This window comes from Acipenser ruthenus, chromosome 10, assembly GCF_902713425.1.
Source record: "Acipenser ruthenus chromosome 10, fAciRut3.2 maternal haplotype, whole genome shotgun sequence".
Classification (NCBI taxonomy): Eukaryota; Metazoa; Chordata; class Actinopteri; order Acipenseriformes; family Acipenseridae; genus Acipenser; species Acipenser ruthenus.
In genome coordinates this window covers 22,449,249-22,691,776 of record NC_081198.1, presented here as the reverse complement: position 1 = coordinate 22,691,776, position 242,528 = coordinate 22,449,249, and the positions used below count along the sequence as shown (strand labels likewise).

Below are 242,528 nucleotides of genomic sequence, written 5' to 3'. Positions count from 1 at the left end.
GATGGTTCTTTTTTTCCAGTCACTTTTAAAACAGCACAGGTTTTTTTCATGTTGATTTTAATCTGTGTCTGTTTTAACCATGTACAAAGCACAATTGTCTTGGTGTTTTTAAATGTATTTTAAATGCTTTTAAAACAAAATGTATGTCTGTATGCATGAATGTCATCTTTAAAAGAAATGTAAAATGAATGAAAAAACGAATGGGTGTAAATGGAAAAAAAATGTAAAATCTCAATAAAAGAGTATTAATATCTGATACGTCCCCTATCAGGGGACCATATATTAAATTGATTTTTGGAATCGGGAGATGGAACAGGGGCTTGCTCCGTCCACTCCACGCATCGGCCCGGTATTGCAGTACCTCCGGGAACGGTGCACACCTTTCTCTAACGTTGGTCAAAGTCAGATCTGGATCTCTCCTGTGAGCATTTTGTCTAACCCTGCTGGAGGGAGAGTGCCAGTGTTGATGCAAGTTTTCCCGCCGTTTTACTTCTTTTTTTTTCTTTCTCTCTTTCTTTCTTTCTCTCTTTCTTTCTCTTTCTTTCTTGCTTTCTTTCTTTCTTTTATTCACATGTGGTGATGATGTAGACAGCAGCAGTTTGTTTCCTGGGAGCATGCAGCTAACCAGACAAGTGTGGTGGAACATGTCCCTATGCCAGGACCTTCTTAGCAAGCCAGCCAGCCAGCGAGGCACAGTTGTAGTTACCCAAGGCACCTTGCACAGCATAGCAGCTTGGCATGACTATTTGTAAGACGCACTCCGCCAGTTTATGTTTTGTTTTTGGTGTTATGTGTGTGTTTTTGCTTTGTTTTGTTTTCTCCTGCTTAAATTGCACATTTCCCCTCTGGAAGCAGCAGCCCGTTTTTTGGGGGTCTGCTTGTGCTTGGAATTTTGCACCCACCTTTGAATCCCCCTGTGCCGTCCGGGCTGGGGGGCCCCGGGCAAGGGCCAAGTCGCCATCGCTTCTCGGCCTCTTGTCTAAAGCTCGGATATTGGTGGCTTGACCACTGTATTTGAGGGTCGACTGGACGAGAAGGGCGGTGTACCGAAGGAGGGGGTGAAGATGGCTGCAACCAACGAGGTGAAGAGGACAGCAAGATTTGAGTGGAACGGTCCGATTGAAGAAGAGATGCCGGAGAGAGAAAACTTCATTGAAATGGTTATTTTTCGTTTACTGAAGATCAAGCCTGAAGATATCCTTGGCATCCAAAGAAACGGAAAAGAAAAATTCTTCGATGTGGCGATGAAGGGTGAGCTTTCTTTTAAAATGCTTTTGGATAAATGTAAAGAAGAGAAGGAGAACAATCCCTTGTCAAATTATAAAGTGGAGTCAAGAGCGAAAAGAAATCACAGGTTGCTGACAATTAATATGTTTGATATGAATATGTCAAGTGTACAAGTGGAACTTTTCCTCAGTAGATATGTTAAAATTATATCACCAGCAACATATCGAAGAGATAGATTTGGAATTTGGAATGGGCAGAGGCAGTATCATGTGCTTCTGAAAGAGGACGAAGAAGGATTCCAAGGGCTTTTTCACCCACCAGCCTATTTCAAAATAGAAGGAGTAAAAGGATATATTCTATACTCTGGACAACCCTGGTTTTGCAGAAGATGTCAAGAATTTGGACATCGAGAGAGTCCCTGTACGAGAATGAAATGCTTAAATTGCAGTGAAATGGGACATTTTGCGTTCAATTGTCCCAAACCTAAGACATGCAATAAATGTGGAGAAATTGTCCAAATGAAAAGAAGACCTATGCTAGAGCGGCACAAGAGTGTGAAGATGAGGATGTAGTTACCACAGTAATAAAAGAGTTAAGAGCGTTAGTACCTCCTGCTGTTCAAGAGGATAAAGCGGAAGGGATGGGAACACCAAGTGATTCTGCACTTCTTCAGGGGTGTAATGTGGCCAGTGGAGAAGTGGAGGAGGCCGGGAGAATGGAGAAAGAAGACAGCGATGGAACACAAGACGGAACAATAATTCCAGACACTATTGTGCCAGGAACATCAGCGTCATGGGGAGAGAAAATGGAGGCGGAAGATGAGAAGGAGGGAAGATGGAGTATTGCAAAAGGTGTTGGGAAAAGAAAATTAGATGAAGAAGGTGAAACGAACTCGATTGAAAGCACTAACAACTATAATGTGTTGTACCAACCAGACTCACCTGCTATCTCCGATGTGTCTTTGGACGTGGAGTGCAGGGATCTGCCGGAGTTTTCTTCATCTGCCGAGGAAGAGAGGTCAGGGATGGAAGACACATCAGGAGAATATCTAGGAAAGAAAGATGTGGAAGGTTTCAAAGGGACAACAGGGTTCGTGAAAAACCCAAACAATGAACAGAAAGAGAAAAAGAAGAAAAAATAATATTTGTTTAACCTTTTTAATGAAGGATTACAAATTTGTTTCTTTAAATGTAAGAGGAATAAGAGAGTCGGACAAAAGGAAGACTTTGTTTTATTCTCTTTCAAAAATTGATTTTGAGGTGGCTTTTCTCCAAGAGTGCCATCTGAAAGACATTGAGGACTGCAAACGCTTTGAATCTCAATGGGATGGGGGAAAATCCATATGGAGCATTGGGAACGTTCACGCAGATGGGGTAGGATTATTATTTAAAGATGGAGATTACATTATTGAAAGTAAAATGAGTATAGTTCCGGGGAGATTGCTTTGTGTTGATGCATTATGGAATGACATAAGATTTCGTTTTCTTAATATATATGCACCAACAATAAAAAGTAATAGATTAGAGTTGTTTAAAAAAATGTTTGATTTGTTAGTCACTAATAGAATAATCATTTTGGGAGGGGATTTTAATATTAACATGGATGATTTGTTAGACAATAATATTATAATTAAAGATTTTTCTGCGGTTTAATTAAAGAAGGTGGTGGGTGATTACACGTTGGTGGATAGTTTTAGGGAGTTTAACAAGAAAGATAAGGGCCACACGTGGAGAAACACAAGAGGGGTGAGCAAAAGATTAGATTATTTTTTTGTAAGTAAGGGATTAGATATTGGTAAATTTGAAATTTTACCGGTATGGCTTACTGATCACGACATGATTATTGTATCAGTGAAGCTAACAGGACCTGATATTGGGAAAGGGTTCTGGAAAATGAATACTTTGTATTTAGAAAATCCTGAATTTAAAAGCGAATGGGTTTTGAAGTATAATCTTTTGAAAGAAATGAGATGTGGGTTTGTTAATTTAAGGGAATGGTGGGAGTATGTAAAGAAAGAAATTACTTATTTTTGCAAAGAATTTGGGAAAAAAGAAAGGAAAAAAGAGACATGAAATGAATAAATTACAAAATAGATTAGGAAAAATGCATACAAAATTGAATGAAGGGGTTCCAGTAAAAATGGGAGAATATGAGAGGGTGAAAAAAGATATTAAATATATTATGAATAAAAAGGTTAAAAATATGATTTTTTTGGCAAATGTGGAAAAGAAAGAGAAAGACGAGAAAATGTCTAAATATTTTTTTCAATGTATAAAAGAAAAAAGGAGTAAATCTCTAATAACAGAGCTGGTTACTGAAAATGGACCTGTGAGTGGGAAGGAGGATTTATTAGATTATGTTCAGAAATTTTATTTGGAGTTATTCAAGAAGAGGGATATTGATAAGGGAGTGGGAGAGGTATTTCTAAATAATATAAATAAGAAATTAAGTGATGTGGAGAAAAATAATTTAGAGAAGGAAATAACAGGAGAAGAGGTGCAAACAGCACTAAAGTCTTTAAATAATGGGAAGTCACCTGGGTGTGACGGTATTCCCAAAGAGTTTTATGACTGTTTTTGGGATGTGATGGGGGGAGATATGGTTGCGGTGTTTGAGGAGATTTTAGCAGAAGGAGTCATGACAAACTCAATGAAAACAGGGATAATAAGTTTATTATTTAAAAAGGGAGAAAAGAATTTATTAAAAAATTGGAGACCAGTTACTTTGATTTGTGTAGATAATAAAATTTTGAGTAAGGTAATTACTAATAGGTTAAAGAAGGTAATGCCAATAATTATTAATGAGGATCAAACATGTGGGGTAACAGAGAGACACAGTGGGATGAATTTATATTTAATTAGGGATGTGATGAGTTGGGTGGAGGATAGGCGTTTACCTTTGTGTATATTTAGAATAGATCAGGAAAAGGCTTTTGATAGGGTGAGTCACGATTTTTTGTTTCAGATTATGGGGAGGATGAATTTTGGTAGCATTTTTTTGAGTTGGGTGAAAATATTATATAACGAGGTGTTTAGTAGGGTGAAGGTTAATGGGCATTTGAGTAGAAAAGTGAAGCAGGAGGGTGGAGTGAGACAGGGGTGCCCATTGTCACCCTTGTTATATGTCATATTTATGGAGCCTTTTGCAGAGTGTTTAAGAAATGACAAATTCATAGATGGAGTACAGATTCCAGGAAGTAGAGGAGAGAGACTCAAAATCACACAATATGCTGATGATACGACTTTGTTTTTAACATCTGACGGAGATATTGAGAGAAGCATTCAGTTAATTGATTTATATAGTAAAGCTAGTGGGTCTAAGGTCAACTTGAGTAAATCTGCCATGATGTACTGTGGTAGCTGGAGTATGAGGAGGGATTGTAAAGGAGGGGTAAGTGTATGTGAGGATGGGTTAAAGATTTTGGGAGTTTTCTTTTATAAAAAGGATGGGGCAAAGAATAACTGGGAGGAGAAAATTGAAAAAGGGATAGCCAGAATGAATAGATGGAGATGTAGGAGGCTAACTCTAACAGGTAAAATAATGATTATTAAGGCTGATATTTTGCCTGCTTTGGTTTATTTAGTCAAGGTGTTTCCAATACCTGTGAGAAGTAAATTAAAATTAACAAGAGCTGTGTTTTCTTTCATTTGGGGTGGGAAATATGAACGAGTAAAGAGGGAGGTGATGTATGGGAGAATAGAGGAAGGTGGCAGGGAAGTAGTCTGTTTGCCTTTAAAATTGGATTGCCTTTTTGTTCATGATATGTGTAAGAATGTTTTAAATTCAATAAATCATAAAAGTTATTTTTTTTCAAGGTTATGGCTAGGATTTAATTTAAGGAAAATGATTAATTGGCACAATAATCAACCGAATGCAGAAAAGAAGCCGAAGGAGTATGATTATGTAATATCTTTTTTGAAAATTCATGCAAAGATAATAAATAAAGAAATATTATTAAATCATAGGAAAATGTACTGGGTAATTAGAGATGGGTGTGGGGTTAAGGTGGATGTGCATTTGAGAAATGTGAAATGGGGAATAATACAACCTAAATCTTTTGATAATGATTTAAAAGATTTAACTTGGTTAAGTGCTATGAACAGGTTACCTGTAAAAGATGTTCTGTTTCGACATGGGTGTGCAGTAAATAATAAATGTAAAAGAGAAGGGTGTAATAAAGAAGAGACAATAATGCATGTTTTCTGGGAATGTAAGTTTGCAAAGGAATTCTGGGGAAAAGCATTAAAAATAATAAAGATATTTACGGGTGACCTGATCATAGACGGGAATAGCATTGTGTTAGGAGAAAAAGTGGATGTAATTGATAAGGAAAGGTTTCTGCCTGCATGGAGTTTGATTTGTATGGGGAAAAAGATGTTATGGGATAAAAGAAACATAAATGTAAATAAAGAGAAAGACAAAACTACAGGATTGGAAACATATTTTGCTTATATAGGGGACATAAAAAATATAATTAAGATAGAAACAAAAATGTATGGGAATGTATATTGTAAAACAAAATGGGAAAGTTTATTGAAAATGCTTGAAGGTTAATTTTCTTAAAAGAATTTGTGGATTGTTTGTGTATATGATTTGTGTTTTGAGATTTGTAAATATTTTTGTGATTGATTGTATAATAAAAACTGTATTTAAAAAAAAAAAAAAAAAAAAAAAAAATCTGTTCTTATCAGTTTAATATCTGATACGTCCCCTATCAGGGGACCATATATTAAATTGATTTTTGGAATCGGGAGATGGAACAGGGGCTTGCTCCGTCCACTCCACGCATCGGCCCGGTATTGCAGTACCTCCGGGAACGGTGCACACCTTTCTCTAACGTTGGTCAAAGTCAGATCTGGATCTCTCCTGTGAGCATTTTGTCTACCCCTGCTGGAGGGAGAGTGCCAGTGTTGATGCAAGTTTTCCCGCCGTTTTACTTCTTTTTTTTCTTTCTCTCTTTCTTTCTTTCTCTCTTTCTTTCTTTCTCTCTTTCTTTCTCTTTCTTTCTTGCTTTCTTTCTTTCTTTTATTCACATGTGGTGATGATGTAGACAGCAGCAGTTTGTTTCCTGGGAGCATGCAGCTAACCAGACAAGTGTGGTGGAACATGTCCCTATGCCAGGACCTTCTTAGCAAGCCAGCCAGCCAGCGAGGCACATTTGTAGTTACCCAAGGCACCTTGCACAGCATAGCAGCTTGGCATGACTATTTGTAAGACGCACTCCGCCAGTTTATGTTTTGTTTTTGGTGTTATGTGTGTGTTTTTGCTTTGTTTTGTTTTCTCCTGCTTAAATTGCACATTTCCCCTCTGGAAGCAGCAGCCCGTTTTTGGGGGGTCTGCTTGTGCTTGGAATTTTGCACCCACCTTTGAATCCCCCTGTGCCGTCCGGGCTGGGGGGCCCCGGGCAAGGGCCAAGTCGCCATCGCTTCTCGGCCTTTTGGCTAAGATCAAGTGTAGTATCTGTTCTTATCAGTTTAATATCTGATACGTCCCCTATCAGGGGACCATATATTAAATTGATTTTTGGAATCGGGAGATGGAACAGGGGCTTGCTCCGTCCACTCCACGCATCGGCCCGGTATTGCAGTACCTCCGGGAACGGTGCACACCTTTCTCTAACGTTGGTCAAAGTCAGATCTGGATCTCTCCTGTGAGCATTTTGTCTACCCCTGCTGGAGGGAGAGTGCCAGTGTTGATGCAAGTTTTCCCGCTGTTTTACTTCTTTTTTTTTTTTCTCTCTTTCTTTCGTTCTCTCTTTCTTTCTCTTTCTTTCTTTCTTTCTTTCTTTCTTTCTTTTATTCACATGTGGTGATGATGTAGACAGCAGCAGTTTGTTTCCTGGGAGCATGCAGCTAACCAGACAAGTGTGGTGGAACATGTCCCTATGCCAGGACCTTCTTAGCAAGCCAGCCAGCCAGCGAGGCACATTTGTAGTTACCCAAGGCACCTTGCACAGCATAGCAGCTTGGCATGACTATTTGTAAGACGCACTCCGCCAGTTTATGTTTTGTTTTTGGTGTTATGTGTGTGTTTTTGCTTTGTTTTGTTTTCTCCTGCTTAAATTGCACATTTCCCCTCTGGAAGCAGCAGCCCGTTTTTTGGGGTCTGCTTGTGCTTGGAATTTTGCACCCACCTTTGAATCCCCCTGTGCCGTCCGGGCTGGTTGGCCCAGGGCAAGGGCCAAGTCGCCATCGCTTCTCGGCCTGTTGGCTAAGATCAAGTGTAGTATCTGTTCTTATCAGTTTATCAGTTTAATATCTAATATCTTAATATCACTCTGGCTTCTCTTCAGTTCGAATAAATCTTTCTAAGACTAAGGCTTAGAGGGTAGTGGCATTGCCCGCTCCCTCCGAGGGTCTGTGAGAAGTTTGTTCGGGTGAGGAGGAACAGAATTTTTTTTTATTTTTGACTGGCTTTCTTCAGCTCGGCAACTTTTTGGAAGACTAATGCTCAGTCTGGTTTTGGCTTGCCCAATCCAGGCCGAGGGTCTTTCAAGATTTTGTTGACTGTTGAGAGCAGTTTTTCTTTTTCAGGCGGTTCCAGTTTTTTTCTTTTTCAGGCGGTTCCGGCTTTTCCAGACGTTCCTGGAGTTAGAGAGAAGGGGGACCTACCATCCAGACGACCTTTGAGGACCCTTTGATGACCTAGACGACCTCATCCCCAGCCCTTGATTGTAATCGAGATCCAGACCGAGAGAGCAGCAGGCGCCCAGAAGAGGGCGCCATCTGGGAGGAGCAGAGGGCGGCCCCGGACCCCGAGGAGGCGTCACAGCCACGATTCTTCATACATGGTCTCGGTGCCATGCAGCGCCCCCTACTCTGTAACAATACAAAACCAGCTAATGTCCACACAAAGTCCCCAGTCTTGCCCTCGCAGGCAGAGACGGAGGCGAGTGGGACAGCTACACTGCCGCCTAGTGGGCAGGTAGCAGCCAGCCAGGGCATCCCCAGCCAGCCTTCCCAGTCGTTGGCACAAACCCTAGCACACCTCGCAGAAGAGGTGTTCACTAATGCACCGAGGGAGAGGTCGGGGTCAACACCTTCCCTGACCAGCAGTACCTCGGTAGCAATGACCCTCTTCAAGCGAAGGGCCTCCCTTCAAAGCATCCTTGACCCCCTCCCTTGTATGGGCAAAACCAGGGGCCCCCTAGAGGTCCTCCTAGATACAGCACTGGAAGACATGGGAATACCCCTGGACGCGGTAAGCCAGAAGTCTGCTAACAGCTCCAATTCAACAGACGGTAACAGCCAAAGAATGCTGTCTGTCATAACCCCCCCAGGACAAAGCTGACCCACACGTTCCGAGGGGCCCTGAGCAAGTTCCACCAGACTTACCTTGTGGGGAGTTGAATAGCCCAAACAACTCCACGTACTGTGCATACAAAGACGGTGCCTTCTTGGACGAGGCAGCAGTGAGTACCTTCTCAGGGGTGATGGGAGTTGCAAATAAGCCCAAGCCCCCTCGAAGCAAGCGTAGAGCTAAGAGTAGGAAGAGTGTCCCGACCTCCCAATCATAGTCGCTATGGGGTGGACGCAGCGACTCCTTTTCTTGTTAGCTACCCTGATGGCCCTGATATGTGTGTCTGTTAATGTCAGGAGCATCAGGGAGACACAAAAAAGATTTGATGTACTAAACTATCTAGCTAACTTGAAAGCAGATCTCATCTTTCTGCAGGAGTGTGGTATTTCGTCGAGCCCTGATTATAGGGACCTGAAGGAGAGTTGGACCTTGGGGGACTCCTTCTGGTCGGGCTCCAACATAGCCAGAGCCGACGGAGTAGGTATCCTGTTTAAAAACCCATTTATTACCTCCCGCAGCAGCAGGGAGGTAGAACCTGGTAGAATTCTGAGCGTGGATGTGACATACAACAACACTCCCCTCAGACTGGTCAATGTCTACGCACCCACTAACCAAAACGAAAGAGTTCAATTTTTTCAACAGCTGCGTCCACTCCTGCTGGGGAACGTACCCGTCATCGTGTCAGGTGACTTCAATTGTGCTCTGAGGGACGTAGACCGGAGCAGGCCACGCAACGACCGCTCTAGTAGAGTTTTGTCCTCCGTAATATCTGATTTCTCCCTGTGTGATGCAGGTAAGGACCTGGTGCCTCCCTTTACCTGGGTGAGCTCATCTGGGACCTCCTTCTCCCGTATAGATCTCGTCCTGCATACCAGCTCCCTTACGAAGACGGCAGTAGACACCCAGGCCGTCTTCTTCTCTGACCATAGGCTCCTGCAGGTAACATTGCAAGTCCCTCAGACCTCCCAGATGGGGTCAGGGGTCTGGAAATTAAACACCTCCTTACTCGATGACCCCTACATAGCTGCAGCCTATAAGAGCAGGCTTGTTGAGTGGACCACTTTGCGTGACCTATTCAACTCCCCTATAGAGTGGTGGGAGATGGTCAAAATCAGAACTAAGGGTTATTTCAAAGCAGCAGGCAAGAGGAAAGCAAAAGAAAGGAGGGCCAAATATAAACACCTGAATGCTGCCCTCCAGCGTCTGAGCCTGCTTCAGCTTCGGGGGTTCCCTGTAAGCGACGAGATAGCCCAGACCAAGCTAGATCTCTCAGTGCTTTGTAGGGAGGAACAACGAAAGGTCATGCACAATGCAAAAGTGCAAAAAATGGAGGAAGACGAAAAGTGTACTCGCTTCTTCTTCCAGAAAACGAGGGAGAAGCGGCACTTGATGTCCTCCATGCTCGACAGCAGGGGGAGGATAGTAGAGGATAGTGAGGGAGTGAAAAAAGTGGTAGAGAACTTCTATAGGGACCTGTATAACATCAAAGCTACAGATGACACCCTGATAGAGTGGTTCCTGAGCCAGTTGGAGCCTGACGCAGTGCTGGACGACGAGGAGGAGGAGGAGAAGGACCCAGAACTCACGCTGGAGGAGCTCACCCAGGCGGTTAAGACCATGAACACCGGTAAGACGCCAGGTCCAGATGGCATCCCGGGTGAGTATTACCATCTTTTTTGGGACACGCTAAAAGTCCATTTAGCGGAGGTCTACAGAGCGGTCTACAGGGAGAAGCGGTTGGGCCCTTCTATGCGGGAGAGTGTAATTACTCTCCTTCATAAGAAAGGGGAAGTTAAAGATCTACGGAATTGGCGCCCAATCAGCCTCCTTTGCGTGGATTACAAGATACTAGCCAAAGCTCTGATGCTCCGGCTACAAGTACACCTCCCTTTGGTCATTGGCCCCGACCAGGCTTGTGGCGTCCCAGGGAGGTCCATCACCGATATTTTAATGTTAACAAGGGACATTCTGGCTTATTCTAGAGAACGTAACCATCCCCTCTGCCTGTTCAACCTTGACCAGGAGAAGGCGTTCGATAGGGTAAGCCATGAATATATGTACAAAGTGATGGACCAGATGAAATTCGCTCCTGGACTTAGGGGGTGGGTTAAAACCATCTATACAAATATTAGTACCCGAGTCTTGGTGAACAGACACCTGACTGGTAAAATATCTATCCAGTCAGGGGTCAGACAGGGTTGCCCACTATCCCCACTGCTATATGTCGTGTGCATTGAACCCCTCCTGCAGGCAATTCGTAGGGATACCAATATAACTGGTTTCCAGCTGCCTGGATCCAACGGGGTCCAGGTCAAAACAACAGCATATATGGACGATGTGTCACTCATTTGCACCAACACATCGTCGGTACCTCGGATTAGTAATATCCTTGAGAAGTACTGCACGGCGACCGGGGCAGTGATTAATAAGTCCAAGAGCGAAGTCTACGTGTCTAAAAATTGGCAGGTAGATAGGGAACTGTCGGACATGTACCCTGTCAAAAAAGACAAAATCAAGATTCTGGGCCTCATTTTCGAGAACAATAGCTCGGGGGCCCAGAGCTGGACGGCGGCCATTAACCAGGTCCGTAAAAAGATTGGCGGATGGAGCACAAGATCCTTAACAATGACGGGTAGAGTATTAATAACCAAGTCTATACTGTTCCCCATCCTCTCTTATGTAGGAAAAATCTTTCCCCCAGACAGGACCACCAAAAAAGTGGTGGACCGCATTATCCACCGCTTTATCTGGGGCAGCAAGATGGAGAGGGTAAAGCGAGCCACCCTGAGTAAAGCCGACAAGAAGGGAGGTAAGGGGGTCCCGGACGTTGTGCAGCTCACCCGAGTGCAGGGGCTCACGCAAACTATCAAGAACATCCAGGCCCTGGACAGGAAGGTATGTTACATGAATCGTTTCTATTTTGCCACCTGTCTCAGGGCCTTGGGCCTCTGCACTATTGATAACACCGTGCCGTACTCCTGGGACCCCCCATTGTATTATAGAACCTTAAGGGACACTATATATAAATTGGGCTTAGATAAAGCAAAATTAGCCTCCTGGGAATACAAGGCTGTAACTAAATATCTTGCCGGTTCCCAGGAAATTGAAAAAGTAGCTACTTTCTCCCTCACCCAAAGCCAAAAAATCTGGGAGAATGTGTCTCACAGCTGCCTCAGTAATGTCCAGAAGGATATAGCATGGAACACCGTCCACAGTGCACTCCCCACTCGAGCGTTCATGTTCAGGAGGGGACTAGCCCAAGTAGAAACATGCCCCTATGCAAAGTGCTGCAAGAGAGAAACACCAGCCCATATCTTCTGGGAGTGTGATGTGGCTGGCAGTGTCTGGCTCTCTGTCTCTGTCTTCCTAAACAGGTTTGCTGACACGGCCAAGATGACCGCTGAGACTGTGCTCTATGGGCCTGCGGGAGGAATCACTACCAGCACAGCTAAGTGCGTTTGGCGTGTCATCAATGTTGTCAAGCAGATCCTGTGGGAAGGCCGTAACGTCTGTGTCTATCACAAGCAGGAGCTAGACACTATCACCACGACCAGAAGGGCACAAACTCTTATCAAGGACTTTGTAATTCTGGACATCCGGACCCTCGGGAAGGACAAGGCCTGCGCGGAGTGGAGGATCGCCGGACTTCAGGACGTGAAGATGGAATAAAGGAAAAAACTGGAACCGCTAGCTCCTAGGAGCGAGACTACGGGGCACTGCTAAGCCTTTTATTTATTTTGTCATGCCAGCATTCCGCCCTTTTTAGCTGGCATGACCGTTTTTGAACGGTGCCCTGGTTTTATGTAGTCTTTTTGTTTCAGTTTTATGGACTTTTATTTGATTTACTTTGAATGTTTTATTTGATTTTGTTTTGTTTTGTTTTATGTATCTAAAAGATTTTTAAAGTCAACTATTAAAAGTTACATTTTAAGTGTTTTAAAATTTTAGAATTTTAACTCACTGTTTTATACACTGTCCCTTTTCCCCTGTCCCTGTTTTAGATCTATAGTTTTATGTTCACTTTTGAACTTTTTTAGAGAGCACTCCCCGGCCCTCACAAGCACTGGTTTTTTATAGATGGTTCTTTTTTTCCAGTCACTTTTAAAGCAGCACAGGTTTTTTTCATGTTGATTTTAATCTGTGTCTGTTTTAACCATGTATAAAGCACAATTGTCTTGGTGTTTTTAAATGTATTTTAAATGCTTTTAAAACAAAATGTATATCTGTATGCATGAATGTCATCTTTAAAAGAAATGTAAAATGAATGAAAAAAAAAACGAATGGGTGTAAATGTAAAAAATGTAAAATCTCAATAAAAGAGTATTAATATCTGATACGTCCCCTATCAGGGGACCATATATTAAATTGATTTTTGGAATCTGGAGATGGAACAGGGGCTTGCTCCTTCCACTCCATGCATCGGCCCGGTATTGCAGTACCTCCGGGAACGGTGCACACCTTTCTCTAACGTTGGTCAAAGTCAGATCTGGATCTCTCCTGTGAGCATTTTGTCTACCCCTGCTGGAAGGAGAGTGCCAGTGTTGAAGCAAGTTTTCCCGCCGTTTTACTTCTTTTATTTTTCTTTCTCTCTTTCTTTCTTTCTCTCTTTCTTTCTTTCTCTCTTTCTTTCTCTCTTTCTTTCTCTCTTTCTCTCTTTCTTTCTCTCTTTCTTTCTTGCTGTCTTTCTTTCTTTTATTCACATGTGGTGATGATGTAGACAGCAGCAGTTTGTTTCCTGGGAGCATGCAGCTAACCAGACAAGTGTGGTGGAACATGTCCCTATGCCAGGACCTTCTTAGCAAGCCAGCCAGCCAGCGAGGCACAGTTGTAGTTACCCAAGGCACCTTGCACAGCATAGCAGCTTGGCATGACTATTTGTAAGACGCACTCCGCCAGTTTATGTTTTGTTTTTGGTGTTATGTGTGTGTTTTTGCTTTGTTTTGTTTTCTCCTGCTTAAATTGCACATTTCCCCTCTGGAAGCAGCAGCCCGTTTTTTGGGGATCTGCTTGTGCTTGGAATTTTGCACCCACCTTTGAATCCCCCTGTGCCGTCCGGGCTGGGGGGCCCCGGGCAAGGGCCAAGTCGCCATCGCTTCTCGGCCTTTTGGCTAAGATCAAGTGTAGTATCTGTTCTTATCAGTTTAATATCTGATACGTCCCCTATCAGGGGACCATATATTAAATTGATTTTTGGAATCGGGAGATGGAACAGGGGCTTGCTCCGTCCACTCCACGCATCGGCCCGGTATTGCAGTACCTCCGGGAACGGTGCACACCTTTCTCTAACGTTGGTCAAAGTCAGATCTGGATCTCTCCTGTGAGCATTTTGTCTACCCCTGCTGGAGGGAGAGTGCCAGTGTTGATGCAAGTTTTCTCGCCGTTTTACTTCTTTTTTTTCTTTCTCTCTTTCTATCTTTCTCTCTTTCTTTCTCTCTTTCTCTCTTTCTTTCTTTCTTGCTGTCTTTCTTTCTTTTATTCACATGTGGTGATGATGTAGACAGCAGCAGTTTGTTTCCTGGGAGCATGCAGCTAACCAGACAAGTGTGGTGGAACATGTCCCTATGCCAGGACCTTCTTAGCAAGCCAGCCAGCCAGCGAGGCACAGTTGTAGTTACCCAAGGCACCTTGCACAGCATAGCAGCTTGGCATGACTATTTGTAAGACGCACTCCGCCAGTTTATGTTTTGTTTTTGGTGTTATGTGTGTGTTTTTGCTTTGTTTTGTTTTCTCCTGCTTAAATTGCACATTTCCCCTCTGGAAGCAGCAGCCCGTTTTTTGGGGGTCTGCTTGTGCTTGGAATTTTGCACCCACCTTTGAATCCCCCTGTGCCGTCCGGGCTGGGGGGCCCCGGGCAAGGGCCAAGTCGCCATCGCTTCTCGGCCTTTTGGCTAAGATCAAGTGTAGTATCTGTTCTTATCAGTTTAATATCTGATACGTCCCCTATCAGGGGACCATATATTAAATTGATTTTTGGAATCGGGAGATGGAACAGGGGCTTGCTCCGTCCACTCCACGCATCGGCCCGGTATTGCAGTACCTCCGGGAACGGTGCACACCTTTCTCTAACGTTGGTCAAAGTCAGATCTGGATCTCTCCTGTGAGCATTTTGTCTACCCCTGCTGGAAGGAGAGTGCCAGTGTTGAAGCAAGTTTTCCCGCCGTTTTACTTCTTTTATTTTTCTTTCTCTCTTTCTTTCTTTCTCTCTTTCTTTCTTTCTCTCTCTTTCTTTCTCTTTCTTTCTTGCTTTCTTTCTTTCTTTTATTCACATGTGGTGATGATGTAGACATCAGCAGTTTGTTTCCTGGGAGCATGCAGCTAACCAGACAAGTGTGGTGGAACATGTCCCTATGCCAGGTCCTTCTTAGCCAGCCATATACTCCGGCTTCTCTTCAGTTCGAATAAATCTTTCTAAGACTAAGGCTTAGAGGGTAGTGGCATTGCCCGCTCCCTCCGAGGGTCTGTGAGAGGTTTGTTCGGGTGAGGAGGAACAAAATTTTTTTTATTTTTGACTGGCTTTCTTCAGCTCGGCAACTTTTTGGAAGACTAATGCTCAGTCTGGTTTTGGCTTGCCCAATCCAGGCCGAGGGTCTTTCAAGATTTTGTTGACTGTTGAGAGCAGTTTTTTCTTTTTCAGGCGGTTCCAGTTTTTTCTTTTTCAGGCGGTTCCGGCTTTTCCAGACGTTCCTGGAGTTAGAGAGAAGGAGGACCTACCATCCAGACGACCTTTGAGGACCCTTTGATGACCTAGATGACCTCATCCCCAGCCCTTGATTGTAATCGAGATCCAGACCGAGAGAGCAGCAGGCGCCCAGCAGAGGGCGCCATCTGGGAGGAGCAGAGGGCGGCCCCGGACCCCGAGGAGGCGTCACAGCCACGATTCTTCCTACGTGGTCTCGGTGCCAAGCAGCGCCCCCTACTCCGCCAGGGAAGGACACCGTTCACCTGGGGAGGGGGTCCCTCTTGCGAGGCGACCATCTCCTCAGGGACTAAAGTAATAGTTCCTTCAACTGCCCAGATTTGCTGCTTACGTTGTTTCTTTTCCGTAGAGAGAGACAACCCGGACGTCCAGAGGCTTCTCCCACCCCAATCGGAGGAGCCAGCTGAAGGATGGCGTTCCGGCCAACCCAGGAGACTAGGAGGCACAATGCGGTGCGCTTCACAAGGACCCAGCAAGAGGAAACGGAACCAGGACTGACGAGACTGGAGTTCAGCCGGACCATTCTTCAGAGGGGTATGGGTTTTTCCCCTTCTGACTTGAATTGTTTGGTGAAATTGCCAGGGCTTAAGGAAGTGTTTGAGGTCAGTTTTAGGAACCCCCAAAAGTTACAAGAAATGTGGTCCTTTTGGGGGGAGAATAAATATCTCGCTCCATACAAAGAATTTTGTGTGGATGCACTGACAGACAGAGAAATGAAAGTTGTTACTGTCCAATTTTTCAATGAGGCTGTTAGCGACTATGATATTACAACATGGCTTAACCGCTATGGGAGGGTGTCATCAGAAGGGAGGAAAATTACTGACGAAGATGGGGTTTGGACAGGAGCCAGAAAGTGGCTGGTACGCCTCAATGTCGATCCATCGGGCATTGGAGGCGTCCGCCACATTCCAAACTCCATAGTGTTAGGGCCCAACAGAGGGCTGGTATTCTATAATGGGATGCCAAAACTCTGCAGGAAATGTGGGGAATTAGGACACCTGGCGGCCGCATGTACTGTAGTCAAGTGCAGGAACTGCGGCGCCCCCCACGAGACCAGCCACTGCAGAGAAGAGAGGCAGTGCAATTTGTGTGGAAAGAAGGGGCACCTGTTTAAGGACTGCCCCTCTTCCTATGCCAACATGGCCAGAGCCAGCAAGGCAAATACGAACAAGCCTAGGCCTGAGCAGGAAGAGGGAGCAAGTAACAAAGATCAGTCCACATCAAAACCCAGACTCCAGCACCACCATCATCACCAGCACCCCCCTCACTCCCCCGCCCCCGAGACATGTCCCGTTTTACGAGGACCCCTTCCCCCAGCCCAGAGAGAGAGTACAACAGCTACTCCACTAGCTCCTCCAGTAGCTCCTCTGATACAGAACACGAGGCAGGGAGGGAGCCCGGACCCAGCAGCGGCCCCCCCCTGAGTAGGGCCCTCTCAGCGCCAGCACTCCCCCTCGGCTCTCGTTATGACGCCATAAGGATTGAGTCCGTGGGGGAGGAAAGCGAAAGCGACAGTGAAAGTGAGAGTGAGAAGGAGGGGAAGGGAGTGAAGAACCAGCAGAGGGTGGGGAAAAGAAAGGGTAGAGACGAGGGGGGGAAAAGAAAGAAGATCAAGATCAAAGACAGCAAGTTGCAGGTGGCCCCCATAGATCCAAAACCAGATAATGTCCACACAAAGTCCCCAGTCTTGCCCTCGCAGGCAGAGACGGAGGCGAGTGGGACGGCTACACTGCCGCCTAGTGGGCAGGTAGCAGCCAGCCAGGGCATCCCCAGCCAGCCTTCCCAGTCGTTGGCACAAACCCTAGCACACCTCGCAGAAGAGGTGTTCACTAATGCACCGAGGGAGAGGTCGGGGTCAACACCTTCCCTGACCAGCAGTACCTCGGTAGCAATGACCCTCTTCAAGCGAAGGGCCTCCCTTCAAAGCATCCTTGACCCCCTCCCTTGTATGGGCAAAACCAGGGGCCCCCTAGAGGTCCTCCTAGATACAGCACTGGAGGACATGGGAATACCCCTGGACGCGGTAAGCCAGAAGTCTGCTAACAGCTCCAATTCAGCAGACGGTAACAGCCAAAGAATGCTGTCTGTCATAACCCCCCCCAGGACAAAGCTGACCCACACGTTCCGAGGGGCCCTGAGCAAGTTCCACCAGACTTACCTTGTGGGGAGTTGAATAGCCCAAACAACTCCACGTACTGTGCATATAAAGACGGTGCCTTCTTGGACGAGGCAGCAGTGAGTACCTTCTCAGGGGTGATGGGAGTTGCAAATAAGCCCAAGCCCCCTCGAAGCAAGCGTAGAGCTAAGAGTAGGAAGAGTGTCCCGACCTCCCAATCATAGTCGCTATGGGGTGGACGCAGCGACTCCTTTTCTTGTTAGCTACCCTGATGGCCCTGATATGTGTGTCTGTTAATGTCAGGAGCATCAGGGAGACACAAAAAAGATTTGATGTACTAAACTATCTAGCTAACTTGAAAGCAGATCTCATCTTTCTGCAGGAGTGTGGTATTTCGTCGAGCCCTGATTATAGGGACCTGAAGGAGAGTTGGACCCTGGGGGACTCCTTCTGGTCGGGCTCCAACATAGCCAGAGCCGACGGAGTAGGTATCCTGTTTAAAAACCCATTTATTACCTCCCGCAGCAGCAGGGAGGTAGAACCTGGTAGAATTCTGAGCGTGGATGTGACATACAACAACACTCCCCTCAGACTGGTCAATGTCTACGCACCCACTAACCAAAACGAAAGAGTTCAATTTTTTCCACAGCTGCGTCCACTCCTGCTGGGGAACGTACCCGTCATCGTGTCAGGTGACTTCAATTGTGCTCTGAGGGACGTAGACCGGAGCAGGCCACGCAACGACCGCTCTAGTAGAGTTGTGTCCTCCGTAATATCTGATTTCTCCCTGTGTGATGCAGGTAAGGACCTGGTGCCTCCCTTTACCTGGGTGAGCTCATCTGGGACCTCCTTCTCCCGTATAGATCTCGTCCTGCATACCAGCTCCCTTACGAAGACGGCAGTAGACACCCAGGCCGTCTTCTTCTCTGACCATAGGCTCCTGCAGGTAACATTGCAGGTCCCTCAGACCTCCCAGATGGGGTCAGGGGTCTGGAAATTAAACACCTCCTTACTCGATGACCCCTCCATAGCTGCAGCCTATAAGAGCAGGCTTGTTGAGTGGACCACTTTGCGTGACCTATTCAACTCCCCTATAGAGTGGTGGGAGATGGTCAAAATGAGAACTAAGGGTTATTTCATAGCAGCAGGCAAGAGGAAAGCAAAAGAAAGGAGGGCCAAATATAAATACCTGAATGCTGCCCTCCAGCGTCTGAGCCTGCTTCAGCTTCGGGGGTTCCCTGTAAGCGACGAGATAGCCCAGACCAAGCTAGATCTTTCAGTGCTTTGTAGGGAGGAACAACGAAAGGTCATGCACAATGCAAAGGTGCAAAAAATGGAGGAAGACGAAAAGTGTACTCGCTTCTTCTTCCAGAAAACGAGGAAGAAGCGGCACTTGATGTCCTCCATGCTCGACAGCAGGGGGAGGATAGTAGAGGATAGTGAGGGAGTGAAAAAAGTGGTAGAGAACTTCTATAGGGACCTGTATAACATCAAAGCTACAGATGACACCCTGATAGAGTGGTTCCTGAGCCAGTTGGAGCCTGACTCAGTGCGGGACGAGGAGGAGGAGGAGAAGGACCCAGAACTCACACTGGAGGAGCTCACCCAGGCTGTTAAGACCATGAACACCGGTAAGACGCCAGGTCCAGATGGCATCCCGGGTGAGTATTACCATCTTTTTTGGGACACGCTAAAAGTCCATTTAGCGGAGGTCTACAGAGCGGTCTACAGGGAGAAGCGGTTGGGCCCTTCTATGCGGGAGAGTGTAATTACTCTCCTTCATAAGAAAGGGGAAGTTAAAGATCTACGGAATTGGCGCCCAATCAGCCTCCTTTGCGTGGATTACAAGATACTAGCCAAAGCTCTGATGCTCCGGCTACAAGTACACCTCCCTTTGGTCATTGGCCCCGACCAGGCTTGTGGCGTCCCAGGGAGGTCCATCACGGATATTTTAATGTTAACAAGGGACATTCTGGCTTATTCTAGAGAACGGAACCATCCCCTCTGCCTGTTCAACCTTGACCAGGAGAAGGCGTTCGATAGGGTAAGCCATGAATATATGTACAAAGTGATGGACCAGATGAAATTCGCTCCTGGACTTAGGGGGTGGGTTAAAACCATCTATACAAATATTAGTACCCGAGTCTTGGTGAACAGGCACCTGACTGGTAAAATATCTATCCAGTCAGGGGTCAGACAGGGTTGCCCACTATCCCCACTGCTATATGTCGTGTGCATTGAACCCCTCCTGCAGGCAATTCGTAGGGATACCAATATAACTGGTTTCCAGCTGCCTGGATCCAACGGGGTCCAGGTCAAAACAACAGCATATATGGACGATGTGTCACTCATTTGCACCAACACATCGTCGGTACCTCGGATTAGTAATATCCTTGAGAAGTACTGCACGGCGACCGGGGCAGTGATTAATAAGTCCAAGAGCGAAGTCTACGTGTCTAAAAATTGGCAGGTAGATAGGGAACTGTCGGACATGTACCCTGTCAAAAAGGACAAAATCAAGATTCTGGGCCTCATTTTCGAGAACAATAGCTCGGGGGCCCAGAGCTGGACGGCGGCCATTAACCAGGTCCGTAAAAAGATTGGCGGATGGAGCACAAGATCCTTAACAATGACGGGTAGAGTATTAATAACCAAGTCTATACTGTTCCCCATCCTCTCTTATGTAGGAAAAATCTTTCCCCCAGACAGGACCACCAAAAAAGTGGTGGACTGCATTATCCACCGCTTTTTCTGGGGCAGCAAGATGGAGAGGGTAAAGCGAGCCACCCTGAGTAAAGCCGACAAGAAGGGAGGTAAGGGGGTCCCGGACGTTGTGCAGCTCACCCGAGTGCAGGGGCTCACGCAAACTATCAAGAACATCCAGGCCCTGGACAGGAAGGTATGTTACATGAATCGTTTCTATTTTGCCACCTGTCTCAGGGCCTTGGGCCTCTGCACTATTGATAACACCGTGCCGTACTCCTGGGACCCCCCATTGTATTATAGAACCTTAAGGGACACAATATATAAATTGGGCTTAGATAAAGCAAAACTGGCCTCCTGGGAATACAAGGCTGTAACTAAATATCTTGCCGGTTCCCAGGAAATTGAAAAAGTAGCTACTTTCTCCCTCACCCAAAGCCAAAAAATCTGGGAGAATGTGACTCACAGCTGCCTCAGTAATGTCCAGAAGGATATAGCATGGAACACCGTCCACAGTGCACTCCCCACTCGAGCGTTCATGTTCAGGAGGGGACTAGCCCAAGTAGAAACATGCCCCTATGCAAAGTGCCGCAAGAGAGAAACACCAGCCCATATCTTCTGGGAGTGTGATGTGGCTGGCAGTGTCTGGGTCTCTGTCTCTGTCTTCCTAAACAGGTTTGCTGACACGGCCAAGATGTCCGCTGAGACTGTGCTCTATGGGCCTGCGGGAGGAATCACTACCAGCACAGCTAAGTGCATTTGGCGTGTCATCAATGTTGTCAAGCAGATCCTGTGGGAAGGCCGTAACGTCTGTGTCTATCACAAGCAGGAGCTAGACACTATCACCACGACCAGAAGGGCACAAACTCTTATCAAGGACTTTGTAATTCTGGACATCCGGACCCTCGGGAAGGACAAGGCCTGCGCGGAGTGGAGGATCGCCGGACTTCAGGACGTGAAGATGGAATGAGGGGAAAAACTGGAACCGCTAGCTCCTAGGAGCGGGACTACGGGGCACCGTTAAGCCTTTATTTATTTTGTCATGCCAGCATTCCGCCCTTTTTAGCTGGCATGACCGTTTTTTGAACGGTGCCCTGGTTTTATGTAGTCTCTTTGTTTCAGTTTTATGGATTTTAATTTGATTTATTTTGAATGTTTTATTTGATTTTGTTTTGTTTTGTTTTATGTATCTAAAAGATTTTTAACGTCAACTATTAAAAGTTACATTTTAAGTGTTTTAAAATTTTAGAATTTTAACGCACTGTTTTACACACTGTCCCTTTTCCCCTGTCCCTGTTTTAGTAATATAGTTTTATGTTCACTTTTGATCCTTTTTAGAGAGCACTCCCCGGCCCTCACAAGCACTGTTTTTTTATAGATGGTTCTTTTTTTCCAGTTACTTTTAAAGCAGCACAGGTTTTTTTCATGTTGATTTTAATCTGTGTCTGTTTTAACCATGTACAAAGCACAATTGTCTTGGTGTTTTTAAATGTATTTTAAATGCTTTTAAAACAAAATGTATGTCTGTATGCATGAATGTCATCTTTAAAAGAAATGTAAAATGAATGAAAAAACGAATGGGTGTAAATGGAAAAAAAAATGTAAAATCTCAATAAAAGAGTATTTAATATCTGATACGTCCCCTATCAGGGGACCATATATTAAATTGATTTTTGGAATCGGGAGATGGAACAGGGGCTTGCTCCGTCCACTCCACGCATCGGCCCGGTATTGCAGTACCTCCGGGAACGGTGCACACCTTTCTCTAACGTTGGTCAAAGTCAGATCTGGATCTCTCCTGTGAGCATTTTGTCTACCCCTGCTGGAGGGAGAGTGCCAGTGTTGATGCAAGTTTTCCCGCCGTTTTACTTCTTTTTTTTTTCTTTCTCTCTTTCTTTCTTTCTCTCTTTCTTTCTCTTTCTTTCTTGCTTTCTTGCTTTCTTTTATTCACATGTGGTGATGATGTAGACAGCAGCAGTTTGTTTCCTGGGAGCATGCAGCTAACCAGACAAGTGTGGTGGAACATGTCCCTATGCCAGGACCTTCTTAGCAAGCCAGCCAGCCAGCGAGGCACAGTTGTAGTTACCCAAGGCACCTTGCACAGCATAGCAGCTTGGCATGACTGTTTGTAAGACGCACTCCGCCAGTTTATGTTTTGTTTTTGGTGTTATGTGTGTGTTTTTGCTTTGTTTTCTCCTGCTTAAATTGCACATTTCCCCTCTGGAAGCAGCAGCCCGTTTTTTGGGGGTCTGCTTGTGCTTGGAATTTTGCACCCACCTTTGAATCCCCCTGTGCCGTCCGGGCTGGGGGGCCCCGGGCAAGGGCCAAGTCGCCATTGCTTCTCGGCCTCTTGGCTCAGATCGTTTTCATGTGGCATGACCGCAGAGAGTGATACGAGAGAGTGATACGAGGAGGAGAGGATGGACAAGACATCTGCTATTCGGTCGGCTTCGAGGGCTGGACTACGGAACACAGTTTGTTTGAGATGGAGAGGAGATATGGGAGTGGATTTCCCAGGAAGAATTGAATTTGTGGAGAAGATTTTGATGGCGAGCCTTGGATTCGAAGCTATGGATTTCTTTTGTATCCAGATGAATTCAGCGGCAAGGTTCGTAGATGTTACTTTTCACTCTGAAGATCTTTTTATGACATTTTGGGATAGATACAAAGTGTACTCAATGAAAGCTCCTGTGAAGGATTATGCTGCTGAATCATTATGGAATCGCAATTTCAGAGTTATAACAGTCCACATGTTTAATCCTTATGCATCTGACTGGGATATTTAATCTTTTCTGGGGAAATACTGTGATGTACTAGTGAGTGCAGTTTATCAGAGAGATTTATTGGGAATCTGGAATGGCAAGAGACAATTCAAAGTGCTATTAAGGCAAGACGCCAAGGGTTTCGATGGGTATAGGCACCCTCCGGCAAACTTTTCTATTGGGCCCAACAGAGGCTACTTGTTTTATTCTGGCCAACCGCTATACTGCCGAAAATGCATGTCCTTTGGTCACACAGAAATGCATTGCAATCAAATTCATTGTAGGAACTGCGAGGAGTTGGGACATGAAACAAAGGACTGTCCGTTTGTTAAAAAATGTAATATTTGTGGATCTGATGAGCATCTCTTTAGACAATGCCCACAGAAGAAAAGGTCCTTTGCAGAGGTGATTAGAGAGGACCAAGAAAAGGAACCAGAAAATGAGCAGCAAGATGGGGGAGAGCTAAGGGGTGGTCCCGCTGATGTAAGCGAAGCACAGGAGGAAAATGTGGCTGTGGATAAGGTGATTTCAAGTGGCAGTGGGGTTCAGTCAGAGTTAAGCAGAGTGCCTGGCCAAGAGGAAGCTCGGCAAACTGTTCAAGAGGCTGAGCGGGAGGAGATTGAGGCGAGTAGGGAAATGCTAGAGGAAAAGATGGAGCTGAACCAAGAAACAAGCAAGGAAGGAGGGCTGGATGGATGTGGACAAGAAAAGTGGGAAAAGGAAAAAAGATTCTGGGAATGAGAGGAAGGCAGCTGAACAAAAGCTAGCAAAAGGGAAGAAAGCAAAGGAAGGGGAGGGGATAGAGCATGGAAACAGGTTTGATGGCTTACATAATCTGCCAGATTCAGATACAGAACTGAGGAGTAAATCAACAGAGAGTGGGACTGAGTTAGGTTCTGAACTGAGAAGCTTTTTGTTGTCACCAGCGAGCCCATGTCGGTCGGATTTAGGATTACAAAGCAGTGATTTTAATGTTGAGGAATTTCTGGACAATGCTCAACTCCAACAATTTAATGAGACTACATTGGCTGTACCTATTTTACCTGCAATACAAGAGGAAGGAGTAGGACCTACAAGCCAAGCTTAAATAAAGGGTTTATTTTTAATAATATAAATTATAAATGGCTTCAATTAATTTAATTTCAGTTAATGTTAGGGGCTTGAGGAATAATCAGAAAAGAGCATCTGTGTTAAATTCTTTCAAGTATATTAAGTTTTCAGTTTGTTTTTTGCAAGAAGTACATTTAAAAGATGAAGGGGACATAAAGGGGTTTTCAAGGGAATGGGATCAGGGGGAATCGAGATGGAGTGTGGGGGGTGTGCACTCATCAGGGGTGGGGATTTTGTTTAAGGATAGAGGGTTAGAAGTGAAGGATTCTTTTTCTATGGTGCCAGGGAGGGTACTAGTAGCAGATGTGGATGGGAGGGGACAAAAGTTAAGATTAATTAATGTATATGCTCCTCCAACAAGGAAAGAGCGAAAAGAATTATTTTGGGGTTTGGGGGATGTATTAATGACAAATAGGCATGTAATAGTGGGGGGAGACTTTAATGTCTGTTTAGATGCAGTTCAATCAGAAGATTTTAGTTGCAAGGATTTACGGTTGATTTTGTCTAATTTTAATTTAATAGATTCTTTTAAAAAGTTAAATAAAGGAAAGCCAGGATTTACCTGGAGAAATTCTAGGGGTGCAAAGAGTAGAATTGATTATTTCTTTGTGACCAATGATTTGACTTTAGAACATTTTTCTGTTTTGCCTGTTTGGTTTTCAGATCATGATATGATTTCTTTAGGGGTAATATTAGACGGGCCAGTATTTGGTGTCGGGTATTGGAAATTGAATTGCAAAATTTTAGAAGAGAAAAAGTTTAGGGAACAATTTATTTTATATTTTAATGAGTGGGTGGAATTGAAACCTTATTACAAATCCTGGATTGATTGGTGGGAGGATGTGAAGCAAAAAGTTAAGGTGTTTGCGCAGGGATATTGTAAATCAAAAGCATTTGAGGAAAGGAAAGATATATTGGGTTTACAAAAGAGGTTGGAGGAGATGCGGGTGAAGGATAATAATGGTGGGAATATGGATTGGGAGCAGTATAGTTTGTGTAAGGAGAGGTTAAAGGCGATTTATAGTAACAGAGCTGCTAAATTCATGTTTAGAAGCCAACTAGTCTTTTATGAGACTAATGAAAAATGTTGTCATCAGTTTTTCAAGCCTATGAGGGAGAAACAAAAGAAAAGAATGATTGAGGGATTAAGAGATAAAGATGGAAGGGAGGTATCGGATAATGAGTCTATGGTAGATAGTGCAAGTTATTTTTATGAGGAGTTGTTTTCAGAAAGGAAAATAGATGATAAAGCAGGAGATACATTTTTAAATAATTTGGGATCTAGAGTGCCAGAAGAGAGTAAAATTGAATTGGAGAAGGTTATTGAGTTGAGCGAGTTAACAGCAGCTGTAAATGAGATGAAAAACAATAAAGTGCCGGGGTCAGATGGACTGCCAAGGGAGTTTTATTGGGCTTTCTGGGACATTATTGGTCCAGTGTTTAAAGAGGTAATAAAGGAAGTGTTTGACAGAGGAGAATTGTTAAAATCAATGAAGGAAGGGATTATTTCTTTATTATATAAAAAGGGGGACATTAAGGATTTGAAAAACTGGAGGCCTGTGACCTTATTAAATGTGGATTATAAAATTTTAGCAAAGACAGTAACTAATAGGTTAAGGGGGGTGATGGGTTTCATTGTACATAAAGACCAGACATGTGGGGTAGTGGGAAGATCAGCGCAATGGAATTTGCAATTGACTAGAGATGTAATTTGGTGGGTACAGGACAGGAATATTCCATTAATTTTAGTGAGCCTTGATCAAGAAAAGGCATTTGATAGGGTCAACCACCAGTTTTTATTTAGAATTTTGGAGAGGTTAGGTTTTGGGTGTCATTTAATCAAATGGTTAGGAATAATGTATAAAGATGTAGTGAGTAGAGTCAATGTGAATGGGCACTTGGGGAAGCTAATTAAACAAAGGTCGGGGGTGAGACAGGGGTGTCCGCTATCCCCCTTACTTTATGTATTGTTCATGGAACCTTACGCTGCAGCACTGAGGGCAGATAAGGGGGTGAAGGGGTTAATTATTCCAGGGAGTGGGGGTGTGGAATTAAAAATTGCACAGTATGCAGATGACACAAGTTTATATTTAGAGTCTGATAATGATATAAGGAGAGCATTTCAGTTAATGGACTTGTTTTCTTTAGCATCGGGTTCAAAGTTAAACTTGAGTAAAACAAATGTCATGTTCTTGGGAGCTTGGGAAAACAGGAAGGAAACACCTTTGGGGTTGAACATAGTTTCAGATGGGATTAAAATATTAGGGGTTAATTTCTATCAAAGGGGTAGTGATTTAAAGAATTGGGCAGACAAAATTGTTAAAATGAATAAAAAGTTAAATATGTGGAAAGCAAGGAAACTGACCTATATGGGGAAGGTGTTGGTTCTAAAAACAGACGTGTTACCTTCTCTGTTGTACCTGGCGTATGTATATCCGTTGCCTCCAAGATATCGGAGAAGTGTTATTCGTATGATTTTTGAGTTTATGTGGGGAGGGAAATATGAGTACATCAAGAGAGGGGAGATGTATAAGGCTGTGGAGAAAGGAGGGAGGGATGTTCCTCACATTCCAGTGAAATTAGATTGTTTATTTGTGGCAAATTTATGTAAAGCTTTGCAGGGTGAATTTAAACATAATTTTCAGTTTTTTGTTAGATTATGGTTTTCATTTACAATGAGACATTTTGTTAAAATAAATAACATGGGACCAAGAGCGGAGCAATTACCAGGACATTATCAACATGCGGTGAAGTGGCTGAAGCAGAATCCAGTCTGTAAAGAGGTAGAGATCTGCACAGAGCATAAAGAACTGTATAAAGAATCGGTGAAAGTATTTTATAATAATGAATACAGTTCAGTGGCCCCTGAGACTTGGGGAAATATTCAGCCAAAGGGGCTAGATAATAACCTAAAAGATTTAAATTGGATGATGCTTCATAAAAGGATGGCTGTAAGGGAGGTGTTATTCAGACATAAACTGACCAGAAATGCTTTTTGTCCTAGGGGAACATGTTTTGTGGAAGAAACACAGGAACATGTGTTTTGGGAATGTCCATTTGCAGCAACAGTATGGAATAAAACTAGAGTGATCATAGACAAGGTGGTACCAGGAACAAAGCTGTCATACGATGTAATATTGAAAGGGTTTGTAAAGAGTGCCACAAAAACAAAACAACAATGGCTGTTATGGTTAATTCTCAGTTTAATTAAGTTTGAATTATGGGAATGTAGAAATAAACTGATTAAAAATAACAGAGATAAAAGGGGAGGTAATAATTGAAAGAGTGTGTAGTGACATAAGGGGTAGAGTTAAAAGGGATGTGTTGAAATGGGGGTATAATTCAGCAAGAGAAAGGTGGAAGGGTTTGTTTATATTGTAATTATTGATGTATGTGACTATATATTTGGAAAATTGTTTGTATAATAAATTTGTGGAATTTTTCTAATAAAAAAAAAAAAAAAAAATCTGTTCTTATCAGTTTAATATCTGATACGTCCCCTATCAGGGGACCATATATTAAATTGATTTTTGGAATCGGGAGATGGAACAGGGGCTTGCTCCGTCCACTCCACGCATCGGCCGTATTGCAGTACCTCCGGGAACGGTGCACACCTTTCTCTAACGTTGGTCAAAGTCAGATCTGGATCTCTCCTGTGAGCATTTTGTCTACCCCTGCTGGAGGGAGAGTGCCAGTGTTGATGCAAGTTTTCCCGCCGTTTTACTTCTTTTTTTTTCTTTCTCTCTTTCTTTCTTTCTCTCTTTCTTTCTCTTTCTTTCTTGCTTTCTTTCTTTCTTTTATTCACATGTGGTGATGATGTAGAAAGCAGCAGTTTGTTTCCTGGGAGCATGCAGCTAACCAGACAAGTGTGGTGGAACATGTCCCTATGCCAGGACCTTCTTAGCAAGCCAGCCAGCCAGCGAGGCACAGTTGTAGTTACCCAAGGCACCTTGCACAGCATAGCAGCTTGGCATGACTATTTGTAAGATGCACTCCGCCAGTTTATGTTTTGTTTTTGGTGTTATGTGTGTGTTTTTGCTTTGTTTTGTTTTCTCCTGCTTAAATTGCACATTTCCCCTCTGGAAGCAGCAGCCCGTTTTTTGGGGATCTGCTTGTGCTTGGAATTTTGCACCCACCTTTGAATCCCCCTGTGCCGTCCGGGCTGGGGGGCCCGGGGCAAGGGCCAAGTCGCCATCGCTTCTCGGCCTTTTGGCTAAGATCAAGTGTAGTATCTGTTCTTATCAGTTTAATATCTGATACCCGTCATCGTGTCAGGTGACTTCAATTGTGCTCTGAGGGACGTAGACCGGAGCAGGCCACGCAACGACCGCTCTAGTAGAGTTTTGTCCTCCGTAATATTTGATTTCTCCCTGTGTGATGCAGGTAAGGACCTGGTGCCTCCCTTTACCTGGGTGAGCTCATCTGGGACCTCCTTCTCCCGTATAGATCTCGTCCTGCATACCAGCTCCCTTACGAAGACGGCAGTAGACACCCAGGCCGTCTTCTTCTCTGACCATAGGCTCCTGCAGGTAACATTGCAGGTCCCTCAGACCTCCCAGATGGGGTCAGGGGTCTGGAAATTAAACACCTCCTTACTCGATGACCCCTCCATAGCTGCAGCCTATAAGAGCAGGCTTGTTGAGTGGACCACTTTGCGTGACCTATTCAACTCCCCTATAGAGTGGTGGGAGATGGTCAAAATCAGAACTAAGGGTTATTTCATAGCAGCAGGCAAGAGGAAAGCAAAAGAAAGGAGGGCCAAATATAAACACCTGAATGCTGCCCTCCAGCGTCTGAGCCTGCTTCAGCTTCGGGGGTTCCCTGTAAGCGACGAGATAGCCCAGACCAAGCTAGATCTTTCAGTGCTTTGTAGGGAGGAACAACGAAAGGTCATGCACAATGCAAAAGTGCAAAAAATGGAGGAAGACGAAAAGTGTACTCGCTTCTTCTTCCAGAAAACGAGGGAGAAGCGGCACTTGATGTCCTCCATGCTCAACAGTAGGGGGAGGATAGTAGAGGATAGTGAGGGAGTGAAAAAAGTGGTAGAGAACTTCTATAGGGACCTGTATAACATCAAAGCTACAGATGACACCCTGATAGAGTGGTTCCTGAGCCAGTTGGAGCCTGACTCAGTGCGGGACGAGGAGGAGGAGGAGAAGGACCCAGAACTCACGCTGGAGGAGCTCACCCAGGCGGTTAAGACCATGAACACCGGTAAGACGCCAGGTCCAGATGGCATCCCGGGTGAGTATTACCATCTTTTTTGGGACACGCTAAAAGTCCACTTAGCGGAGGTCTACAGAGCGGTCTACAGGGAGAAGCGGTTGGGCCCTTCTATGCGGGAGAGTGTAATTACTCTCCTTCATAAGAAAGGGGAAGTTAAAGATCTACGGAATTGGCGCCCAATCAGCCTCCTTTGCGTGGATTACAAGATACTAGCCAAAGCTCTGATGCTCCGGCTACAAGTACACCTCCCTTTGGTCATTGGCCCCGACCAGGCTTGTGGCGTCCCAGGGAGGTCCATCACGGATATTTTAATGTTAACAAGGGACATTCTGGCTTATTCTAGAGAACGGAACCATCCCCTCTGCCTGTTCAACCTTGACCAGGAGAAGGCGTTCGATAGGGTAAGCCATGAATATATGTACAAAGTGATGGACCAGATGAAATTCGCTCCTGGACTTAGGGGGTGGGTTAAAACCATATATACAAACATTAGTACCCGAGTCTTGGTGAACAGGCACCTGACTGGTAAAATATCTATCCAGTCAGGGGTCAGACAGGGTTGCCCACTATCCCCACTGCTATATGTCGTGTGCATTGAACCCCTCCTGCAGGCAATTCATAGGGATACCAATATAACTGGTTTCCAGCTGCCTGGATCCAACGGGGTCCAGGTCAAAACAACAGCATATATGGACGATGTGTCACTCATTTGCACCAACACATCGTCGGTACCTCGGATTAGTAATATCCTTGAGAAGTACTGCACGGCGACCGGGGCAGTGATTAATAAGTCCAAGAGCGAAGTCTACGTGTCTAAAAATTGGCAGGTAGATAGGGAACTGTCGGACATGTACCCTGTCAAAAAGGACAAAATCAAGATTCTGGGCCTCATTTTCGAGAACAATAGCTCGGGGGCCCAGAGCTGGATGGCGGCCATTAACCAGGTCCGTAAAAAGATTGGCGGATGGAGCACAAGATCCTTAACAATGACGGGTAGAGTATTAATAACTAAGTCTATACTGTTCCCCATCCTCTCTTATGTAGGAAAAATCTTTCCCCCAGACAGGACCACCAAAAAAGTGGTGGACCGCATTATCCACCGCTTTATCTGGGGCAGCAAGATGGAGAGGGTAAAGCGAGCCACCCTGAGTAAAGCCGACAAGAAGGGAGGTAAGGGGGTCCCGGACGTTGTGCAGCTCACCCGAGTGCAGGGGCTCACGCAAACTATCAAGAACATCCAGGCCCTGGACAGGAAGGTATGTTACATGAATCGTTTCTATTTTGCCACCTGTCTCAGGGCCTTGGGCCTCTGCACTATTGATAACACTGTGCCGTACTCCTGGGACCCCCCATTGTATTATAGAACCTTAAGGGACACTATATATAAATTGGGCTTAGATAAAGCAAAATTGGCCTCCTGGGAATACAAGGCTGTAACTAAATATCTTGCCGGTTCCCAGGAAATTGAAAAAGTAGCTACTTTCTCCCTCACCCAAAGCCAAAAAATCTGGGAGAATGTGTCTCACAGCTGCCTCAGTAATGTCCAGAAGGATATAGCATGGAACACCGTCCACAGTGCACTCCCCACTCGAGCGTTCATGTTCAGGAGGGGACTAGCCCAAGTAGAAACATGCCCCTATGCAAAGTGCCGCAAGAGAGAAACACCAGCCCATATCTTCTGGGAGTGTGATGTGGCTGGCAGTGTCTGGCTCTCTGTCTCTGTCTTCCTAAACAGGTTTGCTGACACGGCCAAGATGACCGCTGAGACTGTGCTCTATGGGCCTGCGGGAGGAATCACTACCAGCACAGCTAAGTGTGTTTGGCGTGTCATCAATGTTGTCAAGCAGATCCTGTGGGAAGGCCGTAACGTCTGTGTCTATCACAAGCAGGAGCTAGACACTATCACCACGACCAGGGCACAAACTCTTATCAAGGACTTTGTAATTCTGGACATCTGGACCCTCGGGAAGGACAAGGCCTGCGTGGAGTGGAGGATCGCCGGACTTCAGGACGTGAAGATGGAATAAAGGAAAAAACTGGAACCGCTAGCTCCTAGGAGCGGGACTACGGGGCACCGCTAAGCCTTTTATTTATGTTGTCATGCCAGCATTCCGCCCTTTTTAGCTGGCATGACCGTTTTTGAACGGTGCCCTGGTTTTTATGTAGTCTTTTTGTTTCAGTTTTATGGACTTTTATTTGATTTACTTTGAATGTTTTATTTGATTTTTTTTTGTTTTGTTTTATGTATCTAAAAGATTTTTAATGTTAACTATTAAAAGTTACATTTTAAGTGTTTTAAAATTTTAGAATTTTAACCCACTGTTTTACACACTGTCCCTTTTCCCCTGTCCCTGTTTTAGTAATATAGTTTTATGTTCACTTTTGATCCTTTTTAGAGAGCACTCCCCGGCCCTCACAAGCACTGTTTTTTTATAGATGGTTCTTTTTTTCCAGTCACTTTTAAAACAGCACAGGTTTTTTTCATGTTGATTTTAATCTGTGTCTGTTTTAACCATGTACAAAGCACAATTGTCTTGGTGTTTTTAAATGTATTTTAAATGCTTTTAAAACAAAATGTATGTCTGTATGCATGAATGTCATCTTTAAAAGAAATGTAAAATGAATGAAAAAACGAATGGGTGTAAATGGAAAAAAAAATGTAAAATCTCAATAAAAGAGTATTTAATATCTGATACGTCCCCTATCAGGGGACCATATATTAAATTGATTTTTGGAATCGGGAGATGGAACAGGGGCTTGCTCCGTCCACTCCACGCATCGGCCCGGTATTGCAGTACCTCCGGGAACGGTGCACACCTTTCTCTAACGTTGGTCAAAGTCAGATCTGGATCTCTCCTGTGAGCATTTTGTCTACCCCTGCTGGAGGGAGAGTGCCAGTGTTGATGCAAGTTTTCCCGCCGTTTTACTTCTTTTTTTTTTCTTTCTCTCTTTCTTTCTTTCTTGCTGTCTTTCTTTCTCTCTTTCTTTCTTGCTGTCTTTCTTTCTTTTATTCACATGTGGTGATGATGTAGACAGCAGCAGTTTGTTTCCTGGGAGCATGCAGCTAACCAGACAAGTGTGGTGGAACATGTCCCTATGCCAGGACCTTCTTAGCAAGCCAGCCAGCCAGCGAGGCACAGTTGTAGTTACCCAAGGCACCTTGCACAGCATAGCAGCTTGGCATGACTATTTGTAAGACGCACTCCGCCAGTTTATGTTTTGTTTTTGGTGTTATGTGTGTGTTTTTGCTTTGTTTTGTTTTCTCCTGCTTAAATTGCACATTTCCCCTCTGGAAGCAGCAGCCCGTTTTTTGGGGGTCTGCTTGTGCTTGGAATTTTGCACCCACCTTTGAATCCCCCTGTGCCGTCCGGGCTGGGGGGCCCCGGGCAAGGGCCAAGTCGCCATCGCTTCTCGGCCTTTTGGCTAAGATCAAGTGTAGTATCTGTTCTTATCAGTTTAATATCTGATATGTCCCCTATCAGGGGACCATATATTAAATTGATTTTTGGAATCGGGAGATGGAACAGGGGTTTGCTAGTCCACTCCACGCATCGGCCCGGTATTGCAGTACCTCCGGGAACGGTGCACACCTTTCTCTAACGTTGGTCAAAGTCAGATCTCGATCTCTCCTGTGAGCATTTTGTCTACCCCTGCTGGAGGGAGAGTGCCAGTGTTGATGCAAGTTTTCCCGCCGTTTTACTTCTTTTTTTTTTCTTTCTCTCTTTCTTTCTTTCTCTCTTTCTTTCTCTTTCTTTCTTGCTTTCTTTCTTTCTTTTATTCACATGTGGTGATGATGTAGACAGCAGCAGTTTGTTTCCTGGGAGCATGCAGCTAACCAGACAAGTGTGGTGGAACATGTCCCTATGCCAGGACCTTCTTAGCAAGCCAGCCAGCCAGCGAGGCACAGTTGTAGTTACCCAAGGCACCTTGCACAGCATAGCAGCTTGGCATGACTATTTGTAAGACGCACTCCGCCAGTTTATGTTTTGTTTTTGGTGTTATGTGTGTGTTTTTGCTTTGTTTTGTTTTCTCCTGCTTAAATTGCACATTTCCCCTCTGGAAGCAGCAGCCCATTTTTTGGGGGTCTGCTTGTGCTTGGAATTTTGCACCCACCTTTTGAATCCCCCTGTGCCGTGCGGGCTGGGGGGCCCCGGGCAAGGGCCAAGTCGCCATTGCTTCTCGGCCTTTTGGCTAAGATCAAGTGTAGTATCTGTTCTTATCAGTTTAATATCTGATACGTCCCCTATCAGGGGACCATATATTAAATTGATTTTTGGAATCGGGAGATGGAACAGGGGCTTGCTCCGTCCACTCCACGCATCGGCCCGGTATTGCAGTACCTCCGGGAACGGTGCACACCTTTCTCTAACGTTGGTCAAAGTCAGATCTGGATCTCTCCTGTGAGCATTTTGTCTACCCCTGCTGGAGGGAGAGTGCCAGTGTTGATGCAAGTTTTCCCGCCGTTTTACTTCTTTTTTTTTCTTTCTCTCTTTCTTTCTTTCTCTCTTTCTCTCTTTCTTTCTCTCTTTCTTTCTCTCTTTCTTTCTCTCTTTCTTTCTTGCTGTCTTTCTTTCTTTTATTCACATGTGGTGATGATGTAGACAGCAGCAGTTTGTTTCCTGGGAGCATGCAGCTAACCAGACAAGTGTGGTGGAACATGTCCCTATGCCAGGTCCTTAGCCAGCCAGCCAGCCAGCCAGCCAGCGAGGCACAGTTGTAGTTACACAAGGCACCTTGCACAGCATAGCAGCTTGGCATGACTATTTGTAAGACGCACTCCGCCAGTTTATGTTTTGTTTTTGGTGTTATGTGTGTGTTTTTGCTTTGTTTTGTTTTCTCCTGCTTAAATTGCACATTTCCCCTCTGGAAGCAGCAGCCCGTTTTTTGGGGGTCTGCTTGTGCTTGAAATTTTGCACCCACCTTTGAATCCCCCTGTGCCGTTCGGGCTGGGGGGCCCCGGGCAAGGGCCAAGTCGCCATCGCTTCTCGGCCTTTTGGCTAAGATCAAGTGTGTGGCTTGACCGCAGCTCGATTTGGAAGCGATAGGTAAGGTAAGGTAAGGTACGGTACGGTACGGTACGGTACGGGTACGGTAACGGTAACGGTAACGGTAACGGTAAACGGTGGCAATATTGGTTGCTGGTAGCTGAGGTGGTGGACGAAGGAGGGAAGACCAGGAGCCAGTTTTGCTTAGCAGGTAAGGGGGACCCTTTGAGGGCACCTTATCTGCTTTCTAGTTAAGTATTTTCTTTTGCCTTTTTGGGTGTTTTTTACAATATTTCTATTGCTTCTTAATTTTTTGGAATGGTGGGTCCAAGGGTTGGGGGACGCCGTTTAAATTGTGTTAGGTTCTCTATAAATGAGTCGACAGGGGGAGGAGAAGTTGTTTTTGAATAGGCTTGAGTTTTCCAGAGGGGTTGTACAGAAGGTGTTGGGGTTTAGGCCTATTGATTTAAACTGTATTATTACGACAGGGAAAGGAGGCCAATGGGATGTAAGTTTTATGTCTGAAGCGGGTATGATGGAGTGTGTGAGCAGGTTTCATAACCTAAGGGGACATGATCTGATTAAGAAGTTGAGTTTGGAGAAACTGACAAATAATGCACGAAGGGTTGTGATTGTGAGAATGGGCTCAGAGATGGTGAAGGGACAGGACGTGTGCACTTGGTTGAGGAGGTATTGCCATGTGAAGGGATGATGATGGGGTGTGGACTGGGGCATGGAGGGTGGTGTGTGAGCTGTGGAGAGGCTTAGGGACATATGATGGGTTTCTGCACATACCTTCTGACATTGCACTTGGTGCTGACAGGGGGTATGTGCATTACTTCGGCCAGCCTAAGGTGTGTCGGAAGTGTGGAGGTGTGGGGCACTTAGCGGTGGTGTGTAAGAGAGTGGTGTGTAATGTGTGTAAAGAGGAGGGGCACATGGCTAGGGAATGTGAAGTTCAGAGGAAGTGTAATCTGTGTGGGAGTGAGACACACTTTTTCATGAATTGTCCTAGATCCTTTGCCAATAGGGCTAAGAGGTATGAGGAGGGAGAAGAGAGTGAGGAGGAGAAGGAGGAGGAGGAGGGTGAGGGGAGGCAGAAAGGGGGAAGTGAGCAGCAGGAGAAGGGGGGTGAGAGGGAGGAGAATAGAGGAGAGGTGAGGGAGGAGGGGAGGGAGGGGGAGGCACAGGGGGAGGGGGGAAGTGATCAGCAGGGATCTGTTCTGGAGGAAGATTTGATGGTGTCCCCATCAGAGGAGGAGAGTGAGGACCCAGGGGAGGGGTCCAGTGGAAGGAGCAGGGAGGAGGTGTATAGGGGGAGTGGGGTGGTAAGCTCTGTGGAGGATGATGGAGGGGGCGGTATTCCGTGTGCAAAGCGGGAGCGGGATGAGGCTAGTGTTGAGGGAACAGGACGGGAGGAGGAGGAGGATGGTAACTCAGAGGATATGGATCAAGAGTGGACTCCAGGGAAAAGGAAGTTACATAGTGAGGAGGGGGATGGGTTTGTGAGGGTGGAGGGGAGGAAGAAGGGGAAGAAGAAAAAGAAGCAGGGAAGTGGGGGAATAGGACAGGAGTTTTTTTCATCCCCCAGTTCAATCGTTTCCTCTAGGGGTGACTATAGAGGAGATGGTGGTGCGGAGAAGAATGGGGGAGAGCCGTTCCTGGATCTGGAGGGGGTCGTAGTGTTTTCCTCGGGTGAGGTAAGTATGAGGGAGGAATTTGTGGTAACTGGCCAGGAGGGGGAGGGGGAGGAGCCCCTTTTAAAAATATCCTGATGCAGGATTCTGTATGTGTATGGCTGTTAGCTTGTTTTGCAATGGCTCTGAGTGTGGTTACTATAAATGTTAGGAGTATTAAAAGTCGTGATAGGTGTACGTTGGTGTTGTCATATTTGAGTGGGATACAGTGTGATAGTTTGTGTTTGCAAGAGTGTGGTATCCCTGGGTTGGAGGACTATAGTACTTATGAGGGGAGGTGGGGTTATGGGCCATCTGTGTGGTCCGGATCAAATGAAAATAAATCAGATGGGGTAGCAATTTTGATTAAAAATAAGGGGGTTATGATTAAAGATCATAGAGTGATTGAAAAAGGTAGGGTGCTGGAGGTGGAGGGGGAATATTTTGGGAAAAGTTTTAGCTTAATTAATGTGTATGCTCCGCCAGAGGTGGAGGGGAGGGCTAGTTTATTTGAAGATTTAAGGGTTAAATTAGTGAGGAGCAGGCCGGTTATTGTAGCAGGGGATTTTAATTGTGGGTTAACAATGGAGGATAGGTGAGAGATAAAGAAGGGGTTCAAGCTGGATAAATCTTGTAAAATGCTAAAAGAAATAGTGGAGGACTTTCGACTAGTGGACTGTTTTAAAGTGAACAATGTGGGGGAAAGAGGTTTCACTTGGGTGAAAGGGGATGGAACCCAGGCGTCCAGGATTGATTTTGTGTTTGTCTCACAGAGGGTGGAGTGCGAGGAGTGTGTGCTGGTGCCAATGTTTTTCTCTGACCACTGTGCGCTGAAAGCTGCTTTTGACCTTACAGGTTGTGTGGATGTAGGGAGGGGTGTGTGGAAGTTAAATTGCGAGTTGTTGGAGGATGATTGGGTGTGTGAGGTATTTAGAGAGCGGTATGGCCAGTGGTTGTCCTTAAAGGACCTTTGTGGGTCCCAGGCAGAGTGGTGGGATCTGGTGAAGGAGAAAACGAAACATTTCTTTATTTGGGCGGGGAGGAGGAAGGCAGAGAGGGAGAGAAGGCAGGAGAAGGTTTTGTTCAAGGAGCTGGAGAGTTTAACTAAATTGTACAATGCAGGGCTGGACTTTAGTGAAGAGATCAGGGAAGTGAAAAAGAGACTGAAGGGGGTGGTAGAGAGGAGGGTGAAGGGGCTCTTATTTAAAAGCAGAGAGAAGCATTTAGAGGAAAATGAAAAGTGTAGTCGGTATTTTTTTAAAAAGGTGCTGGATGGGAGGAAATTTATAGACTCTATGAAAGGGAGGGATGGGGCTTTAGTTAAGACTACAGAGGGGCTGTTGAGGGTGGTGGAGGAGTTTTATGGGGGCCTTTATGTAAGGAAAGAAATTGAAATGGGGGCTATGGAGGAGGTGTTAGGACATTTGGAGCGGGAGGTGGGGGATGGAGGGCAGTTGGACAAAGAGTTTACGAGGGAAGAGTTAGATGAGGTGGTCAGGGGGGTGAGGCTGGGCAAGACACCGGGGGGGGGATGGGCTCCCTGTGGAGTTCTATTTAAAGTTTTGGGAGTTAGTGGCACCAGATCTGTTGGCCTTGTTTCGGGAGTGTGGGGAGGAGGGAGGGGAGTTTCCACCTTCATTTAGAGAGGGCATTATTACATTGATTTTTAAAAAGGGGGATAAGGCTGAGCTGAAAAATTGGCGGCCAATTACATTGTTGAACCAGGATTTTAAATTGTTCAGTAAATTGTTGGCTCAACGTATGAGGGATGTGCTGGGGGATGTTATCCACCCGGATCAAACTTGTGCCGTTCCAGGTAGGAAGATCACGGACAGCCTGGTATTGATGAGAGATGTCATCTGTTATGCGAGAGACAGGGGAATTCGATTATGTGTACTAAATTTAGATCTTGAAAAGGCGTATGATCGGGTCTCGCATCAGTTCATGTTTGGTGTTCTGCGAAAAATGGGGTTTGCAAAGAGGTTTTTAGACTGGGTGGGCCTGTTATATAAGGGTGTGTATAGCAGGGTATTGGTAAATGGGTGTCTGTCAAATCCAGTTAGTGTGGGATGTGGCGTCCGTCAATGCTGTCCGTTATCTCCGCTCCTGTTTATCTGTTGTATGGAGCCGCTGGCACAAGCTTTGAGAAGGGACCCAGTGTATAAAGGGTTAACTATTCCTGGGAGTGGGGGGCAGGAGGTTAAATGTGTCTTGTATATGGATGATGTCAATGTCCTCTGTCGGGATGAGTTGTCCATTCAGAGGACTTTGGAGAAAGCTGATGTTTTTTGTCGTGCGTCTGGGTCTAAACTGAACCAGGAGAAATCAGAGGCAATGTTCTATGGGAAATGGGACGGGAGGGGTAGTATAAAATTAAAAGTTAAGGAAGACTGCATTAAGATTCTGGGGGTGAAATTTGATGCTAATGGATCAGGGGGTAAGAACTGGGAGGAGGTGGGAAGTAGGGTCAATAAAAAGCTAGGGTTTTGGAGGCTGAGGAGGCTTACGATGGAGGGGAGGGTGATGGTGGTAAAGGGGGTAATATTGCCACTGTTGTTGTATGTGGCGGTCGTGTTCCCACCATCTAGGAATGTGGTAACGCTGCTAAACAGAGCTGTGTTTCGTTTTTTTTGGCAGGGGAAATGGGAGAGAGTGAGGAGGAGTGTGGTGGGGAAGGATAAATTAAAGGGGGGAAAGGGTTGCCAGATGTCCAGACGTTTTTAATGTCAAAGTTTTGTGCATTGCATTTTGCGATGTGTCTGAATGGTGTGTCAAAAGGGGCCTGCTTTGTGAGATTCTATATTAGTTCCTATTTGAGGAAGTTAAAGTTGATGTCCGTGCCTTTGTCTGTGCCAACAGCCTTTGATCTGCCCTATCATTATGCGTTATTTAAAAGATTTGTGATGTCCAAGGGGCTGGAAGGATGTAAGGCTGAAATTGTGGCTAATGGTAAATCTCTGTTTAACTTTCTGCAGGGTAATGGGGATATGTGTCCGGTTCATGGCCTTGTATTAGACGAGACGCCAGAAGTGTGGCAGAACGCGAGCCATCCTGCCCTGATGAACGAGCATCGAGATCTGTCTTGGTTGGTAGCCCACGATGTATTGCCAGTTCGAGCGGTGATGCATGCATGTAATCTGGGGAGGTCACCCAGATGCCCGAGAGAGAAGTGTGGAGAGGAAGAAACGGTCGGTCACGTTCTCTGGGGATGTCTGGAGGCGAGGAAGGTGTGGAGTGAGGCAGGCTCCGTCCTGGATTTGTTCCGGGGACAGCTGCCCATACATAGGCAGCGTGTGCTGTATGGGAGCCCGAAGAAAGACCAAGAGAAACTGAGCAAAGTGCAGTGGGGCATGCTGTGGGTCCTAATACGCTGTCTGTGTGATGCAATTTGGAAGGCAAGGAACTGTTTGGTGGTGAAGGGCGTGAGCCTGCCTGCCCAGGCTGTTCTTGAAATGGGACTAAGTCAGATGGAGAACTATGTCCTAAAGGACGCTTTGCGACTTGGCCGACAAGAGGCGAAGAGAAGATGGAGGCTTGAGGAATGGAGACGTGGAGATCTGTGGGCTACTGGCGTGGGATGAGATCTTGCTGCTTGTTTATTAGAAGTAGGATAGGCATATTGTTAGGGGCACATGTTATCCTGTAGAAAGGTTTCAAAAATGGAATTGTATGCGTGATTATGTTTTGTATTTGTTGCATATATGGGAGAGATGTAATGTGATATGTAATGTGTTTTTTTATAAGTGGATTGTAATGTGTTGGTTCTGTTCATGAGTTTGTTGTATATAAGTGGTTATAGTTATTTTTGTATTGTAATGTGTGATGTTTAAGTGTGTTTTGTGAGTTATGTTTGTATGTGTATTTTTTTCCATTAATAAAAAAAAAAAAATCTGTTCTTATCAGTTTAATATCTGATACGTCCCCTATCAGGGGACCATATATTAAATTGATTTTTGGAATCGGGAGATGGAACAGGGGCTTGCTCCGTCCACTCCACGCATCGGCCCGGTATTGCAGTACCTCCGGGAACGGTGCACACCTTTCTCTAACGTTGGTCAAAGTCAGATCTGGATCTCTCCTGTGAGCATTTTGTCTACCCCTGCTGGAGGGAGAGTGCCAGTGTTGATGCAAGTTTTCCCGCCGTTTTAATTCTTTTTTTCTTTCTCTCTTTCTTTCTTTCTCTCTTTCTCTCTTTCTTTCTCTCTTTCTTTCTCTCTTTCTTTCTTGCTGTCTTTCTTTCTTTTATTCACATGAGGTGATAATGTAGACAGCAGCAGTTTGTTTCCTGGGAGCATGCAGCTAACCAGACAAGTGTGGTGGAACATGTCCCTATGCCAGGTCCTTAGCCAGCCAGCCAGCCAGCCAGCCAGCGAGGCACAGTTGTAGTTACCCAAGGCACCTTGCACAGCATAGCAGCTTGGCATGACTATTTGTAAGACGCACTCCGCCAGTTTGTTTTGTTTTTGGTGTTATGTGTGTGTTTTTGCTTTGTTTTGTTTTCTCCTGCTTAAATTGCACATTTCCCCTCTGGAAGCAGCAGCCCGATTTTTTGGGGTCTGCTTGTGCTTGAAATTTTGCACCCACCTGGGGGGCCCCGGGCAAGGGCCAAGTCGCCATCGCTTCTTGGCCTCTTGGCTTAGATCAAGTGTGTGTGGCATGACCGCAGCATTTGTTCACTAGGAGAAAGAGAAGGCGGTGTGCAGGATGGCCTACAACAATCCATTTAAGTCAGCTGGTCGGGCTGGGCTTAGGAATACTGCGAGATTTTTGTGGAAGGGAAGAGCGGAGGAGGAGATGCGGGATAGAGAACAATTTATTCGAGAAGTATTGCTGGGAGTTTTGAATTTTGAGCCGGAAGAAATCTTTTGTTTACAAAGGAATGGAACATCTAAATTTTTGGACGTCACTTTGCATAGCGCACAAGCCTTTCAGTATCTTCTTGATACTTGTAATGCTAAAGAGGATCAAGAGCCTTTATCATTTTTTTCCGTGGAGTCCTTGGCTAAAACAAATTTCCGGATTATAACAGTACATATGTACAATCCGTACGTGTCGGATTTAGCCATAAGTGCTTTCCTGTCCAGGTATGTGGATGTGATTTCCGGGGCAAAATTACTTAGAGACGGCTTTAAAATTTGGAACGGGAAGAGACAGTTTCAGGTGCTGCTTCGGCAAGAGGAGGGAGGGTATGATGGGTTCCGTCATCCCCCCGCAAATTTCTTTATTGGAGCAGATAGGGGTTATCTGTTTTATTCACGGCAGCCCCTGTTCTGCAGAAAATGTTCCAGTTTTGGCCATATAGAGGTCGGGTGTACACAAGAGAGATGCAGGAACTGTGGAGAACTGGGACATGTTTCAAAAGACTATCAGAAAAATAAGAGCTGTAATGTCTGTGGAGAAGAAGGGCATTTGTTTAAAAATTGTCCTAAACAGAAGCAGACATATGCTGATGTTGCATGGGGCCGTGAGACAGATGGCTTGGAAGTGGTGGATGACATGCCTCCAATTGAAAAAGTGTTGAAGGAGATGAGGCATATTGCTGTGCCTGACGGAGGGGCAGCAGAAGGTGATAAGGTAAAAGGTGGTGAAGAAGAAATGGAAGGGGTGTCGTGGGGAGATACCCCTGATGGCGTGACTGATACGACGGAGCAGATTTTGGTTCAGGGAAAAGGAAAAGGAAGGGGAAAGGGGAGGAAGAGGAACAAAGAAGTGGAAAATGAGACAGCGTCTGCTGGTTTAGAGGGGACTCCAAAGAAGATAGTGGGCGTGCAGCGCATGGAGGTACCAAAGGACTTAGAGGCTGTTTCTTCCCAGCAGTTAAGTTTAGTGGAGTCAGGGACTGCAGAGGAGGTATTTGGATCGGTTTCTTCATCATCTTCCATGATACCGGACACTGGTTTGGAGGAAGAGGTGCTGCAGTCGGCAGTCTTATGTCTTTCACCAGTGAGTCCAGGTCCTTATGACTCAGGCATGGGGTTACCAGAGGAGCAAAATGAGAGTTATGTGGATACAGAAGGTATGGGCCCTTTCTAGGGCTAGACTTTTTGGGACTAATGGTTTGAGGGTTTTTTTGTGGTTTTCTCACTTGTGAATGATGGTTTATTTTTTTTTGTTTTTCATTTCTTTTTTAGTGCATTATGTCTTTATCTCTTATTTCTATGAATGTAAGAGGTTTGAGGGGTTATAATAAGCGAGTTTCTGTGTTTCTTTATTTAAATTCTTTGTCATTTTCTTTTTGTTTTTTGCAAGAGGTTCATTTAAGGGATGCTTCTGATATTGCTTTGTATACAAAAGACTGGGGGGGGAGGGGAGCCAAGGTGGAGTGTGGGGGGGGTGCATTCATCTGGGGTAGGGGTGTTATTAAAGGACAAGGAGATGGAGGTAGTGCAATGCATTTCAGTACTACCAGGGCGCATTCTGTGTGTGGATGTGAACTGGAGAGGTCAAAAGCTGAGACTGATTAATGTATATGCACCTACTGATTTGGTTTCTAGAAAGGACTGTTTTGTTGCCATAAAGGATCTCCTTGTGACAAATAGACACATAGTTTTGGGAGGGGATTTTAATGTATCATTAGATAAGGGGAATGTGCACGATTATACAGTGGGGGTGTTAAAAGGTATTATAGTACTTTTTAGTTTGGTGGATAGTTTTAAAAAATGTAATCCAGGGTTGGAAGGGATCACATGGAGAAATTCAAGGGGGGCAAAAAGTAGATTAGATTATTTTTTTGTTTCAAATGTGTTGTCTGTTAGTTTTTGCAATACATCTCCATTATGGTTTTTAGATCACGATAGTTTAAAATGTAGTATTAGTTTCACAACACCGGTGTTTGGTGGCGGGTTTTGGAAATTTAATTGTGAGGTATTAGAAGATAAAGCGTTTAGGGAGCTTTTTGTATTTCATTTTAAGGGTTGGGTTGAAATGTTGTGTTATTGTGATTCTGTTCTAGTTTGGTGGGAGGGGGTAAAGGGAAAAATTAAGATACTTACTCAACAATTCTGCAGGAATAGAAGGAGGAAGGAGCAGAGAGCGGTTTTGGGGTTACAGAAGGATTTGGAGGGGGTGTATATAAGGGGAAACACAGGGGGTAATTTTGATTTTGACAAGGCAAGGGAACTTAAGGATAAGATGAGGGTGGTGTGGGAAAAAAGGGCGAGTATTTTTTTGTTTAGGTGTAAGGGGGATTTTTTAGAAAAACATGAGACATGCAGTTCATATTTTTTTAAACAGGTGAAGGGTGAACAAAAAAAGAGGGTGATCAGGGGTTTAAAGGGGAAAGATGGGGTCACGGTGGTGGATACAGAGGGCATGCTAGACTGTGCTAGTAATTTTTATAAAGAACTGTTTTCAGAAAAAGAGGTTAATGAGGATGTTGCTGCCTCTTTTTTGGATAAAGTGCATGTCAGGGTGTCTGATGAGGTGAGAGAGAGTTTGGAGAGACCGGTCACTGTTGCTTAGTTGGAAAGTGCGCTTAATAAAATGGCAGATAGGAAAGCGCCAGGGGGAGACGGTCTCCCTAAAGAATTTTATGTCACTTTTTGGGAGGTAATTGGGCCAGTATTATTAATGGTGGTGGGGGAAGTTTTTCGCACAGGGAGGTTGTCAAAATCTATGAGGAATGGTGTGATTTCTTTATTGTTTAAAAAAGGGGATGAGATGGACCTGAGGAACTGGAGACCAGTCACTTTGTTAACGGTGGATTATAAAATAATCACAAAGGTTATGACTGAGAGGTTAAAACAAACAATGCCGTTAATTGTAAGTCAGGATCAGACATGTGGGGTGGTGGGTAGATCGGTTCATTGGAATCTGATGTTAACAAGGGATGCAATTAGTTGGGCTGAGGATAGGAGGGTACCTCTAATGTTGGTGAGCCTGGATCAGGAGAAGGCGTTTGATCGGGTGCACCAGGGTTTTTTGTTTAGAGTTTTGGCACATTTTGGGTTTGGGGAAAAGTTTCTGAGGTGGTTAAAAATTTTGTACACTGAGGTGGGTAGTAGGGTGAATATCAATGGGCATCTGGGGGAATTTATTTCACAAGTTTCAGGGGTGAGGCAGGGGTGTCCACTGTCTCCTCTGTTGTATGTTTTGTATATGGAACCTTTTGCGGAGGCGGTGAGAGTGGATGATGGGATTGAGGGGTTGTTGTTACCAGGGAGTGGGGGTGTCTCTGTTAAGATCTCGCAGTATGCGGATGACACAACTCTTTTTTTGACATCAGACAGAAGTTTGGAAAGAGTTCTTCAGGTTCTTGCACAGTTTGCCTTAGCATCAGGATCAAAATTGAACATGGATAAATCATCGGTCATGTTTCTTGGGGCCTGGAGGGATAGGTCTGATGTACCAGGGGGTTTACAGTTATGCACTGAGGGGTTAAAGTTATTAGGGATTTCTTTCTATCACAAGGGGAGTGGGGTTAAGAATTGGGCGGATAAATTGGTAAGGTTAAGGGTGAAAATAGGATTATGGAAGTGTAGGAAGTTAACTTTTTTGGGGAAAGTGTTGGTGCTAAAAAGTGATGTTCTTCCATTTTTATTGTATTTATCTTACATTTTTCCTTTACCATATAAATTCAGAAAGATTTTGGTTAAAATGGTTTTTGATTTTGTTTGGGGGGAAATATGAATACATCAAGAGGGATATCATGTATAGGAGGGTGGAGGATGGGGGGAGGGATGTTCCTAACATCCCTCTTAAATTGGACTGTATGTTTTTTTTCATCTTTATGTATTGCTTTGAATCCAGTGGTTTTTCATAAATGTCAGTATTTTGTTTCATTATGGTTTTCTTTTACTATGAGAAATATTGTTGTCTGGTCGAATAATAGACCAAAGGCAGAGGTATTGCCAGAGCACTATCAGTGTGCAGTTGTTTTTTTAAAGAAACATCCAATTTGTAAAACGGAGAAATTATGTACACAGCACAAACTTCTGTATAATAATCTCATTGAGGGGGAGGGTTTGGAGTTGGTTGGGGGGGTCACAAAAGAGGTGTGGGGAAGGGTGCAGCCGAAAGGTTTAGATAATAGGTTAAAGGATTTAAATTGGTTAGTGGTGCACGGGAGGTTACCTGTAAGGGAAATTTTACATAGACACAAATTAACAAAGAATAAGTTCTGTCCTAGAATCAAGTGTAGGGTGGAAGAGACTTTGAGTCATGTGTTCTGGGACTGTTTTTTTGTTAAAAGGGTTTGGGCACGAATAGAGGAGGTGTTTGATTTGATTTTGTTAGATTTTGCTTTGTCATATAGTATTGTGGTGGAGGGATTGGATTATAAAGGGATAAAGAAGGAGATAGGGTTTTTATTGTGGTTAGTTATTAGTTTAGTGAAACAGAGTATCTGGGATGCAAGAAATGTTTTAGTTAAATCAAATACGAAATGGAAAGTACTGGGGGTGGTGAATAAGGTATGTCGGGATTTGAGGGGTAGGGTAAAAAGGGATGTGTTAAGGTGGGGGTTTAATGCTGCAAAAGAAAAATGGAAGGGTTTGGTGTATTTGTAGTAAGATTTTAAATAAGAGAAGGGGTTAGGTGTGACATGGGTTATGTATGGGATGGATTTTAGAGTTTATTTTGCGGGGTGAATACTCTGTATATTGTCATGTATTTTCTTTTGTGAATTTGTTTGATTGGATGTTCTGTATATTTGTTTGTGTGAAATAAATAATATTAAAAAAAAAAAAAAAAAAAAAAAATCTGTTCTTATCAGTTTAATATCTGATACGTCCCCTATCAGGGGACCATATATTAAATTGATTTTTGGAATCGGGAGATGGAACAGGGGCTTGCTCCGTCCACTCCACGCATCGGCCCGGTATTGCAGTACCTCCGGGAACGGTGCACACCTTTCTCTAACGTTGGTCAAAGTCAGATCTGGATCTCTCCTGTGAGCATTTTGTCTACCCCTGCTGGAGGGAGAGTGCCAGTGTTGATGCAAGTTTTCCCGCCGTTTTACTTCTTTCTTTCTCTTTCTTTCTTTCTCTCTTTCTTTCTCTTTCTTTCTTGCTTTCTTTCTTTCTTTTATTCACATGTGGTGATGATGTAGACAGCAGCAGTTTGTTTCCTGGGAGCATGCAGCTAACCAGACAAGTGTGGTGGAACATGTCCCTATGCCAGGACCTTCTTAGCAAGCCAGCCAGCCAGCGAGGCACAGTTGTAGTTACCCAAGGCACCTTGCACAGCATAGCAGCTTGGCATGACTATTTGTAAGACGCACTCCGCCAGTTTATGTTTTGTTTTTGGTGTTATGTGTGTGTTTTTGCTTTGTTTTGTTTTCTCCTGCTTAAATTGCACATTTCCCCTCTGGAAGCAGCAGCCCGTTTTTTGGGGGTCTGCTTGTGCTTGGAATTTTGCACCCACCTTTGAATCCCCCTGTGCCGTCCGGGCTGGGGGGCCCCGGGCAAGGGCCAAGTCGCCATCGCTTCTCGGCCTTTTGGCTAAGATCAAGTGTAGTATCTGTTCTTATCAGTTTAATATCTGACACTCTGGCTTCTCTTCAGTTCGAATAAATCTTTCTAAGACTAAGGCTTAGAGGGTAGTGGCATTGCCCGCTCCCTCCGAGGGTCTGTGAGAGGTTTGTTCGGGTGAGGAGGAACAGAATTTTTTTATTTTTGACTTTCTTTCTTCAGCTCGGCAACTTTTTGGAAGACTAATGATCAGTCTGGTTTTGGCTTGCCCAATCCAGGCCGAGGGTCTTTCAAGATTTTGTTGACTGTTGAGAGCAGTTTTTCTTTTTCAGGCGGTTCCAGTTTTTTTCTTTTTCAGGCGGTTTCGGCTTTTCCAGACGTTCCTGGAGTTAGAGAGAAGGAGGACCTACCATCCAGACGACCTTTGAGGACCCTTTGATGACCTAGACGACCTCATCCCCAGCCCTTGATTGTAATCGAGATCCAGACCGAGAGAGCAGCAGGCGCCCAGCAGAGGGCGCCATCTGGGAGGAGCAGAGGGCGGCCCCGGACCCCGAGGAGGCGTCACAGCCACGATTCTTCCTACGTGGTCTCGGTGCCAAGCAGCGCCCCCTACTCCGCCAGGGAAGGACACCGTTCACCTGGGGAGGGGGTCTCTCTTGCGAGGCGACCATCTCCTCAGGGACTAAAGTAATAGTTCCTTCAACTGCCCAGATTTGCTGCTTACGTTGTCTCTTTTCCGTAGAGAGAGACAACCCGGACGTCCAGAGGCTTCTCCCTCCCCAATCGGAGGAGCCAGCTGAAGGATGGCGTTCCGGCCAACCCAGGAGACCAGGAGGCACAATGCGGTGCGCTTCACAAGAAACAAGCAAGATGAAACGGAACCAGGACTGACGAGACTGGAGTTCAGCCGGACCATTCTTCAGAGGGGTATGGGTTTTTCCCCTTCTGACTTGAATTGTTTGGTGAAATTGCCAGGGCTTAAGGAAGTGTTTGAGGTCAGTTTTAGGAACCCCCAAAAGTTACAAGAAATGTGGTCCTTTTGGGGGGAGAATAAATATCTCGCTCCATACAAAGAATTTTGTGTGGATGCACTGACAGACAGAGAAATGAAAGTTGTTACTGTCCAATTTTTCAATGAGGCTGTTAGCGACTATGATATTACAACATGGCTTAACCGCTATGGGAGGGTGTCATCAGAAGGGAGGAAAATTACAGACGAAGATGGGGTTTGGACAGGAGCCAGAAAGTGGCTGGTACGCCTTAATGTTGATCCATCGGGCATTGGAGGCGTCCGCCACATTCCAAACTCCATAGTGTTAGGGCCCAACAGAGGGCTGGTATTCTATAATGGGATGCCAAAACTCTGCAGGAAATGTGGGGAATTAGGACACCTGGCGGCCGCATGTACTGTAGTCAAGTGCAGGAACTGCGGCGCCCCCCACGAGACCAGCCACTGCAGAGAAGAGAGGCAGTGCAATTTGTGTGGAAAGAAGGGGCACCTGTTTAAGGACTGCCCCTCTTCCTATGCCAACATGGCCAGAGCCAGCAAGGCAAATACGAACAAGCCTAGGCCTGAGCAGGAAGAGGGAGCAAATAACAAAGATCAGTCCACATCACCACCAACAGTATCCAAAACCCAGACTCCAGCACCACCATCATCACCAGCACCCCCCTCACCCCCCCGCCCCCGAGACATGTCCCGTTTTACGAGGACCCCTTCCCCCAGCCCAGAGAGAGAGTACAACAGCTACTCCACTAGCTCCTCCAATAGCTCCTCTGATACAGAACACAAGGCAGGGAGGGAGCCCGGACCCAGCAGCGGCCCCCCCCTGAGTAGGGCCCTCTCAGCGCCAGCACTCCCCCTCGGCTCTCGTTATGACGCCATAAGGATTGAGTCCGTGGGGGAGGAAAGCGAAAGCGACAGTGAAAGTGAGAGTGAGAAGGAGGGGAAGGGAGGGAAGAACCAGCAGAGGGTGGGGAAAAGAAAAGGTAGAGACGAGGGGGGGAAAAGAAAGAAGATCAAGATTAAAGACAGCAAGTTGCAGGTGGCCCCTATAGATCCCAAACCAGCTAATGTCCACACAAAGTCCCCAGTCTTGCCCTCGCAGGCAGAGACGGAGGCGAGTGGGACGGCTATACTGCCGCCTAGTGGGCAGGTAGCAGCCAGCCAGGGCATCCCCAGCCAGCCTTCCCAGTCGTTGGCACAAACCCTAGCACACCTCGCAGAAGAGGTGTTCACTAATGCACCGAGGGAGAGGTCGGGGTCAACACCTTCCCTGACCAGCAGTACCTCGGTAGCAATGACCCTCTTCAAGCGAAGGGCCTCCCTTCAAATTATTATTATTATTTATTTCTTAGCAGACGCCCTTATCCAGGGCGACTTACAATCGCAAGCAAATACAAATACATTCAAGTGTTACAATATAAGTCATACAATAAGAACAAGAAATACAATAATTCTCAAGTGTGACAAACCACAATTCAATAATACAGCAGATAATAGTGAAAGTTACATCAGGATATGATTAAATAGTGATAGTTACATCAGGATATGATTAAGTACAAAATACTACAGATTAAACACTTGGCAGATTACAATATTCTGAGGTACAGGATTAAATGCAGTAAAATAGGGGGCAGATAAGAGCAAAATAAAGCATATTTAAATGAAGGGTGATAGTGTCCCAGGATACAACAGAGGAGTTCTACAGGTGCTGTTTGAAGAGGTGAGTCTTAAGGAGGCGCCGGAATGTGGTCAGGGACTGGGCAGTCCTGACATCTGTAGGAAGGTCGTTCCACCACTGCGGAGCAAGGGTGGAGAAGGAGCGGGCTCGGCAGGCAGGGGAGCGTAGCGGAGGTAGAGGCAGTCTTCTAGTGCAGGCGGAGCGGAGAGGTCGAGTGGGGGTGTAGGGAGAGATGAGGGTCTGGAGGTAGCTGGGTGCAGTCTGATCAAGGCATCTGTAGGCTAGTACAAGAGTCTTGAACTGGATGCGAGCGGTGATCGGGAGCCAGTGGAGCGAGCGGAGTAGTGGAGTAGCGTGGGCGAAGCGAGGTAGAGAGAACACCAGACGAGCAGCAGAGTTCTGGATGAGCTGGATCGGACGGGTGGCGGACGCAGGGAGGCCAGCCAGGAGGGAGTTGCAGTAGTCTAGGCGGGAGAGTACCAGGGCCTGGACCAGGAGCTGGGTAGCATAGTTGGTGAGGAAGGGTCGGATTCTTCGGATGTTGCTCAGGAAGAATCTGCAAGTGCGTGCCAGAGTGGAGATGTGCTGGGAATAAGAGAGGCAGGGGTCCAGGGTGACTCCAAGGTTCTTAGCTGAGGAAGAGGGAGAGAGTGTGGTAGATTCCAGAGGAACAGAGATAGAGAGATCAGAGGAGGGGGAGGAGGAGGGAAAGAAAAGGAGGTCAGATTTAGAGAGGTTGAGTTTGAGGTGATGCGAGTGCATCCAGGAGGAAATAGCAGACAGACAGGTAGAGATACGGGAGGAGATGGTGGAGTCAGAGGTGGGGAAGGAGAGGAAAATCTGAGCATCATCAGCATAGAAATGGTATGAGAAACCATAGGATGCGATGAGGGGGCCCAGGGAGCGGGTGTAGAGAGAGAACAGGAGAGGACCCAAGACTGACCCTTGGGGGACTCCAGTTAAGAGAGGGTGAGGTGTGGAGGTTGCTCCACGCCAGGTTACCTGGTAAGTGCGGTTGGAGAGGTAGGAGGAGAACCAGGCCAGAGCAGTGCCAGAGATCCCCAGGTCAGCAAGAGATGATAGTAGAATAGAGTGATCAACAGTGTCAAAGGCAGCAGAGAGGTCGAGGAGAATTAGGACAGAGGAGAGAGAGGCAGCTCGGGCACATTTAAGTGAGTTGGTGACAGACAGAAGGGCGGTTTCAGTGGAGTGAGCAGAGCGGAAGCCAGATTGGAGAAGGTCAAGCAGAGAGTGGTTGGACAGGAAAGCAGAGAGCTGGCGGTGTACAGTCCGCTCGAGGGTTTTGGAGAGGAAGGGTAGGAGGGAGACAGGACGGTAGCTCTGGAGGGAGGTGGGGTCGAGGGTAGGTTTTTTGAGGAGGGGAGTGATAGAGGCTTTTTTGAAGGCAGAGGGGAAGATGCCAGAAAGTAGAGAGGTGTTGAGGAGGGAGGAGATGAAGGGGAGTAGAGCAGGAGCAGCAGCTTGAAAGAGGTGAGTGGGGAGGGGGTCCAAGGCACACGTGGTGGGTTTGTGACCCTGGAGCAGGGAGGAGAGGTCAGAGTCTGAGAGGGGCAAGAAGGTGGAGAGGGAGGGCGAGTTAGTAGGGGATGTAGTGGGTGTAGGGGTTGGAGCAAGAGGGGGTGCGGGGGAGGGAGAGGTGTTAAAGAGTTTACGGATATCTGAGATTTTAGAAGAGAAGAAGGAGGCAAAGTCATCAGGGGAGATAGAGGAGGGAGGAGGAGGGGGGAGGGTTTAGGAGGGAGGAGAAGGTAGAGAATAGTTTACGTGGGTTGTTAGTGGAGGCTTGGATTACAGATTGGAAATAAGCACATTTAGCAGAGGAGAGAGTAGAGGAGAAGGAGGAGAGAAGAGTGCGGTAAAGTTCTAGAGCAGCAGGGAGTTTGGTTCTCTTCCATTTCTTTTCAGCAGATCGCAGTGTGATTCTTGCCGAGCGGAGCACAGAGGAGAGCCAGGGATGGGGAGGGGAGGGGCGAGCAGGTCGGGAGGTGAGGGGACAGAGGGAGTCGAGGGAGGAGGTGAGTGAGGAGAAGAGGGTGGAGGTAGCAGAGTCTATGGAGAGTTGTGAAAAGGAGTCGATAGGAGGGAGGTGAGAGAGAGCAGTGGAGGCAAGGACAGAGGGGGAGAGAGAGCGGAGGTTACGGCGAGAGGTGACAGTGGGGGTAGGAGGAGCAGGGAGAGGGGGGAGAGACAGAGAAAAAGAGATGAAATAGTGATCAGAGAGGTCCAGGGGGGTGACAGAGAGGTTGGAGGGGCAGCAGGCCCTGGAGAAGGTGAGGTCCAGTTGACGGCCAGCTTTGTGGGTAGGAGGGGACGGAGAGAGACAGAAGTCGAAGGAGTGAAGGAGAGGGAGGAATCCAGCAGAGTGGCTGGGGTTGGAGAGATGGATGTTGAAGTCACCCAACAGGACAGTCGGGGTAGACAGAGAGGGGAGGGAGGAGAGTAGATAGTCGAGTTCATCCAGAAAGTGAGTGAGAGGCCCAGGGGGGCGGTACAGAACAATGAGCAGGAGTTGACAGGGAGAGGTTAGTTGGACTGCATGAAATTCAAAGGTAGTGACAGAGAGGGAGGTGAGATCGGAGGGGACAGAAAAGAGTAAGGAGGGAGAGAGGAGAAGACCCGTCCCACCTCCCCGTCCGGTGAGACGCGGGGTATGGGACAGGACGTAGAGAGAGGACAGGGCAGCAGGAGTAACAGTGTTATCAGGGGACAGCCAGGTTTCAGTGAGAGCAAGGAAATCGAGCGAGAGGTGGGAGGCAAAGGCAGAGATGAAATCAGCTTTGTTAGCAGAAGAGTGACAGTTCCAGAGTGCACCAGAGAGTGTGCGGGAGGGGGGGAGAGGCAGAGAAATGAGGTTCGAGGGGTTGGAGGAGCAACAGCGGAGGGAGGGCAGAGGACGAGGACGGGAGGACAGAACAGGGATGTGAGAGACAGTCATAGCAGGACAAGCAAGACAAAAGACACAGTAGGAGCAGTGGGGTGGAGGATACAGACCTGACTAGTAGATGGCTTCTTCCAGAGCGCTGTTAGGTTCGGATCTAGTCGAACAGCGTCTCAGCGCAGGCCTCCCCTCGCTGGACTCCCACAGCTAGACTCCCGGCTCTTTTGTTGAGGCTCTTCGGTTGGCTGGCGCTTCGTGCTGGCGCTAAAAAAAGCTGCTTGAATAAATGTTGTTACCCCTGCTTGGCAAAAGAACCAACTAAACTGTGTGGAAACCAATCAAATAGCAAAATCAACTGCTAATCAATTTAGCCACTCACCTGGTACTAATCACACACAAACTCAGCCAATTCAAACACCACCTTACAATGTCACCAAATGTAGTAGTTACAATTACAAAAAGCAGGAACTTATCTATCTGCCTCTCTCCCTGGTTCCCTGTAGACTGAACTAATTACCAGATGCCCACTCTTAAATAACTCCCTTCACTTAGCAAGGGAACTAGCTGCTAACTGCTCTGGAGACAATAGCATCCTTGACCCCCTCCCTTGTATGGGCAAAACCAGGGGCCCCCTAGAGGTCCTCCTAGATACAGCACTGGAGGACATGGGAATACCCCTGGACGCGGTAAGCCAGAAGTCTGCTAACAGCTCCAATTCAACAGACGGTAACAGCCAAAGAATGCTGTCTGTCATAACCCCCCCCAGGACAAAGCTGACCCACACGTTCCGAGGGGCCCTGAGCAAGTTCCACCAGACTTACCTTGTGGGGAGTTGAATAGCCCAAACAACTCCACGTACTGTGCATACAAAGACGGTGCCTTCTTGGACGAGGCAGCAGTGAGTACCTTCTCAGGGGTGATGGGAGTTGCAAATAAGCCCAAGCCCCCTCGAAGCAAGCGTAGAGCTAAGAGTAGGAAGAGTGTCCCGACCTCCCAATCATAGTCGCTATGGGGTGGACGCAGCGACTCCTTTTCTTGTTAGCTACCCTGATGGCCCTGATATGTGTGTCTGTGAATGTCAGGAGCATCAGGGAGACACAAAAAAGATTTGATGTACTAAACTATCTAGCTAACTTGAAAGCAGATCTCATCTTTCTGCAGGAGTGTGGTATTTCGTCGAGCCCTGATTATAGGGACCTGAAGGAGAGTTGGACCCTGGGGGACTCCTTCTGGTCGGGCTCCAACATAGCCAGAGCCGACGGAGTAGGTATCCTGTTTAAAAACCCATTTATTACCTCCCGCAGCAGCAGGGAGGTAGAACCTGGTAGAATTCTGAGCGTGGATGTGACATACAACAACACTCCCCTCAGACTGGTCAATGTCTACGCACCCACTAACCAAAACGAAAGAGTTCAATTTTTTCCACAGCTGCGTCCACTCCTGCTGGGGAACGTACCCGTCATCATGTCAGGTGACTTCAATTGTGCTCTGAGGGACGTAGACCGGAGCAGGCCACGCAACGACCGCTCTAGTAGAGTTTTGTCCTCCGTAATATCTGATTTCTCCCTGTGTGATGCAGGTAAGGACCTGGTGCCTCCCTTTACCTGGGTGAGCTCATCTGGGACCTCCTTCTCCCGTATAGATCTCGTCCTGCATACCAGCTCCCTTACGAAGACGGCAGTAGACACCCAGGCCGTCTTCTTCTCTGACCATAGACTCCTGCAGGTAACATTACAGGTCCCTCAGACCTCCCAGATGGGGTCAGGGGTTTGGAAATTAAACACCTCCTTACTCGATGACCCCTCCATAGCTGCAGCCTATAAGAGCAGGCTTGTTGAGTGGACCACTTTGCGTGACCTATTCAACTCCCCTATAGAGTGGTGGGAGATGGTCAAAATGAGAACTAAGGGTTATTTCATAGCAGCAGGCAAGAGGAAAGCAAAAGAAAGGAGGGCCAAATATAAACACCTGAATGCTGCCCTCCAGCGTCTGAGCCTGCTTCAGCTTCGGGGGTTCCCTGTAAGCGACGAGATAGCCCAGACCAAGCTAGATCTTTCAGTGCTTTGTAGGGAGGAACAACGAAAGGTCATGCACAATGCAAAAGTGCAAAAAATGGAGGAAGACGAAAAGTGTACTCGCTTCTTCTTCCAGAAAATGAGGGAGAAGCAGCACTTGATGTCCTCCATGCTCGACAGCAGGGGGAGGATAGTAGAGGATAGTGAGGGAGTGAAAAAAGTGGTAGAGAACTTCTATAGGGACCTGTATAACATCAAAGCTACAGATGACACCCTGATAGAGTGGTTCCTGAGCCAGTTGGAGCCTGACTCAGTGCGGGACGACGAGGAGGAGGAGAAGGACCCAGAACTCACGCTGGAGGAGCTCACCCAGGCGGTTAAGACCATGAACACCGGTAAGACGCCAGGTCCAGATGGCATCCCGGGTGAGTATTACCATCTTTTTTGGGACACGCTAAAAGTCCATTTAGCGGAGGTCTACAGAGCGGTCTACAGGGAGAAGCGGTTGGGCCCTTCTATGCGGGAGAGTGTAATTACTCTCCTTCATAAGAAAGGGGAAGTTAAAGATCTACGGAATTGGCGCCCAATCAGCCTCCTTTGCGTGGATTACAAGATACTAGCCAAAGCTCTGATGCTCCGGCTACAAGTACACCTCCCTTTGGTCATTGGCCCCGACCAGGCTTGTGGCGTCCCAGGGAGGTCCATCACGGATATTTTAATGTTAACAAGGGACATTCTGGCTTATTCTAGAGAACGGAACCATCCCCTCGGCCTGTTCAACCTTGACCAGGAGAAGGCGTTCGATAGGGTAAGCCATGAATATATGTACAAAGTGATGGACCAGATGAAATTCGCTCCTGGACTTAGGGAGTGGGTTAAAACCATATATACAAACATTAGTACCCGAGTCTTGGTGAACAGGCACCTGACTGGTAAAATATCTATCCAGTCAGGGGTCAGACAGGGTTGCCCACTATCCCCACTGCTATATGTCGTGTGCATTGAACCCCTCCTGCAGGCAATTCGTAGGGATACCAATATAACTGGTTTCCAGCTGCCTGGATCCAACGGGGTCCAGGTCAAAACAACAGCATATATGGACGATGTGTCACTCATTTGCACCAACACATCGTCGGTACCTCGGATTAGTAATATCCTTGAGAAGTACTGCACGGCGACCGGGGCAGTGATTAATAAGTCCAAGAGCGAAGTCTACGTGTCTAAAAATTGGCAGGTAGATAGGGAACTGTCGGACATGTACCCTGTCAAAAAGGACAAAATCAAGATTCTGGGCCTCATTTTCGAGAACAATAGCTCGGGGGCCCAGAGCTGGACGGCGGCCATTAACCAGGTCCGTAAAAAGATTGGCGGATGGAGCACAAGATCCTTAACAATGACGGGTAGAGTATTAATAACCAAGTCTATACTGTTCCCCATCCTCTCTTATGTAGGAAAAATCTTTCCCCCAGACAGGACCACCAAAAAAGTGGTGGACCGCATTATCCACCGCTTTATCTGGGGCAGCAAGATGGAGAGGGTAAAGCGAGCCACCCTGAGTAAAGCCGACAAGAAGGGAGGTAAGGGGGTCCCGGACGTTGTGCAGCTCACCCGAGTGCAGGGGCTCACGCAAACTATCCAGAACATCCAGGCCCTGGACAGGAAGGTATGTTACATGAATCGTTTCTATTTTGCCACCTGTCTCAGGGCCTTGGGCCTCTGCACTATTGATAACACCGTGCCGTACTCCTGGGACCCCCCATTGTATTATAGAACCTTAAGGGACACTATATATAAATTGGGCTTAGATAAAGCAAAATTGGCCTCCGGGGAATACAAGGCTGTAACTAAATATCTTGCCGGTTCCCAGGAAATTGAAAAAGTAGCTACTTTCTCCCTCACCCAAAGCCAAAAAATCTGGGAGAATGTGTCTCACAGCTGCCTCAGTAATGTCCAGAAGGATATAGCATGGAACACCGTCCACAGTGCACTCCCCACTCGAGCGTTCATGTTCAGGAGGGGACTAGCCCAAGTAGAAACATGCCCCTATGCAAAGTGCCGCAAGAGAGAAACACCAGCCCATATCTTCTGGGAGTGTGATGTGGCTGGCAGTGTCTGGTTCTCTGTCTCTGTCTTCCTAAACAGGTTTGCTGACACGGCCAAGATGACCGCTGAGGCTGTGCTCTATGGGCCTGCGGGAGGAATCACTACCAGCACAGCTAAGTGCGTTTGGCGTGTCATCAATGTTGTCAAGCAGATCCTGTGGGAAGGCCGTAACGTCTGTGTCTATCACAAGCAGGAGCTAGACACTATCACCACGACCAGAAGGGCACAAACTCTTATCAAGGACTTTGTAATTCTGGACATCCGGACCCTCGGGAAGGACAAGGCCTGCGCGGAGTGGAGGATCGCCGGACTTCAGGACGTGAAGATGGAATAAAGGAAAAAACTGGAACCGCTAGCTCCTAGGAGCGGGACTAAGGGGCACCGCTAAGCCTTTTATTTATTTTGTCATGCCAGCATTCCGCCCTTTTTAGCTGGCATGACCGTTTTTTTGAACGGTGCCCTGGTTTTATGTAGTCTTTTTGTTTCAGTTTTATGGACTTTTATTTGATTTACGTTGAATGTTTTATTTGATTTTGTTTTGTTTTGTTTTATGTATCTTTAAGATTTTTAATGTAAACTATTAAAAGTTACATTTTAAGTGTTTTAAAATTTTAGAATTTTAACTCACTGTTTTATACACTGTCCCTTTTCCCCTGTCCCTGTTTTAGATCTATAGTTTTATGTTCACTTTTGAACTTTTTTAGAGAGCACTCCCCGGCCCTCACAAGCACTGGTTTTTTATAGATGGTTCTTTTTTTCCAGTCACTTTTAAAGCAGCACAGGTTTTTTTCATGTTGATTTTAATCTGTGTCTGTTTTAACCATGTACAAAGCACAATTGTCTTGGTGTTTTTAAATGTATTTTAAATGCTTTTAAAACAAAATGTATGTCTGTATGCATGAATGTCATCTTTAAAAGAAATGTAAAATGAATGAAAAAAACGAATGGGTGTAAATGTAAAAAATGTAAAATCTCAATAAAAGAGTATTAATATCTGATACGTCCCCTATCAGGGGACCATATATTAAATTGATTTTTGGAATCGGGAGATGGAACAGGGGCTTGCTCCGTCCACTCCACGCATCGGCCCGGTATTGCAGTACCTCCGGGAACGGTGCACACCTTTCTCTAACGTTGGTCAAAGTCAGATCTGGATCTCTCCTGTGAGCATTTTGTCTACCCCTGCTGGAGGGAGAGTGCCAGTGTTGATGCAAGTTTTCCCGCCGTTTTACTTCTTTTTTCTTTCTTTCTCTCTTTCTTTCTTTCTCTCTTTCTTTCTCTTTCTTTCTTGCTTTCTTTCTTTCTTTTATTCACATGTGGTGATGATGTAGACAGCAGCAGTTTGTTTCAAGGGAGCATGCAGCTAACCAGACAAGTGTGGTGGAACATGTCTCTATGCCAGGAACTTCTTAGCAAGCCAGCCAGCCAGCGAGGCACAGTTGTAGTTACCCAAGGCACCTTGCACAGCATAGCAGCTTGGCATGACTATTTGTAAGACGCACTCCGCCAGTTTATGTTTTGTTTTTGGTGTTATGTGTGTGTTTTTGCTTTGTTTTGTTTTCTCCTGCTTAAATTGCACATTTCAACTCTGGAAGCAGCAGCCCGTTTTTTGGGGGTCTGCTTGTGCTTGGAATTTTGCACCCACCTTTGAATCCCCCTGTGCCGTCCGGGCTGGGGGGCCCCGGACAAGGGCCAAGTCGCCATCGCTTCTCGGCCTTTTGGCTAAGATCAAGTGTAGTATCTGTTCTTATCAGTTTAATATCTGATACGTCCCCTATCAGGGGACCATATATTAAATTGATTTTTGGAATCGGGAGATGGAACAGGGGCTTGCTCCGTCCACTCCACGCATCGGCCCGGTATTGCAGTACCTCCGGGAACGGTGCACACCTTTCTCTAACGTTGGTCAAAGTCAGATCTGGATCTCTCCTGTGAGCATTTTGTCTACCCCTGCTGGAGGGAGAGTGCCAGTGTTGATGCAAGTTTTCCCGCCGTTTTACTTCTTTTTTTTTTCTTTCTCTCTTTCTTTCTTTCTCTCTTTCTTTCTCTTTCTTTCTTGCTTTCTTTCTTTCTTTTATTCACATGTGGTGATGATGTAGACAGCAGCAGTTTGTTTCCTGGGAGCATGCAGCTAACCAGACAAGTGTGGTGGAACATGTCCCTATGCCAGGACCTTCTTAGCAAGCCAGCCAGCCAGCGAGGCACAGTTGTAGTTACCCAAGGCACCTTGCACAGCATAGCAGCTTGGCATGACTATTTGTAAGACGCACTCCGCCAGTTTATGTTTTGTTTTTGGTGTTATGTGTGTGTTTTTGCTTTGTTTTGTTTTCTCCTGCTTAAATTGCACATTTCCCCTCTGGAAGCAGCAGCCCGTTTTTTGGGGGTCTGCTTGTGCTTGGAATTTTGCACCCACCTTTGAATCCCCCTGTGCCGTCCGGGCTGGGGGGCCCCGGGCAAGGGCCAAGTCGCCATCGCTTCTCGGCCTTTTGGCTAAGATCAAGTGTAGTATCTGTTCTTATCAGTTTAATATCTGATATGTCAGGAGCATCAGGGAGACACAAAAAAGATTTGATGTACTAAACTATCTAGCTAACTTGAAAGCAGATCTCATCTTTCTGCAGGAGTGTGGTATTTCGTCGAGCCCTGATTATAGGGACCTGAAGGAGAGTTGGACCCTGGGGGACTCCTTCTGGTTGGGCTCCAACATAGCCAGAGCCGACGGAGTAGGTATCCTGTTTAAAAACCCATTTATTACCTCCCGCAGCAGCAGGGAGGTAGAACCTGGTAGAATTCTGAGCGTGGATGTGACATACAACAACACTCCCCTCAGACTGGTCAATGTCTACGCACCCACTAACCAAAACGAAAGAGTTCAATTTTTTCCACAGCTGCGTCCACTCCTGCTGGGGAACGTACCCGTCATCGTGTCAGGTGACTTCAATTGTGCTCTGAGGGACGTAGACCGGAGCAGGCCACGCAACGACCGCTCTAGTAGAGTTTTGTCCTCCGTAATATCTGATTTCTCCCTGTGTGATGCAGGTAAGGACCTGGTGCCTCCCTTTACCTGGGTGAGCTCATCTGGGACCTCCTTCTCCCGTATAGATCTCGTCCTGCATACCAGCTCCCTTACGAAGACGGAAGTAGACACCCAGGCCGTCTTCTTCTCTGACCATAGGCTCCTGCAGGTAACATTGCAGGTCCCTCAGACCTCCCAGATGGGGTCAGGGGTTTGGAAATTAAACACCTCCTTACTCGATGACCCCTCCATAGCTGCAGCCTATAAGAGCAGGCTTGTTGAGTGGACCACTTTGCGTGACCTATTCAACTCCCCTATAGAGTGGTGGGAGATGGTCAAAATCAGAACTAAGGGTTATTTCATAGCAGCAGGCAAGAGGAAAGCAAAAGAAAGGAGGGCCAAATATAAACACCTGAATGCTGCCCTCCAGCGTCTGAGCCTGCTTCAGCTTCGGGGGTTCCCTGTAAGCGACGAGATAGCCCAGACCAAGCTAGATCTTTCAGTGCTTTGTAGGGAGGAACAACGAAAGGTCATGCACAATGCAAAAGTGCAAAAAAAGGAGGAAGACGAAAAGTGTACTCGCTTCTTCTTCCAGAAAACGAGGGAGAAGCGGCACTTGATGTCCTCCATGCTCGACAGCAGGGGGAGGATAGTAGAGGATAGTGAGGGAGTGAAGAAAGTGGTAGAGAACTTCTATAGGGACCTGTATAACATCAAAGCTACAGATGACACCCTGATAGAGTGGTTCCTGAGCCAGTTGGAGCCTGACTCAGTGCGGGACGACGAGGAGGAGGAGAAGGACCCAGAACTCACGCTGGAGGAGCTCACCCAGGCGGTTAAGACCATGAACACCGGTAAGACGCCAGGTCCAGATGGCATCCCGGGTGAGTATTATCATCTTTTTTGGGACACACTAAAAGTCCATTTAGCGGAGGTCTACAGAGCGGTCTACAGGGAGAAGCGGTTGGGCCCTTCTATGCGGGAGAGTGTAATTACTCTCCTTCATAAGAAAGGGGAAGTTAAAGATCTACGGAATTGGCGCCCAATCAGCCTCCTTTGCGTGGATTACAAGATACTAGCCAAAGCTCTGATGCTCCGGCTACAAGTACACCTCCCTTTGGTCATTGGCCCCGACCAGGCTTGTGGCGTCCCAGGGAGGTCCATCACGGATATTTTAATGTTAACAAGGGACATTCTGGCTTATTCTAGAGAACGGAACCATCCCCTCGGCCTGTTCAACCTTGACCAGGAGAAGGCGTTCGATAGGGTAAGCCATGAATATATGTACAAAGTGATGGACCAGATGAAATTCGCTCCTGGACTTAGGGAGTGGGTTAAAACCATCTATACAAACATTAGTACCCGAGTCTTGGTGAACAGGCACCTGACTGGTAAAATATCTATCCAGTCAGGGGTCAGACAGGGTTGCCCACTATCCCCACTGCTATATGTCGTGTGCATTGAACCCCTCCTGCAGGCAATTCGTAGGGATACCAATATAACTGGTTTCCAGCTGCCTGGATCCAACGGGGTCCAGGTCAAAACAACAGCATATATGGACGATGTGTCACTCATTTGCACCAACACATCGTCGGTACCTCGGATTAGTAATATCCTTGAGAAGTACTGCACGGCGACCGGGGCAGTGATTAATAAGTCCAAGAGCGAAGTCTACGTGTCTAAAAATTGGCAGGTAGATAGGGAACTGTCGGACATGTACCCTGTCAAAAAGGACAAAATCAAGATTCTGGGCCTCATTTTCGAGAACAATAGCTCGGGGGCCCAGAGCTGGACGGCGGCCATTAACCAGGTCCGTAAAAAGATTGGCGGATGGAGCACAAGATCCTTAACAATGACGGGCAGAGTATTAATAACCAAGTCTATACTGTTCCCCATCCTCTCTTATGTAGGAAAAATCTTTCCCCCAGACAGGACCACCAAAAAAGTGGTGGACCGCATTATCCACCGCTTTATCTGGGGCAGCAAGATGGAGAGGGTAAAGCGAGCCACCCTGAGTAAAGCCGACAAGAAGGGAGGTAAGGGGGTCCCGGACGTTGTGCAGCTCACCCGAGTGCAGGGGCTCACGCAAACTATCAAGAACATCCAGGCCCTGGACAGGAAGGTATGTTACATGAATCGTTTCTATTTTGCCACCTGTCTCAGGGCCTTGGGCCTCTGCACTATTGATAACACCGTGCCGTACTCCTGGGACCCCCCATTGTATTATAGAACCTTAAGGGACACTATATATAAATTGGGCTTAGATAAAGCAAAATTGTCCTCCTGGGAATACAAGGCTGTAACTAAATATCTTGCCGGTTCCCAGGAAATTGAAAAAGTAGCTACTTTCTCCCTCACCCAAAGCCAAAAAATCTGGGAGAATGTGTCTCACAGCTGCCTCAGTAATGTCCAGAAGGATATAGCATGGAACACCGTCCACAGTGCACTCCCCACTCGAGCGTTCATGTTCAGGAGGGGACTAGCCCAAGTAGAAACATGCCCCTATGCAAAGTGCCGCAAGAGAGAAACACCAGCCCATATCTTCTGGGAGTGTGATGTGGCTGGCAGTGTCTGGCTCTCTGTCTCTGTCTTCCTAAACAGGTTTGCTGACACGGCCAAGATGACCGCTGAGACTGTGCTCTATGGGCCTGCGGGAGGAATCACTACCAGCACAGCTAAGTGCGTTTGGCGTGTCATCAATGTTGTCAAGCAGATCCTGTGGGAAGGCCGTAACGTCTGTGTCTATCACAAGCAGGAGCTAGACACTATCACCATGACCAGAAGGGCACAAACTCTTATCAAGGACTTTGTAATTCTGGACATCCGGACCCTCGGGAAGGACAAGGCCTGCGCGGAGTGGAGGATCGCCGGACTTCAGGACGTGAAGATGGAATAAAGGAAAAAACTGGAACCGCTAGCTCCTAGGAGCGGGACTACGGGGCACCGCTAAGCCTTTTATTTATTTTGTCATGCCAGCATTCCGCCCTTTTTAGCTTGCATGACCGTTTTTCAAAGGTGCCCTGGTTTTATGTAGTCTTTTTGTTTCAGTTTTATGGACCTTTGATTTAATTTGAATGTTTTATTTGATTTTGTTTTGTTTTGTTTTATGTATCTTTAAGATTTTTAATGTAAACTATTAAAAGTTACATTTTAAGTGTTTTAAAATTTTAGAATTTTAACTCACTGTTTATACACTGTCCCTTTTCCCCTGTCCCTGTTTTAGATCTAGGTTTATGTTCACTTTTTTAGAGAGCACTCCCCGGCCCTCACAAGCACTGGTTTTTTATAGATGGTTCTTTTTTTCCAGTCACTTTTAAAACAGCACAGGTTTTTTTCATGTTGATTTTAATCTGTGTCTGTTTTAACCATGTACAAAGCACAATTGTCTTGGTGTTTTTAAATGTGTTTTAAATGCTTTTAAAACAAAAAGTATGTCTGTATGCATGAATGTCATCTTTAAAAGAAATGTAAAATGAATGAAAAAACGAATGGGTGTAAATGTAAAAAATGTAAAATCTCAATAAAAGAGTATTAATATCTGATACGTCCCCTATCAGGGGACCATATATTAAATTGATTTTTGGAATCGGGAGATGGAACAGGGGCTTGCTCCGTCCACTCCACGCATCGGCCCGGTATTGCAGTACCTCCGGGAACGGTGCACACCTTTCTCTAACGTTGGTCAAAGTCAGATCTGGATCTCTCCTGTGAGCATTTTGTCTACCCCTGCTGGAGGGAGAGTGCTAGTGTTGATGCAAGTTTTCCCGCCGTTTTACTTCTTTTTTTTTTTCTTTCTCTCTTTCTTTCTTTCTCTCTTTCTTTCTCTTTCTTTCTTGCTTTCTTTCTTTCTTTTATTCACATGTGGTGATGATGTAGACAGCAGCAGTTTGTTTCCTGGGAGCATGCAGATAACCAGACAAGTGTGGTGGAACATGTCCCTATGCCAGGACCTTCTTAGCAAGCCAGCCAGCCAGCGAGGCACAGTTGTAGTTACCCAAGGCACCTTGCACAGCATAGCAGCTTGGCATGACTATTTGTAAGATGCACTCCGCCAGTTTATGTTTTGTTTTTGGTGTTATGTGTGTGTTTTTGCTTTGTTTTGTTTTCTCCTGCTTAAATTGCACATTTCCCCTCTGGAAGCAGCAGCCCGTTTTTTGGGGGTCTGCTTGTGCTTGGAATTTTGCACCCACCTTTGAATCCCCCTGTGCCGTCCAGGCTGGGGGGCCCCGGGCAAGGGCCAAGTCGCCATCGCTTCTCGGCCTTTTGGCTAAGATCAAGTGTAGTATCTGTTCTTATCAGTTTAATATCTGATATGTCAGGAGCATCAGGGAGACACAAAAAAGATTTGATGTACTAAACTATCTAGCTAACTTGAAAGCAGATCTCATCTTTCTGCAGGAGTGTGGTATTTCGTCGAGCCCTGATTATAGTTACCTGTAGGAGAGTTGGACCCTGGGGGACTCCTTCTGGTCGGGCTCCAACATAGCCAGAGCCGACGGAGTAGGTATCCTGTTTAAAAACCCATTTATTACCTCCCGCAGCAGCAGGGAGGTAGAACCTGGTAGAATTCTGAGCGTGGATGTGACATACAACAACACTCCCCTCAGACTGGTCAATGTCTACGCACCCACTAACCAAAATGAAAGAGTTCAATTTTTTCCACAGCTGCGTCCACTCCTGCTGGGGAACGTACCCGTCATCGTGTCAGGTGACTTCAATTGTGCTCTGAGGGACGTAGACCGGAGCAGGCCACGCAACGAACGCTCTAGTAGAGTTTTGTCCTCCGTAATATCTGATTTCTCCCTGTGTGATGCAGGTAAGGACCTGGTGCCTCCCTTTACCTGGGTGAGCTCATCTGGGACCTCCTTCTCCCGTATAGATCTCGTCCTGCATACCAGCTCCCTTACGAAGACGGCAGTAGACACCCAGGCAGTCTTCTTCTCTGACCATAGGCTCCTGCAGGTAACATTGCAGGTCCCTCAGACCTCCCAGATGGGGTCAGGGGTCTGGAAATTAAACACCTCCTTACTCGATGACCCCTCCATAGCTGCAGCCTATAAGAGCAGGCTTGTTGAGTGGACCACTTTGCGTGACCTATTCAACTCCCCTATAGAGTGGTGGGAGATGGTCAAAATCAGAACTAAGGGTTATTTCATAGCAGCAGGCAAGAGGAAAGCAAAAGAAAGGAGGGCCAAATATAAACACCTGAATGCTGCCCTCCAGCGTCTGAGCCTGCTTCAGCTTCGGGGGTTCCCTGTAAGTGACGAGATAGCCCAGACCAAGCTAGATCTTTCAGTGCTTTGTAGGGAGAAACAACGAAAGGTCATGCACAATGCAAAAGTGCAAAAAATGGAGGAAGACGAAAAGTGTACTCGCTTCTTCTTCCAGAAAACGAGGGAGAAGCGGCACTTGATGTCCTCCATGCTCGACAGCAGGGGGAGGATAGTAGAGGATAGTGAGGGAGTGAAAAAAGTGGTAGAGAACTTCTATAGGGACCTGTATAACATCAAAGCTACAGATGACACCCTGATAGAGTGGTTCCTGAGCCAGTTGGAGCCTGACTCAGTGCGGGACGAGGAGGAGGAGGAGAAGGACCCAGAACTCACGCTGGAGGAGCTCACCCAGGCGGTTAAGACCATGAACACCGGTAAGACGCCAGGTCCAGATGGCATCCCGGGTGAGTATTACCATCTTTTTTGGGACACGCTAAAAGTCCATTTAGCGGAGGTCTACAGAGCGGTCTACAGGGAGAAGCGGTTGGGCCCTTCTATGCGGGAGAGTGTAATTACTCTCCTTCATAAGAAAGGGGAAGTTAAAGATCTACGGAATTGGCGCCCAATCAGCCTCCTTTGCGTGGATTACAAGATACTAGCCAAAGCTCTGATGCTCCGGCTACAAGTACACCTCCCTTTGGTCATTGGCCCCGACCAGGCTTGTGGTGTCCCAGGGAGGTCCATCACGGATATTTTAATGTTAACAAGGGACATTCTGGCTTATTCTAGAGAACGGAACCATCCCCTCTGCCTGTTCAACCTTGACCAGGAGAAGGCGTTCGATAGGGTAAGCCATGAATATATGTACAAAGTGATGGACCAGATGAAATTCGCTCCTGGACTTAGGGAGTGGGTTAAAACCATATATACAAACATTAGTACCCGAGTCTTGGTGAACAGGCACCTGACTGGTAAAATATCTATCCAGTCAGGGGTCAGACAGGGTTGCCCACTATCCCCACTGCTATATGTCGTGTGCATCGAACCCCTCCTGCAGGCAATTCGTAGGGATACCAATATAACTGGTTTCCAGCTGCCTGGATCCAACGGGGTCCAGGTCAAAACAACAGCATATATGGACGATGTGTCACTCATTTGCACCAACACATCGTCGGTACCTCGGATTAGTAATATCCTTGAGAAGTACTGCACGGCGACCGGGGCAGTGATTAATAAGTCCAAGAGCGAAGTCTACGTGTCTAAAAATTGGCAGGTAGATAGGGAACTGTCGGACATGTACCCTGTCAAAAAGGACAAAATCAAGATTCTGGGCCTCATTTTCGAGAACAATGGCTCGGGGGCCCAGAGCTGGACGGCGGCCATTAACCAGGTCCGTAAAAAGATTGGTGGATGGAGCACAAGATCCTTAACAATGACGGGTAGAGTATTAATAACCAAGTCTATACTGTTCCCCATCCTCTCTTATGTAGGAAAAATCTTTCCCCCAGACAGGACCACCAAAAAAGTGGTGGACCGCATTATCCACCGCTTTATCTGGGGCAGCAAGTTGGAGAGGGTAAAGCGAGCCACCCTGAGTAAAGCCGACAAGAAGGGAGGTAAGGGGGTCCCGGACGTTGTGCAGCTCACCCGAGTGCAGGGGCTCACGCAAACCATCAAGAACATCCAGGCCCTGGACAGGAAGGTATGTTACATGAATCGTTTCTATTTTGCCACCTGTCTCAGGGCCTTGGGCCTCTGCACTATTGATAACACCGTGCCGTACTCCTGGGACCCCCCATTGTATTATAGAACCTTAAGGGACACTATATATAAATTGGGCTTAGATAAAGCAAAATTGTCCTCCTGGGAATACAAGGCTGTAACTAAATATCTTGCCGGTTCCCAGGAAATTGAAAAAGTAGCTACTTTCTCCCTCACCCAAAGCCAAAAAATCTGGGAGAATGTGTCTCACAGCTGCCTCAGTAATGTCCAGAAGGATATAGCATGGAACACCGTCCACAGTGCACTCCCCACTCGAGCGTTCATGTTCAGGAGGGGACTAGCCCAAGTAGAAACATGCCCCTATGCAAAGTGCCGCAAGAGAGAAACACCAGCCCATATCTTCTGGGAGTGTGATGTGGCTGGCAGTGTCTGGCTCTCTGTCTCTGTCTTCCTAAACAGGTTTGCTGACACGGCCAAGATGACCGCTGAGACTGTGCTCTATGGGCCTGCGGGAGGAATCACTACCAGCACAGCTAAGTGCGTTTGGCGTGTCATCAATGTTGTCAAGCAGATCCTGTGGGAAGGCCGTAACGTCTGTGTCTATCACAAGCAGGAGCTAGACACTATCACCACGACCAGAAGGGCACAAACTCTTATCAAGGACTTTGTAATTCTGGACATCCGGACCCTCGGGAAGGACAAGGCCTGCGCGGAGTGGAGGATCGCCGGACTTCAGGACGAGAAGATGGAATAAAGGAAAAAACTGGAACCGCTAGCTCCTAGGAGCGGGACTACGGGGCACCGCTAAGCCTTTTATTTATTTTGTCATGCCAGCATTCCGCCCTTTTTAGCTGGCATGACCGTTTTTGAACGGTGCCCTGGTTTTATGTAGTCTTTTTGTTTCAGTTTTATGGACTTTTATTTGATTTACTTTGAATGTTTTATTTGATTTTGTTTTGTTTTGTTTTATGTATCTAAAAGATTTTTAATGTTAACTATTAAAAGTTACATTTTAAGTGTTTTAAAATTTTAGAATTTTAACGCACTGTTTTACACACTGTCCCTTTTCCCCTGTCCCTGTTTTAGTAATATAGTTTTATGTTCACTTTTGAACCTTTTTAGAGAGCACTCCCCGGCCCTCACAAGCAATGGTTTTTTATAGATGGTTCTTTTTTTCCAGTCACTTTTAAAGCAGCACAGGTTTTTTTCATGTTGATTTTAATCTGTGTCTGTTTTAACCATGTACTAAGCACAATTGTCTTGGTGTTTTTAAATGTGTTTTAAATGTTTTTTAAAACAAAATGTATGTCTGTATGCATGAATGTCATCTTTAAAAGAAATGTAAAATGAATGAAAAAACGAATGGGTGTAAATGTAAAAAAAGGTAAAATCTCAATTAAAGAGTATTAATATCTGATACGTCCCCTATCAGGGGACCATATATTAAATTGATTTTTGGAATCGGGAGATGGAACAGGGGCTTACTCCGTCCACTTAGCGGAGGTCTACAGAGCGGTCTACAGGGAGAAGCGGTTGGGCCCTTCTATGCGGGAGAGTGTAATCACTCTCCTTCATAAGAAAGGGGAAGTTAAAGATCTACGGAATTGGCGCCCAATCAGCCTCCTTTGCGTGGATTACAAGATACTAGCCAAAGCTCTGATGCTCCGGCTACAAGTACACCTCCCTTTGGTCATTGGCCCTGACCAGGCTTGTGGCGTCCCAGGGAGGTCCATCACGGATATTTTAATGTTAACAAGGGACATTCTGGCTTATTCTAGAGAACGGAACCATCCCCTCTGCCTGTTCAACCTTGACCAGGAGAAGGCGTTCGATAGGGTAAGCCATGAATATATGTACAAAGTGATGGACCAGATGAAATTCGCTCCTGGACTTAGGGAGTGGGTTAAAACCATATATACAAACATTAGTACCCGAGTCTTGGTGAACAGGCACCTGACTGGTAAAATATCTATCCAGTCAGGGGTCAGACAGGGTTGCCCACTATCCCCACTGCTATATGTCGTGTGCATTGAACCCCTCCTGCAGGCAATTCGTAGGGATACCAATATAACTGGTTTCCAGCTGCCTGGATCCAACGGGGTCCAGGTCAAAACAACAGCATATATGGACGATGTGTCACTCATTTGCACCAACACATCGTCGGTACCTCGGATTAGTAATATCCTTGAGAAGTACTGCACGGCGACCGGGGCAGTGATTAATAAGTCCAAGAGCGAAGTCTACGTGTCTAAAAATTGGCAGGTAGATAGGGAACTGTCGGACATGTACCCTGTCAAAAAGGACAAAATCAAGATTCTGGGCCTCATTTTCGAGAACAATAGCTCGGGGGCCCAGAGCTGGACGGCGGCCATTAACCAGGTCCGTAAAAAGATTGGCGGATGGAGCACAAGATCCTTAACAATGACGGGTAGAGTATTAATAACCAAGTCTATACTGTTCCCCATCCTCTCTTATGTAGGAAAAATCTTTCCCCCAGACAGGACCACCAAAAAAGTGGTGGACCGCATTATCCACCGCTTTATCTGGGGCAGCAAGATGGAGAGGGTAAAGCGAGCCACTCTGAGTAAAGCCGACAAGAAGGGAGGTAAGGGGGTCCCGGACGTTGTGCAGCTCACCCGAGTGCAGGGGCTCACGCAAACTATCAAGAACATCCAGGCCCTGGACAGGAAGGTATGTTACATGAATCGTTTCTATTTTGCCACCTGTCTCAGGGCCTTGGGCCTCTGCACTATTGATAACACCGTGCCGTACTCCTGGGACCCCCCATTGTATTATAGAACCTTAAGGGACACTATATATAAATTGGGCTTAGATAAAGCAAAATTGGCCTCCTGGGAATACAAGGCTGTAACTAAATATCTTGCCGGTTCCCAGGAAATTGAAAAAGTAGCTACTTTCTCCCTCACCCAAAGCCAAAAAATCTGGGAGAATGTGTCTCACAGCTGCCTCAGTAATGTCCAGAAGGATATAGCATGGAACACCGTCCACAGTGCACTCCCCACTCGAGCGTTCATGTTCAGGAGGGGACTAGCCCAAGTAGAAACATGCCCCTATGCAAAGTGCCGCAAGAGAGAAACACCAGCCCATATCTTCTGGGAGTGTGATGTGGCTGGCAGTGTCTGGCTCTCTGTCTCTGTCTTCCTAAACAGGTTTGCTGACACGGCCAAGATGACCGCTGAGACTGTGCTCTATGGGCCTGCGGGAGGAATCACTACCAGCACAGCTAAGTGCGTTTGGCGTGTCATCAATGTTGTCAAGCAGATCCTGTGGGAAGGCCGTAACGTCTGTGTCTATCACAAGCAGGAGCTAGACACTATCACCACGACCAGAAGGGCACAAACTCTTATCAAGGATTTTGTAATTCTGGACATCCGGACCCTCGGGAAGGACAAGGCCTGCGCGGAGTGGAGGATCGCCGGACTTCAGGACGTGAAGATGGAATAAAGGAAAAAACTGGAACCGCTAGCTCCTAGGAGCGGGACTACGGGGCACCGCTAAGCCTTTTATTTATTTTGTCATGCCAGCATTCCGCCCTTTTTAGCTGGCATGACCGTTTTTCAACGGTGCCCTGGTTTTATGTAGTCTTTTATTTCAGTTTTATGGACTTTTATTTGATTTACGTTGAATGTTTTATTTGATTTTGTTTTGTTTTGTTTTATGTATCTTTAAGATTTTTAATGTAAACTATTAAAAGTTACATTTTAAGTGTTTTAAAATTTTAGAATTTTAACTCACTGTTTTATACACTGTCCCTTTTCCCCTGTCCCTGTTTTAGATCTAGTTTTATGTTCACTTTTGAACCTTTTAGAGAGCACTCCCCGGCCCTCACAAGCACTGGTTTTTTATAGATGGTTCTTTTTTTCCAGTCACTTTTAAAACAGCACAGGTTTTTTTCATGTTGATTTTAATCTGTGTCTGTTTTAACCATGTACAAAGCACAATTGTCTTGGTGTTTTTAAATGTATTTTAAATGCTTTTAAAACAAAATGTATGTCTGTATGCATGAATGTCATCTTTAAAAGAAATGTAAAATGAATGAAAAAACGAATGGGTGTAAATGTAAAAAAATGTAAAATCTCAATAAAAGAGTATCTGTTCTTATCAGTTTAATATCTGATACGTCCCCTATCAGGGGACCATATATTAAATTGATTGTTGGAATCGGGAGATGGAACAGGGGCTTGCTCCGTCCACTCCACGCATCGGCCCGGTATTGCAGTACCTCCGGGAACGGTGCACACCTTTCTCTAACGTTGGTCAAAGTCAGATCTGGATCTCTCCTGTGAGCATTTTGTCTACCCCTGCTGGAGGGAGAGTGCCAGTGTTGATGCAAGTTTTCCCGCCGTTTTACTTCTTTTTTCTTTCTTTCTCTCTTTCTTTCTTTCTCTCTTTCTTTCTCTTTCTTTCTTGCTTTCTTTCTTTTTTTCTCTCTTTCTTTCTTGCTGTCTTTCTTTCTTTTATTCACATGTGGTGATGATGTAGATAGCAGCAGTTTGTTTCCTGGGAGCATGCAGCTAACCAGACAGGTGTGGTGGAACATGTCCCTATGCCAGGTCCTTCTTAGCCAGCCAGCCAGCCAGCCAGCGAGGCACAGTTGTAGTTACCCAAGGCACCTTGCACAGCATAGCAGCTTGGCATGACTATTTGTAAGACGCACTCCGCCAGTTTATGTTTTGTTTTTTGTGTTATGTGTGTGTTTTTGCTTTGTTTTGTTTTCTCCTGCTTAAATTGCACATTTCCCCTCTGGAAGCAGCAGCCCGTTTTTTGGGGGTCTGCTTGTGCTTGAAATTTTGCACCCACCTTTGAATCCACCTGTGCCGTCCGGGCTGGGGTGCCCCGGGCAAGGGCCAAGTCGCCATCGCTTCTCGGCCTTTTGGCTAAGATCAAGTGTAGTATCTGTTCTTATCAGTTTAATATCTGATACGTCCCCTATCAGGGGACCATATATTAAATTGATTTTTGGAATCGGGAGATGGAACAGGGGCTTGCTCCGTCCACTCCACGCATCGGCCCGGTATTGCAGTACCTCCGGGAACGGTGCACACCTTTCTCTAACGTTGGTCAAAGTCAGATCTGGATCTCTCCTGTGAGCATTTTGTCTACCCCTGCTGGAGGGAGAGTGCCAGTGTTGATGCAAGTTTTCCTGCCTTTTTACTTCTTTTTTTTCTTTCTTTCTCTCTTTCTTTCTTTCTCTCTTTCTTTCTCTCTTTCTCTCTTTCTTTCTCTCTTTCTTTCTTGCTTTCTTTCTTTCTTTTATTCACATGTGGTGATGATGTAGACAGCAGCAGTTTGTTTCCTGGGAGCATGCAGCTAACCAGACAAGTGTGGTGGAACATGTCCCTATGCCAGGACCTTCTTAGTAAGCCAGCCAGCCAGCCAGGCACAGTTGTAGTTACCCAAGGCACCTTGCACAGCATAGCAGCTTGGTATGACTATTTGTAAGACGCACTCCGCCAGTTTATGTTTTGTTTTTGGTGTTATGTGTGTGTTTTTGCTTTGTTTTGTTTTCTCCTGCTTAAATTGCACATTTCCCCTCTGGAAGCAGCAGCCCGTTTTTTGGGGGTCTGCTTGTGCTTGAAATTTTGCACCCACCTTTGAATCCCCCTGTGCCGTCCGGGCTGGGGGGCCCCGGGCAAGGGCCAAGTCGCCATCGCTTCTCGGCCTTTTGGCTAAGATCAAGTGTAGTATCTGTTCTTATCAGTTTAATATCTGATACGTCCGCTATCAGGGGACCATATATTAAATTGATTTTTGGAATCGGGAGATGGAACAGGGGCTTGCTCCGTCCACTTAGCGGAGGTCTACAGAGCGGTCTACAGGGAGAAGCGGTTGGGCCCTTCTATGCGGGAGAGTGTAATTACTCTCCTTCATAAGAAAGGGGAAGTTAAAGATCTACGGAATTGGCGCCCAATCAGCCTCCTTTGCGTGGATTACAAGATACTAGCCAAAGCTCTGATGCTCCGGCTACAAGTACACCTCCCTTTGGTCATTGGCCCCGACCAGGCTTGTGGCGTCCCAGGGAGGTCCATCACGGATATTTTAATGTTAACAAGGGACATTCTGGCTTATTCTAGAGAACGGAACCATCCCCTCTGCCTGTTCAACCTTGACCAGGAGAAGGCGTTCGATAGGGTAAGCCATGAATATATGTACAAAGTGATGGACCAGATGAAATTCGCTCCTGGACTTAGGGAGTGGGTTAAAACCATATATACAAACATTAGTACCCGAGTCTTGGTGAACAGGCACCTGACTGGTAAAATATCTATCCAGTCAGGGGTCAGACAGGGTTGCCCACTATCCCCACTGCTATATGTCGTGTGCATTGAACCCCTCCTGCAGGCAATTCGTAGGGATACCAATATAACTGGTTTCCAGCTGCCTGGATCCAACGGGGTCCAGGTCAAAACAACAGCATATATGGACGATGTGTCACTCATTTGCACCAACACATCGTCGGTACCTCGGATTAGTAATATCCTTGAGAAGTACTGCACGGCGACCGGGGCAGTGATTAATAAGTCCAAGAGCGAAGTCTACGTGTCTAAAAATTGGCAGGTAGATAGGGAACTGTCGGACATGTACCCTGTCAAAAAGGACAAAATCAAGATTCTGGGCCTCATTTTCGAGAACAATAGCTCGGGGGCCCAGAGCTGGACGGCGGCCATTAACCAGGTCCGTAAAAAGATTGGCGGATGGAGCACAAGATCCTTAACAATGACGGGTAGAGTATTAATAACCAAGTCTATACTGTTCCCCATCCTCTCTTATGTAGGAAAAATCTTTCCCCCAGACAGGACCACCAAAAAAGTGGTGGACCGCATTATCCACCGCTTTATCTGGGGCAGCAAGATGGAGAGGGTAAAGCGAGCCACCCTGAGTAAAGCCGACAAGAAGGGAGGTAAGGGGGTCCCGGACGTTGTGCAGCTCACCCGAGTGCAGGGGCTCACGCAAACTATCAAGAACATCCAGGCCCTGGACAGGAAGGTATGTTACATGAATCGTTTCTATTTTGCCACCTGTCTCAGGGCCTTGGGCCTCTGCACTATTGATAACACCGTGCCGTACTCCTGGGACCCCCCATTGTATTATAGAACCTTAAGGGACACTATATATAAATTGGGCTTAGATAAAGCAAAATTGGCCTCCTGGGAATACAAGGCTGTAACTAAATATCTTGCCGGTTCCCAGGAAATTGAAAAAGTAGCTACTTTCTCCCTCACCCAAAGCCAAAAAATCTGGGAGAATGTGTCTCACAGCTGCCTCAGTAATGTCCAGAAGGATATAGCATGGAACACCGTCCACAGTGCACTCCCCACTCGAGCGTTCATGTTCAGGAGGGGACTAGCCCAAGTAGAAACATGCCCCTATGCAAAGTGCCGCAAGAGAGAAACACCAGCCCATATCTTCTGGGAGTGTGATGTGGCTGGCAGTGTCTGGCTCTCTGTCTCTGTCTTCCTAAACAGGTTTGCTGACACGGCCAAGATGACCGCTGAGACTGTGCTCTATGGGCCTGCGGGAGGAATCACTACCAGCACAGCTAAGTGCGTTTGGCGTGTCATCAATGTTGTCAAGCAGATCCTGTGGGAAGGCCGTAACGTCTGTGTCTATCACAAGCAGGAGCTAGACACTATCACCACGACCAGAAGGGCACAAACTCTTATCAAGGACTTTGTAATTCTGGACATCCGGACCCTCGGGAAGGACAAGGCCTGTGCGGAGTGGAGGATCGCCGGACTTCAGGACGTGAAGATGGAATAAAGGAAAAAACTGGAACCGCTAGCTCCTAGGAGCGGGACTACGGGGCACCGCTAAGCCTTTTATTTATTTTGTCATGCCAGCATTCCGCCCTTTTTAGCTGGCATGACCGTTTTTGAACGGTGCCCTGGTTTTATGTAGTCTTTTTGTTTCAGTTTTATGGACTTTTATTTGATTTATGTTGAATGTTTTATTTGATTTTGTTTTGTTTTATGTATCTTTAAGATTTTTAATGTAAACTATTAAAAGTTACATTTTAAGTGTTTTAAAATTTTAGAATTTTAACTCACTGTTTATACACTGTCCCTTTTCCCCTGTCCCTGTTTTAGATCTAGGTTTATGTTCACTTTTTTAGAGAGCACTCCCCGGCCCTCACAAGCACTGGTTTTTTATAGATGGTTCTTTTTTTCCAGTCACTTTTAAAACAGCACAGGTTTTTTTCATGTTGATTTTAATCTGTGTCTGTTTTAACCATGTACAAAGCACAATTGTCTTGGTGTTTTTAAATGTATTTTAAATGCTTTTAAAACAAAATGTATGTCTGTATGCATGAATGTCATCTTTAAAAGAAATGTAAAATGAATGAAAAAACGAATGGGTGTAAATGTAAAAAAAGGTAAAATCTCAATTAAAGAGTATTAATATCTGATACGTCCCCTATCAGGGGACCATATATTAAATTGATTTTTGGAATCGGGAGATGGAACAGGGGCTTGCTCCGTCCACTCCACGCATCGGCCCGGTATTGCAGTACCTCCGGGAACGGTGCACACCTTTCTCTAACGTTGGTCAAAGTCAGATCTGGATCTCTCCTGTGAGCATTTTGTCTACCCCTGCTGGAGGGAGAGTGCCAGTGTTGATGCAAGTTTTCCCGCCGTTTTACTTCTTTTTTTTTTCTTTCTCTCTTTCTTTCTTTCTCTCTTTCTTTCTCTTTTTCTCTCTTTCTTTCTCTCTTTCTTTCTTGCTTTCTTTCTTTCTTTTATTCACATGTGGTGATGATGTAGACAGCAGCAGTTTGTTTCCTGGGAGCATGCAGCTAACCAGACAAGTGTGGTGGAACATGTCCCTATGCCAGGACCTCTTAGCAAGCCAGCCAGCCAGCGAGGCACAGTTGTAGTTACCCAAGGCACCTTGCACAGCATAGCAGCTTGGCATGACTATTTGTAAGACGCACTCTGCCAGTTTATGTTTTGTTTTTGGTGTTATGTGTGTGTTTTTGCTTTGTTTTGTTTTCTCCTGCTTAAATTGCACATTTCCCCTCTGGAAGCAGCAGCCCGTTTTTTGGGGGTCTGCTTGTGCTTGGAATTTTGCACCCACCTTTGAATCCCCCTGTGCCGTCCGGGCTGGGGGGCCCCGGGCAAGGGCCAAGTCGCCATCGCTTCTCGGCCTTTTGGCTAAGATCAAGTGTAGTATCTGTTCTTATCAGTTTAATATCTGATACGTCCCCTATCAGGGGACCATATATTAAATTGATTTTTGGAATCGGGAGATGGAACAGGGGCTTGCTCCGTCCACTCCACGCATCGGCCCGGTATTGCAGTACCTCCTGGAACGGTGCACACCTTTCTCTAACGTTGGTCAAAGTCAGATCTGGATCTCTCCTGTGAGCATATTGTCTACCCCTGCTGGAGGGAGAGTGCCAGTGTGATGCAAGTTTTCCCGCCGTTTTACTTCTTTTTTTTTTCTTTCTCTCTTTCTTTCTCTCTTTCTTTCTTGCTGTCTTTCTTTCTTTTATTCACATGTGGTGATGATGTAGACAGCAGCAGTTTGTTTCCTGGGAGCATGCAGCTAACCAGACAAGTGTGGTGGAACATGTCCCTATGCCAGGACCTTCTTAGCAAGCCAGCCAGCCAGCGAGGCACAGTTGTAGTTACCCAAGGCACCTTGCACAGCATAGCAGCTTGGCATGACTATTTGTAAGACGCACTCCGCCAGTTTATGTTTTGTTTTTGGTGTTATGTGTGTGTTTTTGCTTTGTTTTGTTTTCTCCTGCTTAAATTGCACATTTCCCCTCTGGAAGCAGCAGCCCGTTTTTTTGGGGTCTGCTTGTGCTTGAAATTTTGCACCCACCTTTGAATCCCCCTGTGCCGTCCGGGCTGGGGGGCCCCGGGCAAGGGCCAAGTCGCCATCGCTTCTCGGCCTTTTGGCTAAGATCAAGTGTAGTATCTGTTCTTATCAGTTTAATATCTGATACGTCCCCTATCAGGGGACCATATATTAAATTGATTTTTGGAATCGGGAGATGGAACAGGGGCTTGCTCCGTCCACTCCACGCATCGGCCCGGTATTGCAGTACCTCCGGGAACGGTGCACACCTTTCTCTAACGTTGGTCAAAGTCAGATCTGGATCTCTCCTGTGAGCATATTGTCTACCCCTGCTGGAGGGAGAGTGCCAGTGTGATGCAAGTTTTCCCGCCGTTTTACTTCTTTTTTTTTTTTCTTTCTCTCTTTCTTTCTTTCTCTCTTTCTTTCTCTCTTTCTTTCTCTCTTTCTTTCTCTCTTTCTCTCTTTCTTTCTCTCTTTCTTTCTTGCTGTCTTTCTTTCTTTTATTCACATGTGGTGATGATGTAGACAGCAGCAGGTTCTTTCCTGGGAGCATGCAGCTAACCAGACAAGTGTGGTGGAACATGTCCCTATGCCAGGACCTTCTTAGCAAGCCAGCCAGCCAGCGAGGCACAGTTGTATTTACCCAAGGCACCTTGCACAGCATAGCAGCTTGGCATGACTATTTGTAAGACGCACTCCGCCAGTTTATGTTTTGTTTTTGGTGTTATGTGTGTGTTTTTGCTTTGTTTTCTCCTGCTTAAATTGCACATTTCCCCTCTGGAAGCAGCAGCCCGTTTTTTGGGGGTCTGCTTGTGCTTGGAATTTTGCACCCACCTTTGAATCCCCCTGTGCTGTCCGGGCTGGGGGGCCCCGGGCAAGGGCCAAGTCGCCATCGCTTCTCGGCCTTTTGGCTAAGATCAAGTGTAGTATCTGTTCTTATCAGTTTAATATCTGATACGTCCCCTATCAGGGGACCATATATTAAATTGATTTTTGGAATCGGGAGATGGAACAGGGGCTTGCTCCGTCCACTCCACGCATCGGCCCGGTATTGCAGTACCTCCGGGAACGGTGCACACCTTTCTCTAACGTTGGTCAAAGTCAGATCTGGATCTCTCCTGTGAGCATTTTGTCTACCCCTGCTGGAGGGAGAGTGCCAGTGTTGATGCAAGTTTTCCCGCCGTTTTACTTCTTTTTTTTTTTCTTTCTCTCTTTCTCTCTTTCTTTCTCTCTTTCTCTCTTTCTTTCTCGCTGTCTTTCTTTCTTTTATTCACATGTGGTGATGATGTAGACAGCAGCAGGTTGTTTCCTGGGAGCATGCAGCTAACCAGACAAGTGTGGTGGAACATGTCCCTATGCCAGGACCTTCTTAGCAAGCCTGCCAGCCAGCGAGGCACAGTTGTAGTTACCCAAGGCACCTTGCACAGCATAGCAGCTTGGCATGACTATTTGTAAGACGCACTCCGCCAGTTTATGTTTTGTTTTTGGTGTTATGTGTGTGTTTTTGCTTTGTTTTGTTTTCTCCTGCTTAAATTGCACATTTCCCCTCTGGAAGCAGCAGCCCGTTTTTTGGGGGTCTGCTTGTGCTTGGAATTTTGCACCCACCTTTGAATCCCCCTGTGCCGTCCGGGCTGGGGGGCCCCGGGCAAGGGCCAAGTCGCCATCGCTTCTCGGCCTCTTGGCTAAGATCAAGTGTGTGTGGCTTGTCCGCAGCAGTTGATTGGAGAAGAGATAGGTAAGGTAAGGTAAGGTACGGTACGGTACGGTATGGTAAGGTAAGGTAAGGTAAACGGTGGCAATATTGTTTGCTGGTAGCTGAGGTCCTATTGAGGAGAGAGTTGTTGGGGCCGTTTCGGTAAGTATTTCGCTGTTTTTTCAGGTAAGGGGGACCCTTTGAGGGCACCTTATCTGGGCCTTTTGTTCTATTATATCTGTGTTTCTTGTTTGGTTGTAAAGTGTAGATCAAGATGGCTTTCCGGAAGTTTTCGGAGCGTCGCTTTAATTGTTTGAGGATTGGCATTAAAGCCGAGTATATGGTTGGGGTGGAGAAAATTGAACTAAACCGGCTTGAGTTTTCACGGCAAATTCTGCAGAAGGAATTGGGATTTAAGCCTGAAGAGTTGAACTGTTTGATTTCTGTGGGGAAGGGGAATGAATGGGATGTTAGTTTTTGTAAGAGAGAGTCTATGGAGAGGTGCCAGGGGCTGTTTGAACAGTCTCTTCAAAGTGAGGTGATGAAGAAGTTTCAGCTGACAGTTCTGACAGACACATCAAAAAGGGTGGTGATAGTTAGAATGGGTTCAGAGATGGTGGAGGGTAAGGATGTATGTACATGGCTAGCAAGGTACTGTAATTCAGTGGAGGAAGCAGTAAAGGTAACTGATAGTGATAATGTATGGACAGGAGCCTGGAGGGTGCGTGTAAGTTTGAAGAGGGATAGGAGTGGGTATGAGGGATATGGGATTATACCATCGGAGATCTCCTTGGGGAATAACCGAGGCTATGTGCATTATTTTGGGCAGCCTAAATTGTGTAGGAGGTGTGGGGCGATGGGTCACTTAGCAGCTGGGTGCACAAAAATCATTTGCACTGTTTGTAAGAAGGAGGGGCACGTGGCGAGTGAGTGTGAGATGAAAAGGACTTGTAATTTGTGTGGGAGTGGAGAGCATTTTTTTAGTAATTGTCCCCACTCTTTTGCAAATAGGACTAGGGGGAGGGAGGAGAGTGAGAGGGAGGAGAGAGAAAGAGAGGATAGGGAGGGACAGAGGGAGAGAGGGAAGGAGGAGAAAGCGAGGGAGGGAGAGGAAGAGGGGAAGGGTAGGGAGAAGGGTGAAGGGGTGGGGCAGGAGGAGGGTAGTGAGCATGGGGGAGGGGAGGAGTGGATGGAGAGTTGTGAGCAGGGAGAGGGAGAGAGTAAGCATGGGGGGGAAGGGGGGATGAGAAGTAAGCTAGCCGGGGACCTTGCAGTATCAGAGTCAGAAGGGGAGTATGAGGATAGTGACACAGGGAGTGTGGTGGAGGTGCAGATCAATAGGGGGGAGTGGGGGGGAGGGAGTCAGGGGGGGGAGCGGCACAAGATACCGGGGGCTCAGGGAAGAATGGGGCAGGGGAGGGCGAGGAGGTATTAGAAGAAGGGGAGGAGGGTGAGAGTGGGATGGATCAGGAGAAGGGTCCAAGTAAAAGGAAATCGGATGGGGATGGGGGTGTGAGGACGGAGGGGGTGGTGGAAAGGAGGAAAAAAAAAAACGAGGGGTCAGGAGAGCGGAGGTGGTCTGCTCGTCGCCGAGCTCTGTTGGGTCCTTGAGAGAAGAGTATGGGGGAGAGGGGAGAGCGGGGGAGGGTGGTAGTGATTCCTTTTTAGACAATATGGGGGTGAAGGTTTTTGCGGGTGAAGTGGGTGAGGAGTCTTCAAATTCAGAATGGTAAGGTCACTAATAATTTGGTTGAGTGTTGTGATGGCGTTGTCCATAGCAACTATTAATGTGAGGAGTGTGAGGAGTAAGGATAGGTGCAAAATGATTTTAGATTCTTTGGGTAGTGTAAAGGCAGATGTGCTGCTGTTACAGGAGTGTGGTCTCCCCTTTAGAGAAGCTTATAAGGAATTTGAGAGTATGTGGGTGTATGGTGCATCGGTGTGGTCAGGGGCAAATGGTTGTAAGAATGCAGGTGTGGCTGTGTTATTCAAAAATAAAAATATAGAGATTAAAAGTAAAACTGTGGTTGAGTGTGGGAGAGCTGTGGTAGTGGATGTGGAGTGGATGGGGAAGGAGGTGAGGGTTATAATTGTGTACGCCTCGCCAGATAAGCATGAAAGGGTTGAGTGCTTTGAGAAACTGAGGGTGTTTGTGAAAACATCAAAGATTGTGATTTGGGGAGGGGACTTCAATTGTGTGTTAAGCGTGAGTGATAGGAAGGGTGAGGGTGTGAAGCTGGATAAAACCTCTAAGATGTTGGGGAGTATTGTGCAGGATGCTCAATTAGTAGATGGGTTTAGGAGGTTGTATCCAGGGCTATCGGGATACACGTGGTCGGATACAACGGGTGTGAGGGCTTCTAGGATTGACTTTATTTTTTCTTCAAAGGAAGTGGAGTGGGTGGCATGTGTGTGTGTGCCTGTGTTTTATTCTGACCATGTGATGGTGTGTGCGGAGGTGAAACTGGAAGGGGTGTGTGTGGTGGGGAGAGGGGTGTGGAAGTTAAATGTGAGTGTGTTAAAGAATAAGGATGTTATGAGTGAGTTTGAGAGGAGGTACAAGGGGTGGCAGTCATTGAAAGAAATGTTTGATTCAGTGGGTGAGTGGTGGGAGTGTATAAAAAATAAAATTAAAAAGTTTTTTGTGGAAGTGGGGGTGTGGATGGCAAAAATGGAGAGAAAGAAGGTGAGCCGGTTGCAAAGGAAGTTGAATAGGATGTATGAATTGGGGAGTATGGGGTGTAATGTGGCGAGTGATGTGTGTGAGATTAAGAACAAATTAAAAGTGCTGCATGTAAAGAGAACCGAGAGTGTGATTGTGGAGAGTAAGGTGCGGCATTTGGAGGAGAACGAGAAGTGCTCTAGGTACTTCTTTAAGAAAGTGATGAGTGGCAGTAAGGTGTTGTATGGGTTGAGAGATGAGAGTGGGGTGGTGAGGAAGGAGACGGAGGGCATGATAGATGTGGCTGAGAGGTTTTACACCAAGTTGTATGAAAGGAAGGTGATTGATGAGAGCATGGTGAGTGATATGTTGGAGGGGTTGGAGAGGAGGGTGTGTCAGGGTGAGGTATTGAACGGGGTGATCTCCCTGGAGGAGGCTGCTGCTGCTATGGAGTCTTTCAGGGACGGGAAGACGCCGGGCGGGGATGGTCTGCCCAGAGAATTCTACAAGACCTGTTGGAACTTGGTTGGGCCGGACTTAACCAGGGTGTTCAATGAGACTTTGCTGAAGGAGGAGATGCCGGCATCCTTTAGACAGGGGATTATAGTGCTGGTCTTTAAGAAGAACTGTAAAGAGGAACTGGCAAACTGGAGACCTCTAACCCTTTTAAATGTGGATTACAAATGTTTTTCTAAGATTTTAACTTGCAGAATGAGGACGGTGATAGAAGAGGTGATCCATCCGGATCAGACCTGTGGCGTTCCAGGGCGGAAGATTACGGATAGCCTTATCTTACTGAGAGATGCTGTCTTTTTTGCACAGGACCGTAAGGTGCCGGTATGCCTTTTGAATTTGGACTTGGAAAAGGCATACGACAGGATCTCTCATGAGTTTATGCTCCAGGTTTTGAGAAAAATGGGGTTTACAGATCAAATTGTTAAGTGGGTAAGTCTCCTCTATAGTAATATAGGGAGTAGAGTGAGTATCAATGGGAAGCTATCCGGTCAAATTGATATCAAGAGTGGAGTAAGACAAGGCTGCCCGCTGTCCCCCCTGCTTTTTATCTGTTGTATGGAACCTTTGGCTCAGGCCCTCCGTAAAGACAAGGTGATCAGGGGGCTGGCTATCCCGGGGGGTGGAGGAGCTGAGGCAAAGTGCGTCTTGTATATGGATGATGTGAATGTGTTGTGTGTGAGTGAGAGAGCAATTAAACGAGTGTTGTGGCAGTGTGAGTGTTTTTGTGTGGCCTCCGGGTCCAAGTTGAATAAGGAGAAGTCGGAGTGCATGTTGTTTGGGGGATGGGAGGGGGTACCGGATGTTGGGGTATGCGTGAAAACTGATTTTATAAAAGTTTTAGGTATAAGGATGGACGCCACAGGATCTGGTCTGAGCAATTGGGTGGAGGTCTCAAAGAAAGTGGGCCAGAAAATGGGGCTGTGGACACAGAGGAGCCTGACACTGGAGGGGAAGGTGCTCATTGTCAAGGCGGTCATTCTCCCCTTGCTTCTGTATGTGGGAGTGGTCTTCCCACCCCCCAGGGCTGTTATCACAGTTTTAAAAAGGCAGATGTTTCGGTTTTTTTGGGGTGCCAAGTGGGAGCGTTTGAAGAGAGAGGTGGTGTGTAAAGGGGTATTAAAGGGTGGTAAAGGGCTTCCGGAATTGGAAACGTTTTTATATGTTCACGCAGTTTGCAGGCATGTTGAATTGGTGTTAAGAGGGGAGTGTCAAGGGGCTTTGTTTGTGAGGTTTTTTATGGGGGCGTTTTTAAGGTTTCTAGGAATTTTAAAGATCCCCCTTACTGTCCCGATTGTTTTTGATCCTCCCTTTGGGTATGCAGTGTTTAAAGAGTTCTTAAAGGGGAAACTGACGGGGAAGGTTGACAAAGACCTGCTTTTAAAACCAAGAAAACTGCTTTCTTTTGTGCAGGAGAGTGTGACCACATGTCCTATAAAGAGGGTTGCAGTAGGTGATCCAGAGAAGGTGTGGTGGAATGCTGCCCATCCTGCTTTGATGAACCAGCATAAAGACCTGGCCTGGCTTATCATGCATGAGGTGTTGCCGGTGAGAGCGGTGATGCATGGCAGAGGGATGTGCAAGACCCCTAGCTGTCCTTTTCAGGGCTGTGGGGCGGAGGAATCGGTGTGCCATCTGTTGTGGGAGTGCGAGTCTGCCAGGCGCTTGTGGAGAAAGGCGTCCCCCCTGTTGGCTGTGTGGATGGAAGGCAACCTGTTGGAGGAACAGCTGGTTTTGTATGGCCCAAAGAAGAAGGAGGAAGGCTCATGGCAGCTCTGGTGTGTGGTGAACTGTTTTAAGGAGGCCCTGTGGAAGGCAAGGAATATCCTGGTCTTGAAATCTGAGACCTTGAGCTGCCGTGTGACCTATGAGATCGGCCAAAGGGCCATACGGGACTATGTATTGCGTGATGTCAACAGGAGGGGGCGTGAAGAAGCAGAGAGGATCTGGCGGTGGGAGAAGTGGCCGGGCAGTGCTGGTGCTAGGTTGGAGTGTCTGGGCTTGTCAAGGCAGGATGAGGACTTTATTTAAGGACATGCACTCTTTTGTACAAACGTGTTTTAGAGGTGCCTGTTAACTATTGTTATTGTGAATTGTATGTGTTAGTTTTGTAATTGTGTATTGTGTTGATTGTAAAAATAAATAAAAAAAAAAAAAATCTGTTCTTATCAGTTTAATATCTGATACGTCCCCTATCAGGGGACCATATATTAAATTGATTTTTGGAATCGGGAGATGGAACAGGGGCTTGCTCCGTCCACTCCACGCATCGGCCCGGTATTGCAGTACCTCCGGGAACGGTGCACACCTTTCTCTAACGTTGGTCAAAGTCAGATCTGGATCTCTCCTGTGAGCATTTTGTCTACCCCTGCTGGAGGGAGAGTGCCAGTGTTGATGCAAGTTTTCCCGCCGTTTTACTTCTTTTTTTTTCTCTTTCTTTCTTTCTCTCTTTCTTTCTTTCTCTCTTTCTTTCTTTCTCTCTTTCTTTCTCTCTTTCTTTCTTGCTGTCTTTCTTTCTTTTATTCACATGTGGTGATGATGTAGACAGCAGCAGGTTGTTTCCTGGGAGCATGCAGCTAACCAGACAAGTGTGGTGGAACATGTCCCTATGCCAGGACCTTCTTAGCAAGCCAGCCAGCCAGCGAGGCACAGTTGTAGTTACCCAAGGCACCTTGCACAGCATAGCAGCTTGGCATGACTATTTGTAAGACGCACTCCGCCAGTTTATGTTTTGTTTTTGGTGTTATGTGTGTGTTTTTGCTTTGTTTTGTTTTCTCCTGCTTAAATTGCACATTTCCCCTCTGGAAGCAGCAGCCCGTTTTTTGGGGGTCTGCTTGTGCTTGGAATTTTGCACCCACCTTTGAATCCCCCTGTGCCGTCCGGGCTGGGGGGCCCCGGGCAAGGGCCAAGTCGCCATCGCTTCTCGGCCTTTTGGCTAAGATCAAGTGTAGTATCTGTTCTTATCAGTTTAATATCTGATACGTCCCCTATCAGGGGACCATATATTAAATTGATTTTTGGAATCGGGAGATGGAACAGGGGCTTGCTCCGTCCACTCCACGCATCGGCCCGGTATTGCAGTACCTCCGGGAACGGTGCACACCTTTCTCTAACGTTGGTCAAAGTCAGATCTGGATCTCTCCTGTGAGCATTTTAGTCTACCCCTGCTGGAGGGAGAGTGCCAGTGTTGATGCAAGTTTTCCCGCCGTTTTACTTCTTTTTTTTTCTTTCTTTCTCTCTTTCTTTCTTTCTCTCTTTCTTTCTCTTTCTTTCTTGCTTTCTTTCTTTCTTTTATTCACATGTGGTGATGATGTAGACAGCAGCAGTTTGTTTCCTGGGAGCATGCAGCTAACCAGACAAGTGTGGTGGAACATGTCCCTATGCCAGGACCTTCTTAGCAAGCCAGCCAGCCAGCGAGGCACAGTTGTAGTTACCCAAGGCACCTTGCACAGCATAGCAGCTTGGCATGACTGTTTGTAAGACGCACTCCGCCAGTTTATGTTTTGTTTTTGGTGTTATGTGTGTGTTTTGCTTTGTTTTGTTTTCTCCTGCTTAAATTGCACATTTCCCCTCTGGAAGCAGCAGCCCGTTTTTTGGGGGTCTGCTTGTGCTTGGAATTTTGCACCCACCTTTGAATCCCCCTGTGCCGTCCGGGCTGGGGGGCCCCGGGCAAGGGCCAAGTCGCCATCGCTTCTCGGCCTCTTGGCTCAGGTCAAGTGCATTGTGGGAAGGTGATTGCGGACATTGTTGCGACAATGCAAGGAGAGGATAATTTGAGGGGGAAGAATACCCTCCGATTCCAGCTGAAGAGTTTGGAGGAGAAATGGATGAGGAAGAGATTCGTCAGGGAGATCCTGTTCTCTGTCTTCAACTTGGAGGTGAAGGACATCTTCTGCCTGGTTGATTTTGAAGAACGAGGCATGTTTGATGTGGTGCTGGTTTCAGAGTCGTTGTGCTGGGAGAAGATGAAAGTTTTTAATGAGAAGAAGGAGCTGGAACCAGTTTGTAAGTTCAGGCTGGAGCCTCTTTTTTTTCTGCAGTGGAGAGTGGCCTATGTGAGGGTGTCTGCTCCCTTTATCCCGGAGGAAGACATCACAACCCGGATGAAAATGAGATTTGAGATGAGAGAGGGGAAACCTGAGAAGATGCTTGATGCTGATGGAATCTGGAGAGGAGTATGGAGATACTGGATTCGGCTTCATGCCTCACTGGCAGGAGTGGTGGAACACAGGGTGCCTGGTTTTAGGATTGGGCCTTACTCAGGTACAGTGACATACGAGGGACAGCCTAAGATGTGTTTTAGATGTTCAAGTCCAGAACATGTTGCAGCTGAGTGCATGGGGATGTCCTGTACTCTGTGCAAAATTAGAGGACATGTTGCTAAAGAGTGCAAAATGTGGACTGGAAGATGCAATTTGTGTAGGGGGAAAGGACACCAGTACAAGAATTGTCCAAAAGGAGCTAGGGCTAAAACCTATGCTCAGGCTGCTGGAGGAAGCAAGATCGGAGGGGAAGAAGGGAAGAAAGAACAGCAGAAAGAGCAAAAAGGACAAGAGAAAGACAAAGAGAAAGACAAAGGAGCAAATGTTGGGGGAGGTTCCAAAAAGAATGGAGGCGGAATGGCGGGAAATCCTGCTACTTCGCAGACAAAGGGAAGGGGTGGAGCTGCTACGCAAGATGTAAAGGAGAAACTTGCAGAGGGTGCTGGGAGTAAGAAGAAGAGCTGGGGAAGTGAGATCTCATCCTCTTCTGAGTCTGTTGATACAGATGAGGAGATGGAGCTTAATAGTGCAACAGGAGTGCGAGAGAAGAAGAGGAAAGCAGAGGATGGAAAGGAGAAATCAGATAGCGGCGAAAAAGTCGTTCTTGATTCCGAGACTTTGTCTTTTTTTGCTGCAGCAAGAGGGGGAGATCAGAAAGAAAAGAAAAAGAAGCCGGACTGAGTTTGTTTTCTTTTTTGTTTAAATAAGTATTTGACTAGAGATGAATATGATTTTGATGTATTATTTTTGAGAAGATGATGTATTTTTTTGAGTATTGGATTAAAATTTATAAAAAAAAAAAAAAAAAAAAATCTGTTCTTATCAGTTTAATATCTGATACATCCCCTATCAGGGGACCATATATTAAATTGATTTTTGGAATCGGGAGATGGAACAGGGGCTTGCTCCGTCCACTCCACGCATCGGCCCGGTATTGCAGTACCTCCGGGAACGGTGCACACCTTTCTCTAACGTTGGTCAAAGTCAGATCTGGATCTCTCCTGTGAGCATTTTGTCTACCCCTGCTGGAGGGAGAGTGCCAGTGTTGATGCAAGTTTTCCCGCCGTTTTACTTCTTTTTTTTTTCTTTCTTTCTTTCTTTCTCTCTTTCTTTCTTTCTCTCTTTCTTTCTCTTTCTTTCTTGCTTTCTTTCTTTCTTTTATTCATATGTGGTGATGATGTAGACAGCAGCAGTTTGTTTCCTGGGAGCATGCAGCTAACCAGACAAGTGTGGTGGAACATGTCCCTATGCCAGGACCTTCTTAGCAAGCCAGCCAGCCAGCGAGGCACAGTTTTAGTTACCAAGGCACCTTGCACAGCATAGCAGCTTGGCATGACTATTTGTAAGACGCACTCCGCCAGTTTATGTTTTGTTTTTGGTGTTATGTGTGTGTTTTTGCTTTGTTTTGTTTTCTCCTGCTTAAATTGCACATTTCCCCTCTGGAAGCAGCAGCCCGTTTTTTGGGGGTCTGCTTGTGCTTGGAATTTTGCACCCACCTTTGAATCCCCCTGTGCCGTCCGGGCTGGGGGGCCCCGGGCAAGGGCCAAGTCGCCATCGCTTCTCGGCCTTTTGGCTAAGATCAAGTGTAGTATCTGTTCTTATCAGTTTAATATCTGATACGTCCCCTATCAGGGGACCATATATTAAATTGATTTTTGGAATCGGGAGATGGAACAGGGGCTTGCTCCGTCCACTCCACGCATTGGCCCGGTATTGCAGTACCTCCGGGAACGGTGCACACCTTTCTCTAACGTTGGTCAAAGTCAGATCTGGATCTCTCCTGTGAGCATTTTGTCTACCCCTGCTGGAGGGAGAGTGCCAGTGTTGATGCAAGTTTTCCCGCCGTTTTACTTCTTTTTTTTTCTTTCTTTCTTTCTTTCTCTCTTTCTCTCTTTCTTTCTCTCTTTCTTTCTTGCTGTCTTTCTTTCTTTTATTCACATGTGGTGATGATGTAGACAGCAGCAGGTTGTTTCCTGGGAGCATGCAGCTAACCAGACAAGTGTGGTGGAACATGTCCCTATGCCAGGACCTTCTTAGCAAGCCAGCCAGCCAGCGAGGCACAGTTGTAGTTACCCAAGGCACCTTGCACAGCATAGCAGCTTGGCATGACTATTTGTAAGACGCACTCCGCCAGTTTATGTTTTGTTTTTGGTGTTATGTGTGTGTTTTTGCTTTGTTTTGTTTTCTCCTGCTTAAATTGCACATTTCCCCTCTGGAAGCAGCAGCCCGTTTTTTGGGGGTCTGCTTGTGCTTGGAATTTTGCACCCACCTTTGAATCCCCCTGTGCCGTCCAGGCTGGGGGGCCCTGGGCAAGGGCCTAGTTGCCATCGCTTCTCGGCCTCTTGGCTCAGATCTAAAGCAAGTGGCTTGACCGCAGCTCTGGATTGTTGAGAGTGCCGAGCTAGGGATAGAGGAGAGACAACATGGCTGGAGTGAAGAACACCGCAAGATTTGATTGTAGTGGAAAGGAAGATGAAGGAATGCCAGAAAGAGAAGAATTTATACGCACCATCATTATGGAGTTGCTAAGCATCAATTTGGAGGAGATTCTTGGCATCCAGAGGAATGGGAAGGAAGAATTCTTTGATGTCGCCATGATGGGTGAGCCGAGTTTTAAATCTCTATTAAAGGCCTGTAAGGAAAAAGAAAATGTGGAACCTTTGAAGCAATTTAAAGTTCAGTCTAGGGAAAGAAAAAAATTCAGAGTTTTAACAATTAACTTGTTTGACATGAATGTGTCTGATCAAAGTGTTAATTTGTTTCTGACGAAATATGTAGATATTCTTTCTGGGCCAAGATATAGGAGAGATGGTTTGGGTGTGTGGAATGGGCAGAGACAATATAGTGTGCTCCTGAGGGAAGATCCGAATGGACATCAGGGTTTTTTACATCCTCCTGCAAAGTGTAGGGTGGAGGGGGTTAATGGCTACATCCTATATTCAGGTCAACCCCAGTTTTGTAGGAAATGCCAAAAGTATGGTCACAGTGAGCAGAACTGTGAAGAGATGAGATGTTTTAATTGTGGAGAGAAAGGGCATTTTTCCTATGAATGCAAAAATTCAAAAAAATGTCACAATTGTGGAGATGCAAGCCATGTCAGGAGAGACTGCAGAGAAAGAAGATCCTATGCAGGGGTTTTTGAGAACCTACCTCCCGTTGAGGATGTTATGAGGGAGTGGAGGTATAAAAACAAGAAACAGCAAGAGGAGGGTCCGGCAGCCTCCTTAACTGATAAGGAGGTTGTGGCAGCAGCGGAGGAGGTGGCAGGTGTAGAAGCTGCAATGGAGGTCACAGCAATCGCGAGAACGGAGGTAGAGGAAATATCTAATACAAACAAAGAAATAAATCAGGTTTTACCTGTCAACTTACCTGACAACTTACCTGGGAAAGTGGCTAGATCTTCTGGTGCATCCTGGGGGGAAGAAATGGAGTCTCAGGCTAGGGAAGGTATTGCAGCAGAGGGAAGTCAGCTTCTGGGCCATTCCGTCCCTATAGAAGAAGGAAAGTGGAGTGTTGAAAAGAGAAGAACAAACAAAAGGAAGTGTAAGGAGCTAGCAGAAAGTGAAAACAAAATTTATTTGGTGGACACTTCTAATTCCTATGAAGTACTCGAAGAGGAAGAAACTTCTGTGGTTGAGCCTTCAGAAGCAGGAAGCTCTCCTTTGATACCTGAGCTGACACCATCAGAGGAGGAGGATGATGGCAGCAGTAATAATAGTGCAGATTCACAGACTATCCCTTGTGGTCAGGAGGTGGCAGTGTCAGATGTGGATTCTCAGAATTCAATGGATTTTTTGGAGCAGGATGATGTAGCTAAAGTTGCTGTAGTTATGGGAATGGAAGAGAAACCCTAATTCTTTTTGATGGACTTCAAGGTAGTAACTTTAAATGTAAGGGGTTTAAGGGACAGGGAGAAAAGAGCTGCAATATTTTTGTCTTTGGCATTGATGCCCTTTAACATTTGTTTTTTGCAAGAGTGTCACCTTCGGGATGAAATGGACTTCAAAAAGTTCTCAAGGGACTGGACTGGGGGGGTTTCATTTTGGAGTGTGGGTAATGTACACTCTGATGGATTGGGGGTACTGGTGAAGGGTAGTGAAATGATTATTGAAAATGTGTTAACAGTGGTACCAGGGAGATTAATGGTAGTAGATGGTATGATGGGGGGCAGAAATATAGGCTTATTAACATCTATGCACCATGCAATCCTACCAAAAGATTACAGTTTTTCAAGGATTTTGTGTTTTTGTTAGATACTAACAAAAAGGTCATATTGGGAGGTGATTTTAATACTTCGGTAGATAGTACAGAAAGGGGAGCTGAGCTGGATTTTACAGGGAAATATCTGTTAAAAGAAACTCAAAATTATAAATTAAAGGATGCATATAGAGGGTTGTATAAAGATGGAGTGGGGTACACATGGAGGAACACTAGAGGGCATCAAAGCAGGTTAGATTATTTTTTCACTTCACAAGAGATTAAGGTTAAAGAGTGTAAGATTTTACCATGTTGGGGGTCTGACCATGATATGGTAGTGATGTCAATAGAGGGGGGTACAGAAGGGAGGAAAATTACAGACGAAGATGGGGTTTGGACAGGAGCCAGAAAGTGGCTGGTACGCCTTAATGTTGATCCATCGGGCATTGGAGGCGTCCGCCACATTCCAAACTCCATAGTGTTAGGGCCCAACAGAGGGCTGGTATTCTATAATGGGATGCCAAAACTCTGCAGGAAATGTGGGGAATTAGGACACCTGGCGGCCGCGTGTACTGTAGTTAAGTGCAGGAACTGCGGCGCCCCCCACGAGACCAGCCACTGCAGAGAAGAGAGGCAGTGCAATTTGTGTGGAAAGAAGGGGCACCTGTTTAAGGACTGCCCCTCTTCCTATGCCAACATGGCCAGAGCCAGCAAGGCAAACATGAACAAGCCTAGGCCTGAGCAGGAAGAGGGAGCAAGTAACAAAGATCAGTCCACATCACCACCAACAGTATCCAAGACCCAGACTCCAGCACCACCATCATCACCAGCACCCCCATCACCCCCCCGCCCCCGAGACATGTCCCGTTTTACGAGGACCCCTTCCCCCAGCCCAGAGAGAGAGTACAACAGCTACTCCACTAGCTCCTCCAGTAGCTCCTCTGATGCAGAACACGAGGCAGGGAGGGAGCCCGGACCCAGCAGCGGCCCCCCCCTGAGTAGGGCCCTCTCAGCGCCAGCACTCCCCCTCGGCTCTCGTTATGACGCCATAAGGATTGAGTCCGTGGGGGAGGAAAGCGAAAGCGACAGTGAAAGTGAGAGTGAGAAGGAGGGGAAGGGAGTGAAGAACCAGCAGAGGGTGGGGAAAAGAAAGGGTAGAGACGAGGGGGGGAAAAGAAAGAAGATCAGGATCAAAGACAGCAAGTTGCAGGTGGCCCCCATAGATCCAAAACCAGCTAATGTCCACACAAAGTCCCCAGTCTTGCCCTCGCAGGCAGAGACGGAGGCGAGTGGGACGGCTACACTGCCGCCTAGTGGGCAGGTAGCAGCCAGCCAGGGCATCCCCAGCCAGCCTTCCCAGTCGTTGGCACAAACCCTAGCACACCTCGCAGAAGAGGTGTTCACTAATGCACCGAGGGAGAGGTCGGGGTCAACACCTTCCCTGACCAGCAGTACCTCGGTAGCAATGACCCTCTTCAAGCGAAGGGCCTCCCTTCAAAGCATCCTTGACCCACTCCCTTGTATGGGCAAAACCAGGGGCCCCCTAGAGGTCCTCCTAGATACAGCACTGGAGGACATGGGAATACCCCTGGACGCGGTAAGCCAGAAGTCTGCTAACAGCTCCAACTCAACAGACGGTAACAGCCAAAGAATGCTGTCTGTCATAACCCCCCCCCAGGACAAAGCTGACCCACACGTTCCGAGGGGCCCTGAGCAAGTTCCACCAGACTTACCTTGTGGGGAGTTGAATAGCCCCAACAACTCCACGTACTGTGCATATAAAGACGGTGCCTTCTTGGACGAGGCAGCAGTGAGTACCTTCTCAGGGGTGATGGGAGTTGCAAATAAGCCCAAGCCCCCTCGAAGCAAGCGTAGAGCTAAGAGTAGGAAGAGTGTCCCGACCTCCCAATCATAGTCGCTATGGGGTGGACGCAGCGACTCCTTTTCTTGTTAGCTACCCTGATGGCCCTGATATGTGTGTCTGTTAATGTCAGGAGCATCAGGGAGACACAAAAAAGATTTGATGTACTAAACTATCTAGCTAACTTGAAAGCAGATCTCATCTTTCTGCAGGAGTGTGGTATTTCGTCGAGCCCTGATTATAGGGACCTGAAGGAGAGTTGGACCCTGGGGGACTCCTTCTGGTCGGGCTCCAACATAGCCAGAGCCGACGGAGTAGGTATCCTGTTTAAAAACCCATTTATTACCTCCCGCAGCAGCAGGGAGGTAGAACCTGGTAGAATTCTGAGCGTGGATGTGACATACAACAACACTCCCCTCAGACTGGTCAATGTCTACGCACCCACTAACCAAAACGAAAGAGTTCAATTTTTTCCACAGCTGCGTCCACTCCTGCTGGGGAACGTACCCGTCATCGTGTCAGGTGACTTCAATTGTGCTCTGAGGGACGTAGACCGGAGCAGGCCACGCAACGACCGCTCTAGTAGAGTTTTGTCCTCCGTAATATCTGATTTCTCCCTGTGTGATGCAGGTAAGGACCTGGTGCCTCCCTTTACCTGGGTGAGCTCATCTGGGACCTCCTTCTCCCGTATAGATCTCGTCCTGCATACCAGCTCCCTTACGAAGACGGCAGTAGACACCCAGGCCGTCTTCTTCTCTGACCATAGGCTCCTGCAGGTAACATTGCAGGTCCCTCAGACCTCCCAGATGGGGTCAGGGGTCTGGAAATTAAACACCTCCTTACTCGATGACCCCTCCATAGCTGCAGCCTATAAGAGCAGGCTTGTTGAGTGGACCACTTTGCGTGACCTATTTAACTCCCCTATAGAGTGGTGGGAGATGGTCAAAATGAGAACTAAGGGTTATTTCATAGCAGCAGGCAAGAGGAAAGCAAAAGAAAGGAGGGCCAAATATAAATACCTGAATGCTGCCCTCCAGCGTCTGAGCCTGCTTCAGCTTCGGGGGTTCCCTGTAAGCGACGAGATAGCCCAGACCAAGCTAGATCTTTCAGTGCTTTGTAGGGAGGAACAACGAAAGGTCATGCACAATGCAAAAGTGCAAAAAATGGAGGAAGACGAAAAGTGTACTCGCTTCTTCTTCCAGAAAACGAGGGAGAAGCGGCACTTGATGTCCTCCATGCTCGACAGCAGGGGGAGGATAGTAGAGGATAGTGAGGGAGTGAAAAAAGTGGTAGAGAACTTCTATAGGGACCTGTATAACATCAAAGCTACAGATGACACCCTGATAGAGTGGTTCCTGAGCCAGTTGGAGCCTGACTCAGTGCGGGACGACGAGGAGGAGGAGAAGGACCCAGAACTCACGCTGGAGGAGCTCACCCAGGCGGTTAAGACCATGAACACCGGTAAGACGCCAGGTCCAGATGGCATCCCGGGTGAGTATTACCATCTTTTTTGGGACACGCTAAAAGTCCATTTAGCGGAGGTCTACAGAGCGGTCTACAGGGAGAAGCGGTTGGGCCCTTCTATGCGGGAGAGTGTAATTACTCTCCTTCATAAGAAAGGGGAAGTTAAAGATCTACGGAATTGGCGCCCAATCAGCCTCCTTTGCGTGGATTACAAGATACTAGCCAAAGCTCTGATGCTCCGGCTACAAGTACACCTCCCTTTGGTCATTGGCCCTGACCAGGCTTGTGGCGTCCCAGGGAGGTCCATCACGGATATTTTAATGTTAACAAGGGACATTCTGGCTTATTCTAGAGAACGGAACCATCCCCTCTGCCTGTTCAACCTTGACCAGGAGAAGGCGTTCGATAGGGTAAGCCATGAATATATGTACAAAGTGATGGACCAGATGAAATTCGCTCCTGGACTTAGGGAGTGGGTTAAAACCATATATACAAACATTAGTACCCGAGTCTTGGTGAACAGGCACCTGACTGGTAAAATATCTATCCAGTCAGGGGTCAGACAGGGTTGCCCACTATCCCCACTGCTATATGTCGTGTGCATTGAACCCCTCCTGCAGGCAATTCGTAGGGATACCAATATAACTGGTTTCCAGCTGCCTGGATCCAACGGGGTCCAGGTCAAAACAACAGCATATATGGACGATGTGTCACTCATTTGCACCAACACATCGTCGGTACCTCGGATTAGTAATATCCTTGAGAAGTACTGCACGGCGACCGGGGCAGTGATTAATAAGTCCAAGAGCGAAGTCTACGTGTCTAAAAATTGGCAGGTAGATAGGGAACTGTCGGACATGTACCCTGTCAAAAAGGACAAAATCAATATTCTGGGCCTCATTTTCGAGAACAATAGCTCGGGGGCCCAGAGCTGGACGGCGGCCATTAACCAGGTCCGTAAAAAGATTGGCGGATGGAGCACAAGATCCTTAACAATGACGGGTAGAGTATTAATAACCAAGTCTATACTGTTCCCCATCCTCTCTTATGTAGGAAAAATCTTTCCCCCAGACAGGACCACCAAAAAAGTGGTGGACCGCATTATCCACCGCTTTATCTGGGGCAGCAAGATGGAGAGGGTAAAGCGAGCCACCCTGAGTAAAGCCGACAAGAAGGGAGGTAAGGGGGTCCCGGACGTTGTGCAGCTCACCCGAGTGCAGGGGCTCACGCAAACTATCAAGAACATCCAGGCCCTGGACAGGAAGGTATGTTACATGAATCGTTTCTATTTTGCCACCTGTCTCAGGGCCTTGGGCCTCTGCACTATTGATAACACCGTGCCGTACTCCTGGGACCCCCCATTGTATTATAGAACCTTAAGGGACACTATATATAAATTGGGCTTAGATAAAGCAAAATTGGCCTCCTGGGAATACAAGGCTGTAACTAAATATCTTGCCGGTTCCCAGGAAATTGAAAAAGTAGCTACATTCTCCCTCACCCAAAGCCAAAAAATCTGGGAGAATGTGTCTCACAGCTGCCTCAGTAATGTCCAGAAGGATATAGCATGGAACACCGTCCACAGTGCACTCCCCACTCGAGCGTTCATGTTCAGGAGGGGACTAGCCCAAGTAGAAACATGCCCCTATGCAAAGTGCCGCAAGAGAGAAACACCAGCCCATATCTTCTGGGAGTGTGATGTGGCTGGCAGTGTCTGGCTCTCTGTCTCTGTCTTCCTAAACAGGTTTGCTGACACGGCCAAGATGACCGCTGAGACTGTGCTCTATGGGCCTGCGGGAGGAATCACTACCAGCACAGCTAAGTGCGTTTGGCGTGTCATCAATGTTGTCAAGCAGATCCTGTGGGAAGGCCGTAACGTCTGTGTCTATCACAAGCAGGAGCTAGACACTATCACCACGACCAGAAGGGCACAAACTCTTATCAAGGACTTTGTAATTCTGGACATCCGGACCCTCGGGAAGGACAAGGCCTGCGCGGAGTGGAGGATCGCCGGACTTCAGGACGTGAAGATGGAATAAAGGAAAAAACTGGAACCGTTAGCTCCTAGGAGCGGGACTACAGGGCACCGCTAAGCCTTTTATTTATTTTGTCATGCCAGCATTCCGCCCTTTTTAGCTGGCATGACCGTTTTTCAACGGTGCCCTGGTTTTATGTAGTCTTTTGTTTCAGTTTTATGGACTTTTATTTGATTTACGTTGAATGTTTTATTTGATTTTGTTTTGTTTTGTTTTATGTATCTTTAAGATTTTTAATGTAAACTATTAAAAGTTACATTTTAAGTGTTTTAAAATTTTAGAATTTTAACTCACTGTTTTATACACTGTCCCTTTTCCCCTGTCCCTGTTTTAGATCTAGTTTTATGTTCACTTTTGAACCTTTTAGAGAGCACTCCCCGGCCCTCACAAGCACTGGTTTTTTATAGATGGTTCTTTTTTTCCAGTCACTTTTAAAACAGCACAGGTTTTTTTCATGTTGATTTTAATCTGTGTCTGTTTTAACCATGTACAAAGCACAATTGTCTTGGTGTTTTTAAATGTGTTTTAAATGCTTTTAAAACAAAATGTATGTCTGTATGCATGAATGTCATCTTTAAAAGAAATGTAAAATGAATGAAAAAACGAATGGGTGTAAATGTAAAAAAATGTAAAATCTCAATAAAAGAGTATTAATATCTGATACGTCCCCTATCAGGGGACCATATATTAAATTGATTTTTGGAATCGGAGATGGAACAGGGGCTTGCTCCGTCCACTCCACGCATCGGCCCGGTATTGCAGTACCTCCGGGAACGGTGCACACCTTTCTCTAACGTTGGTCAAAGTCAGATCTGGATCTCTCCTGTGAGCATTTTGTCTACCCCTGCTGGAGGGAGAGTGCCAGTGTTGATGCAAGTTTTCCCGCCGTTTTACTTCTTTTTTTTTCTTTCTCTCTTTCTCTCTTTCTTTCTTTCTCTCTTTCTCTCTTTCTTTCTCTCTTTCTTTCTTGCTGTCTTTCTTTCTTTTATTCACATGTGGTGATGATGTAGACAGCAGCAGGTTGTTTCCTGGGAGCATGCAGCTAACCAGACAAGTGTGGTGGAACATGTCCCTATGCCAGGACCTTCTTAGCAAGCCAGCCAGCCAGCGAGGCACAGTTGTAGTTACCCAAGGCACCTTGCACAGCATAGCAGCTTGGCATGACTATTTGTAAGACGCACTCCGCCAGTTTATGTTTTGTTTTTGGTGTTATGTGTGTGTTTTTGCTTTGTTTTGTTTTCTCCTGCTTAAATTGCACATTTCCCCTCTGGAAGCAGCAGCCCGTTTTTTGGGGGTCTGCTTGTGCTTGGAATTTTGCACCCACCTTTGAATCCCCCTGTGCCGTCCGGGCTGGGGGGCCCCGGGCAAGGGCCAAGTCGCCATCGCTTCTCGGCCTTTTGGCTAAGATCAAGTTTAGTATCTGTTCTTATCAGTTTAATATCTGATACGTCCCCTATCAGGGGACCATATATTAAATTGATTTTTGGAATCGGGAGATGGAACAGGGGCTTGCTCCGTCCACTCCACGCATCGGCCCGGTATTGCAGTACCTCCGGGAACGGTGCACACCTTTCTCTAACGTTGGTCAAAGTCAGATCTGGATCTCTCCTGTGAGCATTTTGTCTACCCCTGCTGGAGGGAGAGTGCCAGTGTTGATGCATGTTTTCCCGCCGTTTTACTTCTTTTTTTTTTCTTTCTCTCTTTCTTTCTTTCTCTCTTTCTCTCTTTCTTTCTCTCTTTCTTGCTGTCTTTCTTTCTTTTATTCACATGTGGTGATGATGTAGACAGCAGCAGGTTGTTTCCTGGGAGCATGCAGCTAACCAGACAAGTGTGGTGGAACATGTCCCTATGCCAGGACCTTCTTAGCAAGCCAGCCAGCCAGCGAGGCACAGTTGTAGTTACCCAAGGCACCTTGCACAGCATAGCAGCTTGGCATGACTATTTGTAAGACGCACTCCGCCAGTTTATGTTTTGTTTTTGGTGTTATGTGTGTGTTTTTGCTTTGTTTTGTTTTCTCCTGCTTAAATTGCACATTTCCCCTCTGGAAGCAGCAGCCCGTTTTTTGGGGGTCTGCTTGTGCTTGGAATTTTGCACCCACCTTTGAATCCCCCTGTGCCGTCCGGGCTGGGGGGCCCCGGGCAAGGGCCAAGTCGCCATCGCTTCTCGGCCTTTTGGCTAAGATCAAGTGTAGTATCTGTTCTTATCAGTTTAATATCTGATACGTCCCCTATCAGGGGACCATATATTAAATTGATTTTTGGAATCGGGAGATGGAACAGGGGCTTGCTCCGTCCACTCCACGCATCGGCCCGGTATTGCAGTACCTCCGGGAACGGTGCACACCTTTCTCTAACGTTGGTCAAAGTCAGATCTGGATCTCTCCTGTGAGCATTTTGTCTACCCCTGCTGGAGGGAGAGTGCCAGTGTTGATGCAAGTTTTCCCGCTGTTTTACTTCTTTTTTTTTTCTTTCTCTCTTTCTTTCTTTCTCTCTTTCTTTCTCTCTTTCTCTCTTTCTTTCTCTCTTTCTTGCTGTCTTTCTTTCTTTTATTCACATGTGGTGATGATGTAGACAGCAGCAGGTTGTCTCCTGGGAGCATGCAGCTAACCAGACAAGTGTGGTGGAACATGTCCCTATGCCAGGACCTTCTTAGCAAGCCAGCCAGCCAGCGAGGCACAGTTGTAGTTACCCAAGGCACCTTGCACAGCATAGCAGCTTGGTATGACCTTGCACTCCCCCTCGGCTCTCGTTATGACGCCATAAGGATTGAGTCCGTGGGGGAGGAAAGCGAAAGCGACAGTGAAAGTGAGAGTGAGAAGGAGGGGAAGGGAGTGAAGAACCAGCAGAGGGTGGGGAAAAGAAAGGGTAGAGACGAGGGGGGGAAAAGAAAGAAGATCAGGATCAAAGACAGCAAGTTGCAGGTGGCCCCCATAGATCCAAAACCAGCTAATGTCCACACAAAGTCCCCAGTCTTGCCCTCGCAGGCAGAGACGGAGGCGAGTGGGACGGCTACACTGCCGCCTAGTGGGCAGGTAGCAGCCAGCCAGGGCATCCCCAGCCAGCCTTCCCAGTCGTTGGCACAAACCCTAGCACACCTCGCAGAAGAGGTGTTCACTAATGCACCGAGGGAGAGGTCGGGGTCAACACCTTCCCTGACCAGCAGTACCTCGGTAGCAATGACCCTCTTCAAGCGAAGGGCCTCCCTTCAAAGCATCCTTGACCCCCTCCCTTGTATGGGCAAAACCAGGGGCCCCCTAGAGGTCCTCCTAGATACAGCACTGGAGGACATGGGAATACCCCTGGACGCGGTAAGCCAGAAGTCTGCTAACAGCTCCAATTCAACAGACGGTAACAGCCAAAGAATGCTGTCTGTCATAACCCCCCCCCAGGACAAAGCTGACCCACACGTTCCGAGGGGCCCTGAGCAAGTTCCACCAGACTTACCTTGTGGGGAGTTGAATAGCCCCAACAACTCCACATACTGTGCATATAAAGACGGTGCTTTCTTGGACGAGGCAGCAGTGAGTACCTTCTCAGGGGTGATGGGAGTTGCAAATAAGCCCAAGCCCCCTCGAAGCAAGCGTAGAGCTAAGAGTAGGAAGAGTGTCCCGACCTCCCAATCATAGTCGCTATGGGGTGGACGCAGCGACTCCTTTTCTTGTTAGCTACCCTGATGGCCCTGATATGTGTGTCTGTTAATGTCAGGAGCATCAGGGAGACACAAAAAAGATTTGATGTACTAAACTATCTAGCTAACTTGAAAGCAGATCTCATCTTTCTGCAGGAGTGTGGTATTTCGTCGAGCCCTGATTATAGGGACCTGAAGGAGAGTTGGACCCTGGGGGACTCCTTCTGGTCGGGCTCCAACATAGCCAGAGCCGACGGAGTAGGTATCCTGTTTAAAAACCCATTTATTACCTCCCGCAGCAGCAGGGAGGTAGAACCTGGTAGAATTCTGAGCGTGGATGTGACATACAACAACACTCCCCTCAGACTGGTCAATGTCTATGCACCCACTAACCAAAACGAAAGAGTTCAATTTTTTCCACAGCTGCGTCCACTCCTGCTGGGGAACGTACCCGTCATCGTGTCAGGTGACTTCAATTGTGCTCTGAGGGACGTAGACCGGAGCAGGCCACGCAACGACCGCTCTAGTAGAGTTTTGTCCTCCGTAATATTTGATTTCTCCCTGTGTGATGCAGGTAAGGACCTGGTGCCTCCCTTTACCTGGGTGAGCTCATCTGGGACCTCCTTCTCCCGTATAGATCTCGTCCTGCATACCAGCTCCCTTACGAAGACGGCAGTAGACACCCAGGCCGTCTTCTTCTCTGACCATAGGCTCCTGCAGGTAACATTGCAGGTCCCTCAGACCTCCCAGATGGGGTCAGGGGTCTGGAAATTAAACACCTCCTTACTCGATGACCCCTCCATAGCTGCAGCCTATAAGAGCAGGCTTGTTGAGTGGACCACTTTGCGTGACCTATTCAACTCCCCTATAGAGTGGTGGGAGATGGTCAAAATGAGAACTAAGGGTTATTTCATAGCAGCAGGCAAGAGGAAAGCAAAAGAAAGGAGGGCCAAATATAAATACCTGAATGCTGCCCTCCAGCGTCTGAGCCTGCTTCAGCTTCGGGGGTTCCCTGTAAGCGACGAGATAGCCCAGACCAAGCTAGATCTTTCAGTGCTTTGTAGGGAGGAACAACGAAAGGTCATGCACAATTCAAAAGTGCAAAAAATGGAGGAAGACGAAAAGTGTACTCGCTTCTTCTTCCAGAAAACGAGGGAGAAGCGGCACTTGATGTCCTCCATGCTCGACAGCAGGGGGAGGATAGCAGAGGATAGTGAGGGAGTGAAAAAAGTGGTAGAGAACTTCTATAGGGACCTATATAACATCAAAGCTACAGATGACACCCTGATAGAGTGGTTCCTGAGCCAGTTGGAGCCTGACTCAGTGCGGGACGACGAGGAGGAGGAGAAGGACCCAGAACTCACGCTGGAGGAGCTCACCCAGGCGGTTAAGACCATGAACACCGGTAAGATGCCAGGTCCAGATGGCATCCCGGGTGAGTATTACCATCTTTTTTGGGACACGCTAAAAGTCCATTTAGCGGAGGTCTACAGAGCGGTCTACAGGGAGAAGCGGTTGGGCCCTTCTATGCGGGAGAGTGTAATTACTCTCCTTCATAAGAAAGGGGAAGTTAAAGATCTACGGAATTGGCGCCCAATCAGCCTCCTTTGCGTGGATTACAAGATACTAGCCAAAGCTCTGATGCTCCGGCTACAAGTACACCTCCCTTTGGTCATTGGCCCCGACCAGGCTTGTGGCGTCCCAGGGAGGTCCATCACGGATATTTTAATGTTAACAAGGGACATTCTGGCTTATTCTAGAGAACGGAACCATCCCCTCGGCCTGTTCAACCTTGACCAGGAGAAGGCGTTCGATAGGGTAAGCCATGAATATATGTACAAAGTGATGGACCAGATGAAATTCGCTCCTGGACTTAGGGAGTGGGTTAAAACCATATATACAAACATTAGTACCCGAGTCTTGGTGAACAGGCACCTGACTGGTAAAATATCTATCCAGTCAGGGGTCAGACAGGGTTGCCCACTATCCCCACTGCTATATGTCGTGTGCATTGAACCCCTCCTGCAGGCAATTCGTAGGGATACCAATATAACTGGTTTCCAGCTGCCTGGATCCAACGGGGTCCAGGTCAAAACAACAGCATATATGGACGATGTGTCACTCATTTGCACCAACACATCGTCGGTACCTCGGATTAGTAATATCCTTGAGAAGTACTGCACGGCGACCGGGGCAGTGATTAATAAGTCCAAGAGCGAAGTCTACGTGTCTAAAAATTGGCAGGTAGATAGGGAACTGTCGGACATGTACCCTGTCAAAAAGGACAAAATCAAGATTCTGGGCCTCATTTTCGAGAACAATAGCTCGGGGGCCCAGAGCTGGACGGCGGCCATTAACCAGGTCCGTAAAAAGATTGGCGGATGGAGCACAAGATCCTTAACAATGACGGGTAGAGTATTAATAACCAAGTCTATACTGTTCCCCATCCTCTCTTATGTAGGAAAAATCTTTCCCCCAGACAGTACCACCAAAAAAGTGGTGGACCGCATTATCCACCGCTTTATCTGGGGCAGCAAGATGGAGAGGGTAAAGCGAGCCACTCTGAGTAAAGCCGACAAGAAGGGAGGTAAGGGGGTCCCGGACGTTGTGCAGCTCACCCGAGTGCAGGGGCTCACGCAAACTATCAAGAACATCCAGGCCCTGGACAGGAAGGTATGTTACATGAATCGTTTCTATTTTGCCACCTGTCTCAGGGCCTTGGGCCTCTGCACTATTGATAACACCGTGCCGTACTCCTGGGACCCCCCATTGTATTATAGAACCTTAAGGGACACTATATATAAATTGGGCTTAGATAAAGCAAAATTGGCCTCCTGGGAATACAAGGCTGTAACTAAATATCTTGCCGGTTCCCAGGAAATTGAAAAAGTAGCTACTTTCTCCCTCACCCAAAGCCAAAAAATCTGGGAGAATGTGTCTCACAGCTGCCTCAGTAATGTCCAGAAGGATATAGCATGGAACACCGTCCACAGTGCACTCCCCACTCGAGCGTTCATGTTCAGGAGGGGACTAGCCCAAGTAGAAACATGCCCCTATGCAAAGTGCCGCAAGAGAGAAACACCAGCCCATATCTTCTGGGAGTGTGATGTGGCTGGCAGTGTCTGGCTCTCTGTCTCTGTCTTCCTAAACAGGTTTGCTGACACGGCCAAGATGACCGCTGAGACTGTGCTCTATGGGCCTGCGGGAGGAATCACTACCAGCACAGCTAAGTGCGTTTGGCGTGTCATCAATGTTGTCAAGCAGATCCTGTGGGAAGGCCGTAACGTCTGTGTCTATCACAAGCAGGAGCTAGACACTATCACCACGACCAGAAGGGCACAAACTCTTATCAAGGACTTTGTAATTCTGGACATCCGGACCCTCGGGAAGGACAAGGCCTGCGCGGAGTGGAGGATCGCCGGACTTCAGGACGTGAAGATGGAATAAGGGAAAAAACTGGAACCGCTAGCTCCTAGGAGCGGGACTACGGGGCACCGCTAAGCCTTTTATTTATTTTGTCATGCCAGCATTCCGCCCTTTTTAGCTGGCATGACCGTTTTTCAACGGTGCCCTGGTTTTATGTAGTCTTTTTGTTTCAGTTTTATGGACCTTTGATTTAATTTGAATGTTTTATTTGATTTTGTTTTGTTTTGTTTTATGTATCTTTAAGATTTTTAATGTAAACTATTAAAAGTTACATTTTAAGTGTTTTAAAATTTTAGAATTTTAACTCACTGTTTATACACTGTCCCTTTTCCCCTGTCCCTGTTTTAGATCTAGGTTTATGTTCACTTTTTTAGAGAGCACTCCCCGGCCCTCACAAGCACTGGTTTTTTATAGATGGTTCTTTTTTTCCAGTCACTTTTAAAACAGCACAGGTTTTTTTCATGTTGATTTTAATCTGTGTCTGTTTTAACCATGTACAAAGCACAATTGTCTTGGTGTTTTTAAATGTATTTTAAATGCTTTTAAAACAAAATGTATGTCTGTATGCATGAATGTCATCTTTAAAAGAAATGTAAAATGAATGAAAAAACGAATGGGTGTAAATGTAAAAAATGTAAAATCTCAATAAAAGAGTATCAGGGGACCATATATTAAATTGATTTTTGGAATCGGGAGATGGAACAGGGGCTTGCTCCGTCCACTCCACGCATCGGCCCGGTATTGCAGTACCTCCGGGAACGGTGCACACCTTTCTCTAACGTTGGTCAAAGTCAGATCTGGATCTCTCCTGTGAGCATTTTGTCTACCCCTGCTGGAGGGAGAGTGCCAGTGTTCATGCAAGTTTTCCCGCCGTTTTACTTCTTTTTTTTTCTTTCTCTCTTTCTTTCTTTCTCTCTTTCTTTCTCTCTTTCTCTCTTTCTTTCTCTCTTTCTTTCTTGCTGTCTTTCTTTCTTTTATTCACATGTGGTGATGATGTAGACAGCAGCAGGTTGTTTCCTGGGAGCATGCAGCTAACCAGACAAGTGTGGTGGAACATGTCCCTATGCCAGGACCTTCTTAGCAAGCCAGCCAGCCAGCGAGGCACAGTTGTAGTTACCCAAGGCACCTTGCACAGCATAGCAGCTTGGCATGACTATTTGTAAGACGCACTCCGCCAGTTTATGTTTTGTTTTTGGTGTTATGTGTGTGTTTTTGCTTTGTTTTGTTTTCTCCTGCTTAAATTGCACATTTCCCCTCTAGAAGCAGCAGCCCGTTTTTTTGGGGTCTGCTTGTGCTTGAAATTTTGCACCCACCTTTGAATCCCCCTGTGCCGTCCGGGCTGGGGGGCCCCGGGCAAGGGCCAAGTCGCCATCGCTTCTCGGCCTTTTGGCTAAGATCAAGTGTAGTATCTGTTCTTATCAGTTTAATATCTGATACGTCCCCTATCAGGGGACCATATATTAAATTGATTTTTGGAATCGGGAGATGGAACAGGGGCTTGCTCCGTCCACTCCACGCATCGGCCCGGTATTGCAGTACCTCCGGGAACGGTGCACACCTTTCTCTAACGTTGGTCAAAGTCAGATCTGGATCTCTCCTGTGAGCATTTTGTCTACCCCTGCTGGAGGGAGAGTGCCAGTGTTGATGCAAGTTTTCCCGCCGTTTTACTTCTTTTTTTTTTCTTTCTCTCTTTCTTTCTTTCTCTCTTTCTTTCTCTCTTTCTCTCTTTCTTTCTCTCTTTCTTTCTTGCTGTCTTTCTTTCTTTTATTCACATGTGGTGATGATGTAGACAGCAGCAGGTTGTTTCCTGGGAGCATGCAGCTAACCAGACAAGTGTGGTGGAACATGTCCCTATGCCAGGACCTTCTTAGCAAGCCAGCCAGCCAGCGAGGCACAGTTGTAGTTACCCAAGGCACCTTGTACAGCATTGCAGCTTGGCATGACTATTTGTAAGACGCACTCCGCCAGTTTATGTTTTGTTTTTGGTGTTATGTGTGTGTTTTTGCTTTGTTTTGTTTTCTCCTGCTTAAATTGCACATTTCCCCTCTGGAAGCAGCAGCCCGTTTTTTGGGGGTCTGCTTGTGCTTGGAATTTTGCACCCACCTTTTGAATCCCCCTGTGCCGTCCGGGCTGGGGGGCCCCGGGCAAGGGCCAAGTCGCCATCGCTTCTCGGCCTTTTGGCTAAGATCAAGTGTAGTATCTGTTCTTATCAGTTTAATATCTGATACGTCCCCTATCAGGGGACCATATATTAAATTGATTTTTGGAATCGGGAGATGGAACAGGGGCTTGCTCCGTCCACTCCACGCATCGGCCCGGTATTGCAGTACCTCCGGGAACGGTGCACACCTTTCTCTAACGTTGGTCAAAGTCAGATCTGGATCTCTCCTGTGAGCATTTTGTCTACCCCTGCTGGAGGGAGAGTGCCAGTGTTGATGCAAGTTTTCCCGCCGTTTTACTTCTTTTTTTTTCTTTCTCTCTTTCTTTCTTTCTCTTTCTTTCTCTCTTTCTTTCTTGCTGTCTTTCTTTCTTTTATTCACATGTGATGATGATGTAGACAGCAGCAGTTTGTTTCCTGGGAGCATGCAGCTAACCAGACAAGTGTGGTGGAACATGTCCCTATGCCAGGTCCTTCTTAGCCAGCCATATACTCTGGCTTCTCTTCAGTTCGAATAAATCTTTCTAAGACTAAGGCTTAGAGGGTAGTGGCATTGCCCGCTCCCTCCGAGGGTCTGTGAGAGGTTTGTTCGGGTGAGGAGGAACAGAATTTTTTTTATTTTTGACTGGCTTTCTTCAGCTCGGCAACTTTTTGGAAGACTAATGCTCAGTCTGGTTTTGGCTTGCCCAATCCAGGCCGAGGGTCTTTCAAGATTTTGTTGACTGTTGAGAGCAGTTTTTTCTTTTTCAGGCGGTTCCCGTTTTTTTCTTTTTCAGGCGGTTCCGGCTTTTCCAGACGTTCCTGGAGTTAGAGAGAAGGAGGACCTACCATCCAGACGACCTTTGAGGACCCTTTGATGACCTAGACGACCTCATCCCCAGCCCTTGATTGTAATCGAGATCCAGACCGAGAGAGCAGCAGGCGCCCAGCAGAGGGCGCCATCTGGGAGGAGCAGAGGGCGGCCCCGGACCCCGAGGAGGCGTCACAGCCACGATTCTTCCTACGTGGTCTCGGTGCCAAGCAGCGCCCCCTACTCCGCCAGGGAAGGACACCGTTCACCTGGGGAGGGGGTCCCTCTTGCGAGGCGACCATCTCCTCAGGGACTAAAGTAATAGTTCCTTCAACTGCCCAGATTTGCTGCTTACGTTGTCTCTTTTCCGTAGAGAGAGACAACCCGGACGTCCAGAGGCTTCTCCCACCCCAATCGGAGGAGCCAGCTGAAGGATGGCGTTCCGGCCAACCCAGGAAACCAGGAGGCACAATGCGGTGCGCTTCACAAGAAACAAGCAAGATGAAACAGAACCAGGACTGACGAGACTGGAGTTCAGCCGGACCATTCTTCAGAGGGGTATGGGTTTTTCCCCTTCTGACTTGAATTGTTTGGTGAAATTGCCAGGGCTTAAGGAAGTGTTTGAGGTCAGTTTTAGGAACCCCCAAAAGTTACAAGAAATGTGGTCCTTTTGGGGGGGAGAATAAATATCTCGCTCCATACAAAGAATTTTGTGTGGATGCACTGACAGACAGAGAAATGAAAGTTGTTACTGTCCAATTTTTCAATGAGGCTGTTAGCGACTATGATATTACAACATGGCTTAACCGCTATGGGAGGGTGTCATCAGAAGGGAGGAAAATTACAGACGAAGATGGGGTTTGGACAGGAGCCAGAAAGTGGCTGGTACGCCTCAATGTTGATCCATCGGGCATTGGAGGCGTCCGCCACATTCCAAACTCCATAGTGTTAGGGCCCAACAGAGGGCTGGTATTCTATAATGGGATGCCAAAACTCTGCAGGAAATGTGGGGAATTAGGACACCTGGCGGCCGCATGTACTGTAGTCAAGTGCAGGAACTGCGGCGCCCCCCACGAGACCAGCCACTGCAGAGAAGAGAGGTAGTGCAATTTGTGTGGAAAGAAGGGGCACCTGTTTAAGGACTGCCCCTCTTCCTATGCCAACATGGCCAGAGCCAGCAAGGCAAACATGAACAAGCCTAGGCCTGAGCAGGAAGAGGGAGCAAGTAACAAAGATCAGTCCACATCACCACCAACAGTATCCAAGACCCAGACTCCAGCACCACCATCATCACCAGCACCCCCTCACCCCCCCGCCCCCGAGACATGTCCCGTTTTACGAGGACCCCTTCCCCCAGCCCAGAGAGAGAGTACAACAGCCACTCCACTAGCTCCTCCAGTAGCTCCTCTGATGCAGAACACGAGTCAGGGAGGGAGCCCGGACCCAGCAGCGGCCCCCCCCTGAGTAGGGCCCTCTCAGCGCCAGCACTCCCCCTCGGCTCTCGTTATGACGCCATAAGGATTGAGTCCGTGGGGGAGGAAAGCAAAAGCGACAGTGAAAGTGAGAGTGAGAAGGAGGGGAAGGGAGTGAAGAACCAGCAGAGGGTGGGGAAAAGAAAGGGTAGAGACGAGGGGGGGAAAAGAAAGAAGATCAGGATCAAAGACAGCAAGTTGCAGGTGGCCCCCATAGATCCAAAACCAGCTAATGTCCACACAAAGTCCCCAGTCTTGCCCTCGCAGGCAGAGACGGAGGCGAGTGGGACGGCTACACTGCCGCCTAGTGGGCAGGTAGCAGCCAGCCAGGGCATCCCCAGCCAGCCTTCCCAGTCGTTGGCACAAACCCTAGCACACCTCGCAGAAGAGGTGTTCACTAATGCACCGAGGGAGAGGTCGGGGTCAACACCTTCCCTGACCAGCAGTACCTCGGTAGCAATGACCCTCTTCAAGCGAAGGGCCTCCCTTCAAAGCATCCTTGACCCCCTCCCTTGTATGGGCAAAACCAGGGGCCCCCTAGAGGTCCTCCTAGATACAGCACTGGAGGACATGGGAATACCCCTGGACGCGGTAAGCCAGAAGTCTGCTAACAGCTCCAATTCAACAGACGGTAACAGCCAAAGAATGCTGTCTGTCATAACCCCCCCCCAGGACAAAGCTGACCCACACGTTCCGAGGGGCCCTGAGCAAGTTCCACCAGACTTACCTTGTGGGGAGTTGAATAACCCCAACAACTCCACGTACTGTGCATATAAAGACGGTGCCTTCTTGGACGAGGCAGCAGTGAGTACCTTCTCAGGGGTGATGGGAGTTGCAAATAAGCCCAAGCCCCCTCGAAGCAAGCGTAGAGCTAAGAGTAGGAAGAGTGTCCCGACCTCCCAATCATAGTCGCTATGGGGTGGACGCAGCGACTCCTTTTCTTGTTAGCTACCCTGATGGCCCTGATATGTGTGTCTGTTAATGTCAGGAGCATCAGGGAGACACAAAAAAGATTTGATGTACTAAACTATCTAGCTAACTTGAAAGCAGATCTCATCTTTCTGCAGGAGTGTGGTATTTCGTCGAGCCCTGATTATAGGGACCTGAAGGAGAGTTGGACCCTGGGGGACTCCTTCTGGTCGGGCTCCAACATAGCCAGAGCCGACGGAGTAGGTATCCTGTTTAAAAACCCATTTATTACCTCCCGCAGCAGCAGGGAGGTAGAACCTGGTAGAATTCTGAGCGTGGATGTGACATACAACAACACTCCCCTCAGACTGGTCAATGTCTACGCACCCACTAACCAAAACGAAAGAGTTCAATTTTTTCCACAGCTGCGTCCACTCCTGCTGGGGAACGTACCCGTCATCGTGTCAGGTGACTTCAATTGTGCTCTGAGGGACGTAGACCGGAGCAGGCCACGCAACGACCGCTCTAGTAGAGTTTTGTCCTCCGTAATATTTGATTTCTCCCTGTGTGATGCAGGTAAGGACCTGGTGCCTCCCTTTACCTGGGTGAGCTCATCTGGGACCTCCTTCTCCCGTATAGATCTCGTCCTGCATACCAGCTCCCTTACGAAGACGGCAGTAGACACCCAGGCCGTCTTCTTCTCTGACCATAGGCTCCTGCAGGTAACATTGCAGGTCCCTCAGACCTCCCAGATGGGGTCAGGGGTCTGGAAATTAAACACCTCCTTACTCGATGACCCCTCCATAGCTGCAGCCTATAAGAGCAGGCTTGTTGAGTGGACCACTTTGCGTGACCTATTCAACTCCCCTATAGAGTGGTGGGAGATGGTCAAAATGAGAACTAAGGGTTATTTCATAGCAGCAGGCAAGAGGAAAGCAAAAGAAAGGAGGGCCAAATATAAACACCTGAATGCTGCCCTCCAGCATCTGAGCCTGCTTCAGCTTCGGGGGTTCCCTGTAAGCGACGAGATAGCCCAGACCAAGCTAGATCTTTCAGTGCTTTGTAGGGAGGAACAACGAAAGGTCATGCACAATGCAAAAGTGCAAAAAATGGAGGAAGACGAAAAGTGTACTCGCTTCTTCTTCCAGAAAACGAGGGAGAAGCGGCACTTGATGTCCTCCATGCTCGACAGCAGGGGGAGGATAGTAGAGGATAGTGAGGGAGTGAAAAAAGTGGTAGAGAACTTCTATAGGGACCTATATAACATCAAAGCTACAGATGACACCCTGATAGAGTGGTTCCTGAGCCAGTTGGAGCCTGACTCAGTGCGGGATGACGAGGAGGAGGAGAAGGACCCAGAACTCACGCTGGAGGAGCTCACCCAGGCGGTTAAGACCATGAACACCGGTAAGACGCCAGGTCCAGATGGCATCCCGGGTGAGTATTACCATCTTTTTTGGGACATGCTAAAAGTCCATTTAGCGGAGGTCTACAGAGCGGTCTACAGGGAGAAGCGGTTGGGCCCTTCTATGCGGGAGAGTGTAATTACTCTCCTTCATAAGAAAGGGGAAGTTAAAGATCTACGGAATTGGCGCCCAATCAGCCTCCTTTGCGTGGATTACAAGATACTAGCCAAAGCTCTGATGCTCCGGCTACAAGTACACCTCCCTTTGGTCATTGGCCCTGACCAGGCTTGTGGCATCCCAGGGAGGTCCATCACGGATATTTTAATGTTAACAAGGGACATTCTGGCTTATTCTAGAGAACGGAACCATCCCCTCTGCCTGTTCAACCTTGACCAGGAGAAGGCGTTCGATAGGGTAAGCCATGAATATATGTACAAAGTGATGGACCAGATGAAATTCGCTCCTGGACTTAGGGAGTGGGTTAAAACCATATATACAAACATTAGTACCCGAGTCTTGGTGAACAGGCACCTGACTGGTAAAATATCTATCCAGTCAGGGGTCAGACAGGGTTGCCCACTATCCCCACTGCTATATGTCGTGTGCATTGAACCCCTCCTGCAGGCAATTCGTAGGGATACCAATATAACTGGTTTCCAGCTGCCTGGATCCAACGGGGTCCAGGTCAAAACAACAGCATATATGGACGATGTGTCACTCATTTGCACCAACACATCGTCGGTACCTCGGATTAGTAATATCCTTGAGAAGTACTGCACGGCGACTGGGGCAGTGATTAATAAGTCCAAGAGCGAAGTCTACGTGTCTAAAAATTGGCAGGTAGATAGGGAACTGTCGGACATGTACTCTGTCAAAAAGGACAAAATCAAGATTCTGGGCCTCATTTTCGAGAACAATAGCTCGGGGGCCCAGAGCTGGACGGCGGCCATTAACCAGGTCCGTAAAAAGATTGGCGGATGGAGCACAAGATCCTTAACAATGACGGGTAGAGTACTAATAACCAAGTCTATACTGTTCCCCATCCTCTCTTATGTAGGAAAAATCTTTCCCCCAGACAGGACCACCAAAAAAGTGGTGGACCACATTATCCACCGCTTTATCTGGGGCAGCAAGATGGAGAGGGTAAAGCGAGCCACTCTGAGTAAAGTCGACAAGAAGGGAGGTAAGGGGGTCCCGGACGTTGTGCAGCTCACCCGAGTGCAGGGGCTCACGCAAACTATCAAGAACATCCAGGCCCTGGACAGGAAGGTATGTTACATGAATCGTTTCTATTTTGCCACCTGTCTCAGGGCCTTGGGCCTCTGCACTATTGATAACACCGTGCCGTACTCCTGGGACCCCCCATTGTATTATAGAACCTTAAGGGACACTATATATAAATTGGGCTTAGATAAAGCAAAATTGGCCTCCTGGGAATACAAGGCTGTAACTAAATATCTTGCCGGTTCCCAGGAAATTGAAAAAGTAGCTACTTTCTCCCTCACCCAAAGCCAAAAAATCTGGGAGAATGTGTCTCACAGCTGCCTCAGTAATGTCCAGAAGGATATAGCATGGAACACCGTCCACAGTGCACTCCCCACTCGAGCGTTCATGTTCAGGAGGGGACTAGCCCAAGTAGAAACATGCCCCTATGCAAAGTGCCGCAAGAGAGAAACACCAGCCCATATCTTCTGGGAGTGTGATGTGGCTGGCAGTGTCTGGCTCTCTGTCTCTGTCTTCCTAAACAGGTTTGCTGACACGGCCAAGATGACCGCTGAGACTGTGCTCTATGGGCCTGCGGGAGGAATCACTACCAGCACAGCTAAGTGCGTTTGGCGTGTCATCAATGTTGTCAAGCAGATCCTGTGGGAAGGTCGTAACGTCTGTGTCTATCACAAGCAGGAGCTAGACACTATCACCACGACCAGAAGGGCACAAACTCTTATCAAGGACTTTGTAATTCTGGACATCCGGACCCTTGGGAAGGACAAGGCCTGCGCGGAGTAGAGGATCGCCGGACTTCAGGACGTGAAGATGGAATAAAGGAAAAAACTGGAACCGCTAGCTCCTAGGAGCGGGACTACGGGGCACCGCTAAGCCTTTTATTTATTTTGTCATGCCAGCATTCCGCCCTTTTTAGCTGGCATGACCGTTTTTCAACGGTGCCCTGGTTTTATGTAGTCTTTTTGTTTCAGTTTTATGGACCTTTGATTTAATTTGAATGTTTTATTTGATTTTGTTTTGTTTTGTTTTATGTATCTTTAAGATTTTTAATGTAAACTATTAAAAGTTACATTTTAAGTGTTTTAAAATTTTAGAATTTTAACTCACTGTTTATACACTGTCCCTTTTCCCCTGTCCCTGTTTTAGATCTAGGTTTATGTTCACTTTTTTAGAGAGCACTCCCCGGCCCTCACAAGCACTGGTTTTTTATAGATGGTTCTTTTTTTCCAGTCACTTTTAAAACAGCACAGGTTTTTTTCATGTTGATTTTAATCTGTGTCTGTTTTAACCATGTACAAAGCACAATTGTCTTGGTGTTTTTAAATGTATTTAAAATGCTTTTAAAACAAAATGTATGTCTGTATGCATGAATGTCATCTTTAAAAGAAATGTAAAATGAATGAAAAAACGAATGGGTGTAAATGTAAAAAATGTAAAATCTCAATAAAAGAGTATCTGTTCTTATCAGTTTAATATCTGATACGTCCCCTATCAGGGGACCATATATTAAATTGATTTTTGGAATCGGGAGATGGAACAGGGGCTTGCTCCGTCCACTCCACGCATCGGCCCGGTATTGCAGTACCTCCGGGAACGGTGCACACCTTTCTCTAACGTTGGTCAAAGTCAGATCTGGATCTCTCCTGTGAGCATTTTGTCTACCCCTGCTGGAGGGAGAGTGCCAGTGTTGATGCAAGTTTTCCCGCCGTTTTACTTCTTTTTTTTTTCTTTCTCTCTTTCTTTCTTTCTCTCTTTCTTTCTCTCTTTCTCTCTTTCTTTCTCTCTTTCTTTCTTTTATTCACATGTGGTGATGATGTAGACAGCAGCAGGTTGTTTCCTGGGAGCATGCAGCTAACCAGACAAGTGTGGTGGAACATGTCCCTATGCCAGGACCTTCTTAGCAAGCCAGCCAGCCAGCGAGGCACAGTTGTAGTTACCCAAGGCACCTTGTACAGCATTGCAGCTTGGCATGACTATTTGTAAGACGCACTCCGCCAGTTTATGTTTTGTTTTTGGTGTTATGTGTGTGTTTTTGCTTTGTTTTGTTTTCTCCTGCTTAAATTGCACATTTCCCCTCTGGAAGCAGCAGCCCGTTTTTTGGGGGTCTGCTTGTGCTTGGAATTTTGCACCCACCTTTTGAATCCCCCTGTGCCGTCCGGGCTGGGGGGCCCCGGGCAAGGGCCAAGTCGCCATCGCTTCTCGGCCTTTTGGCTAAGATCAAGTGTAGTATCTGTTCTTATCAGTTTAATATCTGATACGTCCCCTATCAGGGGACCATATATTAAATTGATTTTTGGAATCGGGAGATGGAACAGGGGCTTGCTCCGTCCACTCCACGCATCGGCCCGGTATTGCAGTACCTCCGGGAACGGTGCACACCTTTCTCTAACGTTGGTCAAAGTCAGATCTGGATCTCTCCTGTGAGCATTTTGTCTACCCCTGCTGGAGGGAGAGTGCCAGTGTTCATGCAAGTTTTCCCGCCGTTTTACTTCTTTTTTTTTCTTTCTCTCTTTCTTTCTTTCTCTCTTTCTTTCTCTCTTTCTCTCTTTCTTTCTCTCTTTCTTTCTTGCTGTCTTTCTTTCTTTTATTCACATGTGGTGATGATGTAGACAGCAGCAGTTTGTTTCCTGGGAGCATGCAGCTAACCAGACAAGTGTGGTGGAACATGTCCCTATGCCAGGACCTTCTTAGCAAGCCAGCCAGCCAGCGAGGCACAGTTGTAGTTACCCAAGGCACCTTGCACAGCATAGCAGCTTGGCATGACTATTTGTAAGACGCACTCCGCCAGTTTATGTTTTGTTTTTGGTGTTATGTGTGTGTTTTTGCTTTGTTTTGTTTTCTCCTGCTTAAATTGCACATTTCCCCTCTGGAAGCAGCAGCCCGTTTTTTGGGGGTCTGCTTGTGCTTGGAATTTTGCACCCACCTTTGAATCCCCCTGTGCCGTCCGGGCTGGGGGGCCCCGGGCAAGGGCCAAGTCGCCATCGCTTCTCGGCCTTTTGGCTAAGATCAAGTGTAGTATCTGTTCTTATCAGTTTAATATCTGATACGTCCCCTATCAGGGGACCATATATTAAATTGATTTTTGGAATCGGGAGATGGAACAGGGGCTTGCTCCGTCCACTCCACGCATCGGCCCGGTATTGCAGTACCTCCGGGAACGGTGCACACCTTTCTCTAACGTTGGTCAAAGTCAGATCTGGATCTCTCCTGTGAGCATTTTGTCTACCCCTGCTGGAGGGAGAGTGCCAGTGTTGATGCAAGTTTTCCCGCCGTTTTACTTCTTTTTTTTTCTTTCTCTCTTTCTTTCTCTCTTTCTCTCTTTCTTTCTCTCTTTCTTTCTCTCTTTCTTGCTGTCTTTCTTTCTTTTATTCACATGTGGTGATGATGTAGACAGCAGCAGGTTGTTTCCTGGGAGCATGCAGCTAACCAGACAAGTGTGGTGGAACATGTCCCTATGCCAGGACCTTCTTAGCAAGCCAGCCAGCCAGCGAGGCACAGTTGTAGTTACCCAAGGCACCTTGCACAGCATAGCAGCTTGGCATGACTATTTGTAAGACGCACTCCGCCAGTTTATGTTTTGTTTTTGGTGTTATGTGTGTGTTTTTGCTTTGTTTTGTTTGCTCCTGCTTAAATTGCACATTTCCCCTCTGGAAGCAGCAGCCCGTTTTTTGGGGGTCTGCTTGTGCTTGGAATTTTGCACCCACCTTTGAATCCCCCTGTGCCGTCCGGGCTGGGGGGCCCCGGGCAAGGGCCAAGTCGCCATCGCTTCTCGGCCTTTTGGCTAAGATCAAGTGTAGTATCTGTTCTTATCAGTTTAATATCTGATACGTCCCCTATCAGGGGACCATATATTAAATTGATTTTTGGAATCGGGAGATGGAACAGGGGCTTGCTCCGTCCACTCCATGCATCGGCCCGGTATTGCAGTACCTCCGGGAACGGTGCACACCTTTCTCTAACGTTGGTCAAAGTCAGATCTGGATCTCTCCTGTGAGCATTTTGTCTACATTTGTCTACATTTGTCTACATTTGTCTACTTGATGCAAGTTTTCCCGCCGTTTTACTTCTTTTTTTTTTCTTACTCTCTTTCTTTCTCTCTTTCTCTCTTTCTTTCTCTCTTTCTTTCTTGCTGTCTTTCTTTCTTTTATTCACATGTGGTGATGATGTAGACAGCAGCAGGTTGTTTCCTGGGAGCATGCAGCTAACCAGACAAGTGTGGTGGAACATGTCCCTATGCCAGGACCTTCTTAGCAAGCCAGCCAGCCAGCGAGGCACAGTTGTAGTTACCCAAGGCACCTTGCACAGCATAGCAGCTTGGCATGACTATTTGTAAGACGCACTCCGCCAGTTTATGTTTTGTTTTTGGTGTTATGTGTGTGTTTTTGCTTTGTTTTGTTTCCTCCTGCTTAAATTGAACATTTCCCCTCTGGAAGCAGCAGCCCGTTTTTTGGGGGTCTGCTTGTGCTTGGAATTTTGCACCCACCTTTGAATCCCCCTGTGCCGTCCGGGCTGGGGGGCCCCGGGCAAGGGCCAAGTCGCCATCGCTTCTCGGCCTTTTGGCTAAGATCAAGTGTAGTATCTGTTCTTATCAGTTTAATATCTGATACGTCCCCTATCATGGGACCATATATTAAATTGATTTTTGGAATCGGGAGATGGAACAGGGGCTTGCTCCGTCCACTCCACGCATCGGCCCGGTATTGCAGTACCTCCGGGAACGGTGCACACCTTTCTCTAACGTTGGTCAAAGTCAGATCTGGATCTCTCCTGTGAGCATTTTGTCTACCCCTGCTGGAGGGAGAGTGCCAGTGTTGATGCAAGTTTTCCCGCTGTTTTACTTCTTTTTTTTTTCTTTCTCTCTTTCTTTCTTTCTCTCTTTCTTTCTCTCTTTCTCTCTTTCTTTCTCTATTTCTTGCTGTCTTTCTTTCTTTTATTCACATGTGGTGATGATGTAGACAGCAGCAGGTTGTCTCCTGGGAGCATGCAGCTAACCAGACAAGTGTGGTGGAACATGTCCCTATGCCAGGACCTTCTTAGCAAGCCAGCCAGCCAGCGAGGCACAGTTGTAGTTACCCAAGGCACCTTGCACAGCATAGCAGCTTGGCATGACCTTGCACTCCCCCTCGGCTCTCGTTATGACGCCATAAGGATTGAGTCCGTGGGGGAGGAAAGCGAAAGCGACAGTGAAAGTGAGAGTGAGAAGGAGGGGAAGGGAGTGAAGAACCAGCAGAGGGTGGGGAAAAGAAAGGGTAGAGACGAGGGGGGGAAAAGAAAGAAGATCAGGATCAAAGACAGCAAGTTGCAGGTGGCCCCCATAGATCCAAAACCAGCTAATGTCCACACAAAGTCCCCAGTCTTGCCCTCGCAGGCAGAGACGGAGGCGAGTGGGACGGCTACACTGCCGCCTAGTGGGCAGGTAGCAGCCAGCCAGGGCATCCCCAGCCAGCCTTCCCAGTCGTTGGCACAAACCCTAGCACACCTCGCAGAAGAGGTGTTCACTAATGCACCGAGGGAGAGGTCGGGGTCAACACCTTCCCTGACCAGCAGTACCTCGGTAGCAATGACCCTCTTCAAGCGAAGGGCCTCCCTTCAAAGCATCCTTGACCCCCTCCCTTGTATGGGCAAAACCAGGGGCCCCCTAGAGGTCCTCCTAGATACAGCACTGGAGGACATGGGAATACCCCTGGACGCGGTAAGCCAGAAGTCTGCTAACAGCTCCAATTCAACAGACGGTAACAGCCAAAGAATGCTGTCTGTCATAACCCCCCCCCAGGACAAAGCTGACCCACACGTTCCGAGGGGCCCTGAGCAAGTTCCACCAGACTTACCTTGTGGGGAGTTGAATAGCCCCAACAACTCCACATACTGTGCATATAAAGACGGTGCTTTCTTGGACGAGGCAGCAGTGAGTACCTTCTCAGGGGTGATGGGAGTTGCAAATAAGCCCAAGCCCCCTCGAAGCAAGCGTAGAGCTAAGAGTAGGAAGAGTGTCCCGACCTCCCAATAATAGTCGCTATGGGGTGGACGCAGCGACTCCTTTTCTTGTTAGCTACCCTGATGGCCCTGATATGTGTGTCTGTTAATGTCAGGAGCATCAGGGAGACACAAAAAAGATTTGATGTACTAAACTATCTAGCTAACTTGAAAGCAGATCTCATCTTTCTGCAGGAGTGTGGTATTTCGTCGAGCCCTGATTATAGGGACCTGAAGGAGAGTTGGACCCTGGGGGACTCCTTCTGGTCGGGCTCCAACATAGCCAGAGCCGACGGAGTAGGTATCCTGTTTAAAAACCCATTTATTACCTCCCGCAGCAGCAGTGAGGTAGAACCTGGTAGAATTCTGAGCGTGGATGTGACATACAACAACACTCCCCTCAGACTGGTCAATGTCTATGCACCCACTAACCAAAACGAAAGAGTTCAATTTTTTCCACAGCTGTGTCCACTCCTGCTGGGGAACGTACCCGTCATCGTGTCAGGTGACTTCAATTGTGCTCTGAGGGACGTAGACCGGAGCAGGCCACGCAACGACCGCTCTAGTAGAGTTTTGTCCTCCGTAATATCTGATTTCTCCCTGTGTGATGCAGGTAAGGACCTGGTGCCTCCCTTTACCTGGGTGAGCTCATCTGGGACCTCCTTCTCCCGTATAGATCTCGTCCTGCATACCAGCTCCCTTACGAAGACGGCAGTAGACACCCAGGCCGTCTTCTTCTCTGACCATAGGCTCCTGCAGGTAACATTGCAGGTCCCTCAGACCTCCCAGATGGGGTCAGGGGTCTGGAAATTAAACACCTCCTTACTCGATGACCCCTCCATAGCTGCAGCCTATAAGAGCAGGCTTGTTGAGTGGACCACTTTGCGTGACCTATTCAACTCCCCTATAGAGTGGTGGGAGATGGTCAAAATGAGAACTAAGGGTTATTTCATAGCAGCAGGCAAGAGGAAAGCAAAAGAAAGGAGAGCCAAATATAAATACCTGAATGCTGCCCTCCAGCGTCTGAGCCTGCTTCAGCTTCGGGGGTTCCCTGTAAGCGACGAGATAGCCCAGACCAAGCTAGATCTTTCAGTGCTTTGTAGGGAGGAACAACGAAAGGTCATGCACAATGCAAAAGTGCAAAAAATGGAGGAAGACGAAAAGTGTACTCGCTTCTTCTTCCAGAAAACGAGGGAGAAGCGGCACTTGATGTCCTCCATGCTCGACAGCAGGGGGAGGATAGTAGAGGATAGTGAGGGAGTGAAAAAAGTGGTAGAGAACTTCTATAGGGACCTGTATAACATCAAAGCTACAGATGACACCCTGATAGAGTGGTTCCTGAGCCAGTTGGAGCCTGACTCAGTGCGGGACGACGAGGAGGAGGAGAAGGACCCAGAACTCACGCTGGAGGAGCTCACCCAGGCGGTTAAGACCATGAACACCGGTAAGACGCCAGGTCCAGATGGCATCCCGGGTGAGTATTACCATCTTTTTTGGGACACGCTAAAAGTCCATTTAGCGGAGGTCTACAGAGCGGTCTACAGGGAGAAGCGGTTGGGCCCTTCTATGCGGGAGAGTGTAATTACTCTCCTTCATAAGAAAGGGGAAGTTAAAGATCTACGGAATTGGCGCCCAATCAGCCTCCTTTGCGTGGATTACAAGATACTAGCCAAAGCTCTGATGCTCCGGCTACAAGTACACCTCCCTTTGGTCATTGGCCCCGACCAGGCTTGTGGCGTCCCAGGGAGGTCCATCACGGATATTTTAATGTTAACAAGGGACATTCTGGCTTATTCTAGAGAACGGAACCATCCCCTCTGCCTGTTCAACCTTGACCAGGAGAAGGCGTTCGATAGGGTAAGCCATGAATATATGTACAAAGTGATGGACCAGATGAAATTCGCTCCTGGACTTAGGGAGTGGGTTAAAACCATATATACAAACATTAGTACCCGAGTCTTGGTGAACAGGCACCTGACTGGTAAAATATCTATCCAGTCAGGGGTCAGACAGGGTTGCCCACTATCCCCACTGCTATATGTCGTGTGCATTGAACCCCTCCTGCAGGCAATTCGTAGGGATACCAATATAACTGGTTTCCAGCTGCCTGGATCCAACGGGGTCCAGGTCAAAACAACAGCATATATGGACGATGTGTCACTCATTTGCACCAACACATCGTCGGTACCTCGGATTAGTAATATCCTTGAGAAGTACTGCACGGCGACCGGGGCAGTGATTAATAAGTCCAAGAGCGAAGTCTACGTGTCTAAAAATTGGCAGGTAGATAGGGAACTGTCGGACATGTACCCTGTCAAAAAGGACAAAATCAAGATTCTGGGCCTCATTTTCGAGAACAATAGCTCGGGGGCCCAGAGCTGGACGGCGGCCATTAACCAGGTCCGTAAAAAGATTGGCGGATGGAGCACAAGATCCTTAACAATGACGGGTAGAGTATTAATAACCAAGTCTATACTGTTCCCCATCCTCTCTTATGTAGGAAAAATCTTTCCCCCAGACAGTACCACCAAAAAAGTGGTGGACCGCATTATCCACCGCTTTATCTGGGGCAGCAAGATGGAGAGGGTAAAGCGAGCCACTCTGAGTAAAGCCGACAAGAAGGGAGGTAAGGGGGTCCCGGACGTTGTGCAGCTCACCCGAGTGCAGGGGCTCACGCAAACTATCAAGAACATCCAGGCCCTGGACAGGAAGGTATGTTACATGAATCGTTTCTATTTTGCCACCTGTCTCAGGGCCTTGGGCCTCTGCACTATTGATAACACCGTGCCGTACTCCTGGGACCCCCCATTGTATTATAGAACCTTAAGGGACACTATATATAAATTGGGCTTAGATAAAGCAAAATTGTCCTCCTGGGAATACAAGGCTGTAACTAAATATCTTGCCGGTTCCCAGGAAATTGAAAAAGTAGCTACTTTCTCCCTCACCCAAAGCCAAAAAATCTGGGAGAATGTGTCTCACAGCTGCCTCAGTAATGTCCAGAAGGATATAGCATGGAACACCGTCCACAGTGCACTCCCCACTCGAGCGTTCATGTTCAGGAGGGGACTAGCCCAAGTAGAAACATGCCCCTATGCAAAGTGCCGCAAGAGAGAAACACCAGCCCATATCTTCTGGGAGTGTGATGTGGCTGGCAGTGTCTGGCTCTCTGTCTCTGTCTTCCTAAACAGGTTTGCTGACACGGCCAAGATGACCGCTGAGACTGTGCTCTATGGGCCTGCGGGAGGAATCACTACCAGCACAGCTAAGTGCGTTTGGCGTGTCATCAATGTTGTCAAGCAGATCCTGTGGGAAGGCCGTAACGTCTGTGTCTATCACAAGCAGGAGCTAGACACTATCACCACGACCAGAAGGGCACAAACTCTTATCAAGGACTTTGTAATTCTGGACATCCGGACCCTCGGGAAGGACAAGGCCTGCGCGGAGTGGAGGATCGCCGGACTTCAGGACGTGAAGATGGAATAAGGGAAAAAACTGGAACCGCTAGCTCCTAGGAGCGGGACTACGGGGCACCGCTAAGCCTTTTATTTATTTTGTCATGCCAGCATTCCGCCCTTTTTAGCTGGCATGACCGTTTTTCAACGGTGCCCTGGTTTTATGTAGTCTTTTTGTTTCAGTTTTATGGACCTTTGATTTAATTTGAATGTTTTATTTGATTTTGTTTTGTTTTGTTTTATGTATCTTTAAGATTTTTAATGTAAACTATTAAAAGTTACATTTTAAGTGTTTTAAAATTTTAGAATTTTAACTCACTGTTTATACACTGTCCCTTTTCCCCTGTCCCTGTTTTAGATCTAGGTTTATGTTCACTTTTTTAGAGAGCACTCCCCGGCCCTCACAAGCACTGTTTTTTTATAGATGGTTCTTTTTTTCCAGTCACTTTTAAAACAGCACAGGTTTTTTTCATGTTGATTTTAATCTGTGTCTGTTTTAACCATGTACAAAGCACAATTGTCTTGGTGTTTTTAAATGTATTTTAAATGCTTTTAAAACAAAATGTATGTCTGTATGCATGAATGTCATCTTTAAAAGAAATGTAAAATGAATGAAAAAACGAATGGGTGTAAATGTAAAAAATGTAAAATCTCAATAAAAGAGTATCAGGGGACCATATATTAAATTGATTTTTGGAATCGGGAGATGGAACAGGGGCTTGCTCCGTCCACTCCACGCATCGGCCCGGTATTGCAGTACCTCCGGGAACGGTGCACACCTTTCTCTAACGTTGGTCAAAGTCAGATCTGGATCTCTCCTGTGAGCATTTTGTCTACCCCTGCTGGAGGGAGAGTGCCAGTGTTGATGCAAGTTTTCCCGCCGTTTTACTTCTTTTATTTTTCTTTCTCTCTTTCTTTCTCTCTTTCTCTCTTTCTTTCTCTCTTTCTTTCTTGCTGTCTTTCTTTCTTTTATTCACATGTGGTGATGATGTAGACAGCAGCAGGTTGTTTCCTGGGAGCATGCAGCTAACCAGACAAGTGTGGTGGAACATGTCCCTATGCCAGGACCTTCTTAGCAAGCCAGCCAGCCAGCGAGGCACAGTTGTAGTTACCCAAGGCACCTTGCACAGCATAGCAGCTTGGCATGACTATTTGTAAGACGCACTCCGCCAGTTTATGTTTTGTTTTTGGTATTATGTGTGTGTTTTTGCTTTGTTTTGTTTTCTCCTGCTTAAATTGCACATTTCCCCTCTGGAAGCAGCAGCCCGTTTTTTTGGGGTCTGCTTGTGCTTGAAATTTTGCACCCACCTTTGAATCCCCCTGTGCCGTCCGGGCTGGGGGGCCCCGGGCAAGGGCCAAGTCGCCATCGCTTCTCGGCCTTTTGGCTAAGATCAAGTGTAGTATCTGTTCTTATCAGTTTAATATCTGATACGTCCCCTATCAGGGGACCATATATTAAATTGATTTTTGGAATCGGGAGATGGAACAGGGGCTTGCTCCGTCCACTCCACGCATCGGCCCGGTATTGCAGTACCTCCGGGAACGGTGCACACCTTTCTCTAACGTTGGTCAAAGTCAGATCTGGATCTCTCCTGTGAGCATTTTGTCTACCCCTGCTGGAGGGAGAGTGCCAGTGTTGATGCAAGTTTTCCCGCCGTTTTACTTCTTTTTTTTTTCTTTCTCTCTTTCTTTCTTTCTCTCTTTCTTTCTCTCTTTCTTTCTCTCTTTCTTTCTTGCTGTCTTTCTTTCTTTTATTCACATGTGGTGATGATGTAGACAGCAGCAGGTTGTTTCCTGGGAGCATGCAGCTAACCAGACAAGTGTGGTGGAACATGTCCCTATGCCAGGACCTTCTTAGCAAGCCAGCCAGCCAGCGAGGCACAGTTGTAGTTACCCAAGGCACCTTGTACAGCATTGCAGCTTGGCATGACTATTTGTAAGACGCACTCCGCCAGTTTATGTTTTGTTTTTGGTGTTATGTGTGTGTTTTTGCTTTGTTTTGTTTTCTCCTGCTTAAATTGCACATTTCCCCTCTGGAAGCAGCAGCCCGTTTTTTGGGGGTCTGCTTGTGCTTGGAATTTTGCACCCACCTTTTGAATCCCCCTGTGCCGTCCGGGCTGGGGGGCCCCGGGCAAGGGCCAAGTCGCCATCGCTTCTCGGCCTTTTGGCTAAGATCAAGTGTAGTATCTGTTCTTATCAGTTTAATATCTGATACGTCCCCTATCAGGGGACCATATATTAAATTGATTTTTGGAATCGGGAGATGGAACAGGGGCTTGCTCCGTCCACTCCACGCATCGGCCCGGTATTGCAGTACCTCCGGGAACGGTGCACACCTTTCTCTAACGTTGGTCAAAGTCAGATCTGGATCTCTCCTGTGAGCATTTTGTCTACCCCTGCTGGAGGGAGAGTGCCAGTGTTCATGCAAGTTTTCCCGCCGTTTTACTTCTTTTTTTTTCTTTCTCTCTTTCTTTCTTTCTCTCTTTCTTTCTCTCTTTCTCTCTTTCTTTCTCTCTTTCTTTCTTGCTGTCTTTCTTTCTTTTATTCACATGTGGTGATGATGTAGACAGCAGCAGGTTGTTTCCTGGGAGCATGCAGCTAACCAGACAAGTGTGGTGGAACATGTCCCTATGCCAGGACCTTCTTAGCAAGCCAGCCAGCCAGCGAGGCACAGTTGTAGTTACCCAAGGCACCTTGCACAGCATAGCAGCTTGGCATGACTATTTGTAAGACGCACTCCGCCAGTTTATGTTTTGTTTTTGGTGTTATGTGTGTGTTTTTGCTTTGTTTTGTTTTCTCCTGCTTAAATTGCACATTTCCCCTCTGGAAGCAACAGCCCGTTTTTTGGGGGTCTGCTTGTGCTTGGAATTTTGCACCCACCTTTGAATCCCCCTGTGCCGTCCGGGCTGGGGGGCCCCGGGCAAGGGCCAAGTCGCCATCGCTTCTCGGCCTTTTGGCTAAGATCAAGTGTAGTATCTGTTCTTATCAGTTTAATATCTGATACGTCCCCTATCATGGGACCATATATTAAATTGATTTTTGGAATCGGGAGATGGAACAGGGGCTTGCTCCGTCCACTCCACGCATCGGCCCGGTATTGCAGTACCTCCGGGAACGGTGCACACCTTTCTCTAACGTTGGTCAAAGTCAGATCTGGATCTCTCCTGTGAGCATTTTGTCTACCCCTGCTGGAGGGAGAGTGCCAGTGTTCATGCAAGTTTTCCCGCCGTTTTACTTCTTTTTTTTTCTTTCTCTCTTTCTTTCTTTCTCTCTTTCTTTCTCTCTTTCTCTCTTTCTTTCTCTCTTTCTTTCTTGCTGTCTTTCTTTCTTTTATTCACATGTGGTGATGATGTAGACAGCAGCAGGTTGTTTCCTGGGAGCATGCAGCTAACCAGACAAGTGTGGTGGAACATGTCCCTATGCCAGGACCTTCTTAGCAAGCCAGCCAGCCAGCGAGGCACAGTTGTAGTTACCCAAGGCACCTTGCACAGCATAGCAGCTTGGCATGACTATTTGTAAGACGCACTCCGCCAGTTTATGTTTTGTTTTTGGTGTTATGTGTGTGTTTTTGCTTTGTTTTGTTTTCTCCTGCTTAAATTGCACATTTCCCCTCTGGAAGCAACAGCCCGTTTTTTGGGGGTCTGCTTGTGCTTGGAATTTTGCACCCACCTTTGAATCCCCCTGTGCCGTCCGGGCTGGGGGGCCCCGGGCAAGGGCCAAGTCGCCATCGCTTCTCGGCCTTTTGGCTAAGATCAAGTGTAGTATCTGTTCTTATCAGTTTAATATCTGATACGTCCCCTATCAGGGGACCATATATTAAATTGATTTTTGGAATCGGGAGATGGAACAGGGGCTTGCTCCGTCCACTCCACGCATCGGCCCGGTATTGCAGTACCTCCGGGAACAGTGCACACCTTTCTCTAACGTTGGTCAAAGTCAGATCTGGATCTCTCCTGTGAGCATTTTGTCTACCCCTGCTGGAGGGAGAGTGCCAGTGTTGATGCAAGTTTTCCCGCCGTTTTACTTCTTTTTTTTTCTTTCTCTCTTTCTTTCTTTCTCTTTCTTTCTCTCTTTCTTTCTTGCTGTCTTTCTTTCTTTTATTCACATGTGATGATGATGTAGACAGCAGCAGTTTGTTTCCTGGGAGCATGCAGCTAACCAGACAAGTGTGGTGGAACATGTCCCTATGCCAGGTCCTTCTTAGCCAGCCATATACTCTGGCTTCTCTTCAGTTCGAATAAATCTTTCTAAGACTAAGGCTTAGAGGGTAGTGGCATTGCCCGCTCCCTCCGAGGGTCTGTGAGAGGTTTGTTCGGGTGAGGAGGAACAGAATTTTTTTTATTTTTGACTGGCTTTCTTCAGCTCGGCAACTTTTTGGAAGACTAATGCTCAGTCTGGTTTTGGCTTGCCCAATCCAGGCCGAGGGTCTTTCAAGATTTTGTTGACTGTTGAGAGCAGTTTTTTCTTTTTCAGGCGGTTCCCGTTTTTTTCTTTTTCAGGCGGTTCCGGCTTTTCCAGACGTTCCTGGAGTTAGAGAGAAGGAGGACCTACCATCCAGACGACCTTTGAGGACCCTTTGATGACCTAGACGACCTCATCCCCAGCCCTTGATTGTAATCGAGATCCAGACCGAGAGAGCAGCAGGCGCCCAGCAGAGGGCGCCATCTGGGAGGAGCAGAGGGCGGCCCCGGACCCCGAGGAGGCGTCACAGCCACGATTCTTCCTACGTGGTCTCGGTGCCAAGCAGCGCCCCCTACTCCGCCAGGGAAGGACACCGTTCACCTGGGGAGGGGGTCCGTCTTGCGAGGCGACCATCTCCTCAGGGACTAAAGTAATAGTTCCTTCAACTGCCCAGATTTGCTGCTTACGTTGTCTCTTTTCCGTAGAGAGAGACAACCCGGACGTCCAGAGGCTTCTCCCACCCCAATCGGAGGAGCCAGCTGAAGGATGGCGTTCTGGCCAACCCAGGAAACCAGGAGGCACAATGCGGTGCGCTTCACAAGAAACAAGCAAGATGAAACGGAACCAGGACTGACGAGACTGGAGTTCAGCCGGACCATTCTTCAGAGGGGTATGGGTTTTTCCCCTTCTGACTTGAATTGTTTGGTGAAATTGCCAGGGCTTAAGGAAGTGTTTGAGGTCAGTTTTAGGAACCCCCAAAAGTTACAAGAAATGTGGTCCTTTTGGGGGGAGAATAAATATCTCGCTCCATACAAAGAATTTTGTGTGGATGCACTGACAGACAGAGAAATGAAAGTTGTTACTGTCCAATTTTTCAATGAGGCTGTTAGCGACTATGATATTACAACATGGCTTAACCGCTATGGGAGGGTGTCATCAGAAGGGAGGAAAATTACAGACGAAGATGGGGTTTGGACAGGAGCCAGAAAGTGGCTGGTACGCCTCAATGTTGATCCATCGGGCATTGGAGGCGTCCGCCACATTCCAAACTCCATAGTGTTAGGGCCCAACAGAGGGCTGGTATTCTATAATGGGATGCCAAAACTCTGCAGGAAATGTGGGGAATTAGGACACCTGGCGGCCGCATGTACTGTAGTCAAGTGCAGGAACTGCGGCGCCCCCCACGAGACCAGCCACTGCAGAGAAGAGAGGCAGTGCAATTTGTGTGGAAAGAAGGGGCACCTGTTTAAGGACTGCCCCTCTTCCTATGCCAACATGGCCAGAGCCAGCAAGGCAAACATGAACAAGCCTAGGCCTGAGCAGGAAGAGGGAGCAAGTAACAAAGATCAGTCCACATCACCACCAACAGTATCCAAGACCCAGACTCCAGCACCACCATCATCACCAGCACCCCCTCACCCCCCCGCCCCCGAGACATGTCCCGTTTTACGAGGACCCCTTCCCCCAGCCCAGAGAGAGAGTACAACAGCCACTCCACTAGCTCCTCCAGTAGCTCCTCTGATGCAGAACACGAGTCAGGGAGGGAGCCCGGACCCAGCAGCGGCCCCCCCCTGAGTAGGGCCCTCTCAGCGCCAGCACTCCCCCTCGGCTCTCGTTATGACGCCATAAGGATTGAGTCCGTGGGGGAGGAAAGCAAAAGCGACAGTGAAAGTGAGAGTGAGAAGGAGGGGAAGGGAGTGAAGAACCAGCAGAGGGTGGGGAAAAGAAAGGGTAGAGACGAGGGGGGGAAAAGAAAGAAGATCAGGATCAAAGACAGCAAGTTGCAGGTGGCCCCCATAGATCCAAAACCAGCTAATGTCCACACAAAGTCCCCAGTCTTGCCCTCGCAGGCAGAGACGGAGGCGAGTGGGACGGCTACACTGCCGCCTAGTGGGCAGGTAGCAGCCAGCCAGGGCATCCCCAGCCAGCCTTCCCAGTCGTTGGCACAAACCCTAGCACACCTCGCAGAAGAGGTGTTCACTAATGCACCGAGGGAGAGGTCGGGGTCAACACCTTCCCTGACCAGCAGTACCTCGGTAGCAATGACCCTCTTCAAGCGAAGGGCCTCCCTTCAAAGCATCCTTGACCCCCTCCCTTGTATGGGCAAAACCAGGGGCCCCCTAGAGGTCCTCCTAGATACAGCACTGGAGGACATGGGAATACCCCTGGACGCGGTAAGCCAGAAGTCTGCTAACAGCTCCAATTCAACAGACGGTAACAGCCAAAGAATGCTGTCTGTCATAACCCCCCCCCAGGACAAAGCTGACCCACACGTTCCGAGGGGCCCTGAGCAAGTTCCACCAGACTTACCTTGTGGGGAGTTGAATAACCCCAACAACTCCACGTACTGTGCATATAAAGACGGTGCCTTCTTGGACGAGGCAGCAGTGAGTACCTTCTCAGGGGTGATGGGAGTTGCAAATAAGCCCAAGCCCCCTCGAAGCAAGCGTAGAGCTAAGAGTAGGAAGAGTGTCCCGACCTCCCAATCATAGTCGCTATGGGGTGGACGCAGCGACTCCTTTTCTTGTTAGCTACCCTGATGGCCCTGATATGTGTGTCTGTTAATGTCAGGAGCATCAGGGAGACACAAAAAAGATTTGATGTACTAAACTATCTAGCTAACTTGAAAGCAGATCTCATCTTTCTGCAGGAGTGTGGTATTTCGTCGAGCCCTGATTATAGGGACCTGAAGGAGAGTTGGACCCTGGGGGACTCCTTCTGGTCGGGCTCCAACATAGCCAGAGCCGACGGAGTAGGTATCCTGTTTAAAAACCCATTTATTACCTCCCGCAGCAGCAGGGAGGTAGAACCTGGTAGAATTCTGAGCGTGGATGTGACATACAACAACACTCCCCTCAGACTGGTCAATGTCTACGCACCCACTAACCAAAACGAAAGAGTTCAATTTTTTCCACAGCTGCGTCCACTCCTGCTGGGGAACGTACCCGTCATCGTGTCAGGTGACTTCAATTGTGCTCTGAGGGACGTAGACCGGAGCAGGCCACGCAACGACCGCTCTAGTAGAGTTTTGTCCTCCGTAATATTTGATTTCTCCCTGTGTGATGCAGGTAAGGACCTGGTGCCTCCCTTTACCTGGGTGAGCTCATCTGGGACCTCCTTCTCCCGTATAGATCTCGTCCTGCATACCAGCTCCCTTACGAAGACGGCAGTAGACACCCAGGCCGTCTTCTTCTCTGACCATAGGCTCCTGCAGGTAACATTGCAGGTCCCTCAGACCTCCCAGATGGGGTCAGGGGTCTGGAAATTAAACACCTCCTTACTCGATGACCCCTCCATAGCTGCAGCCTATAAGAGCAGGCTTGTTGAGTGGACCACTTTGCGTGACCTATTCAACTCCCCTATAGAGTGGTGGGAGATGGTCAAAATGAGAACTAAGGGTTATTTCATAGCAGCAGGCAAGAGGAAAGCAAAAGAAAGGAGGGCCAAATATAAACACCTGAATGCTGCCCTCCAGCATCTGAGCCTGCTTCAGCTTCGGGGGTTCCCTGTAAGCGACGAGATAGCCCAGACCAAGCTAGATCTTTCAGTGCTTTGTAGGGAGGAACAACGAAAGGTCATGCACAATGCAAAAGTGCAAAAAATGGAGGAAGACGAAAAGTGTACTCGCTTCTTCTTCCAGAAAACGAGGGAGAAGCGGCACTTGATGTCCTCCATGCTCGACAGCAGGGGGAGGATAGTAGAGGATAGTGAGGGAGTGAAAAAAGTGGTAGAGAACTTCTATAGGGACCTATATAACATCAAAGCTACAGATGACACCCTGATAGAGTGGTTCCTGAGCCAGTTGGAGCCTGACTCAGTGCGGGACGACGAGGAGGAGGAGAAGGACCCAGAACTCACGCTGGAGGAGCTCACCCAGGCGGTTAAGACCATGAACACCGGTAAGACGCCAGGTCCAGATGGCATCCCGGGTGAGTATTACCATCTTTTTTGGGACATGCTAAAAGTCCATTTAGCGGAGGTCTACAGAGCGGTCTACAGGGAGAAGCGGTTGGGCCCTTCTATGCGGGAGAGTGTAATTACTCTCCTTCATAAGAAAGGGGAAGTTAAAGATCTACGGAATTGGCGCCCAATCAGCCTCCTTTGCGTGGATTACAAGATACTAGCCAAAGCTCTGATGCTCCGGCTACAAGTACACCTCCCTTTGGTCATTGGCCCTGACCAGGCTTGTGGCGTCCCAGGGAGGTCCATCACGGATATTTTAATGTTAACAAGGGACATTCTGGCTTATTCTAGAGAACGGAACCATCCCCTCTGCCTGTTCAACCTTGACCAGGAGAAGGCGTTCGATAGGGTAAGCCATGAATATATGTACAAAGTGATGGACCAGATGAAATTCGCTCCTGGACTTAGGGAGTGGGTTAAAACCATATATACAAACATTAGTACCCGAGTCTTGGTGAACAGGCACCTGACTGGTAAAATATCTATCCAGTCAGGGGTCAGACAGGGTTGCCCACTATCCCCACTGCTATATGTCGTGTGCATTGAACCCCTCCTGCAGGCAATTCGTAGGGATACCAATATAACTGGTTTCCAGCTGCCTGGATCCAACGGGGTCCAGGTCAAAACAACAGCATATATGGACGATGTGTCACTCATTTGCACCAACACATCGTCGGTACCTCGGATTAGTAATATCCTTGAGAAGTACTGCACGGCGACCGGGGCAGTGATTAATAAGTCCAAGAGCGAAGTCTACGTGTCTAAAAATTGGCAGGTAGATAGGGAACTGTCGGACATGTACTCTGTCAAAAAGGACAAAATCAAGATTCTGGGCCTCATTTTCGAGAACAATAGCTCGGGGGCCCAGAGCTGGACGGCGGCCATTAACCAGGTCCGTAAAAAGATTGGCGGATGGAGCACAAGATCCTTAACAATGACGGGTAGAGTACTAATAACCAAGTCTATACTGTTCCCCATCCTCTCTTATGTAGGAAAAATCTTTCCCCCAGACAGGACCACCAAAAAAGTGGTGGACCACATTATCCACCGCTTTATCTGGGGCAGCAAGATGGAGAGGGTAAAGCGAGCCACTCTGAGTAAAGTCGACAAGAAGGGAGGTAAGGGGGTCCCGGACGTTGTGCAGCTCACCCGAGTGCAGGGGCTCACGCAAACTATCAAGAACATCCAGGCCCTGGACAGGAAGTTATGTTACATGAATCGTTTCTATTTTGCCACCTGTCTCAGGGCCTTGGGCCTCTGCACTATTGATAACACCGTGCCGTACTCCTGGGACCCCCCATTGTATTATAGAACCTTAAGGGACACTATATATAAATTGGGCTTAGATAAAGCAAAATTGGCCTCCTGGGAATACAAGGCTGTAACTAAATATCTTGCCGGTTCCCAGGAAATTGAAAAAGTAGCTACTTTCTCCCTCACCCAAAGCCAAAAAATCTGGGAGAATGTGTCTCACAGCTGCCTCAGTAATGTCCAGAAGGATATAGCATGGAACACCGTCCACAGTGCACTCCCCACTCGAGCGTTCATGTTCAGGAGGGGACTAGCCCAAGTAGAAACATGCCCCTATGCAAAGTGCCGCAAGAGAGAAACACCAGCCCATATCTTCTGGGAGTGTGATGTGGCTGGCAGTGTCTGGCTCTCTGTCTCTGTCTTCCTAAACAGGTTTGCTGACACGGCCAAGATGACCGCTGAGACTGTGCTCTATGGGCCTGCGGGAGGAATCACTACCAGCACAGCTAAGTGCGTTTGGCGTGTCATCAATGTTGTCAAGCAGATCCTGTGGGAAGGCCGTAACGTCTGTGTCTATCACAAGCAGGAGCTAGACACTATCACCACGACCAGAAGGGCACAAACTCTTATCAAGGACTTTGTAATTCTGGACATCCGGACCCTTGGGAAGGACAAGGCCTGCGCGGAGTAGAGGATCGCCGGACTTCAGGACGTGAAGATGGAATAAAGGAAAAAACTGGAACCGCTAGCTCCTAGGAGCGGGACTACGGGGCACCGCTAAGCCTTTTATTTATTTTGTCATGCCAGCATTCCGCCCTTTTTAGCTGGCATGACCGTTTTTCAACGGTGCCCTGGTTTTATGTAGTCTTTTTGTTTCAGTTTTATGGACCTTTGATTTAATTTGAATGTTTTATTTGATTTTGTTTTGTTTTGTTTTATGTATCTTTAAGATTTTTAATGTAAACTATTAAAAGTTACATTTTAAGTGTTTTAAAATTTTAGAATTTTAACTCACTGTTTATACACTGTCCCTTTTCCCCTGTCCCTGTTTTAGATCTAGGTTTATGTTCACTTTTTTAGAGAGCACTCCCCGGCCCTCACAAGCACTGGTTTTTTATAGATGGTTCTTTTTTTCCAGTCACTTTTAAAACAGCACAGGTTTTTTTCATGTTGATTTTAATCTGTGTCTGTTTTAACCATGTACAAAGCACAATTGTCTTGGTGTTTTTAAATGTATTTTAAATGCTTTTAAAACAAAATGTATGTCTGTATGCATGAATGTCATCTTTAAAAGAAATGTAAAATGAATGAAAAAACGAATGGGTGTAAATGTAAAAAATGTAAAATCTCAATAAAAGAGTATCTGTTCTTATCAGTTTAATATCTGATACGTCCCCTATCAGGGGACCATATATTAAATTGATTTTTGGAATCGGGAGATGGAACAGGGGCTTGCTCCGTCCACTCCACGCATCGGCCCGGTATTGCAGTACCTCCGGGAATGGTGCACACCTTTCTCTAACGTTGGTCAAAGTCAGATCTGGATCTCTCCTGTGAGCATTTTGTCTACCCCTGCTGGAGGGAGAGTGCCAGTGTTGATGCAAGTTTTCCCAACGTTTTACTTCTTTTTTTTTTTCTTTCTCTCTTTCTTTCTTTCTCTTTCTTTCTCTCTTTCTTTCTTGCTGTCTTTCTTTCTTTTATTCACATGTGATGATGATGTAGACAGCAGCAGTTTGTTTCCTGGGAGCATGCAGCTAACCAGACAAGTGTGGTGGAACATGTCCCTATGCCAGGTCCTTCTTAGCCAGCCATATACTCTGGCTTCTCTTCAGTTCGAATAAATCTTTCTAAGACTAAGGCTTAGAGGGTAGTGGCATTGCCCGCTCCCTCCGAGGGTCTGTGAGAGGTTTGTTCGGGTGAGGAGGAACAGAATTTTTTTTATTTTTGACTGGCTTTCTTCAGCTCGGCAACTTTTTGGAAGACTAATGCTCAGTCTGGTTTTGGCTTTCCCAATCCAGGCCGAGGGTCTTTCAAGATTTTGTTGACTGTTGAGAGCAGTTTTTTCTTTTTCAGGCGGTTCCGGCTTTTCCAGACGTTCCTGGAGTTAGAGAGAAGGAGGACCTACCATCCAGACGACCTTTGAGGACCCTTTGATGACCTAGACGACCTCATCCCCAGCCCTTGATTGTAATCGAGATCCAGACCGAGAGAGCAGCAGGCGCCCAGCAGAGGGCGCCATCTGGGAGGAGCAGAGGGCGGCCCCGGACCCCGAGGAGGCGTCACAGCCACGATTCTTCCTACGTGGTCTCGGTGCCAAGCAGCGCCCCCTACTCCGCCAGGGAAGGACACCGTTCACCTGGGGAGGGGGTCCCTCTTGCGAGGCGACCATCTCCTCAGGGACTAAAGTAATAGTTCCTTCAACTGCCCAGATTTGCTGCTTACGTTGTCTCTTTTCCGTAGAGAGAGACAACCCGGACGTCCAGAGGCTTCTCCCACCCCAATCGGAGGAGCCAGCTGAAGGATGGCGTTCCGGCCAACCCAGGAAACCAGGAGGCACAATGCGGTGCGCTTCACAAGAAACAAGCAAGATGAAACGGAACCAGGACTGACGAGACTGGAGTTCAGCCGGACCATTCTTCAGAGGGGTATGGGTTTTTCCCCTTCTGACTTGAATTGTTTGGTGAAATTGCCAGGGCTTAAGGAAGTGTTTGAGGTCAGTTTTAGGAACCCCCAAAAGTTACAAGAAATGTGGTCCTTTTGGGGGGAGAATAAATATCTCGCTCCATACAAAGAATTTTGTGTGGATGCACTGACAGACAGAGAAATGAAAGTTGTTACTGTCCAATTTTTCAATGAGGCTGTTAGCGACTATGATATTACAACATGGCTTAACCGCTATGGGAGGGTGTCATCAGAAGGGAGGAAAATTACAGACGAAGATGGGGTTTGGACAGGAGCCAGAAAGTGGCTGGTACGCCTTAATGTTGATCCATCGGGCATTGGAGGCGTCCGCCACATTCCAAACTCCATAGTGTTAGGGCCCAACAGAGGGCTGGTATTCTATAATGGGATGCCAAAACTCTGCAGGAAATGTGGGGAATTAGGACACCTGGCGGCCGCATGTACTGTAGTCAAGTGCAGGAACTGCGGCGCCCCCCACGAGACCAGCCACTGCAGAGAAGAGAGGCAGTGCAATTTGTGTGGAAAGAAGGGGCACCTGTTTAAGGACTGCCCCTCTTCCTATGCCAACATGGCCAGAGCCAGCAAGGCAAATACGAACAAGCCTAGGCCTGAGCAGGAAGAGGGAACAAATAACAAATATCAGTCCACATCACCACCAACAGTATCCAAAACCCAGACTCCAGCACCACCATCATCACCAGCACCCCACTCACCCCCCCGCCCCCGAGACATGTCCCGTTTTACGAGGACCCCTTCCCCCAGCCCAGAGAGAGAGTACAACAGCTACTCCACTAGCTCCTCCAGTAGCTCCTCTGATACAGAACACGAGGCAGGGAGGGAGCCCGGACCCAGCAGCAGCCCCCCCCTGAGTAGGGCCCTCTCAGCGCCAGCACTCCCCCTCGGCTCTCGTTATGACGCCATAAGGATTGAGTCCGTGGGGGAGGAAAGCGAAAGCGACAGTGAAAGTGAGAGTGAAAAGGAGGGGAAGGGAATGAAGAACCAGCAGAGGGTGGGGAAAAGAAAGGGTAGAGACGATGGGGGGAAAAGAAAGAAGATCAAGATCAAAGACAGCAAGTTGCAGGTGGCCCCCATAGATCCAAAACCAGATAATGTCCACACAAAGTCCCCAGTCTTGCCCTCGCAGGCAGAGACGGAGGAGAGTGGGACGGCTACACTGCCGTCTAGTGGGCAGGTAGCAGCCAGCCAGGGCATCCCCAGCCAGCCTTCCCAGTCGTTGGCACAAACCCTAGCACACCTCGCAGAAGAGGTGTTCACTAATGCACCGAGGGAGAGGTCGGGGTCAACACCTTCCCTGACCAGCAGTACCTCGGTAGCAATGACCCTCTTCAAGCGAAGGGCCTCCCTTCAAAGCATCCTTGACCCCCTCCCTTGTATGGGCAAAACCAGGGGCCCCCTAGAGGTCCTCCTAGATACAGCACTGGAGGACATGGGAATACCCCTGGACGCGGTAAGCCAGAAGTCTGCTAACAGCTCCAATTCAGCAGACGGTAACAGCCAAAGAATGCTGTCTGTCATAACCCCACCCCAGGACAAAGCTGTCCCACACGTTCCGAGGGGCCCTGAGCAAGTTCCACCAGACTTACCTTGTGGGGAGTTGAATAGCCCAAACAACTCCACGTACTGTGCATATAAAGATGGTGCCTTCTTGGACGAGGCAGCAGTGAGTACCTTCTCAGGGGTGATGGGAGTTGCAAATAAGCCCAAGCCCCCTCGAAGCAAGCGTAGAGCTAAGAGTAGGAAGAGTGTCCCGACCTCCCAATCATAGTCGCTATGGGGTGGACGCAGCGACTCCTTTTCTTGTTAGCTACCCTGATGGCCCTGATATGTGTGTCTGTTAATGTCAGGAGCATCAGGGAGACACAAAAAAGATTTGATGTACTAAACTATCTAGCTAACTTGAAAGCAGATCTCATCTTTCTGCAGGAGTGTGGTATTTCATCGAGCCATGATTATAGGGACCTGAAGGAGAGTTGGACCCTGGGGGACTCCTTCTGGTCGGGCTCCAACATAGCCAGAGCCGACGGAGTAGGTATCTTGTTTAAAAACCCTTTTATTACCTCCCGCAGCAGCAGGGAGGTAGAACCTGGTAGAATTCTGAGCGTGGATGTGACATACAACAACACTCCCCTCAGACTGGTCAATGTCTATGCACCCACTAACCAAAACGAAAGAGTTCAATTTTTTCCACAGCTGCGTCCACTCCTGCTGGGGAACGTACCCGTCATCGTGTCAGGTGACTTCAATTGTGCTCTGAGGGACGTAGACCGGAGCAGGCCACGCAACGACCGCTCTAGTAGAGTTTTGTCCTCCGTAATATCTGATTTCTCCCTGTGTGATGCAGGTAAGGACCTGGTGCCTCCCTTTACCTGGGTGAGCTCATCTGGGACCTCCTTCTCCTGTATAGATCTCGTCCTGCATACCAGCTCCCTTACGAAGACGGCAGTAGACACCCAGGCCGTCTTCTTCTCTGACCATAGGCTCCTGCAGGTAACATTGCAGGTCCCTCAGACCTCCCAGATGGGGTCAGGGGTCTGGAAATTAAACACCTCCTTACTCGATGACCCCTCCATAGCTGCAGCCTATAAGAGCAGGCTTGTTGAGTGGACCACTTTGCGTGACCTATTCAACTCCCCTATAGAGTGGTGGGAGATGGTCAAAATGAGAACTAAGGGTTATTTCATAGCAGCAGGCAAGAGGAAAGCAAAAGAAAGGAGAGCCAAATATAAATACCTGAATGCTGCCCTCCAGCGTCTGAGCCTGCTTCAGCTTCGGGGGTTCCCTGTAAGCGACGAGATAGCCCAGACCAAGCTAGATCTTTCAGTGCTTTGTAGGGAGGAACAACGAAAGGTCATGCACAATGCAAAAGTGCAAAAAATGGAGGAAGACGAAAAGTGTACTCGCTTCTTCTTCCAGAAAACGAGGGAGAAGCGGCACTTGATGTCCTCCATGCTCGACAGCAGGGGGAGGATAGTAGAGGATAGTGAGGGAGTGAAAAAAGTGGTAGAGAACTTCTATAGGGACCTGTATAACATCAAAGCTACAGATGACACCCTGATAGAGTGGTTCCTGAGCCAGTTGGAGCCTGACTCAGTGCGGGACGACGAGGAGGAGGAGAAGGACCCAGAACTCACGCTGGAGGAGCTCACCCAGGCGGTTAAGACCATGAACACCGGTAAGACGCCAGGTCCAGATGGCATCCCGGGTGAGTATTACCATCTTTTTTGGGACACGCTAAAAGTCCATTTAGCGGAGGTCTACAGAGCGGTCTACAGGGAGAAGCGGTTGGGCCCTTCTATGCGGGAGAGTGTAATTACTCTCCTTCATAAGAAAGGGGAAGTTAAAGATCTACGGAATTGGCGCCCAATCAGCCTCCTTTGCGTGGATTACAAGATACTAGCCAAAGCTCTGATGCTCCGGCTACAAGTACACCTCCCTTTGGTCATTGGCCCCGACCAGGCTTGTGGCGTCCCAGGGAGGTCCATCACGGATATTTTAATGTTAACAAGGGACATTCTGGCTTATTCTAGAGAACGGAACCATCCCCTCTGCCTGTTCAACCTTGACCAGGAGAAGGCGTTCGATAGGGTAAGCCATGAATATATGTACAAAGTGATGGACCAGATGAAATTCGCTCCTGGACTTAGGGAGTGGGTTAAAACCATATATACAAACATTAGTACCCGAGTCTTGGTGAACAGGCACCTGACTGGTAAAATATCTATCCAGTCAGGGGTCAGACAGGGTTGCCCACTATCCCCACTGCTATATGTCGTGTGCATTGAACCCCTCCTGCAGGCAATTCGTAGGGATACCAATATAACTGGTTTCCAGCTGCCTGGATCCAACGGGGTCCAGGTCAAAACAACAGCATATATGGACGATGTGTCACTCATTTGCACCAACACATCGTCGGTACCTCGGATTAGTAATATCCTTGAGAAGTACTGCACGGCGACCGGGGCAGTGATTAATAAGTCCAAGAGCGAAGTCTACGTGTCTAAAAATTGGCAGGTAGATAGGGAACTGTCGGACATGTACCCTGTCAAAAAGGACAAAATCAAGATTCTGGGCCTCATTTTCGAGAACAATAGCTCGGGGGCCCAGAGCTGGACGGCGGCCATTAACCAGGTCCGTAAAAAGATTGGCGGATGGAGCACAAGATCCTTAACAATGACGGGTAGAGTATTAATAACCAAGTCTATACTGTTCCCCATCCTCTCTTATGTAGGAAAAATCTTTCCCCCAGACAGGACCACCAAAAAAGTGGTGGACCGCATTATCCACCGCTTTATCTGGGGCAGCAAGATGGAGAGGGTAAAACGAGCCACTCTGAGTAAAGCCGACAAGAAGGGAGGTAAGGGGGTCCCGGACGTTGTGCAGCTCACCCGAGTGCAGGGGCTCACGCAAACTATCAAGAACATCCAGGCCCTGGACAGGAAGGTATGTTACATGAATCGTTTCTATTTTGCCACCTGTCTCAGGGCCTTGGGCCTCTGCACTATTGATAACACCGTGCCGTACTCCTGGGACCCCCCATTGTATTATAGAACCTTAAGGGACACTATATATAAATTGGGCTTAGATAAAGCAAAATTGGCCTCCTGGGAATACAAGGCTGTAACTAAATATCTTGCCGGTTCCCAGGAAATTGAAAAAGTAGCTACTTTCTCCCTCACCCAAAGCCAAAAAATCTGGGAGAATGTGTCTCACAGCTGCCTCAGTAATGTCCAGAAGGATATAGCATGGAACACCGTCCACAGTGCACTCCCCACTCGAGCGTTCATGTTCAGGAGGGGACTAGCCCAAGTAGAAACATGCCCCTATGCAAAGTGCCGCAAGAGAGAAACACCAGCCCATATCTTCTGGGAGTGTGATGTGGCTGGCAGTGTCTGGCTCTCTGTCTCTGTCTTCCTAAACAGGTTTGCTGACACGGCCAAGATGACCGCTGAGACTGTGCTCTATGGGCCTGCGGGAGGAATCACTACCAGCACAGCTAAGTGCGTTTGGCGTGTCATCAATGTTGTCAAGCAGATCCTGTGGGAAGGCCGTAACGTCTGTGTCTATCACAAGCAGGAGCTAGACACTATCACCACGACCAGAAGGGCACAAACTCTTATCAAGGACTTTGTAATTCTGGACATCCGGACCCTCGGGAAGGACAAGGCCTGCGCGGAGTGGAGGATCGCCGGACTTCAGGACGTGAAGATGGAATAAAGGAAAAAACTGGAACCGCTAGCTCCTAGGAGCGGGACTACGGGGCACCGCTAAGCCTTTTATTTATTTTGTCATGCCAGCATTCCGCCCTTTTTAGCTGGCATGACCGTTTTTCAACGGTGCCCTGGTTTTATGTAGTCTTTTTGTTTCAGTTTTATGGACCTTTGATTTAATTTGAATGTTTTATTTGATTTTGTTTTGTTTTGTTTTATGTATCTTTAAGATTTTTAATGTAAACTATTAAAAGTTACATTTTAAGTGTTTTAAAATTTTAGAATTTTAACTCACTGTTTATACACTGTCCCTTTTCCCCTGTCCCTGTTTTAGATCTAGGTTTATGTTCACTTTTTTAGAGAGCACTCCCCGGCCCTCACAAGCACTGGTTTTTTATAGATGGTTCTTTTTTTCCAGTCACTTTTAAAACAGCACAGGTTTTTTTCATGTTGATTTTAATCTGTGTCTGTTTTAACCATGTACAAAGCACAATTGTCTTGGTGTTTTTAAATGTATTTTAAATGCTTTTAAAACAAAATGTATGTCTGTATGCATGAATGTCATCTTTAAAAGAAATGTAAAATGAATGAAAAAACGAATGGGTGTAAATGTAAAAAATGTAAAATCTCAATAAAAGAGTATTAATATCTGATACGTCCCCTATCAGGGGACCATATATTAAATTGATTTTTGGAATCGGGAGATGGAACAGGGGCTTGCTCCGTCCACTCCACGCATCGGCCCGGTATTGCAGTACCTCCGGGAACGGTGCACACCTTTCTCTAACGTTGGTCAAAGTCAGATCTGGATCTCTCCTGTTAGCATTTTGTCTACCCCTGCTGGAGGGAGAGTGCCAGTGTTGATGCAAGTTTTCCCGCCGTTTTACTTCTTTTTTTTTCTTTCTCTCTTTCTTTCTTTCTCTCTTTCTTTCTCTCTTTCTCTCTTTCTTTCTCTCTTTCTTTCTTGCTGTCTTTCTTTCTTTTATTCACATGTGGTGATGATGTAGACAGCAGCAGGTTGTTTCCTGGGAGCATGCAGCTAACCAGACAAGTGTGGTGGAACATGTCCCTATGCCAGGACCTTCTTAGCAAGCCAGCCAGCCAGCGAGGCACAGTTGTAGTTACCCAAGGCACCTTGCACAGCATAGCAGCTTGGCATGACTATTTGTAAGACGCACTCCGCCAGTTTATGTTTTGTTTTTGGTGTTATGTGTGTGTTTTTGCTTTGTTTTGTTTTCTCCTGCTTAAATTGCACATTTCCCCTCTGGAAGCAGCAGCCCATTTTTTTTTGGGGTCTGCTTGTGCTTGAAATTTTGCACCCACCTTTGAATCCCCCTGTGCCATCCGGGCTGGGGGGCCCCGGGCAAGGGCCAAGTCGCCATCGCTTCTCGGCCTTTTGGCTAAGATCAAGTGTAGTATCTGTTCTTATCAGTTTAATATCTGATACGTCCCCTATCAGGGGACCATATATTAAATTGATTTTTGGAATCGGGAGATGGAACAGGGGCTTGCTCCGTCCACTCCACGCATCGGCCCGGTATTGCAGTACCTCCGGGAACGGTGCACACCTTTCTCTAACGTTGGTCAAAGTCAGATCTGGATCTCTCCTGTTAGCATTTTGTCTACCCCTGCTGGAGGGAGAGTGCCAGTGTTGATGCAAGTTTTCCCGCCGTTTTACTTCTTTTTTTTTCGTTCTCTCTTTCTTTCTTTCTTTCTCTCTTTCTTTCTCTCTTTCTCTCTTTCTTTCTCTCTTTCTTTCTTGCTGTCTTTCTTTCTTTTATTCACATGTGGTGATGATGTAGACAGCAGCAGGTTGTTTCCTGGGAGCATGCAGCTAACCAGACAAGTGTGGTGGAACATGTCCCTATGCCAGGTCCTTCTTAGCCAGCCAGCCAGCGAGGCACAGTTGTAGTTACCCAAGGCACCTTGCACAGCATAGCAGCTTGGCATGACTATTTGTAAGACGCACTCCGCCAGTTTATGTTTTGTTTTTGGTGTTATGTGTGTGTTTTTGCTTTGTTTTGTTTTCTCCTGCTTAAATTGCACATTTCCCCTCTGGAAGCAGCAGCCCGTGTTTTGGGGGTCTGCTTGTGCTTGAAATTTTGCACCCACCTTTGAATCCCCCTGTGCCGTCCGGGCTGGGGGGCCCCGGGCAAGGGCCAAGTCGCCATCGCTTCTCGGCCTTTTGGCTAAGATCAAGTGTAGTATCTGTTCTTATCAGTTTAATATCTAGCTCCTCCAGTAGCTCCTCTGATGCAGAACACGAGGCAGGGAGGGAGCCCGGACCCAGCAGCGGCCCCCCCCTGAGTAGGGCCCTCTCAGCGCCAGCACTCCCCCTCGGCTCTCGTTATGACGCCATAAGGATTGAGTCCGTGGGGGAGGAAAGCGAAAGCGACAGTGAAAGTGAGAGTGAGAAGGAGGGGAAGGGAGTGAAGAACCAGCAGAGGGTGGGGAAAAGAAAGGGTAGAGATGAGGGGGGGAAAAGAAAGAAGATCAGGATCAAAGACAGCAAGTTGCAGGTGGCCCCCATAAATCCAAAACCAGCTAATGTCCACACAAAGTCCCCAGTCTTGCCCTCGCAGGCAGAGACGGAGGCGAGTGGGACGGCTACACTGCCGCCTAGTGGGCAGGTAGCAGCCAGCCAGGGCATCCCCAGCCAGCCTTCCCAGTCGTTGGCACAAACCCTAGCACACCTCGCAGAAGAGGTGTTCACTAATGCACCGAGGGAGAGGTCGGGGTCAACACCTTCCCTGACCAGCAGTACCTCGGTAGCAATGACCCTCTTCAAGCGAAGGGCCTCCCTTCAAAGCATCCTTGACCCCCTCCCTTGTATGGGCAAAACCAGGGGCCCCCTAGAGGTCCTCCTAGATACAGCACTGGAGGACATGGGAATACCCCTGGACGCGGTAAGCCAGAAGTCTGCTAACAGCTCCAACTCAACAGACGGTAACAGCCAAAGAATGCTGTCTGTCATAACCCCCCCCCCAGGACAAAGCTGACCCACACGTTCCGAGGGGCCCTGAGCAAGTTCCACCAGACTTACCTTGTGGGGAGTTGAATAGCCCCAACAACTCCACGTACTGTGCATATAAAGACGGTGCCTTCTTGGACGAGGCAGCAGTGAGTACCTTCTCAGGGGTGATGGGAGTTGCAAATAAGCCCAAGCCCCCTCGAAGCAAGCGTAGAGCTAAGAGTAGGAAGAGTGTCCCGACCTCCCAATCATAGTCGCTATGGGGTGGACGCAGCGACTCCTTTTCTTGTTAGCTACCCTGATGGCCCTGATATGTGTGTCTGTTAATGTCAGGAGCATCAGGGAGACACAAAAAAGATTTGATGTACTAAACTATCTAGCTAACTTGAAAGCAGATCTCATCTTTCTGCAGGAGTGTGGTATTTCGTCGAGCCCTGATTATAGGGACCTGAAGGAGAGTTGGACCCTGGGGGACTCCTTCTGGTCGGGCTCCAACATAGCCAGAGCCGACGGAGTAGGTATCCTGTTTAAAAACCCATTTATTACCTCCCGCAGCAGCAGGGAGGTAGAACCTGGTAGAATTCTGAGCGTGGATGTGACATACAACAACACTCCCCTCAGACTGGTCAATGTCTACGCACCCACTAACCAAAACGAAAGAGTTCAATTTTTTCCACAGCTGCGTCCACTCCTGCTGGGGAACGTACCCGTCATCGTGTCAGGTGACTTCAATTGTGCTCTGAGGGACGTAGACCGGAGCAGGCCACGCAACGACCGCTCTAGTAGAGTTTTGTCCTCCATAATATCTGATTTCTCCCTGTGTGATGCAGGTAAGGACCTGGTGCCTCCCTTTACCTGGGTGAGCTCATCTGGGACCTCCTTCTCCCATATAGATCGCGTCCTGCATACCAGCTCCCTTACGATGACGGCAGTAGACACCCAGGCCGTCTTCTTCTCTGACCATAGGCTCCTGCAGGTAACATTGCAGGTCCCTCAGACCTCCCAGATGGGGTCAGGGGTCTGGAAATTAAACACCTCCTTACTCGATGACCCCTCCATAGCTGCAGCCTATAAGAGCAGGCTTGTTGAGTGGACCACTTTGCGTGACCTATTCAACTCCCCTATAGAGTGGTGGGAGATGGTCAAAATGAGAACTAAGGGTTATTTCATAGCAGCAGGCAAGAGGAAAGCAAAAGAAAGGAGAGCCAAATATAAATACCTGAATGCTGCCCTCCAGCGTCTGAGCCTGCTTCAGCTTCGGGGGTTCCCTGTAAGCGACGAGATAGCCCAGACCAAGCTAGATCTTTCAGTGCTTTGTAGGGAGGAACAACGAAAGGTCATGCACAATGCAAAAGTGCAAAAAATGGAGGAAGACGAAAAGTGTACTCGCTTCTTCTTCCAGAAAACGAGGGAGAAGCGGCACTTGATGTCCTCCATGCTCGACAGCAGGGGGAGGATAGTAGAGGATAGTGAGGGAGTGAAAAAAGTGGTAGAGAACTTCTATAGGGACCTGTATAACATCAAAGCTACAGATGACACCCTGATAGAGTGGTTCCTGAGCCAGTTGGAGCCTGACTCAGTGCGGGACGACGAGGAGGAGGAGAAGGACCCAGAACTCACGCTGGAGGAGCTCACCCAGGCGGTTAAGACCATGAACACCGGTAAGACGCCAGGTCCAGATGGCATCCCGGGTGAGTATTACCATCTTTTTTGGGACACGCTAAAAGTCCATTTAGCGGAGGTCTACAGAGCGGTCTACAGGGAGAAGCGGTTGGGCCCTTCTATGCGGGAGAGTGTAATTACTCTCCTTCATAAGAAAGGGGAAGTTAAAGATCTACGGAATTGGCGCCCAATCAGCCTCCTTTGCGTGGATTACAAGATACTAGCCAAAGCTCTGATGCTCCGGCTACAAGTACACCTCCCTTTGGTCATTGGCCCCGACCAGGCTTGTGGCGTCCCAGGGAGGTCCATCACGGATATTTTAATGTTAACAAGGGACATTCTGGCTTATTCTAGAGAACGGAACCATCCCCTCTGCCTGTTCAACCTTGACCAGGAGAAGGCGTTCGATAGGGTAAGCCATGAATATATGTACAAAGTGATGGACCAGATGAAATTCGCTCCTGGACTTAGGGGGTGGGTTAAAACCATCTATACAAACATTAGTACCCGAGTCTTGGTGAACAGGCACCTGACTGGTAAAATATCTATCCAGTCAGGGGTCAGACAGGGTTGCCCACTATCCCCACTGCTATATGTCGTGTGCATTGAACCCCTCCTGCAGGCAATTCGTAGGGATACCAATATAACTGGTTTCCAGCTGCCTGGATCCAACGGGGTCCAGGTCAAAACAACAGCATATATGGACAATGTGTCACTCATTTGCACCAACACATCGTCGGTACCTCGGATTAGTAATATCCTTGGGAAGTACTGCACGGCGACCGGGGCAGTGATTAATAAGTCCAAGAGCGAAGTCTACGTGTCTAAAAATTGGCAGGTAGATAGGGAACTGTCGGACATGTACCCTGTCAAAAAGGACAAAATCAAGATTCTGGGCCTCATTTTCGAGAACAATAGCTCGGGGGCCCAGAGCTGGACGGCGGCCATTAACCAGGTCCGTAAAAAGATTGGCGGATGGAGCACAAGATCCTTAACAATGACGGGTAGAGTATTAATAACCAAGTCTATACTGTTCCCCATCCTCTCTTATGTAGGAAAAATCTTTCCCCCAGACAGGACCACCAAAAAAGTGGTGGACCGCATTATCCACCGCTTTATCTGGGGCAGCAAGATGGAGAGGGTAAAACGAGCCACCCTGAGTAAAGCCGACAAGAAGGGAGGTAAGGGGGTCCCGGACGTTGTGCAGCTCACCCGAGTGCAGGGGCTCACGCAAACTATCAAGAACATCCAGGCCCTGGACAGGAAGGTATGTTACATGAATAGTTTCTATTTTGCCACCTGTCTCAGGGCCTTGGGCCTCTGCACTATTGATAACACCGTGCCGTACTCCTGGGACCCCCCATTGTATTATAGAACCTTAAGGGACACTATATATAAATTTGGCTTAGATAAAGCAAAATTGGCCTCCTGGGAATACAAGGCTGTAACTAAATATCTTGCCGGTTCCCAGGAAATTGAAAAAGTAGCTACTTTCTCCCTCACCCAAAGCCAAAAAATCTGGGAGAATGTGTCTCACAGCTGCCTCAGTAATGTCCAGAAGGATATAGCATGGAACACCGTCCACAGTGCACTCCCCACTCGAGCGTTCATGTTCAGGAGGGGACTAGCCCAAGTAGAAACATGCCCCTATGCAAAGTGCCGCAAGAGAGAAACACCAGCCCATATCTTCTGGGAGTGTGATGTGGCTGGCAGTGTCTGGCTCTCTGTCTCTGTCTTCCTAAACAGGTTTGCTGACACGGCCAAGATGACCGCTGAGACTGTGCTCTATGGGCCTGCGGGAGGAATCACTACCAGCACAGCTAAGTGCGTTTGGCGTGTCATCAATGTTGTCAAGCAGATCCTGTGGGAAGGCCGTAACGTCTGTGTCTATCACAAGCAGGAGCTAGACACTATCACCACGACCAGAAGGGCACAAACTCTTATCAAGGACTTTGTAATTCTGGACATCCGGACCCTCGGGAAGGACAAGGCCTGCGCGGAGTGGAGGATCGCCGGACTTCAGGACGTGAAGATGGAATAAAGGAAAAAACTGGAACCGCTAGCTCCTAGGAGCGGGACTACGGGGCACCGCTAAGCCTTTTATTTATTTTGTCATGCCAGCATTCCGCCCTTTTTAGCTGGCATGACCGTTTTTCAACGGTGCCCTGGTTTTATGTAGTCTTTTGTTTCAGTTTTATGGACTTTTATTTGATTTACGTTGAATGTTTTATTTGATTTTGTTTTGTTTTGTTTTATGTATCTTTAAGATTTTTAATGTAAACTATTAAAAGTTACATTTTAAGTGTTTTAAAATTTTAGAATTTTAACTCACTGTTTTATACACTGTCCCTTTTCCCCTGTCCCTGTTTTAGATCTAGTTTTATGTTCACTTTTGAACCTTTTAGAGAGCACTCCCCGGCCCTCACAAGCACTGTTTTTTTATAGATGGTTCTTTTTTTCCAGTCACTTTTAAAACAGCACAGGTTTTTTTCATGTTGATTTTAATCTGTGTCTGTTTTAACCATGTACAAAGCACAATTGTCTTGGTGTTTTTAAATGTATTTTAAATGCTTTTAAAACAAAATGTATGTCTGTATGCATGAATGTCATCTTTAAAAGAAATGTAAAATGAATGAAAAAAACGAATGGGTGTAAATGTAAAAAATGTAAAATCTCAATAAAAGAGTATTAATATCTGATACGTCCCCTATCAGGGGACCATATATTAAATTGATTTTTGGAATCGGGAGATGGAACAGGGGCTTGCTCCGTCCACTCCACGCATCGGCCCGGTATTGCAGTACCTCCGGGAACGGTGCACACCTTTCTCTAACGTTGGTCAAAGTCAGATCTGGATCTCTCCTGTGAGCATTTTGTCTACCCCTGCTGGAGGGAGAGTGCCAGTGTTCATGCAAGTTTTCCCGCCGTTTTACTTCTTTTTTTTTCTTTCTCTCTTTCTTTCTTTCTCTCTTTCTTTCTCTCTTTCTCTCTTTCTTTCTCTCTTTCTTTCTTGCTGTCTTTCTTTCTTTTATTCACATGTGGTGATGATGTAGACAGCAGCAGTTTGTTTCCTGGGAGCATGCAGCTAACCAGACAAGTGTGGTGGAACATGTCCCTATGCCAGGTCCTTCTTAGCCAGCCATATACTCTGGCTTCTCTACAGTTCGAATAAATCTTTCTAAGACTAAGGCTTAGAGGGTAGTGGCATTGCCCGCTCCCTCCGAGGGTCTGTGAGAGGTTTGTTCGGGTGAGGAGGAACAGAATTTTTTTTATTTTTGACTGGCTTTCTTCAGCTCGGCAACTTTTTGGAAGACTAATGCTCAGTCTGGTTTTGGCTTGCCCAATCCAGGCCGAGGGTCTTTCAAGATTTTGTTGACTGTTGAGAGCAGTTTTTTCTTTTTCAGGCGGTTCCCGTTTTTTTCTTTTTCAGGCGGTTCCGGCTTTTCCAGACGTTCCTGGAGTTAGAGAGAAGGAGGACCTACCATCCAGACGACCTTTGAGGACCCTTTGATGACCTAGACGACCTCATCCCCAGCCCTTGATTGTAATCGAGATCCAGACCGAGAGAGCAGCAGGCGCCCAGCAGAGGGCGCCATCTGGGAGGAGCAGAGGGCGGCCCCGGACCCCGAGGAGGCGTCACAGCCACGATTCTTCCTACGTGGTCTCGGTGCCAAGCAGCGCCCCCTACTCCGCCAGGGAAGGACACCGTTCACCTGGGGAGGGGGTCCCTCTTGCGAGGCGACCATCTCCTCAGGGACTAAAGTAATAGTTCCTTCAACTGCCCAGATTTGCTGCTTACGTTGTCTCTTTTCCGTAGAGAGAGACAACCCGGACGTCCAGAGGCTTCTCCCACCCCAATCGGAGGAGCCAGCTGAAGGATGGCGTTCCGGCCAACCCAGGAAACCAGGAGGCACAATGCGGTGCGCTTCACAAGAAACAAGCAAGATGAAACGGAACCAGGACTGACGAGACTGGAGTTCAGCCGGACCATTCTTCAGAGGGGTATGGGTTTTTCCCCTTCTGACTTGAATTGTTTGGTGAAATTGCCAGGGCTTAAGGAAGTGTTTGAGGTCAGTTTTAGGAACCCCCAAAAGTTACAAGAAATGTGGTCCTTTTGGGGGGAGAATAAATATCTTGCTCCATACAAAGAATTTTGTGTGGATGCACTGACAGACAGAGAAATGAAAGTTGTTACTGTCCAATTTTTCAATGAGGCTGTTAGCGACTATGATATTACAACATGGCTTAACCGCTATGGGAGGGTGTCATCAGAAGGGAGGAAAATTACAGACGAAGATGGGGTTTGGACAGGAGCCAGAAAGTGGCTGGTACGCCTTAATGTTGATCCATCGGGCATTGGAGGCGTCCGCCACATTCCAAACTCCATAGTGTTAGGGCCCAACAGAGGGCTGGTATTCTATAATGGGATGCCAAAACTCTGCAGGAAATGTGGGGAATTAGGACACCTGGCGGCCGCGTGTACTGTAGTCAAGTGCAGGAATTGCGGCGCCCCCCACGAGACCAGCCACTGCAGAGAAGAGAGGCAGTGCAATTTGTGTGGAAAGAAGGGGCACCTGTTTAAGGACTGCCCCTCTTCCTATGCCAACATGGCCAGAGCCAGCAAGGCAAACATGAACAAGCCTAGGCCTGAGCAGGAAGAGGGAGCAAGTAACAAAGATCAGTCCACATCACCACCAACAGTATCCAAGACCCAGACTCCAGCACCACCATCATCACCAGCACCCCCCTCACCCCCCCGCCCCCGAGACATGTCCCGTTTTACGAGGACCCCTTCCCCCAGCCCAGAGAGAGAGTACAACAGCCACTCCACTAGCTCCTCCAGTAGCTCCTCTGATGCAGAACACGAGGCAGGGAGGGAGCCCGGACCCAGCAGCGGCCCCCCCCTGAGTAGGGCCCTCTCAGCGCCAGCACTCCCCCTCGGCTCTCGTTATGACGCCATAAGGATTGAGTCCGTGGGGGAGGAAAGCGAAAGCGACAGTGAAAGTGAGAGTGAGAAGGAGGGGAAGGGAGTGAAGAACCAGCAGAGGGTGGGGAAAAGAAAGGGTAGAGACGAGGGGGGGAAAAGAAAGAAGATCAGGATCAAAGACAGCAAGTTGCAGGTGGCCCCCATAGATCCAAAACCAGCTAATGTCCACACAAAGTCCCCAGTCTTGCCCTCGCAGGCAGAGACGGAGGCGAGTGGGACGGCTACACTGCCGCCTAGTGGGCAGGTAGCAGCCAGCCAGGGCATCCCCAGCCAGCCTTCCCAGTCGTTGGCACAAACCCTAGCACACCTCGCAGAAGAGGTGTTCACTAATGCACCGAGGGAGAGGTCGGGGTCAACACCTTCCCTGACCAGCAGTACCTCTGTAGCAATGACCCTCTTCAAGCGAAGGGCCTCCCTTCAAAGCATCCTTGACCCCCTCCCTTGTATGGGCAAAACCAGGGGCCCCCTAGAGGTCCTCCTAGATACAGCACTGGAGGACATGGGAATACCCCTGGACGCGGTAAGCCAGAAGTCTGCTAACAGCTCCAATTCAACAGACGGTAACAGCCAAAGAATGCTGTCTGTCATAACCCCCCCCAGGACAAAGCTGACCCACACGTTCCGAGGGGCCCTGAGCAAGTTCCACCAGACTTACCTTGTGGGGAGTTGAATAGCCCCAACAACTCCACGTACTGTGCATATAAAGACGGTGCCTTCTTGGACGAGGCAGCAGTGAGTACCTTCTCAGGGGTGATGGGAGTTGCAAATAAGCCCAAGCCCCCTCGAAGCAAGCGTAGAGCTAAGAGTAGGAAGAGTGTCCCGACCTCCCAATCATAGTCGCTATGGGGTGGACGCAGCGACTCCTTTTCTTGTTAGCTACCCTGATGGCCCTGATATGTGTGTCTGTTAATGTCAGGAGCATCAGGGAGACACAAAAAAGATTTGATGTACTAAACTATCTAGCTAACTTGAAAGCAGATCTCATCTTTCTGCAGGAGTGTGGTATTTCGTCGAGCCCTGATTATAGGGACCTGAAGGAGAGTTGGACCCTGGGGGACTCCTTCTGGTCGGGCTCCAACATAGCCAGAGCCGACGGAGTAGGTATCCTGTTTAAAAACCCATTTATTACCTCCCGCAGCAGCAGGGAGGTAGAACCTGGTAGAATTCTGAGCGTGGATGTGACATACAACAACACTCCCCTCAGACTGGTCAATGTCTACGCACCCACTAACCAAAACGAAAGAGTTCAATTTTTTCCACAGCTGCGTCCACTCCTGCTGGGGAACGTACCCATCATCGTGTCAGGTGACTTCAATTGTGCTCTGAGGGACGTAGACCGGAGCAGGCCACGTAACGACGTGGAACGGTGCACACCTTTCTCTAACGTTGGTCAAAGTCAGATCTGGATCTCTCCTGTGAGCATTTTGTCTACCCCTGCTGGAGGGAGAGTGCCAGTGTTGATGCAAGTTTTCCCGCCGTTTTACTTCTTTTTTTTTCTTTCTCTCTTTCTTTCTTTCTCTCTTTCTTTCTCTCTTTCTCTCTTTCTTTCTCTCTTTCTTTCTTGCTGTCTTTCTTTCTTTTATTCACATGTGGTGATGATGTAGACAGCAGCAGGTTGTTTCCTGGGAGCATGCAGCTAACCAGACAAGTGTGGTGGAACATGTCCCTATGCCAGGACCTTCTTAGCAAGCCAGCCAGCCAGCGAGGCACAGTTGTAGTTACCCAAGGCACCTTGCACAGCATAGCAGCTTGGCATGACTATTTGTAAGACGCACTCCGCCAGTTTATGTTTTGTTTTTGGTGTTATGTGTGTGTTTTTGCTTTGTTTTGTTTCCTCCTGCTTAAATTGAACATTTCCCCTCTGGAAGCAGCAGCCCGTTTTTTGGGGTTCTGCTTGTGCTTGGAATTTTGCACCCACCTTTGAATCCCCCTGTGCCGTCCGGGCTGGGGGGCCCCGGGCAAGGGCCAAGTCGCCATCGCTTCTCGGCCTTTTGGCTAAGATCAAGTGTAGTATCTGTTCTTATCAGTTTAATATCTGATACGTCCCCTATCAGGGGACCATATATTAAATTGATTTTTGGAATCGGGAGATGGAACAGGGGCTTGCTCCGTCCACTCCACGCATCGGCCCGGTATTGCAGTACCTCCGGGAACGGTGCACACCTTTCTCTAACGTTGGTCAAAGTCAGATCTGGATCTCTCCTGTGAGCATTTTGTCTACCCCTGCTGGAGGGAGAGTGCCAGTGTTGATGCAAGTTTTCCCGCCGTTTTACTTCTTTTTTTTCTTTCTCTCTTTCTTTCTTTCTCTCTTTCTTTCTCTCTTTCTCTCTTTCTTTCTCTCTTTCTTTCTTGCTGTCTTTCTTTCTTTTATTCACATGTGGTGATGATGTAGACAGCAGCAGGTTGTTTCCTGGGAGCATGCAGCTAAACAGACAAGTGTGGTGGAACATGTCCCTATGCCAGGACCTTCTTAGCAAGCCAGCCAGCCAGCGAGGCACAGTTGTAGTTACCCAAGGCACCTTGCACAGCATAGCAGCTTGGCATGACTATTTGTAAGACGCACTCCGCCAGTTTATGTTTTGTTTTTGGTGTTATGTGTGTGTTTTTGCTTTGTTTTGTTTTCTCCTGCTTAAATTGAACATTTCCCCTCTGGAAGCAGCAGCCCGTTTTTTGGGGGTCTGCTTGTGCTTGGAATTTTGCACCCACCTTTGAATCCCCCTGTGCCGTCCGGGCTGGGGGGCCCCGGGCAAGGGCCAAGTCGCCATCGCTTCTCGGCCTTTTGGCTAAGATCAAGTGTAGTATCTGTTCTTATCAGTTTAATATCTGATACGTCCCCTATCAGGGGACCATATATTAAATTGATTTTTGGAATCGGGAGATGGAACAGGGGCTTGCTCCGTCCACTCCACGCATCGGCCCGGTATTGCAGTACCTCCGGGAACGGTGCACACCTTTCTCTAACGTTGGTCAAAGTCAGATCTGGATCTCTCCTGTGAGCATTTTGTCTACCCCTGCTGGAGGGAGAGTGCCAGTGTTGATGCAAGTTTTCCCGCCGTTTTACTTCTTTTTTTTCTTTCTCTCTTTCTTTCTTTCTCTTTCTTTCTCTCTTTCTTTCTTGCTGTCTTTCTTTCTTTTATTCACATGTGATGATGATGTAGACAGCAGCAGTTTGTTTCCTGGGAGCATGCAGCTAACCAGACAAGTGTGGTGGAACATGTCCCTATGCCAGGTCCTTCTTAGCCAGCCATATACTCTGGCTTCTCTTCAGTTCGAATAAATCTTTCTAAGACTAAGGCTTAGAGGGTAGTGGCATTGCCCGCTCCCTCCGAGGGTCTGTGAGAGGTTTGTTCGGGTGAGGAGGAACAGAATTTTTTTTATTTTTGACTGGCTTTCTTCAGCTCGGCAACTTTTTGGAAGACTAATGCTCAGTCTGGTTTTGGCTTGCCCAATCCAGGCCGAGGGTCTTTCAAGATTTTGTTGACTGTTGAGAGCAGTTTTTTCTTTTTCAGGCGGTTCCCGTTTTTTTCTTTTTCAGGCGGTTCCGGCTTTTCCAGACGTTCCTGGAGTTAGAGAGAAGGAGGACCTACCATCCAGACGACCTTTGAGGACCCTTTGATGACCTAGACGACCTCATCCCCAGCCCTTGATTGTAATCGAGATCCAGACCGAGAGAGCAGCAGGCGCCCAGCAGAGGGCGCCATCTGGGAGGAGCAGAGGGCGGCCCCGGACCCCGAGGAGGCGTCACAGCCACGATTCTTCCTACGTGGTCTCGGTGCCAAGCAGCGCCCCCTACTCCGCCAGGGAAGGACACCGTTCACCTGGGGAGGGGGTCCCTCTTGAGAGGCGACCATCTCCTCAGGGACTAAAGTAATAGTTCCTTCAACTGCCCAGATTTGCTGCTTACGTTGTCTCTTTTCCGTAGAGAGAGACAACCCGGACGTCCAGAGGCTTCTCCCACCCCAATCGGAGGAGCCAGCTGAAGGATGGCGTTCTGGCCAACCCAGGAAACCAGGAGGCACAATGCGGTGCGCTTCACAAGAAACAAGCAAGATGAAACGGAACCAGGACTGACGAGACTGGAGTTCAGCCGGACCATTCTTCAGAGGGGTATGGGTTTTTCCCCTTCTGACTTGAATTGTTTGGTGAAATTGCCAGGGCTTAAGGAAGTGTTTGAGGTCAGTTTTAGGAACCCCCAAAAGTTACAAGAAATGTGGTCCTTTTGGGGGGAGAATAAATATCTCGCTCCATACAAAGAATTTTGTGTGGATGCACTGACAGACAGAGAAATGAAAGTTGTTACTGTCCAATTTTTCAATGAGGCTGTTAGCGACTATGATATTACAACATGGCTTAACCGCTATGGGAGGGTGTCATCAGAAGGGAGGAAAATTACAGACGAAGATGGGGTTTGGACAGGAGCCAGAAAGTGGCTGGTACGCCTTAATGTTGATCCATCGGGCATTGGAGGCGTCCGCCACATTCCAAACTCCATAGTGTTAGGGCCCAACAGAGGGCTGGTATTCTATAATGGGATGCCAAAACTCTGCAGGAAATGTGGGGAATTAGGACACCTGACGGCCGCGTGTACTGTAGTCAAGTGCAGGAACTGCGGCGCCCCCCACGAGACCAGCCACTGCAGAGAAGAGAGGCAGTGCAATTTGTGTGGAAAGAAGGGGCACCTGTTTAAGGACTGCCCCTCTTCCTATGCCAACATGGCCAGAGCCAGCAAGGCAAACATGAACAAGCCTAGGCCTGAGCAGGAAGAGGGAGCAAGTAACAAAGATCAGTCCACATCACCACCAACAGAATCCAAGACCCAGACTCCAGCACCACCATCATCACCAGCACCCCCTCACCCCCCCGCCCCCGAGACATGTCCCGTTTTACGAGGACCCCTTCCCCCAGCCCAGAGAGAGAGTACAACAGCCACTCCACTAGCTCCTCCAGTAGCTCCTCTGATGCAGAACACGAGTCAGGGAGGGAGCCCGGACCCAGCAGCGGCCCCCCCCTGAGTAGGGCCCTCTCAGCGCCAGCACTCCCCCTCGGCTCTCGTTATGACGCCATAAGGATTGAGTCCGTGGGGGAGGAAAGCGAAAGCGACAGTGAAAGTGAGAGTGAGAAGGAGGGGAAGGGAGTGAAGAACCAGCAGAGGGTGGGGAAAAGAAAGGGTAGAGACGAGGGGGGGAATAGAAAGAAGATCAGGATCAAAGACAGCAAGTTGCAGGTGGCCCCCATAGATCCAAAACCAGCTAATGTCCACACAAAGTCCCCAGTCTTGCCCTCGCAGGCAGCGACGGAGGCGAGTGGGACGGCTACACTGCCGCCTAGTGGGCAGGTAGCAGCCAGCCAGGGCATCCCCAGCCAGCCTTCCCAGTCGTTGGCACAAACCCTAGCACACCTCGCAGAAGAGGTGTTCACTAATGCACCGAGGGAGAGGTCGGGGTCAACACCTTCCCTGACCAGCAGTACCTCGGTAGCAATGACCCTCTTCAAGCGAAGGGCCTCCCTTCAAAGCATCCTTGACCCCCTCCCTTGTATGGGCAAAACCAGGGGCCCCCTAGAGGTCCTCCTAGATACAGCACTGGAGGACATGGGAATACCCCTGGACGCGGTAAGCCAGAAGTCTGCTAACAGCTCCAATTCAACAGACGGTAACAGCCAAAGAATGCTGTCTGTCATAACCCCCCCCCAGGACAAAGCTGACCCACACGTTCCGAGGGGCCCTGAGCAAGTTCCACCAGACTTACCTTGTGGGGAGTTGAATAGCCCCAACAACTCCACGTACTGTGCATATAAAGACGGTGCCTTCTTGGACGAGGCAGCAGTGAGTACCTTCTCAGGGGTGATGGGAGTTGCAAATAAGCCCAAGCCCCCTCGAAGCAAGCGTAGAGCTAAGAGTAGGAAGAGTGTCCCGACCTCCCAATCATAGTCGCTATGGGGTGGACGCAGCGACTCCTTTTCTTGTTAGCTACCCTGATGGCCCTGATATGTGTGTCTGTTAATGTCAGGAGCATCAGGGAGACACAAAAAAGATTTGATGTACTAAACTATCTAGCTAACTTGAAAGCAGATCTCATCTTTCTGCAGGAGTGTGGTATTTCGTCGAGCCCTGATTATAGGGACCTGAAGGAGACTTGGACCCTGGGGGACTCCTTCTGGTCGGGCTCCAACATAGCCAGAGCCGACGGAGTAGGTATCCTGTTTAAAAACCCATTTATTACCTCCCGCAGCAGCAGGGAGGTAGAACCTGGTAGAATTCTGAGCGTGGATGTGACATACAACAACACTCCCCTCAGACTGGTCAATGTCTACGCACCCACTAACCAAAACGAAAGAGTTCAATTTTTTCCACAGCTGCGTCCACTCCTGCTGGGGAACGTACCCGTCATCGTGTCAGGTGACTTCAATTGTGCTCTGAGGGACGTAGACCGGAGCAGGCCACGCAACGACCGCTCTAGTAGAGTTTTGTCCTCCGTAATATCTGATTTCTCCCTGTGTGATGCAGGTAAGGACCTGGTGCCTCCCTTTACCTGGGTGAGCTCATCTGGGACCTCCTTCTCCCGTATAGATCTCGTCCTGCATACCAGCTCCCTTACGAAGACGGCAGTAGACACCCAGGCCGTCTTCTTCTCTGACCATAGGCTCCTGCAGGTAACATTGCAGGTCCCTCAGACCTCCCAGATGGGGTCAGGGGTTTGGAAATTAAACACCTCCTTACTCGATGACCCCTCCATAGCTGCAGCCTATAAGAGCAGGCTTGTTGAGTGGACCACTTTGCGTGACCTATTCAACTCCCCTATAGAGTGGTGGGAGATGGTCAAAATCAGAACTAAGGGTTATTTCATAGCAGCAGGCAAGAGGAAAGCAAAAGAAAGGAGGGCCAAATATAAACACCTGAATGCTGCCCTCCAGCATCTGAGCCTGCTTCAGCTTCGGGGGTTCCCTGTAAGCGACGAGATAGCCCAGACCAAGCTAGATCTTTCAGTGCTTTGTAGGGAGGAACAACGAAAGGTCATGCACAATGCAAAAGTGCAAAAAATGGAGGAAGACGAAAAGTGTACTCGCTTCTTCTTCCAGAAAACGAGGGAGAAGCGGCACTTGATGTCTCCATGCTCGACAGCAGGGGGAGGATAGTAGAGGATAGTGAGGGAGTGAAAAAAGTGGTAGAGAACTTCTATAGGGACCTATATAACATCAAAGCTACAGATGACACCCTGATAGAGTGGTTCCTGAGCCAGTTGGAGCCTGACTCAGTGCGGGACGACGAGGAGGAGGAGAAGGACCCAGAACTCACGCTGGAGGAGCTCACCCAGGCGGTTAAGACCATGAACACCGGTAAGACGCCAGGTCCAGATGGCATCCCGGGTGAGTATTACCATCTTTTTTGGGACATGCTAAAAGTCCATTTAGCGGAGGTCTACAGAGCGGTCTACAGGGAGAAGCGGTTGGGCCCTTCTATGCGGGAGAGTGTAATTACTCTCCTTCATAAGAAAGGGGAAGTTAAAGATCTACGGAATTGGCGCCCAATCAGCCTCCTTTGCGTGGATTACAAGATACTAGCCAAAGCTCTGATGCTCCGGCTACAAGTACACCTCCCTTTGGTCATTGGCCCCGACCAGGCTTGTGGCGTCCCAGGGAGGTCCATCACGGATATTTTAATGTTAACAAGGGACATTCTGGCTTATTCTAGAGAACGGAACCATCCCCTCTGCCTGTTCAACCTTGACCAGGAGAAGGCGTTCGATAGGGTAAGCCATGAATATATGTACAAAGTGATGGACCAGATGAAATTCGCTCCTGGACTTAGGGAGTGGGTTAAAACCATATATACAAACATTAGTACCCGAGTCTTGGTGAACAGGCACCTGACTGGTAAAATATCTATCCAGTCAGGGGTCAGACAGGGTTGCCCACTATCCCCACTGCTATATGTCGTGTGCATTGAACCCCTCCTGCAGGCAATTCGTAGGGATACCAATATAACTGGTTTCCAGCTGCCTGGATCCAACGGGGTCCAGGTCAAAACAACAGCATATATGGACGATGTGTCACTCATTTGCACCAACACATCGTCGGTACCTCGGATAAGTAATATCCTTGAGAAGTACTGCACGGCGACCGGGGCAGTGATTAATAAGTCCAAGAGCGAAGTCTACGTGTCTAAAAATTGGCAGGTAGATAGGGAACTGTCGGACATGTACTCTGTCAAAAAGGACAAAATCAAGATTCTGGGCCTCATTTTCGAGAACAATAGCTCGGGGGCCCAGAGCTGGACGGCGGCCATTAACCAGGTCCGTAAAAAGATTGGCGGATGGAGCACAAGATCCTTAACAATGACGGGTAGAGTATTAATAACCAAGTCTATACTGTTCCCCATCCTCTCTTATGTAGGAAAAATCTTTCCCCCAGACAGGACCACCAAAAAAGTGGTGGACCGCATTATCCACCGCTTTATCTGGGGCAGCAAGATGGAGAGGGTAAAGCGAGCCACCCTGAGTAAAGCCGACAAGAAGGGAGGTAAGGGGGTCCCGGACGTTGTGCAGCTCACCCGAGTGCAGGGGCTCACGCAAACTATCAAGAACATCCAGGCCCTGGACAGGAAGGTATGTTACATGAATCGTTTCTATTTTGCCACCTGTCTCAGGGCCTTGGGCCTCTGCACTATTGATAACACCGTGCCGTACTCCTGGGACCCCCCATTGTATTATAGAACCTTAAGGGACACTATATATAAATTGGGCTTAGATAAAGCAAAATTGGCCTCCTGGGAATACAAGGCTGTAACTAAATATCTTGCCGGTTCCCAGGAAATTGAAAAAGTAGCTACTTTCTCCCTCACCCAAAGCCAAAAAATCTGGGAGAATGTGTCTCACAGCTGCCTCAGTAATGTCCAGAAGGATATAGCATGGAACACCGTCCACAGTGCACTCCCCACTTGAGCGTTCATGTTCAGGAGGGGACTAGCCCAAGTAGAAACATGCCCCTATGCAAAGTGCCGCAAGAGAGAAACACCAGCCCATATCTTCTGGGAGTGTGATGTGGCTGGCAGTGTCTGGCTCTCTGTCTCTGTCTTCCTAAACAGGTTTGCTGACACGGCCAAGATGACCGCTGAGACTGTGCTCTATGGGCCTGCGGGAGGAATCGATACCAGCACAGCTAAGTGCGTTTGGCGTGTCATCAATGTTGTCAAGCAGATCCTGTGGGAAGGCCGTAACGTCTGTGTCTATCACAAGCAGGAGCTAGACACTATCACCACGACCAGAAGGGCACAAACTCTTATCAAGGACTTTGTAATTCTGGACATCCGGACCCTCGGGAAGGACAAGGCCTGCGCGGAGTGGAGGATCGCCGGACTTCAGGACGTGAAGATGGAATAAAGGAAAAAACTGGAACCGCTAGCTCCTAGGAGCGGGACTACGGGGCACCGCTAAGCCTTTTATTTATTTTGTCATGCCAGCATTCCGCCCTTTTTAGCTGGCATGACCGTTTTTTCAACGGTGCCCTGGTTTTATGTAGTCTTTTTGTTTCAGTTTTATGGACTTTTATTTGATTTACGTTGAATGTTTTATTTGATTTTGTTTTGTTTTGTTTTATGTATCTTTAAGATTTTTAATGTAAACTATTAAAAGTTACATTTTAAGTGTTTTAAAATTTTAGAATTTTAACTCACTGTTCTATACACTGTCCCTTTTCCCCTGTCCCTGTTTTAGATCTAGGTTTATGTTCACTTTTGAACTTTTTTAGAGAGCACTCCCCGGCCCTCACAAGCACTGGTTTTTTATAGATGGTTCTTTTTTTCCAGTCACTTTTAAAACAGCACAGGTTTTTTTCATGTTGATTTTAATCTGTGTCTGTTTTAACCATGTACAAAGCACAATTGTCTTGGTGTTTTTAAATGTATTTTAAATGCTTTTAAAACAAAATGTATGTCTGTATGCATGAATGTCATCTTTAAAAGAAATGTAAAATGAATGAAAAAACGAATGGGTGTAAATGTAAAAAATGTAAAATCTCAATAAAAGAGTATCTGTTCTTATCAGTTTAATATCTGATACGTCCCCTATCAGGGGACCATATATTAAATTGATTTTTGGAATCGGGAGATGGAACAGGGGCTTGCTCCGTCCACTCCACACATCGGCCCGGTATTGCAGTACCTCCGGGAACGGTGCACACCTTTCTCTAACGTTGGTCAAAGTCAGATCTGGATCTCTCCTGTGAGCATTTTGTCTACCCCTGCTGGAGGGAGAGTGCCAGTGTTGATGCAAGTTTTCCCGCCGTTTTACTTCTTTTTTTTTTCTTTCTCTCTTTCTTTCTTTCTCTCTTTCTTTCTCTCTTTCTCTCTTTCTTTCTCTCTTTCTTTCTTGCTGTCTTTCTTTCTTTTATTCACATGTGGTGATGATGTAGACAGCAGCAGGTTGTTTCCTGGGAGCATGCAGCTAACCAGACAAGTGTGGTGGAACATGTCCCTATGCCAGGACCTTCTTAGCAAGCCAGCCAGCCAGCGAGGCACAGTTGTACTTACCCAAGGCACCTTGCACAGCATAGCAGCTTGGCATGACTATTTGTAAAACGCACTCCGCCAGTTTATGTTTTGTTTTTGGTGTTATGTGTGTGTGTTTTTGCTTTGTTTTGTTTTCTCCTGCTTAAATTGCACATTTCCCCTCTGGAAGCAGCAGCCCGTGTTTTGGGGGTCTGCTTGTGCTTGAAATTTTGCACCCACCTTTGAATCCCCCTGTGCCGTCCGGGCTGGGGGGCCCCGGGCAAGGGCCAAGTCGCCATCGCTTCTCGGCCTTTTGGCTAAGATCAAGTGTAGTATCTGTTCTTATCTTAATATTAAATTGTTCTTATCTTAATATTAAATTGATTTTTGGAATCGGGAGATGGAACAGGGGCTTGCTCCGTCCACTCCACGCATCGGCCCGGTATTGCAGTACCTCCGGGAACGGTGCACACCTTTCTCTAACGTTGGTCAAAGTCAGATCTGGATCTCTCCTGTGAGCATTTTGTCTACCCCTGCTGGAGGGAGAGTGCCAGTGTTGATGCAAGTTTTCCCGCCGTTTTACTTCTTTTTTTTTCTTTCTCTCTTTCTTTCTTTCTTTTTCTTTCTCTCTTTCTTTCTTGCTGTCTTTCTTTCTTTTATTCACATGTGGTGATGATGTAGACAGCAGCAGTTTGTTTCCTGGGAGCATGCAGCTAACCAGACAAGTGTGGTGGAACATGTCCCTATGCCAGGTCCTTCTTAGCCAGCCATATACTCTGGCTTCTCTTCAGTTCGAATAAATCTTACTAAGACTAAGGTTTAGAGGGTAGTGGCATTGCCCGCTCCCTCCGAGGGTCTGTGAGAGGTTTGTTCGGGTGAGGAGGAACAGAATTTTTTTTATTTTTGACTGGCTTTCTTCAGCTCGGCAACTTTTTGGAAGACTAATGCTCAGTCTGGTTTTGGCTTGCCCAATCCAGGCCGAGGGTCTTTCAAGATTTTGTTGACTGTTGAGAGCAGTTTTTTCTTTTTCAGGCGGTTCCCGTTTTTTTCTTTTTCAGGCGGTTCCGGCTTTTCCAGACGTTCCTGGAGTTAGAGAGAAGGAGGACCTACCATCCAGACGACCTTTGAGGACCCTTTGATGACCTAGACGACCTCATCCCCAGCCCTTGATTGTAATCGAGATCCAGACCGAGAGAGCAGCAGGCGCCCAGCAGAGGGCGCCATCTGGGAGGAGCAGAGGGCGGCCCCGGACCCCGAGGAGGCGTCACAGCCACGATTCTTCCTACGTGGTCTCGGTGCCAAGCAGCGCCCCCTACTCCGCCAGGGAAGGACACCGTTCACCTGGGGAGGGGGTCCCTCTTGCGAGGCGACCATCTCCTCAGGGACTAAAGTAATAGTTCCTTCAACTGCCCAGATTTGCTGCTTACGTTGTCTCTTTTCCGTAGAGAGAGACAACCCGGACGTCCAGAGGCTTCTCCCACCCCAATCGGAGGAGCCAGCTGAAGGATGGCGTTCCGGCCAACCCAGGAAACCAGGAGGCACAATGCGGTGCGCTTCACAAGAAACAAGCAAGATGAAACGGAACCAGGACTGACGAGACTGGAGTTCAGCCGGACCATTCTTCAGAGGGGTATGGGTTTTTCCCCTTCTGACTTGAATTGTTTGGTGAAATTGCCAGGGCTTAAGGAAGTGTTTGAGGTCAGTTTTAGGAACCCCCAAAAGTTACAAGAAATGTGGTCCTTTTGGGGGGAGAATAAATATCTCGCTCCATACAAAGAATTTTGTGTGGATGCACTGACAGACAGAGAAATGAAAGTTGTTACTGTCCAATTTTTCAATGAGGCTGTTAGCGACTATGATATTACAACATGGCTTAACCGCTATGGGAGGGTGTCATCAGAAGGGAGGAAAATTACAGATGAAGATGGGGTTTGGACAGGAGCCAGAAAGTGGCTGGTACGCCTTAATGTTGATCCATCGGGCATTGGAGGCGTCCGCCACATTCCAAACTCCATAGTGTTAGGGCCCAACAGAGGGCTGGTATTCTATAATGGGATGCCAAAACTCTGCAGGAAATGTGGGGAATTAGGACACCTGGCGGCCGCGTGTACTGTAGTCAAGTGCAGGAACTGCGGCGCCCCCCACGAGACCAGCCACTGCAGAGAAGAGAGGCAGTGCAATTTGTGTGGAAAGAAGGGGCACCTGTTTAAGGACTGCCCCTCTTCCTATGCCAACATGGCCAGAGCCAGCAAGGCAAACATGAACAAGCCTAGGCCTGAGCAGGAAGAGGGAGCAAGTAACAAAGATCAGTCCACATCACCACCAACAGTATCCAAGACCCAGACTTCAGCACCACCATCATCACCAGCACCCCCTCACCCCCCCGCCCCCGAGACATGTCCCGTTTTACGAGGACCCCTTCCCCCAGCCCAGAGAGAGAGTACAACAGCCACTCCACTAGCTCCTCCAGTAGCTCCTCTGATGCAGAACACGAGTCAGGGAGGGAGCCCGGACCCAGCAGCGGCCCCCCCCTGAGTAGGGCCCTCTCAGCGCCAGCACTCCCCCTCGGCTCTCGTTATGACGCCATAAGGATTGAGTCCGTGGGGGAGGAAAGCAAAAGCGACAGTGAAAGTGAGAGTGAGAAGGAGGGGAAGGGAGTGAAGAACCAGCAGAGGGTGGGGAAAAGAAAGGGTAGAGACGAGGGGGGGAAAAGAAAGAAGATCAGGATCAAAGACAGCAAGTTGCAGGTGGCCCCCATAGATCCAAAACCAGCTAATGTCCACACAAAGTCCCCAGTCTTGCCCTCGCAGGCAGAGACGGAGGCGAGTGGGACGGCTACACTGCCGCCTAGTGGGCAGGTAGCAGCCAGCCAGGGCATCCCCAGCCAGCCTTCCCAGTCGTTGGCACAAACCCTAGCACACCTCGCAGAAGAGGTGTTCACTAATGCACCGAGGGAGAGGTCGGGGTCAACACCTTCCCTGACCAGCAGTACCTCTGTAGCAATGACCCTCTTCAAGCGAAGGGCCTCCCTTCAAAGCATCCTTGACCCCCTCCCTTGTATGGGCAAAACCAGGGGCCCCCTAGAGGTCCTCCTAGATACAGCACTGGAGGACATGGGAATACCCCTGGACGCGGTAAGCCAGAAGTCTGCTAACAGCTCCAATTCAACAGACGGTAACAGCCAAAGAATGCTGTCTGTCATAACCCCCCCCCAGGACAAAGCTGACCCACACGTTCCGAGGGGCCCTGAGCAAGTTCCACCAGACTTACCTTGTGGGGAGTTGAATAGCCCCAACAACTCCACGTACTGTGCATATAAAGACGGTGCCTTCTTGGACGAGGCAGCAGTGAGTACCTTCTCAGGGGTGATGGGAGTTGCAAATAAGCCCAAGCCCCCTCGAAGCAAGCGTAGAGCTAAGAGTAGGAAGAGTGTCCCGACCTCCCAATCATAGTCGCTATGGGGTGGACGCAGCGACTCCTTTTCTTGTTAGCTACCCTGATGGCCCTGATATGTGTGTCTGTTAATGTCAGGAGCATCAGGGAGACACAAAAAAGATTTGATGTACTAAACTATCTAGCTAACTTGAAAGCAGATCTCATCTTTCTGCAGGAGTGTGGTATTTCGTCGAGCCCTGATTATAGGGACCTGAAGGAGAGTTGGACCCTGGGGGACTCCTTCTGGTCGGGCTCCAACATAGCCAGAGCCGACGGAGTAGGTATCCTGTTTAAAAACCCATTTATTACCTCCCGCAGCAGCAGGGAGGTAGAACCTGGTAGAATTCTGAGCGTGGATGTGACATACAACAACACTCCCCTCAGACTGGTCAATGTCTACGCACCCACTAACCAAAACGAAAGAGTTCATTTTTTTCCACAGCTGCGTCCACTCCTGCTGGGGAACGTACCCGTCATCGTGTCAGGTGACTTCAATTGTGCTCTGAGGGACGTAGACCGGAGCAGGCCACGCAACGACCGCTCTAGTAGAGTTTTGTCCTCCGTAATATTTGATTTCTCCCTGTGTGATGCAGGTAAGGACCTGGTGCCTCCCTTTACCTGGGTGAGCTCATCTGGGACCTCCTTCTCCCGTATAGATCTCGTCCTGCATACCAGCTCCCTTACGAAGACGGCAGTAGACACCCAGGCCGTCTTCTTCTCTGACCATAGGCTCCTGCAGGTAACATTGCAGGTCCCTCAGACCTCCCAGATGGGGTCAGGGGTTTGGAAATTAAACACCTCCTTACTCGATGACCCCTCCATAGCTGCAGCCTATAAGAGCAGGCTTGTTGAGTGGACCACTTTGCGTGACCTATTCAACTCCCCTATAGAGTGGTGGGAGATGGTCAAAATCAGAACTAAGGGTTATTTCATAGCAGCAGGCAAGAGGAAAGCAAAAGAAAGGAGGGCCAAATATAAACACCTGAATGCTGCCCTCCAGCGTCTGAGCCTGCTTCAGCTTCGGGGGTTCCCTGTAAGCGACGAGATAGACCAGACCAAGCTAGATCTTTCAGTGCTTTGTAGGGAGGAACAACGAAAGGTCATGCACAATGCAAAAGTGCAAAAAATGGAGGAAGACGAAAAGTGTACTCGCTTCTTCTTCCAGAAAACGAGGGAGAAGCGGCACTTGATGTCCTCCATGCTCGACAGCAGGGGGAGGATAGTAGAGGATAGTGAGGGAGTGAAAAAAGTGGTAGAGAACTTCTATAGGGACCTGTATAACATCAAAGCTACAGATGACACCCTGATAGAGTGGTTCCTGAGCCAGTTGGAGCCTGACTCAGTGCGGGACGACGAGGAGGAGGAGAAGGACCCAGAACTCACGCTGGAGGAGCTCACCCAGGCGGTTAAGACCATGAACACCGGTAAGACGCCAGGTCCAGATGGCATCCCGGGTGAGTATTACCATCTTTTTTGGGACACGCTAAAAGTCCATTTAGCGGAGGTCTACAGAGCGGTCTACAGGGAGAAGCTGTTGGGCCCTTCTATGCGGGAGAGTGTAATTACTCTCCTTCATAAGAAAGGGGAAGTTAAAGATCTACGGAATTGGCGCCCAATCAGCCTCCTTTGCGTGGATTACAAGATACTAGCCAAAGCTCTGATGCTCCGGCTACAAGTACACCTCCCTTTGGTCATTGGCCCCGACCAGGCTTGTGGCGTCCCAGGGAGGTCCATCACGGATATTTTAATGTTAACAAGGGACATTCTGGCTTATTCTAGAGAACGGAACCATCCCCTCTGCCTGTTCAACCTTGACCAGGAGAAGGCGTTCGATAGGGTAAGCCATGAATATATGTACAAAGTGATGGACCAGATGAAATTCGCTCCTGGACTTAGGGAGTGGGTTAAAACCATATATACAAACATTAGTACCCGAGTCTTGGTGAACAGGCACCTGACTGGTAAAATATCTATCCAGTCAGGGGTCAGACAGGGTTGCCCACTATCCCCACTGCTATATGTCGTGTGCATTGAACCCCTCCTGCAGGCAATTCGTAGGGATACCAATATAACTGGTTTCCAGCTGCCTGGATCCAACGGGGTCCAGGTCAAAACAACAGCATATATGGACGATGTGTCACTCATTTGCACCAACACATCGTCGGTACCTCGGATTAGTAATATCCTTGAGAAGTACTGCACGGCGACCGGGGCAGTGATTAATAAGTCCAAGAGCGAAGTCTACGTGTCTAAAAATTGGCAGGTAGATAGGGAACTGTCGGACATGTACCCTGTCAAAAAGGACAAAATCAAGATTCTGGGCCTCATTTTCGAGAACAATAGCTCGGGGGCCCAGAGCTGGACGGCGGCCATTAACCAGGTCCGTAAAAAGATTGGCGGATGGAGCACAAGATCCTTATCAATGACGGGTAGAGTATTAATAACCAAGTCTATACTGTTCCCCATCCTCTCTTATGTAGGAAAAATCTTTCCCCCAGACAGGACCACCAAAAAAGTGGTGGACCGCATTATCCACCGCTTTATCTGGGGCAGCAAGATGGAGAGGGTAAAGCGAGCCACCCTGAGTAAAGCCGACAAGAAGGGAGGTAAGGGGGTCCCGGACGTTGTGCAGCTCACCCGAGTGCAGGGGCTCACGCAAACTATCAAGAACATCCAGGCCCTGGACAGGAAGGTATGTTACATGAATCGTTTCTATTTTGCCACCTGTCTCAGGGCCTTGGGCCTCTGCACTATTGATAACACCGTGCCGTACTCCTGGGACCCCCCATTGTATTATAGAACCTTAAGGGACACTATATATAAATTGGGCTTAGATAAAGCAAAATTGTCCTCCTGGGAATACAAGGCTGTAACTAAATATCTTGCCGGTTCCCAGGAAATTGAAAAAGTAGCTACTTTCTCCCTCACCCAAAGCCAAAAAATCTGGGAGAATGTGTCTCACAGCTGCCTCAGTAATGTCCAGAAGGATATAGCATGGAACACCGTCCACAGTGCACTCCCCACTCGAGCGTTCATGTTCAGGAGGGGACTAGCCCAAGTAGAAACATGCCCCTATGCAAAGTGCCGCAAGAGAGAAACACCAGCCCATATCTTCTGGGAGTGTGATGTGGCTGGCAGTGTCTGGCTCTCTGTCTCTGTCTTCCTAAACAGGTTTGCTGACACGGCCAAGATGACCGCTGAGACTGTGCTCTATGGGCCTGCGGGAGGAATCGATACCAGCACAGCTAAGTGCGTTTGGCGTGTCATCAATGTTGTCAAGCAGATCCTGTGGGAAGGCCGTAACGTCTGTGTCTATCACAAGCAGGAGCTAGACACTATCACCACGACCAGAAGGGCACAAACTCTTATCAAGGACTTTGTAATTCTGGACATCCGGACCCTCGGGAAGGACAAGGCCTGCGCGGAGTGGAGGATCGCCGGACTTCAGGACGTGAAGATGGAATAAAGGAAAAAACTGGAACCGCTAGCTCCTAGGAGCGGGACTACGGGGCACCGCTAAGCCTTTTATTTATTTTGTCATGCCAGCATTCCGCCCTTTTTAGCTGGCATGACCGTTTTTTCAACGGTGCCCTGGTTTTATGTAGTCTTTTTGTTTCAGTTTTATGGACTTTTATTTGATTTACGTTGAATGTTTTATTTGATTTTGTTTTGTTTTGTTTTATGTATCTTTAAGATTTTTAATGTAAACTATTAAAAGTTACATTTTAAGTGTTTTAAAATTTTAGAATTTTAACTCACTGTTCTATACACTGTCCCTTTTCCCCTGTCCCTGTTTTAGATCTAGTTTTATGTTCACTTTTGAACTTTTTTAGAGAGCACTCCCCGGCCCTCACAAGCACTGGTTTTTTATAGATGGTTCTTTTTTTCCAGTCACTTTTAAAACAGCACAGGTTTTTTTCATGTTGATTTTAATCTGTGTCTGTTTTAACCATGTACAAAGCACAATTGTCTTGGTGTTTTTAAATGTATTTTAAATGCTTTTAAAACAAAATGTATGTCTGTATGCATGAATGTCATCTTTAAAAGAAATGTAAAATGAATGAAAAAACGAATGGGTGTAAATGTAAAAAATGTAAAATCTCAATAAAAGAGTATCTGTTCTTATCAGTTTAATATCTGATACGTCCCCTATCAGGGGACCATATATTAAATTGATTTTTGGAATCGGGAGATGGAACAGGGGCTTGCTCCGTCCACTCCACGCATCGGCCCGGTATTGCAGTACCTCCGGGAACGGTGCACACCTTTCTCTAACGTTGGTCAAAGTCAGATCTGGATCTCTCCTGTGAGCATTTTGTCTACCCCTGCTGGAGGGAGAGTGCCAGTGTTGATGCAAGTTTTCCCGCCGTTTTACTTCTTTTTTTTTCTTTCTCTCTTTCTTTCTTTCTCTCTTTCTTTCTCTCTTTCTTTCTTGCTGTCTTTCTTTCTTTTATTCACATGTGGTGATGATGTAGACAGCAGCAGGTTGTTTCCTGGGAGCATGCAGCTAACCAGACAAGTGTGGTGGAACATGTCCCTATGCCAGGACCTTCTTAGCAAGCCAGCCAGCCAGCGAGGCACAGTTGTAGTTACCCAAGGCACCTTGCACAGCATAGCAGCTTGGCATGACTATTTGTAAGACGCACTCCGCCAGTTTATGTTTTGTTTTTGGTGTTATGTGTGTGTTTTTGCTTTGTTTTGTTTTCTCCTGCTTAAATTGCACATTTCCCCTCTGGAAGCAGCAGCCCGTTTTTTGGGGGTCTGCTTGTGCTTGGAATTTTGCACCCACCTTTGAATCCCCCTGTGCCGTCCGGGCTGGGGGGCCCCGGGCAAGGGCCAAGTCGCCATCGCTTCTCGGCCTTTTGGCTAAGATCAAGTGTAGTATCTGTTCTTATCAGTTTAATATCTGATACGTCCCCTATCAGGGGACCATATATTAAATTGATTTTTGGAATCGGGAGATGGAACAGGGGCTTGCTCCGTCCACTCCACGCATCGGCCCGGTATTGCAGTACCTCTGGGAACGGTGCACACATTTCTCTAACGTTGGTCAAAGTCAGATCTGGATCTCTCCTGTGAGCATTTTGTCTACCCCTGCTGGAGGGAGAGTGCCAGTGTTGATGCAAGTTTTCCCAACGTTTTACTTCTTTTTTTTTCTTTCTCTCTTTCTTTCTTTCTCTTTCTTTCTCTCTTTCTTTCTTGCTGTCTTTCTTTTTTTTATTCACATGTGGTGATGATGTAGACAGCAGCAGTTTGTTTCCTGGGAGCATGCAGCTAACCAGACAAGTGTGGTGTAACATGTCCCTATGCCAGGTCCTTCTTAGCCAGCCATATACTCTGGCTTCTCTTCAGTTCGAATAAATCTTTCTAAGACTAAGGCTTAGAGGGTAGTGGCATTGCCCGCTCCCTCCGAGGGTCTGTGAGAGGTTTGTTCGGGTGAGGAGGAACAGAATTTTTTTTATTTTTGACTGGCTTTCTTCAGCTCGGCAACTTTTTGGAAGACTAATGCTCAGTCTGGTTTTGGCTTGCCCAATCCAGGCCGAGGGTCTTTCAAGATTTTGTTGACTGTTGAGAGCAGTTTTTTCTTTTTCAGGCGGTTCCCGTTTTTTTCTTTTTCAGGCGGTTCCGGCTTTTCCAGACGTTCCTGGAGTTAGAGAGAAGGAGGACCTACCATCCAGACGACCTTTGAGGACCCTTTGATGACCTAGACGACCTCATCCCCAGCCCTTGATTGTAATCGAGATCCAGACCGAGAGAGCAGCAGGCGCCCAGCAGAGGGCGCCATCTGGGAGGAGCAGAGGGCGGCCCCGGACCCCGAGGAGGCGTCACAGCCACGATTCTTCCTACGTGGTCTCGGTGCCAAGCAGCGCCCCCTACTCCGCCAGGGAAGGACACCGTTCACCTGGGGAGGGGGTCCCTCTTGCGAGGCGACCATCTCCTCAGGGACTAAAGTAATAGTTCCTTCAACTGCCCAGATTTGCTGCTTACGTTGTCTCTTTTCCGTAGAGAGAGACAACCCGGACGTCCAGAGGCTTCTCCCACCCCAATCGGAGGAGCCAGCTGAAGGATGGCGTTCCGGCCAACCCAGGAAACCAGGAGGCACAATGCGGTGCGCTTCACAAGAAACAAGCAAGATGAAACGGAACCAGGACTGACGAGACTGGAGTTCAGCCGGACCATTCTTCAGAGGGGTATGGGTTTTTCCCCTTCTGACTTGAATTGTTTGGTGAAATTGCCAGGGCTTAAGGAAGTGTTTGAGGTCAGTTTTAGGAACCCCCAAAAGTTACAAGAAATGTGGTCCTTTTGGGGGGAGAATAAATATCTCGCTCCATACAAAGAATTTTGTGTGGATGCACTGACAGACAGAGAAATGAAAGTTGTTACTGTCCAATTTTTCAATGAGGCTGTTAGCGACTATGATATTACAACATGGCTTAACCGCTATGGGAGGGTGTCATCAGAAGGGAGGAAAATTACAGACGAAGATGGGGTTTGGACAGGAGCCAGAAAGTGGCTGGTACGCCTTAATGTTGATCCATCGGGCATTGGAGGCGTCCGCCACATTCCAAACTCCATAGTGTTAGGGCCCAACAGAGGGCTGGTATTCTATAATGGGATGCCAAAACTCTGCAGGAAATGTGGGGAATTAGGACACCTGGCGGCCGCATGTACTGTAGTCAAGTGCAGGAACTGCGGCGCCCCCCACGAGACCAGCCACTGCAGAGAAGAGAGGCAGTGCAATTTGTGTGGAAAGAAGGGGCACCTGTTTAAGGACTGCCCCTCTTCCTATGCCAACATGGCCAGAGCCAGCAAGGCAAATACGAACAAGCCTAGGCCTGAGCAGGAAGAGGGAACAAATAACAAAGATCAGTCCACATCACCACCAACAGTATCCAAAACCCAGACTCCAGCACCACCATCATCACCAGCACCCCCCTCACCCCCCCGCCCCCGAGACATGTCCCGTTTTACGAGGACCCCTTCCCCCAGCCCAGAGAGAGAGTACAATAGCTACTCCACTAGCTCCTCCAGTAGCTCCTCTGATACAGAACACGAGGCAGGGAGGGAGCCCGGACCCAGCAGCGGCCCCCCCTGAGTAGGGCCCTCTCAGCGCCAGCACTCCCCCTCGGCTCTCGTTATGACGCCATAAGGATTGAGTCCGTGGGGGAGGAAAGCGAAAGCGACAGTGAAAGTGAGAGTGAAAAGGAGGGGAAGGGAATGAAGAACCAGCAGAGGGTGGGGAAAAGAAAGGGTAGAGACGATGGGGGGAAAAGAAAGAAGATCAAGATCAAAGACAGCAAGTTGCAGGTGGCCCCCATAGATCCAAAACCAGATAATGTCCACACAAAGTCCCCAGTCTTGCCCTCGCAGGCAGAGACGGAGGCGAGTGGGACGGCTACACTGCCGTCTAATGGGCAGGTAGCAGCCAGCCAGGGCATCCCCAGCCAGCCTTCCCAGTCGTTGGCACAAACCCTAGCACACCTCGCAGAAGAGGTGTTCACTAATGCACTGAGGGAGAGGTCGGGGTCAACACCTTCCCTGACCAGCAGTACCTCGGTAGCAATGACCCTCTTCAAGCGAAGGGCCTCCCTTCAAAGCATCCTTGACCCCCTCCCTTGTATGGGCAAAACCAGGGGCCCCCTAGAGGTCCTCCTAGATACAGCACTGGAGGACATGGGAATACCCCTGGACGCGGTAAGCCAGAAGTCTGCTAACAGCTCCAATTCAGCAGACGGTAACAGCCAAAGAATGCTGTCTGTCATAACCCCCCCCCAGGACAAAGCTGACCCACACGTTCCGAGGGGCCCTGAGCAAGTTCCACCAGACTTACCTTGTGGGGAGTTGAATAGCCCAAACAACTCCACGTACTGTGCATATAAAGATGGTGCCTTCTTGGACGAGGCAGCAGTGAGTACCTTCTCAGGGGTGATGGGAGTTGCAAATAAGCCCAAGCCCCCTCGAAGCAAGCGTAGAGCTAAGAGTAGGAAGAGTGTCCCGACCTCCCAATCATAGTCGCTATGGGGTGGACGCAGCGACTCCTTTTCTTGTTAGCTACCCTGATGGCCCTGATATGTGTGTCTGTTAATGTCAGGAGCATCAGGGAGACACAAAAAAGATTTGATGTACTAAACTATCTAGCTAACTTGAAAGCAGATCTCATCTTTCTGCAGGAGTGTGGTATTTCGTCGAGCCCTGATTATAGGGACCTGAAGGAGACTTGGACCCTGGGGGACTCCTTCTGGTCGGGCTCCAACATAGCCAGAGCCGACGGAGTAGGTATCCTGTTTAAAAACCCTTTTATTACCTCCCGCAGCAGCAGGGAGGTAGAACCTGGTAGAATTCTGAGCGTGGATGTGACATACAACAACACTCCCCTCAGACTGGTCAATGTCTACGCACCCACTAACCAAAACGAAAGAGTTCAATTTTTTCCACAGCTGCGTCCACTCCTGCTGGGGAACGTACCCGTCATCGTGTCAGGTGACTTCAATTGTGCTCTGAGGGACGTAGACCGGAGCAGGCCACGCAACGACCGCTCTAGTAGAGTTTTGTCCTCCGTAATATCTGATTTCTCCCTGTGTGATGCAGGTAAGGACCTGGTGCCTCCCTTTACCTGGGTGAGCTCATCTGGGACCTCCTTCTCCCGTATAGATCTCGTCCTGCATACCAGCTCCCTTACGAAGACGGCAGTAGACACCCAGGCCGTCTTCTTCTCTGACCATAGGCTCCTGCAGGTAACATTGCAGGTCCCTCAGACCTCCCAGATGGGGTCAGGGGTCTGGAAATTAAACACCTCCTTACTCGATGACCCCTCCATAGCTGCAGCCTATAAGAGCAGGCTTGTTGAGTGGACCACTTTGCGTGACCTATTCAACTCCCCTATAGAGTGGTGGGAGATGGTCAAAATCAGAACTAAGGGTTATTTCATAGCAGCAGGCAAGAGGAAAGCAAAAGAAAGGAGAGCCAAATATAAATACCTGAATGCTGCCCTCCAGCGTCTGAGCCTGCTTCAGCTTCGGGGGTTCCCTGTAAGCGACGAGATAGCCCAGACCAAGCTAGATCTTTCAGTGCTTTGTAGGGAGGAACAACGAAAGGTCATGCACAATGCAAAAGTGCAAAAAATGGAGGAAGACGAAAAGTGTACTCGCTTCTTCTTCCAGAAAACGAGGGAGAAGCGGCACTTGATGTCCTCCATGCTCGACAGCAGGGGGAGGATAGTAGAGGATAGTGAGGGAGTGAAAAAAGTGGTAGAGAACTTCTATAGGGACCTGTATAACATCAAAGCTACAGATGACACCCTGATAGAGTGGTTCCTGAGCCAGTTGGAGCCTGACTCAGTGCGGGACGACGAGGAGGAGGAGAAGGACCCAGAACTCACGCTGGAGGAGCTCACCCAGGCGGTTAAGACCATGAACACCGGTAAGACGCCAGGTCCAGATGGCATCCCGGGTGAGTATTACCATCTTTTTTGGGACACGCTAAAAGTCCATTTAGCGGAGGTCTACAGAGCGGTCTACAGGGAGAAGCGGTTGGGCCCTTCTATGCGGGAGAGTGTAATTACTCTCCTTCATAAGAAAGGGGAAGTTAAAGATCTACGGAATTGGCGCCCAATCAGCCTCCTTTGCGTGGATTACAAGATACTAGCCAAAGCTCTGATGCTCCGGCTACAAGTACACCTCCCTTTGGTCATTGGCCCCGACCAGGCTTGTGGCGTCCCAGGGAGGTCCATCACGGATATTTTAATGTTAACAAGGGACATTCTGGCTTATTCTAGAGAACGGAACCATCCCCTCTGCCTGTTCAACCTTGACCAGGAGAAGGCGTTCGATAGGGTAAGCCATGAATATATGTACAAAGTGATGGACCAGATGAAATTCGCTCCTGGACTTAGGGAGTGGGTTAAAACCATATATACAAACATTAGTACCCGAGTCTTGGTGAACAGGCACCTGACTGGTAAAATATCTATCCAGTCAGGGGTCAGACAGGGTTGCCCACTATCCCCACTGCTATATGTCGTGTGCATTGAACCCCTCCTGCAGGCAATTCGTAGGGATACCAATATAACTGGTTTCCAGCTGCCTGGATCCAACGGGGTCCAGGTCAAAACAACAGCATATATGGACGATGTGTCACTCATTTGCACCAACACATCGTCGGTACCTCGGATTAGTAATATCCTTGAGAAGTACTGCACGGCGACCGGGGCAGTGATTAATAAGTCCAAGAGCGAAGTCTACGTGTCTAAAAATTGGCAGGTAGATAGGGAACTGTCGGACATGTACCCTGTCAAAAAGGACAAAATCAAGATTCTGGGCCTCATTTTCGAGAACAATAGCTCGGGGGCCCAGAGCTGGACGGCGGCCATTAACCAGGTCCGTAAAAAGATTGGCGGATGGAGCACAAGATCCTTAACAATGACGGGTAGAGTATTAATAACCAAGTCTATACTGTTCCCCATCCTCTCTTATGTAGGAAAAATCTTTCCCCCAGACAGGACCACCAAAAAAGTGGTGGACCGCATTATCCACCGCTTTATCTGGGGCAGCAAGATGGAGAGGGTAAAGCGAGCCACCCTGAGTAAAGTCGACAAGAAGGGAGGTAAGGGGGTCCCGGACGTTGTGCAGCTCACCCGAGTGCAGGGGCTCACGCAAACTATCAAGAACATCCAGGCCCTGGACAGGAAGGTATGTTACATGAATCGTTTCTATTTTGCCACCTGTCTCAGGGCCTTGGGCCTCTGCACTATTGATAACACCGTGCCGTACTCCTGGGACCCCCCATTGTATTATAGAACCTTAAGGGACACTATATATAAATTGGGCTTAGATAAAGCAAAATTGGCCTCCTGGGAATACAAGGCTGTAACTAAATATCTTGCCGGTTCCCAGGAAATTGAAAAAGTAGCTACTTTCTCCCTCACCCAAAGCCAAAAAATCTGGGAGAATGTGTCTCACAGCTGCCTCAGTAATGTCCAGAAGGATATAGCATGGAACACCGTCCACAGTGCACTCCCCACTCGAGCGTTCATGTTCAGGAGGGGACTAGCCCAAGTAGAAACATGCCCCTATGCAAAGTGCCGCAAGAGAGAAACACCAGCCCATATCTTCTGGGAGTGTGATGTGGCTGGCAGTGTCTGGCTCTCTGTCTCTGTCTTCCTAAACAGGTTTGCTGACACGGCCAAGATGACCGCTGAGACTGTGCTCTATGGGCCTGCGGGAGGAATCACTACCAGCACAGCTAAGTGCGTTTGGCGTGTCATCAATGTTGTCAAGCAGATCCTGTGGGAAGGCCGTAACGTCTGTGTCTATCACAAGCAGGAGCTAGACACTATCACCACGACCAGAAGGGCACAAACTCTTATCAAGGACTTTGTAATTCTGGACATCCGGACCCTCGGGAAGGACAAGGCCTGCGCGGAGTGGAGGATCGCCGGACTTCAGGACGTGAAGATGGAATAAAGGAAAAAACTGGAACCGCTAGCTCCTAGGAGCGGGACTACGGGGCACCGCTAAGCCTTTTATTTATTTTGTCATGCCAGCATTCCGCCCTTTTTAGCTGGCATGACCGTTTTTCAACGGTGCCCTGGTTTTATGTAGTCTTTTTGTTTCAGTTTTATGGACCTTTGATTTAATTTGAATGTTTTATTTGATTTTGTTTTGTTTTGTTTTATGTATCTTTAAGATTTTTAATGTAAACTATTAAAAGTTACATTTTAAGTGTTTTAAAATTTTAGAATTTTAACTCACTGTTTATACACTGTCCCTTTTCCCCTGTCCCTGTTTTAGATCTAGGTTTATGTTCACTTTTTTAGAGAGCACTCCCCGGCCCTCACAAGCACTGGTTTTTTATAGATGGTTCTTTTTTTCCAGTCACTTTTAAAACAGCACAGGTTTTTTTCATGTTGATTTTAATCTGTGTCTGTTTTAACCATGTACAAAGCACAATTGTCTTGGTGTTTTTAAATGTATTTTAAATGCTTTTAAAACAAAATGTATGTCTGTATGCATGAATGTCATCTTTAAAAGAAATGTAAAATGAATGAAAAAACGAATGGGTGTAAATGTAAAAAATGTAAAATCTCAATAAAAGAGTATTAATATCTGATACGTCCCCTATCAGGGGACCATATATTAAATTGATTTTTGGAATCGGGAGATGGAACAGGGGCTTGCTCCGTCCACTCCACGCATCGGCCCGGTATTGCAGTACCTCCGGGAACGGTGCACACCTTTCTCTAACGTTGGTCAAAGTCAGATCTGGATCTCTCCTGTGAGCATTTTGTCTACCCCTGCTGGAGGGAGAGTGCCAGTGTTGATGCAAGTTTTCCCGCCGTTTTACTTCTTTTTTTTTTCTTTCTCTCTTTCTTTCTTTCTCTCTTTCTTTCTCTCTTTCTCTCTTTCTTTCTCTCTTTCTTTCTTGCTGTCTTTCTTTCTTTTATTCACATGTGGTGATGATGTAGACAGCAGCAGGTTGTTTCCTGGGAGCATGCAGCTAACCAGACAAGTGTGGTGGAACATGTCCCTATGCCAGGACCTTCTTAGCAAGCCAGCCAGCCAGCGAGGCACAGTTGTAGTTACCCAAGGCACCTTGCACAGCATAGCAGCTTGGCATGACTATTTGTAAGACGCACTCCGCCAGTTTATGTTTTGTTTTTGGTGTTATGTGTGTGTTTTTGCTTTGTTTTGTTTTCTCCTGCTTAAATTGCACATTTCCCCTCTGGAAGCAGCAGCCCGTTTTTTTGGGGTCTGCTTGTGCTTGAAATTTTGCACCCACCTTTGAATCCCCCTGTGCCGTCCGGGCTGGGGGGCCCCGGGCAAGGGCCAAGTCGCCATCGCTTCTCGGCCTTTTGGCTAAGATCAAGTGTAGTATCTGTTCTTATCAGTTTAATATCTGATACGTCCCCTATCAGGGGACCATATATTAAATTGATTTTTGGAATCGGGAGATGGAACAGGGGCTTGCTCCGTCCACTCCACGCATCGGCCCGGTATTGCAGTACCTCCGGGAACGGTGCACACCTTTCTCTAACGTTGGTCAAAGTCAGATCTGGATCTCTCCTGTGAGCATTTTGTCTACCCCTGCTGGAGGGAGAGTGCCAGTGTTGATGCAAGTTTTCCCGCCGTTTTACTTCTTTTTTTTTTCTTTCTCTCTTTCTTTCTCTTTCTTTCTCTCTTTCTTTCTTGCTGTCTTTCTTTCTTTTATTCACATGTGATGATGATGTAGACAGCAGCAGTTTGTTTCCTGGGAGCATGCAGCTAACCAGACAAGTGTGGTGGAACATGTCCCTATGCCAGGTCATTCTTAGCCAGCCATATACTCTGGCTTCTCTTCAGTTCGAATAAATCTTTCTAAGACTAAGGCTTAGAGGGTAGTGGCATTGCCCGCTCCCTCCGAGGGTCTGTGAGAGGTTTGTTCGGGTGAGGAGGAACAGAATTTTTTTTATTTTTGACTGGCTTTCTTCAGCTCGGCAACTTTTTGGAAGACTAATGCTCAGTCTGGTTTTGGCTTGCCCAATCCAGGCCGAGGGTCTTTCAAGATTTTGTTGACTGTTGAGAGCAGTTTTTTCTTTTTCAGGCGGTTCCCGTTTTTTTCTTTTTCAGGCGGTTCCGGCTTTTCCAGACGTTCCTGGAGTTAGAGAGAAGGAGGACCTACCATCCAGACGACCTTTGAGGACCCTTTGATGACCTAGACGACCTCATCCCCAGCCCTTGATTGTAGTCGAGATCCAGACCGAGAGAGCAGCAGGCACCCAGCAGAGGGCACCATCTGGGAGGAGCAGAGGGCGGCCCCGGACCCCGAGGAGGCGTCACAGCCACGATTCTTCCTACGTGGTCTCGGTGCCAAGCAGCGCCCCCTACTCCGCCAGGGAAGGACACCGTTCACCTGGGGAGGGGGTCCCTCTTGCGAGGCAACCATCTCCTCAGGGACTAAAGTAATAGTTCCTTCAACTGCCCAGATTTGCTGCTTACGTTGTCTCTTTTCCGTAGAGAGAGACAACCCGGACGTCCAGAGGCTTCTCCCACCCCAATCGGAGGAGCCAGCTGAAGGATGGCGTTCCGGCCAACCCAGGAAACCAGGAGGCACAATGCGGTGCGCTTCACAAGAAACAAGCAAGATGAAACGGAACCAGGACTGACGAGACTGGAGTTCAGCCGGACCATTCTTCAGAGGGGTATGGGTTTTTCCCCTTCTGACTTGAATTGTTTGGTGAAATTGCCAGGGCTTAAGGAAGTGTTTGAGGTCAGTTTTAGGAACCCCCAAAAGTTACAAGAAATGTGGTCCTTTTGGGGGGAGAATAAATATCTCGCTCCATACAAAGAATTTTGTGTGGATGCACTGACAGACAGAGAAATGAAAGTTGTTACTGTCCAATTTTTCAATGAGGCTGTTAGCGACTATGATATTACAACATGGCTTAACCGCTATGGGAGGGTGTCATCAGAAGGGAGGAAAATTACAGACGAAGATGGGGTTTGGACAGGAGCCAGAAAGTGGCTGGTACGCCTTAATGTTGATCCATCGGGCATTGGAGGCGTCCGCCACATTCCAAACTCCATAGTGTTAGGGCCCAACAGAGGGCTGGTATTCTATAATGGGATGCCAAAACTCTGCAGGAAATGTGGGGAATTAGGACACCTGGCGGCCGCGTGTACTGTAGTCAAGTGCAGGAACTGCGGCGCCCCCCACGAGACCAGCCACTGCAGAGAAGAGAGGCAGTGCAATTTGTGTGGAAAGAAGGGGCACCTGTTTAAGGACTGCCCCTCTTCCTATGCCAACATGGCCAGAGCCAGCAAGGCAAACATGAACAAGCCTAGGCCTGAGCAGGAAGAGGGAGCAAGTAACAAAGATCAGTCCACATCACCACCAACAGTATCCAAGACCCAGACTCCAGCACCACCATCATCACCAGCACCCCCTCACCCCCCCGCCCCCGAGACATGTCCCGTTTTACGAGGACCCCTTCCCCCAGCCCAGAGAGAGAGTACAACAGCCACTCCACTAGCTCCTCCAGTAGCTCCTCTGATGCAGAACACGAGTCAGGGAGGGAGCCCGGACCCAGCAGCGGCCCCCCCCCTGAGTAGGGCCCTCTCAGTGCCAGCACTCCCCCTCGGCTCTCGTTATGACGCCATAAGGATTGAGTCCGTGGGGGAGGAAAGCAAAAGCGACAGTGAAAGTGAGAGTGAGAAGGAGGGGAAGGGAGTGAAGAACCAGCAGAGGGTGGGGAAAAGAAAGGGTAGAGACGAGGGGGGGAAAAGAAAGAAGATCAGGATCAAAGACAGCAAGTTGCAGGTGGCCCCCATAGATCCAAAACCAGCTAATGTCCACACAAAGTCCCCAGTCTTGCCCTCGCAGGCAGAGACGGAGGCGAGTGGGACGGCTACACTGCCGCCTAGTGGGCAGGTAGCAGCCAGCCAGGGCATCCCCAGCCAGCCTTCCCAGTCGTTGGCACAAACCCTAGCACACCTCGCAGAAGAGGTGTTCACTAATGCACCGAGGGAGAGGTCGGGGTCAACACCTTCCCTGACCAGCAGTACCTCTGTAGCAATGACCCTCTTCAAGCGAAGGGCCTCCCTTCAAAGCATCCTTGACCCCATCCCTTGTATGGGCAAAACCAGGGGCCCCCTAGAGGTCCTCCTAGATACAGCACTGGAGGACATGGGAATACCCCTGGACGCGGTAAGCCAGAAGTCTGCTAACAGCTCCAATTCAACAGACGGTAACAGCCAAAGAATGCTGTCTGTCATAACCCCCCCCCCAGGACAAAGCTGACCCACACGTTCCGAGGGGCCCTGAGCAAGTTCCACCAGACTTACCTTGTGGGGAGTTGAATAGCCCCAACAACTCCACGTACTGTGCATATAAAGACGGTGCCTTCTTGGACGAGGCAGCAGTGAGTACCTTCTCAGGGGTGATGGGAGTTGCAAATAAGCCCAAGCCCCCTCGAAGCAAGCGTAGAGCTAAGAGTAGGAAGAGTGTCCCGACCTCCCAATCATAGTCGCTATGGGGTGGACGCAGCGACTCCTTTTCTTGTTAGCTACCCTGATGGCCCTGATATGTGTGTCTGTTAATGTCAGGAGCATCAGGGAGACACAAAAAAGATTTGATGTACTAAACTATCTAGCTAACTTGAAAGCAGATCTCATCTTTCTGCAGGAGTGTGGTATTTCGTCGAGCCCTGATTATAGGAACCTGAAGGAGACTTGGACCCTGGGGGACTCCTTCTGGTCGGGCTCCAACATAGCCAGAGCCGACGGAGTAGGTATCCTGTTTAAAAACCCATTTATTACCTCCCGCAGCAGCAGGGAGGTAGAACCTGGTAGAATTCTGAGCGTGGATGTGACATACAACAACACTCCCCTCAGACTGGTCAATGTCTACGCACCCACTAACCAAAACGAAAGAGTTCAATTTTTTCCACAGCTGCGTCCACTCCTGCTGGGGAACGTACCCGTCATCGTGTCAGGTGACTTCAATTGTGCTCTGAGGGACGTAGACCGGAGCAGGCCACGCAACGACCGCTCTAGTAGAGTTTTGTCCTCCGTAATATCTGATTTCTCCCTGTGTGATGCAGGTAAGGACCTGGTGCCTCCCTTTACCTGGGTGAGCTCATCTGGGACCTCCTTCTCCCGTATAGATCTCGTCCTGCATACCAGCTCCCTTACGAAGACGGCAGTAGACACCCAGGCCGTCTTCTTCTCTGACCATAGGCTCCTGCAGGTAACATTGCAGGTCCCTCAGACCTCCCAGATGGGGTCAGGGGTTTGGAAATTAAACACCTCCTTACTCGATGACCCCTCCATAGCTGCAGCCTATAAGAGCAGGCTTGTTGAGTGGACCACTTTGCGTGACCTATTCAACTCCCCTATAGAGTGGTGGGAGATGGTCAAAATCAGAACTAAGGGTTATTTCATAGCAGCAGGCAAGAGGAAAGCAAAAGAAAGGAGGGCCAAATATAAACACCTGAATGCTGCCCTCCAGCATCTGAGCCTGCTTCAGCTTCGGGGGTTCCCTGTAAGCGACGAGATAGCCCAGACCAAGCTAGATCTTTCAGTGCTTTGTAGGGAGGAACAACGAAAGGTCATGCACAATGCAAAAGTGCAAAAAATGGAGGAAGACGAAAAGTGTACTCGCTTCTTCTTCCAGAAAACGAGGGAGAAGCGGCACTTGATGTCCTCCATGCTCGACAGCAGGGGGAGGATAGTAGAGGATAGTGAGGGAGTGAAAAAAGTGGTAGAGAACTTCTATAGGGACCTATATAACATCAAAGCTACAGATGACACCCTGATAGAGTGGTTCCTGAGCCAGTTGGAGCCTGACTCAGTGCGGGACGACGAGGAGGAGGAGAAGGACCCAGAACTCACGCTGGAGGAGCTCACCCAGGCGGTTAAGACCATGAACACCGGTAAGACGCCAGGTCCAGATGGCATCCCGGGTGAGTATTACCATCTTTTTTGGGACATGCTAAAAGTCCATTTAGCGGAGGTCTACAGAGCGGTCTACAGGGAGAAGTGGTTGGGCCCTTCTATGCGGGAGAGTGTAATTACTCTCCTTCATAAGAAAGGGGAAGTTAAAGATCTACGGAATTGGCGCCCAATCAGCCTCCTTTGCGTGGATTACAAGATACTAGCCAAAGCTCTGATGCTCCGGCTACAAGTACACCTCCCTTTGGTCATTGGCCCCGACCAGGCTTGTGGCGTCCCAGGGAGGTCCATCACGGATATTTTAATGTTAACAAGGGACATTCTGGCTTATTCTAGAGAACGGAACCATCCCCTCTGCCTGTTCAACCTTGACCAGGAGAAGGCGTTCGATAGGGTAAGCCATGAATATATGTACAAAGTGATGGACCAGATGAAATTCGCTCCTGGACTTAGGGAGTGGGTTAAAACCATATATACAAACATTAGTACCCGAGTCTTGGTGAACAGGCACCTGACTGGTAAAATATCTATCCAGTCAGGGGTCAGACAGGGTTGCCCACTATCCCCACTGCTATATGTCGTGTGCATTGAACCCCTCCTGCAGGCAATTCGTAGGGATACCAATATAACTGGTTTCCAGCTGCCTGGATCCAACGGGGTCCAGGTCAAAACAACAGCATATATGGACGATGTGTCACTCATTTGCACCAACACATCGTCGGTACCTCGGATTAGTAATATCCTTGAGAAGTACTGCACGGCGACCGGGGCAGTGATTAATAAGTCCAAGAGCGAAGTCTACGTGTCTAAAAATTGGCAGGTAGATAGGGAACTGTCGGACATGTACCCTGTCAAAAAGGACAAAATCAAGATTCTGGGCCTCATTTTCGAGAACAATAGCTCGGGGGCCCAGAGCTGGACGGCGGCCATTAACCAGGTCCGTAAAAAGATTGGCGGATGGAGCACAAGATCCTTAACAATGACGGGTAGAGTATTAATAACCAAGTCTATACTGTTCCCCATCCTCTCTTATGTAGGAAAAATCTTTCCCCCAGACAGGACCACCAAAAAAGTGGTGGACCGCATTATCCACCGCTTTATCTGGGGCAGCAAGATGGAGAGGGTAAAGCGAGCCACCCTGAGTAAAGCCGACAAGAAGGGAGGTAAGGGGGTCCCGGACGTTGTGCAGCTCACCCGAGTGCAGGGGCTCACGCAAACTATCAAGAACATCCAGGCCCTGGACAGGAAGGTATGTTACATGAATCGTTTCTATTTTGCCACCTGTCTCAGGGCCTTGGGCCTCTGCACTATTGATAACACCGTGCCGTACTCCTGGGACCCCCCATTGTATTATAGAACCTTAAGGGACACTATATATAAATTGGGCTTAGATAAAGCAAAATTGGCCTCCTGGGAATACAAGGCTGTAACTAAATATCTTGCCGCTTCCCAGGAAATTGAAAAAGTAGCTACTTTCTCCCTCACCCAAAGCCAAAAAATCTGGGAGAATGTGTCTCACAGCTGCCTCAGTAATGTCCAGAAGGATATAGCATGGAACACCGTCCACAGTGCATTCCCCACTCGAGCGTTCATGTTCAGGAGGGGACTAGCCCAAGTAGAAACATGCCCCTATGCAATGTGCCGCAAGAGAGAAACACCAGCCCATATCTTCTGGGAGTGTGATGTGGCTGGCAGTGTCTGGCTCTCTGTCTCTGTCTTCCTAAACAGGTTTGCTGACACGGCCAAGATGACCGCTGAGACTGTGCTCTATGGGCCTGCGGGAGGAATCGATACCAGCACAGCTAAGTGCGTTTGGCGTGTCATCAATGTTGTCAAGCAGATCCTGTGGGAAGGCCGTAACGTCTGTGTCTATCACAAGCAGGAGCTAGACACTATCACCACGACCAGAAGGGCACAAACTCTTATCAAGGACTTTGTAATTCTGGACATCCGGACCCTCGGGAAGGACAAGGCCTGCGCGGAGTGGAGGATCGCCGGACTTCAGGACGTGAAGATGGAATAAAGGAAAAAACTGGAACCGCTAGCTCCTAGGAGCGGGACTACGGGGCACCGCTAAGCCTTTTATTTATTTTGTCATGCCAGCATTCCGCCCTTTTTAGCTGGCATGACCGTTTTTTCAACGGTGCCCTGGTTTTATGTAGTCTTTTTGTTTCAGTTTTATGGACTTTTATTTGATTTACGTTGAATGTTTTATTTGATTTTGTTTTGTTTTGTTTTATGTATCTTTAAGATTTTTAATGTAAACTATTAAAAGTTACATTTTAAGTGTTTTAAAATTTTAGAATTTTAACTCACTGTTCTATACACTGTCCCTTTTCCCCTGTCCCTGTTTTAGATCTAGTTTTATGTTCACTTTTGAACTTTTTTAGAGAGCACTCCCCGGCCCTCACAAACACTGGTTTTTTATAGATGGTTCTTTTTTTCCAGTCACTTTTAAAGCAGCACAGGTTTTTTTCATGTTGATTTTAATCTGTGTATGTTTTAACCATGTACAAAGCACAATTGTCTTGGTGTTTTTAAATGTATTTTAAATGCTTTTAAAACAAAATGTATGTCTGTATGCATGAATGTCATCTTTAAAAGAAATGTAAAATGAATGAAAAAAACGAATGGGTGTAAATGTAAAAAATGTAAAATCTCTTTCTCTCTTTCTTTCTCTCTTTCTCTCTTTCTTTCTCTCTTTCTTTCTTGCTGTCTTTCTTTCTTTTATTCACATGTGGTGATGATGTAGACAGCAGCAGGTTGTTTCCTGGGAGCATGCAGCTAACCAGACAAGTGTGGTGGAACATGTCCCTATGCCAGGACCTTCTTAGCAAGCCAGCCAGCCAGCGAGGCACAGTTGTAGTTACCCAAGGCACCTTGCACAGCATAGCAGCTTGGCATGACTATTTGTAAGACGCACTCCGCCAGTTTATGTTTTGTTTTTGGTGTTATGTGTGTGTTTTTGCTTTGTTTTGTTTCCTCCTGCTTAAATTGCACATTTCCCCTCTGGAAGCAGCAGCCCGTTTTTTGGGGGTCTGCTTGTGCTTGGAATTTTGCACCCACCAATGAATCCCCCTGTGCCGTCCGGGCTGGGGGGCCCCAGGCAAGGGCCAAGTCGCCATCGCTTCTCGGCCTTTTGGCTAAGATCAAGTGTAGTATCTGTTCTTATCAGTTTAATATCTGATACGTCCCCTATCAGGGGACCATATATTAAATTGATTTTTGGAATCGGGAGATGGAACAGGGGCTTGCTCCGTCCACTCCACGCATCGGCCCGGTATTGCAGTACCTCCGGGAACGGTGCACACCTTTCTCTAACGTTGGTCAAAGTCAGATCTGGATCTCTCCTGTGAGCATTTTGTCTACCCCTGCTGGAGGGAGAGTGCCAGTGTTGATGCAAGTTTTCCCGCCGTTTTACTTCTTTTTTTATCTTTCTCTCTTTCTTTCTTTCTCTCTTTCTTTCTCTCTTTCTCTCTTTCTTTCTCTCTTTCTTTCTTGCTGTCTTTCTTTCTTTTATTCACATGTGGTGATGATGTAGACAGCAGCAGGTTGTTTCCTGGGAGCATGCAGCTAACCAGACAAGTGTGGTGGAACATGTCCCTATGCCAGGACCTTCTTAGCAAGCCAGCCAGCCAGCGAGGCACAGTTGTAGTTACCCAAGGCACCTTGCACAGCATAGCAGCTTGGCATGACTATTTGTAAGACGCACTCCGCCAGTTTATGTTTTGTTTTTGGTGTTATGTGTGTGTTTTTGCTTTGTTTTGTTTACTCCTGCTTAAATTGCACATTTCCCCTCTGGAAGCAGCAGCCCGTTTTTTGGGGGTCTGCTTGTGCTTGGAATTTTGCACCCACCTTTGAATCCCCCTGTGCCGTCCGGGCTGGGGGGCCCCGGGCAAGGGCCAAGTCGCCATCGCTTCTCGGCCTTTTGGCTAAGATCAAGTGTAGTATCTGTTCTTATCAGTTTAATATCTGATACGTCCCCTATCAGGGGACCATATATTAAATTGATTTTTGGAATCGGGAGATGGAACAGGGGCTTGCTCCGTCCACTCCACGCATCGGCCCGGTATTGCAGTTTTTCCGGGAACGGTGCACACCTTTCTCTAACGTTGGTCAAAGTCAGATCTGGATCTCTCCTGTGAGCATTTTGTCTACCCCTGTTGGAGGGAGAGTGCCAGTGTTGATGCAAGTTTTCCCGCCGTTTTACTTCTTTTTTTTTCTTTCTCTCTTTCTTTCTTTCTCTTTCTTTCTCTCTTTCTTTCTTGCTGTCTTTCTTTCTTTTATTCACATGTGGTGATGATGTAGACAGCAGCAGTTTGTTTCCTGGGAGCATGCAGCTAACCAGACAAGTGTGGTGGAACATGTCCCTATGCCAGGTCCTTCTTAGCCAGCCATATACTCTGGCTTCTCTTCAGTTCGAATAAATCTTTCTAAGACTAAGGCTTAGAGGGTAGTGGCATTGCCCGCTCCCTCCGAGGGTCTGTGAGAGGTTTGTTCGGGTGAGGAGGAACAGAATTTTTTTTATTTTTGACTGGCTTTCTTCAGCTCGGCAACTTTTTGGAAGACTAATGCTCAGTCTGGTTTTGGCTTGCCCAATCCAGGCCGAGGGTCTTTCAAGATTTTGTTGACTGTTGAGAGCAGTTTTTTCTTTTTCAGGCGGTTCCCGTTTTTTTCTTTTTCAGGCGGTTCCGGCTTTTCCAGACGTTCCTGGAGTTAGAGAGAAGGAGGACCTACCATCCAGACGACCTTTGAGGACCCTTTGATGACCTAGACGACCTCATCCCCAGCCCTTGATTGTAATCGAGATCCAGACCGAGAGAGCAGCAGGCGCCCAGCAGAGGGCGCCATCTGGGAGGAGCAGAGGGCGGCCCCGGACCCCGAGGAGGCGTCACAGCCACGATTCTTCCTACGTGGTCTCGGTGCCAAGCAGCGCCCCCTACTCCGCCAGGGAAGGACACCGTTCACCTGGGGAGGGGGTCCCTCTTGCGAGGCGACCATCTCCTCAGGGACTAAAGTAATAGTTCCTTCAACTGCCCAGATTTGCTGCTTACGTTGTCTCTTTTCCGTAGAGAGAGACAACCCGGACGTCCAGAGGCTTCTCCCACCCCAATCGGAGGAGCCAGCTGAAGGATGGCGTTCCGGCCAACCCAGGAAACCAGGAGGCACAATGCGGTGCGCTTCACAAGAAACAAGCAAGATGAAACGGAACCAGGACTGACGAGACTGGAGTTCAGCCGGACCATTCTTCAGAGGGGTATGGGTTTTTCCCCTTCTGACTTGAATTGTTTGGTGAAATTGCCAGGGCTTAAGGAAGTGTTTGAGGTCAGTTTTAGGAACCCCCAAAAGTTACAAGAAATGTGGTCCTTTTGGGGGGAGAATAAATATCTCGCTCCATACAAAGAATTTTGTGTGGATGCACTGACAGACAGAGAAATGAAAGTTGTTACTGTCCAATTTTTCAATGAGGCTGTTAGCGACTATGATATTACAACATGGCTTAACCGCTATGGGAGGGTGTCATCAGAAGGGAGGAAAATTACAGATGAAGATGGGATTTGGACAGGAGCCAGAAAGTGGCTGGTACGCCTTAATGTTGATCCATCGGGCATTGGAGGCGTCCGCCACATTCCAAACTCCATAGTGTTAGGGCCCAACAGAGGGCTGGTATTCTATAATGGGATGCCAAAACTCTGCAGGAAATGTGGGGAATTAGGACACCTGACGGCCGCGTGTACTGTAGTCAAGTGCAGGAACTGCGGCGCCCCCCACGAGACCAGCCACTGCAGAGAAGAGAGGCAGTGCAATTTGTGTGGAAAGAAGGGGCACCTGTTTAAGGACTGCCCCTCTTCCTATGCCAACATGGCCAGAGCCAGCAAGGCAAACATGAACAAGCCAAGGCCTGAGCAGGAAGAGGGAGCAAATAACAAAGATCAGTCCACATCACCACCAACAGTATCCAAGACCCAGACTCGAAGGGAGGTAAGGGGGTCCCGGACGTTGTGCAGCTCACCCGAGTGCAGGGGCTCACGCAAACTATCAAGAACATCCAGGCCCTGGACAGGAAGGTATGTTACATGAATCGTTTCTATTTTGCCACCTGTCTCAGGGCCTTGGGCCTCTGCACTATTGATAACACCGTGCCGTACTCCTGGGACCCCCCATTGTATTATAGAACCTTATGGGACACTATATATAAATTGGGCTCAGATAAAGCAAAATTGGCCTCCTGGGAATACAAGGCTGTAACTAAATATCTTGCCGGTTCCCAGGAAATTGAAAAAGTAGCTACTTTCTCCCTCACCCAAAGCCAAAAAATCTGGGAGAATGTGTCTCACAGCTGCCTCAGTAATGTCCAGAAGGATATAGCATGGAACACCGTCCACAGTGCACTCCCCACTCGAGCGTTCATGTTCAGGAGGGGACTAGCCCAAGTAGAAACATGCCCCTATGCAAAGTGCCGCAAGAGAGAAACACCAGCCCATATCTTCTGGGAGTGTGATGTGGCTGGCAGTGTCTGGCTCTCTGTCTCTGTCTTCCTAAACAGGTTTGCTGACACGGCCAAGATGACCGCTGAGACTGTGCTCTATGGGCCTGCGGGAGGAATCGATACCAGCACAGCTAAGTGCGTTTGGCGTGTTATCAATGTTGTCAAGCAGATCCTGTGGGAAGGCCGTAACGTCTGTGTCTATCACAAGCAGGAGCTAGACACTATCACCACGACCAGAAGGGCACAAACTCTTATCAAGGACTTTGTAATTCTGGACATCCGGACCCTCGGGAAGGACAAGGCCTGTGCGGAGTGGAGGATCGCCGGACTTCAGGACGTGAAGATGGAATAAAGGAAAAAACTGGAACCGCTAGCTCCTAGGAGCGGGACTACGGGGCACCGCTAAGCCTTTTATTTATTTTGTCATGCCAGCATTCCGCCCTTTTTAGCTGGCATGACCGTTTTTTCAACGGTGCCCTGGTTTTATGTAGTCTTTTTGTTTCAGTTTTATGGACTTTTATTTGATTTACGTTGAATGTTTTATTTGATTTTGTTTTGTTTTGTTTTATGTATCTTAAGATTTTTAATGTAAACTATTAAAAGTTACATTTTAAGTGTTTTAAAATTTTAGAATTTTAACTCACTGTTCTATACACTGTCCCTTTTCCCCTGTCCCTGTTTTAGATCTAGTTTTATGTTCACTTTTGAACTTTTTTAGAGAGCACTCCCCGGCCCTCACAAACACTGGTTTTTTATAGATGGTTCTTTTTTTCCAGTCACTTTTAAAGCAGCACAGGTTTTTTTCATGTTGATTTTAATCTGTGTCTGTTTTAACCATGTACAAAGCACAATTGTCTTGGTGTTTTTAAATGTATTTTAAATGCTTTTAAAACAAAATGTATGTCTGTATGCATGAATGTCATCTTTAAAAGAAATGTAAAATGAATGAAAAAAACGAATGGGTGTAAATGTAAAAAATGTAAAATCTCTTTCTCTCTTTCTTTCTCTCTTTCTCGTATCTGTTCTTATCAGTTTAATATCTGATACGTCCCCTATCAGGGGACCATATATTAAATTGATTTTTGGAATCGGGAGATGGAACAGGGGCTTGCTCTGTCCACTCCACGCATCGGCCCGGTATTGCAGTACCTCCGGGAACGGTGCACACCTTTCTCTAACGTTGGTCAAAGTCAGATCTGGATCTCTCCTGTGAGCATTTTGTCTACCCCTGCTGGAGGGAGAGTGCCAGTGTTGATGCAAGTTTTCCCGCCGTTTTACTTCTTTTTTTTTTCTTTCTCTCTTTCTTTCTTTCTCTCTTTCTTTCTCTCTTTCTCTCTTTCTTTCTTTCTTTCTCTCTTTCTCTCTTTCTTTCTCTCTTTCTTTCTTGCTGTCTTTCTTTCTTTTATTCACATGTGGTGATGATGTAGACAGCAGCAGGTTGTTTCCTGGGAGCATGCAGCTAACCAGACAAGTGTGGTGGAACATGTCCCTATGCCAGGACCTTCTTAGCAAGCCAGCCAGCCAGCGAGGCACAGTTGTAGTTACCCAAGGCACCTTGCACAGCATAGCAGCTTGGCATGACTATTTGTAAGACGCACTCCGCCAGTTTATGTTTTGTTTTTGGTGTTATGTGTGTGTTTTTGCTTTGTTTTGTTTCCTCCTGCTTAAATTGTACATTTCCCCTCTGGAAGCAGCAGCCCGTTTTTTGGGGGTCTGCTTGTGCTTGGAATTTTGCACCCACCTTTGAATCCCCCTGTGCCGTCCGGGCTGGGGGGCCCCGGGCAAGGGCCAAGTCGCCATCGCTTCTCGGCCTTTTGGCTAAGATCAAGTGTAGTATCTGTTCTTATCAGTTTAATATCTGATACGTCCCCTATCAGGGGACCATATATTAAATTGATTTTTGGAATCGGGAGATGGAACAGGGGCTTGCTCCGTCCACTCCACGCATCGGCCCGGTATTGCAGTACCTCCGGGAACGGTGCACACCTTTCTCTAACGTTGGTCAAAGTCAGATCTGGATCTCTCCTGTGAGCATTTTGTCTACCCCTGCTGGAGGGAGAGTGCCAGTGTTGATGCAAGTTTTCCCGCCGTTTTACTTCTTTTTTTTTTCTTTCTCTCTTTCTTTCTTTCTCTTTCTTTCTCTCTTTCTTTCTTGCTGTCTTTCTTTCTTTTATTCACATGTGGTGATGATGTAGACAGCAGCAGTTTGTTTCCTGGGAGCATGCAGCTAACCAGACAAGTGTGGTGGAACATGTCCCTATGCCAGGTCCTTCTTAGCCAGCCATATACTCTGGCTTCTCTTCAGTTCGAATAAATCTTTCTAAGACTAAGGTTTAGAGGGTAGTGGCATTGCCCGCTCCCTCCGAGGGTCTGTGAGAGGTTTGTTCGGGTGAGGAGGAACAGAATTTTTTTTATTTCTGACTGGCTTTCTTCAGCTCGGCAACTTTTTGGAAGACTAATGCTCAGTCTGGTTTTGGCTTGCCCAATCCAGGCCGAGGGTCTTTCAAGATTTTGTTGACTGTTGAGAGCAGTTTTTTCTTTTTCAGGCGGTTCCCGTTTTTTTCTTTTTCAGGCGGTTCCGGCTTTTCCAGACGTTCCTGGAGTTAGAGAGAAGGAGGACCTACCATCCAGACGACCTTTGAGGACCCTTTGATGACCTAGACGACCTCATCCCCAGCCCTTGATTGTAATCGAGATCCAGACCGAGAGAGCAGCAGGTGCCCAGCAGAGGGCGCCATCTGGGAGGAGCAGAGGGCGGCCCCGGACCCCGAGGAGGCGTCACAGCCACGATTCTTCCTATGTGGTCTCGGTGCCAAGCAGCGCCCCCTACTCCGCCAGGGAAGGACACCGTTCACCTGGGGAGGGGGTCCCTCTTGCGAGGCGACCATCTCCTCAGGGACTAAAGTAATAGTTCCTTCAACTGCCCAGATTTGCTGCTTACGTTGTCTCTTTTCCGTAGAGAGAGACAACCCGGATGTCCAGAGGCTTCTCCCACCCCAATCGGAGGAGCCAGCTGAAGGATGGCGTTCCGGCCAACCCAGGAAACCAGGAGGCACAATGCGGTGCGCTTCACAAGAAACAAGCAAGATGAAACGGAACCAGGACTGACGAGACTGGAGTTCAGCCTGACCATTCTTCAGAGGGGTATGGGTTTTTCCCCTTCTGACTTGAATTGTTTGGTGAAATTGCCAGGGCTTAAGGAAGTGTTTGAGGTCAGTTTTAGGAACCCCCAAAAGTTACAAGAAATGTGGTCCTTTTGGGGGGAGAATAAATATCTCGCTCCATACAAAGAATTTTGTGTGGATGCACTGACAGACAGAGAAATGAAAGTTGTTACTGTCCAATTTTTCAATGAGGCTGTTAGCGACTATGATATTACAACATGGCTTAACCGCTATGGGAGGGTGTCATCAGAAGGGAGGAAAATTACAGATGAAGATGGGGTTTGGACAGGAGCCAGAAAGTGGCTGGTACGCCTTAATGTTGATCCATCGGGCATTGGAGGCGTCCGCCACATTCCAAACTCCATAGTGTTAGGGCCCAACAGAGGGCTGGTATTCTATAATGGGATGCCAAAACTCTGCAGGAAATGTGGGGAATTAGGACACCTGGCGGCCGCGTGTACTGTAGTCAAGTGCAGGAACTGCGGCGCCCCCCACGAGACCAGCCACTGCAGAGAAGAGAGGCAGTGCAATTTGTGTGGAAAGAAGGGGCACCTGTTTAAGGACTGCCCCTCTTCCTATGCCAACATGGCCAGAGCCAGCAAGGCAAACATGAACAAGCCTAGGCCTGAGCAGGAAGAGGGAGCAAGTAACAAAGATCAGTCCACATCACCACCAACAGTATCCAAGACCCAGACTCCAGCACCACCATCATCACCAGCACCCCCTCACCCCCCCGCCCCCGAGACATGTCCCGTTTTACGAGGACCCCTTCCCCCAGCCCAGAGAGAGAGTACAACAGCCACTCCACTAGCTCCTCCAGTAGCTCCTCTGATGCAGAACACGAGTCAGGGAGGGAGCCCGGACCCAGCAGCGGCCCCCCCCTGAGTAGGGCCCTCTCAGCGCCAGCACTCCCCCTCGGCTCTCGTTATGACGCCATAAGGATTGAGTCCGTGGGGGAGGAAAGCAAAAGCGACAGTGAAAGTGAGAGTGAGAAGGAGGGGAAGGGAGTGAAGAACCAGCAGAGGGTGGGGAAAAGAAAGGGTAGAGACGAGGGGGGGAAAGAAAGAAGATCAGGATCAAAGACAGCAAGTTGCAGGTGGCCCCCATAGATCCAAAACCAGCTAATGTCCACACAAAGTCCCCAGTCTTGCCCTCGCAGGCAGAGACGGAGGCGAGTGGGACGGCTACACTGCCACCTAGTGGGCAGGTAGCAGCCAGCCAGGGCATCCCCAGCCAGCCTTCCCAGTCGTTGGCACAAACCCTAGCACACCTCGCAGAAGAGGTGTTCACTAATGCACCGAGGTAGAGGTCGGGGTCAACACCTTCCCTGACCAGCAGTACCTCTGTAGCAATGACCCTCTTCAAGCGAAGGGCCTCCCTTCAAAGCATCCTTGACCCCCTCCCTTGTATGGGCAAAACCAGGGGCCCCCTAGAGGTCCTCCTAGATACAGCACTGGAGGACATGGGAATACCCCTGGACACGGTAAACCAGAAGTCTGCTAACAGCTCCAATTCAACAGACGGTAACAGCCAAAGAATGCTGTCTGTCATAACCCCCCCCCAGGACAAAGCTGACCCACACGTTCCGAGGGGCCCTGAGCAAGTTCCACCAGACTTACCTTGTGGGGAGTTGAATAGCCCCAACAACTCCACGTACTGTGCATATAAAGACGGTGCCTTCTTGGACGAGGCAGCAGTGAGTACCTTCTCAGGGGTGATGGGAGTTGCAAATAAGCCCAAGCCCCCTCGAAGCAAGCGTAGAGCTAAGAGTAGGAAGAGTGTCCCGACCTCCCAATCATAGTCGCTATGGGGTGGACGCAGCGACTCCTTTTCTTGTTAGCTACCCTGATGGCCCTGATATGTGTGTCTGTTAATGTCAGGAGCATCAGGGAGACACAAAAAAGATTTGATGTACTAAACTATCTAGCTAACTTGAAAGCAGATCTCATCTTTCTGCAGGAGTGTGGTATTTCGTCGAGCCCTGATTATAGGGACCTGAAGGAGAGTTGGACCCTGGGGGACTCCTTCTGGTCGGGCTCCAACATAGCCAGAGCCGACGGAGTAGGTATCCTGTTTAAAAACCCATTTATTACCTCCAGCAGCAGCAGGGAGGTAGAACCTGGTAGAATTCTGAGCGTGGATGTGACATACAACAACACTCCCCTCAGACTGGTCAATGTCTACGCACCCACTAACCAAAACGAAAGAGTTCAATTTTTTCCACAGCTGCGTCCACTCCTGCTGAGGAACGTACCCGTCATCGTGTCAGGTGACTTCAATTGTGCTCTGAGGGACGTAGACCGGAGCAGGCCACGCAACGACCGCTCTAGTAGAGTTTTGTCCTCCGTAATATCTGATTTCTCCCTGTGTGATGCAGGTAAGGACCTGGTGCCTCCCTTTACCTGGGTGAGCTCATCTGGGACCTCCTTCTCCCGTATAGATCTCGTCCTGCATACCAGCTCCCTTACGAAGACGGCAGTAGACACCCAGGCCGTCTTCTTCTCTGACCATAGGCTCCTGCAGGTAACATTGCAGGTCCCTCAGACCTCCCAGATGGGGTCAGGGGTTTGGAAATTAAACACCTCCTTACTCGATGACCCCTCCATAGCTGCAGCCTATAAGAGCAGGCTTGTTGAGTGGACCACTTTGCGTGACCTATTCAACTCCCCTATAGAGTGGTGGGAGATGGTCAAAATCAGAACTAAGGGTTATTTCATAGCAGCAGGCAAGAGGAAAGCAAAAGAAAGGAGGGCCAAATATAAACACCTGAATGCTGCCCTCCAGCATCTGAGCCTGCTTCAGCTTCGGGGGTTCCCTGTAAGCGACGAGATAGCCCAGACCAAGCTAGATCTTTCAGTGCTTTGTAGGGAGGAACAACGAAAGGTCATGCACAATGCAAAAGTGCAAAAAATGGAGGAAGACGAAAAGTGTACTCGCTTCTTCTTCCAGAAAACGAGGGAGAAGCGGCACTTGATGTCCTCCATGCTCGACAGCAGGGGGAGGATAGTAGAGGATAGTGAGGGAGTGAAAAAAGTGGTAGAGAACTTCTATAGGGACCTATATAACATCAAAGCTACAGATGACACCCTGATAGAGTGGTTCCTGAGCCAGTTGGAGCCTGACTCAGTGCGGGACGACGAGGAGGAGGAGAAGGACCCAGAACTCACGCTGGAGGAGCTCACCCAGGCGGTTAAGACCATGAACACCGGTAAGACGCCAGGTCCAGATGGCATCCCGGGTGAGTATTACCATCTTTTTTGGGACATGCTAAAAGTCCATTTAGCGGAGGTCTACAGAGCGGTCTACAGGGAGAAGCGGTTGGGCCCTTCTATGCGGGAGAGTGTAATTACTCTCCTTCATAAGAAAGGGGAAGTTAAAGATCTACGGAATTGGCACCCAATCAGCCTCCATTGCGTGGATTACAAGATACTAGCCAAAGCTCTGATGCTCCGGCTACAAGTACACCTCCCTTTGGTCATTGGCCCCGACCAGGCTTGTGGCGTCCCAGGGAGGTCCATCACGGATATTTTAATGTTAACAAGGGACATTCTGGCTTATTCTAGAGAACGGAACCATCCCCTCTGCCTGTTCAACCTTGACCAGGAGAAGGCGTTCGATAGGGTAAGCCATGAATATATGTACAAAGTGATGGACCAGATGAAATTCGCTCCTGGACTTAGGGAGTGGGTTAAAACCATATATACAAACATTAGTACCCGAGTCTTGGTGAACAGGCACCTGACTGGTAAAATATCTATCCAGTCAGGGGTCAGACAGGGTTGCCCACTATCCCCACTGCTATATGTCGTGTGCATTGAACCCCTCCTGCAGGCAATTCGTAGGGATACTAATATAACTGGTTTCCAGCTGCCTGGATCCAACAGGGTCCAGGTCAAAACAACAGCATATATGGACGATGTGACACTCATTTGCACCAACACATCGTCGGTACCTCGGATTACTAATATCCTTGAGAAGTACTGCACGGCGACCGGGGCAGTGATTAATAAGTCCAAGAGCGAAGTCTACGTGTCTAAAAATTGGCAGGTAGATAGGGAACTGTCGGACATGTACCCTGTCAAAAAGGACAAAATCAAGATTCTGGGCCTCATTTTCGAGAACAATAGCTCGGGGGCCCAGAGCTGGACGGCGGCCATTAACCAGGTCCGTAAAAAGATTGGCGGATGGAGCACAAGATCCTTAACAATGACGGGTAGAGTATTAATAACCAAGTCTATACTGTTCCCCATCCTCTCTTATGTAGGAAAAATCTTTCCCCCAGACAGGACCACCAAAAAAGTGGTGGACCGCATTATCCACCGCTTTATCTGGGGCAGCAAGATGGAGAGGGTAAAGCGAGCCACCCTGAGTAAAGCCGACAAGAAGGGAGGTAAGGGGGTCCCGGACGTTGTGCAGCTCACCCGAGTGCAGGGGCTCACGCAAACTATCAAGAACATCCAGGCCCTGGACAGGAAGGTATGTTACATGAATCGTTTCTATTTTGCCACCTGTCTCAGGGCCTTGGGCCTCTGCACTATTGATAACACCGTGCCGTACTCCTGGGACCCCCCATTGTATTATAGAACCTTATGGGACACTATATATAAATTGGGCTCAGATAAAGCAAAATTGGCCTCCTGGGAATACAAGGCTGTAACTAAATATCTTGCCGGTTCCCAGGAAATTGAAAAAGTAGCTACTTTCTCCCTCACCCAAAGCCAAAAAATCTGGGAGAATGTGTCTCACAGCTGCCTCAGTAATGTCCAGAAGGATATAGCATGGAACACCGTCCACAGTGCACTCCCCACTCGAGCGTTCATGTTCAGGAGGGGACTAGCCCAAGTAGAAACATGCCCCTATGCAAAGTGCCGCAAGAGAGAAACACCAGCCCATATCTTCTGGGAGTGTGATGTGGCTGGCAGTGTCTGGCTCTCTGTCTCTGTCTTCCTAAACAGGTTTGCTGACACGGCCAAGATGACCGCTGAGACTGTGCTCTATGGGCCTGCGGGAGGAATCGATACCAGCACAGCTAAGTGCGTTTGGCGTGTCATCAATGTTGTCAAGCAGATCCTGTGGGAAGGCCGTAACGTCTGTGTCTATCACAAGCAGGAGCTAGACACTATCACCACGACCAGAAGGGCACAAACTCTTATCAAGGACTTTGTAATTCTGGACATCCGGACCCTCGGGAAGGACAAGGCCTGCGCGGAGTGGAGGATCGCCGGACTTCAGGACGTGAAGATGGAATAAAGGAAAAAACTGGAACCGCTAGCTCCTAGGAGCGGGACTACGGGGCACCGCTAAGCCTTTTATTTATTTTGTCATGCCAGCATTCCGCCCTTTTTAGCTGGCATGACCGTTTTTTCAACGGTGCCCTGGTTTTATGTAGTCTTTTTGTTTCAGTTTTATTGACTTTTATTTGATTTACGTTGAATGTTTTATTTGATTTTGTTTTGTTTTGTTTTATGTATCTTTAAGATTTTTAATGTAAACTATTAAAAGTTACATTTTAAGTGTTTTAAAATTTTAGAATTTTAACTCACTGTTCTATACACTGTCCCTTTTCCCCTGTCCCTGTTTTAGATCTAGTTTTATGTTCACTTTTGAACTTTTTTAGAGAGCACTCCCCGGCCCTCACAAACACTGGTTTTTTATAGATGGTTCTTTTTTTCCAGTCACTTTTAAAGCAGCACAGGTTTTTTTCATGTTGATTTTAATCTGTGTCTGTTTTGACCATGTACAAAGCACAATTGTCTTGGTGTTTTTAAATGTATTTTAAATGCTTTTAAAACAAAATGTATGTCTGTATGCATGAATGTCATCTTTAAAAGAAATGTAAAATGAATGAAAAAAACGAATGGGTGTAAATGTAAAAAATGTAAAATCTCTTTCTCTCTTTCTTTCTCTCTTTCTCGTATCTGTTCTTATCAGTTTAATATCTGATACGTCCCCTATCAGGGGACCATATATTAAATTGATTTTTGGAATCGGGAGATGGAACAGGGGCTTGCTCTGTCCACTCCACGCATCGGCCCGGTATTGCAGTACCTCCGGGAACGGTGCACACCTTTCTCTAACGTTGGTCAAAGTCAGATCTGGATCTCTCCTGTGAGCATTTTGTCTACCCCTGCTGGAGGGAGAGTGCCAGTGTTGATGCAAGTTTTCCCGCCGTTTTACTTCTTTTTTTTTTCTTTCTCTCTTTCTTTCTTTCTCTCTTTCTTTCTCTCTTTCTCTCTTTCTTTCTGTCTTTCTTTCTTGCTGTCTTTCTTTCTTTTATTCACATGTGGTGATGATGTAGACAGCAGCAGGTTGTTTCCTGGGAGCATGCAGCTAACCAGACAAGTGTGGTGGAACATGTCCCTATGCCAGGACCTTCTTAGCAAGCCAGCCAGCCAGCTAGGCACAGTTGTAGTTACCCAAGGCACCTTGCACAGCATAGCAGCTTGGCATGACTATTTGTAAGACGCACTCCGCCAGTTTATGTTTTGTTTTTGGTGTTATGTGTGTGTTTTTGCTTTGTTTTGTTTCCTCCTGCTTAAATTGCACATTTCCCCTCTGGAAGCAGCAGCCCGTTTTTTGGGGGTCTGCTTATGCTTGGAATTTTGCACCCACCTTTGAATCCCCCTGTGCCGTCCGGGCTGGGGGGCCCCGGGCAAGGGCCAAGTCGCCATCGCTTCTCGGCCTTTTGGCTAAGATCAAGTGTAGTATCTGTTCTTATCAGTTTAATATCTGATACGTCCCCTATCAGGGGACCATATATTAAATTGATTTTTGGAATCGGGAGATGGAACAGGGGCTTGCTCCGTCCACTCCACGCATCGGCCCGGTATTGCAGTACCTCCGGGAACGGTGCACACCTTTCTCTAACGTTGGTCAAAGTCAGATCTGGATCTCTCCTGTGAGCATTTTGTCTACCCCTGCTGGAGGGAGAGTGCCAGTGTTGATGCAAGTTTTACCGCCGTTTTACTTCTTTTTTTTTCTTTCTCTCTTTCTTTCTTTCTCTTTCTTTCTCTCTTTCTTTCTTGCTGTCTTTCTTTCTTTTATTCACATGTGGTGATGATGTAGACAGCAGCAGTTTGTTTCCTGGGAGCATGCAGCTAACCAGACAAGTGTGATGGAACATGTCCCTATGCCAGGTCCTTCTTAGCCAGCCATATACTCTGGCTTCTCTTCAGTTCGAATAAATCTTTCTAAGACTAAGGCTTAGAGGGTAGTGGCATTGCCCGCTCCCTCCGAGGGTCTGTGAGAGGTTTGTTCGGGTGAGGAGGAACAGAATTTTTTTTTATTTTTGACTGGCTTTCTTCAGCTCGGCAACTTTTTGGAAGACTAATGCTCAGTCTGGTTTTGGCTTGCCCAATCCAGGCCGAGGGTCTTTCAAGATTTTGTTGACTGTTGAGAGCAGTTTTTTCTTTTTCAGGCGGTTCCCGTTTTTTTCTTTTTCAGGCGGTTCCGGCTTTTCCAGACGTTCCTGGAGTTAGAGAGAAGGAGGACCTACCATCCAGACGACCTTTGAGGACCCTTTGATGACCTAGACGACCTCATCCCCAGCCCTTGATTGTAATCGAGATCCAGACCGAGAGAGCAGCAGGCGCCCAGCAGAGGGCGCCATCTGGGAGGAGCAGAGGGCGGCCCCGGACCCTGAGGAGGCGTCACAGCCACGATTCTTCCTACGTGGTCTCGGTGCCAAGCAGCGCCCCCTACTCCGCCAGGGAAGGACACCGTTCACCTGGGGAGGGGGTCCCTCTTGCGAGGCGACCATCTCCTCAGGGACTAAAGTAATAGTTCCTTCAACTGCCCAGATTTGCTGCTTACGTTGTCTCTTTTCCGTAGAGAGAGACAACCCGGATGTCCAGAGGCTTCTCCCACCCCAATCGGAGGAGCCAGCTGAAGGATGGCGTTCCGGCCAACCCAGGAAACCAGGAGGCACAATGCGGTGCGCTTCACAAGAAACAAGCAAGATGAAACGGAACCAGGACTGACGAGACTGGAGTTCAGCCGGACCATTCTTCAGAGGGGTATGGGTTTTTCCCCTTCTGACTTGAATTGTTTGGTGAAATTGCCAGGGCTTAAGGAAGTGTTTGAGGTCAGTTTTAGGAACCCCCAAAAGTTACAAGAAATGTGGTCCTTTTGGGGGGAGAATAAATATCTCGCTCCATACAAAGAATTTTGTGTGGATGCACTGACAGACAGAGAAATGAAAGTTGTTACTGTCCAATTTTTCAATGAGGCTGTTAGCGACTATGATATTACAACATGGCTTAACCGCTATGGGAGGGTGTCATCAGAAGGGAGGAAAATTACAGATGAAGATGGGGTTTGGACAGGAGCCAGAAAGTGGCTGGTACGCCTTAATGTTGATCCATCGGGCATTGGAGGCGTCCGCCACATTCCAAACTCCATAGTGTTAGGGCCCAACAGAGGGCTGGTATTCTATAATGGGATGCCAAAACTCTGCAGGAAATGTGGGGAATTAGGACACCTGGCGGCCGCGTGTACTGTAGTCAAGTGCAGGAACTGCGGCGCCCCCCACGAGACCAGCCACTGCAGAGAAGAGAGGCAGTGCAATTTGTGTGGAAAGAAGGGGCACCTGTTTAAGGACTGCCCCTCTTCCTATGCCAACATGGCCAGAGCCAGCAAGGCAAACATGAACAAGCCTAGGCCTGAGCAGGAAGAGGGAGCAAGTAACAAAGATCAGTCCACATCACCACCAACAGTATCCAAGACCCAGACTCCAGCACCACCATCATCACCAGCACCCCCTCACCCCCCCGCCCCCGAGACATGTCCCGTTTTACGAGGACCCCTTCCCCCAGCCCAGAGAGAGAGTACAACAGCCACTCCACTAGCTCCTCCAGTAGCTCCTCTGATGCAGAACACGAGTCAGGGAGGGAGCCCGGACCCAGCAGCGGCCCCCCCCTGAGTAGGGCCCTCTCAGCGCCAGCACTCCCCCTCGGCTCTCGTTATGACGCCATAAGGATTGAGTCCGTGGGGGAGGAAAGCAAAAGCGACAGTGAAAGTGAGAGTGAGAAGGAGGGGAAGGGAGTGAAGAACCAGCAGAGGGTGGGGAAAAGAAAGGGTAGAGACGAGGGGGGGAAAAGAAAGAAGTCCCCTCAGACTGGTCAATGTCTACGCACCCACTAACCAAAACGAAAGAGTTCAATTTTTTCCACAGCTGCGTCCACTCCTGCTGAGGAATGTACCCGTCATCGTGTCAGGTGACTTCAATTGTGCTCTGAGGGACGTAGACCGGAGCAGGCCACGCAACGACCGCTCTAGTAGAGTTTTGTCCTCCGTAATATCTGATTTCTCCCTGTGTGATGCAGGTAAGGACCTGGTGCCTCCCTTTACCTGGGTGAGCTCATCTGGGACCTCCTTCTCCCGTATAGATCTCGTCCTGCATACCAGCTCCCTTACGAAGACGGCAGTAGACACCCAGGCCGTCTTCTTCTCTGGTAACATTGCAGGTCCCTCAGACCTCCCAGATGGGGTCAGGGGTTTGGAAATTAAACACCTCCTTACTCGATGACCCCTCCATAGCTGCAGCCTATAAGAGCAGGCTTGTTGAGTGGACCACTTTGCGTGACCTATTCAACTCCCCTATAGAGTGGTGGGAGATGGTCAAAATCAGAACTAAGGGTTATTTCATAGCAGCAGGCAAGAGGAAAGCAAAAGAAAGGAGGGCCAAATATAAACACCTGAATGCTGCCCTCCAGCATCTGAGCCTGCTTCAGCTTCGGGGGTTCCCTGTAAGCGACGAGATAGCCCAGACCAAGCTAGATCTTTCAGTGCTTTGTAGGGAGGAACAACGAAAGGTCATGCACAATGCAAAAGTGCAAAAAATGGAGGAAGACGAAAAGTGTACTCGCTTCTTCTTCCAGAAAACGAGGGAGAAGCGGCACTTGATGTCCTCCATGCTCGACAGCAGGGGGAGGATAGTAGAGGATAGTGAGGGAGTGAAAAAAGTGGTAGAGAACTTCTATAGGGACCTATATAACATCAAAGCTACAGATGACACCCTGATAGAGTGGTTCCTGAGCCAGTTGGAGCCTGACTCAGTGCGGGATGACGAGGAGGAGGAGAAGGACCCAGAACTCACGCTGGAGGAGCTCACCCAGGCGGTTAAGACCATGAACACCGGTAAGACGCCAGGTCCAGATGGCATCCCGGGTGAGTATTACCATCTTTTTTGGGACATGCTAAAAGTCCATTTAGCGGAGGTCTACAGAGCGGTCTACAGGGAGAAGCGGTTGGGCCCTTCTATGCGGGAGAGTGTAATTACTCTCCTTCATAAGAAAGGGGAAGTTAAAGATCTACGGAATTGGCACCCAATCAGCCTCCTTTGCGTGGATTACAAGATACTAGCCAAAGCTCTGATGCTCCGGCTACAAGTACACCTCCCTTTGGTCATTGGCCCCGACCAGGCTTGTGGCGTCCCAGGGAGGTCCATCACGGATATTTTAATGTTAACAAGGGACATTCTGGCTTATTCTAGAGAACGGAACCATCCCCTCTGCCTGTTCAACCTTGACCAGGAGAAGGCGTTCGATAGGGTAAGCCATGAATATATGTACAAAGTGATGGACCAGATGAAATTCGCTCCTGGACTTAGGGAGTGGGTTAAAACCATATATACAAACATTAGTACCCGAGTCTTGGTGAACAGGCACCTGACTGGTAAAATATCTATCCAGTCAGGGGTCAGACAGGGTTGCCCACTATCCCCACTGCTATATGTCGTGTGCATTGAACCCCTCCTGCAGGCAATTCGTAGGGATACCAATATAACTGGTTTCCAGCTGCCTGGATCCAACGTGGTCCAGGTCAAAACAACAGCATATATGGACGATGTGTCACTCATTTGCACCAACACATCGTCGGTACCTCGGATTAGTAATATCCTTGAGAAGTACTGCACGGCGACCGGGGCAGTGATTAATAAGTCCAAGAGCGAAGTCTACGTGTCTAAAAATTGGCAGGTAGATAGGGAACTGTCGGACATGTACCCTGTCAAAAAGGACAAAATCAAGATTCTGGGCCTCATTTTCGAGAACAATAGCTCGGGGGCCCAGAGCTGGACGGCGGCCATTAACCAGGTCCGTAAAAAGATTGGCGGATGGAGCACAAGATCCTTAACAATGACGGGTAGAGTATTAATAACCAAGTCTATACTGTTCCCCATCCTCTCTTATGTAGGAAAAATCTTTCCCCCAGACAGGACCACCAAAAAAGTGGTGGACCGCATTATCCACCGCTTTATCTGGGGCAGCAAGATGGAGAGGGTAAAGCGAGCCACCCTGAGTAAAGCCGACAAGAAGGGAGGTAAGGGGGTCCCGGACGTTGTGCAGCTCACCCGAGTGCAGGGGCTCACGCAAACTATCAAGAACATCCAGGCCCTGGACAGGAAGGTATGTTACATGAATCGTTTCTATTTTGCCACCTGTCTCAGGGCCTTGGGCCTCTGCACTATTGATAACACCGTGCCGTACTCCTGGGACCCCCCATTGTATTATAGAACCTTAAGGGACACTATATATAAATTGGGCTTAGATAAAGCAAAATTGGCCTCCTGGGAATACAAGGCTGTAACTAAATATCTTGCCGGTTCCCAGGAAATTGAAAAAGTAGCTACTTTCTCCCTCACCCAAAGCCAAAAAATCTGGGAGAATGTGTCTCACAGCTGCCTCAGTAATGTCCAGAAGGATATAGCATGGAACACCGTCCACAGTGCACTCCCCACTCGAGCGTTCATGTTCAGGAGGGGACTAGCCCAAGTAGAAATATGCCCCTATGCAAAGTGCCGCAAGAGAGAAACACCAGCCCATATCTTCTGGGAGTGTGATGTGGCTGGCAGTGTCTGGCTCTCTGTCTCTGTCTTCCTAAACAGGTTTGCTGACACGGCCAAGATGACCGCTGAGACTGTGCTCTATGGGCCTGCGGGAGGAATCGATACCAGCACAGCTAAGTGCGTTTGGCGTGTCATCAATGTTGTCAAGCAGATCCTGTGGGAAGGCCGTAACGTCTGTGTCTATCACAAGCAGGAGCTAGACACTATCACCACGACCAGAAGGGCACAAACTCTTATCAAGGACTTTGTAATTCTGGACATCCGGACCCTCGGGAAGGACAAGGCCTGCGCGGAGTGGAGTATCGCCGGACTTCAGGACGTGAAGATGGAATAAAGGAAAAAACTGGAACCGCTAGCTCCTAGGAGCGGGACTACGGGGCACCGCTAAGCCTTTTATTTATTTTGTCATGCCAGCATTCCGCCCTTTTTAGCTGGCATGACCGTTTTTTCAACGGTGCCCTGGTTTTATGTAGTCTTTTTGTTTCAGTTTTATGGACTTTTATTTGATTTACGTTGAATGTTTTATTTGATTTTGTTTTGTTTTGTTTTATGTATCTTAAGATTTTTAATGTAAACTATTAAAAGTTACATTTTAAGTGTTTTAAAATTTTAGAATTTTAACTCACTGTTCTATACACTGTCCCTTTTCCCCTGTCCCTGTTTTAGATCTAGTTTTATGTTCACTTTTGAACTTTTTTAGAGAGCACTCCCCGGCCCTCACAAACACTGGTTTTTTATAGATGGTTCTTTTTTTCCAGTCACTTTTAAAGCAGCACAGGTTTTTTTCATGTTGATTTTAATCTGTGTCTGTTTTAACCATGTACAAAGCACAATTGTCTTAGTGTTTTTAAATGTATTTTAAATGCTTTTAAAACAAAATGTATGTCTGTATGCATGAATGTCATCTTTAAAAGAAATGTAAAATGAATGAAAAAAACGAATGGGTGTAAATGTAAAAAATGTAAAATCTCAATAAAGGAGTATCTGTTCTTATCAGTTTAATATCTGATACGTCCCCTATCAGGGGACCATATATTAAATTGATTTTTGGAATCGGGAGATGGAACAGGGGCTTGCTACTCCACGCATCGGCCCGGTATTGCAGGCAATACCGGGCCACGTTGGATCCAGGCAGCTGGAAACCAGTTATATTGGTATCCCTACGAATTGCCTCTTTCTTTCTCTCTTTCTCTCTTTCTTTCTCTCTTTCTTTCTTGCTGTCTTTCTTTCTTTTATTCACATGTGGTGATGATGTAGACAGCAGCAGGTTGTTTCCTGGGAGCATGCAGCTAACCAGACAAGTGTGGTGGAACATGTCCCTATGCCAGGACCTTCTTAGCAAGCCAGCCAGCCAGCGAGGCACAGTTGTAGTTACCCAAGGCACCTTGCACAGCATAGCAGCTTGGCATGACTATTTGTAAGACGCACTCCGCCAGTTTATGTTTTGTTTTTGGTGTTATGTGTGTGTTTTTGCTTTGTTTTGTTTTCTCCTGCTTAAATTGCACATTTCCCCTCTGGAAGCAGCAGCCCGTTTTTATGGGGTCTGCTTGTGCTTGAAATTTTGCACCCACCTTTGAATCCCCCTGTGCCGTCCGGGCTGGGGGGCCCCGGGCAAGGGCCAAGTCGCCATCGCTTCTCGGCCTTTTGGCTAAGATCAAGTGTAGTATCTGTTCTTATCAGTTTAATATCTGATACGTCCCCTATCAGGGGACCATATATTAAATTGATTTTTGGAATCGGGAGATGGAACAGGGGCTTGCTCCGTCCACTCCACGCATCGGCCCGGTATTGCAGTACCTCCGGGAATGGTGCACACCTTTCTCTAACGTTGGTCAAAGTCAGATCTGGATCTCTCCTGTGAGCATTTTGTCTACCCCTGCTGGAGGGAGAGTGCCAGTGTTGATGCAAGTTTTCCCGCCGTTTTACTTCTTTTTTTTTCTTTCTCTCTTTCTTTCTTTCTCTCTTTCTTTCTCTCTTTCTCTCTTTCTTTCTCTCTTTCTTTCTTGCTGTCTTTCTTTCTTTTATTCACATGTGGTGATGATGTAGACAGCAGCAGGTTGTTTCCTGGGAGCATGCAGCTAACCAGACAAGTGTGGTGGAACATGTCCCTATGCCAGGACCTTCTTAGCAAGCCAGCCAGCCAGCGAGGCACAGTTGTAGTTACCCAAGGCACCTTGCACAGCATAGCAGCTTGGCATGACTATTTGTAAGACGCACTCCGCCAGTTTATGTTTTGTTTTTGGTGTTATGTGTGTGTTTTTGCTTTGTTTTGTTTTCTCCTGCTTAAATTGCACATTTCCCCTCTGGAAGCAGCAGCCCGTTTTTTGGGGGTCTGCTTGTGCTTGAAATTTTGCACCCACCTTTGAATCCCCCTGTGCCGTCCGGGCTGGGGGGCCCCGGGCAAGGGCCAAGTCGCCATCGCTTCTCGGCCTTTTGGCTAAGATCAAGTGTAGTATCTGTTCTTATCAGTTTAATATCTGATACGTCCCCTATCAGGGGACCATATATTAAATTGATTTTTGGAATCGGGAGATGGAACAGGGGCTTGCTCCGTCCACTCCACGCATCGGCCCGGTATTGCAGTACCTCCGGGAACGGTGCACACCTTTCTCTAACGTTGGTCAAAGTCAGATCTGGATCTCTCCTGTGAGCATTTTGTCTACCCCTGCTGGAGGGAGAGTGCCAGTGTTGATGCAAGTTTTCCCGCCGTTTTACTTCTTTTTTTTTCTTTCTCTCTTTCTTTCTTTCTCTCTTTCTTTCTCTCTTTCTCTCTTTCTTTCTCTCTTTCTTTCTTGCTGTCTTTCTTTCTTTTATTCACATGTGGTGATGATGTAGACAGCAGCAGGTTGTTTCCTGGGAGCATGCAGCTAACCAGACAAGTGTGGTGGAACATGTCCCTATGCCAGGACCTTCTTAGCAAGCCAGCCAGCCAGCGAGGCACAGTTGTAGTTACCCAAAGCACCTTGCACAGCATAGCAGCTTGGCATGACTATTTGTAAGACGCACTCCGCCAGTTTATGTTTTGTTTTTGGTGTTATGTGTGTGTTTTTGCTTTGTTTTGTTTTCTCCTGCTTAAATTGCACATTTCCCCTCTGGAAGCAGCAGCCCGTTTTTTGGGGGTCTGCTTGTGCTTGGAATTTTGCACCCACCTTTGAATCCCCCTGTGCCGTCCGGGCTGGGGGGCCCCGGGCAAGGGCCAAGTCGCCATCGCTTCTCGGCCTTTTGGCTAAGATCAAGTGTAGTATCTGTTCTTATCAGTTTAATATCTGATACGTCCCCTATCAGGGGACCATATATTAAATTGATTTTTGGAATCGGGAGATGGAACAGGGGCTTGCTCCGTCCACTCCACGCATCGGCCCGGTATTGCAGTACCTCCGGGAACGGTGCACACCTTTCTCTAACGTTGGTCAAAGTCAGATCTGGATCTCTCCTGTGAGCATTTTGTCTACCCCTGCTGGAGGGAGAGTGCCAGTGTTGATGCAAGTTTTCCCGCCGTTTTACTTCTTTTTTTTTCTTTCTTTCTTTCTTTCTCTCTTTCTTTCTTTCTCTCTTTCTTTCTCTTTCTTTCTTGCTTTCTTTCTTTCTTTTATTCACATGTGGTGATGATGTAGACAGCAGCAGTTTGTTTCCTGGGAGCATGCAGCTAACCAGACAAGTGTGGTGGAACATGTCCCTATGCCAGGACCTTCTTAGCAAGCCAGCCAGCCAGCGAGGCACAGTTTTAGTTACCAAGGCACCTTGCACAGCATAGCAGCTTGGCATGACTATTTGTAAGACGCACTCCGCCAGTTTATGTTTTGTTTTTGGTGTTATGTGTGTGTTTTTGCTTTGTTTTGTTTTCTCCTGCTTAAATTGCACATTTCCCCTCTGGAAGCAGCAGCCCGTTTTTTTGGGGTCTGCTTGTGCTTGAAATTTTGCACCTACCTTTGAATCCCCCTGTGCCGTCCGGGCTGGGGGGCCCCGGGCAAGGGCCAAGTCGCCATCGCTTCTCGGCCTTTTGGCTAAGATCAAGTGTAGTATCTGTTCTTATCAGTTTAATATCTGATACGTCCCCTATCAGGGGACCATATATTAAATTGATTTTTGGAATCGGGAGATGGAACAGGGGCTTGCTCCGTCCACTCCACGCATCGGCCCGGTATTGCAGTACCTCCGGGAACGGTGCACACCTTTCTCTAACGTTGGTCAAAGTCAGATCTGGATCTCTCCTGTGAGCATTTTGTCTACCCCTGCTGGAGGGAGAGTGCCAGTGTTGATGCAAGTTTTACCGCCGTTTTACTTCTTTTTTTTTCTTTCTCTCTTTCTTTCTTTCTCTTTCTTTCTCTCTTTCTTTCTTGCTGTCTTTCTTTCTTTTATTCACATGTGGTGATGATGTAGACAGCAGCAGTTTGTTTCCTGGGAGCATGCAGCTAACCAGACAAGTGTGATGGAACATGTCCCTATGCCAGGTCCTTCTTAGCCAGCCATATACTCTGGCTTCTCTTCAGTTCGAATAAATCTTTCTAAGACTAAGGCTTAGAGGGTAGTGGCATTGCCCGCTCCCTCCGAGGGTCTGTGAGAGGTTTGTTCGGGTGAGGAGGAACAGAATTTTTTTTATTTTTGACTGGCTTTCTTCAGCTCGGCAACTTTTTGGAAGACTAATGCTCAGTCTGGTTTTGGCTTGCCCAATCCAGGCCGAGGGTCTTTCAAGATTTTGTTGACTGTTGAGAGCAGTTTTTTCTTTTTCAGGCGGTTCCCGTTTTTTTCTTTTTCAGGCGGTTCCGGCTTTTCCAGACGTTCCTGGAGTTAGAGAGAAGGAGGACCTACCATCCAGACGACCTTTGAGGACCCTTTGATGACCTAGACGACCTCATCCCCAGCCCTTGATTGTAATCGAGATCCAGACCGAGAGAGCAGCAGGCGCCCAGCAGAGGGCGCCATCTGGGAGGAGCAGAGGGCGGCCCCGGACCCTGAGGAGGCGTCACAGCCACGATTCTTCCTACGTGGTCTCGGTGCCAAGCAGCGCCCCCTACTCCGCCAGGGAAGGACACCGTTCACCTGGGGAGGGGGTCCCTCTTGCGAGGCGACCATCTCCTCAGGGACTAAAGTAATAGTTCCTTCAACTGCCCAGATTTGCTGCTTACGTTGTCTCTTTTCCGTAGAGAGAGACAACCCGGATGTCCAGAGGCTTCTCCCACCCCAATCGGAGGAGCCAGCTGAAGGATGGCGTTCCGGCCAACCCAGGAAACCAGGAGGCACAATGCGGTGCGCTTCACAAGAAACAAGCAAGATGAAACGGAACCAGGACTGACGAGACTGGAGTTCAGCCGGACCATTCTTCAGAGGGGTATGGGTTTTTCCCCTTCTGACTTGAATTGTTTGGTGAAATTGCCAGGGCTTAAGGAAGTGTTTGAGGTCAGTTTTAGGAACCCCCAAAAGTTACAAGAAATGTGGTCCTTTTGGGGGGAGAATAAATATCTCGCTCCATACAAAGAATTTTGTGTGGATGCACTGACAGACAGAGAAATGAAAGTTGTTACTGTCCAATTTTTCAATGAGGCTGTTAGCGACTATGATATTACAACATGGCTTAACCGCTATGGGAGGGTGTCATCAGAAGGGAGGAAAATTACAGATGAAGATGGGGTTTGGACAGGAGCCAGAAAGTGGCTGGTACGCCTTAATGTTGATCCATCGGGCATTGGAGGCGTCCGCCACATTCCAAACTCCATAGTGTTAGGGCCCAACAGAGGGCTGGTATTCTATAATGGGATGCCAAAACTCTGCAGGAAATGTGGGGAATTAGGACACCTGGCGGCCGCGTGTACTGTAGTCAAGTGCAGGAACTGCGGCGCCCCCCACGAGACCAGCCACTGCAGAGAAGAGAGGCAGTGCAATTTGTGTGGAAAGAAGGGGCACCTGTTTAAGGACTGCCCCTCTTCCTATGCCAACATGGCCAGAGCCAGCAAGGCAAACATGAACAAGCCTAGGCCTGAGCAGGAAGAGGGAGCAAGTAACAAAGATCAGTCCACATCACCACCAACAGTATCCAAGACCCAGACTCCAGCACCACCATCATCACCAGCACCCCCTCACCCCCCCGCCCCCGAGACATGTCCCGTTTTACGAGGACCCCTTCCCCCAGCCCAGAGAGAGAGTACAACAGCCACTCCACTAGCTCCTCCAGTAGCTCCTCTGATGCAGAACACGAGTCAGGGAGGGAGCCCGGACCCAGCAGCGGCCCCCCCCTGAGTAGGGCCCTCTCAGCGCCAGCACTCCCCCTCGGCTCTCGTTATGACGCCATAAGGATTGAGTCCGTGGGGGAGGAAAGCAAAAGCGACAGTGAAAGTGAGAGTGAGAAGGAGGGGAAGGGAGTGAAGAACCAGCAGAGGGTGGGGAAAAGAAAGGGTAGAGACGAGGGGGGGAAAAGAAAGAAGTCCCCTCAGACTGGTCAATGTCTACGCACCCACTAACCAAAACGAAAGAGTTCAATTTTTTCCACAGCTGCGTCCACTCCTGCTGAGGAACGTACCCGTCATCGTGTCAGGTGACTTCAATTGTGCTCTGAGGGACGTAGACCGGAGCAGGCCACGCAACGACCGCTCTAGTAGAGTTTTGTCCTCCGTAATATCTGATTTCTCCCTGTGTGATGCAGGTAAGGACCTGGTGCCTCCCTTTACCTGGGTGAGCTCATCTGGGACCTCCTTCTCCCGTATAGATCTCGTCCTGCATACCAGCTCCCTTACGAAGACGGCAGTAGACACCCAGGCCGTCTTCTTCTCTGGTAACATTGCAGGTCCCTCAGACCTCCCAGATGGGGTCAGGGGTTTGGAAATTAAACACCTCCTTACTCGATGACCCCTCCATAGCTGCAGCCTATAAGAGCAGGCTTGTTGAGTGGACCACTTTGCGTGACCTATTCAACTCCCCTATAGAGTGGTGGGAGATGGTCAAAATGAGAACTAAGGGTTATTTCATAGCAGCAGGCAAGAGGAAAGCAAAAGAAAGGAGGGCCAAATATAAACACCTGAATGCTGCCCTCCAGCATCTGAGCCTGCTTCAGCTTCGGGGGTTCCCTGTAAGCGACGAGATAGCCCAGACCAAGCTAGATCTTTCAGTGCTTTGTAGGGAGGAACAACGAAAGGTCATGCACAATGCAAAAGTGCAAAAAATGGAGGAAGACGAAAAGTGTACTCGCTTCTTCTTCCAGAAAACGAGGGAGAAGCGGCACTTGATGTCCTCCATGCTCGACAGCAGGGGGAGGATAGTAGAGGATAGTGAGGGAGTGAAAAAAGTGGTAGAGAACTTCTATAGGGACCTATATAACATCAAAGCTACAGATGACACCCTGATAGAGTGGTTCCTGAGCCAGTTGGAGCCTGACTCAGTGCGGGACGACGAGGAGGAGGAGAAGGACCCAGAACTCACGCTGGAGGAGCTCACCCAGGCGGTTAAGACCATGAACACCGGTAAGACGCCAGGTCCAGATGGCATCCCGGGTGAGTATTACCATCTTTTTTGGGACATGCTAAAAGTCCATTTAGCGGAGGTCTACAGAGCGGTCTACAGGGAGAAGCGGTTGGGCCCTTCTATGCGGGAGAGTGTAATTACTCTCCTTCATAAGAAAGGGGAAGTTAAAGATCTACGGAATTGGCACCCAATCAGCCTCCTTTGCGTGGATTACAAGATACTAGCCAAAGCTCTGATGCTCCGGCTACAAGTACACCTCCCTTTGGTCATTGGCCCCGACCAGGCTTGTGGCGTCCCAGGGAGGTCCATCACGGATATTTTAATGTTAACAAGGGACATTCTGGCTTATTCTAGAGAACGGAACCATCCCCTCTGCCTGTTCAACCTTGACCAGGAGAAGGCGTTCGATAGGGTAAGCCATGAATATATGTACAAAGTGATGGACCAGATGAAATTCGCTCCTGGACTTAGGGAGTGGGTTAAAACCATATATACAAACATTAGTACCCGAGTCTTGGTGAACAGGCACCTGACTGGTAAAATATCTATCCAGTCAGGGGTCAGACAGGGTTGCCCACTATCCCCACTGCTATATGTCGTGTGCATTGAACCCCTCCTGCAGGCAATTCGTAGGGATACCAATATAACTGGTTTCCAGCTGCCTGGATCCAACGTGGTCCAGGTCAAAACAACAGCATATATGGACGATGTGTCACTCATTTGCACCAACACATCGTCGGTACCTCAGATTAGTAATATCCTTGAGAAGTACTGCACGGCGACCGGGGCAGTGATTAATAAGTCCAAGAGCGAAGTCTACGTGTCTAAAAATTGGCAGGTAGATAGGGAACTGTCGGACATGTACCCTGTCAAAAAGGACAAAATCAAGATTCTGGGCCTCATTTTCGAGAACAATAGCTCGGGGGCCCAGAGCTGGACGGCGGCCATTAACCAGGTCCGTAAAAAGATTGGCGGATGGAGCACAAGATCCTTAACAATGACGGGTAGAGTATTAATAACCAAGTCTATACTGTTCCCCATCCTCTCTTATGTAGGAAAAATCTTTCCCCCAGACAGGACCACCAAAAAAGTGGTGGACCGCATTATCCACCGCTTTATCTGGGGCAGCAAGATGGAGAGGGTAAAGCGAGCCACCCTGAGTAAAGCCGACAAGAAGGGAGGTAAGGGGGTCCCGGACGTTGTGCAGCTCACCCGAGTGCAGGGGCTCACGCAAACTATCAAGAACATCCAGGCCCTGGACAGGAAGGTATGTTACATGAATCGTTTCTATTTTGCCACCTGTCTCAGGGCCTTGGGCCTCTGCACTATTGATAACACCGTGCCGTACTCCTGGGACCCCCCATTGTATTATAGAACCTTAAGGGACACTATATATAAATTGGGCTTAGATAAAGCAAAATTGGCCTCCTGGGAATACAAGGCTGTAACTAAATATCTTGCCGGTTCCCAGGAAATTGAAAAAGTAGCTACTTTCTCCCTCACCCAAAGCCAAAAAATCTGGGAGAATGTGTCTCACAGCTGCCTCAGTAATGTCCAGAAGGATATAGCATGGAACACCGTCCACAGTGCACTCCCCACTCGAGCGTTCATGTTCAGGAGGGGACTAGCCCAAGTAGAAACATGCCCCTATGCAAAGTGCCGCAAGAGAGAAACACCAGCCCATATCTTCTGGGAGTGTGATGTGGCTGGCAGTGTCTGGCTCTCTGTCTCTGTCTTCCTAAACAGGTTTGCTGACACGGCCAAGATGACCGCTGAGACTGTGCTCTATGGGCCTGCGGGAGGAATCGCTACCAGCACAGCTAAGTGCGTTTGGCGTGTCATCAATGTTGTCAAGCAGATCCTGTGGGAAGGCCGTAACGTCTGTGTCTATCACAAGCAGGAGCTAGACACTATCACCACGACCAGAAGGGCACAAACTCTTATCAAGGACTTTGTAATTCTGGACATCCGGACCCTCGGGAAGGACAAGGCCTGCACGGAGTGGAGGATCGCCGGACTTCAGGACGTGAAGATGGAATAAAGGAAAAAACTGGAACCGCTAGCTCCTAGGAGCGGGACTACGGGGCACCGCTAAGCCTTTTATTTATTTTGTCATGCCAGCATTCCGCCCTTTTTAGCTGGCATGACCGTTTTTTCAACGGTGCCCTGGTTTTATGTAGTCTTTTTGTTTCAGTTTTATGGACTTTTATTTGATTTACGTTGAATGTTTTATTTGATTTTGTTTTGTTTTGTTTTATGTATCTTAAGATTTTTAATGTAAACTATTAAAAGTTACATTTTAAGTGTTTTAAAATTTTAGAATTTTAACTCACTGTTCTATACACTGTCCCTTTTCCCCTGTCCCTGTTTTAGATCTAGTTTTATGTTCACTTTTGAACTTTTTTAGAGAGCACTCCCCGGCCCTCACAAACACTGGTTTTTTATAGATGGTTCTTTTTTTCCAGTCACTTTTAAAGCAGCACAGGTTTTTTTCATGTTGATTTTAATCTGTGTCTGTTTTAACCATGTACAAAGCACAATTGTCTTGGTGTTTTTAAATGTATTTTAAATGCTTTTAAAACAAAATGTATGTCTGTATGCATGAATGTCATCTTTAAAAGAAATGTAAAATGAATGAAAAAAACGAATGGGTGTAAATGTAAAAAATGTAAAATCTCAATAAAGGAGTATCTGTTCTTATCAGTTTAATATCTGATACGTCCCCTATCAGGGGACCATATATTAAATTGATTTTTGGAATCGGGAGATGGAACAGGGGCTTGCTACTCCACGCATCGGCCCGGTATTGCAGGCAATACCGGGCCACGTTGGATCCAGGCAGCTGGAAACCAGTTATATTGGTATCCCTACGAATTGCCTCTTTCTTTCTCTCTTTCTCTCTTTCTTTCTTGCTGTCTTTCTTTCTTTTATTCACATGTGGTGATGATGTAGACAGCAGCAGGTTGTTTCCTGGGAGCATGCAGCTAACCAGACAAGTGTGGTGGAACATGTCCCTATGCCAGGACCTTCTTAGCAAGCCAGCCAGCCAGCGAGGCACAGTTGTAGTTACCCAAGGCACCTTGCACAGCATAGCAGCTTGGCATGACTATTTGTAAGACGCACTCCGCCAGTTTATGTTTTGTTTTTGGTGTTATGTGTGTGTTTTTGCTTTGTTTTGTTTTCTCCTGCTTAAATTGCACATTTCCCCTCTGGAAGCAGCAGCCCGTTTTTTGGGGGTCTGCTTGTGCTTGAAATTTTGCACCCACCTTTGAATCCCCCTGTGCCGTCCGGGCTGGGGGGCCCCGGGCAAGGGCCAAGTCGCCATCGCTTCTCGGCCTTTTGGCTAAGATCAAGTGTAGTATCTGTTCTTATCAGTTTAATATCTGATACGTCCCCTATCAGGGGACCATATATTAAATTGATTTTTGGAATCGGGAGATGGAACAGGGGCTTGCTCCGTCCACTCCACGCATCGGCCCGGTATTGCAGTACCTCCGGGAACGGTGCACACCTTTCTCTAACGTTGGTCAAAGTCAGATCTGGATCTCTCCTGTGAGCATTTTGTCTACCCCTGCTGGAGGGAGAGTGCCAGTGTTGATGCAAGTTTTCCCGCCGTTTTACTTCTTTTTTTTTCTTTCTCTCTTTCTTTCTTTCTCTCTTTCTTTCTCTCTTTCTCTCTTTCTTTCTCTCTTTCTTTCTTGCTGTCTTTCTTTCTTTTATTCACATGTGGTGATGATGTAGACAGCAGCAGGTTGTTTCCTGGGAGCATGCAGCTAACCAGACAAGTGTGGTGGAACATGTCCCTATGCCAGGACCTTCTTAGCAAGCCAGCCAGCCAGCGAGGCACAGTTTTAGTTACCAAGGCACCTTGCACAGCATAGCAGCTTGGCATGACTATTTGTAAGACGCACTCCGCCAGTTTATGTTTTGTTTTTGGTGTTATGTGTGTGTTTTTGCTTTGTTTTGTTTTCTCCTGCTTAAATTGCACATTTCCCCTCTGGAAGCAGCAGCCCGTTTTTTTGGGGTCTGCTTGTGCTTGAAATTTTGCACCTACCTTTGAATCCCCCTGTGCCGTCCGGGCTGGGGGGCCCCGGGCAAGGGCCAAGTCGCCATCGCTTCTCGGCCTTTTGGCTAAGATCAAGTGTAGTATCTGTTCTTATCAGTTTAATATCTGATACGTCCCCTATCAGGGGACCATATATTAAATTGATTTTTGGAATCGGGAGATGGAACAGGGGCTTGCTCCGTCCACTCCACGCATCGGCCCGGTATTGCAGTACCTCCGGGAACAGTGCACACCTTTCTCTAACGTTGGTCAAAGTCAGATCTGGATCTCTCCTGTGAGCATTTTGTCTACCCCTGCTGGAGGGAGAGTGCCAGTGTTGATGCAAGTTTTCCCGCCGTTTTACTTCTTTTTTTTCTTTCTCTCTTTCTTTCTTTCTCTTTCTTTCTCTCTTTCTTTCTTTCTCTCTTTCTTTCTTGCTGTCTTTCTTTCTTTTATTCACATGTGGTGATGATGTAGACAGCAGCAGGTTGTTTCCTGGGAGCATGCAGCTAACCAGACAAGTGTGGTGGAACATGTCCCTATGCCAGGACCTTCTTAGCAAGCCAGCCAGCCAGCGAGGCACAGTTGTAGTTACCCAAGGCACCTTGCACAGCATAGCAGCTTGGCATGACTATTTGTAAGACGCACTCCGCCAGTTTATGTTTTGTTTTTGGTGTTATGTGTGTGTTTTTGCTTTGTTTTGTTTTCTCCTGCTTAAATTGCACATTTCCCCTCTGGAAGCAGCAGCCCGTTTTTTGGGGGTCTGCTTGTGCTTAGAATTTTGCACCCACCTTTGAATCCCCCTGTGCCGTCCGGGCTGGGGGGCCCCGGGCAAGGGCCAAGTCGCCATCGCTTCTCGGCCTTTTGGCTAAGATCAAGTGTAGTATCTGTTCTTATCAGTTTAATATCTGATACGTCCCCTATCAGGGGACCATATATTAAATTGATTTTTGGAATCGGGAGATGGAACAGGGGCTTGCTCCGTCCACTCCACGCATCGGCCCGGTATTGCAGTACCTCCGGGAACGGTGCACACCTTTCTCTAACGTTGGTCAAAGTCAGATCTGGATCTCTCCTGTGAGCATTTTGTCTACCCCTGCTGGAGGGAGAGTGCCAGTGTTGATGCAAGTTTTCCCGCCGTTTTACTTCTTTTTTTTTCTTTCTTTCTTTCTTTCTCTCTTTCTTTCTTTCTCTCTTTCTTTCTCTTTCTTTCTTGCTTTCTTTCTTTCTTTTATTCACATGTGGTGATGATGTAGACAGCAGCAGTTTGTTTCCTGGGAGCATGCAGCTAACCAGACAAGTGTGGTGGAACATGTCCCTATGCCAGGACCTTCTTAGCAAGCCAGCCAGCCAGCGAGGCACAGTTTTAGTTACCAAGGCACCTTGCACAGCATAGCAGCTTGGCATGACTATTTGTAAGACGCACTCCGCCAGTTTATGTTTTGTTTTTGGTGTTATGTGTGTGTTTTTGCTTTGTTTTGTTTTCTCCTGCTTAAATTGCACATTTCCCCTCTGGAAGCAGCAGCCCGTTTTTTTGGGGTCTGCTTGTGCTTGAAATTTTGCACCTACCTTTGAATCCCCCTGTGCCGTCCGGGCTGGGGGGCCCCGGGCAAGGGCCAAGTCGCCATCGCTTCTCGGCCTTTTGGCTAAGATCAAGTGTAGTATCTGTTCTTATCAGTTTAATATCTGATACGTCCCCTATCAGGGGACCATATATTAAATTGATTTTTGGAATCGGGAGATGGAACAGGGGCTTGCTCCGTCCACTCCACGCATCGGCCCGGTATTGCAGTACCTCCGGGAACGGTGCACACCTTTCTCTAACGTTGGTCAAAGTCAGATCTGGATCTCTCCTGTGAGCATTTTGTCTACCCCTGCTGGAGGGAGAGTGCCAGTGTTGATGCAAGTTTTCCCGCCGTTTTACTTCTTTTTTTTCTTTCTCTCTTTCTTTCTTTCTCTTTCTTTCTCTCTTTCTTTCTTTCTCTCTTTCTTTCTTGCTGTCTTTCTTTCTTTTATTCACATGTGGTGATGATGTAGACAGCAGCAGGTTGTTTCCTGGGAGCATGCAGCTAACCAGCCAAGTGTGGTGGAACATGTCCCTATGCCAGGACCTTCTTAGCAAGCCAGCCAGCCAGCGAGGCACAGTTGTAGTTACCCAAGGCACCTTGCACAGCATAGCAGCTTGGCATGACTATTTGTAAGACGCACTCCGCCAGTTTATGTTTTGTTTTTGGTGTTATGTGTGTGTTTTTGCTTTGTTTTGTTTTCTCCTGCTTAAATTGCACATTTCCCCTCTGGAAGCAGCAGCCCATTTTTTGGGGGTCTGCTTGTGCTTGGAATTTTGCACCCACCTTTGAATCCCCCTGTGCCGTCCGGGCTGGGGGGCCCCGGGCAAGGGCCAAGTCGCCATCGCTTCTCGGCCTTTTGGCTAAGATCAAGTGTAGTATCTGTTCTTATCAGTTTAATATCTGATACGTCCCCTATCAGGGGACCATATATTAAATTGATTTTTGGAATCGGGAGAAGGAACAGGGGCTTGCTCCGTCCACTCCACGCATCGGCCCGGTATTGCAGTACCTCCGGGAACGGTGCACACCTTTCTCTAACGTTGGTCAAAGTCAGATCTGGATCTCTCCTGTGAGCATTTTGTCTACCCCTGCTGGAGGGAGAGTGCCAGTGTTGATGCAAGTTTTCCTGCCGTTTTACTTCTTTTTTTTTTCTTTCTCTCTTTCTTTCTCTCTTTCTCTCTTTCTTTCTCTCTTTCTTTCTTGCTGTCTTTCTTTCTTTTATTCACATGTGGTGATGATGTAGACAGCAGCAGGTTGTTTCCTGGGAGCATGCAGCTAACCAGACAAGTGTGGTGGAACATGTCCCTATGCCAGGTCCTTCTTAGCCAGCCATATACTCTGGCTTCTCTTCAGTTCGAATAAATCTTTCTAAGACTAAGGCTTAGAGGGTAGTGGCATTGCCCGCTCCCTCCGAGGGTCTGTGAGAGGTTTGTTCGGGTGAGGAGGAACAGAATTTTTTTTTATTTTTGACTGGCTTTCTTCAGCTCGGCAACTTTTTGGAAGACTAATGCTCAGTCTGGTTTTGGCTTGCCCAATCCAGGCCGAGGGTCTTTCAAGATTTTGTTGACTGTTGAGAGCAGTTTTTTCTTTTTCAGGCGGTTCCCGTTTTTTTCTTTTTCAGGCGGTTCCGGCTTTTCCAGACGTTCCTGGAGTTAGAGAGAAGGAGGACCTACCATCCAGACGACCTTTGAGGACCCTTTGATGACCTAGACGACCTCATCCCCAGCCCTTGATTGTAATCGAGATCCAGACCGAGAGAGCAGCAGGCGCCCAGCAGAGGGCGCCATCTGGGAGGAGCAGAGGGCGGCCCCGGACCCCGAGGAGGCGTCACAGCCACGATTCTTCCTACGTGGTCTCGGTGCCAAGCAGCGCCCCCTACTCCGCCAGGGAAGGACACCGTTCACCTGGGGAGGGGGTCCCTCTTGCGAGGCGACCATCTCCTCAGGGACTAAAGTAATAGTTCCTTCAACTGCCCAGATTTGCTTCTTACGTTGTCTCTTTTCCGTAGAGAGAGACAACCCGGACGTCCAGAGGCTTCTCCCACCCCAATCGGAGGAGCCAGCTGAAGGATGGCGTTCCGGCCAACCCAGGAAGCCAGGAGGCACAATGCGGTGCGCTTCACAAGAAACAAGCAAGATGAAACGGAACCAGGACTGACGAGACTGGAGTTCAGCCGGACCATTCTTCAGAGGGGTATGGGTTTTTCCCCTTCTGACTTGAATTGTTTGGTGAAATTGCCAGGGCTTAAGGAAGTGTTTGAGGTCAGTTTTAGGAACCCCCAAAAGTTACAAGAAATGTGGTCCTTTTGGGGGGAGAATAAATATCTCGCTCCATACAAAGAATTTTGTGTGGATGCACTGACAGACAGAGAAATGAAAGTTGTTACTGTCCAATTTTTCAATGAGGCTGTTAGCGACTATGATATTACAACATGGCTTAACCGCTATGGGAGGGTGTCATCAGAAGGGAGGAAAATTACAGACGAAGATGGGGTTTGGACAGGAGCCAGAAAGTGGCTGGTACGCCTTAATGTTGATCCATCGGGCATTGGAGGCGTCCGCCACATTCCAAACTCCATAGTGTTAGGGCCCAACAGAGGGCTGGTATTCTATAATGGGATGCCAAAACTCTGCAGGAAATGTGGGGAATTAGGACACCTGGCGGCCGCATGTACTGTAGTCAAGTGCAGGAACTGCGGCGCCCCCCACGAGACCAGCCACTGCAGAGAAGAGAGGCAGTGCAATTTGTGTGGAAAGAAGGGGCACCTGTTTAAGGACTGCCCCTCTTCCTATGCCAACATGGCCAGAGCCAGCAAGGCAAATACGAACAAGCCTAGGCCTGAGCAGGAAGAGGGAACAAATAACAAAGATCAGTCCACATCACCACCAACAGTATCCAAAACCCAGACTCCAGCACCACCATCATCACCAGCACCCCCCTCACCCCCCCGCCCCCGAGACATGTCCCGTTTTACGAGGACCCCTTCCCCCAGCCCAGAGAGAGAGTACAACAGCTACTCCACTAGCTCCTCCAGTAGCTCCTCTGATACAGAACACGAGGCAGGGAGGGAGCCCGGACCCAGCAGCGGCCCCCCCTGAGTAGGGCCCTCTCAGCGCCAGCACTCCCCCTCGGCTCTCGTTATGACGCCATAAGGATTGAGTCCGTGGGGGAGGAAAGCGAAAGCGACAGTGAAAGTGAGAGTGAAAAGTAGGGGAAGGGAATGAAGAACCAGCAGAGGGTGGGGAAAAGAAAGGGTAGAGACGATGGGGGGAAAAGAAAGAAGATCAAGATCAAAGACAGCAAGTTGCAGGTGGCCCCCATAGATCCAAAACCAGATAATGTCCACACAAAGTCCCCAGTCTTGCCCTCGCAGGCAGAGACGGAGGCGAGTGGGACGGCTACACTGCCGTCTAGTGGGCAGGTAGCAGCCAGCCAGGGCATCCCCAGCCAGCCTTCCCAGTCGTTGGCACAAACCCTAGCACACCTCGCAGAAGAGGTGTTCACTAATGCACCGAGGGAGAGGTCGGGGTCAACACCTTCCCTGACCAGCAGTACCTCGGTAGCAATGACCCTCTTCAAGCGAAGGGCCTCCCTTCAAAGCATCCTTGACCCCCTCCCTTGTATGGGCAAAACCAGGGGCCCCCTAGAGGTCCTCCTAGATACAGCACTGGAGGACATGGGAATACCCCTGGACGCGGTAAGCCAGAAGTCTGCTAACAGCTCCAATTCAGCAGACGGTAACAGCCAAAGAATGCTGTCTGTCATAACCCCCCCCCAGGACAAAGCTGACCCACACGTTCCGAGGGGCCCTGAGCAAGTTCCACCAGACTTACCTTGTGGGGAGTTGAATAGCCCAAACAACTCCACGTACTGTGCATATAAAGATGGTGCCTTCTTGGACGAGGCAGCAGTGAGTACCTTCTCAGGGGTGATGGGAGTTGCAAATAAGCCCAAGCCCCCTCGAAGCAAGCGTAGAGCTAAGAGTAGGAAGAGTGTCCCGACCTCCCAATCATAGTCGCTATGGGGTGGACGCAGCGACTCCTTTTCTTGTTAGCTACCCTGATGGCCCTGATATGTGTGTCTGTTAATGTCAGGAGCATCAGGGAGACACAAAAAAGATTTGATGTACTAAACTATCTAGCTAACTTGAAAGCAGATCTCATCTTTCTGCAGGAGTGTGGTATTTCGTCGAGCCATGATTATAGGGACCTGAAGGAGAGTTGGACCCTGGGGGACTCCTTCTGGTCGGGCTCCAACATAGCCAGAGCCGACGGAGTAGGTATCCTGTTTAAAAACCCTTTTATTACCTCCCGCAGCAGCAGGGAGGTAGAACCTGGTAGAATTCTGAGCGTGGATGTGACATACAACAACACTCCCCTCAGACTGGTCAATGTCTACGCACCCACTAACCAAAACGAAAGAGTTCAATTTTTTCCACAGCTGCGTCCACTCCTGCTGGGGAACGTACCCGTCATCGTGTCAGGTGACTTCAATTGTGCTCTGAGGGACGTAGACCGGAGCAGGCCACGCAACGACCGCTCTAGTAGAGTTTTGTCCTCCGTAATATCTGATTTCTCCCTGTGTGATGCAGGTAAGGACCTGGTGCCTCCCTTTACCTGGGTGAGCTCATCTGGGACCTCCTTCTCCCGTATAGATCTCGTCCTGCATACCAGCTCCCTTACGAAGACGGCAGTAGACACCCAGGCCGTCTTCTTCTCTGACCATAGGCTCCTGCAGGTAACATTGCAGGTCCCTCAGACCTCCCAGATGGGGTCAGGGGTCTGGAAATTAAACACCTCCTTACTCGATGACCCCTCCATAGCTGCAGCCTATAAGAGCAGGCTTGTTGAGTGGACCACTTTGCGTGACCTATTCAACTCCCCTATAGAGTGGTGGGAGATGGTCAAAATCAGAACTAAGGGTTATTTCATAGCAGCAGGCAAGAGGAAAGCAAAAGAAAGGAGAGCCAAATATAAATACCTGAATGCTGCCCTCCAGCGTCTGAGCCTGCTTCAGCTTCGGGGGTTCCCTGTAAGCGACGAGATAGCCCAGACCAAGCTAGATCTTTCAGTGCTTTGTAGGGAGGAACAACGAAAGGTCATGCACAATGCAAAAGTGCAAAAAATGGAGGAAGACGAAAAGTGTACTCGCTTCTTCTTCCAGAAAACGAGGGAGAAGCGGCACTTGATGTCCTCCATGCTCGACAGCAGGGGGAGGATAGTAGAGGATAGTGAGGGAGTGAAAAAAGTGGTAGAGAACTTCTATAGGGACCTGTATAACATCAAAGCTACAGATGACACCCTGATAGAGTGGTTCCTGAGCCAGTTGGAGCCTGACTCAGTGCGGGACGACGAGGAGGAGGAGAAGGACCCAGAACTCACGCTGGAGGAGCTCACCCAGGCGGTTAAGACCATGAACACCGGTAAGACGCCAGGTCCAGATGGCATCCCGGGTGAGTATTACCATCTTTTTTGGGACACGCTAAAAGTCCATTTAGCGGAGGTCTACAGAGCGGTCTACAGGGAGAAGCGGTTGGGCCCTTCTATGCGGGAGAGTGTAATTACTCTCCTTCATAAGAAAGGGGAAGTTAAAGATCTACGGAATTGGCGCCCAATCAGCCTCCTTTGCGTGGATTACAAGATACTAGCCAAAGCTCTGATGCTCCGGCTACAAGTACACCTCCCTTTGGTCATTGGCCCCGACCAGGCTTGTGGCGTCCCAGGGAGGTCCATCACGGGTATTTTAATGTTAACAAGGGACATTCTGGCTTATTCTAGAGAACGGAACCATCCCCTCTGCCTGTTCAACCTTGACCAGGAGAAGGCGTTCGATAGGGTAAGCCATGAATATATGTACAAAGTGATGGACCAGATGAAATTCGCTCCTGGACTTAGGGAGTGGGTTAAAACCATATATACAAACATTAGTACCCGAGTCTTGGTGAACAGGCACCTGACTGGTAAAATATCTATCCAGTCAGGGGTCAGACAGGGTTGCCCACTATCCCCACTGCTATATGTCGTGTGCATTGAACCCCTCCTGCAGGCAATTCGTAGGGATACCAATATAACTGGTTTCCAGCTGCCTGGATCCAACGGGGTCCAGGTCAAAACAACAGCATATATGGACGATGTGTCACTCATTTGCACCAACACATCGTCGGTACCTCGGATTAGTAATATCCTTGAGAAGTACTGCACGGCGACCGGGGCAGTGATTAATAAGTCCAAGAGCGAAGTCTACGTGTCTAAAAATTGGCAGGTAGATAGGGAACTGTCGGACATGTACCCTGTCAAAAAGGACAAAATCAAGATTCTGGGCCTCATTTTCGAGAACAATAGCTCGGGGGCCCAGAGCTGGACGGCGGCCATTAACCAGGTCCGTAAAAAGATTGGCGGATGGAGCACAAGATCCTTAACAATGACGGGTAGAGTATTAATAACCAAGTCTATACTGTTCCCCATCCTCTCTTATGTAGGAAAAATCTTTCCCCCAGACAGGACCACCAAAAAAGTGGTGGACCGCATTATCCACCGCTTTATCTGGGGCAGCAAGATGGAGAGGGTAAAACGAGCCACTCTGAGTAAAGCCGACAAGAAGGGAGGTAAGGGGGTCCCGGACGTTGTGCAGCTCACCCGAGTGCAGGGGCTCACGCAAACTATCAAGAACATCCAGGCCCTGGACAGGAAGGTATGTTACATGAATCGTTTCTATTTTGCCACCTGTCTCAGGGCCTTGGGCCTCTGCACTATTGATAACACCGTGCCGTACTCCTGGGACCCCCCATTGTATTATAGAACCTTAAGGGACACTATATATAAATTGGGCTTAGATAAAGCAAAATTGGCCTCCTGGGAATACAAGGCTGTAACTAAATATCTTGCCGGTTCCCAGGAAATTGAAAAAGTAGCTACTTTCTCCCTCACCCAAAGCCAAAAAATCTGGGAGAATGTGTCTCACAGCTGCCTCAGTAATGTCCAGAAGGATATAGCATGGAACACCGTCCACAGTGCACTCCCCACTCGAGCGTTCATGTTCAGGAGGGGACTAGCCCAAGTAGAAACATGCCCCTATGCAAAGTGCCGCAAGAGAGAAACACCAGCCCATATCTTCTGGGAGTGTGATGTGGCTGGCAGTGTCTGGCTCTCTGTCTCTGTCTTCCTAAACAGGTTTGCTGACACGGCCAAGATGACCGCTGAGACTGTGCTCTATGGGCCTGCGGGAGGAATCACTACCAGCACAGCTAAGTGCGTTTGGCGTGTCATCAATGTTGTCAAGCAGATCCTGTGGGAAGGCCGTAACGTCTGTGTCTATCACAAGCAGGAGCTAGACACTATCACCACGACCAGAAGGGCACAAACTCTTATCAAGGACTTTGTAATTCTGGACATCCGGACCCTCGGGAAGGACAAGGCCTGCGCGGAGTGGAGGATCGCCGGACTTCAGGACGTGAAGATGGAATAAAGGAAAAAACTGGAACCGCTAGCTCCTAGGAGCGGGACTACGGGGCACCGCTAAGCCTTTTATTTATTTTGTCATGCCAGCATTCCGCCCTTTTTAGCTGGCATGACCGTTTTTCAACGGTGCCCTGGTTTTATGTAGTCTTTTTGTTTCAGTTTTATGGACCTTTGATTTAATTTGAATGTTTTATTTGATTTTGTTTTGTTTTGTTTTATGTATCTTTAAGATTTTTAATGTAAACTATTAAAAGTTACATTTTAAGTGTTTTAAAATTTTAGAATTTTAACTCACTGTTTATACACTGTCCCTTTTCCCCTGTCCCTGTTTTAGATCTAGGTTTATGTTCACTTTTTTAGAGAGCACTCCCCGGCCCTCACAAGCACTGGTTTTTTATAGATGGTTCTTTTTTTCCAGTCACTTTTAAAACAGCACAGGTTTTTTTCATGTTGATTTTAATCTGTGTCTGTTTTAACCATGTACAAAGCACAATTGTCTTGGTGTTTTTAAATGTATTTTAAATGCTTTTAAAACAAAATGTATGTCTGTATGCATGAATGTCATCTTTAAAAGAAATGTAAAATGAATGAAAAAACGAATGGGTGTAAATGTAAAAAATGTAAAATCTCAATAAAAGAGTATTAATATCTGATACGTCCCCTATCAGGGGACCATATATTAAATTGATTTTTGGAATCGGGAGATGGAACAGGGGCTTGCTCCGTCCACTCCACGCATCGGCCCGGTATTGCAGTACCTCCGGGAACGGTGCACACCTTTCTCTAACGTTGGTCAAAGTCAGATCTGGATCTCTCCTGTGAGCATTTTGTCTACCCCTGCTGGAGGGAGAGTGCCAGTGTTGATGCAAGTTTTCCCGCCGTTTTACTTCTTTTTTTTCTTTCTCTCTTTCTTTCTTTCTCTCTTTCTTTCTCTCTTTCTCTCTTTCTTTCTCTCTTTCTTTCTTGCTGTCTTTCTTTCTTTTATTCACATGTGGTGATGATGTAGACAGCAGCAGGTTGTTTCCTGGGAGCATGCAGCTAACCAGCCAAGTGTGGTGGAACATGTCCCTATGCCAGGACCTTCTTAGCAAGCCAGCCAGCCAGCGAGGCACAGTTGTAGTTACCCAAGGCACCTTGCACAGCATAGCAGCTTGGCATGACTATTTGTAAGACGCACTCCGCCAGTTTATGTTTTGTTTTTGGTGTTATGTGTGTGTTTTTGCTTTGTTTTGTTTTCTCCTGCTTAAATTGCACATTTCCCCTCTGGAAGCAGCAGCCCGTTTTTTGGGGGTCTGCTTGTGCTTGGAATTTTGCACCCACCTTTGAATCCCCCTGTGCCGTCCGGGCTGGGGGGCCCCGGGCAAGGGCCAAGTCGCCATCGCTTCTCGGCCTTTTGGCTAAGATCAAGTGTAGTATCTGTTCTTATCAGTTTAATATCTGATACGTCCCCTATCAGGGGACCATATATTAAATTGATTTTTGGAATCGGGAGATGGAACAGGGGCTTGCTCCGTCCACTCCACGCATCGGCCCGGTATTGCAGTACCTCCGGGAACGGTGCACACCTTTCTCTAACGTTGGTCAAAGTCAGATCTGGATCTCTCCTGTGAGCATTTTGTCTACCCCTGCTGGAGGGAGAGTGCCAGTGTTGATGCAAGTTTTCCCGCCGTTTTACTTCTTTTTTTTTCTTTCTCTCTTTCTTTCTTTCTCTCTTTCTTTCTCTCTTTCTCTCTTTCTTTCTCTCTTTATTTCTTGCTGTCTTTCTTTCTTTTATTCACATGTGGTGATGATGTAGACAGCAGCAGGTTGTTTCCTGGGAGCATGCAGCTAACCAGAAAAGTGTGGTGGAACATGTCCCTATGCCCTAAGGGTTATTTCATAGCAGCAGGCAAGAGGAAAGCAAAAGAAAGGAGAGCCAAATATAAATACCTGAATGCTGCCCTCCAGCATCTGAGCCTGCTTCAGCTTCGGGGGTTCCCTGTAAGCGACGAGATAGCCCAGACCAAGCTAGATCTTTCAGTGCTTTGTAGGGAGGAACAACGAAAGGTCATGCACAATGCAAAAGTGCAAAAAATGGAGGAAGACGAAAAGTGTACTCGCTTCTTCTTCCAGAAAACGAGGGAGAAGCGGCACTTGATGTCCTCCATGCTCGACAGCAGGGGGAGGATAGTAGAGGATAGTGAGGGAGTGAAAAAAGTGGTAGAGAACTTCTATAGGGACCTGTATAACATCAAAGCTACAGATGACACCCTGATAGAGTGGTTCCTGAGCCAGTTGGAGCCTGACTCAGTGCGGGACGACGAGGAGGAGGAGAAGGACCCAGAACTCACGCTGGAGGAGCTCACCCAGGCGGTTAAGACCATGAACACCGGTAAGACGCCAGGTCCAGATGGCATCCCGGGTGAGTATTACCATCTTTTTTGGGACACGCTAAAAGTCCATTTAGCGGAGGTCTACAGAGCGGTCTACAGGGAGAAGCGGTTGGGCCCTTCTATGCGGGAGAGTGTAATTACTCTCCTTCATAAGAAAGGGGAAGTTAAAGATCTACGGAATTGGCGCCCAATCAGCCTCCTTTGCGTGGATTACAAGATACTAGCCAAAGCTCTGATGCTCCGGCTACAAGTACACCTCCCTTTGGTCATTGGCCCCGACCAGGCTTGTGGCGTCCCAGGGAGGTCCATCACGGATATTTTAATGTTAACAAGGGACATTCTGGCTTATTCTAGAGAACGGAACCATCCCCTCTGCCTGTTCAACCTTGACCAGGAGAAGGCGTTCGATAGGGTAAGCCATGAATATATGTACAAAGTGATGGACCAGATGAAATTCGCTCCTGGACTTAGGGAGTGGGTTAAAACCATATATACAAACATTAGTACCCGAGTCTTGGTGAACAGGCACCTGACTGGTAAAATATCTATCCAGTCAGGGGTCAGACAGGGTTGCCCACTATCCCCACTGCTATATGTCGTGTGCATTGAACCCCTCCTGCAGGCAATTCGTAGGGATACCAATATAACTGGTTTCCAGCTGCCTGGATCCAACGGGGTCCAGGTCAAAACAACAGCATATATGGACGATGTGTCACTCATTTGCACCAACACATCGTCGGTACCTCGGATTAGTAATATCCTTGAGAAGTACTGCACGGCGACCGGGGCAGTGATTAATAAGTCCAAGAGCGAAGTCTACGTGTCTAAAAATTGGCAGGTAGATAGGGAACTGTCGGACATGTACCCTGTCAAAAAGGACAAAATCAAGATTCTGGGCCTCATTTTCGAGAACAATAGCTCGGGGGCCCAGAGCTGGACGGCGGCCATTAACCAGGTCCGTAAAAAGATTGGCGGATGGAGCACAAGATCCTTAACAATGACGGGTAGAGTATTAATAACCAAGTCTATACTGTTCCCCATCCTCTCTTATGTAGGAAAAATCTTTCCCCCAGACAGGACCACCAAAAAAGTGGTGGACCGCATTATCCACCGCTTTATCTGGGGCAGCAAGATGGAGAGGGTAAAACGAGCCACTCTGAGTAAAGCCGACAAGAAGGGAGGTAAGGGGGTCCCGGACGTTGTGCAGCTCACCCGAGTGCAGGGGCTCACGCAAACTATCAAGAACATCCAGGCCCTGGACAGGAAGGTATGTTACATGAATCGTTTCTATTTTGCCACCTGTCTCAGGGCCTTGGGCCTCTGCACTATTGATAACACCGTGCCGTACTCCTGGGACCCCCCATTGTATTATAGAACCTTAAGGGACACTATATATAAATTGGGCTTAGATAAAGCAAAATTGGCCTCCTGGGAATACAAGGCTGTAACTAAATATCTTGCCGGTTCCCAGGAAATTGAAAAAGTAGCTACTTTCTCCCTCACCCAAAGCCAAAAAATCTGGGAGAATGTGTCTCACAGCTGCCTCAGTAATGTCCAGAAGGATATAGCATGGAACACCGTCCACAGTGCACTCCCCACTCGAGCGTTCATGTTCAGGAGGGGACTAGCCCAAGTAGAAACATGCCCCTATGCAAAGTGCCGCAAGAGAGAAACACCAGCCCATATCTTCTGGGAGTGTGATGTGGCTGGCAGTGTCTGGCTCTCTGTCTCTGTCTTCCTAAACAGGTTTGCTGACACGGCCAAGATGACCGCTGAGACTGTGCTCTATGGGCCTGCGGGAGGAATCACTACCAGCACAGCTAAGTGCGTTTGGCGTGTCATCAATGTTGTCAAGCAGATCCTGTGGGAAGGCCGTAACGTCTGTGTCTATCACAAGCAGGAGCTAGACACTATCACCACGACCAGAAGGGCACAAACTCTTATCAAGGACTTTGTAATTCTGGACATCCGGACCCTCGGGAAGGACAAGGCCTGCGCGGAGTGGAGGATCGCCGGACTTCAGGACGTGAAGATGGAATAAAGGAAAAAACTGGAACCGCTAGCTCCTAGGAGCGGGACTACGGGGCACCGCTAAGCCTTTTATTTATTTTGTCATGCCAGCATTCCGCCCTTTTTAGCTGGCATGACCGTTTTTCAACGGTGCCCTGGTTTTATGTAGTCTTTTTGTTTCAGTTTTATGCACCTTTGATTTAATTTGAATGTTTTATTTGATTTTGTTTTGTTTTGTTTTATGTATCTTTAAGATTTTTAATGTAAACTATTAAAAGTTACATTTTAAGTGTTTTAAAATTTTAGAATTTTAACTCACTGTTTATACACTGTCCCTTTTCCCCTGTCCCTGTTTTAGATCTAGGTTTATGTTCACTTTTTTAGAGAGCACTCCCCGGCCCTCACAAGCACTGGTTTTTTTATAGATGGTTCTTTTTTTCCAGTCACTTTTAAAACAGCACAGGTTTTTTTCATGTTGATTTTAATCTGTGTCTGTTTTAACCATGTACAAAGCACAATTGTCTTGGTGTTTTTAAATGTATTTTAAATGCTTTTAAAACAAAATGTATGTCTGTATGCATGAATGTCATCTTTAAAAGAAATGTAAAATGATTGAAAAAACGAATGGGTGTAAATGTAAAAAATGTAAAATCTCAATAAAAGAGTATTAATATCTGATACGTCCCCTATCAGGGGACCATATATTAAATTGATTTTTGGAATCGGGAGATGGAACAGGGGCTTGCTCCGTCCACTCCACGCATCGGCCCGGTATTGCAGTACCTCCGGGAACGGTGCACACCTTTCTCTAACGTTGGTCAAAGTCAGATCTGGATCTCTCCTGTGAGCATTTTGTCTACCCCTGCTGGAGGGAGAGTGCCAGTGTTGATGCAAGTTTTCCCGCCGTTTTACTTCTTTTTTTTTTCTTTCTCTCTTTCTTTCTTTCTCTCTTTCTTTCTCTCTTTCTCTCTTTCTTTCTCTCTTTCTTTCTTGCTGTCTTTCTTTCTTTTATTCACATGTGGTGATGATGTAGACAGCAGCAGGTTGTTTCCTGGGAGCATGCAGCTAACCAGACAAGTGTGGTGGAACATGTCCCTATGCCAGGACCTTCTTAGCAAGCCAGCCAGCCAGCGAGGCACAGTTGTAGTTACCCAAGGCACCTTGCACAGCATAGCAGCTTGGCATGACTATTTGTAAGACGCACTCCGCCAGTTTATGTTTTGTTTTTGGTGTTATGTGTGTGTTTTTGCTTTGTTTTGTTTTCTCCTGCTTAAATTGCACATTTCCCCTCTGGAAGCAGCAGCCCGTTTTTTTGGGGTCTGTTTGTGCTTGAAATTTTGCACCCACCTTTGAATCCCCCTGTGCCGTCCGGGCTGGGGGGCCCCGAGCAAGGGCCAAGTCGCCATCGCTTCTCGGCCTTTTGGCTAAGATCAAGTGTAGTATCTGTTCTTATCAGTTTAATATCTGATACGTCCCCTATCAGGGGACCATATATTAAATTGATTTTTGGAATCGGGAGATGGAACAGGGGCTTGCTCCGTCCACTCCACGCATCGGCCCGGTATTGCAGTACCTCCGGGAACGGTGCACACCTTTCTCTAACGTTGGTCAAAGTCAGATCTGGATCTCTCCTGTGAGCATTTTGTCTACCCCTGCTGGAGGGAGAGTGCCAGTGTTGATGCAAGTTTTCCCAACGTTTTACTTCTTTTTTTTTTCTTTCTCTCTTTCTTTCTTTCTCTCTTTCTTTCTCTCTTTCTTTCTCTCTTTCTTTCTTGCTGTCTTTCTTTCTTTTATTCACATGTGGTGATGATGTAGACAGCAGCAGGTTGTTTCCTGGGAGCATGCAGCTAACCAGACAAGTGTGGTGGAACATGTCCCTATGCCAGGACCTTCTTAGCAAGCCAGCCAGCCAGCGAGGCACAGTTGTAGTTACCCAAGGCACCTTGCACAGCATAGCAGCTTGGCATGACTATTTGTAAGACGCACTCCGCCAGTTTATGTTTTGTTTTTGGTGTTATGTGTGTGTTTTTGCTTTGTTTTGTTTCCTCCTGCTTAAATTGCACATTTCCCCTCTGGAAGCAGCAGCCCGTTTTTGGGGGGTCTGCTTGTGCTTGGAATTTTGCACCCACCTTTGAATCCCCCTGTGCCGTCCGGGCTGGGGGGCCCCGGGCAAGGGCCAAGTCGCCATCGCTTCTCGGCCTTTTAGCTAAGATCAAGTGTAGTATCTGTTCTTATCAGTTTAATATCTGATACGTCCCCTATCAGGGGACCATATATTAAATTGATTTTTGGAATCGGGAGATGGAACAGGGGCTTGCTCCGTCCACTCCACGCATCGGCCCGGTATTGCAGTACCTCCGGGAACGGTGCACACCTTTCTCTAACGTTGGTCAAAGTCAGATCTGGATCTCTCCTGTGAGCATTTTGTCTACCCCTGCTGGAGGGAGAGTGCCAGTGTTGATGCAAGTTTTCCCGCCATTTTACTTCTTTTTTTTTTCTTTCTCTCTTTCTTTCTTTCTCTCTTTCTTTCTTTCTCTCTTTCTTTCTCTCTTTCTCTCTTTCTTTCTCTCTTTCTTTCTTGCTGTCTTTCTTTCTTTTATTCACATGTGGTGATGATGTAGACAGCAGCAGGTTGTTTCCTGGGAGCATGCAGCTAACCAGACAAGTGTGGTGGAACATGTCCCTATGCCAGGTCCTTCTTAGCCAGCCAGCCAGCGAGGCACAGTTGTAGTTACCCAAGGCACCTTGCACAGCATAGCAGCTTGGCATGACTATTTGTAAGACGCACTCCGCCAGTTTATGTTTTGTTTTTGGTGTTATGTGTGTGTTTTTGCTTTGTTTTGTTTTCTCCTGCTTAAATTGCACATTTCCCCTCTGGAAGCAGCAGCCCGTTTTTTGGGGGTCTGTTTGTGCTTGAAATTTTGCACCCACCTTTGAATCCCCCTGTGCCATCCAGGCTGGGGGGCCCCGGGCAAGGGCCAAGTCGCCATCGCTTCTCGGCCTTTTGGCTAAGATCAAGTGTAGTATCTGTTCTTATCAGTTTAATATCTAGCTCCTCCAGTAGCTCCTCTGATGCAGAACACGAGGCAGGGAGGGAGCCCGGACCCAGCAGCGGCCCCCCCCTGAGTAGGGCCCTCTCAGCGCCAGCACTCCCCCTCGGCTCTCGTTATGACGCCATAAGGATTGAGTCCGTGGGGGAGGAAAGCGAAAGCGACAGTGAAAGTGAGAGTGAGAAGGAGGGGAAGGGAGTGAAGAACCAGCAGAGGGTGGGGAAAAGAAAGGGTAGAGACGAGGGGGGGAAAAGAAAGAAGATCAGGATCAAAGACAGCAAGTTGCAGGTGGCCCCCATAAATCCAAAACCAGCTAATGTCCACACAAAGTCCCCAGTCTTGCCCTCGCAGGCAGAGACGGAGGCGAGTGGGACGGCTACACTGCCGCCTAGTGGGCAGGTAGCAGCCAGCCAGGGCATCCCCAGCCAGCCTTCCCAGTCGTTGGCACAAACCCTAGCACACCTCGCAGAAGAGGTGTTCACTAATGCACCGAGGGAGAGGTCGGGGTCAACACCTTCCCTGACCAGCAGTACCTCGGTAGCAATGACCCTCTTCAAGCGAAGGGCCTCCCTTCAAAGCATCCTTGACCCCCTCCCTTGTATGGGCAAAACCAGGGGCCCCCTAGAGGTCCTCCTAGATACAGCACTGGAGGACATGGGAATACCCCTGGACGCGGTAAGCCAGAAGTCTGCTAACAGCTCCAATTCAACAGACGGTAACAGCCAAAGAATGCTGTCTGTCATAACCCCCCCCCAGGACAAAGCTGACCCACACGTTCCGAGGGGCCCTGAGCAAGTTCCACCAGACTTACCTTGTGGGGAGTTGAATAGCCCCAACAACTCCACGTACTGTGCATATAAAGACGGTGCCTTCTTGGACGAGGCAGCAGTGAGTACCTTCTCAGGGGTGATGGGAGTTGCAAATAAGCCCAAGCCCCCTCGAAGCAAGCGTAGAGCTAAGAGTAGGAAGAGTGTCCCGACCTCCCAATCATAGTCGCTATGGGGTGGACGCAGCGACTCCTTTTCTTGTTAGCTACCCTGATGGCCCTGATATGTGTGTCTGTTAATGTCAGGAGCATCAGGGAGACACAAAAAAGATTTGATGTACTAAACTATCTAGCTAACTTGAAAGCAGATCTCATCTTTCTGCAGGAGTGTGGTATTTCGTCGAGCCCTGATTATAGGGACCTGAAGGAGAGTTGGACCCTGGGGGACTCCTTCTGGTCGGGCTCCAACATAGCCAGAGCCGACGGAGTAGGTATCCTGTTTAAAAACCCATTTATTACCTCCCGCAGCAGCAGGGAGGTAGAACCTGGTAGAATTCTGAGCGTGGATGTGACATACAACAACACTCCCCTCAGACTGGTCAATGTCTACGCACCCACTAACCAAAACGAAAGAGTTCAATTTTTTCCACAGCTGCGTCCACTCCTGCTGGGGAACGTACCCGTCATCGTGTCAGGTGACTTCAATTGTGCTCTGAGGGACGTAGACCGGAGCAGGCCACGCAACGACCGCTCTAGTAGAGTTTTGTCCTCCATAATATCTGATTTCTCCCTGTGTGATGCAGGTAAGGACCTGGTGCCTCCCTTTACCTGGGTGAGCTCATCTGGGACCTCCTTCTCCCGTATAGATCTCGTCCTGCATACCAGCTCCCTTACGAAGACGGCAGTAGACACCCAGGCCGTCTTCTTCTCTGACCATAGGCTCCTGCAGGTAACATTGCAGGTCCCTCAGACCTCCCAGATGGGGTCAGGGGTCTGGAAATTAAACACCTCCTTACTCGATGACCCCTCCATAGCTGCAGCCTATAAGAGCAGGCTTGTTGAGTGGACCACTTTGCGTGACCTATTCAACTCCCCTATAGAGTGGTGGGAGATGGTCAAAATGAGAACTAAGGGTTATTTCATAGCAGCAGGCAAGAGGAAAGCAAAAGAAAGGAGGGCCAAATATAAATACCTGAATGCTGCCCTCCAGCGTCTGAGCCTGCTTCAGCTTCGGGGGTTCCCTGTAAGCGACGAGATAGCCCAGACCAAGCTAGATCTTTCAGTGCTTTGTAGGGAGGAACAACGAAAGGTCATGCACAATGCAAAAGTGCAAAAAATGGAGGAAGACGAAAAGTGTACTCGCTTCTTCTTCCAGAAAACGAGGGAGAAGCGGCACTTGATGTCCTCCATGCTTGACAGCAGGGGGAGGATAGTAGAGGATAGTGAGGGAGTGAAAAAAGTGGTAGAGAACTTCTATAGGGACCTGTATAACATCAAAGCTACAGATGACACCCTGATAGAGTGGTTCCTGAGCCAGTTGGAGCCTGACTCAGTGCGGGACGAGGAGGAGGAGGAGAAGGACCCAGAACTCACGCTGGAGGAGCTCACCCAGGCGGTTAAGACCATGAACACCGGTAAGACGCCAGGTCCAGATGGCATCCCGGGTGAGTATTACCATCTTTTTTGGGACACGCTAAAAGTCCATTTAGCGGAGGTCTACAGAGCGGTCTACAGGGAGAAGCGGTTGGGCCCTTCTATGCGGGAGAGTGTAATTACTCTCCTTCATAAGAAAGGGGAAGTTAAAGATCTACGGAATTGGCGCCCAATCAGCCTCCTTTGCGTGGATTACAAGATACTAGCCAAAGCTCTGATGCTCCGGCTACAAGTACACCTCCCTTTGGTCATTGGCCCCGACCAGGCTTGTGGCGTCCCAGGGAGGTCCATCACGGATATTTTAATGTTAACAAGGGACATTCTGGCTTATTCTAGAGAACGGAACCATCCCCTCTGCCTGTTCAACCTTGACCAGGAGAAGGCGTTCGATAGGGTAAGCCATGAATATATGTACAAAGTGATGGACCAGATGAAATTCGCTCCTGGACTTAGGGGGTGGTTTAAAACCATCTATACAAACATTAGTACCCGAGTCTTGGTGAACAGGCACCTGACTGGTAAAATATCTATCCAGTCAGGGGTCAGACAGGGTTGCCCACTATCCCCACTGCTATATGTCGTGTGCATTGAACCCCTCCTGCAGGCAATTCGTAGGGATACCAATATAACTGGTTTCCAGCTGCCTGGATCCAACGGGGTCCAGGTCAAAACAACAGCATATATGGACGATGTGTCACTCATTTGCACCAACACATCGTCGGTACCTCGGATTAGTAATATCCTTGGGAAGTACTGCACGGCGACCAGGGCAGTGATTAATAAGTCCAAGAGCGAAGTCTACGTGTCTAAAAATTGGCAGGTAGATAGGGAACTGTCGGACATGTACCCTGTCAAAAAGGACAAAATCAAGATTCTGGGCCTCATTTTCGAGAACAATAGCTCGGGGGCCCAGAGCTGGACGGCGGCCATTAACCAGGTCCGTAAAAAGATTGGCGGATGGAGCACAAGATCCTTAACAATGACGGGTAGAGTATTAATAACCAAGTCTATACTGTTCCCCATCCTCTCTTATGTAGGAAAAATCTTTCCCCCAGACAGGACCACCAAAAAAGTGGTGGACCGCATTATCCACCGCTTTATCTGGGGCAGCAAGATGGAGAGGGTAAAACGAGCCACCCTGAGTAAAGCCGACAAGAAGGGAGGTAAGGGGGTCCCGGACGTTGTGCAGCTCACCCGAGTGCAGGGGCTCACGCAAACTATCAAGAACATCCAGGCCCTGGACAGGAAGGTATGTTACATGAATCGTTTCTATTTTGCCACCTGTCTCAGGGCCTTGGGCCTCTGCACTATTGATAACACCGTGCCGTACTCCTGGGACCCCCCATTGTATTATAGAACCTTAAGCGACACTATATATAAATTGGGCTTAGATAAAGCAAAATTGGCCTCCTGGGAATACAAGGCTGTAACTAAATATCTTGCCGGTTCCCAGGAAATTGAAAAAGTAGCTACTTTCTCCCTCACCCAAAGCCCAAAAATCTGGGAGAATGTGTCTCACAGCTGCCTCAGTAATGTCCAGAAGGATATAGCATGGAACACCGTCCACAGTGCACTCCCCACTCGAGCATTCATGTTCAGGAGGGGACTAGCCCAAGTAGAAACATGCCCCTATGCAAAGTGCCGCAAGAGAGAAACACCAGCCCATATCTTCTGGGAATGTGATGTGGCTGGCAGTGTCTGGCTCTCTGTCTCTGTCTTCCTAAACAGGTTTGCTGACACGGCCAAGATGACCGCTGAGACTGTGCTCTATGGGCCTGCGGGAGGAATCACTACCAGCACAGCTAAGTGCGTTTGGCGTGTCATCAATGTTGTCAAGCAGATCCTGTGGGAAGGCCGTAACGTCTGTGTCTAACACAAGCAGGAGCTAGACACTATCACCACGACCAGAAGGGCACAAACTCTTATCAAGGACTTTGTAATTCTGGACATCCGGACCCTCGGGAAGGACAAGGCCTGCGCGGAGTGGAGGATCGCCGGACTTCAGGACGTGAAGATGGAATAAAGGAAAAAACTGGAACCGCTAGCTCCTAGGAGCGGGACTACGGGGCACCGCTAAGCCTTTTATTTATTTTGTCATGCCAGCATTCCGCCCTTTTTAGCTGGCATGACCGTTTTTCAACGGTGCCCTGGTTTTATGTAGTCTTTTGTTTCAGTTTTATGGACTTTTATTTGATTTACGTTGAATGTTTTATTTGATTTTGTATTGTTTTGTTTTATGTATCTTTAAGATTTTTAATGTAAACTATTAAAAGTTACATTTTAAGTGTTTTAAAATTTTAGAATTTTAACTCACTGTTTTATACACTGTCCCTTTTCCCCTGTCCCTGTTTTAGATCTAGTTTTATGTTCACTTTTGAACCTTTTAGAGAGCACTCCCCGGCCCTCACAAGCACTGGTTTTTTATAGATGGTTCTTTTTTTCCAGTCACTTTTAAAACAGCACAGGTTTTTTTCATGTTGATTTTAATCTGTGTGTTTTAACCATGTACAAAGCACAATTGTCTTGGTGTTTTTAAATGTATTTTAAATGCTTTTAAAACAAAATGTATGTCTGTATGCATGAATGTCATCTTTAAAAGAAATGTAAAATGAATGAAAAAAACGAATGGGTGTAAATGTAAAAAATGTAAAATCTCAATAAAAGAGTATTAATATCTGATACGTCCCCTATCAGGGGACCATATATAAAATTGATTTTTGGAATCGGGAGATGGAACAGGGGCTTGCTCCGTCCACTCCACGCATCGGCCCGGTATTGTAGTTCCTCCGGGAACGGTGCACACCTTTCTCTAACGTTGGTCAAAGTCAGATCTGGATCTCTCCTGTGAGCATTTTGTCTACCCCTGCTGGAGGGAGAGTGCCAGTGTTGATGCAAGTTTTCCCGCCGCTTTACTTCTTTTTTTTTCTTTTTCTCTTTCTTTCTTTCTCTTTCTTTCTCTCTTTCTTTCTTGCTGTCTTTCTTTCTTTTATTCACATGTGGTGATGATGTAGACAGCAGCAGTTTGTTTCCTGGGAGCATGCAGCTAACCAGACAAGTGTGGTGGAACATGTCCCTATGCCAGGTCCTTCTTAGCCAGCCATATACTCTGGCTTCTCTACAGTTCGAATAAATCTTTCTAAGACTAAGGCTTAGAGGGTAGTGGCATTGCCCGCTCCCTCCGAGGGTCTGTGAGAGGTTTGTTCGGGTGAGGAGGAACAGAATTTTTTTATTTTTGACTGGCTTTCTTCAGCTCGGCAACTTTTTGGAAGACTAATGCTCAGTCTGGTTTTGGCTTGCCCAATCCAGGCCGAGGGTCTTTCAAGATTTTGTTGACTGTTGAGAGCAGTTTTTTCTTTTTCAGGCGGTTCCCGTTTTTTTCTTTTTCAGGCGGTTCCGGCTTTTCCAGACGTTCCTGGAGTTAGAGAGAAGGAGGACCTACCATCCAGACGACCTTTGAGGACCCTTTGATGACCTAGACGACCTCATCCCCAGCCCTTGATTGTAATCGAGATCCAGACCGAGAGAGCAGCAGGCGCCCAGCAGAGGGCGCCATCTGGGAGGAGCAGAGGGCGGCCCCGGACCCCGAGGAGGCGTCACAGCCACGATTCTTCCTACGTGGTCTCGGTGCCAAGCAACGCCCCCTACTCCGCCAGGGAAGGACACCGTTCACCTGGGGAGGGGGTCCCTCTTGCGAGGCGACCATCTCCTCAGGGACTAAAGTAATAGTTCCTTCAACTGCCCAGATTTGCTGCTTACGTTGTCTCTTTTCCGTAGAGAGAGACAACCCGGACGTCCAGAGGCTTCTCCCACCCCAATCGGAGGAGCCAGCTGAAGGATGGCGTTCCGGCCAACCCAGGAAAACAGGAGGCACAATGCGGTGCGCTTCACAAGAAACAAGCAAGATGAAACGGAACCAGGACTGACGAGACTGGAGTTCAGCCGGACCATTCTTCAGAGGGGTATGGGTTTTTCCCCTTCTGACTTGAATTGTTTGGTGAAATTGCCAGGGCTTAAGGAAGTGTTTGAGGTCAGTTTTAGGAACCCCCAAAAGTTACAAGAAATGTGGTCCTTTTGGGGGGAGAATAAATATCTCGCTCCATACAAAGAATTTTGTGTGGATGCACTGACAGACAGAGAAATGAAAGTTGTTACTGTCCAATTTTTCAATGAGGCTGTTAGCGACTATGATATTACAACATGGCTTAACCGCTATGGGAGGGTGTCATCAGAAGGGAGGAAAATTACAGACGAAGATGGGGTTTGGACAGGAGCCAGAAAGTGGCTGGTACGCCTTAATGTTGATCCATCGGGCATTGGAGGCGTCCGCCACATTCCAAACTCCATAGTGTTAGGGCCCAACAGAGGGCTGGTATTCTATAATGGGATGCCAAAACTCTGCAGGAAATGTGGGGAATTAGGACACCTGGCGGCCGCGTGTACTGTAGTCAAGTGCAGGAACTGCGGCGCCCCCCACGAGACCAGCCACTGCAGAGAAGAGAGGCAGTGCAATTTGTGTGGAAAGAAGGGGCACCTGTTTAAGGACTGCCCCTCTTCCTATGCCAACATGGCCAGAGCCAGCAAGGCAAACATGAACAAGCCTAGGCCTGAGCAGGAAGAGGGAGCAAGTAACAAAGATCAGTCCACATCACCACCAACAGTATCCAAGACCCAGACTCCAGCACCACCATCATCACCAGCACCCCCCTCACCCCCCCGCCCCCGAGACATGTCCCGTTTTACGAGGACCCCTTCCCCCAGCCCAGAGAGAGAGTACAACAGCCACTCCACTAGCTCCTCCAGTAGCTCCTCTGATGCAGAACACGAGGCAGGGAGGGAGCCTGGACCCAGCAGCGGCCCCCCCCTGAGTAGGGCCCTCTCAGCGCCAGCACTCCCCCTCGGCTCTCGTTATGACGCCATAAGGATTGAGTCCGTGGGGGAGGAAAGCGAAAGCGACAGTGAAAGTGAGAGTGAGAAGGAGGGGAAGGGAGTGAAGAACCAGCAGAGGGTGGGGAAAAGAAAGGGTAGAGACGAGGGGGGGGAAAAGAAAGAAGATCAGGATCAAAGACAGCAAGTTGCAGGTGGCCCCCATAGATCCAAAACCAGCTAATGTCCACACAAAGTCCCCAGTCTTGCCCTCGCAGGCAGAGACGGAGGCGAGTGGGACGGCTACACTGCCGCCTAGTGGGCAGGTAGCAGCCAGCCAGGGCATCCCCAGCCAGCCTTCCCAGTCGTTGGCACAAACCCTAGCACACCTCGCAGAAGAGGTGTTCACTAATGCACCGAGGGAGAGGTCGGGGTCAACACCTTCCCTGACCAGCAGTACCTCTGTAGCAATGACCCTCTTCAAGCGAAGGGCCTCCCTTCAAAGCATCCTTGACCCCCTCCCTTGTATGGGCAAAACCAGGGGCCCCCTAGAGGTCCTCCTAGATACAGCACTGGAGGACATGGGAATACCCCTGGACGCGGTAAGCCAGAAGTCTGCTAACAGCTCCAATTCAACAGACGGTAACAGCCAAAGAATGCTGTCTGTCATAACCCCCCCCAGGACAAAGCTGACCCACACGTTCCGAGGGGCCCTGAGCAAGTTCCACCAGACTTACCTTGTGGGGAGTTGAATAGCCCCAACAACTCCACGTACTGTGCATATAAAGACGGTGCCTTCTTGGACGAGGCAGCAGTGAGTACCTTCTCAGGGGTGATGGGAGTTGCAAATAAGCCCAAGCCCCCTCGAAGCAAGCGTAGAGCTAAGAGTAGGAAGAGTGTCCCGACCTCCCAATCATAGTCGCTATGGGGTGGACGCAGCGACTCCTTTTCTTGTTAGCTACCCTGATGGCCCTGATATGTGTGTCTGTTAATGTCAGGAGCATCAGGGAGACACAAAAAAGATTTGATGTACTAAACTATCTAGCTAACTTGAAAGCAGATCTCATCTTTCTGCAGGAGTGTGGTATTTCGTCGAGCCCTGATTATAGGGACCTGAAGGAGAGTTGGACCCTGGGGGACTCCTTCTGGTCGGGCTCCAACATAGCCAGAGCCGACGGAGTAGGTATCCTGTTTAAAAACCCATTTATTACCTCCCGCAGCAGCAGGGAGGTAGAACCTGGTAGAATTCTGAGCGTGGATGTGACATACAACAAAACTCCCCTCAGACTGGTCAATGTCTACGCACCCACTAACCAAAACGAAAGAGTTCAATTTTTTCCACAGCTGCGTCCACTCCTGCTGGGGAACGTACCCGTCATCGTGTCAGGTGACTTCAATTGTGCTCTGAGGGACGTAGACCGGAGCAGGCCACGCAACGACCGCTCTAGTAGAGTTTTGTCCTCCGTAATATCTGATTTCTCCCTGTGTGATGCAGGTAAGGACCTGGTGCCTCCCTTTACCTGGGTGAGCTCATCTGGGACCTCCTTCTCCCGTATAGATCTCGTCCTGCATACCAGCTCCCTTACGAAGACGGCAGTAGACACCCAGGCCGTCTTCTTCTCTGACCATAGGCTCCTGCAGGTAACATTGCAGGTCCCTCAGACCTCCCAGATGGGGTCAGGGGTCTGGAAATTAAACACCTCATTACTCAATGACCCCTCCATAGCTGCAGCCTATAAGAGCAGGCTTGTTGAGTGGACCACTTTGCGTGACCTATTCAACTCCCCTATAGAGTGGTGGGAGATGGTCAAAATCAGAACTAAGGGTTATTTCATAGCAGCAGGCAAGAGGAAAGCAAAAGAAAGGAGGGCCAAATATAAACACCTGAATGCTGCCCTCCAGCGTCTGAGCCTGCTTCAGCTTCGGGGGTTCCCTGTAAGCGACGAGATAGCCCAGACCAAGCTAGATCTTTCAGTGCTTTGTAGGGAGGAACAACGAAAGGTCATGCACAATGCAAAAGTGCAAAAAATGGAGGAAGACGAAAAGTGTACTCGCTTCTTCTTCCAGAAAACGAGGGAGAAGCGGCACTTGATGTCCTCCATGCTCGACAGCAGGGGGAGGATAGTAGAGGATAGTGAGGGAGTGAAAAAAGTGGTAGAGAACTTCTATAGGGACCTATATAACATCAAAGCTACAGATGACACCCTGATAGAGTGGTTCCTGAGCCAGTTGGAGCCTGACTCAGTGCGGGACGACGAGGAGGAGGAGAAGGACCCAGAACTCACGCTGGAGGAGCTCACCCAGGCGGTTAAGACCATGAACACCGGTAAGACGCCAGGTCCAGATGGCATCCCGGGTGAGTATTACCATCTTTTTTGGGACATGCTAAAAGTCCATTTAGCGGAGGTCTACAGAGCGGTCTACAGGGAGAAGCGGTTGGGCCCTTCTATGCGGGAGAGTGTAATTACTCTCCTTCATAAGAAAGGGGAAGTTAAAGATCTACGGAATTGGCGCCCAATCAGCCTCCTTTGCGTGGATTACAAGATACTAGCCAAAGCTCTGATGCTCCGGCTACAAGTACACCTCCCTTTGGTCATTGGCCCCGACCAGGCTTGTGGCGTCCCAGGGAGGTCCATCACGGATATTTTAATGTTAACAAGGGACATTCTGGCTTATTCTAGAGAACGGAACCATCCCCTCTGCCTGTTCAACCTTGACCAGGAGAAGGCGTTCGATAGGGTAAGCCATGAATATATGTACAAAGTGATGGACCAGATGAAATTCGCTCCTGGACTTAGGGAGTGGGTTAAAACCATATATACAAACATTAGTACCCGAGTCTTGGTGAACAGGCACCTGACTGGTAAAATATCTATCCAGTCAGGGGTCAGACAGGGTTGCCCACTATCCCCACTGCTATATGTCGTGTGCATTGAACCCCTCCTGCAGGCAATTCGTAGGGATACCAATATAACTGGTTTCCAGCTGCCTGGATCCAACGGGGTCCAGGTCAAAACAACAGCATATATGGACGATGTGTCACTCATTTGCACCAACACATCGTCGGTACCTCGGATTAGTAATATCCTTGAGAAGTACTGCACGGCGACCGGGGCAGTGATTAATAAGTCCAAGAGCGAAGTCTACGTGTCTAAAAATTGGCAGGTAGATAGGGAACTGTCGGACATGTACCCTGTCAAAAAGGACAAAATCAAGATTCTGGGCCTCATTTTCGAGAACAATAGCTCGGGGGCCCAGAGCTGGACGGCGGCCATTAACCAGGTCCGTAAAAAGATTGGCGGATGGAGCACAAGATCCTTAACAATGACGGGTAGAGTATTAATAACCAAGTCTATACTGTTCCCCATCCTCTCTTATGTAGGAAAAATCTTTCCCCCAGACAGGACCACCAAAAAAGTGGTGGACCGCATTATCCACCGCTTTATCTGGGGCAGCAAGATGGAGAGGGTAAAGCGAGCCACCCTGAGTAAAGCCGACAAGAAGGGAGGTAAGGGGGTCCCGGACGTTGTGCAGCTCACCCGAGTGCAGGGGCTCACGCAAACTATCAAGAACATCCAGGCCCTGGACAGGAAGGTATGTTACATGAATCGTTTCTATTTTGCCACCTGTCTCAGGGCCTTGGGCCTCTGCACTATTGATAACACCGTGCCGTACTCCTGGGACCCCCCATTGTATTATAGAACCTTAAGGGACACTATATATAAATTGGGCTTAGATAAAGCAAAATTGGCCTCCTGGGAATACAAGGCTGTAACTAAATATCTTGCCGGTTCCCAGGAAATTGAAAAAGTAGCTACTTTCTCCCTCACCCAAAGCCAAAAAATCTGGGAGAATGTGTCTCACAGCTGCCTCAGTAATGTCCAGAAGGATATAGCATGGAACACCGTCCACAGTGCACTCCCCACTCGAGCGTTCATGTTCAGGAGGGGACTAGCCCAAGTAGAAACATGCCCCTATGCAAAGTGCCGCAAGAGAGAAACACCAGCCCATATCTTCTGGGAGTGTGATGTGGCTGGCAGTGTCTGGCTCTCTGTCTCTGTCTTCCTAAACAGGTTTGCTGACACGGCCAAGATGACCGCTGAGACTGTGCTCTATGGGCCTGCGGGAGGAATCGCTACCAGCACAGCTAAGTGCATTTGGCGTGTCATCAATGTTGTCAAGCAGATCCTGTGGGAAGGCTGTAACGTCTGTGTCTATCACAAGCAGGAGCTAGACACTATCACCACGACCAGAAGGGCACAAACTCTTATCAAGGACTTTGTAATTCTGGACATCCGGACCCTCGGGAAGGACAAGGCCTGCGCGGAGTGGAGGATCGCCGGACTTCAGGACGTGAAGATGGAATAAAGGAAAAAACTGGAACCGCTAGCTCCTAGGAGCGGGACTACGGGGCACCGCTAAGCCTTTTATTTATTTTGTCATGCCAGCATTCCGCCCTTTTTAGCTGGCATGACCGTTTTTTCAACGGTGCCCTGGTTTTATGTAGTCTTTTTGTTTCAGTTTTATTGACTTTTATTTGATTTACGTTGAATGTTTTATTTGATTTTGTTTTGTTTTGTTTTATGTATCTTTAAGATTTTTAATGTAAACTATTAAAAGTTACATTTTAAGTGTTTTAAAATTTTAGAATTTTAACTCACTGTTCTATACACTGTCCCTTTTCCCCTGTCCCTGTTTTAGATCTAGTTTTATGTTCACTTTTGAACTTTTTTAGAGAGCACTCCCCGGCCCTCACAAACACTGGTTTTTTATAGATGGTTCTTTTTTTCAAGTCACTTTTAAAGCAGCACAGGTTTTTTTCATGTTGATTTTAATCTGTGTCTGTTTTAACCATGTACAAAGCACAATTGTCTTGGTGTTTTTAAATGTATTTTAAATGCTTTTAAAACAAAATGTATGTCTGTATGCATGAATGTCATCTTTAAAAGAAATGTAAAATGAATGAAAAAAACGAATGGGTGTAAATGTAAAAAATGTAAAATCTCAATAAAAGAGTATTAATATCTGATACGTCCCCTATCAGGGGACCATATATTAAATTGATTTTTGGAATCGGGAGATGGAACAGGGGCTTGCTCCGTCCACTCCACGCATCGGCCCGGTATTGCAGTACCTCCGGGAACGGTGCACACCTTTCTCTAACGTTGGTCAAAGTCAGATCTGGATCTCTCCTGTGAGCATTTTGTCTACCCCTGCTGGAGGGAGAGTGCCAGTGTTGATGCAAGTTTTCCCGCCGTTTTACTTCTTTTTTTTTCTTTCTCTCTTTCTTTCTTTCTCTCTTTCTTTCTCTCTTTCTCTCTTTCTTTCTCTCTTTCTTTCTTGCTGTCTTTCTTTCTTTTATTCACATGTGGTGATGATGTAGACAGCAGCAGGTTGTTTCCTGGGAGCATGCAGCTAACCAGACAAGTGTGGTGGAGCATGTCCCTATGCCAGGACCTTCTTAGCAAGCCAGCCAGCCAGCGAGGCACAGTTGTAGTTACCCAAGGCACCTTGCACAGCATAGCAGCTTGGCATGACTATTTGTAAGACGCACTCCGCCAGTTTATGTTTTGTTTTTGGTGTTATGTGTGTGTTTTTGCTTTGTTTTGTTTTCTCCTGCTTAAATTGCACATTTCCCCTCTGGAAGCAGCAGCCCGTTTTTTTGGGGTCTGCTTGTGCTTGAAATTTTGCACCCACCTTTGAATCCCCCTGTGCCGTCCGGGCTGGGGGGCCCCGGGCAAGGGCCAAGTCGCCATCGCTTCTCGGCCTTTTGGCTAAGATCAAGTGTAGTATCTGTTCTTATCAGTTTAATATCTGATACGTCCCCTATCAGGGGACCATATATTAAATTGATTTTTGGAATCGGGAGATGGAACAGGGGCTTGCTCCGTCCACTCCACGCATCGGCCCGGTATTGCAGTACCTCCGGGAACGGTGCACACCTTTCTCTAACGTTGGTCAAAGTCAGATCTGGATCTCTCCTGTGAGCATTTTGTCTACCCCTGCTGGAGGGAGAGTGCCAGTGTTGATGCAAGTTTTCCCGCCGTTTTACTTCTTTTTTTTTCTTTCTCTCTTTCTTTCTTTCTTGCTGTCTTTCTTTCTTTTATTCACATGTGATGATGATGTAGACAGCAGCAGTTTGTTTCCTGGGAGCATGCAGCTAACCAGACAAGTGTGGTGGAACATGTCCCTATGCCAGGTCCTTCTTAGCCAGCCATATACTCTGGCTTCTCTTCAGTTCGAATAAATCTTTCTAAGACTAAGGCTTAGAGGGTAGTGGCATTGCCCGCTCCCTCCGAGGGTCTGTGAGAGGTTTGTTCGGGTGAGGAGGAACAGAATTTTTTTTTATTTTTGACTGGCTTTCTTCAGCTCGGCAACTTTTTGGAAGACTAATGCTCAGTCTGGTTTTGGCTTGCCCAATCCAGGCCGAGGGTCTTTCAAGATTTTGTTGACTGTTGAGAGTAGTTTTTTCTTTTTCAGGCGGTTCCCGTTTTTTTCTTTTTCAGGCGGTTCCGGCTTTTCCAGACGTTCCTGGAGTTAGAGAGAAGGAGGACCTACCATCCAGACGACCTTTGAGGACCCTTTGATGACCTAGACGACCTCATCCCCAGCCCTTGATTGTAATCGAGATCCAGACCGAGAGAGCAGCAGGCGCCCAGCAGAGGGCGCCATCTGGGAGGAGCAGAGGGCGGCCCCGGACCCCGAGGAGGTGTCACAGCCACGATTCTTCCTACGTGGTCTCGGTGCCAAGCAGCGCCCCCTACTCCGCCAGGGAAGGACACCGTTCACCTGGGGAGGGGGTCCCTCTTGCGAGGCGACCATCTCCTCAGGGACTAAAGTAATAGTTCCTTCAACTGCCCAGATTTGCTGCTTACGTTGTCTCTTTTCCGTAGAGAGAGACAACCCGGACGTCCAGAGGCTTCTCCCACCCCAATCGGAGGAGCCAGCTGAAGGATGGCGTTCCGGCCAACCCAGGAAACCAGGAGGCACAATGCGGTGCGCTTCACAAGAAACAAGCAAGATGAAACGGAACCAGGACTGACGAGACTGGAGTTCAGCCGGACCATTCTTCAGAGGGGTATGGGTTTTTCCCCTTCTGACTTGAATTGTTTGGTGAAATTGCCAGGGCTTAAGGAAGTGTTTGAGGTCAGTTTTAGGAACCCCCAAAAGTTACAAGAAATGTGGTCCTTTTGGGGGGAGAATAAATATCTCGCTCCATACAAAGAATTTTGTGTGGATGCACTGACAGACAGAGAAATGAAAGTTGTTACTGTCCAATTTTTCAATGAGGCTGTTAGCGACTATGATATTACAACATGGCTTAACCGCTATGGGAGGGTGTCATCAGAAGGGAGGAAAATTACAGATGAAGATGGGGTTTGGACAGGAGCCAGAAAGTGGCTGGTACGCCTTAATGTTGATCCATCGGGCATTGGAGGCGTCCGCCACATTCCAAACTCCATAGTGTTAGGGCCCAACAGAGGGCTGATATTCTATAATGGGATGCCAAAACTCTGCAGGAAATGTGGGGAATTAGGACACCTGACGGCCGCGTGTACTGTAGTCAAGTGCAGGAACTGCGGCGCCCCCCACGAGACCAGCCACTGCAGAGAAGAGAGGCAGTGCAATTTGTGTGGAAAGAAGGGGCACCTGTTTAAGGACTGCCCCTCTTCCTATGCCAACATGGCCAGAGCCAGCAAGGCAAACATGAACAAGCCAGGCCTGAGCAGGAAGAGGGAGCAAGTAACAAAGATCAGTCCACATCACCACCAACAGTATCCAAAACCCAGACTCCAGCACCACCATCATCACCAGCACCCCCTCACCCCCCCGCTCCCGAGACATGTCCCGTTTTACGAGGACCCCTTCCCCCAGCCCAGAGAGAGAGTACAACAGCCACTCCACTAGCTCCTCCAGTAGCTCCTCTGATGCAGAACACGAGGCAGGGAGGGAGCCCGGACCCAGCAGCGCCCCCCCCCCCTGAGTAGGGCCCTCTCAGCGCCAGCACTCCCCCTCGGCTCTCGTTATGACGCCATAAGGATTGAGTCCGTGGGGGAGGAAAGCAAAAGCGACAGTGAAAGTGAGAGTGAGAAGGAGGGGAAGGGAGTGAAGAACCAGCAGAGGGTGGGGAAAAGAAAGGGTAGAAACGAGGGGGGGAAAAGAAAGAAGATCAGGATCAAAGACAGCAAGTTGCAGGTGGCCCCCATAGATCCAAAACCAGCTAATGTCCACACAAAGTCCCCAGTCTTGCCCTCGCAGGCAGAGACGGAGGCGAGTGGGACGGCTACACTGCCGCCTAGTGGGCAGGTAGCAGCCAGCCAGGGCATCCCCAGCCAGCCTTCCCAGTCGTTGGCACAAACCCTAGCACACCTCGCAGAAGAGGTGTTCACTAATGCACCGAGGGAGAGGTCGGGGTCAACACCTTCCCTGACCAGCAGTACCTCTGTAGCAATGACCCTCTTCAAGCGAAGGGCCTCCCTTCAAAG

At 48.0% G+C, this 242,528-nt stretch overlaps 51 non-coding genes and 36 pseudogenes across 51 annotated transcripts; all 87 read left to right on the top strand.

The window, feature by feature from the left end:
- The first annotated feature begins 228 nt into the window (after positions 1 to 228).
- Positions 229 to 383, top strand: LOC131738735 (U2 spliceosomal RNA; annotated as a pseudogene).
- A 5,457-nt stretch (positions 384 to 5,840) lies between these two features.
- Positions 5,841 to 6,057, top strand: LOC131738479 (U2 spliceosomal RNA; annotated as a pseudogene).
- Positions 6,058 to 6,648: 591 nt separating this feature from the next.
- LOC131739105 (U2 spliceosomal RNA) lies at positions 6,649 to 6,839 on the top strand. Its single transcript, XR_009330272.1, has one exon. It is a non-coding gene; the product is annotated as a U2 spliceosomal RNA (small nuclear RNA).
- Positions 6,840 to 7,417: 578 nt separating this feature from the next.
- On the top strand, positions 7,418 to 7,534 carry LOC131738857 (U2 spliceosomal RNA; annotated as a pseudogene).
- Positions 7,535 to 12,832: 5,298 nt separating this feature from the next.
- On the top strand, positions 12,833 to 12,987 carry LOC131738630 (U2 spliceosomal RNA; annotated as a pseudogene).
- A 627-nt stretch (positions 12,988 to 13,614) lies between these two features.
- On the top strand, positions 13,615 to 13,805 carry LOC131739104 (U2 spliceosomal RNA). The gene has a single exon (XR_009330271.1). It is a non-coding gene; the product is annotated as a U2 spliceosomal RNA (small nuclear RNA).
- Positions 13,806 to 14,394: 589 nt separating this feature from the next.
- Positions 14,395 to 14,585, top strand: LOC131739103 (U2 spliceosomal RNA). The gene has a single exon (XR_009330270.1). It is a non-coding gene; the product is annotated as a U2 spliceosomal RNA (small nuclear RNA).
- Positions 14,586 to 21,648: 7,063 nt separating this feature from the next.
- LOC131738619 (U2 spliceosomal RNA) lies at positions 21,649 to 21,804 on the top strand (annotated as a pseudogene).
- Positions 21,805 to 27,351: 5,547 nt separating this feature from the next.
- Positions 27,352 to 27,531, top strand: LOC131738537 (U2 spliceosomal RNA; annotated as a pseudogene).
- Positions 27,532 to 28,107: 576 nt separating this feature from the next.
- Positions 28,108 to 28,199, top strand: LOC131738569 (U2 spliceosomal RNA; annotated as a pseudogene).
- A 3,605-nt stretch (positions 28,200 to 31,804) lies between these two features.
- On the top strand, positions 31,805 to 31,960 carry LOC131738629 (U2 spliceosomal RNA; annotated as a pseudogene).
- A 583-nt stretch (positions 31,961 to 32,543) lies between these two features.
- LOC131738345 (U2 spliceosomal RNA) lies at positions 32,544 to 32,733 on the top strand. The gene has a single exon (XR_009329908.1). It is a non-coding gene; the product is annotated as a U2 spliceosomal RNA (small nuclear RNA).
- A 578-nt stretch (positions 32,734 to 33,311) lies between these two features.
- Positions 33,312 to 33,502, top strand: LOC131739228 (U2 spliceosomal RNA). The gene has a single exon (XR_009330395.1). It is a non-coding gene; the product is annotated as a U2 spliceosomal RNA (small nuclear RNA).
- A 6,157-nt stretch (positions 33,503 to 39,659) lies between these two features.
- LOC131738401 (U2 spliceosomal RNA) lies at positions 39,660 to 39,843 on the top strand. Its single transcript, XR_009329944.1, has one exon. It is a non-coding gene; the product is annotated as a U2 spliceosomal RNA (small nuclear RNA).
- Positions 39,844 to 45,446: 5,603 nt separating this feature from the next.
- Positions 45,447 to 45,652, top strand: LOC131738471 (U2 spliceosomal RNA; annotated as a pseudogene).
- A 568-nt stretch (positions 45,653 to 46,220) lies between these two features.
- LOC131738594 (U2 spliceosomal RNA) lies at positions 46,221 to 46,318 on the top strand (annotated as a pseudogene).
- Positions 46,319 to 56,884: 10,566 nt separating this feature from the next.
- LOC131738694 (U2 spliceosomal RNA) lies at positions 56,885 to 57,039 on the top strand (annotated as a pseudogene).
- A 577-nt stretch (positions 57,040 to 57,616) lies between these two features.
- Positions 57,617 to 57,807, top strand: LOC131739102 (U2 spliceosomal RNA). The gene has a single exon (XR_009330269.1). It is a non-coding gene; the product is annotated as a U2 spliceosomal RNA (small nuclear RNA).
- Positions 57,808 to 58,384: 577 nt separating this feature from the next.
- Positions 58,385 to 58,500, top strand: LOC131738576 (U2 spliceosomal RNA; annotated as a pseudogene).
- A 3,944-nt stretch (positions 58,501 to 62,444) lies between these two features.
- LOC131738693 (U2 spliceosomal RNA) lies at positions 62,445 to 62,599 on the top strand (annotated as a pseudogene).
- Positions 62,600 to 63,177: 578 nt separating this feature from the next.
- LOC131738574 (U2 spliceosomal RNA) lies at positions 63,178 to 63,293 on the top strand (annotated as a pseudogene).
- Positions 63,294 to 69,960: 6,667 nt separating this feature from the next.
- On the top strand, positions 69,961 to 70,130 carry LOC131738451 (U2 spliceosomal RNA; annotated as a pseudogene).
- A 613-nt stretch (positions 70,131 to 70,743) lies between these two features.
- LOC131739101 (U2 spliceosomal RNA) lies at positions 70,744 to 70,934 on the top strand. The gene has a single exon (XR_009330268.1). It is a non-coding gene; the product is annotated as a U2 spliceosomal RNA (small nuclear RNA).
- Positions 70,935 to 71,535: 601 nt separating this feature from the next.
- Positions 71,536 to 71,730, top strand: LOC131738381 (U2 spliceosomal RNA). Its single transcript, XR_009329940.1, has one exon. It is a non-coding gene; the product is annotated as a U2 spliceosomal RNA (small nuclear RNA).
- A 2,535-nt stretch (positions 71,731 to 74,265) lies between these two features.
- LOC131738604 (U2 spliceosomal RNA) lies at positions 74,266 to 74,420 on the top strand (annotated as a pseudogene).
- Positions 74,421 to 75,018: 598 nt separating this feature from the next.
- LOC131738238 (U2 spliceosomal RNA) lies at positions 75,019 to 75,209 on the top strand. Its single transcript, XR_009329802.1, has one exon. It is a non-coding gene; the product is annotated as a U2 spliceosomal RNA (small nuclear RNA).
- Positions 75,210 to 75,771: 562 nt separating this feature from the next.
- LOC131739100 (U2 spliceosomal RNA) lies at positions 75,772 to 75,962 on the top strand. Its single transcript, XR_009330267.1, has one exon. It is a non-coding gene; the product is annotated as a U2 spliceosomal RNA (small nuclear RNA).
- Positions 75,963 to 76,581: 619 nt separating this feature from the next.
- Positions 76,582 to 76,772, top strand: LOC131739099 (U2 spliceosomal RNA). Its single transcript, XR_009330266.1, has one exon. It is a non-coding gene; the product is annotated as a U2 spliceosomal RNA (small nuclear RNA).
- Positions 76,773 to 82,678: 5,906 nt separating this feature from the next.
- LOC131738487 (U2 spliceosomal RNA) lies at positions 82,679 to 82,869 on the top strand. The gene has a single exon (XR_009329993.1). It is a non-coding gene; the product is annotated as a U2 spliceosomal RNA (small nuclear RNA).
- A 604-nt stretch (positions 82,870 to 83,473) lies between these two features.
- On the top strand, positions 83,474 to 83,664 carry LOC131739098 (U2 spliceosomal RNA). Its single transcript, XR_009330265.1, has one exon. It is a non-coding gene; the product is annotated as a U2 spliceosomal RNA (small nuclear RNA).
- Positions 83,665 to 85,578: 1,914 nt separating this feature from the next.
- Positions 85,579 to 85,785, top strand: LOC131738499 (U2 spliceosomal RNA; annotated as a pseudogene).
- A 588-nt stretch (positions 85,786 to 86,373) lies between these two features.
- On the top strand, positions 86,374 to 86,564 carry LOC131739261 (U2 spliceosomal RNA). Its single transcript, XR_009330429.1, has one exon. It is a non-coding gene; the product is annotated as a U2 spliceosomal RNA (small nuclear RNA).
- Positions 86,565 to 95,011: 8,447 nt separating this feature from the next.
- Positions 95,012 to 95,165, top strand: LOC131738798 (U2 spliceosomal RNA; annotated as a pseudogene).
- A 594-nt stretch (positions 95,166 to 95,759) lies between these two features.
- Positions 95,760 to 95,950, top strand: LOC131738227 (U2 spliceosomal RNA). Its single transcript, XR_009329791.1, has one exon. It is a non-coding gene; the product is annotated as a U2 spliceosomal RNA (small nuclear RNA).
- Positions 95,951 to 96,533: 583 nt separating this feature from the next.
- On the top strand, positions 96,534 to 96,724 carry LOC131739097 (U2 spliceosomal RNA). The gene has a single exon (XR_009330264.1). It is a non-coding gene; the product is annotated as a U2 spliceosomal RNA (small nuclear RNA).
- Positions 96,725 to 102,070: 5,346 nt separating this feature from the next.
- LOC131738847 (U2 spliceosomal RNA) lies at positions 102,071 to 102,203 on the top strand (annotated as a pseudogene).
- A 598-nt stretch (positions 102,204 to 102,801) lies between these two features.
- Positions 102,802 to 102,992, top strand: LOC131739096 (U2 spliceosomal RNA). The gene has a single exon (XR_009330263.1). It is a non-coding gene; the product is annotated as a U2 spliceosomal RNA (small nuclear RNA).
- A 600-nt stretch (positions 102,993 to 103,592) lies between these two features.
- On the top strand, positions 103,593 to 103,783 carry LOC131739094 (U2 spliceosomal RNA). Its single transcript, XR_009330261.1, has one exon. It is a non-coding gene; the product is annotated as a U2 spliceosomal RNA (small nuclear RNA).
- Positions 103,784 to 110,827: 7,044 nt separating this feature from the next.
- On the top strand, positions 110,828 to 110,997 carry LOC131738399 (U2 spliceosomal RNA; annotated as a pseudogene).
- A 584-nt stretch (positions 110,998 to 111,581) lies between these two features.
- Positions 111,582 to 111,772, top strand: LOC131739093 (U2 spliceosomal RNA). Its single transcript, XR_009330260.1, has one exon. It is a non-coding gene; the product is annotated as a U2 spliceosomal RNA (small nuclear RNA).
- A 598-nt stretch (positions 111,773 to 112,370) lies between these two features.
- LOC131739092 (U2 spliceosomal RNA) lies at positions 112,371 to 112,561 on the top strand. Its single transcript, XR_009330259.1, has one exon. It is a non-coding gene; the product is annotated as a U2 spliceosomal RNA (small nuclear RNA).
- A 590-nt stretch (positions 112,562 to 113,151) lies between these two features.
- On the top strand, positions 113,152 to 113,342 carry LOC131739225 (U2 spliceosomal RNA). Its single transcript, XR_009330392.1, has one exon. It is a non-coding gene; the product is annotated as a U2 spliceosomal RNA (small nuclear RNA).
- A 588-nt stretch (positions 113,343 to 113,930) lies between these two features.
- Positions 113,931 to 114,121, top strand: LOC131738297 (U2 spliceosomal RNA). Its single transcript, XR_009329861.1, has one exon. It is a non-coding gene; the product is annotated as a U2 spliceosomal RNA (small nuclear RNA).
- Positions 114,122 to 119,467: 5,346 nt separating this feature from the next.
- LOC131738846 (U2 spliceosomal RNA) lies at positions 119,468 to 119,600 on the top strand (annotated as a pseudogene).
- Positions 119,601 to 120,183: 583 nt separating this feature from the next.
- LOC131739091 (U2 spliceosomal RNA) lies at positions 120,184 to 120,374 on the top strand. The gene has a single exon (XR_009330258.1). It is a non-coding gene; the product is annotated as a U2 spliceosomal RNA (small nuclear RNA).
- Positions 120,375 to 120,966: 592 nt separating this feature from the next.
- LOC131739090 (U2 spliceosomal RNA) lies at positions 120,967 to 121,157 on the top strand. The gene has a single exon (XR_009330257.1). It is a non-coding gene; the product is annotated as a U2 spliceosomal RNA (small nuclear RNA).
- Positions 121,158 to 121,755: 598 nt separating this feature from the next.
- LOC131738296 (U2 spliceosomal RNA) lies at positions 121,756 to 121,946 on the top strand. The gene has a single exon (XR_009329860.1). It is a non-coding gene; the product is annotated as a U2 spliceosomal RNA (small nuclear RNA).
- A 598-nt stretch (positions 121,947 to 122,544) lies between these two features.
- LOC131738260 (U2 spliceosomal RNA) lies at positions 122,545 to 122,735 on the top strand. Its single transcript, XR_009329824.1, has one exon. It is a non-coding gene; the product is annotated as a U2 spliceosomal RNA (small nuclear RNA).
- A 7,043-nt stretch (positions 122,736 to 129,778) lies between these two features.
- On the top strand, positions 129,779 to 129,948 carry LOC131738422 (U2 spliceosomal RNA; annotated as a pseudogene).
- Positions 129,949 to 136,968: 7,020 nt separating this feature from the next.
- LOC131738657 (U2 spliceosomal RNA) lies at positions 136,969 to 137,123 on the top strand (annotated as a pseudogene).
- Positions 137,124 to 137,723: 600 nt separating this feature from the next.
- Positions 137,724 to 137,914, top strand: LOC131739089 (U2 spliceosomal RNA). The gene has a single exon (XR_009330256.1). It is a non-coding gene; the product is annotated as a U2 spliceosomal RNA (small nuclear RNA).
- Positions 137,915 to 138,512: 598 nt separating this feature from the next.
- Positions 138,513 to 138,609, top strand: LOC131738810 (U2 spliceosomal RNA; annotated as a pseudogene).
- A 5,038-nt stretch (positions 138,610 to 143,647) lies between these two features.
- LOC131738692 (U2 spliceosomal RNA) lies at positions 143,648 to 143,802 on the top strand (annotated as a pseudogene).
- Positions 143,803 to 147,938: 4,136 nt separating this feature from the next.
- Positions 147,939 to 148,129, top strand: LOC131739088 (U2 spliceosomal RNA). Its single transcript, XR_009330255.1, has one exon. It is a non-coding gene; the product is annotated as a U2 spliceosomal RNA (small nuclear RNA).
- A 597-nt stretch (positions 148,130 to 148,726) lies between these two features.
- LOC131739087 (U2 spliceosomal RNA) lies at positions 148,727 to 148,917 on the top strand. The gene has a single exon (XR_009330254.1). It is a non-coding gene; the product is annotated as a U2 spliceosomal RNA (small nuclear RNA).
- A 7,055-nt stretch (positions 148,918 to 155,972) lies between these two features.
- LOC131738452 (U2 spliceosomal RNA) lies at positions 155,973 to 156,142 on the top strand (annotated as a pseudogene).
- A 601-nt stretch (positions 156,143 to 156,743) lies between these two features.
- On the top strand, positions 156,744 to 156,922 carry LOC131738377 (U2 spliceosomal RNA; annotated as a pseudogene).
- Positions 156,923 to 163,979: 7,057 nt separating this feature from the next.
- On the top strand, positions 163,980 to 164,149 carry LOC131738394 (U2 spliceosomal RNA; annotated as a pseudogene).
- A 578-nt stretch (positions 164,150 to 164,727) lies between these two features.
- Positions 164,728 to 164,918, top strand: LOC131738220 (U2 spliceosomal RNA). The gene has a single exon (XR_009329784.1). It is a non-coding gene; the product is annotated as a U2 spliceosomal RNA (small nuclear RNA).
- A 7,043-nt stretch (positions 164,919 to 171,961) lies between these two features.
- LOC131738656 (U2 spliceosomal RNA) lies at positions 171,962 to 172,116 on the top strand (annotated as a pseudogene).
- Positions 172,117 to 172,715: 599 nt separating this feature from the next.
- LOC131739086 (U2 spliceosomal RNA) lies at positions 172,716 to 172,906 on the top strand. The gene has a single exon (XR_009330253.1). It is a non-coding gene; the product is annotated as a U2 spliceosomal RNA (small nuclear RNA).
- Positions 172,907 to 180,430: 7,524 nt separating this feature from the next.
- On the top strand, positions 180,431 to 180,621 carry LOC131739085 (U2 spliceosomal RNA). The gene has a single exon (XR_009330252.1). It is a non-coding gene; the product is annotated as a U2 spliceosomal RNA (small nuclear RNA).
- A 598-nt stretch (positions 180,622 to 181,219) lies between these two features.
- Positions 181,220 to 181,410, top strand: LOC131739268 (U2 spliceosomal RNA). Its single transcript, XR_009330436.1, has one exon. It is a non-coding gene; the product is annotated as a U2 spliceosomal RNA (small nuclear RNA).
- A 3,371-nt stretch (positions 181,411 to 184,781) lies between these two features.
- Positions 184,782 to 184,968, top strand: LOC131738444 (U2 spliceosomal RNA). The gene has a single exon (XR_009329971.1). It is a non-coding gene; the product is annotated as a U2 spliceosomal RNA (small nuclear RNA).
- Positions 184,969 to 185,595: 627 nt separating this feature from the next.
- Positions 185,596 to 185,786, top strand: LOC131739083 (U2 spliceosomal RNA). The gene has a single exon (XR_009330250.1). It is a non-coding gene; the product is annotated as a U2 spliceosomal RNA (small nuclear RNA).
- A 7,058-nt stretch (positions 185,787 to 192,844) lies between these two features.
- Positions 192,845 to 193,031, top strand: LOC131738443 (U2 spliceosomal RNA). The gene has a single exon (XR_009329970.1). It is a non-coding gene; the product is annotated as a U2 spliceosomal RNA (small nuclear RNA).
- Positions 193,032 to 193,630: 599 nt separating this feature from the next.
- LOC131739082 (U2 spliceosomal RNA) lies at positions 193,631 to 193,821 on the top strand. Its single transcript, XR_009330249.1, has one exon. It is a non-coding gene; the product is annotated as a U2 spliceosomal RNA (small nuclear RNA).
- A 5,951-nt stretch (positions 193,822 to 199,772) lies between these two features.
- Positions 199,773 to 199,938, top strand: LOC131738600 (U2 spliceosomal RNA; annotated as a pseudogene).
- A 496-nt stretch (positions 199,939 to 200,434) lies between these two features.
- LOC131739282 (U2 spliceosomal RNA) lies at positions 200,435 to 200,625 on the top strand. The gene has a single exon (XR_009330450.1). It is a non-coding gene; the product is annotated as a U2 spliceosomal RNA (small nuclear RNA).
- Positions 200,626 to 201,223: 598 nt separating this feature from the next.
- LOC131739081 (U2 spliceosomal RNA) lies at positions 201,224 to 201,414 on the top strand. Its single transcript, XR_009330248.1, has one exon. It is a non-coding gene; the product is annotated as a U2 spliceosomal RNA (small nuclear RNA).
- A 598-nt stretch (positions 201,415 to 202,012) lies between these two features.
- Positions 202,013 to 202,203, top strand: LOC131739080 (U2 spliceosomal RNA). Its single transcript, XR_009330247.1, has one exon. It is a non-coding gene; the product is annotated as a U2 spliceosomal RNA (small nuclear RNA).
- A 587-nt stretch (positions 202,204 to 202,790) lies between these two features.
- Positions 202,791 to 202,981, top strand: LOC131739079 (U2 spliceosomal RNA). The gene has a single exon (XR_009330246.1). It is a non-coding gene; the product is annotated as a U2 spliceosomal RNA (small nuclear RNA).
- Positions 202,982 to 208,931: 5,950 nt separating this feature from the next.
- On the top strand, positions 208,932 to 209,097 carry LOC131738599 (U2 spliceosomal RNA; annotated as a pseudogene).
- A 484-nt stretch (positions 209,098 to 209,581) lies between these two features.
- LOC131739078 (U2 spliceosomal RNA) lies at positions 209,582 to 209,772 on the top strand. Its single transcript, XR_009330245.1, has one exon. It is a non-coding gene; the product is annotated as a U2 spliceosomal RNA (small nuclear RNA).
- A 597-nt stretch (positions 209,773 to 210,369) lies between these two features.
- Positions 210,370 to 210,560, top strand: LOC131738259 (U2 spliceosomal RNA). The gene has a single exon (XR_009329823.1). It is a non-coding gene; the product is annotated as a U2 spliceosomal RNA (small nuclear RNA).
- Positions 210,561 to 211,151: 591 nt separating this feature from the next.
- Positions 211,152 to 211,342, top strand: LOC131739077 (U2 spliceosomal RNA). Its single transcript, XR_009330244.1, has one exon. It is a non-coding gene; the product is annotated as a U2 spliceosomal RNA (small nuclear RNA).
- Positions 211,343 to 211,929: 587 nt separating this feature from the next.
- Positions 211,930 to 212,120, top strand: LOC131739076 (U2 spliceosomal RNA). The gene has a single exon (XR_009330242.1). It is a non-coding gene; the product is annotated as a U2 spliceosomal RNA (small nuclear RNA).
- A 591-nt stretch (positions 212,121 to 212,711) lies between these two features.
- On the top strand, positions 212,712 to 212,902 carry LOC131739254 (U2 spliceosomal RNA). The gene has a single exon (XR_009330422.1). It is a non-coding gene; the product is annotated as a U2 spliceosomal RNA (small nuclear RNA).
- Positions 212,903 to 219,953: 7,051 nt separating this feature from the next.
- LOC131738655 (U2 spliceosomal RNA) lies at positions 219,954 to 220,108 on the top strand (annotated as a pseudogene).
- Positions 220,109 to 220,705: 597 nt separating this feature from the next.
- On the top strand, positions 220,706 to 220,896 carry LOC131739075 (U2 spliceosomal RNA). Its single transcript, XR_009330241.1, has one exon. It is a non-coding gene; the product is annotated as a U2 spliceosomal RNA (small nuclear RNA).
- Positions 220,897 to 224,360: 3,464 nt separating this feature from the next.
- On the top strand, positions 224,361 to 224,515 carry LOC131738644 (U2 spliceosomal RNA; annotated as a pseudogene).
- A 599-nt stretch (positions 224,516 to 225,114) lies between these two features.
- LOC131739074 (U2 spliceosomal RNA) lies at positions 225,115 to 225,305 on the top strand. The gene has a single exon (XR_009330240.1). It is a non-coding gene; the product is annotated as a U2 spliceosomal RNA (small nuclear RNA).
- Positions 225,306 to 225,896: 591 nt separating this feature from the next.
- LOC131738277 (U2 spliceosomal RNA) lies at positions 225,897 to 226,087 on the top strand. Its single transcript, XR_009329841.1, has one exon. It is a non-coding gene; the product is annotated as a U2 spliceosomal RNA (small nuclear RNA).
- A 611-nt stretch (positions 226,088 to 226,698) lies between these two features.
- LOC131738809 (U2 spliceosomal RNA) lies at positions 226,699 to 226,795 on the top strand (annotated as a pseudogene).
- A 5,035-nt stretch (positions 226,796 to 231,830) lies between these two features.
- On the top strand, positions 231,831 to 231,985 carry LOC131738782 (U2 spliceosomal RNA; annotated as a pseudogene).
- Positions 231,986 to 239,043: 7,058 nt separating this feature from the next.
- Positions 239,044 to 239,198, top strand: LOC131738691 (U2 spliceosomal RNA; annotated as a pseudogene).
- Positions 239,199 to 239,796: 598 nt separating this feature from the next.
- On the top strand, positions 239,797 to 239,987 carry LOC131739072 (U2 spliceosomal RNA). Its single transcript, XR_009330238.1, has one exon. It is a non-coding gene; the product is annotated as a U2 spliceosomal RNA (small nuclear RNA).
- The last annotated feature ends 2,541 nt before the right edge of the window (positions 239,988 to 242,528 follow it).